This window comes from Falco rusticolus, chromosome 4, assembly GCF_015220075.1.
Source record: "Falco rusticolus isolate bFalRus1 chromosome 4, bFalRus1.pri, whole genome shotgun sequence".
In the NCBI taxonomy this organism is placed as follows: Eukaryota; Metazoa; Chordata; class Aves; order Falconiformes; family Falconidae; genus Falco; species Falco rusticolus.
In genome coordinates, this window is record NC_051190.1 from 48,133,511 (window position 1) to 48,367,115 (window position 233,605).

The 233,605-nt window shown below is 50.0% G+C and overlaps 8 protein-coding genes and 3 long non-coding RNA genes across 29 annotated transcripts; 7 read left to right on the forward strand and 4 right to left on the reverse strand.

Annotated features, from left to right (window-relative positions):
- The first annotated feature begins 1,778 nt into the window (after window positions 1-1,778).
- Window positions 1,779-10,338, forward strand: ZNF414 (zinc finger protein 414). Of its 2 annotated transcripts, XM_037383016.1 has the most exons (9): window positions 1,779-1,880; window positions 6,424-6,557; window positions 6,964-7,065; window positions 7,150-7,257; window positions 7,498-7,603; window positions 7,819-8,354; window positions 8,718-8,768; window positions 9,467-9,625; window positions 9,904-10,338. In XM_037383016.1, the coding sequence occupies exons 2-9, from the start codon at window positions 6,488-6,490 to the stop codon at window positions 9,978-9,980; spliced, it is 1,209 nt and encodes a 402-aa protein (XP_037238913.1). In that variant the 5' UTR covers window positions 1,779-1,880; window positions 6,424-6,487; the 3' UTR covers window positions 9,981-10,338. The 2 variants fall into 2 exon arrangements, with proteins under 2 accessions (XP_037238913.1, XP_037238914.1); XM_037383017.1 differs by lacking the exon at window positions 8,718-8,768.
- A 2,224-nt stretch (window positions 10,339-12,562) lies between these two features.
- On the reverse strand, window positions 12,563-20,604 carry LOC119146016 (acidic leucine-rich nuclear phosphoprotein 32 family member B). 2 transcript variants are annotated; one of them, XM_037383019.1, is made up of 7 exons: window positions 20,488-20,604; window positions 18,061-18,210; window positions 17,435-17,557; window positions 16,178-16,376; window positions 15,768-15,886; window positions 15,275-15,329; window positions 12,563-14,408 (listed from the first exon to the last, which is right to left on the reverse strand). In XM_037383019.1, the coding sequence occupies exons 1-7, from the start codon at window positions 20,539-20,541 to the stop codon at window positions 14,320-14,322; spliced, it is 789 nt and encodes a 262-aa protein (XP_037238916.1). In that variant the 5' UTR covers window positions 20,542-20,604; the 3' UTR covers window positions 12,563-14,319. The 2 variants fall into 2 exon arrangements, with proteins under 2 accessions (XP_037238916.1, XP_037238915.1); XM_037383018.1 differs by having other exon boundaries at window positions 15,768-15,889.
- Window positions 20,605-35,646: 15,042 nt separating this feature from the next.
- On the forward strand, window positions 35,647-45,468 carry ACER1 (alkaline ceramidase 1). Its single transcript, XM_037383020.1, has 6 exons — window positions 35,647-35,739; window positions 41,849-41,963; window positions 42,333-42,471; window positions 43,641-43,778; window positions 44,349-44,486; window positions 45,300-45,468. The coding sequence occupies exons 1-6, from the start codon at window positions 35,647-35,649 to the stop codon at window positions 45,466-45,468; spliced, it is 792 nt and encodes a 263-aa protein (XP_037238917.1).
- LOC119146020 lies at window positions 40,502-56,046 on the reverse strand. The gene is made up of 6 exons (XR_005103605.1): window positions 55,887-56,046; window positions 52,804-52,965; window positions 52,490-52,681; window positions 48,570-48,664; window positions 46,279-46,600; window positions 40,502-40,656 (listed from the first exon to the last, which is right to left on the reverse strand). It is a non-coding gene; the product is annotated as an uncharacterized LOC119146020 (long non-coding RNA).
- Window positions 56,047-58,793: 2,747 nt separating this feature from the next.
- On the forward strand, window positions 58,794-90,289 carry MLLT1 (MLLT1 super elongation complex subunit). Of its 3 annotated transcripts, none has more exons than XM_037383012.1 (12): window positions 58,794-58,940; window positions 62,021-62,201; window positions 64,790-64,872; window positions 73,696-73,839; window positions 75,473-75,598; window positions 77,401-77,946; window positions 81,637-81,733; window positions 82,544-82,655; window positions 83,974-84,073; window positions 84,293-84,364; window positions 86,087-86,158; window positions 86,671-90,289. In XM_037383012.1, exons 1-12 carry the CDS (start codon window positions 58,929-58,931, stop codon window positions 86,797-86,799), a joined length of 1,674 nt encoding a protein of 557 aa, XP_037238909.1. In that variant the 5' UTR covers window positions 58,794-58,928; the 3' UTR covers window positions 86,800-90,289. The 3 variants fall into 3 exon arrangements, with proteins under 3 accessions (XP_037238909.1, XP_037238911.1, XP_037238912.1); XM_037383014.1 differs by having other exon boundaries at window positions 81,646-81,733; XM_037383015.1 differs by lacking the exon at window positions 86,087-86,158.
- A 1,436-nt stretch (window positions 90,290-91,725) lies between these two features.
- On the reverse strand, window positions 91,726-109,846 carry ACSBG2 (acyl-CoA synthetase bubblegum family member 2). Of its 4 annotated transcripts, none has more exons than XM_037382998.1 (15): window positions 105,323-105,454; window positions 104,821-104,950; window positions 102,230-102,309; window positions 101,412-101,653; window positions 100,298-100,386; window positions 99,597-99,717; window positions 99,046-99,126; window positions 98,406-98,555; window positions 98,031-98,207; window positions 97,259-97,440; window positions 96,748-96,981; window positions 95,818-96,035; window positions 94,780-94,919; window positions 93,632-93,878; window positions 91,726-93,252 (listed from the first exon to the last, which is right to left on the reverse strand). In XM_037382998.1, exons 1-15 carry the CDS (start codon window positions 105,327-105,329, stop codon window positions 93,137-93,139), a joined length of 2,214 nt encoding a protein of 737 aa, XP_037238895.1. In that variant the 5' UTR covers window positions 105,330-105,454; the 3' UTR covers window positions 91,726-93,136. The 4 variants fall into 4 exon arrangements, with proteins under 4 accessions (XP_037238895.1, XP_037238897.1, XP_037238898.1 ...); XM_037383000.1 differs by lacking the exon at window positions 105,323-105,454 and adding an exon at window positions 109,755-109,846 and having other exon boundaries at window positions 93,137-93,252; XM_037383001.1 differs by lacking the exon at window positions 105,323-105,454 and adding an exon at window positions 109,687-109,806 and having other exon boundaries at window positions 93,137-93,252.
- A 100-nt stretch (window positions 109,847-109,946) lies between these two features.
- Window positions 109,947-117,449, forward strand: LOC119146018. 4 transcript variants are annotated; one of them, XR_005103601.1, is made up of 4 exons: window positions 109,947-110,172; window positions 110,970-111,089; window positions 111,834-111,919; window positions 115,707-116,530. It is a non-coding gene; the product is annotated as an uncharacterized LOC119146018 (long non-coding RNA). The 4 variants fall into 4 exon arrangements; XR_005103600.1 differs by having other exon boundaries at window positions 110,989-111,089; XR_005103602.1 differs by lacking the exons at window positions 109,947-110,172; window positions 115,707-116,530 and adding an exon at window positions 117,270-117,449 and having other exon boundaries at window positions 110,213-111,089.
- Window positions 117,450-120,751: 3,302 nt separating this feature from the next.
- RFX2 (regulatory factor X2) lies at window positions 120,752-184,739 on the forward strand. 8 transcript variants are annotated; one of them, XM_037383005.1, is made up of 18 exons: window positions 120,752-121,048; window positions 150,601-150,713; window positions 153,362-153,451; window positions 154,446-154,525; window positions 155,203-155,467; window positions 159,503-159,577; window positions 165,736-165,917; window positions 168,205-168,324; window positions 169,441-169,556; window positions 170,444-170,562; window positions 170,882-170,994; window positions 173,731-173,882; window positions 174,804-174,901; window positions 175,565-175,714; window positions 176,099-176,307; window positions 176,637-176,790; window positions 182,415-182,457; window positions 182,612-184,739. In XM_037383005.1, exons 2-18 carry the CDS (start codon window positions 150,609-150,611, stop codon window positions 182,719-182,721), a joined length of 2,181 nt encoding a protein of 726 aa, XP_037238902.1. In that variant the 5' UTR covers window positions 120,752-121,048; window positions 150,601-150,608; the 3' UTR covers window positions 182,722-184,739. The 8 variants fall into 8 exon arrangements, with proteins under 8 accessions (XP_037238902.1, XP_037238903.1, XP_037238906.1 ...); XM_037383006.1 differs by having other exon boundaries at window positions 150,604-150,713; XM_037383007.1 differs by lacking the exon at window positions 120,752-121,048 and adding an exon at window positions 149,650-149,870.
- A 2,234-nt stretch (window positions 184,740-186,973) lies between these two features.
- Window positions 186,974-189,162, forward strand: LOC119145872 (la-related protein 6-like). Its single transcript, XM_037382617.1, has 3 exons — window positions 186,974-187,143; window positions 187,434-187,644; window positions 188,164-189,162. The coding sequence occupies exons 1-3, from the start codon at window positions 186,974-186,976 to the stop codon at window positions 189,160-189,162; spliced, it is 1,380 nt and encodes a 459-aa protein (XP_037238514.1).
- A 4,206-nt stretch (window positions 189,163-193,368) lies between these two features.
- On the reverse strand, window positions 193,369-201,170 carry DUS3L (dihydrouridine synthase 3 like). Its single transcript, XM_037383011.1, has 13 exons — window positions 201,115-201,170; window positions 200,031-200,346; window positions 198,973-199,557; window positions 198,276-198,317; window positions 198,026-198,178; window positions 197,813-197,929; window positions 197,408-197,473; window positions 197,210-197,320; window positions 196,688-196,784; window positions 196,093-196,168; window positions 195,620-195,808; window positions 195,403-195,531; window positions 193,369-193,560 (listed from the first exon to the last, which is right to left on the reverse strand). Exons 1-13 carry the CDS (start codon window positions 201,147-201,149, stop codon window positions 193,488-193,490), a joined length of 1,989 nt encoding a protein of 662 aa, XP_037238908.1. The 5' UTR covers window positions 201,150-201,170; the 3' UTR covers window positions 193,369-193,487.
- Window positions 201,171-201,284: 114 nt separating this feature from the next.
- On the forward strand, window positions 201,285-219,239 carry LOC119146019. 2 transcript variants are annotated; one of them, XR_005103604.1, is made up of 4 exons: window positions 201,285-203,033; window positions 206,356-206,513; window positions 214,964-218,283; window positions 219,025-219,239. It is a non-coding gene; the product is annotated as an uncharacterized LOC119146019 (long non-coding RNA). The 2 variants fall into 2 exon arrangements; XR_005103603.1 differs by lacking the exon at window positions 219,025-219,239 and having other exon boundaries at window positions 214,964-218,411.
- Window positions 219,240-233,605: the final 14,366 nt, after the last annotated feature.

Sequence of the window (233,605 nt, forward strand, 5' to 3'; positions counted from 1 at the left end):
TGCTGAGCTTGGGGGGGGGGGGGGTGTCTCATCCACAGTGGGCCAGGGTCACGCAGGAGGTGGAAATCCCTCAGCCACACCAGCTCTGGGATTCAGGGGACCCTCCCTGCCCAGACCCGCCCAGAGCAGGGGGACAGATGGGGCTTGGGGCCGGGGGGTGGCAGCTTGGGGGGAGCTTGTGGGGGGTTGGGGGGGCTGAGCCCAACTGGAGTTGTTCCAGGAGGTTTGCAGGGGAGAGGGACAAACAGTGCCGACATGTCGGGCTCGTCCCTGCCTGCCCCCCACTCCCTGCTCCCCTGCCGAGCCAAGCGGGGGAAGTGACAACAGTCTGCTCCTGCTCCTGCTCCTGCTCCTGCTCCTGCTCCTGTTCCTGTTCCTGCTCCTGCTCCTGTTCCTGCTCCTGCTCCTGCTCCTGCTCCTGCTCCTGCTCCTGTTCCGGCTCCTGCTCCTGTTCCTGCTCCTGTTCCTGCTCCTGCTCCTGCTCCTGCTCCTGCTCCTGCTCCTGCTCCTGTTCCTGTTCCTGCTCCTGCTCCTGCTCCTGTTCCTGCTTCTGCTCCTGCTCCTGCTCCTGCGCCTACCTCGGCCTTGGCCCCCGCCCTCCTCTTCCTCCCTCCCAGAGCGCGCCCCCCCCCCCCCCCCGGCTGTCCCTCGGGCAGGCAGACCCCCTGCCCTAGAGATGGGGGAGGGGATGGCTACAGAGGGGTTCAGGGGACCCTGTTTCCTCCAGGGTGGGGATGGTGCAGGGCAGGAGGCTGCTGGGATGTGGAGTCCTCCGCGGCCCCATGCTGGGAATGGTGGCAGGGCCTCCCCACTCCCGGTTTTCACAAGCCGTGTGGCCCTTGGGGTGATTTTTCCAGCAAATCACGGGGTTTTAGGAGTGCCGGCACTGCAGAGCTTGGGGGGGGAGGGGAAGCAGACAGAGCCTCTGTTTTTATTTTAATGAAAAAAAAATTTGCTTTGGAAATTCCAGACATTTAGGAAACTCCCTCTTGTGCCTTCCAGCCCTTCCTTGGGGCTGGGGGCGCAGCGCCCCGCCGGTGGGTGGTGGGTGCTGTGCCAGTGGGATGCTCCCACAGCCCTGCCAGCTGGGCCAGCTCAGGCACTCACTGCGGTGCTCCAAGGGGCTCCAGGGGTTTGGGGGTCTCTGAGGGGCTCCAGTGACTCTGGGGGTCCTGACAGGCTTGGGGGGGTTTGAGCTGCTTTTAGGGATGGTGTGGGATCTGATGGGCTCAGTGTGTTCCCAGGAGTCCAGGGCGCTCCAAGGAATTTGGGGTGCTCAGAGGGCCCTGGGCTGTTCTAAGGGGCCCATGGCTTCCCAAGGTGCTCTGAGACCCCCGGGGTGCTCCAAGGATTCTGGGGTGCTCCAAAGGCCCTGGGATACTCCAAGGGTTCAGGATGCTCTGAGGCCCCCAGGGTGCTCTGTGGACTCTGGGATGCTCCAAGGATCCTAGGATGCTCTGTGGTCCCCGGGGTGCTCTGTGGACCCTGGGACGCTCCGTGGTCCCCGGGATGCTCTGTGGTCCCCGGGATGCTCCGTGGTCCCCGGGATGCTCCGTGGTCCCCGGCATGCTCCACGGACCCTGGAACACCCTGAGGCCCCCGGGGCGCTCGGCGGACGCCGGGATACTTCAGCCTTTCGCAGGCGCAGGGATGCGGAGCGTTCCCGGCACCGGGGAGGGGCGGGGCCGGGCCCCTCCCCCACGGCCCCCGCCCTCCCCTTCCGCACTGCTCCTTCCTCCCCCCACCGTCCTCCTCCTCCTCCCCCCCCCCCCCCCCCCCCCCCCCTCCCTGCTCTCGCGACAGCTCGCGCAGAAAATGGCCCCGCGGCCGCGCCGCCGCTGATGCGCGCTCCGGGCGGTGCCGGCCCCGCCGCAGCCCCGGTACGTGCGGGGGCGGGACGGGGCGGGCGGGCACCGGGGGGCAGCGCCGGGGGGGCCCGTCCCCGTCCCCGCACGGGGGGGAGGGCACCGGGGGCGGCGGGGCAGCGGCGGCAGCGGAGCGGGTACCGGGCCCGGGATGCCGGGGCTGGTGGGGGAGCCGGGACCTGCACCGGGGGCTGGGGGGGCTCTGGGCAAAGCCGCCCTGCCCGTGGAGGGGCACGGCTGCCGCCCACGGGGGCTCCGGGTTACGGGGGATACTACCCGTGGGGCGACTAGTCATGGGGAGCGCTAGCCATGGCTGCGTTATTACCCACAGGGGCTAGTAGCCGTGGGTGTAGTGCCCATGGGGGACCACTAGCTACCGGGGTGCTACCCATGGGGGGCTGCTAGCTACGGGGGTTGCTGCCTGTGGGGCTAGGAGCCCAGGGACAGCTAGCCATGGGAGCTGTTAGCCCCTGGTCTTTGCAGGTGTGTGGCCCGTGGGAGCAGCAGGACCCCCTTCGCCACCCTGAGCATCCTGGGTGGGGTCCCATGCCTGCCGGGGTCCCCCCTGGTCTCTCCATCTGCCCGCACACGTGGGAACTGCTTTGTGCTGTCAGTGGCCCCGGGGATGCGGCTGCTCATCCTCAGCCGGCGTGAGGGCTCCTGCACCTTGGCCATGGTGTGAACTTGGCCGGGCCCAGGGCTGCCTGCTCTGGGGGCAGCTTTGTCTGGGCGCAGGGAAGAAGGTCCATCCTCCCCAGATGGCTCCTGAAAGGAAAGAGGGTTTTTTCCAGCTGAAAGCGCTGATGTAGCCCAGTGGATTAGCTGGCACAGGCAGGCAAGTAAAGGTGGGCACTGAGATAGTGCAGGGACGTGGGGAAATGGCAGCATGGCTCTTCCCCACTCGCACGCCAGCCAGGTCGCCACTGGCTTGGAGCAAGCCAGGGGGATGGATGGCAGGGACCCCAGGGCAGCCCTTCGGGGAAGGCTGAAAGATGTTTCCCAAAAAAACGGTGAAGGCCGAGCTGCCCCCACATGCGCCGTGGGGACGTGGCATGTTGGCTGTGCTGAGGCTCAGCGCTCACCCCTTTGGATGCCCACGTTGCCAGTGGCAGCAGCTGTGGCAAGGTTTGGGGTCATTTGGGCTCTCCGGGCAGATTTTCTGAGATGGAAAGCCAGGAGCTTGCCCTCAGGGTGAGGTGGAGGGGTAAAACATTGGGGCAGCGGCTTTGCTCCAGCCCAAATTGAGATTAGGGCACCCAAGCTGCAGTGGGCATCGTGAGGCCCATGGTTGTGAGGCAGGGGCTGCCAGGCAGCAGAGATGCCCAGAGCATCTTCCTCCCCACACCAGGTCAGCGTTCCCCATGATGTCTGAAGGCAACAGGAGGATTTACGACATGCATTTTAATTTACGACATGCATTTGAACCCCGTGACCGGTGGCCAGAGCGCGTGCCGGGGTGGGTGGGGGTGCTCGCTGCGCTGCTGTCACAGCCTGGGCTTCCTCCCTCTGCACCGCTCGGCACTCACCGGCTGAGCGATCACATGAGCCCCTTGTTCGGAGCCTTTGTCTCTCATCTCCTACGCTGAGGAGCTGTGTTTTGGGAAGCCTCTGCAACCTCTGGCCAGAGACCACACAGAGGTGCTCAAATAGGGTTATTTGTCCCATTTATCTTCCCGGGGTGGGTCTGTAAAAGTCGTATGTGCTTGGCGATATGTGTAAACCCCCTGGTTCATTTGAGGGAGATGAGCTGTATTAATTATTAACTGCATCAGCAACAGAGGCTGCTCTGGGTGTCCAGTAGCTGCAAACCCTCCTGCTCGCCCTCGTTGCTGCCAGCCCCTCCAAAGGGTTTTTCCAACTCCCACTGGGGCCGGAGTGAGGGAGTTTGGTGCCAGCAGGTTTCCAGGGAGGCTGAACCGGTGGCAGGAAAAACGCTGTGAAGAGCAACACCAAACATGCGGTGGCTCTGGGATTCAGGTTTCCAGGGCAGGGGTTGCACCGGTGCCAGGGGAGTCACATCTCCAGTGCCCACACGGGGATGGGGACAGTGGCAGGTCAGCAGCACCTGGGACGGAGTATCATGCTCAGGGATGTAAAATGGAGGGTCCTGGCGAATGACAAGTGTTGGACACTATCCCCTGGGAGGTGACAAATGACAGCAAAATGATACAGGTGCCACCAGCTCCTCAAAACCCAAAAAAACAGAAAAGCCTGGGCCGAGCACACCACGGTGCTACGGTGCTGCTGAAAACACACCCACGTGGGACAGCTTTGCTGTGGTGGGACAGTGGCAGGGCTGCAGGACGGGGGCAGGCATGCTGGCTGCAAGGAGGTGCACCTGCATCCACCCCACCTGCCCTCGCTGGACCTGCCGATTAGCTCAGGAGGCATTTCCTTAGCTTTTCCGGATAAAAAATCAATTTTAAACGCATCACTGGGGTACCGCCTGCAACCGGGAAATGGAGAGCAGCATCAGATAGCATCAGTGGGAGCGGAGGGAAGCTTCAGCACGAGCTGTAACATCCGAGGGTGCCACCAGGTTTGATCCTGGAGCATCGGGAGCTGACAGCCCTGCTGCAATGCCGCTGAGGAAGGATTTCCTGGTTTCTTGGAAAAAATTGCGTGGGCTCCAGCTGAGCTCCTGGTGCAGTGGGCACGGGTGTCCTGCTCCTTTACAGCCTTGTCTGGGGGCCATCAATCCCCGGGGACCATCAGCAGGCCTTGGGGACAGGCGGTGGCATGGAGCGTTGATCCAGAGGCAGCGTTTCCAGCAGGGAAGCGGGAGCCCGGGGGAGTCTCGCTACAGTCACAGGGCCTGGCGCTTGCAGACCAGGAAATGTTCTGGCAGCACCAAAGCTCCGGGGCCGGGCACCGAAACGTGGCAGTGCCACACAGGCGCTGCACAAGGGGCTGAGCAGGGACAGAGAGCCCTGCCTTGACCCTTTTAATGCTTTGTCCCTCAACAGAAGATTCCTGAAATCTTTTTTCCCCTCTCCCAAAACTGCATTTCCTCCTCCCGATAAAACAAAGCTCCATCCAAACTGCAGTGAACTTTCTCTGCGGTGTTCGCCCTTTGTGCAGCCCGAGCAAACCCTCCAGCCAGGGCTGAATTTTCCCTCCCAGGACACAATCAGCCCCTGGCCCTGCCCCAACCCCCCACCCCTCCCCCGCTGTGGTTGACACCCGCCCCCCCCCCCCCCTTCCTCCAGCCAGTCCCAGCTTCTGTGCAGGTTGCATCCCACAGCGCTGGCAGGAGCCACTGAACTGAGAAAACAACAACAACAACAACAAAAAAAAGCAATGCAACCTCCCAACAAAGCCGTGAGCCTGGGGGCAGCCGGAGAAATAATCCCGCACAGATTTTGCCCCCCCCTCTGATTTATTACCCGATGGGTTGCCATCCCAGCACCGCCGGTTGCTGCAGTAACAGCTGCTGGGGCCGCCTTTGCCAGGCTAAAGCCCCGCTGCGTGCGAGCCAGGCTGGAGCAGAAAAGCTGGGAAAATGCCTCTTGAACAGATGCTGAGAGGCAGGTCTGGCAAGGCCGGGGTGGGACGGATGCAGGCACATCTCCTTGCAACCAGCAAAGCATCAGGAGGTTCCCCAGGGACTTGCTTTGGGAGTCGCTGAGCTCTTGGGGAAGCATTAATCCTCTAACAAACGGCAGATGTGCATGTGGCAGCCGCTCCGCAGCCCCAGCACTGATTTGTTGTTGTTATTATTACTATGATGATCATTGTTGTTGTTTTCTTTTTAACTTTGACATTAAGACGCTATTGAGAATTATTCCCAAGTGAGGGACTTTTTGGATGCTTTTTACTGGGGTTGGTGCTTGGCTTTTGCATGCCGAAGCCTTGCACAGAGGCTTTGTGAGGCTGAGCCAATTTAATTTTGGAGACCATCTGATGGAGCTTGTGTGACCTGCCCCCACATCCCCATCAGCATCAGGCCCTGCTGCCGATGCTCCCAGTTGTGCAATGGGACGTGCTGCTCCTTTTGGCTGGAAGATCCTACAAAACTGCAGGAGGAGCATCCAGTGAGACCCCCCTGCCTGGTGGGAGCAAGAGAGGCTGGAGCAGCTCCTGCAATCCCTGCTTCGGCAGCAGCGGGGCTGGGTCGCCTTGGTAGGGAGGGGGTCCTGTGGCTTTGGGGGGGATTTTTAACTAGAAAAGCTCTAGGCTGGTACCAAAAAGCAGCAGTCTGGCGATGTGTGGGGCAGGCTGTGCCAGATGGCAGCTGGGGGGGGACCTTTCGGGGGCTTTGTGGACCACCCCTGGGGCAGGAGAAGCGGGAAGGGATGACAACAGCTCTGGCTTCAAAGCCTGGCTGCTGCTCCCCGGGGGGGCCATGTGCAAAGCTCCCAGGGCCAAGTGCTGCCTTTGCAGCGTGTCCCCCCTGCAGAGATGCTGCGAAGCCCCCATGGAGCCGGGATCTCCTGCCAGCTTGGCCCTGGAGGTCCCTGGGAGGGAGGGTCAGTCCCACTGCCATGGAGCAGGAGGAAGAGGCAGTCGACATCACTCCGTGCCGGACTGTAACCTCTCACCCTTGCGTTCGGTGTAGCATCGCCAGGAGGAGACGCTGTCGGTGGCACGTGCCTCGCCCTGTGCCCACCACTCTCCAGGCCATGAAGACGGAGAAGGATGAAGCTGTGCCCACCTTCTCCCTGCGGGGTAAATACACCGGAGAGGGGGCAGGTGAGTCCCTTGTGCCACAGAGGGGTTGGTGATGGGAGCTGGGGCAGGGCGAGGGGGAGAAGAAGCCTTTGCTGCTGCTGCTGGAGGTCCCTTTGGCCAAATCCCACCCCAGAGGGGTGGCTGGGAGCACCCCGAGGCTGCGCAGGGTTGGGCATGTGGTGTCACCCAGCATGCTCAAGGCACCAGCAGGCTTTGCCTTCACACCAGCAGCTTTTTCTAGAGCAAAGACCCTCCCATCTCTAACCACCCTGCAGGGCTCCTGCCTCTCCCAGCCAGACCCCCCCAGCTGCCTGCACCCCTGTTTGTAAAGGGTAGGGGGGAGGGCAAAGAGGGACGCAGTTCAGGCAGGGGCTTGTGGCATCCCGCGGGAGCTGGTCCCCGCTGCCTAACGGCCTTTCCCCGGCAGGTTGCAGCGAAGCAGCTCTGCCCAGCGGCCCAATGCCGGTGGCAGGGAGCGGAGGGACCCCAGCCCAGGACCTGCGGCCGCTGAAGCGCAGACCTGTCCCAGGTGAGCCGAGCCCCAGCCCTGCCCCAGGGAGGTGACGGCAATGGCTGGGGCAGGGACGAGGCCAACAGCTCTGTCTCCTTCCAGGGAAGCACTACCAGTGCTCAAGCTACGGCTGCAAACTGGCCTTCCCCAGCATGCAGGAGCTGATGGACCACCTGAAGGTCCACTACAGACCCACGCAGTCCCTTGAGGGTAAGGTCGAGATGCTGTGTCGCTCCAGGGTGCCCTTTTTCAGCTGGGAGGTGGCAGAGCACGGCTTGAAGCGGAGGCAGCCCTGGTGATGGTGCGTGTACCTCCAGGAGATGCTGCACAGCACCGGGCGGGAGCAGGGAGAGTGAGGGAGGTGCTGGAGACCCACTGGTGGGGCTGCCCACCTGGGGGGTGCAGTGCAGCTGTGCTGTTGCTGAATCTCTGTCCTATTTTTTTGCTCAGGCAAAACCTTCCAGTGCCCGACGCTGGGCTGCACAGAGACCTTCCCCAGCATGCAGGACCTCATGGCCCACATGAAGGTGCACTACAAGCCAAACCGCTACTTCAAGTGAGTCCCGCTGGTGCCCATCCCCATCCTGGGCTGCCGTGCCATCGCCCTGCAGACACCTCCCACAGCCCATTCTATCTGGGGGCACCCAGCAGATCCCACCTTTGTAGACATCCCCCCCCCCCCGTCTCAGCAGCAGACCCCCGGGCCGGGGTGTTGGGGTGGGTGATGCAGGAGGGAGCACTGCCACTGACGCCACCTCCCCGGCCCCACAGGTGTGAGAACTGCATGCTGCGCTTCCGAACGCACCGCTCCCTCTTCAAGCACTTGCACGTCTGCTCTGACAGCGCCAGCAGCCCTGCGCCGCCCCCCAAAACCGACAAGCCCGTCCTGCCTGCTACCTCTGCCCTGGAGAAGGAGCCCCCGGCCAAGCCACCCGAGGGGCTTCCCAAACTCCCGAGCGTTATCCGGCCCCTGGAGAAAGAAGCCATCCTCCCTGGCGCAGACACTGCCTCGGCAGCCCCCGCTGCGCTCCCCACCAGCCTCCCCGAGCTGCCCGGCTCGCTGGAGGCGCTGCCGCTGGTCTCGCCGGCCCCCCACCCCTTCCCGCTGCTGGAGCCCAGCCTTTTCGGGCCATCATCCTTGACTCGGTTCTCGGGGCCACCCCCCTCCTCGGTGCCGGGGCCGTTCCTGTCCTACGTGCACCCTTCGCCCTACAGCTTGCCCCAGCCCCCGGCGCAGCATCGCCTCCGGCCCTACGTGCCGGGCCACGGCCCCCCCATCTCCAACGCCGTCTGGAAGAAAAGCCAAGGTGAGCGCACGGGGCCGTTCGGGCAAACCTTCTTCTGCTCCTGCCTTGACCAGCAGCTCCTGGAGGAGGACCCACCGTCGGCCAGCCAAGGATCCCCCTCCTCCCAGCCCCGCACGGGGCCGCCCCAGCCCCCCCCAGCCCCATCCCACCTCTGCTCTCCCCTCCATCCCACTTACCGGGATGCTCAATTGGAGAAAGCACCAGCAACCACCAAAAACAAGCCTCCAAATTTTCCCAGCCCTGCTGCTCCCCGCCGTGCTGGGGGTGCGAGGCGGGGGGCCGGGCCAGGCCTGCTCTCCCACGTGTCCCCCCGCAGGGAGGGGAAGACCTAATGCTTGTCTTGCCCCTCGATTCCCTCCGCAGGTGTGAGTGTCAGCCCACTCCTCCCATGCTTTGGCTCAGGAGTGACTCCAGGTTAGTTTGGCACCTACTGATTGGGGGCTGCTTTCTGTCACTGGGGGGTGGTGGGGGGTGGTGGGGGCCACAGGGGTGGGAGAAGCCCCACGGGGCATGGCGATGCTCCCTGGAGAGCAGAGGGAGAGGGTGGGCTTCTTCATTTTTGGGAGCCACGTGGAGAGGGGATGTGGCTCAGGTAGGTTTGGAGACTTGGGGGGGGGGGGTCGCCAGCTGCGCACCCCCAGGAATCACCCAGCCTAGTTCCTCTGGCACCCAAGGGCAGAAGCAGCAGGAGAAGGAGCTGCAGCAGCTGTGTGGGCTCCAGTCCCCCCAGTCGCCCCAGCCCCAAGGCTGGGCTGGAAACTGTTGCCTGTTGCTCCATGTGGTGCGGAGGTGATGGGCAAAGGGAGGTCAGGGCTGGGGGGCACGGCCTCGCTCCCTGCTCCCGGATTTGGGGTTCCTCCCTCGGGAAGGGGACCTCCGCACGTGTGGGGCTTGGAGCAGGGGGGCTCCTGCCCCCACAGCACCGGCTGATCCGAGCCCCATGGCACCCAGCACGATGCAGCCGGCACCCGGGGCCGCCTGCCCTGCATCCTGCGCTGCCGCTTCGCATGGCTCCTGCTGGCAGGGGGGGGCTCCTGGGCATAGCCCCCCCCTGGCCATGGCGGGGGGCGAGCGAGCGAGCACTGTGCTTCCCTCCTTGCCCGTCCTTGCAGGGCACTCCTCCAACAGCCGCATCGTGTGGGAACACACGCGGGGCCGCTACACCTGCATGCAGTGCCCCTACTCCACTGCCTCGCGGGAGGAGATGACCCTGCACATCGAGGACCACCGCAAGAACCCCCCGACCCCCGGGCGCCTGGATGCAGAGATGGGTACGGCCCAGGGGGGTGGCGGGAGGGACCCCAACTGGCAGGATACTTGCAGGGAGCGTGGCTTGACCTGCTCCCCATGGATAACACATACCCCGCTCCCTCCGTGCTGGAAGGGGGTGACCGGCCACTGGGGTGGGCTTTGGGCTGCAGCTCCTGGCTCCCCAGCGATGCCCTCCCTGTGCCCCCCCGGCTTTCCAGCCCCCAGGCAGCCCCCGGCAGGAGCCAGGGAGCAGGGGGCTCGGCTGCAGTGCTGACGGCTCTCTTCCCTCTCCCTCCAGATTTCGGGGTGGGCCTCGCCTCCTTCCACGCCAAGCTGACGCCGGAGATGGAGAACTCCCTGTACTCCCAGCTCTGATGAGCCCAGCTCCCACGGGACTGCTCCTGCGCCTCCCCATCCCTCCCCCCCGAGCCAGGCGGTGGGGGGAGGGCACCGCACAGCCCAAGCCATAGCGCTGGGACAGGGACCCCTTCCTGGGTACCAGGAGCAGCCCCCAGCCCCAGCACGGGCTGGCAGAGGGGCAGATGTTTTCTCTTGAATTTCTACCCTCCCTTTTATTTTTGGAAACTAAGCACTTGGAACCCTGCGTCTCCCTCCCCTAAAGGTTTCGTTGCTTCAGCTCCAGGGGCTCTGGGGGGAGCCCAGTAGGTTGCTCAGGAGTTAGTGGACTTCTCTGGAATGAGGTCTGGAAATAATAAATGGGAATTGTACAGGAGCAACAGCTGGGAGAGCCTCTGTCAGTCCCCGTGGCAGCTGGGGGTGATGGGGGAGCAGTGTTCCACCCCCAGGGATGCTCCCGCATCCCATGGAGAGGGCAGATGCAAGGAGTGCAGGGGGTGCGTGTCCCCAGGGTGGCCCTGCCCTGGGCACGTTTGGGGAAGAAGGTTTGGGGAAGGGGTGCTCCCTGCTTGCCCCTTCCTCAACGCATCCCAAAGCATGAACGGCTCCTGAGGAGCAGAGCCAGAGCCACTGCCAGCTGCACCCCAGCACCCAGCCTGCGCACCCAAACTGGGGCAGGACCTTGGACCCTGCTCCAGCACCCGGCCAGCCCCAGTGCCTGTCCCAGTCCCACCACGGGCAGAGGTACCAGGGGACCACTCGGCACCAAGTAGAGAATGGGGCCCCTGCTCCAGCCTGGCGGCTCTTCTGTGCCCTGGTCCCCAGCCTCGGGGGCTGCACACCCCCCTGCACCCCAGCCGTGGGAGCCGAGCAGCCGTGGGTTCTCGCCCCGGGGCTCCTCAGGTCCTGCTTTGCCCGCGCAGGTGCCGGCCCCATCCCAGCGAGGTGAAAAGTTTGCTCCAAACTGGTTTGAGTGGCGGCGTGCTGCCACACGCCAGTGCCCACGCTGCCTCTGGCCGGGTGCCAGCCGCAGCCAGGGATGGGAGCCCCAGCACCCCGCGGCTCTGCACGACGGTGTGGGGTGCTGCTGCCAGCCCTGGGAGGGGACACAAACCCTGGGGGGATTCCCCCCACACACACACACACCCAGCTCAGCCCTGGTTCTTGCCCCTGGAGCTGCCCCTTTCCCAGACATACCCCAGAGCACAGGTCTCATGGGGGCCTTCTCCCCCGCTGGGTACAGCATGGGGGGCACAGAGCCCAGCCTCAGCGCCCGCGGCGACTCAGGAGGGGCCCAAAGCCAGCCTGGCCGGGGTGGACATGCCTTCCTCCTGCTGCAGTCCCTGCACACAGGTGAGCAGCACCCCGGGCTGCCACGCTTTGCCCCTATCTGCACGCCTGTGCTGGGTGGGCTTGCCAGGCTGCCTTCCCCAGCCCCCCAGCATGGACTGCTGCCTGGGGGAGTCACCGGCCCCAGATAAGGAAGGCAAAGCTGGAGAGAAACTGGGGGAAGCAGAGGGCCAGCTGGCCAGACAGACCAGGCTGGACAGACCAAGCTGCAGACCCAGCACTGCTGCATCCCTGCCTGGGAGCAAGCAGAGGCCCCCCCACTGCAGTGGGGTGGCCCCACAGCCACCCTTCTGGGTGGGGAGGGTGTATTTGAAAGGGAGACCCCTTACCTGAGCGGGGGGCTGCATGGGCAGCACCGAGGTACAGCAGCCCCCCGAGCCAGTGGTGAGGAGCAGGGCTGGGAGCAGCCACAGCGCTGCTCTGCCTCCCAGCTCCTGGTCCACGCAGGGCCTGGGGCTGCTGTCCCCAACCCCGGTCCAGCACAGCCCCCGCCTCGCCCCAGGCCCTGAGCAGGGCGGCAGATGTGCTGAAGTAAGAAGCCCGAGCCGAAGCCCCTGACTGCTGAGACCTAACAGAGCAGCCACTCCTTACAGAGCCGGAGCGGGACCACGCAGCCCAGCAAGGCGAGGGAGACCCCCACGAGGCGGGAGCACCGTGGCATCGGGCACAAGTCTGGACCCCTCCAGTGCCAGCAAGCACAGGCAGCTGCCCCGACCCCCCAGCCCAGCCTGCAGCGGGCTTCCTCCTCCCTGTCTTGCATTCGGACCACCAACACCCACCCAGCTTCCTCCTCCTCCAGGGCAGGTGCCCACCCTAAAGCCCAGCAGCGGGACCCCCTCCCAAGCTCTTCTTGACCCCGCAAGCCCAGCTCCAGCCACCTCTGAAGGCCGAGCGTGCAGCACAGCAGGGGCTGCACCATCTCCTGCAGACACGCGTGCCAGGGCCCTGCACCAGGATGGCCTGTGCCACTCTGGCCCACACCAGAGACCCTGCCCCATCCCCATCCCCACCCCACCAGCAGCCCTGACGTGCCCGAACCAGCCCCACCAGCTGAGCTGCACTTACCAAGTGTCCACCCCGCTGGGGCCGAAAGCAAAGCCAGAACACGCTGGGGGGCACACACCAGTCACCACTCCCAGGAGAGACCCAAGAAAAACTGCCCCAAAACTTCCACCACACGTTCCTGCAGGCTGGCTGCAGCTCGGCCGCTCCTAGAGCACAGGTCAGTGAAGACAACGTTCATTGCAATGGATTTTTAAAAACTGAAGTCTTTATTAAAGTTTTATCCAAATTTTGTAACAAAAGATACAAAAGGGCTGGAGATCCTTATTTCTGGGACTAGTCTGACCAATTAAAACCTGACAGTTACTAGGCTAATATAAAATCCATACAATCTGCTAAAAATGCAGGGAAAAATTAGAAGTAACTGCTGCTCTGAAATTTCTTTCAAAAATTCCTTTAACATTTATAAGTTACTCGGTTTGCATTTTACAGGACTAGTTCTTCTCCGAATGGTTACAGCTACTGTACAATGCAAGAGACGACAGCAAGAACAGAAAAGCAACAGAAACTCGGATGTGCTGCAACACACACCACTCCTCTGCAGGAACCGCCGCGAGTCTCGGGTGCGACAGATTGCCCAGAGCAACCACCGGGAACGCCACAAAGTGCCAGTGCGTCTGCACCCGCGGAGAGCCTCGACAGCAGGAGGAACAGCAGTTTCTCCCACCCCAGCACAGCTCTCCGGCACCCAGCACCGAGGAGTTACCATGCCTTGCACGCCACGGGGCCAGTTCTCCCCAGAAGCTAACGGATGGGCCAGCTGAACACCTCCAGGCAGAGGAAGGGTGGCCAAGGGGTCAGAAACCCTCCGGCGCAGAGCTGCACCGGGCTGAATCCCCCCCCTTCCTCCTTCTGGCCACCGCTGGGTTTGGGGACACACGCAGTACGCCCGCAGAGCATAAACATGAGTGGGAGAAAGCTGGATGTAAAGAGGAGGATGCGTACACCAGGCTAGCGCTGAGGCAACCGTCCAGAGCTGGTACTGGCTAGCAGAAGGACCCTGAGAATATATAGGCTAACACGGTCTCCCGGGGAACGCCGAGTTAGGTGCATCACAGTGATACTGGTTGAACGTGTTCTGTACAGTGCGAAACGGAGTTTGACAGAGGTGCAGTACCCCCTAACCTGCTCTTTCCTATCTCTTCCTAAAGGCAGAGGCTGCTACGGGGTGACGAGAAGCCTCGTCACAGCAAAGACGCTCACAGCCACAAAAGTCAGACTTACTTGGACATCCAAGTGAAAGTTATTAGGTGGCCACTGGGAAAAAAACATTCCAGTTTATAAAATAGGAAAGCAAGCGCAGGGCTACTGCAAGGTGCATCGTCAGAGGTACCAGGTCTTGCAAGCAGCCAACCCCCGCTCCCCAGCACCCCAGGCACCCCACATCCCCAGCACTAAAGTATCTTCAAGCATCTCCAGAGATCACATCACCATTATTTCTGTATCAGAGAGACCTCAGTGATCATTCGCTTTGAGTCCGTTTAGATGAACCAGATTTGCACCCACTGCTCAAGATGGCTCAAGCGTCTTCAGAAAGCTGGTCTGAGGGCATGCAGATAGCAAACACGCCTTCTTGGCTGTCAGGCAGGGTGGCAAGCTGGAGCTCTGGGTCCAGTGTGGCAAGGCTGATTTCAGACACGAAAGATACCCTAGGAGGAAAATTTTTTTTTTTTTTTTTTTTTTTTTTTTTTTTGCAAACTGCTGCACAAACCACAGAACGGAGAAAAGCCTTTGGTCATGAGATACTTGTGAGAAAGTGAGCCTTGTATGGAAGATTCCCCTGAATGCCTACAGTATTCTACATCTTAAAAAAATATATTGTGGACGCTGCAGCCATACAAAGGGGGGAGGAGTGGGAGACAGGGATTTACAGTCTCACATAGACACAACGGGGAGGTTAAGACAAGCACAGTCATAGTCTGTAAAACTGATTGGCTCGCTCGGATCAGTCATCCTCATCGTCCTCTTCGTCTTCTGGATCTTCCTCTCCTTCATCCTCTAGATTTCGTTTTCTCTTTTCCCCTCGTGGAAGGTCTGCAAAAAGAGGTGAAGCGTGAAGTTCTGTTCAGTCTTGCGGAACAGCATTTGAACTGTGGCTTCAAGCCGCGTCAGCCACAGCTTGCTGGTGAACAAGCACAGACTAGACTGGCACCATTACAAAGCCGAGATCCACCCTGCCCAGTTTCTCATGGCACCCAGAAAAGCCTAGACTAGCATGAGACATTAACTATTTTCTCTGCCCTCCAAGCATCCCACATTTCAACAGCTGCTTAAAAATGGGCTCTTTTTGTTGAGCACCCCAAAAACATAGCATCTGCAGAATTCAGTCACTTCTAACCAAGCTCATACGAAACCATTCGAAGTCACACCAGCTGCTATATTCTGCCAACATTTACTCAGGTCTTTATAGTTTGTTATAACCAGAGGAGTCTGGACTCAAGTCAAGCAGCTCGGGTCTACCCTCCCCTCTACAGCTGAGAGGAGAGGAACGTGTCTCCAAGAGCATCTTCTCTTGCAGGCTGCTACCATGAGCTTCTGTGACACAAGCCCTGCTCCTGCACGGACTATCGGTTCAAGCTACTTAGACCTGGTTTTCTAAGTAGTCTGCTTCATTAGTATCTGGCACTTACCCAGCTTGGTTGGTATTAGGAGATGCTGAAACCTGTTTCCCCATCACCACTGCGTGACCCTTTGGTTATAACCCTGTGACTATTCAATAGTCAGCTCAGGCATAAGCAACAGCTTCAGCACTGCCGGCAGGCAGAAACACTGCACTTCCCATCAGGGAAAAGCTGCAGGCAACAACAGCACTGCACTGAAGCCTGGGAAGCTCTACAAAAGCTGAGAGTGACTGTTGAGACAGCTTTGCAAGCACTTAAGTTTGTCAGGACTCAACTCACCGTCATCAGCTTCATCTTCTTCATCGTCCTCACCATCTTCCTCCTCATCTTCTTCCTGGAGTCAAAACAAGATTCTTTGTTGCAAGAACCGCAATCCCATGGGCAAGGTGTAATTCTACAGCAACATCTCCCTTCACCTCTGCTCCTGCCCTACTCTAGCCTCAGGACAGCAGATACAAGCTGAGTGGGGAGGAGCCGGCAGTTCCTGAACAGCTTCTCGCACCCCTACGAAGGGGGCTGTACAGCTGTAGCACTTGAAGCCACAGAAGTACCAGGCTGAGCAATAAACAAGTGTGAACTGGCAAACACTTGTGGGCCACGAGTCACAAGGTGTAGGGGAAAAAGGCAGAGCGCAGGGCAGCACGCCTCAGATCTGCCCACAGAGGCGCATCTGTGACACCTGGCCAGATGGGTCACCGGATTAAAGGACAAACGCAGCACCAAACACAGCAACGTGGTGCTGCAGGCTTATACCGATGACAGAAAGCCTCACCTCATCATCTACTCCGTCCTCCTCCTCTTCACCTTCCAGATCATCATCTTCATCTTCTTCATCATCAATGACTTCTTCATCCAAATCATCTTCCTCATCGTCATCATCCTCTTCCTCACCTTCTACCAAAAGGAGAGGCAGGTAAGCGTTACGGTTCCCGAATACTCACTACATGAGCAGGGCAGGAAACCCCACAGAACAAGCACGCACAAGGAGCGCCTGCAACAAGCCCCGTCAGCCTGCAGCAAGTCTCCTTTCTTACAGAGCCTGCCAAAGGAGGGAGCGGGGTTACCCACACAGCTCCTACTGCAGCAGCAAGTTATAATTGTCATTTATTTAGAAGCATGACCACGCAGAAGGGTAAAAGGGGTTGCTCCCCAGGAAGAAAATCAAGAGGAGAAAATCCTCACCTTCCCCGTTCTCATACTCATCCTCCAGTCCATCCCCGTCTGCCTCAGGGTCTGAGTCTGGTGCTTCCTGGTCATCAGCATCAAACCCATCTAGGTAGGTGAGCTGGGGCAGAAGGGTGAACACGCTCTCCCGGTAGTTGATGAGCATTGTCACCTCACAGTTGAAGAGGTCCAGACTATGGAGGTTCGGCAACTTTTTCTGCAAAGATCAAGTCACTAGGTTATTTACAAGCTGACACCGTTTGAAGATCAGGCAGCCATCAGAAGACAGCTGGGTTGCTACCCAGATCTAGTACAGAAGTGTCTTTGCATGCATTATTTGCGCCATGTGCTCCTCACATGGCAAGAAGTTACTGCTCTTGCTAACTGTGGGCAACCATTTCTTTTCAGCTCCTCCGTCCTAGTTTCCCCTCCGCAGAGCCAGCTCCTATGAAACCATTTGCAAACCTTACTCCCTTCTGAACAGGGCAGGCAACAAGCACAGAAAGCCCAGCTCCCCCAGCAGGAAAAAATCACTGAGCCAGGCTCATCCTGCCCAAAACGTCGGGCAAAACACCCAACAGCGCAACACAGGGAGACCCGCAGACTGTGCCCACGTGCCTCTCGGCATGGCCACAGCAGCTCTCCCGCTCAGGCCATCACACTGTGCACCAGGTCAAGCGAAGGAGGAGGAAAACACTTTCAGGCTCTTTCTGGAGGGGATGGAAGGACCAAAGGAAACAGCTAATGAGTGAGGCAAATGCCCCAGACCAGACCTTTCAGCTACAGAGTCAGGATTACAAGGCAAGAGCCTTCTTTGGGGCAGTTCAGATGCAACGGGAACCCCCTGCAATGCATGCTGTGACAGCAACCAGGGCGAGAGAGTCCCAACCAGCACAACAGCGCCTTTGGACTGACATGATGGACACCCTCACTGGTGTCCAAGCAACTCATCTCCATGACACCCCAGGTGCCACCTACCTCAAACTGCATCCGACCCATTAACGGTCCTTTCTCAGATGGACACTGAGCACTGCATCCACAGTTTTACTCATCCAGCCCAATTTCATGCTTCTTTTAGCAACTGGCTGCTGGTTTTCCAGACAGAGGAGCCAATAACTATTAGCCCAGCCTCAAATTGGACCCACTCATCTGTTCCCATCAGAACCACGAAGTGCTGTTGGAACAGTTACCAAGACGTTGGACTTCTGCTGCACAGACACACTCCCCAAAGGAAACAACGTCATCCCTTAGACTCCAGCACAGCCTTCCACTCACCAAGGGCTCCAGGGTATTGATGTCTTTGATCTTGTTGCCGCTTAGATGCAAGTGTGTCAGGTTAGGAGTTCTCTCTGCTAGAACTTCAAGGCCACCAGAAATCCTGTTATCACTCAGCTCCAGCTGCCAGGAGGGAATATCACACGGTCACAATGCGTTTCAGCTCACGACATGGGGAATAAAACTGCCCAGAGAACCGGAATACAACAAGCACCCACATTCCAGACCCTGTTCGTTAGACCACACCATACAGCAGCAGTTCCAAGTTTTCACTTGAAACCCCCTTCCCATGGTAATGCAGCACTCCCAGCCATCTCTGTACTGCAGGACACAGGGGTACATGCTCTAAAATCCAAAATATTTACGATGTTACTGCAGCTTCTGACAGTAGCACAACAGCAAAAGCAAGAGAGAAAGGACAATGAACATACAATAAGCTCAAAAGCATTTTGTTGCTTGCTAAAAAACAACCTCTCTCACTTGCTCAGATTGTTGGCTACAGAGGAAAAAACAAAATCAAATGGCCTTTTTATGGCAAATACAATAAAAACAAATGTCACAAGGGACAGGGCAGCAGAAGGCTCAGAGCAAGGACTGCTGGAGATGGGACCACAGGTCTGACTCACCTTCCGAAGTTTGTTGAGTTTGGGGAGATTGGAGACAGACAGCAAGTTGATGTTGATCATGCTGAGGAACTCCAGGTTCTCGAAATCTGAAGAGAGACCAACAATCTTCCCATCGTCTGAACGGCAGTTATCAAGAACCAGCTCCTTCACCTGCCAACAAGGACACCCAGCAGTTGTCATCACACCCAACTAAGTCTCACCTCGAGTCCATCAAGCTGACATCAGGCAGAGCGACTGACACTTCAAAGCAGCAGGTGTGTCTGAAGGTCCTCCTTACTCACACAAAGGGACACGCAAGATCTTAAAGCCAAGTAACTTTTGTGAGGGCACAAGGTGAGAATCCCTCATGGCGGTTAAGATTTCACCCTTTAAGCACGAGCCATGCAATGTGCGACCGCTGCACCAGCCCACCCCCTGTGGCTCCAACCAAGGTCCACCTTCTCCACTGAGATGCATCAAGAGGTCAAACCATGAGGTTGCATCAAAATGTTTCATGCACAAGGCATCAAAAAGCTTTCAGTCACGCTTCAGGCTTCACTAACAAGAGACTGAACAAGGTCATCTGGTTTTGTCCTGTTCAACTTTTCCCCCCTCGCCACCAGGGTGCTGGAAAACCTGCCTCCAGAGGATTCGTTTCCCTGTGACAGCCTCCATGCAGAGGTGACACATCTGCCTAGGCAGGTCTCTTAAGCAGATGAGAGCCTCAGGCTCCTCCTGATTCAGGACCACTGATGGCATCTAGTATTTCGCCCAGCACACACTACACGCACAGAAGCCATCGCTACCTGGTAATTCAGCACAGAAATCAACCCCTCTGTGGCATCAGGACCACAAAGCACCAGCACAGAACTGCTCCCCGTTAAACATCTGGAGAGTGAATGTACCTGGCATCCTCCTCTCCCCCAAAGCGCAGGGAGTACTCAAGCCCCAGCTCTCACAGGCCACTTCCAAAACTTGCTTTTACCCCGCACATTCTTCACAGCAAGATGCAAAAATCAGCCTTGGCCAGAAGGCTTGTGATGCTCTCCAAATTCCTCCTTCGCAGCACTCCCGTTTTACCTCTCTCGCTCAGATCAGCCAACTATTAGGAAGTCGTTCTAAAATCACTTCGCCTTACTGGCAGCAGAGTTTCAGGGCTGCCATGCTGTCTTTGCAGCACAAGCTCCGAACGAGTTAACGCTTAAAACTCCAGAAGCGGCATCGCTGGTCAGAGCTCTGAGTTGAGCAGCAAACAGGCTGGGCCAGGAGTTCCGTGGCCGAGCTCGCTTTGCTCTCAGCGCCCCAGACAAGCCTCCAGCTGAACCGACCACGGCAGGCGTAAAGGTGGCCGGGGCCGGCGCTCCGCCGCGGTGGGCACAGAGGCCAGAACGGTGCCAGGTTATGAACCGACCTGGCTGAGGCAGCCCGAAGCTGGAGCAGATCCCTGCCCCGGCTCCAGCAGGACGAGCAGCCGGGACAGCGTCTCGCAGCCGCCGTTGGTCCCGGGGCACCGGGCCGTGACCCGACTCGCTCCAGGTCCTGGTGTCAAATCAAGTCCTCGGGGGGACCCCTGGGCTCCTCGGGGCGTTCTCAGCCTGCAACCCCCTTGGCCGTCCACGAAGCACCTTTGATCTCTACCAAAAGCTCCTCTCACAACCCATTTTTCCTAAGGCCCGGCGCTGCCACGCCACAGCGGCCTGTCCCCGAAGCGAGTGACAGCCGCCAGCCGCCTCCCTGCAGGGCGGCCCAGGTAAGGGCCGAGCCGGGCCGAGGGCCGCGGCGCAGCGCCCGGGGAAGGTGCGAAGCCCCCGGCCCGGCCTAGGGCTGCGCTGAGGGGAGCGGGCGGCTGAGGCGGCCCCGGGGGGCTCGGCGCCCCCGCGGCCCGGCACCCAGCTCCGGCCCGGGAGGCCCCGCTCGGGCCGCGCACCGGCGCTGACAGGCGGCCCCTGGAGCGAGCGCCGGGCCTGGCCAGGCCCCAGCGGGGAGCCCGAGCCCCGGCGGGGCGGGCCGGGGCAGGCCCAGGCGGCCGCTAACATGGCCGAGCCGCCATGGCTCCGCGGGGCCGCACCGGCCAGGCCAGGCGGCTCCGGCGCGGCGGGAACCGGCACGGCGCGGCCCGGCCCAGCCCGGCCGCCCTCCCCCCCACCGCCCCCCGCTGCGGGACCGGACGGGCCGCGACCGGTCGCCGCCGCCTCGGGCCGGGCCCCGCCGCGCACGTGCGCGCCGCCATGCCGGGGAGGGGGGGTACGGGAGGGGGAGGGGGGGTACGGGAGGGGGTGGGGGGGTGTCCCCGCCGCCGCGCGCCGCACCCCGCCCACCCCAAACCCTCCCCCTCACCGTGCAGGACCCCCCCGCCCGCGGGGCCGCCCCCCCCCCTTCCCGTTGACCCCCCGCAGCACGTGCCGGCCCGGTCCCCCGCCCGCGCCACGCGCTCCCCGGCAGCGTTACCTCGCTCGGTTTCTTGTTGCGCAGCTCCAGCGTCAGCCGCTTCTTCATCTCCATCCTCCCGCCGCCCCGAGCCCCCGAGCCCGCCGCGCCGCCCCGAGCTCCCCGCGCCGCGCCGCTCCCGCCGCCCCGCCCCGCGCCCGCCGCCTCCCGCCCGCGCCCGCGCGCGCCGCCGCCGCCCGCGCCCGGGAAGGCGCCAACGGCAACAAAGGCGGCGCGCGCCGCGCCCCCTGCCGGCAGCGCCCAGCCACGCGCACACAGCGCCCCCGCCCGGCAGCGCCCCCCGCCGGCCCCGCGCCGCCCCGGTAAGGCCCCGCCCCGGGACACCGGTCCCGGTCCCGGTCCTGAGCGCCGGGTTCCCGCCCCCAGCGCCGCGGGTCCCTTCCCGGGCGCCACGTTCCCGTCCCGGCATGACTGTCCCGGCACCACGTTCCCATTCCCAGACACCCCTGGCACCACATCCCCACCGCCAGCCCCACATTCCCACCTCCAGCGCCATGTTCCTATCACCAGCCCCACATTCCCACCTCCAGCCCCACATTCCCATCCCCAGCACCACGTTCCCATCCCCAGCACCACGTTCCCATCCCCAGCACCACGTTCCCATCCCCAGCACCATGTTCCCATCCTCAGCACCATGTTCCCAGCCCCAGCCCCACGTTCCCATCCACATGCCAGGCTCCTTGTGCCGCTGCTGAGGCTTCTCCTGCCCACCGTGCTGCTGTTGCCATCGGGGTGCTGGGCGCACTCAGGGTGACCAGGAGAGCCGTGGGAAGCCCCGGCGCTGTGAAGGCTGCCCTGGTGCTTTTCCCTCCCCTCGTCTTCCGGGCAGGGCTGCGCTCCAGGTGCAGAGCTGGGGAGCTGGGAATGCTGCTGCCATGTGCCGGGCCAGGCGAGGGTAAGCAGGGCATCCACAGCCTGCCAGGATCACGGCTGCAGGCACGCTGGGCCCCAGCGGTGATATCGGCCCCAGCAGTGACATCAGCCCCAGTGGTGACATCGGCCCCAGGGGTGCCATCAGCCCCAGTAGTGACCTTGGCCTCAGTGGCACCATCAGCCCCAGCGACACCATCAACCCCAGTGGCACCATCAGCCCCAGTGGTGACATCGGCTTCAGTGGTGCCATCGACCCCAGCGGCACCATTGACCCCAGTGGCACCATCGGCCCCAGCGGCGCCATCGACCCCAGTGGTGCCATTGGCCCCAGCAGCGCCATTGACCCCAGTAGTGACATCAGCCCCAGCAGGCCATCGACCCCAGCTGCATTTAACGGTGCAATGGAGCTGGTGGGACTCGCTGCAACGGTGCTCAGGAGGGTCCTCCGCTGACATGATGCCACAGCTCCCAGGGACCCTGCGCAGGAGGAGGAGGATTCCTGCAGGATGTGGGCACTGCTGCCAATGACTTTGTTAGAAATGATCTTAAAAAATACCCAGAGAAATCCCTGCGATCAAGGACCAAGGCTCCGAGTAAACAGGAACACGAGGGCTCGCAGGACCAGCCTCAGAGTCCCCGACTGTCCCCTCTGGCAGCTGCTGGCTTCCCTGGGATGGAGGAAATGGCTTCCTGGCACGCTGCAGGCAACCTCTGCCAGCTGGCTCCAGCGGGGGCTTTAGGAGGAACAGCAAACGCAACGGTGTCGGTGTCCTTCAGCAGAGGGGTTTAAGTGCCAGAGGGGCTAAACATAAAGAAAAACTGCCTTGGACGCTGGAGCATTTTCTGCATCTTCGCGACCTGCCCTGCTCCCTGTCCACCCACAGCTCAGCTCCACCAGCCCAGCTGCGTGCCAGGGAGCTCCCGGTGCTCCAGAGGGAACTGGCAAGCAGTCCATGGGGCACAACCCCCCCCCCCCCCCGGTGTGCCCTAAGGAGGCCCCCCCCCCCGGTGTGCCCTAAGGAGCCCCCCCTCTCCTCTATGTGCCCTAAGAAGCCGCTCCCCCCCCCCCCGGGAGCTCCCCCCACCCCTCAGTGTTCCCTAAGGAGCTCCCCCCACCCCTCGGTGTGCCCTAAGGAGCCCCCCCTCTCCTCGGTGTGCCCCTAAGGTGCTCCCCCCGAAACCCCCAGTGCCAAGGCTGCGCGGAGGTGGGCACAAGCCATGGGGGACCAGGCGTGTGCGGGTGCACTGGGGACAGAGCAGCCCCCGCTGGGACGAGCCTGGCATCCCCACGGGTGACGCAGCAAGTGGGTCATAGGATCACAGGATCCATTAGGATGGAAAACACCTATAGGACCATCGAGTCCAGCCATAACCAGGACCCTCTGCAGGGTGAACACAGGCTTGTCTGGCCCTTCTCGGCTTCCCCTGGACCTGCTGGGGGGGGGGAAGCAGGTCCCGGCAGCCGGGGGGTCTCCGGACTTGCCCCCTCCGAGCCCCCCCCGCCGGCTGCAGCAGCAGCAGCGGCTCCAGCAAGCAGCCCCCGGGCAGAGCAGCAGCAGCAGCAGCAGCAGGCAGCCCCAGCGCAGAACAGCAGGGGGATGAGCGGCGCGGTCCCCCCTCGCTGCTCTGCATTTGTTTTAAGGTCTCTTTCATGTCCTCTTGCAGGCTCGTTTCCTGCTCTTTGTAGCAAACAATGGTGTGTGTCCCTCGCTAGTCCCAGGGTGGCTTTATCTCCCCTCCCGTGGGCCGGGCTCCCTCGGGAGCTGGGCTTTATGTTTGGCTTAAAAGACAAAAACCCTGCTCTGATTTCACCGAATTGATTTTAAAGCTGCGTCTGGTATTTGATGTCTGGTAGATGCATTTCAACTGATCTCGATTTTCTGTCTTTGGGCAGATTAACACGAAGCCGGTAATTTACTAGGCAAGTGACAGCAACTGGAAGGCTGGGCTGTAAACGCTGACATGGGTTGAAATTCAGGTCTGGAGCTTTTCAGCTGGAGCGCAGATGCTTGGAATAACGTATTATCTGTCCATTATACAACACAGCATTATCTGCTGGCGTTTCGCACTGCTTTAAATGCTTCACTCCGAGCCACTCGGGAGTGGATCCTCTACAAAGAGGTTCCTGCTGGTTGCTGCTGTCTGTGCCACAGGGACCTTCCGTCACTCTCCTGTCCTTGAAACAGGAACAAGATTCCCCCAGATCTGGTGGCTGTAGATCCCCAGCAGCCAGTCCTGCTGGGACATACTGGGATGCAGTAGCAGGAGAGCGATGGCTCTACCAAATCAGCTGCAACAGCTTCTCCTGGGGGGGCAGGAGCTGCAGAAGCCCCCAAGAGCACTGGGCCCCTGGCCCACCGAGGCGCCTTGCTCCAGAGACTTTCAGAGCGGTTTGGGGATGTCCAGTGATCTCCCATAGCTGGAGGTTGTGATTGGGCGATTTCCCTGAAGGTGTACAGGCCGGTAAGGCGTCTACGGGGAAAGCAAAACCCCAAGTGCCCACGTGCACCCCAACAGCCCCCCCAGGAGGAGGTGGCCGAGGGTAACAGGGTCCTCGGTAGCCTTTAGAAGGAAATTCCCGTGATTTTGGTTGGTTTGTTTCGCTGGTGGCAATGGAGGATCTAAAACTTGCAGGGCCTGATGTGCTGCCCCCCCGCGGCCCTCCTGCCCCCCCTGTCCCCCTGTCCCGCCTGCCCCGAGCCCCCCGCCGGCGCCCCCGCTGCAGAGCCCGTCGATGCCGGCAGAGGGCAGCATCGCCCCGGCCATGCGGGCAGCGCCCGGCCTGGGGGTCCCGGGGGGAGCCCGGCGGGGGGGAACTGGGAGCAGGAGCAAGTATCTCTGCAGAAGGAGAGCCTGAAGGGGGCTGGAGTCCCCGGGCAAAGTGGTCCTGATCTGGGCGCTGCCTCCCGCCTGGGCTCCGCCACTCTTGTCCAAAGGATGCACAACCACCAGGCAGCTTGTCCCTTTTTGAGACAAGACGGAGCCCCGAGGCTTTGGGTGCCACCAGCCTCCCTCCAGGCATCTGGCAGGAGTGCCTGGCGCAGGAGGTGTTGTCTGGGGGCTCCCAAAAAGCCGCAGGGGAAGGAGGCTCTTCCAGAACAAGGTGCACGTAGGTTTGCCCCTGCCCTGAGAGTGCACGGGAATAGCACCCAGGCAGAGAGAGACGCGTGGGGCTGGCACACCGGGTCATGCGTGGTACATCCTCAGCGTAAGACAGATTCTCTCATATTTGCAGTGTTTCTCCTTTACTAGTGATTATCTTTGCGGTGCGGCAGGACTATTGGCCTGTCTCCCTTGAGCTTTCTGCATGGCAAGGGCCTTGCAAGCCGTGTAGTTTGCACCTTAATATTTTATCAGCCAGTCAGTGATTGAAAAAGAAAATCCAACCATTCTCCCTGGAATTCACCTCACAACGGTCTGTACCTGGTTTAACACCCAGGCAGGTTCCTTCGGACTCTCTGAATACGGGGTTTGTTAGCCCGCTCAGGGACTCCTCAGTCCAGAATGGCTTGTTCTTTCTGCTCTGCAGTAACTATCTTTGCCCTGCAGTAATTAGCTGTGGATACTGGCATCTTTATGCAGTGTAACCATATAACAACACCTGGCTCTTATCTCAAAGCAGATCGGGAGGCACCTCGAAGGTCCCTCTTCGACCTTGCTGATAGGGAAGCTGGGCTGTGTGGCAGAGAAGGTATTTGTCCACCATCACCTGCAGAGAGCCAGTGCCCTTCAGACCCGCTTCTCCCAGCAGATACACTCGGCATCATTTCCATTGCAGCCACTGCCTTGGAAGCACAGGATGGGAATGGGTCTGGCTACAGCCCCAGGGAGAAGGGGGAGAGGCAGCGGGGATGGGCCTGGGGTGGGATGCGAGGAAATGGGGCCGCCTTTGGCCAGGTGAGCACTGTCCCCACCTCCAAGCTGCCCCACAACCCCCAGGCCATTTGCAATACTTGGTAAAAAAATAGGAGGATAGTGGATAATTACTGTTTTTACCAACTCTGTGATGTCTCCCCATTTAGCTGGACCAAGCAACAACAATGCCAGAAACTATCATCATGGCTGTTACTGCTTTGCACTGCCACAGGGGTTTGGATGCCCTCTAAAAGAGCCAACACCCAGAGAGACCACAGAGAAAACCTGTCCCAAAGACTTAGAAAAGGCATGCAGAACAGCTGGGAAATGGACTTCAGGTGCCTCAGGCCCCAGGATGCACCCCTGACGTTAGGGTGAAGTAATGCTGTGTCTGCTGGGGGGGACACTGCCGGGAGAGGCTGTGGCGTCTCCTTCTCTGGGGACATTCACAACCCGCCTGGACGCGGCTCTGTGCAGCCTGCGCTGGGGGACCTTGCTGGAGCAGGGGTTGGGCTGGGTGGGCTCCGCCGGTCCCTTCCCACCCCGACTGTGCTGTGATTCTGTGAAACACCCCTCTTCCTCAGGCAGAGCTGCAGTAGACACTTCAGTCCAGAGGGACTTATGACACATGCAAGCAAACAGGCATGAAGTCTGTGTGTGGGATTCTCAAACCACACGACTTTTTGGTTTATACCTCAAAAATACACAACTGAAACAATACCCACCTCCTCCTTGGGAATATCACTAACACCGTGTTCTGTCCCTGTTCCATTTTCCTGCCACCTGGACTGTGCTGCCACTGCATCAGGTCAGACAGCTCATGGCACTGCTGTACAGTGTGGGCACCAACGGGTGAACCCTGAGGTCTTTCCCTGCTCTGGCCTGGGCTTACACACCTCGCTGCCTCCCAGTTCCTATGCTGCAAAACTTCCTGCTTCCAGGCTTAAAAATCCTGCCCCTCCACCTATTTGTCTAGTCTGGAGAATTTCTGTGAATTAGTAGGAAAAATCAGGATTTCTCAGTTTGTTATCACACTGCCACTGTGTCAGAGCTGCACTTGCCTGTAATTTGCAAATTTTTGCTAATACTCTGTTTTAAGCCCAGTTGGTAACTAAGTACCACGCAGCCACTCGCTCACTCCCCCCTGCCCCCACCCCAAGGCATGAGGAGGAGAATCAGGAAGGAATGTAAAACTTGAGGGTTGAGATAAGAACAATTTAATTGGGAAAAAAATAAACCCACTAGTATCTATTATAACAATTATAATGGGAAGGAGGGAGAAGGGGCGGGGAATGAAATCCGAAGGGAATGGAGAAAAGAAGTGATGCACAGTACAGTTGCTCACCACCCGCTGACCGATGCCCAGCCAGCCCCCGAGCAGCGATCGACAGGGCCTGACCAACCCCCCCCCCCCGTTTATATCCTCGGCATGGTGGTCCATGGTACGGAATAGCCCTTTGGCTAGTTCAAGGCAGCTGCTCTGGCTGTGCCCCCTCCCAAAGTCTTGTGCCCCTCCAGCCTCCTCACTGGCAGGGCCTGAGAAACTGAAAGGTTCTTGACATAAAATAAACATTACTTAGCAACAATTAAAAACATCAGTGTGTTAGCAACATTGTTCTCACACCAAATACAAGCACTGCACCAGCTACTAAGAAGAAAATTAATGCTATCCCGGCTGAAACCAAGACATCTGGTTACTTGCAGGAGCAACATCACAATAGGAGCATCCCTGGATGCACCGGAGCTCCTCCTCATCACCTGCACCATGCTGGAGCATGGGGGCCGCTGCCCTCTGCTCACTGTCTGCAGTGACATTTCAGGGTGTGAAAACAGGATTTGGGAAATTCCTTTCTTTGGGAAAGAGTATCACAGGTGCCACGGGGAGAGGCACACTGTGCGTGGGATGGCTCCATCTCCCAGTTCCCATCCCAGTTTCCCAGTCTCAACAACGGGGCTGCGCTGAGGAGAGAGGCAAGGACCTAGCCTGGAGGCTGGGTTCCCAGCGCAGCCGCCTCCTCTGTCCCTGGCCGTTGTGCAACCCTCTCACCCTCCCTGCGACGGGTGTGGGCAGAAACCCTCGCAGGCGGGTGCTGCTTGGGGTCTGGCTGAGCTTGGGAAACAGCTCTGCACCTTCCCGAAGCACCGGCGAGCCCAGGGGGCTCCTTCCTCGGTGCCGTGTCACAGCCCGGTGCAGCGTCGGCCCCTCACATGCCTCGCAAGCTTTGGGAGCTGGGACAGAGCGGCCAGACAGGGCTGGAGGCTGGCGGGGCAAATTGTGCACCTCGGAGCTACTTCGGAGCCAAACTCCGTCCTGGTGCAAGCAGGATGTCAAGCAAATTGCACCAGCCTGGGGTTGTTTTGGGCCCTTCGGATTTAGAGTCGCCTGCAGACTCAAACTCTCAGGACTAGTTGGTTTTATTATTTGGAGATGGTTTGTAGTCCCTCTGTGTTCCTAGGGAGAGCCGGAAATTAAAAAAGTGAACAATGTAGTCAAGAAGCAGGGAGTTATTAAAAGAATAAAGGAAATGTCCATGCTGGCGAGGGCCAGTGTGGGAAAGGATGGGTGTTCAATGAAAGGCACGTTCCCAGACAGCTTTTTCCCAGAATTTGGCCCATCAATTGCCCATGTTTGGTGACTGTCAGCAGAGGCCAGCCACCAGAAGGGCACACACTTGCCAACAGATCAGCACCAGCACAGGCTGGCAAAAAGCATCAGGAGCTTCCTATGGAGTGTGCAGAGAGGAAACCATCCTCAGGAACGCATCCAGCTCTGCGCTAAGGCCACCAAGAATGGGATCTGCTGGGGAGTGGCATGGTCTTGACATGAACGTGTTCTATTGTGCAGGCAGCTGGGCTCAGACCACTGTCCGGGCACAGGCACACAGGCAGAGGCTGTTCAGTAGCTCACAGGGGGGCATAAGCGTTGCTTGTTATCTGTTGGGGAAGAGTTTGAATCACAAGGGGTGCTCTCTGCTATGAGGGCATCTCATCTGCTTTCAGAAATAAGAGGGAGGTTTGTGCCAGGCAGTGACTGCATGAGGATGAGGAGGGTTTTCCTCATGGTGTCAGAGCCCAGGCACCAAACCAGGAATTAAGAGAGTGGGACACAGCCCCTGCACACCCTCTTGCCAGATCTGCTCTGTGGTTGCTGCTGGCATTTTTGTGCCCTCCTCAGACCTTGCTATTTCAGATGACAAACTCTTCCAAGAGTTTTTTCTAGTGGTACTTATAAGTGTCACCATGTCCTTGTTATAACAATCCCTCTTGTCTGCCCATGAGGCACTTAAAACAAATTTCTGTTTTCAACATAATGCACAAAGAGAGACTGTGTTAAATATTAGACTCCCCTTATTTTTGTAGGCTGGCAAAGGTTTCAAAGCATCTGGGATGGGACGTGCTTCTTTGAAGAGAGATGGGAAACTAGACAAGGCACAGGGATGTGCACTGGGAATGACCAGGATGGGATGGGGAGGTTGCAGGGAGATGCAGTGAAGGGGCCTGGAGGACAGGAGCACAGAACACGTGATTTCCCACTCCAGAAGTGACCCAGCTGGAGGGCACCCAATGCAGCCATCAGGCAGCAGATGAGCAAAAGGAGGTACTTTTCCACCCAGCACCTAATTAAACTAGACCTCATAGCCACGGGATACATCTTTAAAAAATAACCTTTAAAACTTGAGGTAAACATATGCAGGTTTGGCCTGTTCTGGCTGGTTAAAGATGATGGTCCAGGACCTCCAGCTAAGGAAGTATTAAGTCACTGACCACCAGACGATGAAGCAGGACTGTTTCCTGCTTGCCTGCCTTCCTAGATTCCTTCCAACAGAGCAATACTGCCAGGGATAGGGTCAGAGGCAAACCTGTGGTCTGCCTTCTTCGGCACTTGCGGAGTTTTAGTGAAGCCACTAATTCCCCAGACTTTACTCTGACCTTCACCATGAACTGAGATGAAGCTTCTCCCTTCCTGAAACAGAGACAGCAGCTCCTGCTTTCTGCCCCGTGGGGAGCAGAGTAAAGAGGGGCCGGGTGTCTCCCCCTTGGATACTCCAAGACAGCCCTGGATGGAGATGCCTCTGGTTCCCAGGGCCTGGTGCAGACGCCGCTATTAAGTCTCTTGCAGGACTTGCACAAACCATTGCTGTCTCCTGCCAAAGCTTTGCGCCACTCGGAGAAAGGATTGCAGCGTTAGATAAACACAACTACCTGGGTGCAAAGCACTGCCAAGCTTCTGCCAGCAGTGATGTAAAGCTGCAGGCTCAGGCCAAGCAAAAGGAACTTTCTCTTCATCTCCTTCCATTTTCACATCTCTTCGGAGCCAAGATTCCTGCAAATAAGAAAGGGTGAAAAATTGCTAGATGCAGGGGTTTGCTTTGGCAAGAGGTGCCTCCCTGCTTTGTCTGCACTAAATCTGAAAGCTTCCAGGACTTGAGGCAGCCCTCACTGTGCCCGTGGCCCTCACCTAAGTGGGAGAGCCCTGGTTGTGCCGTTACAGCACTGCCAAGAGCAAGGCGGTTTTTCTCTCTCCTGGTTTCGATAGCCTCTATTTTCATCTAGAAGAAAGGGAGAATGAGAAAGGTCTCTCCTAGCCCCTGCGCATCCAGAAGCTCCTGCTGAGTTATACAAGCCAAGGCCTCTGCAGCGTATACACAACTGCACTGGGAAGCGCATGTGACAGATGACAGCACTGGGAGAACTTCCTTTAATTATTACTGTTATTGCTGTTACTATTAGCAATTAAGGCATTTGTTTTAAACCTGTCCGTATTTCAAAACAAGCACGGGGTGGTCAGATTGGCAAAGACTATTGGGTTAACAGGTATGGCGTCCTGCCTGGAATAAAGATAATAGAGTGCCTGGGTGGTTGCTCAATGATGATGGATTGGTGGGGAATTTCTCTTGGACCCTGACACCAACCCTCTGGGGCCTGACAAGGCTTGTGCTGTGCTCCTCTGGAGGCTGACTTGCACAAGTACCAGGGTCACGATGTTGTAAAGAGCAGGTGTTTCAGACATTTGAGACTTTAAAGCCACACCTCGCGTGGGGTGCAATCTGTCTTTGCCATTGCTGCTGATGCTTTTTGGTTGCCGGGAGCCCCTGCCCTACCTGCTGAAGGAACACAGATATTTACAGCTCTGCAGATGTGAATAAGAACAGGTACATTGCTCCCAGTAGGCTATGCAGCAGAAATGGAGACGAATGCTTTCATTTGGCTGTGTAAAGCACATCCAGCTTTAGCATGTCTCCTGCTGCTGTTATTATTTCTTTCAGACCGCGATTTGCTAAACAGTTTCCAAACCAAGCAGAGGACGTGGTTCCTGCCCTGTGGAGCCATGAATGACATGGATTATCTAACTGTTCGGTGTTAGCAAGGCTCCCAGGTCACCTGCCTGTTTTGGGTTTGTGTTTTTTTTATATCTGGAAGCATGAAATTGCAGCCCTGGAGCTCGAGCTATGTACCAAAAGGAGCTGGCAGTGGGCTGCAGCCTGTCCAGGCTGCTCCAGGGCCTTCGTGGACACAGGCAGAGCGATGCAGCAGGGCGCTGGTGAGCCCCAGTGCCTGGATTCCCTTCCCACTCACCCACTGCCTTGTTGTAAGAATGGAGCTAAGTCATTCCATCTCCTTCCACCCCAGGGCTCTGACTCACGCTTGCTGAGCAAACAGCAGCGGTGATGTGGGATGCCAGTGCTCCCACCTGACCCTCCCTGCCCTGGCTGTTTGTTATTGCCCCTCTGCCCACAGTCGTAGCCCCACACCAGCCGAGGCAATAAATAAAGACACATGCCTCTGAGCCACAGCTTCTCCAAATGGGCTTTTTAAAAGAAATCCCTCGTCATCAGCAGTTCAGGCGGAAGCCTCCATCTGAGGTGCTGTAGGACAAGGCAGGTAGAACCAGCCTCCAGCTCAGTAACTGAATTCTCCCAGACTTGCCTGCCAGAGTCCCCACTCCCCTGGTTTGGTGGAACCAGCAGCAGAACTGCTCCCTCACCGTGGCTTGTGAGTGCACGGGTACAAAACACCTGCAGATGGGCCCTGAGGCTGCAGGTTCAGCTCCTGTGAAAGCCCCTGCCCCTTCCACTGCCTGCTCTCAGCTGCCTCACTGCAACACCCTGGGACCCTGCTGCCTGCCCAAGGGATGACAGAGAGGCAGAGGAGCCAGGATGAGGCTTTCCAGATTAAAGCATGTCCCGTATCACAAAGCCTGGGACATTGCCTGGGATGTGGGGTCTTGCAAGATGGTATCAGCCCCAGGGAGCAGGAAGGGAACAGCTAAGGAGACAGGATGAGGAACAAACCTCATCCTTGAGTTTTCCTTGCAGATCCTGGTGCAACATCATGGAATCATAGAATGGTTTGTGTTGGAAGAGACCTTAAAGATCATTAAACAGCACTGGTCCCAGTACCAGCCCCTGAGGAACACCACTTGTCACTGGTCCCCACAAAAAGAAGAGACACATCTGAGCGAGGCAAGATGTCACATGTTAGAAGAAAGGTGGAGGGGAGGCAGCAAGTCTTAGCAAGGAGATGAGGACTCTGGGTGAAGCTTTGAGAGAAAGGAGTCTCAAATACAGTGAGATTTAGGGGAGTCTCTCTGTGTAGCTCTCACAGGAGACCCAGAAAGCTTCACCCCTGTGCTCCCTGGGCACCACATCTCCTCAGCCCACTCCCTTGTCAGCAACCTCAGCATCCCAGGCCCTTCTGACCACAGGCAGGAGGATGTAAACATTAGGAGGAGCTGGGAAGGAGGACTCACCAGGAAATCAGCCTCTTTTTATGACCTGAAAGCTACTTATTGATGAATCAGGGCAGATGTGGATTCATTACACCCTCCCCAGTTATTTATTGATTGTGTGGCACAGGATATATGAGGGATGCTTGGGCGCTTTGCTCATGCCACGGATGTCAGAGATTTTGGAGTAGGAAAACTCATTGTTTTCAAAGATGTTCATCTAGGCCAGGCATCACGTGTTTGGGCAACGATCCGTCTTATTATCACATCCACCTCTACATTTTCCCTGACTGACACCGTACTTCACCTGCCTCCCTGCGCAGTGGGATGGGCAAGTCACCACTTGCTTCTCACTGAGATCCTCTGGCAAATTCAGCACCTTCTTTCAACCTGCGAGATCAGCCTCCCGCTCGCACAGTCCCTTCAGGAGTTGTAAGTGAGTAAGAAGCAAATTCACCCCAGACTTCCTCCACGTGGACACCGCAGTGCAGCCATCCAGGGGGTAGAAGCAGCTTGTCGGGGACTGCCTCTGATCTTCTGCTTCAAGCTGCATCATCTGTCCTAGAAAGACACCCAGCCTTGACTTAGTTGCGCGTAACGGAGGCTCCACCATGTTGTAATATAAGCTGCTTCAGTGGTTAATTACCCTCTCATTTCAAAACGCATGTGGATTTGCAAAGTTTTTGTAAGCCCTGGCATCTTTAGGAGGTGACACACAGCGCAGGTCTCCCAGGTACACTCTTTTTCATAGAATTATCAAAATTAATGGCTAAGCTTCCCAAACAGCCAGTCCCCGGGGCAAAGCAGGGCTGCTGTTCGATCCCTACTCTTCAGGCAGCACCTCGACAGGGACAGGGGCACCTTGGATCTTGGTCTGGCCCTGCCCTGTGATGCTGAATGTGGTGTCTCCCCAGCTCCAACAGGAAGAACTGACCAAATAATCTTTTTTATGTGTAAGGAAGCAACATATTTCCTCTTTTCCTAACTCTACATGGAGGAAAAGATGCTGATTTTGGGGAAAAGTTTAATTGCTCCCCATTTTCTTGACATCCTGAATAGGATTCAGGGGGGAAATGTTTGCAAAACAGTCACCCAGAAAGTGTCCTATTCAGCCCATTCTTCAAATAAATAACAAAATAGACTAGCTAGAGAAAATAAAACTATTTTTGATAATAAAACAGTAGTTGGGGAAAAGTTGAAAAGCAGCTCAAATTCAAAACCCGAGAAAAGAAGGCAACAGCACCTTGCTGCACACTTCTTGCTGAAAACTGTTTTATTGGGGTTTAACCAGCTCTGTGAGGGAGGCTGTGTGGACCAGTCCCTCCCCTGGGAAAAACAGGGTTAGGACTGGGGTGTGCACGCATGCGCAGGTAACCTGCCTAGGGGCACACCGATGATTTCAGACTGCATTTCTACCCGCTCTTCCAACCTTTCCAGCTCACACTTCTCTGCCCTCCCTCTCTGCCCCTGCCCATTTGGGTGCACAGATATAAACCCTCCAGCCAATATGTTCCCTTTAGGGCGCTGGAAGGTTTGCCTGGAGGGTGCGCATGGCTCTTGTCTCATCCCAGTGCTTTCCCTAGAGACAAGCAAGGGTATTTTCTGGCGGCTGCTCCTGGTGAGCTCACACCGTGGGCACTCCTTCAGAGCTACAGCAGCAGGGCAGGTTACTGCTCCAGCTTTGCTAGAAACCTTGGAGCTGTCAACGCTTCGCCTCCCCGTGTGGAAGCAGTGCTGGTCCATCTCAAGAGAACACAGGTAAGCCAGGCTGGGATGAGAAGCGAGCAGCAAGCCAGCAGCCACTGGGTGCTTTGATTGCTCTTTTGATTTTTCTGTTCACTTTTTCTTCTTCTGTCTTGTGTCTTCTCCAACCCCTCACCATCTCTCAACTGACGTCTGTTCAGCTAGGAGTTAGGGTTTACCATCTTGGGTCTGATTCTTTTTTTACCCTACGCAACCACTTGCATCGCTGTAAAAGCGTAATGCAGAGCACCAGGGATCAGGAAAGAGTCACTGTGGTGTGAATGAGCACATGGAAATCCAAGATCATGAAGACTCAGACCTCAAACCAATCTGCCTGCCATTTTTTTTGTTCTTCTGTATCTGTGATCTCACCTGCTCTGGGGAACCAGCCAGCCTGGATTAAAGAGAGGGCATCATTAACCTGCAATTGTAAAGGAACAGTGGAGGTTTATCCACAAGTCAGTTTATCTGGTTGGAGCAGGAGGTTACAGAAGAGCTTGTTTGTATTTGTGTGACATTCTTGTGTTTTCTGCCTTTGAACTTCTTGGGAAGAGACGCAGAGGAAGCTGTGGTACCTTCACACCACTGCACACCTACAGTAACTGCTGAACTTGGTGGTGTTGCTCAGCTGACACCAGTGTAAATAGAGACTTAACTGTTTCTCCTCAGGGGTGGTTTTAAGATAAACTTCCCTCCCTGAGTTAGACTCAAAGCTGAAAGGATTTTCAAAGAAAAGAAAGCTCTGTTTTTCACCGGTGCCTCGGGAGATCAGAGATGTTACTGAGGTGGTTGGTGTCACACTGGTACCTGCTCATTCTGCAGAGTTAGAGGACAGCTGGACAAGTTAGTCCTACACTGCATCCAGGGACTTCACTGCTCAGCTCCAGGGAATTTCTGTGGCTCTTGTGTACCAAATACCCATCTGCTAGGGTTTGGATGGTGCTTCCAGACACCTGTAAGGTTGGCACCCATCTATCAGCTTCTAAAATAGCTCCAAAGTCTCGAAGATCTGAAACAAAATATGCCAAATAGGAAACTTGATCAGAACTTTTACTTTTTCAAATGAATAAAAGAGAGCTGAGAAATGATGCTCACACTGAGTATAGCAAAGTCTTTAGCATGGGGAAGAAAACCAAGCAAAAGGTTAGATTTTTTTGTTTAGCCTCCCACCTGTAACTGCAGCTCCTGCCACTACCAGAGGCCAGGCTGGGGGACCTGGCAGTGGAGAGCCCACTCAAGGTGTGAAGCTCTGATGCCTTTCACTGGGAAACCAGGACAGAGATTGCATGGGAGCACATTCAAAGTGAAATCACTGCCACTGAAGAGACACCTCCCAGTGCCTTTGCTCTGTGCCCCCAGGACTCCGGTAATACCCAGGGTCTGTGCTGGTGCTCCAGGGCTGAGCTTGCAGAAAGCAAGCTCCAGCCCTCAGGAAGATGCTGAGAAACAAGTAAGGAGAACAGAGCCAATGAGCAATTAACCCTGTAGAGTTGTCCACTCCCAGAAGGTAGCTCACAGCCTACAAAGTACAGGGAAGTCCTCTTGGCAGAAAGACCTGAGTCATAAAGAAAGTGAAGAGAAGGGAGAAGACACTGTGACAGGGACAGGGCTGAAATGGGGAAGCATCGTGTGGCGCCAACAACCTCTGATGAGAGATGTTAATGCCATGGATGAGATTGTGGAGTTCGAGAACATTTCCTAGGGTGATTTGCCACTCCTGCATCGTGGTGAGAGAGGAGGAAATATTCTGCAATATGATGCATGCTGGGAAGAGGATGCGTCTTTTGTAGCAGGGTAAGGATGCGGTGCTTGAGCAGACTTGGTGCAACGTGGGTGTGCATGTGCGCAGGAGGCAGGCAGGCAGAGTGTGCTTTTCCACTTTCCCTTTGGCTGTGCAGCACACTCCTTGCCCACGTGCAAAACTAACCCACTCCTCTCCCTTTTGCAAAGGTGGCCCAACGATGCCGAGCATATTTTCCTACCAAAGTGCTGAAGTCGACTGGTGTGAAGGCAACTTTGAGCGCTCGACGGTCATTGCAGAGTACTACAACACCGTGAGTGCGGGTGCATCCAAGGGCTGGCTGGGGCACAAAGGCAGCCGTCTCCGGGCACCCAGGAGCTGCTTTTGGGAGAAAAAGACGGGACAACCTTTTCTTTCCTCCTACTCACTCCTTTGAACTTCCTGGTGTTGGAGGGTGCTGGTATGGGGAATGTTTTCTGACTTCAGGTAAATCATGGGACTTTTATTGCTTACAACAGCCAGTTGCTCAGAAAACAAGCTGGGGTCAGGGGTACTTCTGGCTTGTGTGGAGCTGAGTTCCCAGTGAGAAAACCCTGGCAGTGCTCCTTCGCCCAGATTTGTGAGATCCTGTTATACCAGTCCTGCAGCTCTCCTGCCAATTGGGGTAAGTCCCACACAGGGCTTATATATTCCAGCTAAATGTACAGGAGTGGCAAAATGAGACACAGCACTTGCATGAACCGTGTTGGGCAGGTTGGGAATCTGGAACTCAGCACAGAGGGAAGCTGATGCATAAGCCAGTTTCACCTCCTATGATCCTTTATAATTCAGGCTCCATCCAGTGCCAGGCCCTTGAATGCAGCCTTCCGGCTTAAGCGTGGCTAGAAGCATCCACATCTGTTTGCAGAGGCCTCGGTACACAACCGCTCTCTGCAAGCGTGTCCTTCTACCTCAGTGCAATTACAGGCTAGCAAGGATGTGAGGCATGTGGATTTACAACCTTCCAAAGGCCTTGTTTACAACTTTTAGCAATTACTGCCTAACCCTAGAAGTTCTTGTTCTCATGGAAATGTCTCTTCCTCTTTTTAAAAAGCATTTCCTGCTTTTAATAAATTGCCTAGAATAACAATAATTCCCTCCCCTCAGTCCAGCAGCTCCCCAGCAATAATTGCCCAGCTCGGGTCTCAGAGGAGGGATGCTCGGGCTGTGTATAGTCACTTCTCCTTGAGGCAGTTAAGAAACAAAGATCTGCCGGTCCAGGCCAAATCCTGCTTCCCTCTGGCACCCAACTGAATGTGTTGTGTTGTTGCTTGTTTACTGGCACTGCATCCCTGTCGGATGGGCTCAGAGCTGCAGAGGAAGGCACAGCTAGCAAGGAGATACAGAAATCACTTATATCAGTGTTTCAAATGCAGCTGGGGATGCCAAAGGTCTCTGTGTTTTGGAGTGTCACTGGCAACACTGGAGAGGGGCTGATTTCCACAAAGAGCGGGAAGTCTGAGAGCTACGTTTTTAATCGGAATTCATCCTGGGAGATAAATCTGCCTCACCTCCTAGTTTAGTACATAAGCAGCATTTTTAAAATGTGTCTTTGGAGCTGAGACCCCGTTTTCACAAGGATCCTGATTTACACCCAGACTGTCAAAGTGGCTGAGGTTCCTTTTAACACACCAAGAAGTACCTCAGGAGCTCTCCAAAAGCATTTGTGTGTCTAACTTCTCTGCAGCACACTGCTAGACACCAGTTGGTGTGGCCAGATGCATAACTATCTTTCTTAGAACCCAAAGCCCTTTTCAATTTCCATTAAGAAAAAACTTATTTATTTTAGTAAGTTAGCTTAGGTGCCAAGGTCGTTTTGTGGCACAGGTTTCTAGATTATGTAGCTATTCCTGAAAACCTTACCCAGGTGTCTAGTTCTGGACTGAGGTCCCTACTAGCCACAGCCTTCTCCTATGTTTCCATACTACGCCACTGGGCTTGTCGGGATGAATTTTCACTGGGTAGGACTCAGACACAGCCCTCCTCTAGGACAGGAAAACTGCTCCAATTCATGTTTCCACACAGATGTGAGCCACTGCAATACTGAGGAACACAGAGATGTGGGCAGAGCAAACCCTGCAGGACTTTTCCCAGTGATTAAACTAGCCCTTGTTCCTCCCTATATGTGAACACAGGGCACCTCTTTCCCAGCAAAGAAAGCGCTTTTTTTTGGTCCCTGCACTGAACTCCTTCTTGCCAAACTAATTTTTACCAGTCCATGGAGCTCAGCAGAGTGCCCATGTAGGTGGAGGGTACCACTTCTGCAGTTTCTGCCTTAAGATGCGATTCCCATTTCGAGAGAGCAGCAGAGATCAGGCTCCTTGTGATGTGCCCTACAGGGGGGACTCTAGAAAACTGACCGGACTGAGATCCCTACCTATCCCTGCTGGCTGGCAGCATGTTGTGGATGCAGCTGGGGATCAGGACACTATCTTGGATGTGTTCCTAACAGCCTGGACCTCATCCTCTTCTCTCCTCCATTCATTTGTTCCCTATATTCAGCTTCTTCCCTGTGGCAAGCTTTATGGGCTTTATCTCACTGGCCTGCCCTGAGATAATTATATCAATATTGACTTCAGCATCAGTTTGCCAGTTTTAGACTAGCTGGGAATCCAGCCAGCTCCTACCCAAGACTCCTACACCAGTAAATCAGCAGGGCTTCCTAATGGTGCATCCTTTCAGTGTCTTCTTTGCAACGCTGCCGGGGGCTCAAGCAAGGTAGCTTTGTGCCAGCAGCAGCAATGTGCTGCTGAGAATTACTCTGTGCCAGCCACACTCTCTCTCAGGTCTGCTTGGGTTTGATGCTTTTTATTAGAAATAAGCACCAAGGGTATGAGCAAAGAATGTAAACAGTATCTTTAAGTACCTAATAATACATGGTGGTTTGTGATTGGAGGCAGTTCAGCAGCAAAGCACTAACTATTTATAGTGACTCAGTGACCCAGAAATTTATTGTCTTCTGGCTGTTCGTAGAAGAACAGTACTGTGCTACATGAGGGTCATCAGTCAGGGACTTGTCTTTCTACCCTCATTTCTTTCCTGAAATGGCTGATCCAGGATGCTGGTAATGACACCCAGATCCCCAGCAGTCTCGCTGGCAAAGCAGCAGGAGCTCTGACACTGCCGTATATCCAGAGCTTGTGGATGTTTCATCGATTGGTGGAGATATGCCCGGCTGCAGGTGCAGATTACCTAGATATGCCCAGAGAAGCACTCAGAGTGCGCCAGAGCCGTGGTGTGCACCCTGGTCCTCCACACCCCAGCCCTCTGCACGGGCTCACTAACCCTGCAGCATCACAGAGGCATTGTTCTCTTGTCTGCCCAGAAAGTCGCATGCAGGAGGATGGCAGCTCCTTGCCCAGCACTCTGCAGGCACTAAACAAACAGCTGTTTCCTGCCCCAAAGCACTGCCAGGACATTGTGATGGCAGGACAAACAGCCTCATCTTCTGCTACGCAGCTCTGGCTATTAGGAACTTGCTATACAGGTCTGGAGAGCCTCTGAGGTATTCACTGCTGTCTTTGGCCCTGTGGGCTCTTCTGTCAGCTAAAGCTGGTTCGCTGGCCTAAGTGAATGAACACACTCCCATGAGTCTTGCAGAAATCTCCTTTCACTGCAGAAAACGCCTGTCTTGAGTAAGGACCAGCACATGCCTTGGCTGCTGTTGCACTGTTGCCATGCTCACAGAGCCAGGCAGAGCTCTGCAAACCAGCATCTCCTGCCCCAATCTGTATCCAAGGCTTGTTCTCACCCTGTCATGGATGGAGATGCAAACAGATTCTCTGCAGGTCTTTCCTTTCATCTTAGGCTGCAAAGCGCCAAGTTGCAGAAGCCCTGGGGCCTTTCTGATGATCCTACTAATGCACCAAGATTAAAGCCATGTCACTGATCCCAGTCTCAGTTTTCTCCTAGTGAAAGAAGCAGATGTCAGTACAGGCCTAAGCTTGGTTTAGTCAACTGGAGAAATAACTCACACTTGTTAGGAAGTGGGACATTGCTATGAGCTCACACTGTGGAAAACCATAGGGCTGAGTCACTGACACAGGTCAGATCACACCTTGGCTCCATCACCTCTTTTCTCCCTGGATCCTGGGCAGAAAGAGCTCATGCCTCCTGGGCCAGTACAACCCAGCTAGGTAGAAGCCATGCTGGGGACACACAGCATGAGCAGAGACTCTGGAAAAACTTCCTAATGGGAGTACTGGGAGCAAACCCCTCCTAACCACATTTGAGATGGAGCTCACCCCATCCTAGCGGAAAGATATAAGGCAGCACTTACAAATCAGGCCTTGGATCTGACGAGTGGTGAAGACCCCTGATCTGTCCCCCACAGATGCAGTTTTGTAGCAGTCCTCCCCTAAGCTCTGAGTTTGGCTGCTCTGCAAGGAATCACTTTCTTTTTGACCATATTGGAACAGTTCCCCTGATTATCCCTCCCCTCTGATATCTGATCTTGCACATCTCACGCTGAATTAATGAAGTGATAACATTGCTATCATGTAATTAATGGCACTGTTGCAATGCCCACTGCAGCAGGGATTCAGACCTCTCTATACGCAATCTCAAACTCCCGGGTTTCCTCACACTGACGTGCATGCTGGCACTTGCATACTGCTGCCCTTTCTGCAAGCATTTTCTCTCTTCTTGCTATCCCTGCTTGTCTTCCTAAAGCCTCTTCAACCATTTCACAGGAAAAGAAATGTTTGCAACACAGTTGTTACTTTAACACATGGTTTGGTTTCTTGATCATTTCTGAACGGTTTGACCTCAAGTGTGCAAGTGGGAGCAGCACTTCTCTTTTCATAGCTGGAATGGGAATAGGCCTGGATTTGGCTCTAAGCACATGTAGAAAACCAATACATTTGGCCTGAGAGCTGCTGTTAATGGGAGCATCAACTTGTTTCGTAAAAGCCTTAGTGAAATTCAAGATTAATCTCCAGGTGTTAAAGGGAATAGAGACCTTACATTAAGTGTGAATTATGTTTCTCTCTGAAATATGAGAGGGTGTGTTTCATGTATATGACAACATCCCTGTGATTTGCAGCCCTGTTACCATAAACTTAGATCCCATGGGGCATCACAAGCCGAGCGTCAATTTTGCAGTTTACTTGGTGCATGTAAGGGCTGCTGAGGGGTAAGACTCCAGCTGTGGATGTCAGGTTCCAGGCGTGGGGTCTAGATCAGAATCTAGCTGGAAGATGAAAGGAAAAGGATTGTCAGGGTGAGATAAAAGTCTCCTGGTGGCTTGCCAAATGGCACTTTAGCAGATGGCTCTTCCCTGCTGTCCCCCAAAGAGCTGTCTGGCAGGTAAAACATAGCACAACAGTCCCAAACTTTCATAAGCAAGAAAGATTTTCCCTGCAGAGGCTGTGCTTCCCTGTGATACCCCTTTACTGAATTGCAAAATCAGGTGAAAAAGCCAGGATTATTTCAAACTTCATTCCCCCATAGCTGCAGGGTGGAATGGGCCTGATCCAGCAGAAAGGTCCAGGCTTTGGGCACTTGCTGCTGTTCCCCAGGTCCCAGATTTTGCCCATCAGCACCTACTGTTCCCCAAAGCACCGGCACCTTCAACCAGTCTAGGCAGCAGCAGCAGGCTGAGCCCCAGTACCATCCCCTTGTTCCCAGACAAATAGAACTCTGTCAATGAAGCAGTTTTGCAGAGAAATTAGGGCAGAATAATATCACTGCATTAATTTGCTAGGTATGTTTAAAGGAGGTTTATGACTTCACGTAATTACTAGTACCCAGAATACCTCTCCCACGAGGCCAGGTGGCTTCGCACATGACACTACAGGATGCCACCTCAACCCTGCCTGTTCCCACTTACCAACGTCCTGCTTGCTGTGCTGCCCTCCACCACACCTGCTCCCAGCTAAGGATGGTTTTCCTGACTGTGGTTTGCTGTGGTGGCCTAGCTCCTCACACCCACCCAGCCCCTCGCCGGGGGCAGGCTGCTGGCTGAAAGGGGCAGAAGCCATTCAAGGAGTTTCTGGCGGGTCTGGGTTGACAGGAGAGGGGGATTGCTGAAAACAGAAGAGCTTTGGCAGCTTGCTTGAAGACACTGGACAGCTGAAGATAAACAGTCACCCAAAAGGGGCACACCGGCTTATCCTGGGCTTGCTGGCCCCAGAGGTGCCTGCAGGAAGAGCACAGGTGTCTGCAGCCATTGCTGTCACAGCAATAGCTGTCCTCCCAGTTCCAGCCTTGCTTCTCCAGAAACGCCTCTGCCCTCTCCCTGTGCCAAGAGTAGTACCGGCTTCCACACAACGCTTTCCACTAGAGATCAGTATCCTCTTCACACATGGAGACACGGAGGCACATGGTGGGATGAGACTTGCCCAAGAATATGCAATAAGCTGAATGTGCCTCTTCTTTTTCAGATCAGCAATGTAAGCTTCTTTGTCCTTTCTCCTGCCCTGCTCTACCTGAACCGGCAGTACTGTCAGCAGCGCACCTTGCCCATGTATGTCGTCTCTGGCATGCTCTTCTGCGTAGGTGGGTGCCAAGGTTGTGAGAAGACCAGACAAGTTGCCAGAATACCAGACTGCTCATTCATGATACCTTTGGAGGTATCTTAGCAGCTAAAGCACAGGGGCCAGCTGGGGTGGGACACCAAACAGCCATGTCTGTCTAAAGCCCTGCAGCTCCTGGGTCCTGCTGGCTGTGGATGCACAGCTTCCAGCCAGTAAATCCCCATGGCGCTGTGTGGACTGACTGACACAGGCCTCCGTTAACACCAAGGCCCATGCCTCTGCTCTTCAGGAATGGTGTGTCTTCAGGAATGGCCCCCAAGAACTTCCCAGGCCAGATGGGTTTGTGTGAGGATGAAGCTTTGCTGATACAAGCTATCCTTGCTCCTTGTAGGTATCTTCTCCATGTACTTTCACATGACACTGAGCTATGTGGGACAACTTTTGGATGAGCTGTCCATCCTCTGGACACTGGCTGTGGCATATTCCTTTTGGTACCCAAGGGTTTACTTCCCCAGGTGCATCAAGACCAGGTATGACTCAGAGGGACACAGGGTTGCAGGCTTTCAGGGGAGGGATGGGACATTGACATCGATGTGTGCGACCCACAGACCCACCCCAGCCCGCAGCCAGCTCCCCTCCCCTGCAAGGGGTCAGCATTGAGGTTACTGCAGTTTGCTTTGGGACCAGACCCTCTATCACTCAGTGGTGGATGTGCTGACAGAGGAAGAGTAAGAAACGCTCCCACAGGGAAGGGCTGTGCTGGGCTCCTGTCAGCTGGAGCTGTTTGTCTTTGAGAAGCTGCAGAGGAAACTTTGCGTGGAGAATTTCAAAATCAATTAGGAAATTAAATGTTCCTGAGCACTGACATTCAATTATGCATGCTGTCAGAATTTATAGCATCCCCTGCCATCCACAGAGAGCTCTCCCTGAAGGCTGACGGGGCTTCCCATAGGATAAACTGGTCCAAGTTAACACGCCCTATTTTAAAGGTTGTTTGCAGGAGGGCTGCCTGGAGCTCAGCAGAAAGAATGGGAATACTGGGTGAGCATGGATCAGCAGAAACAGGAACCCAGCAGGGCTTTGCTCAAAGGATGGTCCCATCCTGGCAGGCTTGCTGGAGCCCTCTGAGCCAGCCCCGGAGAAGCCTTGCAAAGGCCTGCTCCAAGTCTGCTCTTCCCATGCCTAAGAGGAGGTCACCAGGAGTTCACTGTGGAGACACGGTTGGGGGAGAGGGGAAGGGACTTGGGAAGGGATTTGCATGTGAAAGGCCCCTCTGAGCCCTATTGTTGTTCAGTCAGCCCAAATCTGCATGTTTGCATGGTTCAAGCCCCTGCCCCACACTGCTGGGACTCCTGCTTTGCAGCCCTTCCCTAAGCAAAGCTCCCGATGCCTTCGGTTCTGCCTTCGGTTCTCAGTGTGCGTCTCTGGCATCACCATGAAAATGCACAAGGTACCTTCTGGGCTGTGTCCCCTCTCAGTCAGGGACTAACTGGGGGCTTTGGGCAAAGCACCGATATAAACAGATACCTCAGCCTTCCTGCCAGGACTGCTGCAGAGGCAGAGGTCAGCCATGTGCAAACAGATTGGAGGTGCTGGAGAAGGGTTTCCTCTCCCGGGCAATGAGCAGGAGCTCTCCCATCCTTATCCTTCCATACTGTGAACCTTGGGGGCACTGACACTCACTCCCAACTCCCTTTAGGAAGCATTTTCTCTGGCTGAGTGCTGTCACCACTGTGATCAGTACCTTGATGTCCTTCATCAAACCGGCCTTCAATGCCTACGCACTCAACTGCATCGCCTTCCACCTGCTGTACCTGACGTGGCGTGAGCTGAAAAAGTAAGGAGAGAGCTGAGAGGGGTTATCTGCAGGTCCATTGCATGCTCCTGGCAGGCTCACGTGTGTCAGTGACTGGGCAAAACAGTGAATTGAGCCCAAGTCTTCATCAGCCACACATTGGATTATCAGCTCTGCAAAGAATTGGGGCAGCCTAGGAAGGACCAGGAAGAGGCATAGGCAGGACTGTGGGCAGTGGGGTACAAGGCGACAATCTGGACCAGGTGCCACACAGAATGGAGACAATCCAAGTGTATCTTCTCCTCCCCAGCTACCACCTATGGCAGCTCCTTCCCCTTTGTGGGGATTTAGGAACCAGAGTGGGGTTGGAAGAACCCACCAGAATCTGGGGAGAAAGACAGGAATGCCTTGGCATCTCCTAGCATTATCCTCACCACAGAAAGTCAGAAACTCTCTCTACAGAGCCATACTTCTTCAGTTATTGTGGTCTGATGACTAGTCTCCAGAAGAAACTGCCCTGTTGCATTAGCATTTGCAGACAGGAACCAGCCCTCTTTAAAATTCACTTTTCTTCCAACATGATTGCTTCCTCTTCCTCACTGTGTCTTCCAGGTGCAATGACAAAAGGGTTCATCGGATGGCCACAGTCATGGTTGTGTGGTGGGTACTGGCCATCAGCAGCTGGATAAGCGACAGATGGCTCTGCGGGCTCTGGCAGGCAATCGACTTCCCCTACTTCCACAGCTTCTGGTAAGGGCTCCAGTATAAGGGCAGGAATCCCAGCCCAAACGTTTCAGGGGCTGAAGGGCCATAGCTATGGAGAAGTGGCAGCTGGGATGAGATACCCAACCAGGGAGCAGCCACATCTCTGCTCAACCCTCTCGCCCTTTCTTCTGTCATTGATGCTGCTCCTCAGCCTGGCCCCAGCCCAGGGATTTGGCCCTAATCACTGCTTAATATCCCTTACCTCCTATGTACTAGCCAAACAGTGTTTTGCAAGTGAAATTGTTCTAGAAGTCCCTCCAGGTAAGCAGCTTGCTTTCAAAGAGCTGCATCTGCTCCCAGGAAGCTGCATGAAGTGCAGTGTTCTTTGAGTTATTTTAATAGCCAGACTGAAAGACACTGATTTGCTTGGGTGCTTTCAGTGCCTGGCCAAGCATGGCTGCAAGTGCTGCACACAGCAGCATTCTCAGATTCATCCTCACAAATCACTGGGGTGACAGGGACGGATACCCAGCACTGCTGAGCTGGGCCAGGCAAGGTGGAGAATGGGTGGGCTGGTTTGGGGCTGAAGTCCCCTGCACCACCCCATCCCCTCTGCACAAAGAGTTGCTCCTGCCCCAGCTCACAGAGCAACTCTAGGGTTTCCCCATAGGTACAAAGCTTGCAGAACCCACGCTCCCTGCAGCCCTCATGCATGACAGGACTGGGACCTTTGCCTGCCATTGCCGTAACCCCTGGCTCTAGCCTCACGGTGACAATGCCAGCCGCACACCACTACAAGGTGCAGGAGCAGGTGGAGTTATCCATGTCCAACACGTGTCTTTCTGGTTTCCTTGCTAGGCATGTGCTGATAGCCATGTCCCTCCTATACTGCTGCCCACTGGTCATCTACTTCGATGTCAGCTACGAGATGCCATCATTCAAGCCAAAGCTTGGATATTGGCCCAGCGACTCTTGGCCTGTTGTGGTGCCTTACGTTGCCCTGGAGGAACCCCACAAGCAGTGCTAGAGCCGGTTGCTGGTTGCCGTCAGGCATCCCTTGGGCATGGGGTGCGTGATGCACACGTGTGCGCCTGCATGGGGAACACCTCAGTTGTGCGCCTGTTCCTTGGACAAGGGCAATGTGGCTAGCGGATGGGGCAGGGAGCAGCTGAGGCCTCGTGATGCTGGGCATGAAGCAGGGTGGGAGCCCACAGGTGCCTCGAAAGACTCTGCCCAGACTGGTGTCCAGGGAGCTGAAGATCTCCTCCTCCAGCAGATCCGCACTGAGAAGGGGAGGGAGATGGTGCTTCTTCTGTGTCTTCTGCATTAGTCAGGCAGCAGCACCCTTTGCTGACATGGGCACAGCCGAGAACACAGAAGCTAAACTGGTGACAGTTGGGTTTTTTGGGGCTGCTCGAAGTATTATTATTATTAATAGATGTATTTATTTATTGATGTATTTGGTCTTGCTCAGGAGAGCTATGCATTAAAGCTGTGGTCACTGACTTGCACTGAGCCCCTTTCTTTCCCCTGACTGCACCATGTCTCCTGTTATCTGTTAGTCACTCCCCCAGACAGGGTGGCCAAAGCGCTCTCTGACCTAGGAAGAGCTGTTTATAAAGAGAAATCCTCCAGGGTGACAGCCCAAAAGAGGCTGTGCTGGCCCAGGTCCTGGGGTGCTGTGCCCCATGCTCTACCCTTTCAACCCCCAACTGCCCTTGTTCCTCCCCAGTCTCCAATGGTCATGTGTAACTTGGAGACTCCTCTGCCTGCTGAGGGCTGGCTGGTGGCAGAGCATGAGTTAAGGAGCCAGTACATTAGACAAACTTGTTGGTACCTTTCAAGAAGCAAGAGAACATGTAAAGCCTCAGAGAAAGACCACTGCTGTGCCACAAGTACAAAGCGACGCTTTCCAGGTTCTTCCCATAGTGTAAGAGTGAAGAAGGTGCTCCCACAGCCACAGGACATACTCGTGTTCTCTGAGCCTTGCTGCATGACAGTGACGAGTTGAACCATGTTGTGGGTCTGGGTCCTCGCACAATCAGCGGGGGCTGTCCCTGGAGAGCACTGAGAAGCTGGCGGAGTCGCTGATACTGGCTCACTTCAACACAGCCAGAACAAGGCAACATCACTTCAGGGACCACAGGCTTTTTGGGCCGCTGTGAGTAAAGCAAAAGCAAAAGCACTCTGGGTGTAACTGAGGTAGAAGGTGCTGTGCAGCATGCCACCCAGTGCCTGTGCCGGGGCTGCTGCTGTCTCGTGGGTCCCTCTGCAATGGTCCCCAAAGCCACTAGATGGCAAATTTGGCTCAGTAACCCCGAGCAATTTTTCATCTTGGGGAAAGGGATGCCTTGCTCAAGGACTGAACCCCCAGGCCTGGTCCCTCTTGCCCTTTCCATCACCCAGCACGGGGTCAGAGACCTCTCCTCCAGCACAGCCACCGATAAAACACCTGCACAAGGTGCAGGACAAGGGAGAATTGGAGCTCCAGCCTTTATATGGCCTTGCCTCTCCATGCTGGTGCCCATCTCCTCCTCTGTTTGCCTCTTTGTCTTCCTGCATGCCATCACTCTTGCCTCATCACCCCATCTCCCTTTCACTGACCCTCCCCGTTTTACTCCTTGCTCTCCCCCCGCCTCACCCCTTCCCCAGCCCATCACATTCTTCTACAGCCTATTAATAACTTCTGGGCAATTGCACCGGGTCCCCGCTGGGCTCGGCCCCTCCGTCGTGGCTGCCCTGCGCAGCCACTGAGCGCGCCAGCAGCAAGTTCAAAAGTGCAGCGGGGCTTTCACAGCCCCTCTCCCCGTCAGGGGGTGGAGGAGGCCGCTCGCAAAGAAAGGCTGCGTTGCCAGGGAGCCTGGCACAGGAAAAGGGGGTCACCTTCACCTCCGACAGGACCGCCAGAGATGGACAGGCGCCAGCAGCCCTGCAGGCCAGAGATGCTGAGAGCCACGAAGGGATGGAGGCTGGGGCGTGGGCAAGGAGGGCTAATTGGCCGTCTCTGGCCATGGAGCTGGTGTGATGCTCAGCAGAGAAACCCAGCGGCAAAATCCCCCGTGCAGTATGGTAATAAGGGAGGTGTCCCGGGCGCTGCTGCCTTGAGAACAATGTTGCTGCAGTTGAGTGACTGTAACAGGGCCTGATGACAGCCGGGGCCACGTTAAAAATGCCTATTCAAGCAGATCAAGACATTGAGAGGCCTCGTGGGGATCTGAAACCCTCAGGGATTTCTGGATGAAGCCAGAAGCTGAATCCTCAGCCCTGGGAACCTGGGGGGGGGGGGGCGGGGGGGGAGAAAGAGAGAAAAGAAAAGAAACCCACAAAGCAGCTTTAAAAGGACTGCAGCGCCTGAGGCAGGGCCTCCTGCTCCAAGCAGGGCTGTAGCCTGAGAAAGCCAAGCAACCCTGACACCAGTGTGTGACTGTGGTCTGGCCGTCCCCAGGGCTGCATGGGTTTATCTGAGGCTGGGGATGCTCTGTCCTTCCTGTCAGGGAGCCATGGCTCTGGCTTGTGGGGTGCAGAACTGACTTCCCACAAAAACGAAGGGGGCTGTCAAAGGGATGGGTCAGGGCATTTTTGCCTTGAGCTGAAAGGGGTCCTGCAGGGATGACCAGCATGCTGGACAGAGAAAGTTAGGAGCCCTCAGAGGGCAAAAAGCAACAGTGGCCCCTTCTCAACCCCCCCAGGCCATGGGGAGTCCTGATGGTACCTTCTGCACCAGGACCCTTGGCTGTGTGAGCGCCTCTCTGGGTGTAACCACCCAGCTCGCTCAGCACAGGAACACAGGAAAACAGGCAGGGCAGGAAGAGCTGCAAACCCGCATACTCAGGGATCTGAGTTAGGACTGGTCAAAATTAAACCTTTCCGTATTTTTGCCAGATGAGTCTTAACCCGGATCATTTCCCTGATTTGGTTCCCCATGTGGCTGCCTGAACCACAAAAAAAGAGGCAAGAGAAGGAGCAGGAATGAGGAAAAGGATAGAGGCTGCTCCTTTCAACTGATGCCAGATTAAAGAGGTTGTGAAACAGCAGCATCAATTGAGTCTATTTGGTGCAATTGCAACACAAATTAAATAATAATGTTGATAACGCACCAGTTCTGCAGAATCAAGGACTAACACTTACCTGTTCTGCTGCACCGAATTGCCTCCTGCTGTTATAGATTTACACTGCAGGGTTTGGCTCGCAGACTGGAAACTTTTTGAGGCAGAGTGATTTATCTGTAAAAGACATTGCACATTCATGGACCTGCATAAATAATGCAAAAGTAATTAATAATAACCCAGTCTCTGCTCTTAACAATGCCAGGAGAAGAAACTGCTTCACTGGAGTGTCTCTTATGCCTTTTGCAAAAGATCTTTATTTGTTAACTGTCTCAAGGAGTAGGAAGATAATAGTTTTGAAACACGGAATGGATGTCACTAGGTCCTGGGATTTTATTGCCAGCCTGGCAATCTTTACGATTGATTTAAAGAACCCTCTGCTGGAGTCATGTTAAAACAACATTGATTCAGCTTTGATTTTTTTTTTTAGTTTTAATCTCCTAGGTCTGCAGTCAAAAGTTTGAAACCATGAACTCAAAGGGCTGAGAAACCCAGGAAGGAAAGAAATAAGCTCCAAGAATTATTAATTCTGAAAGTCTTGTCCTTTCAACTCTAAGTGCTACTTTTGAGGTTCGCCACAGGATTTCCAACCCAGGGGCTGGCAGTTCTGTTATACCCACCTCACAACTGCTAGGAAACATGTTTAATTTTTTTTTTCCCACTGTTTTACCTACATCCTTGCTATCCCCTTTACATTTAAGACAAAACTAGCCATAGGGACATAAAAAAATGCCATGATTTTCCAGATATTGATGGCTGTTCTGGACAGATGAAAGCATCAGGTCCTGATCAGCTGAAAGTCGTATTTTAGCAAATACTCTGTGTCACCATGTTTGCATGGTCTTGAGATCCTCTGCCCATGTCCTTCTGTATTAGCTCACATGGTGGCTGCACACATAATCGGCGTGGGTTTGACCAGTGATCATAGAGGAGGTGTGTGTAGAAGTGCTTCTCAGTAAGGAGAAGCACAGCCATTACATGGCCAAATAAACCAGTTGACAAAAATGTTCTTTAAACAAAAGATCAAATGATCTCTTCAGCTGTTTCTCTAAAACCCCATGATTTGGTTCCACTTAGTAAGACATTCTCACTGCTGTTTTCCAAAGAAAAACAAGCAGTTCACATTTATCTGACAAAGTGGTTCAAATAACTTCAATTCTCTAGTAATGGCTGCTATCAAAATACCTAAAATGGAAGGATTAATTTTTCTGTGCCTTCACATTGCAGCTCAAAACATGGTTTCAATTAGGACTGTTGTCCACTTTCCTTTATTCACTTTCTATGAACGTTCAGTCACTTGGGTCCTGATTCATGAGCCCACTTTAAGCACATGTTTTTTTATAAATGTAAAACTGAATAGGGTTTTTCTGAAATGGCACACTTAGTTTCACTGTCAAAAATATTTAACAAAAGGCAAAGATTTATCCCAAATGCAGAAGTATTCACCAAAAGCAACACTCAGTTGTGCATCGGGTTATAAAATTCGCAATCTGCAATCGATGCTGCATTTATTTAGATAGGCCTTCCATAAGAGACCAGCTGTCTCGGTTCACTAAAATGCTAAAGCATATGTTTAATTTTAAGAATATGAATAATTCCATTGATATCAATGGCACTTACTTACACTTAAGAATATATTTTGCTGGGCTGGAGCCAGAAATAGTGCCATGTAATGCCAATAAAGTGCAAACTGCAATATTTCTGTAAATGCTTTCTGGGACCAATTTAAAAATTAATCAATGAAGAACTGTAATGTGAAAATGCAAAAATTAATGTATGTGAGATTTTGCTGTTTACTATCCTAATATTGCCAAGTATTAACATTCACCAGAGCACTGCCAAGTGAAATCAAAACCAAATCTGTGAAATAGAGCAAAAATGGCAACAAGTTGAATTTGTTATTCATCATGAATCATCCTATCAGACTTAAAGATTTACTCACGTAACACTGAGTAACATTTACCATCCTTACAGAAAGGCATACACCTAGATTAAAGACAGGGTCTGATCCCATTTGTACCATCTCCAATGCACATTAACTCTGTTCAGCCCAAAGAGCAAGTCCAGTTTGAGGTGATGCTTGAAAGGGAGAACAGGATCTGCTCTGTAGCAGCAGAACAAAGATGACTTATAATGATCCAAATATCATAGAGCAAAGTGTCACTGAAAATGTGATTTTACTCTCCTGCTTACTGTACCTTAACTTCTACAAAACTCTATGAATTGCTCTGTTATGAGGAATGGATAAAAATTTCCAGGCACCAAACAATTCAGCTATTTGTATTTGTTCTCATCGTGAGTCCAACAGTACCAATGTTGCCAGCGACCTACACAGACCAGGGACATAGCCCTTATTTCCCTGTGATGGTATCATCATACAAACAGCTCCATATGCAAATGATTGCTGTTTTCAAGCTGTTCCTGAGTGACCTTATACACTGCCCATACGGTACACTAATATGTTTTCCACATATATCAGATGTTTCATGACACATTTCACGCATATATTTAAAATAGATTTCATAGCATATAAAAATGCAGAGGCAATGGAAGAAACATTCTGCATCTGCAATGTTTACATAATGCATTTCAAAGTTGCATGAAATGTGCCCAAATTGATTGTATTCTTCATCTATCTAAAATATTGATGGCATATAAAATATATGTGTAATGGATTCACTCATGAGCATGTATTACATGCCTTATTTTGATGCCTGAGTAACAAAGGGAAAGAATTTGTTACAGCTCTGCCTCTGCAGTGTAGCTACAGACACAATTCTCAGTTCTCCCTGTGGTGGTCAGAATGGTATTTGTCGCATGTGTGTATTGCTTTATATTCCAACCTGACGCCCTTGAAATGGCACTGGCTGAGCCTTTATGCAACAAAATCAAGCTCCGAGGCATCTGAGACATGCCATGCTGCTAAGATATGACTTTGCTGCAATCAGGTGCACTATTGTCTCACAGGTAGCGATATCAGCGATAATGATTAAGTTTCAATGGGATAAATTTCAAACGGTAGGGCCAGCCAAATTCCCTGAGTCACAGATAAGTTTGCATAGCCCACACTGCAGTGTAGAGGATTATCTGAACTGCTATCATACCTGAGCTAGCTAGATTAGAGGTGGTTTGCATACATTTACATATGTGGCAATCCCCACCTCCAGTTGCTGTGTAGACAGGTGAAAGCTCATTTCATACCATTCCAGCAAAACTAAGCTGTTTTGCTGGAATCTGTCATGAGAGCAGCTGACCCAGAATCCACAAAAATCAGAAATTCATACTGATTTGAATGTTACAGTCTCTGAAGCACTGCTTCACCAGCTCTGGGATGTCTCACAACCTGCTCTGAGGACAGAGAGGATCAAACCACCAGGCTGGGTAGGTATCTGCTGATGTTGGAAATGGCCAGTTGCTCTAAAACCCACCAAACTGACTTACTGGGGTTGGAAATAGCAGGAAGACCAGTCCTGAGAGGAAAAGGCACTACACCTTGTGAGCCAGAGCTCAGGATGCTCAGAAACATGGCAAGCATGAGTGTGTGGCCACTGGACTACTACATTAAAGCCCTAGGAAACACCTTGGGAGAGGTTATATCTGACAGTATATTTGTCTGGGATAGTAATTTCTACCTGCTTTTTGGACTCATCAATCCAGAAAACAATTCAGAAAACAATTCAGAACAGGCTTTTGAGTGCTGGTCAGACTCCCCTACTGATCTCCTCCTGTCATGTCCTATTTTTCAAGCTATTTTTTCCCCCGTCTGGTATTTTTCAGTGGACTAACGGTTATCCTGTCTAGGGTGACAGTCACCAGTCAGAAGGTGGCCTCTCTCTGAGCATGCAGATGAGCACCTTTCAATGACTTTGGCATCAAGCAAAAGAAGCCCCATGCAAAGCAGACACAAATTTCACCAGTGAATTTCACTCCCTCCTATTGTACTGTGATTGTGTTTGCTTCAATGGGCACATAAGATGCCTGGGCCCATCTTCTCCAGCCTGCACTTCTACCAGCAGCTCGTATTCAGTGCTGGGCAAATCCAGCTTGTGCAATGCTCTCCGTGGCAGGTCCAGCCGGCTGGCAGGTTTGGCACAGCACAGACCATTACATCACTTGGCCAAACTTGACCCCTGTCTGTAGAGTACAAGAGAAAGGTACCATCATCCGACGGCTGCTCAATAGCCAGGCAAAATGAATTGATAGGTGTCAATTCAGCCTGCAGTGGACCAGTAGCTACATTATAATGCCAACCTCACCTTTGGTGTTAATGAGGCCCCTTCATTAACAGCCTTGAGCAGAGGGGTCAGAGACTGAATAGAGACAGACTCCTTTCTCACCCAGAAAGCTGGTCCTTCTCATTCAGAATTGAAGCACGTTGGCGGGGCAGTTTGAGGACGCTTGCGCTGCCCATCTTGCATCTGCAAGGGACATGACGTATTTGTGACTATTCATCTGGCTCTTTTCACCAGCACTAAATACACAGAAAGAATAAAATAAATTGTCATTGTGTTCCCACTTACTAAGAAAATTTTCCCTCTTCCTTCTGGTTTGCAGGGTTATTGTACATTAAAAGCCTTTTGCATTTTTCAGTAGCTGTAGTACGCTATAATTTAGATTTTCCTCAGGCACAAAAGAACTTAGATAAGCTAAACTGTATTACAGTGTGGGGTTTTTTTTCTACTAAGTCCTTCATTAATAAGGGAACTAAAGAATTTCCAAGCTGTCTCTAATTTTTCCCAGATGCAGCTAGTAGTTGCTAGGAGTATCTTTTTGGCAATCAGAGTTTTTGGCCATTAACAATCTGGACTTTCGCTATACTTCCCTGGTGTTAAATATGTGTTGTGAATACTGTAGTGTGGAGCATGAACTGGAGAAGGAGAGGAAGGCAGAGAACAGGCAAAAGAGAATCATTTTTAGAAGAATAAATATTGCTGGGATTAACAGCTGATTCAAATGAACATGCTTCCCTGCAGGGATCCCAATGCTGATTAGCAAACCAGGAGCCCTGCTACACCAGAACAAGCATTGCTGCCGAACTCACGGCTTCTCTCACTGTCACTACCTGTGCTGTTTTCTCCCTGGCAGCCAACACAAACAAGCCCTGCAGTGAGCCTGTGCCATGAACTAAAGACAACAAAGGCCACCAACAGCTGTATGCAAACCAAAGCAACACCCAGCACCTCTCGGTGCCACCAGAGAAACCGAATCCTCTCTTGACTTCAGGTTTAAGCTGTATTCTGAGGCTGTACATAAGGACATGACACCGTTGTTGGCAAAGCCACGGTAAGTACAGGATCTGCCCCTTATTACCTAGAATATCGTTTGTTCTTTGTTTTAACTGCAGGTATGTTCACCTTGGAAATGCCACAGAGTACTTGGCTCATTGGACGTGCTTCACAGAAGTAGGTGAAGACCGCTATAATCCCTTTGCAGCTGATAAGAGAAGGTGGTGCTGACTTACGTCCTGGAGAGAACTTGGGGGTCTTTCCACTCAGTCATGCTGCACATGGACACAAAGTGGAGGCACGTATTCTCTCAGAGAAACCCTGCTCAAATGCAGGGTTTGTGCCTTAATCTCTGAGTCTCTGGGACTATTACAAGATCCTGATTTTTCTACACTGCCTGACTCTTTAAGTGCTGGAGACAGCCTTGCTTCTTGGCTGGCTGGTGTCCAAGCCACTCAAAGCAGAGACTGACCACAGAAGCTGTGGTCTTCAGTTCAAGAGCGGAAACAAGGAAGATGCAACTAAATTAGTAATGAGAAAATAATAATGCATGGCAAAAAATAGTGAAAGAAACTTGTTTCTCCAAGGATAAGGAGGGCAAGCCGCAAACATACAGACGTGCACATATAAATTGACGATAGAGCCTTACAGCTGATGTACAGTCAACCATCCCGACGAGCGATGCCCACAGGACAGTACTTTTGCTGCAAACTGAGAGAAGTTGCTTGGAGGCTGGTGATTTGGGTATCATGGGTTGCATGGAAATTGGGATTGTCTTAGGGGGCTGCCAGGGGGGGTAAGGGTCTGTGTGTGTTTGGGGTGTGTGGTGTCAGTGTTGTGTTCCTGCAGAGAAGGGGAGCCAAGGAAGAGGGAGGAGAGGTGCCTGGAGGAGCACTTCTGACATCTCTCCCAGGTGGTGTCTGTGGACACCCGAGCATGGGCTGCACTGTCCCATCTCATACACGACATGACTTTTCCCACCAAAGAAGTAGGATGCAGCTCTTCTCAAACACTCCGGTTGTTGCCTCCTTCACTCACGCTCCCCAAGAACAGCCAGGTTTGGCCTCTAAAGCAGCCACGGATGGTGTGGTCCAGCAGGAAAAAGAAAGGATGTGTTCCACCTTCCCAGGACTATAGATTAGCCTGTGCTGGGGGAAACACCCCAGAAATCTTTCCTATCACTGCGTTTACCTGGCCAAGACCAGGAAAAGTGCAGCACAAAGTCTTCTTTCCACTTTATTTTCCACCATCCCCAACTCCCAGGAGACAGAACCAGTTCTTGGCATAGTCCCCTACCGTGGGCCAAGCCAGATTAAACACACACCTTTCAGTCCAAGACAAGGATCTTTGAAGCAAGACTCTGGAAAGAAAAATAAAAAAGTCCAAACAAAAATTAGGGAGAGCTGTCATGGATGATTTGCATATTTGAATATGCAAATAAGACCTGTTTCTTATCCATTGGCACTGGCCCTACTGTAGATGGCAGCAACACAGCAGATCTCTGCCAGCATACAGTGCCACAAAGAAAGACGCTAATTGGATTTGCAGACGCTTATTGCAAAACCCAGAAGTTGCTGGAATAGATATAAAGAAACAGGAGCTCAGCCCACGGCTGCCTTGGGTGCGAAGGCACTCAGCTGACAGCTCGTTAGCTTGAGATGTCCCTGCAAAATTAGAAGTTTGGAGGAGCCTGAATGACTGCTGGCTACACCTTCCCCAGCACTACCCAGCACCTGAAACCCCCAACGCACTCTTACAGAGCCTGGCAAATTTTCTACCCTTGGCTGTGATTGTTTTTTTTGCAGGGTGGGGAGCTTGAAAAGAAAAACAGGGGTAAGCTTGATCAGTCATTGGGCTGGAAACTGTTCAGAGCTGGGAACAGCTAGAGGAGCAAAGGCTGGTTATAGGAATTTCTCTGCTTGAGTATTCTCGCAGTTGAATGTAAAAAGCTACCCCAGCACATTTTAAACGAATCCACTTGCACTTCACGTCCCAGCACAGAGCCGTGGGGTGCTGGCTTGGAGCAGGCATCAATATAATGTGCTTTCTCTGAATGGGGCATCCCAACTTCTTCAGTCTAATGCAGTTTAATGACCATGTACTAGACTGCTTACCTGAGGTGCTGTGCAAGCTCAGGCGCCTGCTCTGGGTTTCCCATCCTTGACTTGGAAGTGTCAAAGTCCTTGTTCAGATCTCACCCCAGGTCACAGCTGAAAGCTGGAGGAGCAACTTGGGTCCAAACTAGCAGAAGTAAACACAGGCGTGCTGTGGAGGGAGGGCAGTCCCAGTCCTGCACTGGTAGAGCATGGAAACAACCATTAACACCAGGTGAGGCAAAAATAAAGGCGCAGAAAACTTGTCACCGATGGGAATTAAAATAAAAAGCAAATTCTGATGTTATTTCAGAGGATGTTACAGACAATTTTTCAGGAAAGGGAAAAGTTCAGGGTCTTGCGCGTCTGAGCAACATCTCTTGCACAAGGAGGAAATGCAACAGAGCAAGAGTGGAGTCAAACTTGGGAAAAGAGACATTTCCAGAAAAGATTCAGGCCTGGGAGCATGTACCGACCATCGACTGTGATGAGGCTATGAGTGAATAGCTAGGACTGGAGTTAGAAAATAAAAGATTTAGATCTAAGAGTCGCATGCATGGGAATAATGTCCACAATTAAAGATATCAATGAGAACTCCCAAAGAAAGAGGCCCTGCCTCAATGGAGAAGAAAAGAGACTGTCCGAGGAGATGTCTCTTGGGACTGCATCAGACAGAAACATGGAAAATTAAAACTGGAGCACTTAAAAGAATCCAAATCAGGCTCTTTTTTGTTGTTGTTGTTGCCAACTGAAGCGATTAAGCATTTTGCTTTACTAATATCCTCTATCAGGTTGATGAGGTAAACTGGCTCTTTAGAATGATTTGGGAACCGATTAATCCTTGCCTGTGGCTATCAGTTAGCAACACACACGTTATTGGCTAACACGCATTTTTCTTCTGCCTTACAGAGATCAACAAACTATTTCAAACAAGAAAGTTGCGCGAAGAAAAAAATTCTGCCTTGCACCTAAAAGAAAATTTGCTCAGAAACAGTCACAAATCGCACTTGTAAAGACAGTCCCGCGTTAATTTAAGGCTCACAAAATCGAGCGCAATAACTTGTCATTTAGAGCCCGAAGAAAAGGTAAACAAAACCCACTTTTCAGATGCAAATTGTCACGCTCCGAGTCAGCAGCGGTGCTGAGAAAACCGCGTTTGCAGGGCGGGCGGCTTTTAATGCTGCCTCCGCCGCAGCCAGCAGCTCCTTTCTCAGCCAGGACAGTGACCTCCGGGCTCGTCACCCAGCTGAGCCTGCGGCTGATAGCCACCGCTTCACTGAAGGAATCCCTGGGCCCATTTGCATTGCAAATGCCTCCCGCTACAGACCAGAAAACGAGATATTGTTTCCCCCGCCGCGAACACCCCGCTCCCCCGCCGGCTCCATCGCGGCGCGGCCGCGGGCGGGCAGCGCGGCGGGCCGGGCCCGGGGGCTGCGGGCGGAGGGGAAGCGCGGGAAGGCGAGAGGAGCTGCGGGAGGATGAGGGGAAGGTGAGGGACAAAGGGGGGAGGCGAGAGACCGAGGGGAGAGTGAGGGAGCCGCAGGGGGAAACAGAGGCTGAGGGAAAATGAGGGGGGCTGAGAGGGAAATGAGGGGCACCGCACCGAGGGGAGAGAGAAACCGAGGGAAAATGTGAGGGACTGAGGGGGAAAATGAGGGGGTGTAAGGGGGAAATGGGGGAGACTGAGGGAAAATGTGGGGGATTGAGGGGAAAAAATGAGGAAACGGCGAAAATGAGGGAGACTAAAGGGGAAATGGGGGAAACTGAGGGGAAAATTGAGGGGGACTGTGGAAAATGAGGGAAAAATTGAAACGGAAAATGTAGGAGACTTGGGGAGAATAAGGGGGACTGAGGGAAAAATTGAAACTCGGGGAAATGAGGGAGAGTGAGGGGGAAATGCGAGAAAATGAGGGAGAGTTAAAGGCAGCTGAGGAAACAAGGGAGAGCAAGGAAAAAATGCAGGAGAATGAAGGAAAGCGAGAGGAAACGAGGAGAACAAGGAAAAAGGAGAGAAACTGAGAAGAAATGATGGCTAAAGAGGGAAAAGGGGGGGCATTGAACGAAAATGAAGAACAGTGAGGGGAAAATGAGAGGGGCAGAGATGGAGAAAATATGAGAAGGAAGGAGAGAGGCTGAAGGAGAACAAGGAGAACCGAGGGCGAGCAGTGCCGCCAGCTTCCTCCCCAGCCAAGGCTCAGCCCTGCCCAGCCATTCTAGACTGCCGTGTCCGCTGTACTGGGAGCTGTGGTTTCCCTTGTTCTCAGCTCATTCGTGTAGGAAATTAATAAACGGGTGAGATTCGCTGCCGCTAGCGGCGGGGAAGCGTGGGCCGAGGGAGGGAAAAGGGGCGGGTTGGCGCGGCCAGGGCGCACGAGGCCCAAGCGCTTGGTGCCAGTGCCAGCTGTGCTGCGCCACTCCAGGGGGCCGTGGACAGGCTCAGGAGCGACACCGGGGAGCGGGGAGCGGGCCCGAGCCCGGCCACGCCGCAAGGCAGGAGCGCGCCGCAGCGCCGCGCCCGCCTCGGGGGCAGGGGGGGCGGCGAGGCCCCACTCCCTCCCACCACCCGCCCCGCCTCCCACTCCCCGCTTGACCCAGCGTGGGCCCCGCCCCTGCCTCCGCCCCCTCGGTAGCCTGCCCGTCGCCGATTGGGTACAGCGACTGCCCATCAGGCAGAGGCGGGGATGGTCGGCGGCTCCCGGGCGGAAGCCCCGCCTGCAGGCGTGAGGCGGCGCAGCTATTGGCGGCGGGCGGGTGCCTCTCTGGTGGGGTCGGTTTCCGGTTCCGCGGGGCGGGCGCCGGGGGGGTGGCGGGGCTGCTGCCTGTGAGTGACACACAATGAGGCGAGCGGCGGCGGCGGGGCCGTGAGGGGCCGCGACCGAGGAGGCGGCGGCGGCGGCGGCCGAGGCGGCGGGGAGGGGGGTGGGGGGGGGACGGAGAGCGGCTTCGCTCGTAGAGGGAAGGAAGAGAGGGGGGGAAACAGACTACCCCCCCCGCCGACCGGCCAGCGAAACCGCCCCGGCGGGAGCGAGCGAGCGAGCGGGGCCCGCGGCGCTGCGCCCAGCCATGGACAATCAGGTGAGGGGAGCGGCGGCGCCCGCCCCGCCGCGCCGCCGTGGGGGTGGGGCCCCCGACGCCGCCCCTCCCCCCGCGCGGGGGGCACGCGTGGGGAGGGGCTGCCCCCCCTTCCCCGTGCACCGGGGAGGGGGCCTTGCATCGGGGGGGGCCACCCCCGTCTTCGAGGAAGGAGGGGAGGTGATTCCCTCCGGTGGCGTTGAGGGCATCGCCCCCCTTTGGGAGGCACACCTCCCCCCTTTTTTTTGGGGGGGGGGCGGGTTGCTCAGTCCTCGCCCCTTCATGGGCGGCCGCGCTGCAGCCTCGCCCGCGGCGGGGGGTGGCAGCAGCATTTCCCGCAAATTCCTGCCCGGGCTTATTTACGGGGAGGGGTGGTGCCGGCGTTACTGCCTCCATCAGCCGCCGTGCAAAGGGTTAATGCCACCGGGAGAGTTATTGCCGCTCCGGGGAGGCGGCGGGGAGCCGGCTGGTAGCGGCCGGTCGCCGCGGCGCTGCAGCGGGCGGGGATGGATGCTGGAAGTTTACCTGAGGTGATGCAGAGCAGGCTGGCTCCGGCCTTTTGTGTGCGGGTGCGTGCGGGTTGGTAACAGGTTACCTATGAGCCTGAGGTTCGGGAGGTGAGCCCCACTATCCTTTGAATAACTATCCAAAGGAGAGTGAATGGAAACTGGTTACGGCTTTCAGGCAATTAGCACATCAAACAAAAAACCAGAGCAGCCTTCAGAATGTTTATTGAGAAGTTGAAAAGCAGACTCCTTTGTATTATTACAAATTGTTTGAATAGGATCCTGATTTTCCTTTGTTGAGAGACACGCTTGGGGAAAAAAAAAAACCCCTCCATTTTCAGTGGAGCAACTTATACGTGTGTTATGTTGGGAGATCTTATTTTCAAATGTGTTTCAACTTCGGGTTTAATTCATAGCGATCGTTAATTGGACCGGTATGTGAGGAGTATGGCAAGTACAACTTTTGCTCTCAGTTAAACAGTTCTCTTTTATCTTTAATTTTGTTCTCTTCCACATAGTCCCATCTGTTTCTCAGCTAAAATTTCTCAGCCGTTTCAACTAGAAAGGCAAATTTTGTAGACTGACAGTCATTTGCACTTCTCTGAAGAGGGGTAGTAACTGGCAACAGTAGCATGATTTAAAGGGTAATTATGGAATCGATAACGTGAAGCTGCAGAACAGACTGGCTCGGTTGATGTGAATGCTTGCGTGAACACTGTGGGAAGTATCCCAGATAAAGCAGGCCTGCGAGCACCCTCCTATGTGGGCTTAGGATTTAGGCAGACTGTCTCCACATAATGCTCTTCCACTGTAGGAGAGATTGCAGTGCTTTGAGTGAAGCACACCTTGCCATTTTTTTTTCTAATTCCTTAATTCGACATGAAAGAACAGACAGCAGTGTATCTTCATTTTTAGCGCAGGAGCGAGATGGAGCTAGTGTAGATAAGCCATGAAGCGCAGAATGGGAAAAAATGGCCTGCCAAGAGAACTTGAAGAGGAAGGTAACCTAAAGAAATGTTGTAATAATACTGGTGAAGGAATTAAATGAGTTTGTCCCTGAGTCTTGGAATTGATGTGTTGGATGTCAGCTGAAGGTATTTTGCTGCAAAGATAATGGCCTGAAAGAGTGTGTTAAGGCTTATAGTTGAAATTGGAACTGGGCTACAATTTGGGAGGTCGAGCTTTGATGCCTGGTACTCTCTAGACCTCCTGTGTGATCTTTTTACAAAGAAAAGAATACTGAGACTGAGTGACTTGTGTTTTTTTCATAAAGTGTTAACGATGTTCTAAAAAACCACGTTCCCATAAAATGTCAGGTTGGAGAAGCAAAATGTTTTTTTGAGCGTTAATCATGGTCATACTCCTTGTTGCAGTTCCTCAGTGGGAAAATGAGGATAATATTTTTCCTAAACATTTGTCTAGAGCTTGGGAAGCTTTCTCTTTCCATGTTCATTGTCTAACATCATGCCCTCAGGTTTGGCTCTGTATCCACCTGTAATACTGGTAATGACAAATAATGTTGCCTTTCCCAATGGTAATTGAAACCTGCCAGAAAGAACAAGACACCTGTTTTCAAGTCTTAGGTGAAGAAGGAGGTAAGGACTAAAACTGGCCCCTTTTTTTATAAGCTTCCAGTTGCTGAAGCTGGATTTGGGTAGGTTGAGTTTGAGATAGCTGTGGTGCTAGTCTAGTTTGTATAACATATATACACAAAATTAGTAATTAGTTGGATACCTTAGGTGTTATTCCCTGTCTCTGCAAATCTTGCCCTGAGATTTGCTTGCTTTAACTTGTGTCTGAATCATGTTTGCCTTTCCTCTTACATCTGTTTAATTTGTTTGCTTTCTTCTGACTGTGAAGTCCGCAATAATGCGTGGATCTTCACAATTAATTTAATCTGTTTTTTAAGACATTTAATGGGGTTTTTGTGCTTTGAGTGAGACGTTGAATACACCTTCTCTGTTATTCAATGATGAGAGTAGGATTCGGGAGTGCAAAGCAGAATTAGGTCATTTTAGTCTTGGATGTTGTGCCAGCATGCTGTATGTTGACTTGGTCTTTGAAAGTGTGTTAATAAAATGTATTTAAAAGAATACAGAGAGCATTGTAGTTTTATTCTAATGGATTACATATTCTAGAAAATATCATAAACCCCCAATTCATGATCTAATTTTTCCAGTTTTAAGATCAGTTTTCTGTCAGTGCTGTGAATTCTTTAAGCTGTGAACATCAAGTTCTGTCTCTGACACTTTCTAGAAATAAAGATTCCACAATTGGGACTTTGCTGACAATTTAGATGATAAGGGAGGCAGATAAACCTATCCCTCTTCTAAAGCTGTTTTCTCTGCAATGCTAATATTAGGAAGAAAATAGGTATGAAGTGGTGCTAGGAGCTATTTTTATGATACGTTTTCTGTTGATAACATTGTACTTTTCAGTATGAGTTAACCTCTCTGTGGAGGCTGTTGTATTCCTCCCCTACGGTGATCCAGTGTCTTCTGTCGGTGGGGCTTAGCATTATGCATAACACGCAAGCTGTTTCATTTTCCTTATGGTCTTACCTCTGTCCTAAAACAGTGCACAGTTCAAGTGAAATTGGAGCTGGGGCACCGAGCCCAACTGCGGAAAAAGCCCACCACTGAAGGGTTTACTCATGACTGGATGGTGTTTGTCCGTGGCCCGGAGCAATGTGACATCCAGCATTTTGTGGAAAGGGTGGTCTTTCGGCTACATGAGAGCTTCCCAAAACCCAAGCGAGGTGAGTGCATTTTTGAAGATGTGTTATTAGGCCTTCTCTGTACGAAAGGGCATTGTGCAAGTCAAGGTTGGCTTGGACTGTCACTTTTCAGTAAAATTAACTTCTTAAAGAGGAGCAAAATGTACATTGCGTGCATTTCAGCTTTAACCTTTACTGTCTTTGTTTGAGGAAGGTCAGGGAGAATGGGACCTTTCTTCTGATGAAAGGGCTGGAGGTGAGATGCTTTCTCTTATTTAGGCTCTAGTACATGAAAGTTCTCAAGACATTTAGTGACAGCAGAATATAATTCAGGTTACTAAATGGGAAAGATGGGTTTGATTTGTTAATATTTCCCAACAAAGACTGGAGGCATGTGATTGGTGAGAGATGTTCAAATACTGGGCTTGTATACATACGTACATTGCAGCCGCACGTCTCTGTGTGAGCACTGTGCTGTCAGCATGGATGGGGATAGTGTACAAATTGTAGTGTTACTGTCTGCTGGGTCTGTTCTTTGCTCTCTGTGCAGCAATGTGAACCTTACTCTTGGCACGGGGCAGCAGGAACGCATAGCTGAGGTGGAGGAGCAGGAATTGCCCTTTTGGGCAGCAGCACAGTTAGATCTGCTTAAGATTGTGTAACTACATCTGCAGTGTTACTGTTATGTAGCATTACAAGGAATGCTGGCTGCCTAATAGTATTGCTGTAAGTTACTGTGTAATGTTAATTGAAATATTTCTCTGGAAATCTGCTGGTCACACAGGATGTCTTAGGACTACCTGCTACATGGGCTGTTCATGAGAGTCCACAGTGGAAAGCAACTCAAAGGTGTTCAGCTCATGAGGATGTGAATCTAGTCTGTGTATTAATATCATCTCCTTCAAATTGATGTGGTAAAACTGATGTATGATAAGCAAGTGCAGTCCTGAGCTGAAAGCTAATTTATAGGATAAAAGTTACAATCTGCTGTGCTGTAATTCTTGTCATCTGGTGCAATTACTGACTTACAAACAACTGTGTTGGGATAGTACGTGGTCTTTGCGCAGTCTATTGCGTATCATCTACCTTTAAAGAGACAGGTTTTTTCTGATCTCTAGGTTTTGCATGCTTTCTTAAGCTTGCTCATAATGCCAGCTTGCTTTTGACCAAAGTGTGTCTGGGTTGTGCGTAAATGGTATGACATATGCATACTATTTCTAGATTTGTTTGAAGGGTTTCTTCAGATGGTTCGCTCTTACTTGGAGCAGAAGCTACGGGTGAAGGTAGGCTTGTGCTACTAGCAGATTGCTTGTGTAGTAATTTTAATTTGTTAGAATACAGCAGCAAAGGAACAAAGGCTGCTTGGCAGATAGTCTTAAGATTCCTGCTGCCATATTGGCACTGTTCTTTGGTTTTGGGCTTTTTCCCCTGAACGATAGGGTTCTTGTATGAAGTTCAAGTTAAAGTGAGTCTAGAGATTTTTATTATTTTTAGATATGCTCTTTTTTCACAATTGAATTTTGAATACTGCTTTCTAGCACCTTAATGATGGTAGATTTAGAGCTGGGGATAATATATCTGCATTAAAGGAAAATAATTTGTGTGCCTTTTAGGTCTGAGGTAGTTTCCTAGTCATGTTAATTGCTTGGAATTCTTTAGAGAAAGTAAAAAGATTTGCACTGAATTCCTCTAATTACTTAATTTACTTTATTTACATATATTGTAGTGCATAAATTACAAGCAAGTGCATCCGGTTCCTGAGAGGGAGAATATTTGTGTTCGTCTCATGTTTCTTCTGGCAGCTGTTATGTAGAAGTATGCCATGGCAAAATAAATGATTTGAGAATCCTTCAGCTCTGCTGTTGCTATACTGAAATGCAGTGGTAGGTGACAGGAAGTATTCGGTAGCATAGGTAGTAGGACAGGGGGAACTGAGGCAGGAGGCATGCAGATGAATTTCTTAAAGCAATTAACTTTTGTAATTGATGTTTCTGCAGTAAGCAGCCCTGTGACCTTAGTGGCAAACTGTTTAACCTTTCTTCATTTCCTTGTATGTTAAATAAATGGCAGTGCTTACCTGCCCTTCAGGTTTGTTATGATGTTTGGATGAAGCGGCTGGTAGTATGGTCGTTACGTAATTATGAAGATTGAGCATTGCAGGAGAGCATTTCAAGGAAAAAAAATAATCCGCTTGCATGGTATATAGTGTTTTGATTAATAAATATGAGAATCAAAGTAAACGTTACCTTTCTGTACTGTTCCAATTCCCACCTTTTAGGTCTTCCCCTTTTTTCGCAAGACAGCTTTAGCAGGCGGTTTGCATTGTTGTGGAACAGCACAGAAATGTAACTGTATCTCACTGCAAAAGAGGGGGAAGAATTGCGGGAGACTCTGGCATGGAGTGTTTTATGTTTCCTTTCCATGGGAGGAGCTAAGAACAGATTTTCATGTTCTTAACTAAGCTTGTGACCACCATCTTATTTTGTTTTGGTTTTTCTTTTTCCCACAAAGGTCAGTGTTTTAAATGTGTCCTGAGTTGTCAGAGGCCTATTACTCATCTTGTAATTCCTTTTTGGCTCAAATTAAGCTGCATTATATTCAAAGTTAACATTTGTCTGTTCTCTTTTCAGTGTGCAAGGAGCCCCCTTACAAAGTGGAGGAGTCTGGCTACGCAGGCTTCATTATGCCTATTGAAGTGCACTTCAAAAATAAGGTAGAATCTGATTTCTGGTCTTCTAATTGTTTTGAGCTGTGCCAGAGCCTGAAACTGCCTGACAGAAAGACTCTAAATTATGTGACTGTTTTATGTGTGTGTTTTTTATTAGTCTAATAAATAGAATTTAACTGGGAGTTGGAAGCTCCTGCCAGACTTCAAAGAAAGCTTTTGGCAGAAATGGAATTGTGTAGAAAGGTAATATCAGGACAGTCAATGGTCACAGAGATTCTGAACAAGGGATTGTACCACTTGTAACAACCTTCCTTAGTATGGATAGTATTAAAGTGGTTTAAGATATTTTATGTAAATGGGGAAGTAAAACATAAAACACTTATTTGTAAAAATTTGTAAATACTGTGTTAACTGGCAATATATTAAATTTTTTTTTTATTTGCAGTCTTATTAAATTTACTACACAGGTATAAAATCTGTATAGGCCCAAGACAAACATTTGCATACATAGGACGAGTATTTACAGCTATGTTAAAAGGATTGTTGTTCTCATTCAGTACTCTTCCAAAAAGAAAACACTAAATATTTTAAATCTTAAGATGCATTGCCAACAAGTATATGAAGGTTAAAATTTGGGATTTATTGCTTGCTTGAAGTCTTACCGCAGAGGTCACGTGCTACATGACTTGAAGAAGGTTATGAAAATAGGGATTTGGGCACTTGTGTTCCTATTAACTCAGATCCAGTTAAATTGTTTTGTTAAACATGAATAATGACTCTTTCTGGCTTTGATTACTACTTAAATAATAAAAGAATTTGCTTTGCTTATTATCCCTAAGAGGGAACCTAGATAAACTAAGAATTTGTCCATTAAGCCGCATCACTGTAACATATGCTCTCACCCGCAGCACCCTCAGCCCTCTGAGCACAAACCATTACCCCGGGTTTTGTTGACAGCAGACCACGTATAACAACCGAATTCTGTCTGGCTTCCCAGCGTCCTTTCCATTGTACCTCCCACAAACATACCTGTCTCTTGTTTCCTTCTCTCCCCAGTCTAGCGCAGTGTACTCTCCTGGTAGTGTCATTTTGTGAATAATTAACATTTTAGTTTGTTTTTTTGGCCTACCGCATTGCTCTAACCCCGCTTTATGAGTCTGAGTAATAAGCCAAATAATGAGACTGAACCACAAGAAGACTTGTTTTCTAAACCTGGGAACGTTTTGCCCACAAGTTTCTTTTGAGTGGGTGGGGTAAGCCAGAAGGATGTGAAGAGAAATGGCAGTTAGAGGGTTGGGGATGAAAGTTGTTGATAGAAGCAGCTTTTTGGCAAAGACTGAAAACTACTACTTGAATGCAGAAAAAGCCCTCAAGAGTTTAGAAGTAGTTTGACTTCTGGTGGCTTTTCTGAGGTTTTGGATGGAAATAGGAAACTCTTCATCTGCACTGGTATGTTGGCTTAATTCAGGTTCAAAATCTACCCTTATGTTCTGACCAAAAAATGTGAATTTTCCATGCTGATTCATTGTACGGGGAATCTCTAATGACTGTGATGGGTGAACTGTGTTTTGTTTCTACTCTTACCTTTTATTTTTCCTTCCTGTCTTCACCCAGTCTTTTCTCACACTTGCCTTTTCCCTGCAGGTCTCTGATGGCTTTGACCTTCGCAAGTCCTCAGGTCTTTCTGTCTCATTTCTGCCTTTCCTGTATTTTTTGGTGGATGCACTTGTTTGCATTGACTGTCTGCATTCATAGGTTTTCTTTCTCTCCCTCCCTTATATTCCTGTGCTCCTTGCAGAATATGGAACTGGCAGCTCTTCTGAATATAACTTGGTTTCACACCCACCGAGGTCATCACTTCTCATTGTTTCTATAAACACGTGACTGCATAGTTGTTCTTTCTAGCATTAGGGATAGGATGACTTTTATAAATAAGGGAAATAGGTGGTCTCTGTTCTTAGTGGAAACAATGGAAGTAGCAGTTAATCTAGGAGAAGGCGGTTTGGTTTTGACATTTTGGTCTTCAGAAACATGAAAAATAAACAGAACAGGTTTAGTTGCAGGCTTGTTTTCAAAATTACAGATCTTCAAAATACTAATCTTTGCCCTGTTTTTTTAGCTGCATGCATTACAGACTAGTTCTTTTTCACTTTTAAGCTGATTGACAAATTGACTAATTAAGGAGTTTCAGATGGCACCTCCCATTATTAATTTGTGGCAGGCAGCGGCTGAGGGAAAACATGATAGCTTCTGTCTTCCAGCGTGTCATTTGAACAGAGACACATTCCCAGGTTCAACCATGAGCTTCAAATACATGAGCTATACTGAAGTTGTTTGAAATTTGCTTTTACGCCTTAAAAGTAATTTTTCTGTCCTTATGTCAGCAAATGTAATGTTCTTTGCACATTTGGAAGTTAAGCTTGGTACTTATGATTGCAGGAAGCTTAGAAGCTGCCTGACGATGCGAAGAATTTGGCTCCTCTGACCGCTATTGCCTGGTGATAATGCCATCTTGAAATATTAAGAGCTATGATTATTTTCAGTAAGTGGAGTTGAAGGAAATGTAAAAGGAAAATTATTCTGCAAAGATAGAAATGCAAAAACAAATAAGCAAAGACTGGGATACAGTAGAAATTAAAAATATTGGGGAGGAGGAGGAGGAAGAGTGGCAAAGGCTTAGAATACAGCCTATTTTCTCCTTCCTGCATTAAAGAATGTGACATTAAAGCACCAAATAAATGAAAGTCTTTACTACTTTGAGACCATATGTTCACTCTGATCTCTGTAAACCTGTTGACACTGGTGGGGATCAGCTGTTGTGTGTGGAGCATATATTGTTCTGAATTTGCCTGAACTGATTACAGCATTTGGGACTCATCCTTGAATAACTCTTTTCAAGTAGATGTTATGGATTGATTCTGGGATTGGGTGGAAGGCAGTGTTCCGTAGGTGGCTGGGCAGGAGGAATCGGGTAGGTCTTTCTGGCCATATGCTCCCTACATTCTAGCACGTTTTTGTTGTGTGTTCTCTCAGTTGAAACGAGTTGCAAAGGCTGTGGGATTTGCTTATCGATGCATGTTTAGCTTTGTAAAGGTGAGAAGAGAAAGGATTTAAAGAGGGGGTGAACTGATCGGTGAAGGTTGATCTTTGCCGTGGCTGGCTGGAATTTTTTTTCCCCCCACAGTTTAAGGCTTCTTTCTTTGTAGTTTCCTTTCCCTGTTCTAATTTGTTACTAGGATGATAAATAGTGGTTGTCGGAGCCAGTGTACTCTTTGCTTTGGCTAAAGAAACACGGGCCTGTTCAGTGCTAAGGAACAGTTTTACTAAGAATGGCTTAAAAATGGTTTTAATGGGCTTCATCAGGGATTATTATTATTTTTTTTGGCAACTTTGCATAAAACTGCCCATTAACTCTTTGTGTTGGAGTACTCTCTTTTTGTTATTGTTGTTGCCTGTTTGGAGTAGGAGAGTCAGTGCTCTTGGCCCCACTGAAGCTTTTGGTGCCTTTCTGTCAGACAGGGAAGTGTCAGCAGAATATTAAAAAAAAGGTGCAAGAGCTTGTTCTTCTGTGAACATAGTTATGCCTTGTTGGTACGTGTTTGTCCTTCCAGTGCTGTAATTCAGTTCCTCAGTAAGTAGGTGCTTTCTCAGTCTTGTCATTTGAATCACAGAATATGCATTTTGAGTGTTGCTGTGAGCCTGGACAGTTTGTATCTCCAGGCTTTCTAGAGAGTTGCAGTGGTCTGCGCAGGCCACAGGACTTGCAGTCTCTTTAGATATTGGTGGTCTGCTAGAGCCTTTGCCTCTGCAACTGAACCTGAAAAACAAATGGCAGGGTCTCAGCAGGTTCAATGATAAAGCTTTTGAAAGCAGAGTTGACTAATGATAGTGGATCATTTGGCATTGTTGGACTGAGAATGTTAGTAGGCTATTTTTATTTTTAAATCCTTTGTGTTCCTGTAATGAGGGCTGCTGTTAGTGGCTTCTGGTGCTTGAATCAATACAAACTGGGTACAATAAATGCATTGCTGTTTTTCTACTGCTCTTCCCCTTCCCTCTCCCCTCTTGATTTCTACAGTCTCGAGGGTTTTTTCATGGCCTCATTGTTGTCTCCAAATACGTCTCTCATAGTGGTGTATGTTGTAATCTGGAGGCTGTAATACAGGTATGACTTTGGTATTCATCCCCTGTTACATTTTTTACATCCTAATCAAACTAGATCACACGCGCACCCCCCCAACAAAAGGTCCAGTATACTTTCATGCTATTCTGATATAAGGCAGATGACATTAATGTAACATGGATAAGATGTTGTATTAAAGTCTCTTTACAGATACTGCCTCCCAATTTCAGTGCTAGAGATAAAAGGCTTCCAGTATTTACATAATGGATACATGTAACTTGGGCTTTTTCTGTTAGTGAAAAGGGAGATAAGCAAAGAAAGCAGAAAGATCGGTTTGATTTTTCCAGTTAGGTTCAAAATAAAGACATGTTTATTTTACCCTTTCTGCAATATTTGTAGGTGTGAGATATATAAAATACAAAGAAAAATATTGGAGAAGGGAAAAACTATTTGTGTATCAAAGTAGGGGCTCGGTGGAGACATTGTATGTGGGTTGCACATATGGCAGGATAGGTGAAACTGGAGATCAATTAGAACTGTGTGTCAGGACTGTGCCATCAGGGAGGTATTGGCTTGTGAAATATGCCTCAGGAAGGCTGCTGAAGAGCCCGTGTTTGCGTGAGGCATTTGAATTTACTTTACAAGTTGCTGTGGTTTTGGGGCAGGGTCTGCACATGTTTGAGAAAAAGGGGAGTAATTTAACCTGTTAGCATTTATTCAGTGTTGCAGAAAGTTGTGGAAGGAGTAAAACTTGTCGTTTTGTCTGGCCTTTAAGCGGAAGCATTTGTTGCTCACATTTTTTAGATCTGCTCTGTGTCACTTTACTTACCAAACCTGCTGCACTTTCTCTTGCGCTGCTGCTGCTGTGGTGAATCTTTTCTTACCTTTTTCTGTCATAAATTAATACATATTACCCGTTTACCCATTCATCTATCTGAGCAGAGTGCTTTCCTGGCCAAAACACCTAGGCTGTGTGTGTTTCAGTAGCCATTCAGTGTGGCATATCAATAGGCATCTCCATATGCTGAATAGATTGCAGTGCCTGGCAAGGAAGCGTTGTCAAACATAGCAGCTTTACTGGCCACGACAGCATCATACCGTGTGTAAGAGCTGGTAGGTTATTAAATGCTTGTCTTTGAGCAATGAGTATATTTTCCTAACTTTCCAAACTAAGTAATAGGTTTCAGATGGAGGAAAGTCCCAAAATGCTGTTCTCTGTTTTTACTTAACGCTGTGGAATCTCAAAAAAGATAAGGGGTGCTTCATGGACTTGTTAGCAGAGTGTAACGTAAGGCTACTTCAAAAAAAAAAAAAAGTAATATTGGGCTATTCACTTATAAATGTCCTGTGTGGAAGCCGGGTGGAAGACTAGTCAAACGGGTTGTACAAGCCTGGAAAGGGGGTTTCATTTATACAGACATTATGGACCAGTTGTGGATAAATGACTCTGTCAGGCTGGATCTATGGCAAAAGGGAAGTAGTGTTAGATGTTATAGTTATTGAATAACCATGAGTCTGCTTCCTTGGTGTGCTAGATTTTTGTAGATAATTTTATTTTATGGCTTTCTAAAAGTGATGTATGAGCTTTATGCGCACGCTACCAGTGAAATTCTTTTGATTCGTGTTAAGTGGCAAAGGGCACACCCTGCCTTAAAAACAGGACAAGGAAATTTTAACAAAAGACTTTGAAAAATTCCTCATCTTACAAAAAGTGCCAAAAGAACTTTAACCCATTGCTTCAGAACTCAGGAGAAAAATAAAGCCACTCCAGTGTTTGTAACAGTGCAGTGGTAGTCAGTGCAGACAGGAAGCTGGAAAACAGTAGAAATGAAGTGTAATGTCCTCGGCTTTAGAGATAGGAGGCGGAGTAGGGGGATTCACTGGAGGGAGGGGAATTTACAGCAGCTGCAAATAAAAGCTCATCCCTAGCTTTGTTGTATGCGCTTCCAGTTTACTTCTCTGGCATCCTGAGGTTTAAGGGGCAGATACAAATTCAGGTTCTAAGGTGGCGTGCTGAGAGATCCCATACCAGGTTAACCATTTCATGTCAAAATCGACCAATTAAAAATTGCATTTTAATCTGAATAGCCGCAATATCTACCGGTTAGAAATGGGTATGATCCATCCTTTCTAAAGCCTTTCCTGGGTGTAAGGCCCTTTAGAAAAGCTTGTGGTCTCAGAGAGCAACAAAATATCCACAGAAAGTCCCCTCTTCAGTTGTACTTGCTGACGTCAAGGGTTGAATATCACAAAGTGGAATCATCTAAGAATAAACCCTGGCTTGTGAGTATAGTTGCTGCTCTAGCAGGAGTACGTAAAGTGGTGTTGCAGTATGCGATCAGACTCCCTGGCCCCGAGTTCGTGGGTGAAAAAGTACCTGTGCTTTATCACAACTCCAAGCGCAGGATGTGTGGATCCCGTGTTGTTTAGAAAAGCTTTGAAGTGTGGCACTGTGAATTCAGTGTAGCTTTCCATTTAAAGTGAGAGGATGTGTAGGTTCAGGTCAACTGAGATATTTTCCTTGGTTTTCCTCTTTCCCACCCCCCTGGCTTCTTTCCCACCCCTCCACCCCCCTTGGTGGTTGTTTGGAGGGAAGAACCTTTTAGGGAGGACCGGATGGATTAAGCTTTGGAGTGTCTTGAGCTGTAATCATTAGCTGGTCAGTGAAGGCAGTAAAGGAAAGAATGTTTATTTGCAGCTTTTTGCTTTGAGACTTTTGTACTCATTCTTTTAGGAGTGCTGTAATCTTAACTATTCACTTGGGTGGGGGGCTTCTGATGGCCTGAGGCAATACAAAGGATATTTTAATGATCAGGGTACTTGGCTAGGGCTGGGTTCCCAGGGCAGTCGTGATCTCTGAGTTGGCAAAAAAATCACGTTGAAAAACTGTCTTAATTTTACAGAAAGTGGAAGCTCTTCAGTAGTTATGATAAATATTTGGGAGGTTCTCTGCTTTTGAATCCATATAAAAAATGGGATATGTAAGATAAAAGGAACAGGAATCTGCTGCCCTTCTGCTCTGAAAGCAAATAGGCAAATGCCAAAGCAGAGGTCTGATAATGTGATGGTGTAACACTATGAGTAAAGTCTGCTTTTGCTAATACACCCCAAGATCAATTTACTCTGTGTTGTAAACTAGAAAGAGCATTTTTGAAACTGTTCTTAGGCCACATTTGGATTTCTATTCATCCTTCATTTAAGTTTATTAGACATTGAGGGACCCTCTACAGCTGCTGTTTGAACTCCAGTGTAAGCATGCACATGCAGAGCTCGCTAATGATTCAGTTAATGAGAATGGTCATAGAAAAGAGGAAAATGACAAGGCAGTGTATTTTGCAAGTATTTTTCTTTTTCTTCCCATTCATCAGTTTCAGTAGACGTTGAACCCTTTCAAGGCTGTGTGGATTCTTCAGGACTTTTCCAAAAGAGGGTCTGAAGACCCTCCTGTTGGTAGCATGTTCTTCCTTGTTAATGTGAGACTCTTCTATTGTACGTGTCTGCTTAGATTTCTGCCTTTCCCTGTTTGGGGAGTTAGAACCCAAAACCTTGGCTCCCGGCTGAGCTTAGGGCACTGATTTTGATGTAAACCAGGTGTGGTTACCACACTTTTTATTATTAGAGCTATAGTTTGTACAAGAAATGGCTTCTTTAGCGATGTTAGTATCCACCAAGCGAACAGCAGGAATCAGTGTGGTCTGAAGCCATTTGACGCTTCAACCTATTTTCAGCAAATCTAATGGCTTGGCCTAGAAGCCTGCGGCGTCTGTTCCCATACAACAATGCAACTACACCAGGAAATCAAGCTGCTGGATATGAATTGTGGAGAAGACTGCTGTGCAGCTGCTTGATGTTGCGCATTGAATGAGGCATGTGGGATGCATTCATGTAAATACTGAATGTACTGTAAGGATCTGTGTGGTTTTCAGGAGAGTCTCTTTTGCCACATTTTTGAGTTTTCATCTTGAAATGCAGAGTGTGAGATAATGCCAGGAAATGTGCTATTGATATTTGTTATACACAAGCAGTATGCAATATTTGCGATTTTGGGAGAAAAAAAAAGAGGTTTCTTCCATTCTGTACTGCAAATGCAGAGTGTTTCCTGTGCTTCTGCAGCAGGTGGAACAAAACCAGTGAGGCGCAGATGATCCCCAATATGCATACAAACTCGGGATTTCTTCGGTGAAAGTGCCCTTGGAAAGTTCAAAAGCCTAGGATATCTTCCCATTCAGCCTCTGCAATATGCATATTGAAAAGGATTTTACAAAACAAGTCATCCTTTTACCATTGCATTTAATCTTTTCTCAGTACCCACAGAGATCCTGTGAGTTCAGAAGTTGTTCTTTCTCTGGGTAAAGGATTATGCTTTTCTTAATATTGATGCTTATAGTTCAGTTGCTTCCCAGAGGAGATAAGATCTGAATTTCGGTGAAAACAGGATAGTGGATAAAGCTTGTGAATCTGCTTTCCTAGGAAGACTTGAACAGCTTTAAACAGGCAATTGTCAATCAGTATCCTTGTCTGTGTGTTGCTTTTGCAGTGAAAAGCCATGCCTGAGTTTCTGATGAACAGTACGTTAACTTCAGGCACCAACAGTTTAATTTCTGGCTCTCTGATCTCATGATGAAAAACTGTGAATGCAACACTGAGTGGTTTATTTGGGATTTTCAGACATGACTGTTTGATTCCTCTGACATAGGGTGCTTGCCAGATTTCTTCCGTTTTCCCAAAGTCTGTCTTGTTTTTAGGAGGAGCCAAAAAAGGTTTGTTTCACATACGACCTGTTCTTAAATTTGGAGGGGAATCCACCTGTGAACCACCTTCGTTGTGAGAAACTGACTTTCAACAACCCCACCAAGGAATTCAGACGCAAACTCATTAAGGCTGGAGGGGTAAGTGCCAAAGGGATTGGAGATCTGAAGAGGTTCTGCTGAAATGTGTAGTGATCTCGTTTTGCTCTGAGGTTTCTTTTTAGCTGCAGCCCAGCAGGCTACAATTTTCTGTGTTCATCTAAAGGATGACCCAGCCAATTTTTACTCCTGGTTATACGACTGAAGCACTTGAAGCAGAACTAAACCATTGCTAGTGTGATTGGTGGCACTTCATTTTTCAATTTAAATGTGACCATTAATATCAGAGCAGTAAAACCCCTCTGGAAATGGAGATCTGTGGATGTGGCACACTGTCCATCAGGCAGTTACAGTTATCTGTGACCTTCCTAGTGTTGTGAGCTGTATCAGTGTAGAAAAGCTTAAGAAAAGGGAGAGGCTTCTAATCTATTCCTTACTCATTTTTGCCACAGGAAAGCTTAATACTTAGTGCTTCCTAGTCAATAAATGTCCTCTGAACCCAAGGTCAACTCCTTGTGGCTTAGATAATAAAAAAGTAAGAAAAAGTGTTGGAATATACAGTGAAAATGGGTGTGGGAGGAAAAAAAAAGTACTCTTGAAGATACGGGTTGCCACAGCGGATGGACTCTTACTTCTGGGAAAGTAATATGCAGTGATAGACTAAAGAAATGATCTTCAAATAACTACAAGGTAAATGGGTACAAGCCACAAAGTACATGAAATTTTTAACTACACAGAGGATGTCTTGACTGTATTCTGTGACACCCCCAAATATGGTAGTGTTCTCTTCAAGGATTTTATTTAAGTTGATCTTAATTGCTGACTAAATTTACTTCTGAAAAAACATCTTTCTAGCCTGAAAAAGTAAAAATGTTGTGGGGAAGTTTGTTGATAGTAGATCTCAGGAGTGGCAAGTATTCCAAGCTGATCTGTCTGGAACTTCCTTAGTGTGCTGGTGTTTTTCTGTATTGGGCACAGAGGAAGGTGCTTATTTCAGCCATAGGATGGCTGGAACATCACTTGCTTTCTAGGAGTTTCACACTACATTATTGCATTCCTTACGTATGAAGGTGTTTCATCTGTGAATCACTTTTGATGCCATCTGTCCAGTGAAAATTTTTGTCAGGATTATTCTGACAGAACACAGGGGAAGTAAGAGGGAATGTGTTTCATGGAGCTCAGTGCTTGGTGTTAAGATCTTGTCAGGGGAGAGACTCAGGGCCTAGTTTGTTCTTTTTGTTCTCTCTTTTTTTTTTTTTTTTTTTCCCTGAATGAGGGAATTCAGCTTCTACTAAGTTGATGAAGTCTTGTTCATTCCTTCCAGATCTATATTGCTACCCTTTTGCAGGATAAGAGCATTAGCAGCAGAACACACAGTTCTTGTCCAGTGCTTTATTGCCTGCTTGTGCTCAGAATATTGGCGTTCCCTTTGGGAAAGATACTTGATACTGCATGTTGCCTTTTTTTTTTGTGTGGTTTTAATGTTCTGTGTTTGAGGAGTTGCCTTGAAACTGAGCATTACCTAGACAATATTTTTTTATGGCCTTTAAGCAGGGGAAAAAACATTCAAAAGATGAATAATAGTGGCTTAATTGAGCGAGTGACTTAACATAATCATGTGTTAATAGTCCATGCAACTTTACTCATACATAATTTTTCTCTTCTTTATTACTAGGTAATGGTAATGCCAGAAGGAGCAGAAACTGTTTCAAGGCCAAGTCCTGATTATCCGATGTTACCCACAATACCGCTTTCTGCCTTCTCTGATCCCAAAAAGACCAAACCATCCCATGGGTCAAAGGTCAGTGACTCATGTTTTTGTGTCATCCTGAGGTGAAGAAGCCTTTCAGGACTTGCTATTAAGAACTTGTTTAGCAGCTCTTTCCAGCTACTTCTGATTCTGAAACCTTCTTGCTTGTACTCTGTAGTTCACTAGCTAATGGTCTGGAACTTACCATAATTTAGGAGGCCTTTTTATGATTTGCTAGACTTCTCTCCAGGGAAATATTGAAAAGAAAATTAAATGTCCAAGACAGAATTTTTGGTGAACCGTATCTTTCTCCTGATTTGCTATGCTATAGCAGATAAAGTTGAATGAAGTCCTCTCCGATTACTCTGACTTGTATACTTGATGCTGAGGATGAATTATGTGCATCTTTCCGTGCCAGTCATGTAAAGCTGTACTCCTGAGTCCTTGCCTACTCAGCCTTGCTGCTTAGAGATGGAGTCAGTGCTTCCTCTGTTGTTAGGACTGCTTGGGGTAGTGGTGTAAAGAACATAAAACATGCTGCACTTCATCAAACAAGTGATTTCAAGATTTGACGTTTGCATCCAGCAGTATCTAGTTCCTGAGACTTCAGGAGCACCTTAGGTTTTCTTCTTTCACTTATGTGAGGAAGCTATTTTTGTATAATTCTACATAGGAGAAACAATCCACAAGCAATGTGTTTTGAAGCAGATTACATACACTTTATCAGCCTGAACAGTCACAAATATTAAGAGCATTTAATTTTATAGTATAATTCAATTTTGATATTCATTTTCTTCAGGGCTCTAAACACTTTGGGCACTTCAGTCATGCTTTCTGATGTTGATGTTATGAAATGGAATAAAGACTGCTTTCCCGTTAGTGGCTGATTTAATTTTGGTCAGGAATTAAGCATTAGAAAACACAGAAGAGAAACAAAGGGCTCTGACACAAGCTCTGGTGAAAATTGCCAGTAGCTAAAGAGACAGTGGTGTCCTGCTTCTCTTCCTTCATGTGCACGTGTGTTTGCATCTCAGGGTGTCCAGTTCGTGTGTCAGTGTCTCCCTACAAGACCCACTTCTGTAAGTGTTTTAAATTCACTTAGAAATTGCAAAGGAAGTACTCCTTTGCCTTCGTGCACCCCTGACTGCTGGGGTGGGCAGGGTCCTAACGATTGGTGTCTTAAAGCTCTTAATAAAGGTGATAAAATGCCTGCTGATATCAGAGACTTTGGCTCTCTTGTGGTTGTGGGGACTTCTGGTATTTTTGCCAGGCTGCAGTGGGGTTGATGTGGTGAGTTGGGGCCTAGGCTGCAAACATAGCTTGCATTTGACATGGATGTGATATAACCTTAAAGAAACCTCTTTCTTTCTCCCCCCCCCCTCAAATGTGGCGTGAGGTATAACTTTGTGTTAACACTGCTAGACTGAGTTTCCCCTTATCTGGCTTCAGATATTAATCCTGCAGATTAAATCTGAACTAAACATCTGTAGTGATGGACTTGGCAGTCCTGGGTTAACGGTTGGACTTGATGATCTTTAAGGTCTTTTCCAACCTAAAAGATATTATAGATGTTTATAGACTTCTGTTTATAGACCATGGAAAGGAAGAGGCGTTTGTGAAACATGTTTTGTCCTGTCATAATGTAGATGTTTAAGTGCCTACTGTCAATTTCTGTCCATCAGCTTTAGGGAATTCTAGATGTTTACCTCAGAGGTAGATAAGTACGTTATGCATCTGTGGGTGGATGTCTACATGAGACAAATGCTTCAGTGATTTATGAGAATGTGTTTTATAATTCTTCATGGAGCTTCAGTTTTGTACCTACCTTGCGTGTTTCTGCTGCTGAATTTTAGGATGCAAACAAGGAAAGCAGCAAGGCATCCAAGCCACACAAAGTAACCAAGGAGCACAGAGAAAGGCCAAGAAAAGACTCTGAGAGCAAAAACTCCTCCAAAGACCTTGAAAGAGAACAGAACAAGCCTTTGAAGGACTCCTCCAGAAAACCAACTGAGAACAAACTGCCTAAGGAGGAGAAGGCACCTCCAAAAGCTGCTTTCAAGGAACCAAAACTGGCCGTGAAGGAGACCAAACTGGAGAACACTTCTCCAAAGGGTGGGCCGCAGCCGGAGTTAAAGTCTTCCAGCAAGAGGCCCTCCAATGTGGAGTCACCAAAGCCTAGTGCCAAAAAACAAAAAAAGAGTAGCTCCAAAGGGGTAAAGAATATCCTTGGGACATCTCCCAGAACCTCGTCTTCCTCATATCCAGAGAAGAAACAAACCAAGGAGATGAAGAATGCCAAAGTGGAAAAGGTAAAATCAGAAAGTGAGGCCAAGGAGATCAAAAAGCCTGTGGAAATGGAGGAATCGAATTCAGAGGATGAAACTTCTTTCAAGTCAGAGGTGAGTAGGGATTTGTCCTTTACCAGAAATTTTAAGCATGCTTTTTAAATCCCTGCATGAAAAAGGTGTTCAAAAATCTTCCCTCAGTCAAGATAGGGAACCAGATTGGCAAATGCTTAGGCTGGGTTGTATCTCAAATAACTCTTCTTTGAAAATCCTATCAGTATTAATCGTTACTGCTACCTGGTTTACCTCCCGTTTAGATACGCAGTTCTATTAAGGTTTATCTGCAGGCAGTTTTCTAAAAGCCAGAGTTTAAGGTTATGGTCTCTCATTCATCCCTTGCAGTGACATTTATAGAGCTAGGGTATAGTAGGCATAGATACACTTTCTGTCTGCCTATGATAACATAATGTTTTTGAACGTGAGCTTAATTCCGAAAAGGAGAAAATAATTTCAGTTTTGTTTCTGGAAAAAAAAAAAGGTATTAAAATGTAAATAAAACCCCCTATTCCTGACGTGGCTTGTGAGAAATGTGCTATTGGCTACAGCTCAAAATACAACCACATGCCACTAAACCTAAATAAGTTGTGTTGTAAAACATAAAAGAAATTGTTATTGTACTACTATTTTTAAAAGCTGTCTAAATATTTTTCTCTTTTTACAACTATGAACATTACTCATCCTCTGTCTTCTAAAAATCATTTTCCTAAAGAAGGCAAAAAGAAACGTGGGAGGGGAAAGACAACTTAAGTCCATACTCTCTCTACTTTTCGCCTGTATATTTTGTATTTGCTATAAAGAAGCCAGATAATGTCACAGGAATTTCTGAACAGCTTCCTACTGACCACTTTTAGAAAGATTTGTTTGACTAGAATAAGTCTTCTAGGGACAATTCATATTATGATTTAATCAGCACCATGATAAAGTAAGTAGTGATGTGTTTATTTCAGAAAGGATTTTTTTGCAAAGGATTCCCAGCAGAAGAGTTTATTGGGGAAGTGATAATTCAAGTTACTCTGAAAAGATATTTTTTTTCCAGATTGATTAAATGTATAGCTTGTACATTAAAAAGAGGCAGCTCCTCTCCACTTTGGCCTTATACCTGAAGCACATCAGAGCGTAGCAAGCCCGTCATTTCTGTACCAGATACATGGCCCTCACTGCGAGCTTCTGTACTCTGTTGATCTCTGTTAAGTCCTGAGTGTCTTGTACTTCATTATTTCTTAGGTGTCATCCATCCCCTTGGGACTCACCATGCATCTGTAAGCTGATAGTGCTGTTTAGACTGTTCCGTGAAACCACAAACTGTGGTTGTGGGTCCACAGCGTCTGCTGCAGTCCTGTCCTGCCCCCACCAAGCTTTGTATGCTTCTGTGTCCTCTCTTGCACCAGCTCTTGTGTCTGTTGGATGCTTGACAGAGGTATTTGAGTGCTAGCCCAGAAGGAGGGTAGGAATACTCAAGAGTGTGGTGGAGGGGGAACCATGGCAGCTGCCAGTCAGATCAGCTTAGGTTTCCGTGGAACTTGAAGCTTAAGGGTATAACTGCATAATGCATTGGCATCGGCAGAGCAGGCTCTTTGAGTTCCTTTTCCGCCCTGGGGGGTTCTTTTTGGTCCCAACGCTGCAGTTTGCTACTCCATCGTTTGTACTGGTACAGCTGTTTGTGGATCTGTGTGGTAAGCCACATCACTAAAGCGAATGAGCAGCTGGAGGTGGACTAGGGCCCGGAAACTCTTAAATCAGCTTTGCTGCTGCAGCCAACATATTGTGCAACATGCTCTGAGGCTGCAACTCCACGATTGCTTTGAGTTGACATCTTTGCAGGCTGCTGTTGAAAGGAACAGTCTTGCTCTCATTTGTGCTGCTGGCATGAGAGCTCATGTGACTTGCAGGAGGCTGGAGGAGTTTCTCCTTCCATTTCAGTCTCTGCTGAAAGTTAGTTGTCCTTTCTTTTTTTTCTTTTATTTTTTTTCTTTTATTTTTTCTTTTTCCTTCCCCCGTCAAGTCCAGTTCCCTGAACTGGCCTCATGCTTGGCTGCCTAAATGCTAGTGCTGACAAAAGGGAGAGGCTGAGATGTGAGGACAGGATTGCTTTTTTCCATTGTCGGCATGTGCTTTTGTCATATCATGGTGACAGCAACCGCAGCCTGAGCATGCAGAGCATGTCCAGCTGGAGGCCTCCTCAGCGGCTGGAATAGCTGATAGGGTTAATGGCAGAAGGAGAGATGGGGTCTGTACAGCTCCTGACTTCAGTCCATTCGGTCATTTTAAGGGAACACCTGTTGGATTTTCAGAATGAAGGATGTTAGGGTTGAATCCGTGGGTGAGGCACAAGAACAGTGCTCCCTTATCTTGAAAATACTGCTCTTTACTTTCATGTTGTAATTTTTCTAAACAAATAGGGCTGCTGCGGTGTGCCAATATAGCAGATATCGGGATTGTTAAATTATTCTTCTTTGCTGCTGAATAATTGACAAGGGTTGTAATCTCCCTTTTTGACATTGTAAAAAGGCAGAGAAAATAGTTGAATAAATGAGATTCTTAACAATACTCGGTGATAAATTATAGGGGAGGGTGGTAGTGGGATGAAAGTCCTGCCACCACTTTCACCGCTTTCACTTATTAATGCCCAAAGCTGCTGCTGTGCCTCTTTCTACCTGTGTATGATGTTTTTATAATAATGACGTTTTGTAATAAAAGTTATTGTTCAGTGGGAAGGTATGTTTTTTCTAGCACCAGGATTTGGTAGTGGAAGTAATAGGTGGAGTCTCAGAAATGGTGCAATGAAGTTGAAATGCTGCATTTCCAGGGAATTACTTTCAGAAAGGCAAAATAATATTACAGTACAAACTAGGTCCTGCTAATTACAAAAAAAAATATCTTTAGGATGGTTGTAATAGTTGCTGCTGCTATTGGGGATGAAATAGTTGCTTTAGCCTTCACTGCCACCTCGTGGTCCTTTAAGCTACAGCCTATGATTGTTGTACAATATTTGGTTTTATGTTAAAAACATATGTAGCAGTAAAATATTGCTGCTGGATGCTGTTACTAGCAGTAGCTCATCATATCTTTTTAGTCACTCTTTACTGCATAGTATGCTTCTGGCATTTCTGCTGAATACTGACAGTCAGCAGAGCTGGTTTCGCTAGAGTTTATCTGGTTTCCGTTATGCTTTCACAATAAAGTGGAAACAGTACAGAGGATCACTCAAACTGGTGTAGAAACAACTGTTTTGAGGGTATACTAATAAATTGGAACTAATTTTGGAGTTGAGTGAGCTAGTGAGGGTAGGCATCCTTTCCGTCTTTAATGATCAGTATGGGGTGTTCAGCAGGAATGTTGGTGGGCTGCAATAAATACAATTTTCAAAGCAGTCTTAAAAAGTGTCTAGGTGATACGCCAGTCATCTTTCACATTGGAAAGTAAGGGATTTTTTTCTTAGACATTTTTCAGATGCTATATTTCATCACTTGAGGCTATTTGAAACTAGTGGCATGAAGGGTGTTGGTGGAAGCTGTTGATGCTGCTGCCCAGGAGTGCTGAGTTACAGCGTGCCAAAGTTTTCATAAATGTTGTTTCTATTCACCTTGCATTTTGTATATTGTCTGTAATTCCAAGAACTGCATTCAGTGATGTATGATGTTGTAGAGTGCTCAAATGCTTCTGTCTCACTGTGCTTTGTGCTCTGCACTGGTTTTCTGTATTAGAAAGGTTAAGATTCTTTTTCTTTTTTTTTCCCTTTTATGGGGGGTTAAGTCTGTCCAGTCCAGCCCTTCCAACTCCAGCTCCAGCTCCGACTCCAGCTCTGACTCTGATTTCGAGCCATCTCAGAACCACAGTCAAGGTGTGTTGCAAGAAATAAAATTTGTTAGAATCTTCCTTGCGTAACCTTAAAAGGCTCATGAGAATTAAATCTGTTTCCCCAGCACCATATATAAGGCTAATATGTTTCTTGTATGCAACCATGTGTTGAAGCTGTGACACTTCAGCAAGAAAAGGCAATAATGTCATAGCGTAATCAGGAACAACTATTTTTCTTCTTTTGGCAGTCAATTTATGCGTAGGATGTCTCTCTGGATTTGGTTCTTTCCCTGTTGACTTTGGCTTCTGCCTCTGTTTATAAATGTGTTTGCTGCTGCTTGATCTATAGCGTCACCAGAATATTTCTCCTCCAATCTCATATGTTTTATTAAAAATTGTGTGACATTCATCACTTTGCCAGTGCATACCATAGCTTTTCACATTCCTCCACTGATAATCCAAAGAGATATACTGTGGCAATAGTAAACGTTCTAACCTTAGCAAATGCTCTGTTGCTACAAGTACTGTCCCTTGAGTGGCATATAAAATAGTCCCCAAATGCAGGAAAAATGTGTCCCTTTGTTTTCGTTTCAGAGGAGAGCGGGAGGGTTTGGGGGAAGGCTAGGGTGGCTTTATAGCAGTTGTAAAGTTTTATCAACTCTGCTTTAGCTTTGAGACTGGAATAAAATTGTCTTTTAGCAAGATCTTTGTGCAAGAAGAAAATAGCAGTGACATCTTATTGGAAAATTGTCATGTATCTTAATAATAACTAGTCCAGTTTAGATCAGATAGCTCGGATGGAGTTCTGCCGCATGTGTCCTGGTGTTGAATTGCTTTCTCCCTCTGATCCCAGGCCCGCTGCGCTCGATGGTGGAAGATCTGCAGTCAGAGGAGTCAGATGATGATGACAGCTCCTCTGGAGAAGAGGCAGCAGTCAAAGCAAACCCAGTCAGCCGGGATTCCAGGTGGTAAAAAATCAGGAGGAAAAATGTTTGTTGTCTTTTTGCCTTCCATGTTTGGTATTTTTGAGTGCCCTCCATTTGGAGGGAGAAATCAAAGTGATGGGGCTATGCATGAGAGGGAAGTGTGAGAGGAGGAGAGAAAGGGCAGATGTGTGGAGTACTTCACACGGGGCGAGGACACAGTTGATGAAAACAGCAGGATGAGAACAGAATTGGATGAGGAGAGATCACTGGAGCTCAAAGAGAGGAAGCCACTGGGAAGTGGTATGTGTTGAGCTTGCAGGTGTTAGTGACTGAGCCCCTTAAAATAGTCACCTAATTGTCATCTTCAGATCTCTGCTGAGCTGAATGGCGTGTGACACCTTTGATCTGCAGAGATTAGAGAAGTGTTATGGAGGCTGTCAGCATGTGTGGTGCTTCTTCCTGCATGTGACTGGTACAAAACTGAGAAGTCTTAGTCTTTGCTGATAGTGCGTGCTGACAGTTGGTTACTTGACTCCTATGAGATTTGCTTACCAGCTGTTTCCTGCTTTAGTCACTGGAAATAGTTGAATTTCATCCTTCTCCCCTCAGGAAACGCTGTTGTAGCCAAGACCTGGAGTCTCAGGCTGAATATTTGAAATGCAATGCCTGGCCCAGATAACAGCTGCAAATTTGAAATTATGCTTGTGTTCACCAAACACAACAAAAAAAATCTGTTGCGCTCTGTCATTATCAGCTAAACAGGATTAGAGAGACTTCGAAGGATATTTTTTAGACCTTTAGGAGAAAGTTAATAAAACGGTTTTCCAAGCCCATCAAAAGTAGGACACCTGCTATAATACATCTGTAAGGCCACGAGAAGAATGAGTATAAATAAGAAATCTCAAAGATCGCAGCAGAAACACTAAATGCCCCCCCTTTTTTTTTTCTCTCTCTCTCTGTTGCCTGTGTTCCTAGTGGAAGTGTTAGTAAGCCTCTCATGCGGGTACTCGGTGACCTTGGAATGAATCACCAAAATGAACAGTTGCCATTTGTGAAAATTTGGTGGTCCTCACTCAGTTGTTCTAAGGGGACTTGTGTATGAAAGAGTTGAACTGCCAGCTGTAATGTGCAAACTAAAACTCACTGCTCTGCCTGCCCAGAGAATGGAAGATGGCAGAGGCAATACAGCCTGGGAAAAAAAGGGATTCTTGGAAGTTGCAGATTGACCGTTTCTCCCAGACAGTTCAGTAGTCTGTAATAAAGAAGAGAACGTCACTTAACTCTGCGTGGTTTAGTTGACAGCCAGGTAAGTTTCCTATTGCCTGGTGATGCTAATTCTCTGCTGCTTGTTTTTCAGACTGAGCCTTAGTGACAGCGACAGTGATAACAGTGCAGATTCCTGCCTGCCGAGTCGAGAGCCACCTCCTGGCCAGAAACTGCCCCCAGCAAATAACAAGGTATTGCATCCTACCTGCCCGCACAGTGCTGCTTTCCATCACTCTTGGTTCCTGTTGTGTTCAGTCCGTGGTGTTAGTTCTCACTTGCACCAAATTTTCCCTATTTCACTGTCTTCATCAGGCAGGTAATTTCTGTTCAGTGCTGTGCATCCAACCCATTAAACAACCATGTTGTCCTAAGTAATACTAGTCTCTAATGTTGATTTCTTTTACCCTCAGGCATCTGGAAGAAAAAGCCCAGAGTCCTGTAACAAGCCAGAGAAGATCCTGAAGAAGGGAACATACGACAAGGTACATTTGAGGGTTTGCATGTCATAGAACTGTTGGGTGCTCCCTAACATTTCTGTGTAGAAAACAGTATAAATCAGCCTAGCCTGTTCACATTGTTCTGTCTCGGCAGGTTAAAAGCCTGAGTGTAATGAAAAACAGATGTGGAAAGGACAGACTTTGGAGAGTGACACTGCAGAAATTGTGTATATTAAATAGATAGACCCCCAAGTCATTTCAATATGCAAAACGTTAAAATTGTTTTATTTGTTTGCCCTTTGTCTGAACCAGTGATCTAGCCACTGCTGCAGTGGCGAGTGCCTCTTCATTAAAAGGCAGTTTTCATCTGTCTTTGATCTTACAAATGAAGGACTGTTTGATGCTCTGCTTTGCTGGTTTAGTTAAAACCTTTGTTTGTTCAATGAAATTCCCTTCCTTCTTGCCTCCAAGGAAAGCGGAGCAGTGTACATGCTTCTAGAGAAAGCGTGGCTAACTTGCAAGCAAATTGCCAAACCCCAAATTGTCCAGAAAGTTCTCCTACTGGTTTTTTCCTTAAAGAAATCAATCAAGTGGGAGCTGAGTATTTTTCCTTGGTCTAATCATTGAGGTCCTTACAGTAATCAAAGAATCAGTCTGTAGCTCTCACTTTTCTTTGTTAGCAGGAGAATATCACACAGGTTAATCACTTAACGTTAGGTGTAAGTGTGATCATGGAGATACTCGCGTGAGTCTCCTGTTAGCTACAGCATCTTCCACTGTTCATCATAGCTGAGATGGCTTATCTGGGGCAAGGTTTGTAGGTAATGGTATATTTTATTAGACTACTTAACGCAGATAGGAGAGGACACCGTTGAGAGCCATTGAAGAGAGTGCCTGAAATGCCATCAGCTTTTCCAGCCTTTTTCAGAGGTTTTATAAAAGACACTAGCTGTCCCAGCAAGCGTAGCACTCAGTACTGCTGGGGTGTTTGGGGGGAAAAATGCTTTTCTCTGCGTGACTGTACCCAGGGGGTGGGGGGCCCTTTGGTTTTTGTTTTGCCTTGACACAATTACTTAGATGAGTTCAGGTTTGCTGATAGGGCCTGAGCAACTCTGGGGCAGCTTTATGGATTAAGATTCTATGCCGTGAACAATAGCGTGCCAACAGAAACTTGCCTTGTTGGCTGCCTAAGTAATACAAAACATAAAGAAAAAACAAACCAATCTTATATAAGAGCAATTAACATGTTGAGCTTGTAAACAATCCTGCATTTTCCATTGTGGTGTCTGTGAAACTACCTTGGGTATATGGTGCACTCAAAGAGCTTTTCCTTCCCTGCACACAAGTCATTGTTCAGCAGATTGCTGGGGTGTTGGTCACCGATGCAGGTATTTTCAGGTAGTGAGTAGTTTATTAGTACAACCTGCTGATGAAGAACTCGCACTGAAGTACACCTTGGTGAACGAGGTCCTCTAAACTCAAAAGGTTCTGACCACTTGTAAAAGCTGGTTACAGGTGTTTGCTTAATGGTGGTGTTAAATAGTCTTGCTGATGGTCTTCAGACCATCCGTATTTATGTGAAGGCTTTAATCTCCCAGTACTTGATATAAGGATGGAGGAGGCAGTAAAAAAATTTAGGGAAAAACTGGGAATAGGATCATGTCTGCAAGGGCCTCAAGTTCCTCTGATCCTCGCTAGGAAAGTCGCTTTGGCAGTCGTACAAACACGCCACGTATGTCACTGTTTCTGTTCATGCCTCCTTTACAGGCCTACACTGATGAATTAGTGGAGCTTCACAGGCGACTAATGGCACTACGAGAGCGCAATGTGCTACAGCAGGTAGAGATCATTTGTCAGCTTTCTGGCAAGCTGTTGTACTCTGGTAATCTTTGTGTCCAAGAGTCTCAGCCGGACCCCTGTGATGCTTAACCTTTCACTTGCCTCTCCTTCACGAGAGCGTCTGGTTCGCTTTGAAAGCAAAGATACGTAGAAAAAAAAAAACCCACAAAACCAGATCTGCATGCAATGTTTTTGTTGGAAAAGATAGAGAAGTGTGGTTTGTGCATCTTTCCTTTGCCAGCGGGCCCAAAGCTGGGCTCCCTTGGCTAATTCAGAAGGAAAGAAGTGTGCCCGTGTCACATTCAGCACCGAGCTAGTCAGGCGTGCAGGAGGAGCTGGTTTATTTTTTGGGGAGAGTATTCCCTTCCTGTTGCGAGACGTTCTCATCTCTCAGGCTATTCTAAAGGGATGAGAAAGACTGGATGGGTTGCTTGGTATCTGCTGGCCTTTCTGCTGTAGTTAATCTTTATGGGGTCTCTGTATACATCGTTGCTTGTCTCCTTTCTGTACAGATTGTAAATCTCATTGAGGAAACCGGGCATTTTAATGTTACCAACACAACCTTTGACTTTGACCTCTTCTCCTTGGATGAGACAACCGTCCGTAAGCTGCAGAGCTACTTGGAAGCAGTAGCGACATGACGCTTGGCCTTAGAAGTAGGCTGCTTTTGAAACCAGAAATCCCGTTTATTGGTACCAGGAAACGAACCCATGGAACTAGGCCTTCTTATTCTCTCGATTCACCCGAAGCACTGCCTTAGAGAACAGCCATGCTCGATGAATGCACAGCCAGCTGCACTTTCTTGTAGGCTTCAAACAAGCACCCATATTGCTGAGTCTGTCCTCCCTAGCTTCATAAGTATGCTTGGGCACAGGTCCTGAGTAGAGCAAAAGATGTGCTGCACTTAGCCGCACAGTGTGAACTTTTTGGTTTTACTTCAAGCAACTGTGTTTTAAGAGCACATTTTCAGGCGTCTCTGAGATCTGAAGAAGTGTGGATGATGTTTTCTTCATCAAATCTAGGGACCAGCCTGCCTGCGGAGAGCTCTAGTGAGTCCCGTTCCCTCCAGCTCTGTGAAGAAGCGTTCGTGCTGTGTAAGTAAGATTGGCTTTTACAAAGCTAGCCGAGAGACTGATGACAGAGGAGGCCTCCTGGGGTCCTGCTGGTCTGCTGCAGAGGAAAGGGGACAGATCCCAGTTTTGATCACTTGCCAGTTAGTTCTGCCACGGTTCGGTACAGAGCACTGCTGTAATTTGGCTCCCGATTCCTACAGGGCATCGTTCCACGCGCAGGACCTTCAGCCTCCTGCAGAGACAGTTTGTGCTCTTTGAAGAGGCCTCTAGAATCTGCTGTCTCCTGCTGGGGTTTTGAGATGTCTTGTTTGTTGATCTGAGCTCCTAAACAAAGTCTCACTCCTTTCAGTCTGCTTTAACTGTAATAGGACTACGAAACTGTAAGCTGTATATTTTATATATATATTATATATATGTATGTACTGTATGTATAAGAAGGGCCTAGTTGGGTCTTATGATCTTAAGGGTGTGTTTTTCTGTTATGTTTTTTAATGGCTATGGCAGGGGAAGGGCGCTTAATAAGATTTGACTTGTTTGTTAAAATGCCTCTTGTGGACAATTTCTAGTGTGTGGAAGCTGAACAGCAATCTTCAAAGCATTTCGTGCTCTGGAAGGGGCTCACCTGTTGTCTTCTCATTTGTCAGTGTTTAATAACTTTGCCAAAATACGTGATTGGTTTTGTTCTATGTTCTCAAAGAGGAATCTCCTACAGTGGCCCCTATAGTAGTGGCTGTACTTTGGGAAAACCAAAACAAGGGAGAATTTTTATCTTTGGACGCACCTGGAAAACGCTGATGTAAAAAACCAAGTGAAGTCAGGTTTGCTTCCTCCTCCCTTTCTCGCCCTGCTGCCTGGCCAAGAAGCGGCAGGAAACAGTAAACACTAATCCGGAATCTTTCCTACGTTCCTAGTTAAAACTAGTATTGACTTCCACGTGTTGTCTAGGTGGGTGTGACGGAAGTCCCATAGCTTTCATCAAGACTGCATTACACTCCCGTTCCCTAAATTCAGTCAGGGGTTGGTTTTTGTGTGGGTTTTTTTTTCTCTCTCTCTCTTTTTTTTTTTTTTTTTTTTTTTTAAGAATTGCTCGGTTTCCCCAATCAGTGTGTAAGCTTTTGCCAAATGTTCAGTGGGCTGCAGGCAGCGAGGAGGGGAGCAGCAGTCCCGAGGAGCCTCCTGCTCGTGAGCGGCCCTCCGTACCTGTGAAAGCCCGGTGTGGGAGCAGGGGGGTTGCATCACGCCAGGGTTTGCTGTCCCTTCTCCATTACGAAATTGCGGTCCCTTGTTTTGGGTTATCCCTTTCTTTATCATGGAAATGTTGCAACTAATCAACTTAAGTGGCAATATGATGATAAGCTTGTTTGAGTTGGGTCATGTTGACCCGATTCCCATTAATTTTGTCTTTGTACCATCTTTCATGTGTCGTGTGTGTGTGTATATATATATAAAAAAAAATCAAGCTCATGCCAGGTGCAAACCCTGTCTCGACAGTGATCTCAGCTGTTTTCTTTCTTGATGGACAATGCCAAGCCTGGATAGAAATCCTGTGCAAAAATGTACACTGAGAAGGTGGAGGACAGTGGGAAGAGGAGGAGGAGCTGCAGTTCTGTCCTGGTTGGCAGTGGGATGCACAGCGGTGGAGGACGGAGGACGGCAGACGCAGCCCACGAGTGTCACAGACTCGCCCGTGTTCTGCGTTAGGTGTGGTGGGTACGTGCAAGCTACTCACGGTCTCTGTTGGGCCTGTGGCGTGGAGGAGGCAAGCTTTGTGCGGTCACTACAGCCCCAACCTCTGCTCCCTGGGCGTGCAGGGGCCCCTGGCACGTGGTGCCTCATGTCCGCTGCCCCCAGTGAAGCAGGGGTGTTGGTGATGTGGTCCCCGAAGCAGTAGGAGCGGCGGTGGTAGCCAGCCTGAGCCCAAGATCTCCCGAGGTCTTTGCCTCCTCTTTCCACCCGGGCGACCTGCTCCCACAGCTATTGCATCGGTCTCGCCCATCCTGGCAGCACTTCATTTCTCCTGGGACTCTCAGTAGCTTCCAGAGTCACCCACGAGGGATTGGAGGTGCCACCTCCCTTCTGCCCCCTTCTCCTGTAACGCTCCGAACGGTCGCGCTGCTCCCAGCCAGTCCAAGAACACGCGTGGGAGGGTGTTCCTGAACTCCGCTGGAAGGGGCCGCCCGCGGCCGTGGCATCACCTGTCCTGGAACCGACTTTATTCGTGAAGTCTAATGAGCATTGATAAGAATTTTGTTTGGTTTTTATAAGAAGTATTTTACACATGGATTTTTTTAGACTGTTTATAGTCTCCTTGAAAACCTGAAATAGGATTGTTCCCCCAGCAATAGTTCTTTTCCATTGTGTGCACATGCTGATTTGTTACTAAAAGGTTTCTTGCAAGTACTTAGTTGTTCTACAGAGTTGTTGTTTTTTGGGGTATGTGGTAGCGTCGGGGACCACAGGAGGAATGACTCTGCAAAAAAGAACGGTCATGTTTGGGCCTCGTCTTGTGTCCCCCTCTAGTTACATATGAACGAGTTCCCTGTGTAGATTCTCTATAGGCTGGCTGAATGCTGTTCTGAACATGCCGTGTACAGGTATTTGTGGATAAAGTGTTTGTTCTTGTGTCACTCTTGAGAGCATGGATGGATTATTGTACTCTAGGAAGGAGGTGGCAGTGCTGCTGTCAGCATTGCTTCAGGTCTTCGAGGATGTGTAGTAGCTTGCGTTGTTAAAAAAAGGAAAAAAAAAAATTATCCAAAATTGACTTCTAGCCATAATGGTTTTTCCAAGGAAAATGGACAGAACTCTGTTACTTTTCAGTGTCCTTCGTCTTGTTACTGAAGGCGTGAACAAGTGCTGAGCAGCCTGAAGGCTTTCAGAGTCGCGCTGAATTGAGTCGTGTTGGAGGTGAGATCAGGATACAGCTTCTCCTTTGTCCTTGGCCTTTGTATTAAAGGGCAAAAGAGGGGTCAGGAGTGTTTTCCTGCTGTCTTGGTCTGCGTATGTATTAAGCCTTGAGGCTTTGATTACTGACATTTACTGTTAAAAAGAAAAAAAAAAATGAAAAAAGAAAAAAAAAGGGATAGTAAGGCTGGCTGGATTCCAACAGACCAGCTGAGGAGTATTGGACACGTAGGTAACGAGACTGGCTGTGCTGCGGTCAGGCTGAATACATGGAAGTGCAATGATTTTGCCACCAGTTCTATTGCAGTGTGCGGTGGTAGCATCAGAACTAGCAAAGCAATTGATGCAACAATCCAGAAGCAGTTTTTGTCAGATCTTGAAGGTATTTGATGGTGAGAGAGGTTGAAACTTCCCTTACGGAGCTTGCCCCGTCACGTTCTCTGCAAGCAGAGACCCGAGTTGCTCTGGTTCTGCAAAATTTCAGCTGCCGTGTTGGCGAATGCACTGGAGCATGGTGGGGATACTGGGAGCTTCTCTCTCCTGGCCCCAGCGCCTGGCACTCACTGGCTGGAGCGCTGCTGGCGCCAGCCCTTGTGCACCTTGCACGAGTATTACTTCCAAAACAAGGAAATTGATCGGTGTTGCTTTCCCCGGGGGCGCGAAATAGCCATCAAAAACTGACAAGATGAGTTTGCACTCCTAAAAGAAAAATGTAAGTACTTCAACTTCTAGATAATTTTTAATTGTATTTCTGCCTAGAGCCGAGGTATTAAATACCTTGTCACTTGAGGATTTTAAAAGTTGTGTTGGGAAATGAATTCTTCACTCAGCTGTAAGAAATTCAGCTGGCCCAAGACTAACTTCAAGATTAAAAAAAAAAAATAATCATGTTTGTAATACGTTACAGGATTGTTTGTCCTGAATTTTAAACTTTTTGTTAAATTTGTGGAACTATGGAGGAATTTTCTAGAAAAAGTGAAATAAAGTAAGATGGAAAAGTAAAACTGCAAGCATTTTTCGTTTGTTGTATTTGCTTCTCCAGGGACAGCGATGAGGCTTCCCTGAAGCGCCGCCGCCCGCCCTTCAGCTCTGCCAGCCCCTCGCCTGCGGGCAGCGCTGGGGCATGGCTGCTGGAAAGCGAAGGAGAAGGGGGCTTGTTTTGGGCGCAGGATGGCTGTGGAGGCCTCTGTGCCCGGGAATGCTTCCAAGTTAAGTCAGTTGGTTAAATGCTCTTTGTGGTGGGTTCCCCACTGCTCACCACAGCAGGAAGGAGCAGCGAGTGCCCAGCAAGCTTTGCCCAGGGCGGGCCAGGCGCTGCCTCTCACCTTCTGCAGGTGGGGAGAGGTTCCCACGCACCCCAACAGCAAGGCCAAGCTTGGGCACAGGTGTCCCTCACCCTGCCTGTGAGCAAAGGTGCGGGGCAGGAGCTCAGTGCCCCTCGGCAGTGTCGCAGTGCCTGTGCACATCGGCCTCCTCCCTGGTGCCGACGGGAGCACCTTCAGCCTTGCAAGGAGCTGGTCCGCCTGCAGCTCCCTGGCACCTCAGCCCCTGACCTCAACTGAGCCTCGGTGGGCAGAAATCACGGGAGCGTTCAGGCAGGAGCAGCAGTTTATTAGGCATTCCTCGGAGTGCTGGAGACACTGCAAATGCAGACAGCTGAGAATTGCCCAAGAGCAGCAGCAGTTACAATCGCATGTTACTTCCAGGCGGGTGCCATCAGCATATGTGCATGTGGAATTTCACCGAGCCCAATCAAAGACAAAGTTCAGGTTTAACCCCCCCATAACCCCCCCAGGTCCCGCTAACACCCACCGCAGCCGGGCTGGGGTGCAAGTAGAGCCGGAGGTGCAGCTCCGTACTTGAGCCGTTTGTGTTACTTAGTAGCATAGCTGCCCCCCACAGCATGGCAGCGTGCATCACCTGGCATCGCCTCCTGCTCCTCCTGCGGCTGTGAGAAATACTCCTTGGAATCCAGGAGCGAGGCTGTTCCACTTGGTTCTGGCCAGTGATTTCTAGTTCAAAATAAGCCACTGACAAGCAATCCTTCACTGCCTCTTGGGCTTAACCAGCCTTGCAGAACTGGGCAGGATGTAATATGCCTCGCGCAACCACTGCGGCGAGCCAGTGTCCTGCGTTTGATGAATTCAATGCGAAGGGCCTTCACGGTCCCTGGCGTGGCTGCTGGCAGGCCTTCAACAGCACCGGCCCTGGGCGGCTGCGCCCCCAGTGCCGTTGCCTCCCCCTGGCACAAAGCCTCAGCCACCCGCCCCGTTCCAGGATGCTCCCGCCAGCACCTCTCCGATTATAAGACTACAGACAGATTTCACACATGTTTTTACAGCGCCTCACACAAGGGACTATTTATAAGAGGCTTCTCAGAACACGGGTCGCATGTACTATTTTAACAATACAATTTATGGCTTCATATAACTCAAATATAAAAAGGACTCAAAATATTGCACAGACAAATCTGATATACACGAGGTTCCCCATACGCACTTAGCCAGCGTGTGCAGGCATGTGGCATTCATCATCTTTGACGTCATCTTTGACAGAAGATAGTGAGTAAAGAGACTTAAAATAATTCCAATGTCATCAGCATGCAGTTAAACATGCAGCAGGAGGGAGGGACATACACCACTATAAAAAGAAACCTGCATTTCTCCCCCAGCAGGAAAAGGGCAGTTCCCGATTGTTTTACATTTGGCTCAGGAAAAGGAAACTTTGGTTAAAACAGAACATGTAATATGGACTGAAGGTAAACATTGCACTGCCCTTCTAAAAGTGGCAGGACAAAAAATACAAAGCAGAGACACTCAGGAGTACCTCAGCGGTAGAAGAGAGATGGGGGAACACTGGGCACGAACACACCCAACACGCTGCAGTACGAGGGCCAAGAAATGCACAGGTAAGCGATGCGGGAGGGCTGTGCACTGACCCAGCCTCCTTTATTTCAAGGGCACCCAGGGGATCCTTCCCAGTGGGGCAATGTGCCTCCAGGCTACTGCCGGAGGGTGTTCCCTGCGGCGGCAGGTTTATCCGCATCTGCGTAGAACTGAGCGATTTGGTCTTTGTACTTCTGCGCCACCACTGGTCTCTTCAGCTTCATTGTTGGGCCTGTGGGAAAAAACATGGCACAAGGTTTTAATGGTGATGGCACCACTGAGAGCCACAAATCCATATTTGAGCGAAGCGAGCCCAGAGCAAGAGCCAGAGCACGCACGGACTTCTGCGCTGCTCTGCGTGATCGATACACCTGCCTGCCTTCCCCTGCGAACAGGAAGGGCGCAGCCCTCCTGCCAGCGACAGCGCAGAACTGGGGTGCGCAGGGCTCAGCTCTGCCCGGCAGGAGAAGGAATTCAGCCCGCCCTTCCCACAACGGTAAGGAAAAGCCCCAGCGAGGAGAGGCCGGGGTAGCACCTCTGTGTACTGGGGTCTGTTCCGTACCCAAGGGAAGGGTGACAGGGTCGCCCTGATAGCCCCACCCGCCACTCACCAAGCTCTCCACCAAGGACAGAAAAATCCTTCTCCAGAAGGACCCACTTCTGGACTTTCTGGGCATTTGAGACAGCTCCCTCGTTGACTGCTGAAATTCCCTTCTGGATAGCCGCATAGATAGCCTTGTCTTTGCTGCTGATAATTTCGGAGACTTTGGTAGCCTTGCTGCCCAGTTTCCGGCAGTATTCAATAGCTTCCGCAGTCAGATCATCTCCTGGCTCGCCGGTTTCCACATCCACGTTGCACTGCAGGAGAGGTCGGAGCAGGTAACTATTGCCCAACATGGTTCCCTTCGTCCTCACGAGCCTTACAGCCGGGGGAAGCCACCCCCTCCCCTTCCCCACCCCGGGGACAAGGGCCCACCCACCAGCCTCTGCGGTTTTCATACGCTTGACGCAAACCACCGCTTCGAACGAGAGCTCACTGGGGCAAACTGCAGGTGAGGCCCCTGCAGGCCTCTGCCCACGCAGCCAGCCGGGCACGCAGCTTGTCTTCCAAATCCCTCCTGCGCTATCCCGAGTTGATCGCTTTTTTGCTTGACCTTTTTCTGGGGACCCCAGTTTACTTCCCTACATCCCACAGCAGCAGAACAGTGACACCTGGCCAAGAGCAGGACGGCACTGCCGCCCCCAGGGCCTGGGTCGGTGCCTCTGCACAGGGGCAAGGAGGCTGGTGCTGCTCTCGCTAATGAGTGACGCCGTGGTCCTGAGCCCCCCAGCCCGCGGGGCTCGAGGGAAGCCCGTGCAGGCCACCACAGATGCATCACCATGGAGTTTAAAGCCAGGGTCTTAAAAAGAAACCACAGACAGCTTGTTACTGCCCAGGCTGCTTCAGGGGACAGGGACAACGTGCGAGAAAAGCAGAAGGGTTTCTGTTTTCAGTCTTACTTTTAGGGCTTTTGCTTGTTTCTTTCTGACCTGCGTGGCACAGAGGGAAACAGTTGTCCTGAACAACAGAAGAACCCAATCAAGTGGCAACGTTCATTTGCCTGTAGTTACAACTGCTGTTTGCCACTCAGCTACAAGTCAGACCCCACGATGCCTCCTGTCTCTACAGGATGCTGTGAAAACGCATAACAGTTACCCTCCTCGCTCGAATTAAATGCATTCAGCAACACAGGTGGATTCCCATGCTGTTTTCCATTACCTTTAGCGTTAGAAGCATAGCAAGGAATTTTGCTTTGTCTCCAACCAACATTGCATTGCTGATGATGGGAACAGCATCTTTTACAGCATCCTCAATTGGAACGGGAGGAACATTCTCACCTCCTGCAGTGATGATGAGCTCTGGAAAACAGTCAAATCTTTATTAACACTTGGAGCTTTCCCCCCTTCCTTCACAATCTGAAATAACTTGACCGCTCCTTTGCATCTGCTGGATCAGAGAGTGAGTCTGTGTCCCAACAGCTGGAGAAGGCAGCGAACCAGAAGGACACCAGCCAGGCTCAGGGAGAGGAGACAGCACAGCTGTGTGCACACAAACAGCATTGCAAAAGCTGCTTTAATGTCCAGAGATGTTTGCAGTTTGGGAACACGGGGTGTGGTGTCTGAGCACCTCAGTACACCGCCACAGGCACCTGCGGCTCTACGGCGTGTGAGCTGGTACCCAAGTGGTTCACAAAGTGAAGCAAGAGTTTTGCTGGGGCAGGGTGTTTGAGGTTACACAGCTGATGCCGAGCAGGGGACAGTCTGTCTTTCTCAGCTGTCTTCTATTTCTTAAAGCAGCTCCTTAAAGCTTTGCATGACCTTTCTGATGACTGAAGACTCACATGAAATTGGATTTATTTGGGGTTGGGCAAAGCGGTGTCTCAAGAACTACATTGCTGCAAGCCGTTGTCACAGCAGTGTTAAGCTGTTGTTTAAGAGGGTAACTGGCAGAGCCAGCTGATACTGGAGGCAGCTGGTAGCACACGCAGCTGGGTGGCTCCAGCACCTCAAAGCCAGCCAAGCTCTAACTCCTGCTTCTGAAGTCAGAAGGTTTCTTCCTTACTCTGCAAATGCACACTGGTTTCAGAGGCCATCCCTCGCCTTCCCAGCAGCAGGATGCCCTGCAGCCACATGCGCATTCAGAACTTCACAAGTATTTAGATATTCTTCTGTGCAACTCACGCCCACAGAACTAGCGTGATGCATCCTGTCACAGTACTTCACAGCCTCAAGACACTCAAGTCAGGGGACGTGTTACCTTTGATTCTGCCAGTGATGTAGAGGAATCCATCTTTATCGTGCTTGCCAAGGTCACCCGAATGCAGCCAGCCATCTTCATCGATTGCCTCTTTGGTTTTTTCTTCCATGTTCAAGTAGCCCATGAAGATGTGCCTTCCTGAGAAGCAGATCTCCCCGTTGCCATCTCTATCTGGCTTATGGATCAGTGTCCGGCAGCCTGTGATTTCCTTTCCACAGCTTAAAGAGAACACAAACCCATGGCTTTTGTTGTTGTATTTTTTTAATAATTCAATAGCTAAGCAGCAGAGTGAGATTCTAGCAGTACCCTCTCAAGCTGAAGTGCCTGAACAAAGTCAGGCAGCTTCTCTTACAGCTGCTTCAGCGAAGAGCTTAGAAACTTAAAAGGCATCAGCTTATGTAAGGGGAACTTCAGAAAAAAGCTGTTGTTGCCAAAAGATCAGCACTCACACACAACACCTGGTGTTTTCCACTTACTGTCCCAAACACCTGAGCTTTGAGTTAGATTATTTATGTCCTTGGCAGCGAACTTTTACTGATGGTGGTATTTACTCTGCAGACTGAACCTGTGGGGACTGAACAAGCCATTCAACGTAACAACCACAGTCTTACTGCATTTATTCATTTGACATTCAAGTGAACTGTAGGCTAGAATTACTAATTCCTCCTTCTTCTCATCAGTCCTTTGCTTCCTCCTCAGCTCCTAGAGGATCCAGGCCAAGTTAAATTTAAGTAACACTGCTGTTGCCCTTGGCACATCTCTTCATCTGCAAGATGTGGCCGAAGGAACTGGCTCCCTAGCAACTTTTTACTGGCAGCAAGACTCTGGGGATGAGCTGCACCAGGTGAGACAGACACACCAGATCAGGAGAAACCCGAAAGCAGCTCCTCCCCGCAGGCAGCAGTGCCCCGCTCACAGAGAGGCATTTACCTGGTAAGCTTGAATGCGTGAGGTAGAGACATTGTGTGAGGTCCAGAGCTCTCGCTCATGCCATATAGCTCAAACACGGGAATGTTCAGGCTTAAAAAAAATTCCAGTGTCTCTCTGGTAATGGGAGCAGCCCCCGTGTAGCACTTTGTGCACTGGTCCAGCCCAATGGCCTTTCGCACTTTCTTGTACACCAAGTGCCTGGCAAGGCGGAAGTTCACCGGGACTTCTGAATACCTGTAGGAGAAAAATGGTCACAAGATCTCGGTCACCAAGCAGAACTTCTCCCCCTTCCTCCCTTCACCTTCATCCTATTTTAGTTTAATCAGTAAAAGAATTAATTTCCCCTGCCAGCCCTTGCTGCTCACCCTCTGGTTCAAGGACTGCATCTGGCTTTTACTGTCTGTAAGTCTGGCTGGTTACCATGGAATATAATTCCTGATCTGATAGTAAAGTTCTAGTATTTGTAACTTAAGTTAACATAATTTGTAACTTAAGTGTAGTTCAGAATTACCCATTCATCCGCTTCAGGTTTGTCTGCAGCCCGACTCCCTTGGCCCACGATGCCACTTTTCTCCTGAGTGCTGATGATTTTGCACCTATGGATTTCATTTTTTCTTCCATTTTTTCCCAGACACGAGGAACTCCCAAAAAAGCGGTTGGCCTCACCTCCCGCAGGGTGTCCACCAAGGTGCCCTGAGCAAAGCAGAATTTAATACAGCTTTCAGAAGCGCCTCACTGTAGGCTTCAGGTCAACACTGTCAATAGCCAAAGCTTAGGACTCTGCCATCTATTTTGAGGAATTGCTCATTTCCAGCTGCAGTGCCACCAAAAGAAAGGAACCCAGGTTTTGAGAAGACAGCAAGGGCCAACGCTTTCAGTGCCAATGTGATACAGTGCTGAGAGAAGAACCGTTCTTTTCTCAGGACATAGATTTAATGGTGGTGGTGTTTTGCAACATGGACAGAGCAAATACAAAGCCATTGCTCAACCAAGCTGTCAGGGCAGAGAACTGGTGTCAGGTGGGACACCAAGAAGCTCCTAGTTGTGAAGTGCTTGATCAGCTTAGCCCAGCTTGCACTACAGAGTCAGAAGGCAAAGGTCAGAGTGGCTATATTCTCAGATCAACAGACCCTTAAATGGGAGCAGTCAGTCACAGAGCAAACAAACCGAGTTAGCACAGCTTTCGGAATCCTGAGATAAGCCATCCATGTTTGTTTTAAAGCACCCACCCCAGCCACAAGCAGGTGGATGGCTGTAGGTTTTTTATAATCTTACATTTTTACCTTTAATGCATCAGGCTGAGCAAAAAAGACTTGTACACCGAATGTCATTGCCGACCAAATATCTGACATCTGTGCAGCAATATGACTGAGGGGCAGATAGCTAACCACCAGCTCTTGCTTTTCTTTAGCATCTGTCAGCATTATGAAGCGCCCTGCTGCCGATGCCGTCCACGTCAACTGTAACAAGAACCCACATCAGTATGAAGTGTCAGCACTTATGAGCTGGCGCAACACAGAACACACAGCTCACACAACAGCTCTACCACGTCCTGTGTTCTTAACATCAGGCACGTTCTTCAGCTGACCCCTGCCCTCCCTGAGCACCCACCCAAGGTCACCGTTCTTGGAATGGGCAGCTTTACAAATGATACTTACATTGTCATGGCTGAGCATTACTCCCTTTGGCTGTCCGGTGGTCCCTGAGGTATATATTAGCGTACAGCACTGATTAGGCTTCTGTGACGCAATGATTTCACGGAGCTGAGTATCTGGAACATCTTTGCCAAGGTCCATGAACTCACTCCACTGTATAGAGAAGAGAAGGGCTGGATCACTTTGTAGGCTGTCATTCACATGCAAAATTAAACCCTCTGCTATAAAGGGAAGGAAACTCTTTCCTACATCCAAACCTCTGCCAGAATCTGGAAGAGGCTGTAAATACGCACTGCAGCCCCACAATGTTGTCTTCTGGCTGCCACAACTGGCATGGCAAGAAGCAGAGAAGGAGACTGATCCACCCCGAAGAAGCTTACTAGCTCTGCAGCAAGCCTGGTGTTCAGTGGGAGTGCAGAGCTGAGGTAACTGTGGGACCCGAGGCTGCCTTGCAGAGGTCTGTACACCAACACTCTCCCTTACAACATGGATTATCGAGGTTTCAACAACAGTAGACATCTAGTGCTTCAGCAAGGCAAGAAATCCCTCACTAAGCTCACATGGTCCCGTGGAAGGTGACGGTTGCAAACCATCAGCTAAACACAGCCAGTATTTACAAGCCATCAAGATGCTCAGTACTTACAGAGTACAGATTTGGTCTCTTCTCTTTTAGCTCTTCCCCATACTGGATAATAGCTTTCAGATGAGGTAGTTCATGCTGAATCTGTGTTAAGAAGCGAGATGAATGAGCAGAAGCAAATCCTGCCTGTCCCTTTTAGGCCTAAGTAACCCACCACTGACCGTGCTATTGCTATTTGCCACTGTAAGTGAAGCTAAGAGAATCTCACCTGTGTTATTGACAGAGGACGGAGAAGCCTCACTAGAGACAATAATCATTTGGACTGGGACGTTGCCAGACAACCTTAGGGGACGCTCCACTGTTCATTTTGGCTTCTTGTATTTTAAGCTCAAGGCTTTGCTAAGCTACAGAACCACCGTTTAACACCTCTAAGATTTAGCACTGGTGACTACTCATCTGGCTTGAGCAGGGAGCACGCAAAGTAGGCTCAATCAGTTCACCCTCTGCTTTTACACCCAGTGTTTCCCTCAGGTATTACCCTCCCATGGCATCTACCCTCCCACATCTGCCAACAGGATGCTGCAGCCCCCAGCCATTTAAAAAAGTATATTTACTTCTAAGATTTTCTGCAGTTGTTTATGGTTTTCCACAACCACAATGTTAGCACTGCAGTTCTCTGCTACATAATGACAGGCCTCAGGAGAGTTTGTAGTGTAGATACCAACAGCAAATCCACTACAAAAGAAAAGGGAAAAAAGAAAAATAGAAAGGCAAAACACAGAATTAGAGGATAAGCAGAGTTGCTGGCAAAATTCAGACCATTTTCAGACTTTAACAGAGGAAAAACTTCAGGAAGCATTTCCCATAAAACAACAACAAAAAGTGGACAGCTTAACTGCAAGAACAAAGGCTCTGTTTTGGGGCATGGGAAATGTCAGAATGGTATGAGGGACCAAAATGCCTCAGGTGGAAAAAGGCTGTGCTGTGATTCTCTAGCACTTCCCATCATATTTTCAATCACAGTGTAAGCAAGCATGCTCTTGGATTAACCGACTGTTATCTTATTTTGAGAGTACCAGCTAGCTAAAAAAAAAATAGTTTTTGTCTCATTAGTTCATAATGAAGTAAAGGGTTTAGGTTCTAGCCATCTTCATTAAATTCAAATGAAGGCAATTGGTTTTGTTCTGCATTTTTTTGTGTGTGGTTTGTTTTGTTGTGTTATTTGCAATCAAAAAACTACTTCTCACATGAATACTGAAATTACTATCTGAATGCTAAAGCAAAACGCATGTCAAGAGACAACACTCATTCTTACCCTGCAAGGATAGCTCCAATATCAGCAATAAACCACTCTGCAGAATTAAATCCCAAAATGCACACTCCATGGAAACGCTCTAGTCCCAGCTGTAAACAAGAGATGAGATTACAGCAATCTTGGTTTTCCTTTGAAGAATGCTGAGAGTTAATTTAAAGACCTCTGCTGTGAGCACAACATCAAGGGAAAAGTTCATGCTATCATATACTGTAATTCACACTGAAAAACTTCCAAAGACCTAATATGGAACCAGTTAAGTTTTACATCAGACACTGGCCCACTTTATCAGTAGGCAGAAAAAAAAAAGGATTTGCTTAGGTCTGCAGTCAGTATGACCAGCTCACTGACACTAATTGTATTGTAAAACTGCAATCCAGGTAGTTACCCATTCCCTTTGGACTGGGAATGAGAAGGTAAGGGCTTAAGTTAGGCATGACCTACTGAGACATTTAGTCATTTAGTATAGGTTAGGTATGTCAGATATCAAAAATTACAAGAGCAACAAGCTCCAATGACAGTCAGAGGCACCTTGCTATGAAATTCCAGCTGTTGAAGTCCCAGTCTTTAAATCTCCTTCAGCCATTCTCTGGCTTTGTCCCAGAGTGGAAGTATATAGCGTGGAAGATCCCACCGTAAGAATAAAAGCAGAATGGCTTTAACTTCAAGAAATAAGACTTCATAATGATAACAGTAAGTGCATGTAACATTGGTTTCTCTCTTTGAGCATCTTAACTCCCAGCAGTACTCCCAACAAAAGACTCAGCCAGTGTGGACATTTAAGTCTGACCGATAAGCATCCCTTCAAGTTTTTTCTTAGAAAGATTAAAATTTACACGCCTCATGAAGAGCGTTGTCCAGGTTTGCCATATACCTCAAACACCTCACTTTAAATGTTCCCTTACTTTTTAGTTAAATGTGGAAACAACTTGCAAGAAATTCAAACAAAGACACTGCGGTCATTACCAAGCTGTTCATGGCATGTTCAGGTATTTCCCTGTCACTTTAAGACTCACCTACACTCAGAGAATTTGCAGGTTTAAGATGCAGTTGACTAGAGCCATTTTAGCAGTTAAATTGACTGAGCAGGAATGAGAGGAATTCAACAAAAGCTTACCTTCAGAAAACTTTTTGCTGCTTTCCAGCACTCATCATAGTACATCTTATATGTTAGTTTTATCCACTGGCCACCCTTTTTGGATGCAAGGGCATAATAATCACCGTATTTACTAGCAGCTTCCTGGAATAGTTCATGAACAGTCTTTGGTGCCTGGCTGCCTATGCCCTGTTCATCCATCCTCAGCCTGACTTCTCCATCTCGTCGTGTTGTCCACACACTGGAGGTAGGAGGTGAAGAGGCTGGTTTGAAAGAAAAGTGTTCAGCATCCTATACTTAGAAATTGCTTGTTACCATAACAAAAATATAAAGCCAAGTATCAAACATATGAAAGCAAATGCTACTGCACCTGCTCCCACACCTCTTTTTTGACTTTGTATTCCCAGCAAGTTTGCCATACGACTCCCAGTATCTTAGACCAGGGTTAACAGATGAAGCTTCTAAAGCACTTTCAAAATTTTGTTAAACATTTCCCAAATGTTTAACAAAAGCCCTAAAGCTCTTGTACTGGTAAGGTGGCAGCTTCCCACGATATATGCTGTGTGCTTTTTTTCCCCTTTGCTTTTTTTTTTTTTTTTTTAAGGAGGACTGAAAGCAGTACATTATTACCTGGTAGATAAGCATTAGGCAGTGACACTACGTATTTCACTCCTGGAAGTGCATTCTACTTAGGTTTAAAGTCTAAGTTCAAGACACTTCTGGGCAGACCATCCCTCAGTTTGCGTTTCTTCTTCCATTGTTATGGTTTGATAAATTCCTCCCTCATTTCAATAATAATTTTATGCACAATACAGTAACTAGAAGTTCTTTCCACTTACCTTTGAACCCAAGCGTGTCTATCTGATGTCCCTCCATCTTAGTATCTTCAACTGTCTCAGCACTGTGGACCTCAACGGTTCTGCAAAGCACAAGCAGTTAGCCCTGGAGAGGCTTCAGCACACTGGCTGAAGAACACCTGGGGCTTGCTTGCTCTATCCCTTAATTATATTAGTCCTTGGATGTCAAAGTGGTTCCTGATGTTCTGCAGGTGACTGTTCATTTCATTAGCCTGCATGGCTATGGCAACGCAACAGGTCCCTCTCAGAGAGTGTGCAAGTTTTGCCTGAACTGCTCTTAAACACATATATGTTGCCCTAATGGTAGCTATCCTTCCAGATAAGCTGCAGAAGAATCCATAAACACATCATCCAGAAAACAGCGATAATTTAATACCAGAGGTCTGCTCTAGGTGCCCAAAACAAAGAGCCTACAGCAGTGAGGAGATGGCAGGCAGGAAGGAGCATGTGGATCTGGTGCTTATCTCCTGTCTGCAACATGCAAGCCTAACGAAGGGAAGGCCTGTGAGCCCCTCTCCTGAGCCGTACAGCAATCCCCCGGCTCGTCGCCCTGTGGGGAAACCCACAGAGATTTCCTGCAGAAGGCCAGGCCAGCTGAAGAGCAGGAAATTGATTTAACAGGAAATCTCACTCTTAGGTATTCCCAATAAAGTTAGTGCACAGGGCTCCCACCAGATGTTTGTGAAGAAACGGAAACAGGCACCTCCCTCGTCTACCTCAGCCACGCTCCTCACCAGGAGCTGGTCCTGCGGGGCCAGCTGAAAGTTGCCCCTTTTACTTTAGGCCTTGGAAGACGTGGTGAAACACCACCTGCCTGTAGCTGTCAGTGTTATTCCTCCATCCCTTTCCAAGACGGGCTCTTGCACAACCATAAATGAAGAGGATAAGGAATAATCAAGTCCCATTCCCACTTCAGACAATGAGTTGGAAGCCAGACCCTGTGAGATTTGGTATTCGAGTCCCTGTGCTCTGTTCCCTCAAAGGACATCCCACCCTCCAACCTACAGGCAGATGATGCTTGTCCCCCTGCCCTGGGTAATACCCTGCTCGGACCATCAGCGCAGCGCTGAAGTCAACTTTCAATCAACCCAAGATTATATTCCAGAGGACCAAAACTTCCATCTTGCCTTGCCAAACAGCCCTCCCAGGGCCCTTTGCTCCAGGCCATTACAAAGGTGTTTGTTTCTTCATGCCAGTGCTAGGTGTTTACTCTGCCCCATGGCAATGCTTGTGCAAGGTTTCTTCTCTAGCACCAACTCCCAGGCCTTCTAGAAGGGCTGCAAGGCCCTGACATCACAATAGCCCCTGCCCTCTGCAGGGGCAGCCTGGGGACAAAAAGCAGCCCTGACACCTCTGCCTGTCACAATCAGACCACACCTGCACACAGGCAGGAGCAAATCAGTCCCAGGCAACCCTCCCCCCCAACCCAGGCAGGGTTCCCACCGAGCCCCAGATTTTCTTCCCTTTCTACTAGACCACAGAGAGGACAAGACGGCACAAGGCACCGTGTGAATTTCGGTGTAAGGGGTAAATCGCTTCCCTCTGGTTTACGTTTTCTCTGGATTTCTAGGGGACAGTCAACTATTACTGCTTTGGGCATATGGTAAGGTTTAAGGCACAGAGAACATTTGACATGGCTACTCCTATGTTCTGTCCAAAAGCAGAACTGCTTCTCCTAACTAATCCGCAAGCCGGAAACTAGAGGGAAGTACATTTTTTTCCCCCTTTATTTCCCCTAAAGGGATTACGAGATGTTCCCTACTACGCGTTTCCTCCTCATTATTGAGAGCATTTTTCAGCACAAATTAATCCTCAGTTGCAACAGTTCTGCACTATTTCTCCACCAGCTTTTATGATCAAAGCATGCAAATGACCCAGTAATACGAGCAAAAAAGGCCCCCAAAATCCCCTTCAGTGAATCAAGTCATCTTTTTCTCCCCCTTACTACATATAATTCAAATGCAGCCTGAAAAAAATTAAGCAGAGGTTTTTGTCAGCTATATCCCATTACACTGTGGTGAGACACAGACCCTTAAAGCCTAATCTGCTCTTTAGTGAGAGACTGCTTAGATTTACAGAGAGACTAACAGGAGTCTGATGAAAATCAGCACTGCTACTGCACACAAGCTATCCCCTACAGAGGCACACCTCTGTGTACAGTACTGCAACACGTCACCAACAAAGAAGTACTTACTAGGTATTCCAAGTATTTGATCAGTGCCCTCCCAATCACATAGAACTAACAATTATGCAAAGTTCCTTTATAAAAGGTGATCCTTCTGACTACACAGAACATTCTACCATTCCTGCGCTCTAAGTTTATATTAAATGCACACTACTTCAAGCTCTACACTCTGCATGGTAGCTATGTACAGGAAATTTAATTCTGTTCTTCTTCTTTTGAGAGGGAGAGAGTAGAGATTCAGCTTTTGGATTTTGGAAGTAGTAACACATGCTTGAAATTTCTTCCAAAAGAACATATCATAATTAATCTAAGTAAACATGAGAGAATACAAACTACATCCTACGTAAACAGGTACCACAGAGAAAATAAAATCTTAAATTAGACAAACCTGGCTGAAGAGTTGAGCAGTACATCATCCAGTGACACCTCACAGTTCCCTTGAGGATCCGAATTAAAATAAGCCGCAGGGACTGGTTCTGCAAGTGCCGTACGCGCATCTGACTCACACAGCATTGTCCCTGTAAAAACAGGTTTTAAAAATCAAAATACAAATGAATGCTACAGTAAAATCGGCTTCCATTGGTGTAGCTATCTGACCAAGGCAAGCCCAAAGCAGGCATGACTCAAGGCTGCTGTATTTGCATGAAGTACAGCAAATTCTAACCGGATGCAGCGCACCCCACATCATGCTCGGTTCATTTGAAAAACCTGATCAGCAGTAGATGATACATCCATTCCCGCATCCAAAACCAAGCGTGACAATTACAGCTCTGAAAGAGCACCATGAACCTAACAATTCAAATTTTACACTCCCTTTGTCCCAAACGTTCCCCCTCAGCTCTCAGACTCCCCCCAAACCCGCCACCACAGGGCTCCAGGTCCAGCCTTACAACGCATCGCCTTTGTGCGTCCTCTCCTCCCGCAGCTGCTCCGCACCAACGCTGAGGAGGATGTGTAATATCCTTTATTTTTAAACTAGCGCCCAGGAGGCAGATCTGGAGCATCTTATGTCATGTGCTGCCTGCCTTGCAATTGGAAGCAGCTCGTCACCCCACACTACCGCCTCTTAAGGAAGCTCTCGCCCCACGCCTGCCGCCAGCCTCGGGGACACTGGGGCTTTAGGGTCCCTTTCAGGCGACACAGCCCTGGGACACCACAGAGATTTAATCTGTTCTCACAAAAATCAGCGCTTTTGCAGCTGTTGTTTTTGGCAGCCCAACGCTGCTTTCTTTCAGTACTTTGTCGTTAGGGGGTTTCATCATCTCAGGCTGAAAGCTACGTTGATTTTAGTTAAGGTTTACATTCATTAAAAGCCTTTGATGCTTACGACTTGACAGGCTGAGCTTTAATTGTTTCAAGGCATTTCTAACTGATTTGAGATGAATCTCATTAACCTTGATCTTTTTAAAAAGTGGGATTTTAGCATGCTATCTTGTACCAACATCAGACAGACGCAATTTCAAGCCGGCAAGGTGAAGAGCATATTTGTTTCAACGAGGACAGACAGGAGGACAAGGAAAAAGCCCTTTTATCTAACTGCAGCCTTCTGCCTCTGATGGGTGGGGAAAGCCAGGGCCAGCCACAGCGCCAGCAGGCCAGCCTGCCTCCAGCCCAGGCAAGCACCTTCCCTCCCTCATCTACGCAAGGACACGTTGCTGCTCACACCACACGCTGCAATTCATGATACAAAAAATAGTTTAATTCACAAGCAGCTGAGAAAGGGATGCCTCAAAAAATCCCATCTCTGAAGCTCCATGATAAATGCCAGACATCACCCAACACCCCATTCCACACCAAAACACCAAAGAAGTTTATTTTGAGGTTTGGTTTTTTTATTACTTGTTTTTTGCTTTTTTTTTTATATGTGTGTGGGTTTTTCTGTAAGACAGCTATAAGAAAAGGGGCATTAGCTCTACAGAGCACCCAGTCCTAGGAGCAGCCACCCAGACCTGTGAAACCTGGGTTGCACTCCCTCCCCAGCCTGGAGGAACTCAAACCCACACCTAGGAGAGCATGGTGGTTACCAGACTGCACGGTGCCCACTGGAGGTGCCACCACCACCACCCCTCTGGCTCAAAGACAGACCCAGGTGCAAGGCGAGGAGGAACGTACTGCAGCAGCTGCCATCAGGCCTGACCCCCTTTCACAGTACTGTACCCACATGCCTTCCCAGCGCCCCACAAGGAGGGGTTTAAGGCTCCCCTGCACCCCTGAAGGAAGCTTTTCTCTCTGCACTAATTACAGTGTTTCTCTTGCCATCTGCTCTTTAATGCAGCAAGAAAGTTTCAAGTGGAAGGGTGGAGATGTCCTCATGCCAGCTGTCTTGCAGGACAACCCAGCAAGCTCCTGGGTGGCAGAGGTTGGCTGAAAACCAATTGTGGGTTTCTGTGTGTGTCCCCAGTCACTCAAGAGGAAAAAACGCTTCACAGTGGGGACCATAGCTGCATTCTCCCCTTGCTGCACTGCGTACATGCTGCTCACCACGACCCCCTGTACGGGGGCACAACCCTGATGCAGGGTCCCCTGCTGATGGGTGCTTGGTTCCCAAGTGTGGGCACACCAGGTATGGCACAAAGATCAAGGACACAAGGCTGCACAACTGCAAAGTCCAGTGGGACACAGCAGGACGTCACTATCACATCCAACAGGATGGGTTCATCTAGGAGAATCTAGATATTAATGCCACATGGCCCTCAGCACCTGGAGAGCAGCTGCACCTCCCCGCATAAGCAGACACAGAACTTCTGGAGTGCCCAGGTACACCTGAACCATGAAAAAGAGCTGAAATGCAACCTGGTTGTGCAAGTTTCCTTGTGAGCACAGACCACAGGAATCCCAAGTCAGTCATGCATTTTATATAACAAATCTTGGTTACAAACAAAAATTTGTGCATATATACTCTCACTGGCTTGGCTAAGCACTGCCGCTTGCCCCTTCCTCTGCTGATGCTGAGTTAGAAACACAGCTCTGCTACACCAGCTGCTGGAGAACACACACATGCTCACCAGAGCCAGGCTTAACACTCCCAGTAGCTCACCGGGGGTGGACGGGATCACAAATGATCCTCACCTACCCCACACTGTTTCCAGAGGAGTTAACACACCATGATGTACCACAGATGTTCAGGAACATGAGGAACATGCACCCAAACAAAAACCTGCTGAAAGAAATCTCCCTTTTAATTAAATCTGTGTGACAACTTAAGTAATTTAAATACAAAGAATCTTCTGCTTGAAGGGAGCGTTGTGTCCTAGAAGAACTGGAAGTTAGTGAATGGTTTCATTGAAACTGCTGCAGAGCTTCACTGACAAACAATTTAAAAGCTTGACTATATGTAAAATCGTGAGGGTCAACAGGACAGGAGCGAAGGTTTCATTTATAACGGGCTCTGAACATGTGTTCACTTAAAACACACACAGACCTTCAAAAATACTGGTTCAAATTCAAATTAATGCATAGTTCATCAGCCATCTTCACATTTTCCCGCACATCCCACTTTGCTTCCTGTTGCTGATTTCTTTTTATTGGTAAAGACACCATGGCTGACCTGGTCCGTTTTTATCACGTGCAGATCAGCTTTAGGAGATTGCCACATTATCTTACTGCCTGTCCACATTTCCACCAAAACTGAAACTTAGCCTTTTTGTTCCCTTGTTTTCTTTAAAGATTTATTAAGTGAGGAAACGGTAGCTGAGCAACCTCCTCTTCCTCTTTTAGATGAAGTCTATTTTTAAAAAGGGCAGTGACAAAAACTTGCTAAGCCCTAAAGGTTTTCTCCTCAGCAGTACCACGACCACGGGTCAGCCTACAGCTGTGCTGGGAAATTGCCTGATGCAGGAGCAGAGGGCACACAAGGGAAAACAGCTCCAAGCCCCATTATAAAGATGGTATCACGCCAAGGATCTTGAATGATAGACACAACAGCAGGCAGACATTTGACTCCATGGCAGCTCCTTCTGAGCTGAGCTTTGGTGGAACGAAACTGCCACAGAACGTCACCCTCGGCGGCACCTGGGGCTTGCCCACGTGAAACAGCACCAGCGCGGGCAGCCACCGAGGGCTGGGGGCACTGTCACCACGTATTTCCTCAGCCACGCCAGCCACTGTGCAACTTGCCATTCTGAATTTTACGCAGATTGCTTCTCCAGGACACCGGGATATTTTAGGTGAATTCCCCAGCAAAGTGACTCACCAGGAGGCTGGTTTAAGTTGCCTAAACTGCTGTTCATTTTACTGTACCATCTGGGCGGGAAACCCCCTCACGCCAAGTAAGAAAGCACAGGGACAGATTTTTCCAAGACACATCACACGTGTTTCTGCCAACTTCCACACCACCCAGGTCTTCATCACATCAAGCCCAGACAGGCTTGGAGCCGGTACTGGTGCATCCCTGATGGCCTCGACGGTGTTTCACCACCTGCTCCGGCTGGGACTGGGGGGTGGCAGCCCTGCGATGGCCCACCAGCCCCAGCCCACAGCACAGGCCCCCTCAGCCCCTCACAGCATGGCTCCCCTCACAGCATGGCTCCCCTTACAGCACGGCCCCCATCACCCCCTCACAGCGCCATGGGCCCCCTCAGCCCCTCACAGCATGGCTCCCCTCACTGTGTGGGCCCCCCCTCACAGCACAGCCCCCATCACCCCCCCACAGCGCCATGGGCCCCCCTCAGCCCCTCACAGCATGGCTCCCCTCGCAGCGTGCCCCCCCCCCCCCCCCCCGGCAGCGTGGCCCCCATCACCCCCTCACAGCGCCATGGGCCCCCCTCACAGCATGGGACACCCTCACCCCCTCACAGCACCATGGAACCCCTCACAGCACCAGACCCCCTCACAGCACCGGACCCCCTCACAGCACCGGACCCCCTCAGCCCCTCACAGCATGGCTCCCATCACCCCCTCAGAGGGCCATGAGCCCCCATCAACCCCTCACAGCATGGTTCCCCTCACAGCACGGCCCCCATCACCCCCTCACAGGGCCATGGGCCCCTCTCACAGTACGGGACCCCCTCACAGCACCACGGGCCCCAGATGGGCCAAACCGTGGGCTTGTGGAACCAAAACCTCAAAGCTATTCTGGACCCCTGGCCAGGCCACCCCACGCGTGAAACGAGCTGCTGGCCCGGCAGCTGCAGGCTGATCTCACAGCGAAGGAGTGAGACCTCCGGGGCGGGCAGGCTCACGCGTGGGCTCAACACTCGCCCCAGCCCCGCAGCCCACCCGGGACACCCTGTCGCTTCCCACAAGTTTCCCGTACCACGAAGGCCCGCGGGACTGGAGCTGCCCCCGCCACCCCGTGGGACGCGGAGCCCCGCGCGCCGTTACCTCAGGAGCCGGCGGGAGCGCGATGACACCCCCCTCCCCACGCGGGCTGCTACCGCGCGTGGCCACGCGGGGCCCCTTTAAGGCGCTCCGGAGGGCGGGGCCATTGCCCAGAAAGGGCGTGTCCTCCCGCCTCCCCGTGACCCGCGCTGTCGCGCCATTGGGTGACGCGGCTGTCGGAAGGCGACGAGGTCCCGCCCCCTCCCGCCGCCGAGGTCACCCGCGGTCGTTGTCCCGCCGCCGCGCCCTGGAGCCGAGCCTGAGCCTGAGCCCGAGCCTGAGCCCGACCCTGAGCCCAGGCCCCGCAGGCTGAGGGCGGGACGGGCTGAACCAGGGCGGCGGCAGCCGGGCGCGAAGGCGGCGCGAAGGCGCCCCGCAGTCACCCCCAGCGCGGCGCGCGCGGACCGCGCCTCAGAGCCGGGTAACGCGGTTGCGTGAGGCGATGGGCGGGCGGCGCGGCCTGGCCTGCCCGGGCGGCAGCGCGGGGAGCCGGGCGGGAGGAGCGGCGGGGGAGTGGCACGGCGGCCGGCGGCAGCAAAAGGGAGGCCGGCCCCGAGCAGCCTGGCCCCGGGCTCCGAGGCACAGACGAGGGGAACGGGCTGGATTTGCAGCACAGTATCGGGCACCCGCCACCGGGCCTGGGGCGCAGGCCGCGGCCTAGTGCCCTTAACGTCCTCTTAACGTCCAGCGGCACGTTTTTAAATTGATTTTTTTTTTTTAAGTTACGGTCAGGTAGATCGTTGCACTGTTCTCAGTTGTTCCTAGCTGATAAAGTTGCAGAAAAGCCAGAAATTTGTTTATCCTGGTAACAAAACAGCTGTATCTGTCAAATTAATTATTGCTGCTCTTTTGCCAGCGCAGATCAAAAATTCCTAAATGTTGTTTTTTCTCCTGAGACTTTTTCTCTCCCTCCCCCCTGTGCCCAGAGATACTTCCCGCTCCCTTGCGGTGGGGGAGGGCATGGTTCACACCATTTAGTTGATGAGCAAACCTAAGGAATATGTCATGAGAGAAGCTCCTGCCAGAAGGTCAGGGCCACAGCTGGAGCAGCAGCAGGCCCAGAGGACAGAACAGCGCTGAGGATATTGCAGCTGCGAAACAGCAACGGCACAGTGGGACAGGGACTGCCAAGCCAGCCCCGGGAGTCCAGCACTGTGTGTCAGCGGGTCCAGGCACCCAGGAGTTCTTGCTTTCTTGACTGTTTACCATCTCCTGCAGTTTGAGCCTTCCCTTGCAGCTTCATTGCAGCCTGGCCAAATCCCTCACGTGACTCCCGTTCTGATTCGGCTGGCAAATTTAATCTGAAGCGCAAGAATACAAACAGCATCCAGAAAATTGGTGAGATCTGTAAACTTGGTGGTCTACTAACCCTCTTATTCCAGGCATGCCTTGGTCGTTAGCCAGTACCTGCTGTGCTGACAAGGGGCACATAGTTCTCAGTGAACCAAAAAAAGATTCACAGCCCAAAGGTTAGCTGAAGTGGCAGGGGTAACCACTTCTATTTTTGGCGATGCCCTAAGCCAACAAATTACCTTGGCCAAGCTGCTTTTTTGTGCTCCCAGTGTCCTTGTCTATCAAGCTGAGGTTGCATCACTACTGAGGCAGATGCCCTGGTGTTTGCAAAAGTCCCGTTGGTTCTGGGACCAAAGGGGACCCGGTTACTGGTGAAGGACTAGATAGGAGCAAAGATAAGTGCAGGTTGTGCTCAGGCAGCTCTGCCACAGGCCGGAAAGGGGCTGCTCTTGCTGCCTGCAAGGGATCAGCTTATACCTCTGTATAACAACTACAAGAGCTGTCATTAGTGACTGGTGATAGCACAGCACAGCCCTTAGTTAAGCTTGAACTAGCAAATGCACCAGAATGACTGCACTCTTCGCAGACTATCACCTTTGCTGACTCTGTATTTACCAGCAGTTAACTTGAGCAGTTAATTAACATGTGTAGACGTGGCACTCAGGGCCATGGTTTAGTGGTGGCCTTGGCAGTGCTGGATTAATGGTTGGACTCTGATCTTAAGGGTCTTTTCCAACCTAAATGATTCTATGATGCCTTCATGTTTCTGTCCTGTCTTGACATTTGCAGGTATTTAACATGGTGCAGCAGAAGACCAAGGTGGAGGAAGATGTCATCAGAGACAGGGGTGTCCCTCACAAGACAAGAGTGGTAGGGTAAGTGCCTTGACAGGGCTCAGGGTAAATGCAGATGGGGGCCATGGTACTTTAAGCTCATGTATGACAAGTCACCCAACTGTGGTTAGAAACACTGGTGTACGGACAGCACACTCCTTCCTGACGGGGGTTAGTTAGTCAGTGAGACATAGGCTGGCTGCTGCCAAGAGCTGAGTTCTTCATCTCGGCCACAGGTTTCCTGTGACTGACAGAACATCACCCTGCTTTCTGGTAAAACAGAAGAAATTCCATTTGCAAGTTCTTTCCTACCTTAAGCAAAGAATCATTTCATACAGCTGTGGACACAGAGAGAGAGTGTAGAAATAAGTTTATTCTTCAGTTTAATCATTTCTCCTATGCCCACCTAAATGACCCAAGACAGTTTACACAACTTTTCACTTTTGTCACCCTTCCCGTCCAGCACTGGCATTGGATCTGTAAGCTATTCTGGGCTAGTATTCCTCTGATAACGCTTACAAATTTCCAACTCAGAGTGACTGGTAGCAAGTGACTCAACCCGAGATGTAGTTGCACTTCAGGACATTGACTTGAAAGATAACGGGGGTGGGGGGGTGGGGGGTGGGCAATACTCTGTTTCAGCAATTTCCATATGAAGCTTTTCAAGAGGAGAACGAATGCACTGGGGAAATATGCTGGTAAACATGCTGTCACAAGGAAGGAAGGGAGACAAAAAAGTCTGTTTATAGCATAGTTATTTCTAAACTTAAATAGATCATGTTGTCTTTCCCACCAAGGACTTGCAACATCTTTCTGGTCATATGAAAGTGTCTACAGTAAATAGGCGTAGGTCTCTGGAAAAAAACCAACATACCCAAAAAACACACAACAAAAAAGACATGTGCACACAAACACACACACACACTAAAATCCCAGACCAAATTAAGTTCTAGATTCATACCCAACTCTCAGCTGTCACAAATCAACATAGCTTTAACAAAACCAAGGAGTCTTCACCAGGACACACCAGCTGATACTTACCTGCCTGTCTGTAATAATGTGACTCTTTCGCAGCTTTGTTCTTCTAAATAAAACTGGAGGAGAAAGTGTCTGCCCTGTCTGTCATAGGCACAAACACTTTTTTTTTTTTTTAAATACTCATTCAAACCTGCACACTAGTGGATGTTGAAACAACACAGTATAGGCAAAGGCTGTCCATTGTTTTATGCAACATGCAAAGTATAGTATGTGGCACACACATCCATAAAATGTGAAAGGCAGTGGAGAATTCAAATTTCTAACCTATATAATAATTTAGTTTGATGCCATATATCACCTACCTCTGGAGGTCTTGTCTATGTACTCTGAACATTAAAGCTAAAACCAAATTGCAATGCTATTTATGCCCACAGGTAATTCCACTTTTGAAAAAGAATTTGACAGAAAGCCCTTTGCTCTAAAATGAGATGCATACAGAAGTTAGGTGTAGAAGAGTTGTTTCCAGCAGCTCTGGAAAAAAACCCCTAATTGCATCTCTGGAACTTCAGTAAACAAAAGATTTCTATCTTTTGCTCTGTAGGAGAAAGGTGGGCTGCTTCCAGGTTCCCAAACCAAGGGACTTTGTTGCAATGTCCCAGTGTTTACCGGTCTAGCCCAAAGCAGAACAAGGCTATGCCCTGTCTGCCCTCCCCATTTAAACTGTGTTGTAACCAGGAAAGTGATGAACGTGTGACCAGAGTTAAGAGATCACAACACGGAAACATGGTCTGTAACTTGATCACACAGAGTGCGGATCCCGTTCAGTGTGCTGTGAGACAATACAGGCGGAGAAGTGGCTGGGGATGGTTGACTGTAGCTGGGAGTGCAGTGCAAGGCCTTTGCACCTGTAATTCAGTCTGAAATGTTAATAATGCACAGGGCTACTTAATATTTTTCCATGTTTTTTAAACATAAACTCACTGTAGTAAAAAAGTTACAGAACTGTAAAATGATCAGTCATGAGCATGAACCTCCCCATATGAACAAGCTGTTCCTGTTTAATATTCATGCTCTGAACTTCCATAAGACTTTTTTTGTCCCTGTTCAGGATGGAAGAAGTGACCTGAAACATTGGGAACGTTCACAGGGTAGGCAGATAAGGCTGGCCTTCCACAGTCCCGTTTTCGGAATAATTCTGCCCCAGCTTATCCGGTCAGCACACACGTTCTGCTATATCCAGCCGTGTGGTCTTTGCCCTGTTGCGGTCTGTCCCGCAGGCCAGCCATCTATGCCCATACGGCCACTGCAGCACGATTCCCGATGGTGATTTTTTCTTCTTTGTAGAAGAAAATTGTCCCTCATCTGCTGGCTCGAGGAAATCACTCTGTAGCAGTTGAAGTAGTTACTGCCTGTCATTGTCACCCCTTACCTTAGCTGCTGCAGTTCACAGCGTTGCAGCTCGGACTCACTTTGCTGCTGGGTGAGGCTGCAAAGCTAGGCTTGGCGTGGAGGTGGCCAAAGCAAAAGCATACCTACCTTTCTCTTGGTGCTTCTGGGCAGTTGATGGCTTTTGGCAGAGGGCTGGCATGGAAAGGTGAGGACAGACACAGCATTTCACTGCAGCCTGTCCGTCAAAACCTTAGAGACTCAGTTACACCTCCCTTACATCCAGTTGAAGCTGTTTGCTGTGATCCTTCTGGTGCAGAAACCCAGCAGCTCTTCCCACCTGCCTGAGTGCAGTCAAGTGTCTTAAACTGCACATCACACTGCTGTTTAAGTGTGTGTGTGACTTCAGTCTCACCCCTGCTGATTATCAGCCCCGTAGATTTATTGCTGCACAAATGTTTGCTAAATTATTGCAGGCAAAAGCAACTGATACAGCTGAAATCATATAAATAACTTGTCTAAGTTAGGGTAGCTGATTTTGCCTGATGGCAATTTCAGCAATTGTTTCTCAGCTACACTGCTGGTAACATTCACCTCCAAAATGCACGAGAAGGTGGTGTGAATCTTCCACTAGACCAGGTTGATCTGAGCCCCGTCCAGCCTGGCCTTGAACACTTCCAGGGATGGGGCATCCACAGCTGCTCTGGGCACCCTGTGCCAGCACCTCAACACTCTCACAGTAAAGAATTTCTTCCTAATATCTCATCTAAATCTACCCTCATTCAGTTTAAAGCCTGTCCTATGGCTACATGCCCTTGTAAAAAGCTCCTCTCCGGCTTTCTTGTAGCCCCATTTTTCAAACTCACTGCACTAGAAAAGAAGTTCTGCATTGTACAGAAATTCCATTGAAACCTTATGCCAGAGCTATTCAGTCACTGAGAGTTTAATTACACAGACGTTGCCTCCATACAGAAGTTATGTTGACATAAGCTGTATTAATTTAGTTATATCAACATGACTGTCTTTGATTACATCCAGGTTGTGGACACATCCTCCTCTAGCTTCTGTGAGCTGAGAAAGCTACAGCTCCCTGCAAGGAGTAGCACACAAAACCCACATACACTGTTTTTTCCATGACCATACACCGTGTTTTTTGCAGCCAGCTACAGCCGTGTTTTCCAGACAGCTACAGCCAAACCAAACAGATAACACACCAGATAAACGCTTGGTCCTTTAACTCTGCTGAAATGAGATTTCAAGGCTAGGAAGGAGCATTTGGGTTTCCAGCTGTGCTAAAACCTTGTTATGGGGAAGAACGTTGAGAAGAGTAACCTCTTCAAAGCCCACATCCTCAAATTGGGAAGCCCTTGCCAGGGACTGCTGCGATACTTGCTGCCACCCAAGGGACATAGAAGAAAGGGCAAGGGAAAGGCTAAACACCATTTCTTCTTTCTGCCACCTTCAGCACTCACTGTTTGCTGTCAGAGGAAGGCTGGAGGGAAAGCAGGACTCTGCTGTGCTGTCAGGGCAGGATGGAGCATCCCATAACACTGGAGCAGTGACAGCCTGGATTTTCCCGCTGAAGAGACATGTGGGCAGGGGAGGACGTGCCACAATGCCACTAAGAAATTCCAGCGTGGCCTTGGCACAACCGCGCTCAACAGATTTATCCTCCTAAGCCCAGCCAAAAGCCCTGAGGAGGGTGGCTGTCTGACCAGCAGAAAATTTAGAAATGTGTGATGCAGGAGACAACACTCCTGGGGCTGTGGTTGGAGCAGGCTTTCACCTGGCATTATCCACCTGCAGTGCACGAGGGATGTGGCAGCTCCACGCAGGAAAAGCTGTCGCTTCAGTTTGCTTCAGTCCCTCTGAAGAAGCTTCCTCAGTAGCAGCTGGTGCAGAGATCTCAAGTGCATCTCTCGAGCAACTACATGCCTACAAAAGCAGACCCTGTCCCATCTGCATTAAAATGATTGTGAAGTTAAGTTTTATCGCTGGTATATTGAAAGAAAATCCGTTATTGCTGTTTAGCCAGTCTTAGTCTGCATGGGGTGATGCTGTTTATACTGTGGCAGAGCGGACGCAGAGAGCCACCGGTTCTGGCTCCTTACACACTGCACCAGATCACTGAGATCACTCAGCAGTAAAATACAGCACGGACGGGGGGAACGCGGCACAGAAAGCTTGGAGGTGGAAAGTCCTGTCTGGGTTAGTACTTGTGATTCTCCCCATTCAAACTGGCTGAACACAATCAAACCTTTCTTTGGAAATGAAAAACCCCAAAGGCAACTTTTTGTTCTGGTTTGGGTTTAATCCTCTGGGATTTTTTTCATTTTTTTCCGTATAACAGTTCAAGGGAATAGCTTCATTTCAGGTTTCATTACCAGCAACTGAAACAACAGTATTTGTGATGGATAAACATTGAATGTCAAAGGATCCCACTACCTTTGCAGGGCATTTGCTTCCATCAAAACGCTAGTTTCTGTCAAAATCTCCCTTTAGTGAAATCGAGTCAGACAGATGCTTTGAGTCGGATTGGATTTTAGCTGAACTCCGGTTTGCTTTGAGGAATGTGCCCTCCTGTGGGTGGCTGTTACAGCTGCAGCAAGCGTGCTCCTTTGCCAGCAGGCTTCGTTTCTTCTCATTCTTTACCAGCAGCTTTCTTAAATAAGGCTCCTTTGCCCAGACCCACCCCGATACTGTCGGGGCTGAGTGAGGTGAGATGTGGCTTATGCAACAGGTTGCAAGAAACAAGGGAAAATTAATTCCAGTGATCAGCTTGACACAAGAGGTGACAGACAGATCCCTAATTAAAAATAACAGCCTTGTCATTACTCCCTGGGTTCCCAGGAGGAAACCGGCCAACTTCCAAGGTTTGTAGGACTTTATCAAAGGTATTATCAAGAATTTCATGATATTGCTGGCAGGGTACAAGAAGACAAGGAACCTCTGCTTTGGGTTTCATACAGTAATCCCTCTTTGGAAAGAATAAGAGCACAGCTGAATGTGGTTTACATTTCATTTGCAGAGGTATGGATGCTGTACAGTGGAAAATTGTGCCATAAAAATTAAAGTGATAACAGACCTGCAACACCACATTGCAAGTGATACCAAACGGGGAAGGACCGCAGGCACTTCTGAAGGATTTCATTAAGCTATTAGTAAATTTGAGTAGTGACTCAAAATAAACATGATGCAATTCAATATGGCCAGATGCAAAGTGCAGTGCTTAAGCAGGAATAAGTGTCCACAGTATTGCAGGTTCAAAAATAACTATTTTACATGGCACTTCTGTAGGAAAGGCCTGGAGTTTTCTTCAAGAAAAAACAGAGGGTTGTCTGATTTAGAGAACAATCTTCAAACACATCAGAAGGAGCTATTAAGAAATTAATCTGATCTCCATTTCCCATGGTAAAGGTGGATATTTATGTGCATTAGATGTCTTCTCAAAAACCATTCCATCCCTATTTTCTGTTTTACTGTTTATTAAGCAACGACACCCTCACTAAAAGTTGATCTTTTTAAATAATCTTGGCTTAAGGGTCCACAGCCCATTAAGAGAGTGACTTATTTTTCTTTGGAGCTTCTCAAAATCTCACCCGTGTCCTTGGTGCTCACACAACTCTGAATTTTTCCAATATAAGTTGTAGTAATCTATGGAAAGCAGGTACACCAACCCCAGGTCTGCAGACATATGAAATGCTGACCAGCAAGTCCAGTCTCTCCTATTTATATTGCCTCACTCAGTTCCGTTCTCTCCATCTCTCCCTTTTCCAGTAACTCCTTTCCTGATATGTTAGGTAAGAAAACTAATAACCCTGCGGCCTTTGGAGCTGACTGTGTTATTGGAGTCTCCATGGGTACAAATTCCACACACTTCCTTGGCTTAGGCTGGGACATACTTTTCAGAAAACGTTAAAGAAAAATACATCATAAAAGCTTTATATTGCATGTCAATAAGGTGATCCTTGAAATCTTGAAATGTCTGATGGGCATTTTTCAAAAGCAACTGAAAAGCGCACATGGTGATTCTGCTGGGTGTAACTGGGGGAAAAAACCCAAACAAAACCCCCACAAACACAAGTATTCTGTAAAGCTTTATAAAAAGTGTTGCTTTCATTGGCAGCACCTGCCTTCAGAAACCACAGAGAAGAACAGAGACCGACCTAGAGCATGTACTGGTTTTCATTATGCAGCCCTTACTGCCAGAATTAAAGTAAACAGGAGAGGCTGTGGGGAGTGGAGCACCTCCTTCTCCTGTGATTAAAGCAAGTGTCTTGGCCACCCCAGATCTATCGGTCATTTTAAACTTAAGAGAAATGCCCAGGATGTAGGACTGGGCTGCACTGGTCATGCCAACTCGGAAGCAACGAGGTTGATGTGTGTTGGTGGGAGATGTGATTACCCGCACTAAGAGGAAGGACACATCCCCACTGGTTTTTAAAACTATCCCTCCATTCCTAGTTTCTTCTTTAGGAGCGAAACTGTATTTAACCTTAACCGCAAAGCCATGACCAGGTTCATCAGCATCGCAATACTGTCAAGACCCTTTGATTGCAAAGAGAAGCCTCTTAGAATTTGAACAACGGAACTATCTTAACTTTCAAATATGTTTAAATTTGTTACCTATTACAAATGCAAGGTGAAAAAGAGAAAAATCATATTAACAGAAGCAGCAGTGTTTCCTTCACCATCTCTTAGGCACAGGCACAAAACAGCCTGCATGAAACGCCAGAAAACAAGAGAGATTGGTTGTTCTTTGCTTTTTGCAAAGGCTTTTTTTTTTTCTTTTTTGACTGGGACAAGGTGGCTCAGCATGAGTTGCGGTTCTTGCAACTACTCTAATATTAATTTCCAAGGGAGTTACTTTAACTATCTGGAAAGGTTTGTACATGCTGATTTGTTTTTATAGGAATCTGTATCCAGAGGAGCTTCCCAACCCTGCAGGCGCAGAACTTGTCATGCCTGCTATAAAAAGCCTGCTCCGCCCCCCCCCCCCCCCCCCCCCCCCCAAATGAAGGAATAAAGGCCATCTTCATGGATAGATTTTAGTCTGTACACGTTCAGGACACCTGCCACTGCCTTGCTGGCGAGGCCAGGCAGTCATGTCCAAACTGGAAATGCCTAATTTCTGGAAATCCCCTTCTTCACACAGCACGAGCTTCCAAGTCTCTCCTGGTCACTCAGGGGAGGGATTTCAAGGAAATCCCACCTGAAATCTGCTGAGTTTCCAGCCTGAACCGCTTCTAGGAGGGCAGAGAAGGTCTGTGCTGGATCACACCAATCCTTACCGTGGGCATAGCGGGGATGTTCATGAGGAGAAAGTGTAGGGCTGAGGTAGCTGCTGCTTTTGCAGTTCTCTGACTGCAGGGAGTACAGTTTAGGCTTCATTTTTCTTCCATCACCAACATAAAAACATCAGCTACATCTTCCCACCCATAAGCAGGTGCTACGTGAGTTTTCCCCGGTGCAGCACCCCAAAGCCTTGCCCCGCTGCACATGTGCAAATATCTGTATCTGTGGGGTGCTCGCATTCTGCACACGTGCTGGCCGAGCGCGGGTGCTGGGAGCCGTTCCCGAGTTGCCATCAGCTGGCAGACGGTCTCCTCTGGATTCACGGCAGCTTGGCGTGGAGCTCACCCGCAAACACACCTGCTGCTGCAGCCGATCGGGGCTTGAGCCCAGCATTCCATGGACTTGGCCTGTTCTTTAAAACCCGTGATGGATGCTCCATCAGGAAGCGTTCACTGTTGGATAATTTTGTGTGATGGGACGATGATTCAGCTTCTGTCCTTACCCACTGCATCCCCCAGGCAAATTTCAGGCACTGCCGGTGCCGCTTGCCTGCGTTGGGGCGGGATGCGGGATGCGAGATGTGGGATGCAGGAGCCAGTACCCATGCCCAGGGATGCTGCACGCCCATCCACTTCTCTTTCTAGAGTTTGCATTCTCTTTCTAGAGTTTGCGCTACACCAGCGTCCCGGGCCCCTGTTCCGCCATTAGCACGCCCCCCCGCCCCCCCGCCCCGCCCCCCCCCCCCCCCCCCCGCTTTGTTGTCTGTGACTTCACAGCCGGTCACTATAGAAACGGTTTGATGTCATGGGGAGCTGGGAGCTCAGGTAGGGAGAAACCAGCGGCAACTGGGAGAAACCCCGAGGTCCCCCGGGAGCGGGCCGGATTTGTGCTGTTGCCGGGAATGCAACGGGAACTTTTTAGTGTTTTAATAGAGGAAAAAACATTTTCTTGGCTCTACAGCAGCGCCCCCGCCCTGGCCCCGCCCACAGAGCGCCCTAGCCCCACCACGGAGCGTCTGGCCCCGCCCACGGACCGTGTGGCCCCGCCCAAAGAGCCTGGTCCCGTCCACGGAGCGCACTGGCCACGCCCACAGAGGGCCCCTGTCCCGCCCACAGAGGGCCCCTGTCCCGCCCACAAGGCGCCCTGGCTCCGCCCACGGCGGCCTCTCGCCCCGCCCCGCCCCGCTCAGAAGCGCCAAACCGCGCGCCAACTCTCCGCCCCACCCCTTTCCCGCCGCTATTGGCCCATATCCGCCGCGTCCCGCCCCTCCCCTGACAGACAGCCGTCCCGCCAACTGCCGGCGGCGCCGCGCGGGACACGCCCCCCCGGGCGGTGGAGTGGGCGGGGCCGGGAGGTGACGTGAGGGTAGAGGCTAGCAACAGTTGCCTCGAGACCCGGCGCCAGGCGCCATAGTGACCGTAGCCCTGGAGACTGTTACTTGCCAACGGGAGCAACGCGCGGCCCCGGCGGCCGGAGCCCAGCGCAGCCCGCGGCGCCCGGCGGGGAGGGCAGGTGAGCGGGGGCGCGGCGCCCCGCCGGGGCCGCCCGCGGAGGGGGCCCGCCCGCGGAGGGGGCCCGCGGCGGGGTGGATGTGGCGGGGTGTGTGTGTGTGAGGCGCTTCGCGGCTGCCGCGGGGGCCGGTGAGGCGGGGGGTCGCGGAGGGTCGCGGGGACACCCACCCCCCCGCCCCGGTCCGGCTGCAGCGGCTTCGCGCCTCGGCTTGTTCCCGCAGGGCTGAGGGAGCTCCTCGCGCCGCCCCCGGAAAGTTGGGAGCGGCGGCGGCCCCGGGCGGAGCGGGGGAGGCGGCACACACACCCCCCGGGGGCCGCTGCCCGGGGCGCGGCCTGCCCCGCTCCTCGCCCCCCGGGCCCCACACCGCCCCCTGGCCGAGGGGGCCGCTCCGCCGCGACCGGCTCCTCAGCCCGGCTCCTGTTGTCCCGGCGAGCGCCGGCTCCGGCCGCCGGGGCCGGGTCGGAGGCGGCTGCGGGGGGCACCGGGCCGGCAGCGCTGGAGGTCGCGGCTCCCGCCCGGCGCTGGTGCCGGCCGCGCTCCCCGGGGCCGCGGGCGGGGGGCGGGGGGGCTTCAGTGCCGGCTCATCCCCCGCTCCCCGGGCGCTGCGCCCCGGCGCTTGCTCCTGTCGGGCTTAGGAGCGGGCGCAAACTTCGATCAGACCTATTTTTAAGCATCCGCCGTCAATTCCCGACTTGGTTTCTCTGCTCGGTTTGAATAAAGTGCGTTGCGAACCGCGGCTCGGCCCCTCTTCAGGAGGAGTTTGTGCATGTGCCTATTTCAAGCGTGAGTTCCTGCAGCCTGATTAAATCTTTCCATTCTTTTTACTTAGGTCCTGTTCTGAAGTCTTTATTTTGGTTTTGCTATTGAAAGAAGCAAACAGGGGAATAAATAATAACTTTATTACATCTCCTTTATGGTTTTGCGCTTGAAATATCCATAAACTGACCGCACTCAGCTTCAGATTCATTTGATAGTTGAGGCTTTTTTCCATCTGCTGCTGCCCAAACTTTTCAGCTCTCTATCTCAGTTACAAATCGCTTGAGAACATAGAGTATTGCTGGCTTAAAAAAGAAAAAAAAAAAAAATCAGTCTCCAAATACAAACCTTCAGTGCCCAAAGACTGGGGATTGCTTTTTGCCTCTGCTGTTTGACTTTTTTGGTGTGAGTTTGCTTCAGTCAGTTTAAGATTAATTTGGTCTTATCTCAGGTTTGATTTTAAAGTTACGTGTCTAGTGGCAGTCAATCTACGGATGGCAAGGCATCTTGGAATGCCCTCGTGGTTACCTGTTCCAGGATGGGTTGAAGCAGCCTCTGGAGGTACCTTTTGTGGGAATTTAGGATGGGCAAAGTTTTGACTTCTAGATGGCTGAAGTCAGGTGAGGAAAAAAGCCCACACTTGTGGGGTGCTGGATATCTGACATCGGGACTGGGATGCGGTAGCTCCAACATTGGGTGCTCGTTGTTTCATTTTGAAAATCTTAGTTCATGGTTTTACAAAAAAGCACACATCCAGCTGGTTCTTTACTGCTCAATATTGCCGTCCCAAGGGACGTGAAATTTATTTAAATGTTGTGAGATGCTTTGCATTTGCCTTACGGCGTATACAGATGTGGGCATGCTCTGGTGTTTTTTGTTTTAAGTACATGTTCTCAAAGCTGTTCCCCATAAGGTGAGGTTGGGAAATACTCATCTTTTTAAATGGAATCTGGGTTCTGGGGTAACTACAGGATCCAAAAGCAAGTGAGGGGTTGGTGGCTGGAACTGCTTTGTCCCTGAGGGGCTGACAACTGGAATTGCCTTGTCCCCCCTGTTTTCTGCAAACCCAGGAATGATCCGAATGCGTGCATTGGTGGATGGTGATGAGAGCATCCACCACCACAGAGGAGTGCAGGAGCCAGGTCCCTCAGCCTTCACATGGGACTCCCAGGACAGTCCCTGCTTTGCATTTCCCTGCTGTGTCATTTGCATCTCATGAATTCCTCTCACAGTACCGTGTCCCTGTCCTGGGGCCCTGCGTGCCAGCTCCGTTTGCTGTGGAAGGGTCCGAGAGGGTGAGAAATCCCAACGCTGCGCTGCAGCAACCGGAGAGGGTGCAAGACGTGCAGGCAACGCGCTGGGTGCTGTGGCCATGGCCCGACACAGCAGATTCTCCCTTAGCGTCAGACCCATGCTCTCAAAGTGTTTTGAAGGTTTGGCATATAAATTTGTAGGTTTGGCATATAAATGGAGGCTGGTCTTAATCGGGAGGCTAGGCACTGTGTGTCCCATGGAGTCCCTGCAGCAGGGTTGGGGGGAGGGACAGGGTCGCCTATCTCAAGACTTAAGGCTGAGCATGGTGTAGAGAGAGTTGTTAAGTCGTGTGTTATATATGTAAGAAATACACTTTCTGTATACGTCTGTGTGTGTTAACGTGAGATGGTAACTTAAGGGCGTAATCATCGAAGACCCGAGCAGCCAGCACCTCCGACGATGTTGATGTTGCGTGTCTGGGCTATTTGTTGGGGTAAATTCTCCAGCTGAGGGAATTCATTGCCACTAAAAGTCACCTCTGTACTTGTTACACCCTGCCTGTCACAAAACTCCTTCAGGGCAGCCATGAATGCAAAGCCTCCGTCAGCGGTTAATAACTGTAGCTTTTCCTAGCTCGATCGCAGTAAAATAGACGGCGCCAGTCATTGTCTTTAAATAGTCTCATGCTTGTAACACCTCAGAGCATTGACAGCTGTTCTATTTAATCGCAACATGTTTTTGCTTTTAATACAGGCCTGTAAACATAGCTGTTTTAATGTATTCTAGCATATTTTCCTTGTTCAGTTTTAGTACTCTAGAGTTAAAAGCGTCCTCGGTGTGCGGAGTCACAGCGCAGGGAGGGCAGTGCTGATTCAACAGGCGTCTCTTACCACTCGGCTTCTCAGCCAAAGTTTCTGCTGGAGGCTGCCGAGTTATATTTAAACCCAGTTTTCCCTTCTTTCCCTCCCTCGAAACAAATGCCAGCGCAGTTAACGTCTGGCTGCCGGCCAGCTGGAGCAAAGCGCTGCCCCGACCAGCGTGCCAGGGCTTGCCGTGGGTGCTGCGGCGAGGAGCGCCTATCCTCCCCGTGTCAGCGCACGGTGAGCCGGGATTATGTTCCTGATATTTGAAACATATGCGAGGTTTCTTTCTGTAATCTGTTCTTTGAGGCTCGGTATTTTGTCTTATTTGGACTGGCACTTCTTCGTTCCTGCATTCAAACATTCACAAATCCACCTTATTGTCTAAGAATGTGCTGGCTTTTTCATGTTAGGCTGTTTCCATCTAAGTAACATATGTACTAATTATGCTGTAAATACATAAATAGACGACAAAACATTTCTGCAGCACCAGCCATGTACCTCTTAATACGCTGAACAAAGAGGAATCCTTTCATAGTGGGCACTACCTACAGACAATCACTTTTCTTAACCCAGAAAGCATAGAAGAAATTATTTCGGGGCACATCAGTACACAAACTGTCTCCAATTGGGGGGGGGGGGGGGAGGGAAGGAAAAAAAAAGACAACCCACAAACCCACCTTCAGCTTTGGGTCATGTTTTTGTGAAAGATGGCTGCCTTTCACCCAGCTAAACCAGGACTAGAAAAGTTTAAATTTCCTGAATTCACCTGACATGTTAAAATGGTATGTATAGGCATGTGTTTTCATGTCAATGAATGCAAAAATCTGCCGATGATATTCCTCCTTGCTTAGGACACTGGTGGGTTAGGCAGTATCTCTCCAGCATTGCATCTACAAGGAGTATTTTAAATTGCAACAGAGGCAAGTCTTCCCAACCAGAACTTTTATCAACTGTTTTGTTTTGTTGATCTGGTATTACACAAGAGTTCAGAGCTGTACAAACGCCAAATGAAGGTGTCTGAAAAGTAATTCAAAGGCAATTGAGAAGCTTGGTTTTTTTCCTAAATTAGATTTCTATTAAGAATTTATCTTCCTGAGCTTAATAAATTCCAAAGAAGTCTCAGCAAGAGTACAAATGTGTTGTAGCGCTGAAGCTTTGCAAGAGATTAAGTTGACCATTGCAGTTGCTTTCAAAGTAACAGAGGCCACAGAATGCTATGCCAATGATGACTTTATATAAAAGCAAATGCAAAAAACCCCCAGATTCGTTTTCTTGTCACAAATCCTTACTGCATTGAAGGAAATCTTCAATGTCTCTAGCAAGAAGCTGAAGGAAATAATAATTGCATTGACTGCAGCCATATTCCTCACTGATGCATCACTCAGTTCACTGATGCATATTATGACTGTCCAGTCTCCACAAATCTTTTTTTTTCTGTTTGAGGTGCTGCTTTTCCGGCTTTATGTGCAGGAACATATCTGTGTAAGGACAAATGACAGCAGGTACCTGTGTGTAGGCTATGATGAGGTCCAGCAGTTTGAAACACATCCCTGTCTTCTGTGGCAGAGCAGCTTCACACTCAGGAGACTCCAGGGCATCTCTAGTTTTTCCAAGTCTCTAGTTCTTATAAAGAAAATGAAGGACACAACCGGGAGCAAGGTGAAAGCAGGAGGCAAGAAGGCTTCTGTGGGTTCCACCGTGTCCGAGATGCCTGTAACAGCATCTCCACGCTCTTCAGGAGTTGTCCTGCCTTTGGGGCAGCCCAAGCTGAGCTGACAAAAGCACTTTTCTGTCGCTTGCTGCATCTGTGCCATAAATTTTGCTGCCACGCATGGTGCCGAAGGGGTGTGTTTCCTTTCTGCGCCTTTGCCAGCTGAGGCTGTTCTGCTGTGAGAAATCTGCAGTGTGGGTCAGGGTTTCCAAAACGTTGCCTGCTCGGCTGCCCTCATAGGAAAGGATTTGTGTTGTACTGTGGTACATGGCAGCAAGCTCCATGTTTTGAGCAAGAGACCTGCCTCCAGTCCTCAGCATTTATTTTTTATTATTATCTTGAATAGACATCCCACAGCCCTACACTGCGATGCAGTGATGGCCTCAGTGCTACACTGGTTGGAGTTATTCTGCTCACTTGATTTGGAAAGGTTATTCATGGTGGATGCATATGTCTTCTAGAGTGGTACAGTCTCAGTGGTCAGAGCATGGTGCATCTGATGATAGCTTTTGCACAGAGGATTTCCCCTGTTTCGTTGCTCTCAGGACTAGATGCCGGCATAGGGGAGCTCTAATCAGTTTGTGTGAAAAGGCCTTTTTCTGTTCCCTGCCTGGCTTTCTCCAAGATCTGATCCTGAGCTGAGCCAGTGCTTGATGATGTGTGGGTTGGGTTAGTGCTTCTTGTGCTTAGGACAGGTTCAGAAGGCTTTACTGGTTGGTAACAGACAATTTCACAATTAGACAATAAAGTACCCTTCACCGGGTGTGTAAGTGAGGCTGCGGGACTGGCTAACAAGGCACAGGGACAGTAACTCCGAACACGAATGGTATTCCTCTCCCTATCGCCTCCTGGCCATGGTGGGGAGAGGGTTTCACCTGTGCCCAAGGGCAGAACCGAGTCTCCACCTGGACAAAGCAGGGCTTTGCTGGGAAGGGTGGAGAAGGCAGCCTGTCCTCACCCAGCAGGGTATCGCTGCTTCCCACGGGACAGCCCGCTCGTTCTGCGCTGATCCCCCAAACCTTGCTGGTCTGTGGCAACCCAGGCTACGGCTGGAGGAGGGAAGCAAAAGGAGGTACCTGGAGATTTGGGACTAGGTGGACAAATGGCCTGTCTCCATGCGGCTAGGGGATGCTCATGGGAAGCAAGGCACAGAGCTGGATATTCTGGTTAGTTCAGCCAGATCTGGGGCATTTCTGGCACAGGCAGTAGTCTAGCCTTTTCTTTTACCCAGGCTGTGGTGTTTGGGCAGTAAAGGGAATTTGCACGTTTTCTTGCCTCTGATAAGTTTAAGCTTGCAGAAAGCTGGGAGGAAGCGAGTTCTGAGATAAGACCAACCTCTCATGTGCTGTAGGTACGCTGTTTGTCAGTGCTGTCACCTCCCTGGCCTGGGCAAGGATATCTTTCCCCTCCTTTCTCCTCCCCCGAGCTGTCTTGGATGGTACAGTCAAAAAAACAACTTGAAATCCACCTCTGGGCTGTGAAATGTGGGGGTAGATGTGCGTAAGTGTGTGTGAACTAGTTCTGTCTAATTTATCTTCAGTCCTTGCATTTAAACAAAATATTTTACGTGCTGTTTCAACCCCCACCGCTTCCTCTCTCCAAAGAATCACAGAACAGATTGTGTTGAAAGGGACATTAAAGATCATCTAGTTCCACCTCCCTGCCATGGGCAGGGACATTTCCACCAGCCCAGGTTGCTCCGAGCCCCGTCCAACCTGCCCTTGAACACTTCCAGGGATGGGGCACCCACAGCTGCTCTGGGCAGCCTGTGCCAGCCTCACCCCCCTCACAGTGAGAATTTCTTCCTTAGATCTAATCTAACCCCCCCCTCTTTCAGATGAAAGATGAAATGCAGATATTTTCAAATGTTCGTGGACTTAAATGGCCAATCATGGCAGGAAATTTTTCTTTAGTAGCTACAGATAATAAGAGAAACAATGGCTTCTGGTGACCAAGCTAATCTTCAGAGCTTCCTTCTTCCTGGCAAGTATTTATTCTTCTTAGTATGATGGATGTGCACCATTGTTTAGTAGACTTGCACCCACCAGGAATTTGAAGTATCCTCCACCCTGGTCCTAAAACCCTTGAAGAAACTGGGGCTTGCCTGCAGGCTGCCTGTCCTCCACAGCTGTTTGAACTCAGAATTAATTACCTGTCCTCCGAAGCACAAATCCAAGATTCACCTTTGGTGTTTTAGGCACCAGCTCTGTGGCATTCCCTTGCTGAGGCTGACTTGGGCGTTTTCACAGCTTGGGCGTTGTGAAAGCTCAGGTTGTTCCTACTCCTGCCTTAGCCAGGACATCTGTTGGTGTTTTCCTTCAAGGAATAGCATTGACTATGGTACTTTCCATAAGATTGCTCCCAACACCAGGATCAGACAATAATCACCAGATCGGAGCCGCTGGCAGCAGGACCACTGAGGTGGTTATAACTGCTGCTTGCTGTGCTAATAAATGGGAGTATTTAAATTTCAGAGTATTGTCTTGTATGCTGCAACCGTTAGAGGTAATTGTGTAAGATAAGGAGTTGTAAGCAAGATAATTCATGTTTCAAAACATACTGGAGCAGTAAAAGTGCTTTTTTGATTCTTGCTGTTTTCCAGGTTTTCATTCTTCTCAATCTAGGTGCTGCTCAGAACTTAAAAATCTTTTTAAAAACCCCAAACAAACAACAAAACAACAACACCCCCCCCCCCCTTGCTTTTAGCTAAAAAGTGCAGTCAACATTTCTGTAACATTTCATAAACGATGTGTTGCCAGAGGTTTACCTGGCTACTGAAGTTTTGAGTCAGTTCATTATTTAAACTTTCTTGAGGTAGAGGCAGTAGACAGAAACAGCTTCTTTTAGACCGATTATGTAGTATCTGTTAAAACCCACAGATGTTTGAGCTGTTGCAGCGCCAGGAAGCCCCAGCCCACCCCGACAGCACATTATCCTGGGTGCAGCGGGGCTCGGTCTCTGCCCCAGGGTGCTCACAGTGGCTTCACGGGAGAGGCAGAGCCAAGGCTGGCACAAGGATGGGGATTAGTTACTTGTGGTTTATCCGTCACAGAAACCTCCTCTGCAGTCCCCATCCAAGACATTCCAGTGTGATGCCTCATCAGCTGCTGCTGCGTCATCCCCGAACTGTTGGGAAGAGCTGTCGCCACAGCTTGTTGTTACTAGGGAAGAGCCCCAGCACCTTCAAGTAAAGGATCTTTAGGCTATTTAAGAGATGTAACCCTTCAAGTAAAGGATCTTTAGGCTATTTAAGAGATGTAACCCTTCTAGGTATCAGCTTCCATGAGAGCAGGCACCCTTCTCTGCCTTTGCGGAGGAAATGCACAAGGTGAGCTATCATGTTGGTGCTTGATAAGCTACAAGCACCTAATTTTTAGAGTTGATTTTTGGGGGTCAGTATTCTGGTTCTTAACGCGGTGTGAGGACAGAGTGTATGCAAGTATGGGCCAGGCAGTGCCTTTCTGTTTATTTCACTGTATCTATTGTCATGGTGGATTACAGCCGAGCAGGGTGGTGGATTGCAGGGTAAGTCTGACCTGAATGCAAACTGTGGACTGGGTACTTTTCTGCATCTTTCTCATGGATGCAATCGCTCATAAAATCATGATCCACCTTATTGTAATTAATGCTCAGGAATTTTTAAGTCCCCGGCTGCTGCCCTGCAGGGCAATGTGTTTTGTGTTTAGCTCCACAGGTACCATGCAAGCGCTGTCTCCCTATCTCAGTTGTAAAAAACACTAGTCATCACTTCCTTAGGTGGAGACTGAAAGGAGACATTTTAATATTGAGACATCTGAGGGTGTGTCCATCACAATAACATCTCTCTGTATGTTTATGCAGGCCCTGAGGCTATATCTGTGTATGTGGAGATACACATATTTTAGATACCTGCAAACACGTAAGTATGAAAATATACCTGTATATCTACATATATGTACATTATAAAAGAGTGTAGTTCCAAGAGGACACCACGCTGAACGATCTTTATTCCATGTTTCTGATGCACCTCATAGCCGCCAGACCCTGTCCTTGCTGGGGTTTCCGTGCCACCATAGACCTCCCATGGGACTGCTCTGAGGTATAAATTAGTCTCTGATCTAGCAAGTCCCATCTCTTTCTGATCCAGAACCCACATCTATTGGTACTGAGATTCTCAGCCTGTCTGGGAAACCGAGCTTTATTTGCTCTGTGCTTTCATTTCCATTTTCTGTTAGGGAAAAATTCAATACCTGCCTTTGCCAGGAGCCAGAGAGTTGAGATGGGTAGGCTTGTAATATTTGTAAAGTGCTTTGAAATCCTCACGTTAGTGCTGCTTTACTCACTGAGCAAAATCACACAGGCATCTTCGTGCCCTCTGAGAACACTGGGTGCAGAGGCACTTGCCTTTGACCCTCAGGATGCTGAGAACAGGGACACAGGCTGCACGGCTGGGGCTGCTCCGTGCCCTCTAAGAGCAGCACCCGGTGCTGTGGCTGCTCCCCTCTGCTCCTCTGGGTGCGCTTGGGGACAGTCCCCTGGGAGAAGCACCCACTCGGAGGATGTTACTCCCCCAGTTTGCTCTCCCTTCTGCTGGCAATCTTGCAGCGTGCTTGCTGGTGGAGATGCAGAGACCGTGCTCAGAGCCATGTTATGGTCCTAAAAAAAAACAAGAGAAGGAAAACATCAGACTGACCCCTGGAGAAATTATTTCATTAGAGAAATTCTTTTGGGGAAAAGAATGATTGGGGCATTCCTTGCTGCAGTGACTCCAGTATCATTGTTCAGGCTGTTTTACAATTTAAATGAACCCACATGTAGACTGCTCTCAAAAAGTGAATTTTGCAACAAAAATCTTTGGGAGGATGAACTGTAGACAAGCTAAACTCTGTTGTTATGTGTTGCTCTGTTTGCAGCACCTGATGAGAAACACAGGGTAATTTTGGTGACACTCCCTCTCTGCACATTTTGAGAGACAATTTATGTCATGGATTGAATTTTTCCAGCAGTATTCTAACCTCATCCTTTAAACTCAAGCTTTGTTGTCTTAAATGCCACCAAATAACTACATTAATACATCATACATTGCAGTTCTTATTCATGTTCCCCAAAGAATTACTTAATGCTTTGGTGATGAGTCTCTTATTAGTCTATCATTACGGAATTTTTGTGATAGCTTTTGTTTTGGCAGCTACTTGGTTGAACTTATATTTCAATGTTGGGCAACAAAATGTTCCGTGGTGAACATTTTGAATGCATCTCCTGGTTTCTAACTGCTTTCTTCCTATACGGGGATTGAATTACGGGATTAGCCAGAACATCATGCAGTATTTCTGCTGGAGAAAAGTAAATAGTCTAGGGGTGAATTTCTACTTTACACTTTTGGCTTACAGCCATCCTAGGCTAGAGGTAAATTGAACATTGGTAAGAACTGACAGCCTGTGGTCTCTCTGCAAGGATTTTTATACCTTTTTCTCTATCAGGTTTATAAAAAAAATCACTAATTTTCTTGCCTCAGAAATTTAAGATAAGGGTTGAGCTCCTGCCTGTTCCCTGGAATTCACATTTACCCCCCAGATCAGCAGGAGCATATGCTGATCAGTTGAAGAAGGTATGCAATCTTATGGTCCAATAATGTAATAAGAGGGGATTTTAATTCTAAAAATCTGCCCCCTCTCTACCCCCAGAAATCTTACTCAGCTGGGTACAGCGAGTTGGCTGTATTATTCTTTTGAGACAATAGTGCATTGAAAACCTATTTTGGAAGGTAAACTCATCTCTGTACTGTTAGCGTTTTGTGAGTTTATAACACCAGTGGCTGTTTTCCCACTGCAGAAGCACAAACAGCATTCTCCCTTGGACACACATGTGCATGCACTTGTGGAACTGGAGATAAAGGCCGCAAACACCATTTTTCTAAAAAACCCCACCCTCCTTTTTTTTTTTTTTTTTTTTTTTTTTCCCCTCCCCTCTTTGCAAATGGCTTCTGGCATCATTGCTGTAACTGCCTCTTTCCTCGAGACAGCAAGGTCTCTTGTGAACTTAATATAAATTGTTCGTAGTACTCCTTTGAGTCCATTTCTTGAATTGTATCTTTGAAAGATCCCTCTGTAGCTTCATGTCGGTGTTGGAGGGAGAGCTGGCTGACTTTTTTGGCATCTAGTGATTGTGGGAGAAAAAAAAATAATTATGTGAACGCTCAGCTGAACAATGTGCAATATTTCTAGTGGAGTGCTTTTTGCCTGGGCAACCTAAGTGCAGATGCAGAGAAGGAGATGATGGTGTTTTCTTTTTCTCCCTCCATCTGCAAAAAGTAGAATTTCTCCACTAAGAAAATTAATGTCGTATTTTTTTTATTTTTTTAAAACTGCTGTTAATGTCTTGATTGTACTCCTCTGACCTATAGCACTGAACTAAACCCATTCACTTTTGATCTACAATGTGCTAAATGAGAACAGAAACTGACCCTTCTGTTTTGGAATATAGAACTGGAAATTCAGGATTAAAAAAATCTACTTTTTTGCCTTTGAAACAGGCAGATGGGATCATTTAACATATAATTTGCTAAAGTTTATTTTGACTGAAGTCTGATGTCAAGTAGCATCCTGAGCAAATATTTCCGAATAAAATAACATATTGCTGACTTACAACTCTGTTGCTGTTGGTTTAAACTAACTATGGTTATAAAATCCCTTGTATTGGCAAAGGGTCTGTTAGCAGAACAGTAATTGTTTGTATGTAGTATTTTAAACCAGTTGTGTTTTCTGCTGTTATGTTAATGGAAAGCACGTTTTGACATCTTCCCCTTAGCTCCCTGTCTGGATTTGGCATTCCATCTGGCTGCACCAAAGAAACTCTTCCCCCTATTCCCCACCCATATCTCTTCTGGGTAAATAAAGGAGCCACTGACAAGTTTAACTGTGTTTTTAAGAGAACTAATCATTCTGCTTTCAAAATTGGCAGTGCGATGGTCGTTACTGACTACTGAACTGAAGCTCTCCAGAGGTACTGTTTTTTTCTGAAATGTTTTGAGTTGTTTGAAGCACGCTTGGCTCATAAATACCTACAGACCATAGCCCATGAGAGACCCATGAGTCAGGGAGCAGGAAAGGGTCAAGTCTGGAAGTTGTAGAAACCCCAGTCCCAATACTTCGAGTAACAGAATAAACTGATGTTTCGTTTGACGGTGCCAAAACCCATCCGTAATTAATGCTCTCTCTCCTTCACAAATGTCTTTTTTTCCTTCTTTTGTCTATTTGGGCAAGAATGCTGCAAACAGGGGATTTAACCCATGGAATGGTGAGGTTAGTGTTCGATTGGGTCTTCCAACTTTCTTTTAGAAGACAGATTTATGCAATTCAGACAATGGAAGGGAAAAGAAGAGAGAGCAGTAATGGGTCGATAGCTAAACAATTCATAATTTAAAATGAAAAAAAAAAAAGTGAATCTGCAGTGCCAGGGGAAGATATGAATACTAACTGATTCCTCTGATGCTTTTGAAGCTGCTTTTGAAGCTCAGACAGGAGAAGCAGTTTGAGGTGGTTTAATCAAGACACCTGTGCAATCTCTCTTATGGAAAAATCCACTGAAAGCTTCACAGCCCACACAGAGGAGCAGGGTCTGGCTCTTAATGTCTCAGACTGATCTTCCTCTGCATCCTGTAATGACAATTCTTCATTGTTCTTCGCAAGCAGAATAAGGGGGGAAAGTCGCTGCTGATGTTCAGAGCAATTCAGCGTTTCTTGCACTGTGCTTTGTGTGAAAAACAGGATGGGTGGATGCTTCAGGCAGTTCTGGAGGATGCTTAAACCCGCAGCATTCAGGTGGTGCTCCTGGACACAAGGATGTCCAGGTGCTACAGCTCGGACAACGTCCTTGCACCTCCGTCCTTGTTCCAGGAAGAAAATACCTGCTCCTGGTTTTTGCAACTTTGATACAAAAGACTTTTCTAAGTCGTCTGTGGCATCACTGTGAGGGAGATTGACCTTGTTTATAACACTAACAAGTTTTGTTAATCAGCGCAGTGTTGATTGGGCTCTTTGTGTGGATTTGTAAACATCTGGGCAGCCAAGGGAGTTCCACCTTCCTCCAGGAACCTGGCAGAAGAGCCCTGATTCCTTCCCTGTTACTGCCGTCACATTCATGTGAATTAAAAATTAAAATCTCTGCAACTCTTACTGATGAGGGACTGAGAGCACGCGGGTTATCGCGGTGAGATGAACACGAGAGCACAGCACGGGCTGTTTTGGTGATGGAGTGGCCCAAGCGATGCCCTCCGCCCCATCTGGGGAGTCTCTCACCATTGAAACTCAGCCTGACCGAACAAGTGTGGCAGGCTGTTGCCATTTTGCCATTTGAAATATCGGGGGGGGGGGGGGGGGGTGGTGAGAAAAAAATAATAATAAAAAAAGGCAGGAGTCCCAGCCCCTGAGCCTGGTGGTCACTCACTTTGTCAGGTCAATTCACTGCCTTGTGCAGTCACCCAGGAGAAGATGGTGATGGTTAGGGTACTGCTTCTCACTTGGCCTTTTCTGCTCCTTTGTGAAGTGCTGTATCATATAAAACATGCTCTGTTGCAAAACACTTTTTGACTGCAAGAGTATTCCTAGAAAACTTTTCTCTTTGCTAATGGTGCTGCACTTCCCTGCTAGTGTTTGCTTTGCTGATTATTTGGCCTTGGGAGGATAGTTACTTTGTTCTCAGCAGCTGGTGGCTTTCCTTTCTAGAGGAGATGGATTTGTTTTTTCCATCCCTGAATAATTTAGATACTACTGATAGCTTAAAAATACTATTTTGCAGAGTAACTAGGTACTTGTGTTGGACTGCAAATGAATACTCTCCTGTATCTCCATCTGCAAATTACAAAACTGCTACATGAAGTTTACTGTTACAAAGCTTTAGGGACTCCAATTTAGTTTGCATTTAATCAGTTTATTTTGTGGAGGAAAATTTATATCAGATTTGGCCGTCCTTTTAACAGTTATGTTTCGGAAATGAAATTGTGTCTGAATCTGGTTCCAAATGTGCCATGACATTAGTGTTAAAAAAAAAAAAAAAAAATCAAACCAAAACCCACCATTATTGCTTCTCTTAATTGTGAAATGGGCAGTCATTGTGTATAAAGAGATTTGTTTTAATTTTAAAAGGTTTTGTCATCCTCAGCTGTAGTCCACTGTTGTTGCTTACGAGTGCAGCCCCAACCCAGGAAATGTCTCATAACTTGAAAAACAAAACATTTTCTGGCTGGTCTGTATTAGAGAAGACATTGAAGACATTTAGCCTGGAAACTTGAATTAAGATGGTGACATGTATCAATAGGATGCTCTAAGTTGAGGCAAATATGCAGAGTGGTACCCTTCTAGTCCCTGATCTGATGCACAGATAGAGGAGGCGTCTGTAAAGACGTAAAGCAAAGCATGTCCGACCTTCTCCTTGCTTGCTGGTGTCTTGCCTGAACATTGCCATTGTGTTTTGGCTGTAGTGGAGCCTGCTGCATCTGCAGGGGGTCTGAAACCAGGACCTTCTGACACCAAGACCTGCTCTGGTTCTCCTTCCCAGGTTCCAGTGGTGTGTGGATGCTCCTCTCTGCTCCAGCTCCTGGTCTTCTGCTAGTTGCTCAGTTTGTAAGTGGAGGCATTCTTAGCATTCCTCCCAGTCTGCATCATAGCTACGAAACGTCTAATTACACTTCTGCACAACAACTAGCCAGCAAATTAACATTATAATGGATCTTAAGGTTCTGTAATTACTCAAAAATGTCACTGGGCTGAAGGAGTGCTGGCAGCAGCCTTTCCTCCCAGGGCAGGGGTGTGCAGCCCTTCTTCTCCTGCCTTTGGAGTCTGCCTGCACGTGAAAAATTTGTTGTCCTGAGGCCTTACGGTCCTTAGCAGCACTTTGGTAATTACTTAGGATACAGGAGTGTCACCAAAGTTTAGGACCAGGCTCTCAAGCAGAGCTGATTATGTCGCTGACTGTCTTTGCTGAGCTGAATTCTCTCGGCCATTTTTAAACACAAGCAGCTGCTGCTTTCTTTTGTCTTATCCCAATTTTGATTTTTGTTCCTTCAGGCAGGATGTCTGCTGAAATCGCTGGAAGAGTTGCTGTTGGCTGTGTGGGGCTGCAACTTGCAGAAGTGGCTCAGAAGAGGGAGGGGAGCAGCAGCCTCACGCACTGTGTAGTCTCTCAAATTCTGCCCTAGCGCTTGCCTTTGGCAGGGCAGCAGCCCCCTTTCTGCTGTCCCCCAGCCCTGCTCTACAGTTTTGTCACTTGTCCTGGTGAAACCAGGGCTGTATTGTCACAGGAGAGTTCCCAGCTCCAAAAGGATGCCCCGCCGTTTGAGGGCAGGCTGCAGCAGCAGCACTGGCGGCTTTGCGTTGCTTCACTCTGGGCACTGAAATCAGGATTTTGGCCTTCCTGCGTAGGCAGCGCAGAGGAGTTACCTCCAGAGGTTGACCCAGAGTAGCTGCTTCTCCTGGTGTACCAAAAAATGAGCCCTTCAGCCCCTCGGGGGGGGCATTTGGGGTAGGTGGCTAATGCTGGCTGATGGAAATCCTCTGCATCCCACAGTGCCTGCACGCATCGAGAGCATCCTATAGCTACACCGGGTATGTTCAACCCTTACTGGGCTTTCACTCCCTTGCCAGCTTCGTTTAGCCAGCGTTCGCTTTTGGGAAAAGAACTGCTGTGGATTGAGGTTGCTGCCTTTTTGTGGAAAAGGGGGAAGGAATGAAATAATAGTTAATACTTAATGCATATGAGCAGTGATGCTGCTGGGGTTGCCTAGCAGCCGGTTAGACAAGCAAGAGAGTAAAATGGTCTGTCTGAGGGATGGTGGTTGGAGCTGGTTTCTTGGTTTGCTAGTGGAATCTGACCCATGCAGTCCGCTTTTTTGGGAGGGGGAGGAGATGATGGAATTTACCACTAATGGATATTTTAGCTCCGTCGGATCGTCTCTATCCACTCCCCCACCCCCATCTGTTTTTCCTTTTCAATTTTTCGAGTGTAACTTGGAAAGCTTTAGCCAAAGGGAGGTGTTAAAGTTTTGTATGGTTTTTGGAGATGGAATGGGCAAAAAATCTCTCAAAAGAGACTTTTCCCTTCTATTTAGGACTGTATCTCTAGCAGTCTGGAGATCATTAGCATTTCACGGCCTCTTCAATATACTGCTCAGCACATGCAGTAAATGCTGTGTGGACTGGAAATAGCTCCTGCAGTCACACTTAACGCTTCTAACTTTGCTCTCATTCTCGCAAGAAGTGGATGTACATTTCGTTTTTTGGAAAGCAAAAGTAGAAAGATACTTTGGAAAAACAAAAAAAGGGGTGGGGTGGGGTTGAGCTGCTATATGATTGCAAATAAACTGCTCCCTCCCCCATGGGGCCAGAAATTCCCCAAAGTATAAGGTTGGATTAAAACCCCCCAGGAGATAAAAATAAGGAAGGCTGACTGGTTTAACAGTGATTTTCTGAAATTGGGTTCTTCTTTTTTCCTTATTCAGTAAAAGTTGGAAAGCTGGAAAGCCTTTTTCATGTTGCACATAGCTCTGTGGGAGTAACAGGACTCCAGGAACTGAAACCCTAAAACCCTCCGCTAGCATCTACCCTTGAGATGAGAGGTGTCAAGTCTCAATTCTCCTGTGTTTTCCTCATCCCAGCCGTAACTTTTTAGCACATGAAAGCAGAAATAAGGGCACTTAGCAGAAAGGAATGGAATGAGAAGAATCTTGGACTTAATTTGCTCATCTTAATAAGGAGTAAGAATAGTGGGTCTTTTAAGGCAGCTAGCCTTTTCTACACACTGAAATGAGTTGATGGGTCTTGGGTCAATGCCAGCAAAAATATCACTCTAGTAATTTTGGTGGAACGAGCAAGGGGTCCAGGCAGTGAGTTTTGGCTTGCTTTGCAGGCTGGCGCTTGAACGAGACCAGAGTTATCGAGAGGTTGGTCACCTTCATATATGCTGCTTCTGCTGCCATGGCAGAGGTGTTCCTCTTACAGAATTATCTGTAGAAGTCCTTTACTTGCCAAATGTTGCAGTGTTAAAGCATCCTTTAAAGATATTTCACAAAGCTTGGAGACTTCAATGCTGAGCTGTACCCTAAGGCAATAGGTAGGCTGGGCAAGGATACTGTGCAGTAAAGGAGCTTGGTTCGAGTTTATATTTTTGTGCAAATGCTACTGGATCACCTCAAATAGCTGCAAATATGCATATTTTATCCCTTTGCTGGGGAGGTTCTTCAAGTTATGACATTTCTTAATTTTCAGTTGTCATTTTTAAGTTGCCAAGCGGTGCTGAACTCTTGGCTGCCTTGCATGAGTGTCTGCTCTCTGTTGAATGCCGCTCTGAACATCAGAAGAAAATCAGCTGCCTTCTGCAAAATGCTCCAGGGTCTACTGTTCTCATGCAAGAGGCATGTGAGCCCCCCTGAGAAGGAGATAAATGCAATCAAATACTAAAAGACCAAGGAGGAGTTTGGGGGCTGAGGTCAGCAATAGTTTTGGAGGGGGGAGGAAAAAAAAATCCTTCAACAAAGAACAGAATTTTTGAAAGACTTTATTTAGAAAGTGCCCAGTGCTATGAGTTTTTATTTTTTATCCAGTGGATGAGTGATTTCTGCTTTTCAAGACATCTACCTCAGAGAAGCAAATGCCTTGCTGCAGTTCGGTTGCAGTTCCCGGGAGGACTGTGAAACACCAGAGGAAAGCCAAAGGAAGCACTAAAAGCACCACAGCCTGGAAATCAGCAACTTCAGTGATAAGCTTTATTGTTAATTAATCACTGTGCAGGTGAACTGATGTGATGCCAATGCCTAAGCTTAGGTTTAAATGTTGGAGGGACAAATTCTGCCCAGCTTCTGCTCCTATTGAATTGGGGAACCGGTGACAGCAGCATGTGGCCTTAAAGATGATTAGCAAGCACAGCAGAACTTTTATGTTTTAGATCATACCACTGTGCCCAGGACAATGATCTGTTGCACCAGCCCAACAAAAGCCTCTCTCTATTCTTTATTTCCACAGAGAGGAGGCTCTCCCTTAAAATCCTCTGAGTGTTTGTAAAGTTTCAATGTAAAAAATGCAAACCAGAGAATTTGAATTAGTTTCCAATGTTTGTGGAACTAGGAGAAAACATCCTTCTGGTGATTTCTCCTCTTCATCAAATTGGAGGACACTGAAAAACTACACACACCCTCTCCTGAAAGCTTATTTCCCAGTCAGACTACCTTTCTCCATGCTCGGAGATAACCACAAAGAAAAGTAAACCTCTTTTAAGTAAGCTAAATCCTGCTTTAAAGGGATCTAAATTCTGCTAGGAAACTTATAGGAATCTACAGATAGATGAAAAAGAGGACGAAAAAGTTGAAAGAGTACTTGCGCAGGGGCTTGTGTTTTTGTGGGAGCTCTGGCTGTGTGATGCTGCAGCTCTGCTGGTGCCGGTGCTGTGGGTGCTGTGCGTCCCTGGGCGGTGCTGTGCATCCCTGGGTGCAAGCTGGGCACACGGGGCTTTGCATAATGGCTCGTTGCTCCTGGGTTAACTCTTTAATAATATTTTTAAAAACAGGCAAAAAGGTTCCTTTCCTGGGCATCTGCTTTGAAGAATGCTGCCCAGCCTGTTAATCCGTTTATTCTGAAATAGCAATTAAATAAAATAAAACAAAACCAAAACAAAGCAGCACACCCCGCAGTCCTTACCCCCCTACACCCCCCCCCTCACAGTTACTATAGCAAAGAAATTATTTGTCAGTCCTCCCGGGCTTCTGAAAATACCCGCTGACATATTTAGTGTGCGTTCGCGGCGGGCGGGAGCGGGGATGGGGATGTTTGGTTTGGGAAGCGCTCCCCGCGTTGCCTAGCAACGCACCCTGGACACGGGAGTGGACCGCGTCGCCCATGGCAACTGCTGTTGCTCCCCAAACAGCGTGGGCCGCATCCTGCCCGGCACCGCGTTTTGGCTGGGCTGGGGCTCCCGGGCTATGCAGTGTGGGGTCCCCCCTGCCCCCCGCCCCCCCCCCCCCCAAAGCAGCCTCAGGCTGAGGGGTAAAAACAGCTCCCCCTGCCCCTTATTGGTGATGCAAAAGAGCTTAAATCTTTCCTGCTGGGCTTAGACTCTAAGAACAACCCTGACCTGTCAGCACGGCGCTGGAGGCTGAGCTTTTAAAACTGCAGCTTTGCCTTGCCCGCTTAGGGGATGGAGGAAATAACGTGGTTTCTGGGTGTCATCTGAACCCCTCTGTGGCTGGACTACAGACAGAAAGTTTTGTGGGCTGAGCCGTCTGTCGGAAAGCCACCAAAAGTACTGCCCACAGGAATTGATTACCTGGATAAAAGATACAACTCGGTTAATTCTAGTTCGGTAACAGTCAATTTTCTTTCTTTGGGAGAGTGAGAACTTGTAGAGCAGCGTACAGTTGTTGCAAGCCTTTCTCTCCTGTTCATCTAGAATATGGTCTGTCCTGACCAAAAATACAGCAGTGCCTTTCCCCAAGTGCAGAATATTCAAATATATATTCCCAAACTGCGTTTCTAGGGCAGCCTTCTCATTTCTTTGCCTTTCCAGGAAGAATTGCACGTCTCTAGATAGTTTATGTCTATTTGGGGTCTTGTTTAGTCCCGGAGCCTGTGGTGCCAGTCACTAATGGCTGTATGAACCTTAAATTTCCACAGGGAAAAAACCCAGCGTCTCGTTCCCCGTCTTCACTGGTAGCAGTGCACTGGGCGCTGTGATGGAGAACAACCATGAGTTTGGTTGTGGGACCCCCCACCATGCCAGCCTGTGGCTCTGATCAGCCACTTGCAAATGCACGTAGGCAAAACATTTTGGACTCGGGGCAGTTCTACTGCATGTGTAGAAGCAGAATCATCAATAAGCAGATCCCAGACTGTCATGGGGAAAGTTTGCAGGATGTTCTGGTGTGGCACCATCACATAAAGGGCAAGACTCCATTTTCTGTGGAAGATGAACCACCCAGACCTCCGTGGTGGCTCCTCCCTAGTATCACCAGTCCCTGCTGAGGGTGATGCTCCCCAGGAGTGGGCCGAGTTAGCACAGCCTAGAGGAGCATCTCGTGTGCAGGCAGGAGGACGGTGGGGTCAGAGCTCATGCAAGTACTCGAGAGAGACCGAGAAACTTGCCCTTGGTGTTAGGAGAAAGCAAGCCAGCCCTCCTCCTCCTCCTCCAGCCCAGGCACCACCTGTCTTTCGGAGGGGAGAAGTGACCACTTGTTTCTCTCCTTGCTCCAACTCTCCTTTGGGGCTTCTCCAGCTCACCGGTATAAACCCACAGCAACAGTAACACCCGTGACCGCTTGTTTATCCCCTCCTGCCCTGCTTCAGTCCGCCCCATGGTGGAATCTCTCCCAGAGACCACGGGAGCACTGTCTCAGCTGGTGCTGTAAAATCTAAGACAAAGCTGTCTGTTCTCCGCAGGGCCACAGTTTATGTTTGTGGCTTGTTCTACTTAACAAAGTTAAGCACTGCAATGCTTGTGGATGGTGCTATATCAATAAATAACAATGTACTGGGCTGTGTTGGCAGCGGTTACGTCTGTATGTGCTGTTCACTGGATAGGCATGATGGAGACAGCTGCTGCTGCCGCCCCACATCGAAATGAAAAGCTGCAGCACATCTCTGACTTCACACTTAAACTGTGCAAAGGCTGGCTAGCCTTAAGACCAGGGAAAGGATTGTCTAGCCTAAACAAGCAAAAAGTGAGTGCTGACGAGTGTACCAGTTTCGATTAAGCTGATCTCTTGGAATTAATTTAAAATATGTGACATATTCCATAGTTTTCTGCCATGGGACAAGCTATAAAAGCAGGTCTTGCAAAAACGCAGTTGAGTACCCAGGTTTGCAGTTCTGTGTTCTGAAAGGAGCCCAGCTCCGTCAGGGGAGGGCTGGCTGTACCCAGGTACCGGGGATCCTCCTGGGAGCGTGCAGAACCAGAGCTACAGACCACAGGGGTCAAGTAACCAGATGTTGTGGTTTGATTGATGACTGAAACTTTGAGATTGGTCCTAGAGTAGGAACCTTTGAAATGCTCTTGTGCTGGATTTTTGCTTGATGCACTGTACTGACTCGCAGCCCTGGGAAACCCCTGCAGTGCACATACTAAAAATATGGGGAAATTATTAATTTGAGCCCAGAACTTGTGCTTGCTTTCATCAGATAGCATCAATGTGTGTGTTGCAGCCAGTATCTGAAGGGCCTGGACATGGTGTACAGTGTAGCGTGTACCTTTTAATTCCTCTTCGCAGACCTGAAAGCTTTCTTGCTGCTCAACAGATCCCCATACATTGTTTCGTGGGCAGCGTTATTTGCCATCGTTGTAGCAAAGCTTTTCTGAAGTGAAGTTTTTAGCTAGTTAATAGGAAAGAAACAGGGAGTTTCAAGTGCTTGTTAGCAGGGTCATCCTAGGCTAAAAATTCTGGAAGCTGTTGGGACTTTTCCCGAAGAGCAAACAGCCGGGATTCGTGCAGGTATGTCTGTTGAGAGGCTGAGGGTGAAATGCAGTGCGGCTGTAAATCGGTTGCATTTCTGAGCACCAGAAGGGATGCATTCGGTTCCAAGGAATCCAGTCCTGGCTTTTGACACTTGGAAAGTGTCTGTATTATTAACCCAGGAAGAAAATAGGGCAGGTTTTTGTACGGGAGGGAGATTCACAACGTTTCTTTGCCCTTGTTCAGGTCTGAGACCCGTGCACGTGGGGTTTGGCCACAGACAGCTGCCAGCAGCGTACAGCACGAGGGCTTTGGCTATTCGGTCTCAGCTGGCTCTTAAGGAAACTCCTGGTTATCCAGCCAGCACAGATACATGCCTCGCTCTCTTCTGCCTCTCTGAAAGTTATTTTAAAGAAACAGCAAAAGATTAGTGAACTGCTGTTACACAACAGTTACGTGCGTGTGTGTATATATATATTACTTGACTTCGTGAAATCTAATTAAAGACTGAGTGTATATTTGTATTGCAGTATATTATTAACTTCCTAATAAAAACCATTTCCAAATTTGTATTTTTCCATGAGGACCAGGTTTCTGAAAAAAGAAAAAAAAAAAAGCCACCACCCAGCTATACTGCCTGCTGCCCTTGAAGCTTGTGTTTTGGGTTTATCTGTGTTTCCAGGTAACTGGATCTCTTAGACAAGCAGCATTTGCTTCTGTTTTAAATTAATTTAACCTAATCAGTGGAAGGGTCTGGTGCCTTCTCTGTTTATAACATTTTGAAGCGATGTAATGAGCAGCCTCTCCAGAATCAGCCTGTTACCAAGTCCCTTGTCGTGTTTGCTTCCCCCTTCCATGCCCTCCGCTTAGCACCGCTTATGAAAAGGCTGAAGGTTGTGACACGGGGTTCAGGACACGCTTTAGTGCCAGCTCGGTGAGCCTGGCAGAGCTCGCTCCCAGCTGCAGTCGGCGATGGTCTCAGCCTCTCCCCATCCTCTGCTGGCCGGGGATGCTGGTGGAGGAGGGTTGGGAAGGGCGAGCGCTGCCGCAGCCCTCGGCACACAGGGGTACAGGAGGGCTTGGTGCTGCTGGCGAGGGTGCCAGCACCATCCTGCAGCATCCTGGGCTCTGTGGGGGGGCTCGGCATCGCGTGGCCACAGGCGTTACGGACTGGCCTCAGTGCGGGATGAGGGGCTTTGGTGTGGATGTCCAAGTTTTGATGCACCAAGGCTCTGTCCAGTCTTGACCTGCTCTGGTGTTTCCTGGCTCTCTCTGGAAGTCAGGACAGCAGGCCCTTCTTCCAGTGCTTTTAGAGCAGTTAAAACCCCAGCGGATAGTGCAGCTTTCCCAAGTCAGGCTAATATCACCGTGACCGGTTGTACAACTTTTTGGACAAGGTTTGAGAGCATCCCCTCTATGGTCTGAAGGAAAAGATAACTGCTAAACAGGGATGCTGGCAGAGCAGGTTTGCTTTGGCTCAGCCATCCAAAAGGGAAGAATTTATTTTGCTTTCATGCATGGGTGAGCTGGAATCGTGTTTTTCCAAAGAGGGTGCAAAGCTGGGGGTGTACTTGGCCCTTGGTCTCGCTTCAGAGCCTTGTGCTGCAAGTGCTGGCTCTTGTGCTCCTCAGGCTTCTGAGTCTTTTGGGCAACGGAAAAAAAAAAAAATAGTATTTTCCTGATTGTAATTTCAAGGCAATGCTTGTTTTTTCTTGGAGATACCGTGCTTTGGAGACACGCACAGCAGGGGTAAAGGATGCATGTGGAGGCAGGAGTCAAGCTGGGTCGGAGACAAGTATTTGCCTCAGTTCTGCTCTAAGGCAGTATAATTCACTCGGTTGCATTTTCATTCACATCAAATAAAGAAGTTTCTTCTTCCAAAGAAAGAAACACTTCCTTTCTATGCTCTGGTTAAAACACAGCTAATGCCTTTTCAGGGCAAATTGTTAAACAGAGACTAAGCCAAAAATGTTGAATGAAACGGAAAATATTTGGGAAGTTTTTCTTTACTAAAATAAATGTGGCATAGAGCGTAGTGGATGAAGTTGATGGGTAGTGTGCATCTGCTAGAAAAGAGAGCTAGAATCTGGTATTCCCTGCATTCCTTTTATTATTTTCAGTCACTTTTGAGAGTGTTGAGGGTTCTCGGTAGCGAATCTATTAAATGTAAAAGCTCTAGTTCCTTTTTCTATGGTCAGGGGAGAAAATACCATTTAGAGCCCATATAGAATGTGATGGTTCAATAGCATTTTTATTTCTTCTGAATTCAGTTATTGCTGTTCTGGTTTTCCTATTTATCTAAGCTCCAAGCCAACTAAACCTGAATAAAAGTTCCAGAAACCAAATAACTATTTTTAAATATAAGCCTTCCTTTCAAAGTATGCAAAAAATGCACAAAACCAAACAAAAGGGAAAAAAAAGCAAAAACTGGGTTTGAATTTTGATCATAGCATGTCAATGTTATGGATGAGAGAGAATTTTTTTTTTTAAATTAAACTACAATCTTCCCATTATTTTCCATAAGATAACAGATATCAGGAGATTTGTATAAAAAATTCATAGCTGTATCATGAATTTGCATATGGAAATGTGACTGTATGTGATTCCCTGGTTATTTTCCCCCCTGCTTAGCCTGAGATCTATTGAACAGAAAGAAAACTTGGAGCACAAACTGTGCCCAGCTGAGCACCCTGGCTGTCGGGTATACTAAATCTCGTTAACTCATGATAATATTAAAGATGTACAAAGGTTACCTACTGCATTAATTTCGGGTAAAGTTTTCTATAAAATGCCTTTAGCAGTCGCATCCAGCTCTGGAGGTTTCCTGCGGTTCTGGTGCATCCACCCTATATACCTTGATGACCCCATGACCGTACATATTCTAGCTCCAGGTTTATCGTCAGGTCGTGTTATGGGATGTTTCTGACAATGCATGCAGGCAATTAAAAATCCAGGATACCTCATTTTAGCTGGAGAGCTAATGCAGTTGGCATTTGCTTCCTGTTTGAAGAACACACGGCATCAGAAATAAAAAGGCAAGGGTAATTATAGCAGGTTCACCTGGAAAAATAAACTTTTCCCACCGTTATATCTTAATTTGAAACCTTTATATCTTAATTTGAAATGAAAGCCATGAAGCACATCCTTCAGTGATCCACAATCTGATTTAGTCTTGGGTTCTGTACTTCAAGGCAGTCATTTTCCTGGCAGATTTTTATGCCCGACGTTTAAAACCCCTTTGAGAAGAAGTTGTTAAGCCCATTTACAAACGGCAGATGGAGAGGCAGTGGAATTACTTACCAAGTAGGGGTAATAACACCCACCAAGGTTTACTGGGAAGCTTAAATATAAGTACCTGTGAGAAACTTTGTCCCAGAGGTAGAATAATTGACTGTTTTTAAAAACAACAACAAAACCCTCATCCAAGGTATTTTTCTTTCCCTCAGTTATGTACCGGTACTATATTCTATTTCAAAAGTTCTACCAGAAAAGAAGGATGAAATAAAGGAATTGAAAAAGTTTAATGGATGACCAAGTAAGCTTTGAAAAGCAAATTAAATAAAAAAATGATATGTTTTGTCTTCAAGTGAGCAAGTGGTTCACTGAAACAGTAGCAATTTTAGTATTTTGAAAGCAACACTGGTATGATTATATGGTTATTCTGGATTAAAAAAAAAGCATTTGCTGGTTTCTCTTCTAGGGTAAATAATATGTTTTACATTTTCACCTTCAGAAAACAAAGATATGTAAATACAAGACCTAAATACCACATGAGAGCCAAGGCTGTGCCACTTCCACCCCTGATTTATGTAAGGCTGCTCTTAAAAAATTAAAATAAGGTGGTGGTAGTGAGGGGGGAAAGTTATATTTGACTTCAAATGGTGAAGTGAATATACTTCTAGTGAAGTTCTTCTGGTATAAAACCACCAGGTAGGTTGGTTGCAATTACTGCAGAAGCGACCCAGGGCCTGAGGAAGGCAGGGGCTGAAATCCTCTTTTATTTGAAGTCTCGGAGCCGCCTGGGATCGCTGCTGGTGCTGCTGGTCCTGTGGAGCGAGGACCAGAGCACCGAAGAGAAATAAACCAAATATTTCCCCGGGGCAGACTCCCTGCTCTGGCTCTGATCAGCAGTAGTTATTAGATGCCTGAGAGCTCCGCATTTAGCTCCGAACCGGTTTTGTTTTGAGTGTTCGGGAGCTGATCGTTTATATTAAAACATTCTGTGGAAAAATACTTGCAGTTCCTCCTCACATCCTGGACGGCAGAGCTCGTGGGCTGCAGCATGGACAGAGCACCCAGGACGGGCACCCTTCCCGCTGCTGGGGGGCTCTTGCATCAGCCCGTCTCCTTCCCCACACTCTTTTTGGGAGTTTGGGAATGTTGCAGAGGATGCTGCTGTTTTCCCTTCTGGGCGCTCGCAGGCACCTCGCAGGAGGAAGCTATGTGGTGTTTGTTCTGCTGCCCCCTCCTTTTTTCCCCCTCTCCTCTCGCTGCAAATTTGAATGTGGAAAATATTTTTGAATGCCTCTCTTATCTCTGTTTCCCCAGCATTTTGGAGCTGCTTTAGGCAGGAGAGATTAACAAAGGCAAGGCTATTTACATGAAGGCAAGTGGCTTGTGAATGAAAGGGTGACAGCTGGAGTTTTTATCAACCCCTGTAATATTACTACTTGTCTTTCTCAAATGCATTCAGACTTTGACAGCCCTCTGAGACCAGTGCTGAAAAAATCCCTCACCTAGGGGAGCGTTGTGGCTTTTTTAGGAGTGGGAAAATTGAAGCACGGGGAAAGGGAAGCATCCTGTTGAAGGTCACGGAGCAAAGCTGGTGGCAGAACCAGAAATAGCACCCAGAAGTTACTAGTTTTTTCTGTATTTCCTTTCCTGTCACTGCTGTTTGCTTGGATACCGAGATAGCTGTGTGTAAACAGAAGGTTTCCAGAGGCACCAGCCTTGTTATCGGCCTGATTCACTCAGTGATGATGCAATCTGGAATCCAGATTTCTGCAACGCCTTCCACAGTGGTGACGCCGCACGTGATGTCACCGGCCGTCTTGTGCAACCAGAATTTTAAACTTGCCTCTGCCTGAACCGCTGCCGATGGCTGGATAAGCCCCTTCTCACTGCATTTTTATTCCTTAAGCATGGTCAGGTCCTGCCTGCTTGTTCCCCTGGCATTACAACTGCCTTGCCTTCTTGCTCTCCTTAACCTGGTAAGGAGCCCTGGAGCTGAGATTGTCCTGTGGCTGCTGATCCTCTCTGTGCCCCACCAGCGGCTTTGTTGACTAATTAGCTAATGTATTTGTGCAAACTCCCTGGTACTAGGGCGGCTGCCAAGCTGTCAGGCTTTCACCGGCTGTCAGGAGCCACGAGACACTTTGATGGCTTCTGTCAGTCACTCCTGCTGCCAGACCGCTGTGGTTGTCCCCCCGCCAGGCGCGGGGAGCTGGCACGGCTGGCATGAGCCTCTCGTCCTTAGACCAGATCTCGGGAGGAGGCACCAAATCATAGATCTTTATGGAACAGGCTTTTGACCGCCGGAGTCTCTGTTAGGGTGATCAAGAACACTGCACAACTTTCGCCCCCGTGGGAGGTGAAAAATGAGATGGAAGGAGAGCAGCGAGTCCTTTCCTGGGCATTTGCTTTAGGGATGCAGCAGAACTGCCAGAGAGCCGTGCCGGCGCTCCAGCCGCCAGCATTCCGTACGGAGCTACCGGGATGCTCTGCACACACGGCTCCCAAGAAGAGGAAAGAGCAAGGCTTCGGGTGCCACGTTCCCTCTCCTCCTTGAAAGCCAATGCTTCATCCATCCCCTGGCGCCCTGGCTCAGCTGCTGGCTCGCTCGGTACCTGTGCTCCGGGACATCGGCAGAGCCCTGAAACACCTGGCAGTGGTTTCTCGGAGTGTAGGAATTCTGTTACCAGCTTTTCATCAGTGCGAATTAATGTTAGCAGATGGCATGCACATATCTGCCTCTCCAGTTCTCAGGAAGCACGGGATGGCTTTAATGGAAAATGAATTATTCTTTATCCAGGATGTTTCACCAATAAACAAAATAATAAGGGGTCTTGTACATGTGCCTTGGCGGTCCAGTACTTCTGTGTCTGTCTACCTTGTCTGGAAGTACCAGCTGCACAGTTCCTCGGAGTCTTTGTGTCTGGCTTGGTTGTCATCATTAACAGAGCCTGCGTTTTGTAACAAATCCGAAAATAATGTTGATGATTTATTTTGGCAGCAGACAATTCATCTTCCACCCTGCCTGCCTCTCTCTGGTCTCTTTCGGTCACTGAGGGAAACCAGAAGACAAAATTTATCAGCAGAGATGAGTAGGTGGCAATTTTGAGATGGCATCTCTTCTGGCTGTCCTTTTCTGATTATAACCACACTTGGAAAGAGACCTTTCTGTAGACCTGAAATGCCAAGAGCTGACCTGCCAGAACCGTTCTCAAATAGGTCATTAAAATATATTTGGCAATTTACCCACCTTTCTTCTCTAACCACACCATGCTATATTTTTCCACTCGCAAAACCCTAGGAAGCTGTGAACTGGAGGTCTGGGCACAAATGTCAGACAATAAAACACTCTTGCAAAAGTCAGGAGAATATCTGTGCTAAAAGTGACATCTCTCTTTTGCCTGAGCATCTTCACGTGAGCTTTGTAAACCTGCCTCCTCTGCTGACAGTGCTTGCCAAGTGTTTGGGCAGGGACGGATGGCAGGCTCTTTCATTAATTTACTGTGAAAACTGTTATTTTTCATGATACCCCAGCGCTGTTGCAACTGGTGACTTCTCATGGAGAGGTTTTGGCTAAAACCCACGCAGAGGCAGTGATGGGGAGAAGCAGGTGCTGCCTCTATATAGTGGAGCTGCAGGGAAGGGGGTTGTGCATGTGCGATGGGCAGGTCGGAGGGCTACAAAGGGACATGGGTGGCAATAAATAAACAGCGACTAAATTTCTTTGCCTTGGCTCTGGTTTGTTAGATTCATCTGGTAGCTGTGTTTGGAGCAGCGACTATGTGGGTTCTGTGGCTACACTTTCCTGGATGCGAGAAAGATGATGTGAAAATTACTTGCAAGCTGTGGGGTTTCAGGGAAGTCAGGAGAGTAATTGTTGTAATTTGCTAATGGGTAACATGGGAATATGGGGTCAGCACTGACTGGGAAAAAATCTTAAAAACTTGTTTTGTGAAGAAGCTAAATATTTGGGGTTTTTTTGGTGGCTGAAGGAGAATAACCAGGTAACTTGTAACTTCACCTCCCCCTTGCCTTTCTTTTTACCACAAAGAGCTGTCAAATGATCAGGATGCAGTGTCCCTCCATTTCTCCTTTCCTTTTGCCTCTTAACTTGCACAGAGTTGAGGAAAAAGTTTAAATATTGGATGGGGAAGAGAAATAAGACACGAGATTTCATGCCATGATTTGGAGGCTGCGTTTGCACTCGGCAGCGAGGCTGAGAAAGGAGAAACAGCACTGCTCAAACCTGGATGTTTCTGAACCTTTTGTTTTTGAAGTGACAGCAGAAACCCTCCTAGAAAAAGTTTTTTGAAGAGGAACTTTCACAAGAAACTGAGAAAAAAAGGCTCTCCCACCCTTCCACATTACATCAAAACCCCCAAAATGACATTGCTGTCAGGAAGCACCGTCACAGCAGCCCTGGGTGTCTCTGGGGCATGGGGTGCCGGAGCAGTGCCATGGGGGAGCGAGGAGTCCCAGGGGATGGAGAGCCTGTGTGCAGGGCAGGCGCTCAGCCCTGCTCTCCTGCCATCTCCCCATCCCCAGGACATTCCCACATCACCCTTGGGAGTGCTTCCCAAGGCGGCTGAGCAGTGCTGGGTGAGTGCCGGGACAGCGGGACCTGGGTGACTTGAAGATGCTGAGGGCACAGCTCCCGCAGGGCTGCAGCGCAGAGCAGGACCGGCGGGCGATGACGCATGTCTGGTTGGGGACCCTAGTGGCATCTGGGGCAAGGGCATGGATGGGAGGGCGGGCGTGTTTCTTTGTGGGGGTGGTTCAGGGGTTTTTAAATGATGGTGAATCACTGTTCTTCTGCTGTTCATGTTTGATTATCAGTTGTGATTATAAACCCTAATTGACTGCACTGCTTTCCAAATGAAAGCATTAGCCAAGTTCCAGGCATGTACTTAAACCTGATTAAAATTCTTTTTTGCAGTAGTTAAACATGATAAGGCAGAGGGGGAGAAAAAATTATTTTTAAAATATGCTCTTACAGATCTTCCAGATCTGAAGTGATCCTCACTATGACACAATAATTTTCCAACACTACTTTTCGGTTATATTTAGAAGTGCATTTTCTGTTCCTTCCCTCTCCTTTCTGTGGAACAATTGTGCAACTTTCTTTTTTCTTAATATAATACTGTATTAAAATTAGCTCCAAGACTAAAAAGAGTCCTCTGTGTAGGAAGGTGGCTACCTTCCTTCCTAGCACTTCCCCTTGATCTTCCACTGGGATTTTGTTCCTTCTAGATGCGGGTTCCTTGGGCGCTTGCTGCGGTGTGTGCTGTGCGTCCCCTGGCTGATCTCCCCTCTGCTCTCCTCTCCCCAGCAGTGAGCATGCAGAGTTCAGAGGGTGGATCAGACTCAGCAGCATCTGTGGCACTTCACAGCTCTGCTTCAGCCCAAGCTCCAGTTGTGCAGCCAGTGCCAGCGTCGCAGCAGGTAACGTATGCACAGCTGGGAATGCCGTTTCCATGGAGAAGAGACCTGTTTTACTGGCAGATGTATTTTAATCCCAGGTTTTTGTATGCGGGAGAGGATTTTGCTCAGCTTGTTGAGGTAGTGGGTTGAACCTGTTGCTGCACTTTGTGTTGATAAAGGCCATAGATATTTCAGTGTTAGCCCGATGAATATGGAAGCTTTAAAACATGGGATTTAGATTTTAACTTGGCTACCCAAGGAAGTCACTTTGTGCTGGTTTGGTGTTTGCTTCAGTATATAATATCCTGTTGTCATTATTTGATGTGTCAACAAAAGCAGGAGAAAATGTAACAGTCTTTAAAGGTGTCTCTGCAAATAAGGCACCAAGCTCAACAGAGAAGGAAGGGGGGGGAGAGGGTGGAGGAGCCACATGCTGGTCTCTTCCTTTGGTAGGTGGATCCCGACTTTTTAAATCGAGGAGGGGAGATTCACGATTCACATACATGGATATGAGCCACTTGGGAGGTCTCTGGATAGGGGAGAAATGATAGCTTCAGCTGATGAATGAAAACTACCTACTGCAAAACGGGAAGGGTTAAGTGAAACTTGTTCCTTTTTATGCCTTTTGGGGAACTATCAAAAGAAGTTTCTGTTGCAGGAAGCTGGAAGGATAAGAGGATGGGTGGGTACAACTTAGCTACACCCTTCTCTAACTCCCAAGTGAGCAGAAGTAGCTGCCATTGGATGCTGACGGAAAGGAACAATTAAAAATTGTGAATTGGTAGGAGCATTTGATTCACCAGGAGACATGGACATTCACATTTGTGACTGGGTGCGTGGCTGGCCAGCTCGCTGTCATCTCTCAACTTTCCCATCTTCCATTTCTCTGGGTGACATTTCTTGTTGGTATTGTAACGATGTGGATACAGCTGGTCGATAGTGTCAAGTCGCTTAGGGATCGTCAGTCGTTAACGTGAGTTTGGCTGTGACAACGTGTTAAAGAAGTTTAGAAAACCCATTGGGTTTGGATTATGAAATTACCCATACAGCCTTTGCTGGTGCTGTCATCATGACACGGAGTATCAAGTGGAACTCCATGGATTAAGGAAGACCCAGAGGATCGTGGAAAGTTGCTGAAGAGAAGGAACATCCAGAGCCTTCCCTTCTCACCATCGGGACAAAGAATGAGCTACTGGCAGCATGACTGGTGTGAGGCTGAAGCCTTCGGCATCGTTGATCACTGGTCTACCTTTCAGTGTGAGCGAAGGCTGTATGAACAGGATGGCCTCATCTTACAGGTTGGGGATGATTCATTTTCTTTTGTTGGAAAGTAGTAGGAGCAACCAGGCAGGCAGTGACAAATGACACAGGTAGCTGAGCTGGGCAGCTGTGCCAAAGGAGGAGACGTGTTCTTTGGGAAAAGCAATGATGGAACATGGGTAAAAAGTGGGAGAAAGGAAAGGGTCTTGCTGAGAATTTGATGCAGGTGGCATTGCCAAGGCCTGACTTGAACAAGGACTCATGTTGTTCCCATGGTGCACTGGTTACAGCCTCCTGGGGACAAAGTGATGGCTGGCACCCGTGTGTGTGTCCTCACCGCTAGCTCAGCTGCAGGGTCTCCAACGTGTCTAGACTTGCTGAAGGTCAGCTTGGGGACTGGTGATGCAGAAATCTGGGCAATTACCATATTCCTGTAATTCTGCTGGAACAGAATTTCTGGCTGGTTACAAAGGACATATTGGGAGCGTGTCAGAGGACTAAAAATTAGAAATATATACATATAAGGTAGCTAGTAATTATCAGGGTCTCTTCTAGATTCATATGGGGTTGTTTTTCAGCTTTTTGCCCTGTTGGCTCAACTGCTGGGTATTTTTAAAGCCCCAAGCCACCGAGGATGACCGTCACCTTGGAGAAGGTCCTCATTGGTTTAAAAGGCCATACTGATATTTGGCTCTGTTCCCACGGGCTTCGCTGAATCATTTCTTTCCATCCACCCCAACACAACCCCACGCTTGTTTTGCTGGATCTGCAAGGTGCTGAGCACTCTACGAGATGTGTGGCCAACCTCAAACCGAATGGCGAGCGTAACACAGAGCCAGGGGAACGATGGAAACGATGGTGCAGAGGACAGAGTGAGCACTGCAAGGCTACACGACGTGTTTCTGTGCCCTTGGTGGCACTGAAGGGAGGTCAGAACCATCTGAGCTTTGGGTGCTGGTAGAAACTGTAAGGGCTGTGTGGCACCCTGGAGGGTGCGATTTCTTGTTGCAGGTTGCAGAACGTGGTTTGGTACAGAGAAGAGACTTTGCAGCCGTAGGAGGAAAATGTGAATGTGTGAGGAGTGATTCTTGTTTAACTGTGACTGAACCGCAGGTTGAGCGCCTCCCATCCATCAGCTGTTAGCTGTTATTTCCTCAGGTGGAGACTTAAAGATGATCCATGTCAGAAATCGTGGATCCAGCTTTTCCCAAGTTGGGGGTGCTGAGTTCAGGCTGATGTCTGATGCAGGTTACACTGGAAGGTTGGGGACCACAGGGATGCTAGGTCAGGGGTACCGTGACCGCTAGAGTAGCAGGCAGGCTTTCCATGAAAGTTTTGACAGAGGATACTTCACTCACCTGTATTGCAGACTGAAAGTAAGTGTGTGCTACTGTATCTTCTTCTTTCAGAGGGTTTTGGTCCAAGCAGCAGGCTCCGCTCCCAAAGGAGCGCAGATGCAGCAAATCTCTGTTCCCAGAGTTCAGCAGGTTCCGCAACAGGTAATATCTCCAGGGTGGGACACCACGCAGGGACCCCCATGTCGACAGGACCTCATGTCCCACACGACATTTGAAACTGTGCCAGATAGCTGCTTAGAGAAATCCATGCTCTTAATTTTGTGTGTGGTTAGAGAACTGGAGATCACCGTGAGAGCAGCTTTCTCCATCTCTCTCTTCCTTTCTTAGACCGATGGCAAAAGAAACTCTCAAGATATTTAAAGTTTAGAAAGAACCTTTACTGTAGCAGTTGTCTTCCATACATTTGAAGATTTGATGGATCCTTTTAATTGCCATTTAAAAGCAGTCCTCCTCTGTAAAGATTTTCTTAGAGGCAAAGTGTTTGGGAGTTTAATTATACAAACAAATGTACTGCCTGTGTGTGGCTTCATAGAAACGTTAGGTGACAGAGCCATGCAAGTGTTTTTATTTATCTGAACTTTGCCTTTTGCAGTCCTTGTTTCCTAAGAAACCAGGCATGTGTGGTGCTGCTTCATGTGGACAGTGAGTCTGACTCTTGACTTTTTCCTCTAGCAATTTTTAATTTGGTTGCTCAGTTTCGGGAAAAAAACCCAAACCAAAACCAAAAAAAACTTGACAGAGGGCAACTACGTCCCTCCCAGACCGATGAAGAAGGGGGCTGGGGTGCAGATGGTCACTGCTGACCTCCTCTCTGAAGGAAAGGCTGCAGCATGATCTCACCCTTATTAGTCAGCAGAGAACCAGCCCCGAGATGTGTGTGCAGAGGAAACCCAGCTCCATTGTTTCCACTGCTCATGGAGCAACTGCTTATTTATTTATTTTAATGTGACCTTTTAAAATAAATATGTCCTTTGGGATTCCTAAGCATATGGGATTTTTGTTTTCTTTTTATTTTTCTTTTTAAAAGAAAGTCTAAATGTCAAGGTAAGGTTGAAAGCCGTTTAAGGGTGTAATATGTGATTTCTCCTGCTGTTCCTAGGCAATCTGTAACTTGAGTTGATGATGCTCGTTTCAGGTGCAAGCGGTGCAGCACGTGTATCCATCCCAGGTCCAGTATGTGGAAGGAGGAGAAGCTGTTTATACCAACGGAACCATGTAAGAGTCTTGTTGGCTGCAGCAGAGCCCCGTTCCCCCCAGCCAGGCTGAGCCCATCGCTCCTCCCAGCCCCTTCCAGCCCAGCGCTGCTGCGGGCTCTGCCTGCCCTTAAAGGGAGGAAGAGGAGGAACAACTGTCCCACATGGTGCGTTGTGTGTAGGGGGGTAGTTCCTGCAAGACTCCAGCCTTGGAGGTGGTGGTGTCCTTGTGGAGGGACTGTTCTCCAGGGAATCCTGCTACATGAAGGGGTCGGGTGTTCCCCTCTGCCCAGCCCGTTGAGTGGTGAGGTGCAGGGGCTTTAGGAGCCCGGAGCACAACTGCTAGAGGAAGAAGGGGCTTTTGGAAGGTTTCTTCTTCCTCCTGTCTGCTGTGCCCCTGCTTTGGCCCTGATGTCTTTGCTGCCCTCCGGGGTGCTCTCAGCCTTCTGCTCTGAGGTTGCTTGCAGTGACTGCGGAGCAGCTGCTGGGCTCCGTGCTGCGCGGTGGCTGTGGCCCTTCGCTCCAGGGCTGTCTCACACTGTCAGGACTGATTTCTATAGCCCAGGGTTCAATTTCAGTGGAGCAAATCCCACCAAGAGTGGTGCTGAGTTGTTTTCCAAAGGTGGTCCAGAACCGTTGTCCACGAGATTCTATCTGCAAGCTTCTCTCCACCTCCTGACCTTATCGTTCCTTTGACAGACGAGCTGCCTACTCCTACAACCCCGACGCTCAGATTTACACCCCCAGCAGCGCAGCATCCTATTTCGAACCGCAGGGAGGTGGAGCTCAGGTGACTACAGCGGCATCCTCTCCTACAGCCATTCCCTCTCACAACATGGTGGGCATCACCATGGACATTGGGGGAAGTTCGATCCTCTCCGGCTCGGGAGCCTGTCTCATTCATGGGGGGATGGAAAACACTAGACATTCTCTGTCACATACTTCACGCTCCTCACCAGCAACGGTATGTAGCCCTGCAGATGTTGCAGCTCGGGGGCCAGGAATTATTCCAAGGGAACTGAAAAGCCTTCAGAAAATAAAACTTCCTGCCTTTATCGCTGTGTATATGTCTGTATAACATGCCATGCAAACGCAAGGGAGAGAATAGACACTGGTGTACTACAGATACTTTTCAACGGGAGTTTGGAATGTGTCTCTTGCTGGTGGTTAGAGGCTTGTCAGGCTTTCTGAGTGGATCACTGAAATTATGCAGCATGGAGATAAGAGAAAATTCTCGAGGTTTTTAGTTTTTTTTTTCACCCAAGCAAAAGGTTTCGGCTTTTCAATTCAAAAGAATTGTCTGTATTTACACTAATAAGTGTAACGTCTGAACATGGGTCTTGGCTTACCAAAAATAAAGTAATATATATTTTTAATTATGAAGAGACATGAAAAATCCTTTATTAACACCGTGAATAATTGGCACATTAGGTATGTCAAGCTGGTCATGCCAAATGCACAGTGATCGAGAAGTCTTTGTATGTATCTCCTACACCATTGTGTATTCTATCCATGCCATATGCTACAGAAAATGGATTTTAGGGATAACACTGATCAAACAGAAATGTTTTAAAGCTCTTAACTTTTTTAAAACATGTTCCTCCACCTGTCAGTTGAGGTGCCAGCTTGCTAGAGCACAGCTGTACAGCTGTGTGGGACTTGGGGGGGGGGGGGGGGGTGCGCTACAACTATTAATACAAAACAGCTTTTCTGCAGCTAGTAGCTACCAGGGCTTTTATCTGAGAATCTACCAGCCCGTAGTAGCAGCTGCTGCCAGGAGTGGGTTGGGGCTCATTTTCTGGGACACTGCGCACCTTCCTCTCCAGACTGACTTGTGTGTGTTTATGTATTTGTATGTAAACATAATTACAGGTGTAGGTGTAATTCAGTGTATGTGGCCAGATTGTAAAAATGTGAACAGCACCAACCAGGGAGAAAAACAGGAGCTGTTCACTACTGAGTACTCAGGAAAATCTGGCCAGTTAGGTTGTGCTTTTTTTCCCCCATTGAGTTTTAGAATATCAACTTCATGGTTTTTGAATCTCTGTGCCTTGAAAAGTTGCCTTTTGATCCTGGAGTAAATGTGCTCTGCCTTAGGTGGGAGTAGGGGAAAAATCCTTAGCTTTGGGTAGAAGAGAGAATGACAGATGTATCTGGATTACGTGGAGTCTCTTTCATGTGTGACAATTGTGTGCGCACGTTTTAACTGTTCATATTTAAAATCTAGCATTGGACTATCTTCTGATTTTTGCTCAGGCTTGATATTTTGAAGGAGGTAAATGCTGATCTGGTCAGCTGCGTGGGACTGCATCTTGTATAGCTGCACAATACTACTCTTGGGTTTTGGTTGTTTGGTTTTTTGTTGTTGTTAGTTGGGGTTTGGGTTTTTTGAATCTCCATGCGGACAGGCACAATGTAAAAAGCCTGAGTAGAACATGTGTCAATAGAAGTGTCCCATGAACAGTTAGTTTGTAGCTGTCTGTCACATGAGAGAAAGCTGTTCAGCAAAAAAAGAATATAGGAAGTGACCTTTATGAAAATGTACCTGAAATAAATATACTCTGTTGTATGTAGGAATGAACTTTTGGAAGGTATTGCAGCATAAAATGTCTGTGGCTGTTGTGGAGGGGCTCAAGGGGATGAAATAGCTTGTGGAAGACAGTGTAGGGATGTGTCTGTGTGTGGCTTTCAGTTTTTTCAGCAGGATAGAGCAGAGCCGTGATAACTGCTTTGAATTTTGCATAATAATGGGTGGACAGATAGTGGAAGGCTTCAGGAGAGCAATGACTAAATGAAATCAATGGGTAGGAACACTGGTTTTCCTTGCAATGTCTTGCTTAAAAGAGAATAGGAAAGGCTGGTGTTAAAGGGGCTGGAGAGGCTGTCGTCCTGGCTAAATGTGTTTGAGGCAGGATTAAGAACTTTGTGGAGAGAAAGAAAAATACAGCTCCTCCAGAAGTAGCCAAGGAAGCTGTGGTGTTTGCATGGATGTCAGTGGCCAGCAGTGCAAGGGCATTTAGAGACACCCGTCTGCCACGTCTGCTCAAATAATGATGCTCCGCTCCATCGAATGGGCTGAAACAGCACGTGAAGCAGTCCCATCCAATGTCTAGGCCAATGGAGCACTATTAATCTTTATTTAATTATAGGCTTGGTATAGCTTAAATTAGGCTGTACCAAGAGAGGAAATCCTTGAGACCTCCCGTAAGTGGGTCCTGAGAGCTCCTCACCTTTGCGCGGGGCTGTTGAAAAGCCTTTAGTCTCTCCCTGTAATATTTTCCTCTGCAGATGCAAGTTGCCCATTTGTATGGGATGCCTACCAAAATGCCCAAAGGCCAGGCGGGGTTTCTGTGCTTGCTCAAGAGGTGTTGCTCAAGCGGGCACTCTTGCTCCTTGAACAGAGGAAGGAACTGGTGTCTCCCTCCAACACTGACTCATTTCCTGAAGGCTGCATCAGCAATCGGGCGTTGGTTCCTCGTGGTACATCACAGTGTGCTAGACAGTTTTCTCAAAAAAACCCCACTGATACATAGTCTTAGGCTGACCCTTGTTTGAATTCGGTGATAACTTCCCAAGAAGGGATGGCACTTTTGGATGGAAACCGAGGAGCATGTGCCGGAGGTGCCTGGGCAGAGTATCACATTCCGGCAGGGATATGGCACAGACTGCATCTTTGGGTGTTGAATGTTGTTTCAAAAGTTGTATCTGATTTGTTCTGTTCTCCCACCTTTCTGACAGAGCTTGGTTTTGTAAATGGCTGGTTTTATCTCGACCTTTTATCTTCAGCCTGCTATGAGTCAGTGCAAACTGAGTGTGGAGGCCATTGACTGATGGTTGTGCAGACGCTTTGTTCATGTGCCTACAGATGAGTGCACGACCATGCATGTGAAATGAGGACAGATGCTAGAGACAGCTGCTGACTGCAAGTTTTACTGGCTGATTTGTGCTGCCTTGTCCTGCCTGCACTAACAGGTCCTAGAGAACAGGGGTTTGAGAACATCTACTGGAGAGAAACAGCAGGTTCTGCCTCTGCCAGTCCCTTATTGTGAGGGTTTGTTGCTTGGTTGGGGGTTTTCCCCTCCTTTTCCTCACTTGCAAAAAGCTTGTGCTCAGGAGGACCAGAGCTCTGGGACCAGCAGCTATCGGCTGAGCAGTTTGCCAGATCGTCAGGGGAGCCCCAGCAGCAGAAAGGAGACAAGAGGGGTCTGGGGGAGGGTCCGGGCACAAGGCAGCAGCCGTGGCTGGGCTGGGTGTAGAACAGAAGCTGGACAGGAGGGAGGCAAGGGGGCTCGCGGGGGCAGCCTGCCTCACCATGGCTCTGCTTGCAGCAGCTCTGGGGTGAATGGAAAGGAACTGGGTAGCGTCAAGATGGGCCAGCCTGCCCTTGCGGGAAGAAGCTCACTTAATTGAAACCCATCTTCTTCCTTCAGAGCCCCTTTGCACCTCGCTCCAGTAGCAGGGAGCTCTTATTCATGCCGGCATGTGCATTGTGTGTCAACCCTCCTTGTGCCTGTTTTATTTAGTTGCCATTAGTTTTTTGTCAAAAATGTGAAGAAGTAATAATAACCAGCCATTACTTCCAGTTTTCATTGAAAGGTCTGGGTGAAATGCACTTTCTCTGTAGCAAATCTCCTTTGATTGCTGCAGCCTATGTCTGGTGGTGGTTTGGGCTAATATGAAGGGGAAAGGAAAAGGAAAACGGCTTCTCTTTTATAAATGGGCAATGTATATAGTGGAAGATCAAAAGCCCCCTGGTCTCGCTCTTTCGCCCTAACAGGGATTCTTGCTGTGTTAGTTTGCATGCCATACAATAACATCTGCAGCTTCATCCCATAAGGACTGTGCCTCATCTGTTTGCCTCTTTTTCACAAGCCTGTTGATATAAAGCATTAATCATTCAAATATTAATAAAGAAATAATAAACCTGGCTGTTGCTAACTATCTGATTTCCTTTCTTTTTCTTTTTTTCCTTTTTTTCCCCTGTGCACATTTTCTTTAGCTTGAAATGGCGATTGAAAACCTACAAAAAACTGAAGGGATTACATCACACAAAAGCAGTTTGCTCAACAGCCATGTAAGTTACAATCGGAATTTACAACCTTTTTCCTGCTTTGGTAGGAGCATTATTTGTAGCTGAGCCACTCAGAGCAGCCTGGGATTCAGCTGTGCTGCCCAAAGCAGCCCATTCCCAAGAAACAAGAAGCTGCAAAAAGTGCCATGATGTTAATGCTTGTTTATGAGATGCTCTGGATTCTGTTAACTGCCTCTGCACTGTGTTTATTTATTTTGTCTGCCTTGCAATGGAAATTGCTGGCAATTAGATAAACACATTTGAGGAAGTTCTTTCCTTTCACTGGAATTGAAAGATGGCTGGAAAATAATTTGCAATTTTACAGCAGTAACTTGGCGTGAATCATGACAGGTACCCTTAGATAGCGCATACCAAAAGCTTGCTCCTGTGGATGCCTTGATTGCCTCTTTCTGTGCCTCAGGGAGACCATTACTGTTACAATGCTATGCTAAATTCGTTTGCTAGACCTCTCTCTTCTCACTCTGCCAACAATGTCTCTGCTTTGTGTGAAGTTCCCACTGTTCTGCTGGGCCTTCTGCATCATGGTTTACGGCTCCCATGCAGTAATGATTAACGACAAGCACATGCTTGTGTGAGATTTGAAGGGTCTAATTCAAGTCCTCTTGAAGTCATTGGACTTGCCTTGACTTCATTGTGCTTTGGATTAGGCTGAAGCATGTTCTGCACTGATAAATCACAGTGCACAAAGCAGTACTTCTGGATTCTAACAGATTTCCTTTTGCTTTGTATTTGGGGGCAGATCTGTTGTCATTCTTGGGTTCTGCAAAAAAAATCTGTGCCCTCTTCACCCTAGAGAAATGGCCTGAGAAAGCGAAAGGAGCATTAAACCTAAGGATCTGATTCTCTTAGGCTGTTGTCGAACTCCAAGCCAGGGTCCTGGACGAGCTTAATCCTTATTTCAGCCTCTAGGAATTGAAGGTTCCTGGTTGGAGCTGGGAAACACAAACCTGCAGGATCAGGCTGGTAGTTCCTGTTCTGAGCATCTCCGTGCATCCTTTCCATCCCAGGCGGTGGCTGTGCGTGTACCCCCATGCTGTGCCCCCAGCACCATATGGATTTGGCTAAGGATAACGTCCCTTCTAGAATTTTTCTTGTTGGTTCAAGTGCAGAAGCAGAACGGGGGGGTCGTGGTGTGGTATTGAAGGAGATTTGACAAAAAGCAGGGAAAGCACAGAGGAAAGAAAGCAAAGACAGGAAAGAGATTTCATCTGACCACAGGCTGCGCAGGATGGAGTTGGGGCCCAATCCAGCCTCTGATCACATCTTCCCCGCTTGCAGGGTAGAAGTAAAGAACTTAATGTCTCTTTTCTGAGGTCACGGCTCATCGTTTGGCCTAAGGCTTAAGTTCTTTTACAAATTCTAAAGCAAATAGACTACTTCCTAAGCATGTGTGTACACATCAGCTCTCCACTCCTCTCTGCTCAAGATGTTGGTCCAGGCACAAGCAACGCGCTGCCCTGGGCAGCTCCAGGGCTGGGGTGGGTAATTCCCTCTGCCAAGGTGCAGAGCCTGAGCCAAGGAACCTTGTGGAGCCCTTCTGCCCTGTGACCCTCCAGTGTCCTTGCCCTGCCTTCCGGGAGCACGGAGCCGTGTCTGTGGATATGTGCGAGTAACGAGGAGGTGATGGGACGAGCAGTGCCTGTAGTAAATGCAGCACGTTGCAGACCCAGAGCAGGCAATCTCTTTCCAGAGCTGGAGGACGGTCGGTGCTGGTGCCCAGGGAGGGTGCGTAGCCTCTGCCTGGGGGGGGTTCTGGGGCTTTGACTGGCCCGAGGGACCTGACCTCCATTGGAAGTGAGCCCTGGGATGAGTAGAAGGCTGGAGTCATTCCACAGACCCATCATCAGATGGTTTGGGTTGGAAGGGACCTTCGAAGGCCAGCTAGTGCAACCCCCTGCCATGGGCAGGGACATCTTCAGCTGGATCAGGATGCTCAGAGCCCCGTCCAGCCTGACCTTGAATGTTTCCAGGGATGGGGTATCCACCAGCTGGAGACTGGAGAATGCCAGAGGCGTGTGGGGCAGCCCGGTGAGCACGGCACCGAACTGCTCTGCACGTCTCCCCGGCACGTGCTGTGTCACAGGGCATCCTGCTCTCCAGGGTGTTTTGGTTCCCACCCCTTTATGTGAAAAAAAAAAACCAAAACAACAAACCAGACAGGGGATTACCCATCCCAAATGCTTGTGTGACCAGCACACGGTACTGTCATAGATGAGCTTGACAAAAGCGAGTAGCTGGGGAAGTTGTGAGTTCATGCTAATTGCGCTATTAGTTGTGACTTTTAAGGTTGCAGAGTTTTTCATTAACTGTTCTGTCTCTCATTTTAAATCTCACATTTTTCAAATCTGTGAGTTATTGGGATAAATGGTTTATTTTGTTGCCATCTGCAGATGTTGCGTGCCAGGAATCTTTGATTTCAAAAATACAACCAAACCAAAGAAACCCTAAAGGTATCTCAGTCAAGAGGCAATTTTTTTATGTAATGCTGTTTAAACACAGTCAATGTGAAGTGGAGCCACACTTGATAACGCAATTTAGCTTCAAAAACTCTCTGAGAGGTTATTTAAGTGCACTTGAAAGATCAAATTTGGAAGCCTAAGCGAATGTTAATACCCCAGCGACACATGATGTTTCTAATGAAATCATGTCAATCCATTACTGTTATTGAAGAAGCCCTGCTCACGAGGGTACTCCAGAGACTCTGGGCCAGAGGATTACGTCTTTGCCGATTATGGTCTTGCAGATGATGCAAAGAAATTTGAGGAAAATTACTACAGTTTTTGTACGTGAGTGCCTAAAGCTAGGCACGTAAGGAGGGAGCTGGATGCTAGAACCTGCCCAAGGCTCTGCGGCTCCTCGGTGTGCACAGCGCTCATAGGAGTAGGAGGGAGGTGGATTTTTTCCTCACCGTAAAACAAACAAACAAAAAACCGAATAAACCCCCAAAAGCCTATTGGACTTCTTCCCTGTGGTTGAATGGCTCTTAGGTAGGTGCTGATGGAGTTTTTCCCCTGAGGAAAAGATCTTAACCCCAAATGATGTTTAGGTGGAAACATCTAAAATGAGACTAAAGAGAGAGGTAGGAAAATTGTTAAAGGGAATAATTCTGCCTTGGCCGGGGGAGGGATGTAACGCCCTAATGAAGGATGGATTTCCTGCTCAGCAGAGAAGGGCGGGCGGTGCTGATGGATGCAGGTGGCTCGGGGCGCAACTACGCAAGGGACCAGAGCTGACGGGCACTTGTTGGAAAAGAGACTTTTCAAGAAAATAACTAAGTTCGGTTGAAACTTGAATTGCAAAAGATCGGTGGGGCTGAGCAGGGAGCTGCAGGTGTGAGGGAAGCGTTCCTCCCCGTTGCTGTGTTCGGGGTGCTCGCAGGGGGGTCTGGGGTCCGTCCTGACTCTGAGCTGAACTGAGCGGGGGCTTAGGAACCGCAGATGTCTTTTTTTTTCTTTTCATTTCTATGAAAAAGGTTTCTTTTTCATAGAAATGCTCATAAGAAAACCTCTCCAAACCTGGACCTTCAGAAAAAAAATTTTTTCTTTCTTTTCCCAGACAGCCCCAGGTATCACTTTTTCTATCCTTAAAAAGCCATCCTTGAATGGAACAAAGCCGAGGTTTTTCGCTAAAGGTTATTTTTTAAAAAATCAAAACAAACAGTCAGTAGAAATAAAGTTAGAAGTAGAAATGAAATTGAAATGTTCCCCTGTAGTGCCTATAACAAACAAAGCAGCATACGGCTGCGTAGTGATTTTATTGGATCCTGCTCATAGTAAACCCAGAAATTAAACTGTATAGTATCGTGTCATTGTCACCACTAAGCAAAATTCAAACAATAAACAGAATAAGGGATACAAATGGAAAGACTCTTTAATGTTCTCGTTTAAAGTGCCTGGTTTGTTATTACTAATGCAGGAAGAGCAAAAATCATGTTTTGAAAATTATTTATATTCTAACAGATTTCTTTTTTAAGCTCTTCTGTGTGTTTTGTAATAGATTTGTAATTCAACAGTGGGAGTTCATATTGTGAAACTCTGTGGTGTTTTAAAAGAATATAAAAGACACTTGCAGAAAAGAAAGCTGGAAGATGAAGCGAATAATCTAGAAATATCTGGGATTAGAGTAAAAATGCCCAGGATCACATTTAAATGAGAAGGTTTTCCCTATAGATGAATTTTCCATAGAAACTTTCAACTTTTATATATATGTATACATTTTTTTAACACTTGGAATTAGAATAGGTTTAGAAAATAAATAGCTGATCCACATTCAGTATCTTCCATAGGATAAATAAAATAAATGGTTAAAAAAAAGAGGACCTTCTTAATCATTAATCTTTTAAATATAGGGGATGGGCCAAAATTAGTGCAGATGTGGACTGCCTAAAACCTGAGTTCTTGCTGGTCTTTTATGTCATAACCACTGGGGTCCACTTTTGCTGGGGATGGATAATTGGGGGGTGGGGTCTCGGGGGTACTGAATGGCTTTGGGGGGCTTCCTGGGGGACTTCTCACCTCTTCTGCCGGCGAGAGAACAGAGGGTTGCAGATCACTGGCAGACACCTCTTGGGGCTGTAGGGTCTGGAGGTCCGAAAGGTGGTCGGTCGCTGGAAGAACACACCAAAGGGTGTCTTAGGTGGAGGTGGAAGGTGGGAAGGTGACAGGCAGCTCTGCGGAAAGTGGGACAGCAAAAATGGCCAAGAGGTTTCTCTTCTTCCATCTGTGGCAGCCCCTGGTCTGCTCAAAGGCCACCAGAACTGACGGGCCCAGTCATTTGAACTTGTGGTTGCTTTGGATGGAACCCAACTAATGAATGAAAGAGTTTTAACTGTACAGCTTTGGATTCGGCTCATTTGATGCAGCGTAAGTTTAAAACTGGGACAGGTGAATGATAATGGCAGAACGTACGGTCAGAGGTGCTGGAAAGCCTTTGTGTGAGAGTTGGGTGTGACACACAAAACCTGAAAATGACTCACTGGAGTGAGGTGTCAGAGGTGTCATTGCACATTTCAGGTTGTATTTTCACAGTTACTGATACAAAACTGGAGTATAGCCGTGAACTGGGACCTCAGAGTTTCACTGGGAGAAAAGAGCTGGATACTGGAGTATGAGTGGAGGGGACTTAAGCATAGGCCAACTTGTACATCCATGTGCATGGTTAAATCCCGCTGATTTCGTGCTTAATTGCAATACGTGCTTGTTCTATTTGTTGTGCTAATATTGTGGCATCCATACCCGGAGTCTGTTTCGCCATTGCTGGGGTGTGAATTCAGCAGCTTCTGGTGGAGCTGTGCCTCCTGTGGATCAGGGCTGGAGGGCTGGGTGGCGAGGGAGGTCTTGACATCGTTAGTCCCAGATGTCCCTAACGACAATGAAAGGGCTCTTACCAAAGCTATTGATTTTAGTCCATTTGTGCATCTAGTTCCTTCAGAGATTCACTTAACATAACACTTATTTTATGGATGCCGAAGTCATTTCGCCAGCTGAAGGAGAGCGGGGGTTTTGTCTTTTTGCATTTTAATTCCTGTGCTGACATTGTGCACCAGGCCTGCCCTTTCGGGCCGCCTGGGTATAAATAATTTATATTAATTGCAAACTTTAATCAACAGAAATGTCAGAAGTTCAGACAGTAAATTTTGAAAAGTAGATGGACCCCCACAGATTTTTATCGTTGCTTTGGTAACTGTTAATTTTATTGTTAAGGGAACAGTTGCACACATGCCAATCTTCAAATTAATAAAGACTTTGCAGCATATTGGTTTCCCTAAATTTTATTCCTCCTAGGCAGTATCTTAACATCTTTATTCTTGGAAAATACAAGTTCTTACAGCTTTATTTTATCTCTGCAGAAATTAATCTCTATCCAAGGTGGACACTGAGATGGCAGGCAGGCTGTGTCTTAATGCCTTTGCAAAATCTGACAGCATTTTTGTTTGGGTTATTAGCTTTGGACTGGGAGTCCTTTTATAAAAATGCAACTGGCATAAGTTATATAAATTAACTACCCAGCATTAAGTTCTCTTGAACATGTCAGACGAGCTCTCCTGACATTTAAGTGTTGACGCTTTGATGCAGCCTGTTCCAGCCCTCTTTAGACTTTCATGTGTTCTTTATTTATTTATTTGTTTTCCATACCTGAAGCTCCAGTGGTTGTTGGACAACTACGAGACGGCGGAAGGCGTCAGCCTTCCCAGGAGCTCCCTCTACAACCATTACCTGCGGCACTGCCAGGAGCACAAACTGGATCCAGTGAATGCCGCTTCCTTCGGGAAACTGATCCGTTCGGTGTTCATGGGGCTGAGGACCCGCCGCCTGGGAACCAGGTTGGTGCGAATCTACATTTAAAAAAAACACCAACTCCTAGAACTTCTGTCACACATACTGAGAATTTACCGAGCAGCCTTTAGCAGGCGCAGGTGTTTCCTCCAAGATCTACAGGAACAAGCGGGAATGGTCTTGTGGGGAAAGGGATGGCTGCTCTGAGGCATGGAGTGATTTCTGTGTGTTGTTAGGCAAAGCTGCTCCCTCACCATGAAAGGTGTGAGAGGCTGGACAATACAATGAATTTTGGACACGCTCCAGGTCTCTGGTGATGGTGCCTTGTCCAGCCACACAGTGGAATTTGGTCTGTGTCCTTTTCCTAAGGAGTCTGAGAATATTTTATTTGAACCTAGGCTTCTTCTGATTCCATTACTGTCTCAGAAAGATGAAGTCACTAATCTTCCCGATTGCTGCTGTCAAAATTCTGGCACAGTGCGATGGTTCCTCCCGTTGGGTCCGGTAAAGGTCCTCCATCGCAGAACCCGTGCCCACATCTCTGATGCAGACAAGCTGTACAGATGTAAATGGCTTCCTTCTTCAATACCCAAAGTGGCAGGCTGAATCTCGTGACAGAATTTTTTCTTTTAAAACACCGAAGATCCATATAACACAACAAAAGCACGACAGAAGAAAGTACACTGGCTGTAATTACAGATGTGTCCTTCAAGGGATCGCCTGCACAGCTTGCACAGCTGAATTTGCATTTTATCCCAGCTCCTAATTTTTAAAAATTAGCTAATATGCTGGAGAAGTAGTGATTGCTCTGATTGTGTAAGATTTTATAATGAAATTCAAGCTTAGATATTTGGGCTTCTAAACAAGAACAAAACCAGATGTGTCCAGGGCATTCCACAGCTGGAGTGTGGAGGCAACAGTCGTAGGAAGAGCAGGGAGGAGTGTGGATTTCTGTAGATTGGTTCAAGTGCAAGAGCTCTGAAATAATTTTTTTAGAGGAGAGAAATTCTTTAATCCCATCAAGGATTAAAGAAAAAAACAAGCAAAAATCCCATTTAAAACTGCAAATGTGCAGGCTGGGAAGGGTACAGTAAACCTGAATAAATATTAAAATAGCTGTCCACCGTTATTTTCTTACTCGTTCCTTTAGGTTATGAATGCAGGTGGTATTTAATTTGCAGGCACTTCAAAAAATCACTCGCGGCATGGCCGAAGCGTGCTGCACACCTGAGCGTTGGGGAGGTGTAAAAGCCTTTGTACGGTGGCAATGGCTGAACGCTTCAGCCATGCCCTGGGCAAGAGCAAATTCCCCCAGCGTGGAAGAAAGGGTTAATTCTTCAACACATGCCCCTCTCCTAAATTTCTCGGTGTAATTTTCCAGTGGGAAGCATCATTGGATTGAAGGTGCCTCCAGCCCCTTCCGTTGTGACACAGCAGAGGAATTTTAAGCCTCCCCAGTAAGGGCTCTGGAGACCCCGCTCTGCCCCCCGGCTTGGTCTCCTCTCCCATGGAGGGCTCAGCTCAGCCATTATTAGCGACAAATTGGCTAAAGCCGAGTTGGACATACCGTCATCACGTATCCACGGCTGCCTAATTGTCCTTCTTGCTCCCAAATGCAGATGCTTGGGGGTTGAAAAATTCCGGTTTGGTGGAAAAACTTTTTTAACTGGCGCATCTGCCGAATGTGACGGAAAGGCATTCTTCTGAGGAGCATCACAGCAGCTTCACTGACAAGCAAAGGGAAAAGGATTCCACCCTCTTTGGCTTGCAGAAAGCTTTCAGTTTTTACAAAAACTTTAAAAATGAGCAACTCCAAGAACAAAGCCACATCAAAGCCCGTTGCTGTGGCTGTGAAAGCATTGGCAACAGAAAGACATTTTTCTTATCATACTTGACTATTCAGTCAGACTTGTTCCATCCAAGTCTAGATAAACATGGAAGTTTGTTTTTATGGAAAAAAACAAATCCTCCAACCCTAACCAAATAGCAGAGTGTCCCCTGAGGTCTTTCTGTCATTCTGTTTAATAACACTTGGTGTTGTAGCACTTGTCTCTTCTTCTCCAGTTACCATGGGTGACTTGAAACAAACCTTGCCGGCTTTTAGATGTGGATGTCACTGAACTTTGCGACGTGTGGTTTTAAATTTTATAGGGGGTGATGGCATTCATTAGTTCCTTGGTTCGGCCGTTCGAGCAGCGCTTGGCCACAGACTGAGGGGTGCTGTAAGAAGGAGGCTGTGTTTTCAAAACAAGCCCAAGAGTAAATTGCAGGGCTACGATGTCCCTTCCATTGACTGGCTTTCACTGAGCGGTTTCAACGCTGATACTTCTCCAGGGGAAACTCCAAATACCATTATTATGGGATCCGTCTCAAGCCGGAGTCTCCGCTGAACCGTCTGCAGGAGGATACCCAGTACATGGCAATGAGGCAGCAGCCCATCCACCAGAAGCAGAGGTAGGTGGTCCCAGTGCCCTGCAGCTCGCTGCGTGCCCCCAGCCCTGCCGTGGGCAAAGGTCCTGTCCCAAGGGATGCAGCAGGCCACGTCTTGGGATCAGGCTTCGCTTGGCAGCAAAGGGAACGTGTTGGGACAGCTCAGCCCCGAGTGTGGCTGAAGTGCCAGCGCTGAGCTGTGGGAGACGGGGCTGCAAGTTGCTGGCTGCTCTGAGTAGTGGAGGAGCCCGGGAGTAATTCTGGTGGGTGCCCATCGTGGAAACGTTCAAGGCCAGGTTGGACGGGGCTCTGAGCCGCCTGACCTCGTTGAAGATGTCCTTGCTTATGGCAGGGGGGTTGGACTAGGTGACCTTTAAAGGTCCTTTCCAACCCAAACCATTCTATGATTCTATGAAAATGGCATTTATCTGCCTACTCTGTTTGCCAGTGGCGTGATTCAGCCCACAGCGACGGAGAATGCCCCAGCACGTGCCACTTCTCATGGCATCACTGTGACCGAGCCTTCGTAAGACCTCAGCCGCAGAGTTGGTTGTGCCAAATCAGTGTAAAGGACTTGGGGGGTTGTGTTGTTTTCGGGCAGATTTGGGGTTTTGGGTTTTTTGGGGTTTTTTTATGCAAAAGTGCAAGTTAAATAGTGCTGTGGCTGGTCTTGTGTCTGAGTAATTTTGAATATAAAACAATGTACAAAGGAATTTGGAATGGTCTCCTGGAAGCATGGACACTTCTGGTTCTTGCTGGAGGGAAGAAGGAGCAGAGGAATTTATTTCTTCAGCTCCCAAACAGAAAGTAAAAGCAAAATTCAGCTCCTGAGACACAACCTGTGCTCTGGCACCCACTTCAGCTCTGCTTCTCATTTTCTTTTTCTTTTTTTTGGTGTCACCTTGGGCAAACTTCTTAACCCCTTTAATTCTGTCTTGGGGAGTGCTTTTCAAAAGGAGGTTCTGATTTTCCCCCCTCCATATGAGTAAGTGATATAAATGCTCAGCCCTCACGATGCTGGCCTTGAACGTAGCCTCACGTAGTGCACAACGAACACGAGAGTCTGCATCACTGCGTCGCATATAATGAGAACGTGTTTGCTCGTGCCTGTGTCAATCCCAAGCCATGCTCTAAATTTAGGTATAGACCAGCACAGAAGATGGATGGCATGGCAGAGAGCGGGTCCAACAGTAACCCGCACACGACGCCGGAGCAGTCGGTTGCTGCTCAAAGTCAACATCATCAGCAGTTCATAGGTGAGGAGACAGCTTTAACGTATTAGATACCGCACGCCCCGGCTTAGAGCTGTAAGGGGAAGGAAGGTCTTGTCCAGCAAGCCCTGGCTGTCCTGCATTTGTTTGCTTTTCTAATAAATCTAGAGTATTATATATTATCCATTATAGTATACGTTCTAATAAGCTTTTGTAAAGTCACACTTGCTAAGTTTATTTCCCAACTCCTTTACCCAAGGAAGGCTTTTTTCTTATGCCGTCAGGTCTGTTGGTTCCTTTTAGTATATTTTTATCTGTCTGGTTTTATCCAAATGGGGTGGAAGGAGCAAAGCTCCAGAAGAGCGGTGCTAAGGCAGGCAGCCAGAGGGAGAAGGGCAGTTCTTTTCATTGCAAAGGCTGCAGTACGTATCTGATTGGAGACGATCCGTGTGGACCTGCTCCTTGTGAGAAGACAAGCCCTCTGGCTTTGCTGGTCCTGGATCTGAATGTCTCCACCACCTCCAGTAGAGAGAGCAAATCCCGGCCAGCTCTGAAATACAATTGCTCCTGATACTCTGCTGCCCAATTATATTTCCCATTGTACCAGAGAGGCATTTTTCAGGTTCGGAGAAAATCTAATGGGAAGCACGGTAGATGAGGACAATATATTCTTGTTTCTGTTATTACAGAGAGAAAGAAAACATTTTCCTTTCCACACGGAATAAATGGGCTGCAGTTGTTTGCTTTTTGCCCAGTATAACAGCACGAACCAGGGACAGTACTGGATTATTGGTCTTACTTCTCCTGTTGCATCCCGATGGAAACACGAAAGATAGCCATCAGCGACAGCAGCACCTTGTACTCGTCTGCAGTCCGGCATAACCAAGTGTTCCTAATTCTCACCATGTTTCCCGACCTTTTTTTTCCTCTAGATGTAACCCATGCCTTTCCCAAGTTCCCAGCCCCTGATCTAGGTAACGTCCTCTTACAAGAAGGGTTCACCTTGAACGATGTGAAAACTCTGCAGCTTCTTTACAGGCGGCACTGTGAGGTGATTATTTGGAGTATTTTAATTGATTTATTAATTGATGTGGGACATAATTCATGTGCTCATCTCATATCCTGCGCTTAGAAAAAGCTGGAATATAATAGGAAATGCTTGATTTGCTGCGTATTACAACTCAAATATTGTGCTTTATGTTATGTTTTCATTGTGTGACTTGTTTTATGTTATGTTCATTATCGAAACAATGCCCTTTCCTTTATTTTTCTTGTAAATTATTTAATCTAAGTGGCAGCACATGAAATTTATGCTTACACTGTGTGAGAGGATGCTAGCGGAGCAGCTAATGAATTGTGTTCTTTGTTAGGCAACTTTGGATGTTGTAATGAATCTTCAGTTTCATTATATTGAGAAACTGTGGCAATCCTTCTGGAGTCCTAAAACACCATCTAGTGATGGCTCTGCTGCCCTGCCATCCAGGTACGCTGTTGTGCTCTGATTATTTCCGAATGCTCCATTTTCTGGTGGTGGTTTTTTTATTTTTAAAATGCATGAAGTGTTTTCAGCTTCATTAGGCATTTTGAGGGCTTTGTAGGACCTGAAAGTATTTACTTCCCTGTAGAATCATTACAAAGAGTGTCAGGAGTATTTAATGACATAATGACCACAGAAAGTTCAGACCTCCAAGGGAGGCATCTGCTCTGGTTCTGTACATCTGCCTGCCTTATACCTCCTGTCAACAGTGCTCATCCCAAATGCAAAGATGGATGAGAACGGGATGCTGCTTTCATAAATGGTCATCAGGAGCAGGCAGGAACGATTCCGTGCCGTGAGGTATCGGTCTCAAGTGATGTCTCAGGCTCTGAGGTTTTAGTGACGTGCAACGCTACAGGCCTGGGGAAGAGGGGCTGGGAAGCTGCCTGGTGGCAAAGGACCTGGGGGTGCTGGTTGACAGCCAGCTGAACATGTGCCCAGGTGGCCAACAGCATCCTGGCTTGTGTCTGAAGGGCCATGGCCAGCGGGACTGGGGCAGTGATAGTCCCACTGTGCTCAGCACTGGTGGGGATGCACCTTGAATCCTGGCTTCAGTCTGGAGCCTCCCGTGATGAGACAGACCCGGAGGGGCTGGAGCGTGTCCAGAGCTGGGGAAGGGGCTGGGGCACCAGTCTGACAGGGAGCAGCTGGGGGAACTGGGGGTGCTCAGCCTGGAGAAAAGGAGGCTCAGGGGGAACCTCCTCGCTCTCTGCAGCTCCCTGAAAGGAGGCTGTGGGCAGGGGGGGTCCATCTCTTCTCCCAAGTAACAAGTGACAGGACAAGAGGAAACAGCCTCACCTTGCGCCAGGGGATGTTTAGGCTGGATATTGGGAAGAACTTCCTCACCAAAAGGATTGTCAAGCACTGGAACAGGCTGCACTGGGAAGTGGTTGAGTCCCCATCCCTGCGGGTATTTAAAAGACGTGTGGACGTGGTGCTTAGGGCCATGGTTTAGTGGTGGCCTTGGCAGTGCTGGGTCTACAGTTGGACTTGATGATCTTAAGGGTCTTTTCCAGCCTAAGTGATTCTCTGGTTCTATCACATCTGGGCTAACTCACTTCTTGGCTGGTGACCCAGATCTTTTAACTGCCTCGTTTGAGGCAGGTAGTGGGAAACAAAGCTCCTCACATCTTTGTACTCCTGCCTGACTTGTTGCCTTTTCTTCATCCTTTATGTGTTGGTAGTCTGCTGCCAAGGGAATGGAAGTAAGTGAAAACAGAGAAAATGGAGAAGGCAAAGGTTTCTTCTTAAAATTTATATTAAAAGTCTGTATTGTCCACTTCTACTGATAAGATAAGGACTTCCAGTGCGGTCATTTTATATTCAGAAGAAAAACAGTAAAAGTTTGAGTATATAAGCAAATACCCCATACATATCTATAGAATTACGGCCCTGTTGTCCTCAGTAGATGCTACCCAACGGATATTTTCCCATTCCCACAAAGAATCACTGTAGCTGTGTTTGATTGTTTCAGAATCTTTTACTTGAGGGTATATCCTCAAGGCATATTGCAGCACCAGAGAGCTGTGCCAGGTGCAAAGAGGCTCACTTGGATGCTGGAGGCAGCGTTTCTGCTGGGCTGAGTCTAAACCAGCCTGTCTTTTCAAGGCTGTGTGCTCTGGTACCACTAAAGCAGTACCGCTGCTAATAATCAAGACAGGTAAATAAAGCACTCCCTCCCCCTGCTTTATAGATGTACAAATATAAAACCAGAATATTATCAAAGTGGCAAACTGCAAGCATGATAAAATGCAGAATATGCTTCCACTTAACAGAAGGTTTAGGTACTTGATGGCCAGTTTCTCCATGTGAGTATACCTGTGGAGTTCCCTTAGTAAAACTGCTCAGGCAGGGGCTATAAGTACCTCCTTATAGTATGTCCAGGGCTTGGCTTTAATGATCCAACGCGTGGGCAAAGGCCCTTCCAAATGGCCAGTTCCCAGCGTAGTGTCTGAGCAGCTCGGCTTTGATGCTCTGGCAGTGCATTAGGGCTTCAGTCCTCCCTGCTTGCTCTTTAACCAAATATCTTATGCCTTAATCATGCGGGGAAAGCTTCCATACCTCTATAAAGTGAAAACAATGCAGGCTTGATTGACCTCATTCAGTTAGAGACAGTAGCTCTGTTCTCATCAAAACACCACATCTTTTCCCTTCTGAAAGCCTTCAGCATCTCCAGGTGTTAAACACCTTGAAACCATTTGTAGTATTTGTTAATACCAGCTAATCTGCTCAAACATGAGCTGCAAACTTTTTTTTTGTCCTCCACTGCTGCAGCTGCTGAGGTTTAGAACAGAGGGGAGAGCAGAGAGGCGTGAAGGTTTTGGAAACAGCTGCATCTGTGAGGAGGAACCAGCTAAGCCCTTGCTTGCTGAAATAAGTGCACAATTCGCACGTACGTGTGAAGACAAGTGTGCGAAGGGCTGAGGATGGAAGAAGCAAAGGCAGGCAGGGCAGGTGCTGGGAGGTGCGGGTGTGAGGGAAAACTGTGATCAGAGCTCTGACCTCGTGGATGGAGAGGTGCTTGCAGAATCAGATGAGATTTGTACAAACTCAAAGGTTTCCTTTTGAAAGCAACATGAATGGGCTTTTTTCTGATGAAAACTGGGGCTAGAAATCAAGAAGAGGAGTGAATGCACTGAATGCAAACCTGCTGCTTACACTGCCTCCCTACCCCCCCGGCAGCGAAGAAGAACATGAAGGGATCCTCCCAAAAGACAAGCTGATCACTCTGTGCAAATACGAACCCATCCTCAAATGGATGAGAAGCTGTGATCACATCTTGTACCAGGCCCTGGTGGAGATTCTCATCCCAGACGTGCTCAGACCGGTGCCCAGTGAGTATCCTGCAGCGTGCTCGGGAAGGCACGGGTGGTCCTGACTCCTGCTCCATCCTGCTCCACGCTGGGCTGAGTCATGGGATGCCGTGTCTGACAAACAGCGGTCCGTGGCTCACCCGGTCTGGCTACCACTTGTCACAAAGATTTCCATTGTAAAACCTGATTTAGAGGTTTTTGTTTTGAATACAAGCTAAAATATTATGGCAACGGCAATATTCCTGCTGCAGCATTGCTCTCTGTCGACAGTGCTTTGTGGCCCCTGGAAATTCCCATGCCTTTTAAAATTTGGTTTATTGCATATCACATCTCCTGACTTTGGCTAGGAGTCGAGGTAAATGCATAGGCTTGATGCACAAGTAAGCACAAACTAATCCTGGTGAGGTGTTTCCTTGGAGATAGTATCTTTGTTTACGTAGGACCATCCTGTCCCCTGCCACACCTCCTGGAAATTAGGGGTCAACTTTCATTTGGGAGGTTAGTGTGGGATATTGAAGGGTTTCTCTCTGATTTGGCTCCTCAGTGAAGCGCATGTGTTGGTCTCACCGAGGTCTCAGCTCAACCCTTGACCGGGCTGAGCAGTACTGGAAAGCCATGTCCCTCTGAGCTGCTCTGGTCAGTCTACGGTGCTGGGGCTGGTGTGTCTGTAAAGAGCACACATCAACATTTGGAAAACGCTCAGAAGGACCATGAATAAGAAAAGGATAAGAAAGAATAAGAAAATAAGAATAAAAGTTTGAGTAACAACATTAGAGAATAAGAACAATTGGAGTGCACCTCGGGAGCCAGCTGGTTTCGTGGATGCTAAACCCAGATCACAGCTAACCCGACAAGAGGCTGTGCCTCCGCAGCAGCCCTCAGCTAGAAAGTGGTCTCCAAAGATGGTGCAGAGCCTTTCTAACGCCGTAGACTTCTTTGCAGGCACGCTTACACAGGCGATTCGTAATTTTGCCAAGAGTTTGGAAGGCTGGCTGATGAACGCAATGAGTGAATTTCCCCCCGAGATTGTCCAGACCAAGGTAAGCGGAGGGAGGGTGTTGCAGGTCGGGGAGATGCACTGAGTGCATGTGTGTGCCTGTTACAGCTTTCCACAGCAACTGGAAATCACTCCTAGGGTTTGGCCACCTGTACCTCAGACTAGCACAGTATTATGAACCAAAATCAGCAAGGAGTGGGAGGACAGGTAGGGCAGTTCCCTTGTCCCAGCAGCTGATGACCCCTTGTCCATTAGAACCATTCCTGCATCCTGCAATTGCACTTAAAGCTTTGTGGAAGAAAATCTCTGCACTGGAATGAGGCTGTCCTAGAAAGCACGGGACGCCTCAGGGACTGAACGGCCTTGCAGGGGCTGAACCCAACGCCATCCTACTCCTGCTCTCCTAAAGCTTGCAGCCTGTTCTCACCTTGCTGGTCTCTGCTGGAAGCAAGAGTGTGGAAACTTGTTAGTTTAAAGGGAAAGAAATGCAGAGGCTGGTTTGCAAGATGCTATAGGGCTGTTTTGCAGGATGCAACAGATGCTGCAAAAGTGCAGCTCGGGAGCGCTGGTGTGTGCTTTGGAGAGCAGCGCGGGTGGGACGGTGCGGGTTACCCCAGCCGATGTGCGCCATGTGCTTGAGCTCAGCGTTGAGGAGAGGTTGCCGTCCCAGCATCCTGCTCGCGCTGCCCTGCGTGCTGTGTTGCAGGTCGGGGTAGTGAGTGCCTTTGCCCAGACGTTACGGAGATACACGTCCCTGAACCACCTGGCTCAGGCCGCCCGTGCAGTGCTGCAGAACACTTCCCAGATCAACCAGATGCTCAGCGATCTCAATCGGGTCGACTTCGCCAACGTGCAGGTAACTCACAGTGTCTTTTCCTAGGTTGTGTTGTCCAGAACTAGGACTCGATACTGTCTGCTGGTAACCAGTGTCGTATTTCCCAGAATAAAAAGGGATTAAATGAACAATTCAATGGTTTTAGTGTTACTTTCCCAGGTAAGTTTGCCATCTCACTGTGAATAGCGGAGAAGGCACTAAGGACCTTCTGTAAGAAGTAGTGCTACCAACAGTAATATAGTTCCAATGTTAATAATGTCCTGTGGTCTGGACGGATCGGAGGAGACATGGTTCAGAGATGGTTTGGAGTCCTTGTCTGCTAGAAATGAAGTTGAATTCCTGGGTTGGGATGCAACAACCACGCAGGCTTGGCGTGAGTAACTGTCAACCCTTCTTCCCGAGCAGGAGCAAGCCTCATGGGTGTGCCAGTGCGAGGAAAGCGTGGTGCAGAAGCTGGAGCAGGATTTCAAGCTCACCCTGCAGCAGCAGAGTTCTCTGGACCAGTGGGCCAGTTGGCTGGATAATGTTGTTACCCAAGTGCTGAAGCATCACGAGGGCAGTCCCAGCTTCCCCAAGGCAGCCAGGCAATTCCTGCTGAAATGGTCTTTCTATAGGTACGTTTTCTTTCTTGTTTTGGAGGTATTTCTGCGTCGGGCTTAGGGCATGTAAATAGCTCCTTGAAAAGCCAAAGATAAGTTCTTTACTCCTGTGCAACTCCAGTTAACTGTTGCTCTGCCCTGGTCCAGAAGGGAGTGTTATGGAGTGTTATGTCTCCTGTATCCTTTTGGAATGGTGATAGGATGCTCTGTCAACTTTGATTCTTGGGTTAGGGTTAGAAACAGAGCACAGTGTCCCACAGTACCTTCAGGGTCAAGAACTCACATCAGCCGTGATGCAAGTGTAAAACTCAACCCAAATACTTTGTTTCCCGGCCATTTTCCAGCTCCATGGTGATCCGTGACCTCACCTTGCGCAGTGCTGCCAGCTTTGGCTCCTTCCACCTGATTCGCCTGCTCTATGACGAATACATGTTTTATCTGGTAGAGCATCGTGTTGCCCAGGCAACAGGGGAGACACCGATTGCTGTGATGGGAGAGGTGAGGATTGTTTATTCCCTAGAAACAAACCCCAGCTGAGCAGCGCTGAAAGAGGCACGGCTGGTTCACAGACCGCACTGTGTCCTGAACATGCTTTTATCACCATCTTTGCTGAAGGATCTGCTGGGTTGTTTTGAGTGCCTGGCACAAGGATCCAGCTCCTTGAGCATCTTCCATCGGGGCTCACTAATTCCTGAGCTGGTGGGTTTGGGGGCGGTTGAGCATTAGCTGGGCTTCGGAGGCCTGGGGCAGGGAGGAATGCTTACCTCCACAACCTGTGGGTACCAGCCCTGACCTGGGGGTTCTTGCCAGAGCAAAGTCCCATCAAACACAAAAAGTCAACCAAGCAAAAGAAGGTCCAAAAGTTTCTTTCCCTGCAACTTTCAGTGGTACCGTTCACTGAACTTCTTCAGGCCTCTGTGTGCTGCAGTTACGTGCGCGTCAGCCACTTTCTCTGTTTTTGACTTGAAGAGAAATGATGGGTGGTTTGGGTTGTTTGTGAGGGTTTGGGTTTTTTTTAAAACAAATGAGACAGTAAATCTGGTGCCTGCCTCATAGGCAGGTCCTGTCCTGCCTAGCTGAAGCCACATCCAGTTTTTCATGCTGAAATGCAGATTTAAAAGCCACTGATCAACCTCTGACAGCAATATAGAAACCACTGTTAGATTAAAACTGATCTCATTTGCCTCTTGAATCTCATGCTGTTTTCTTCCTTCCATGGAACTTATGCAGGGGAGCCAGACAAATCAACTGCATGCCTCGTGCTTTCCCTTCCCCTCCCATTAGCCCCATGCTGTTGCATCAGGTCAGCAGGGCTGTGAGGTCCTTCCCGCTCCCCCTGCAATATTTTATTGATGCTAAAGCAAAACCTGGCTGTGGGAAGCTTTCATCCTTCGGGTTTTGCCTTTCCTTCATTAAACGCTTGCAATATTTCTGTTCTCCAGGAGGAGGCTGATTCTCCCCAGCAAAACAGGATGAATTGTGTCCTTCCATTTCCATGGCTCACTTTATAACTCCTGCCCTCCTCAGTTCCTTCTGCTGCCCAACTCTGCATGACTTTTCAGCGTTGTTATAGCCATTAGTGTTTCAGACCTCGTCGTAGAGGACGACAACACATCTCCAGAGCCAAATATGTCCCCAGCTCTCTGGTTACGGTTGGCACTGTGGCCTTGCAAGCGAAAGGGCTGCGCTGACATGAATGCAAAGGCTTTGCAGAGAGTTGCAGAGAGGTAGAGTGATGGTAGAGTCCCACGAGAGGTGGAGAGCTGGCATGTCTGAGCAGTTGCCCGTGTTATAAACGATAACAATTAAAACAATTTTATTTGGGGTTCAATCAATTTAGGTTGAGAAACAAAAGCAAAACCAGCGCTGGGTGCGCGGAGAACTCGGTTCCACCACACGCACACCTGAGTCCTAACAGCAGCGTCTTTTATGCCCGGATCTCGACCAATCTCCTCTCGCCAGATGTTCGTCCCGCTCTTTCCCCACTGGGCCGTTAGCGTACGCCTTCTCCTCCTATTGGCTCTCCTGTGGCGCGCTTTTTCAAATCTCAAGGTCTTCGTCTCCTTCGGTGGGCCTTCCCTGGCGTGGTTTCTCTTTCTTTATCTCCTTTGGCGGCTTTTCCAAGCAGCCTCAGGGGACGGGGAAGCCATCACATTGTCTCAAAGGAGAACCACACGTGCCCACTCACCACAACTGCGATACAGGTCCCAGATTTACACAGGGTACAACAATTACACTTATCACAGTACATTCTATTTTTGACATGAATCATGACTGCGTTTATCACAATCCCCCCTTTTGTTTTTGTTTACCTTATTGATTCATGTCTTTAGTTTCCAATGCTCAAATCAAACAGGGACAAGTAACAACCCCCCAAATTATTAATCAAGTAAAACATTGAATTAAACAGGGATAAGTAACAACCCCCCAAATATTCCCAAGAGTATAACACTCACTTCGGTAACTCAATTACATACAACAATTGGTAAGATTAAATAGTTACCCTTTGTTATATTTTTAACTAGTTTGACAAACACATTTTTAGCAACTGTGGGAACTTCATATTTGACTCCCGTTTTCATCTCATGATAAAACAAGCTAGATAACAAACGATGTTTTTTATTTTCTCCTTTCTTTATCCATCCCTCTGTTTTCTTAATATAAAGTTGGAAGGATAAAGGATGTCCACACCTTCCCACAGGGTTCCAATCAGGACCCTTATCAAGAGAGGTCCGGTCAGGGTCATACTGCTCAGCGGTTGCAGCCCTCGGCAGACCTTGTCAGCTGCAGCACCAATTCCCTCCGGTCTTGCCCTCTCCAGTTTTATCAAGGTGTGCGACTCCCAACATAACAAACACCAACAGAGGTCCTGGAAAATTAGGGAAAAGCAGGTTCAATCAGCTACTAAAGATAACATCGGTTCTCTTGTACTTTAAATTTTTGTAAATTCAATTACCCTTTTACAGAAGTCAATATAAATTTCCCCAGCCGTTACTTCAAGTTCTTTTAAATTCAATTTTTACATTTTTAATAATAGGAACCCTGAAAGGTTCCCCTGTTGCTCCTACTACCAAAGCTGTATCTCTACTTGCTCAGCATCCCAAAGGGATGTGCCAAACTGTAGATCGTTCACCTCCGGTATCAACAAAAAAACCCCATTACTTTCTCCTCTTGGGGACCAATCTTTAAATTTATCAAGGGCTCAGATGTTGTTTTTGTCCCCAGAATGTAGAGCCCTGATACCCCTATTCATCTTCATTAAACATCTGTTTGTCCTTCATTCGTCTCCTCCAGTCCTTTTTGAAATGTCACCTCTGCTCATAATGGTAACATTTGGGCATTTTCCCCAGGAAATCCTCCATTTGTTGAGTTTCCCAGACTGCCGCTACAAACATTCTTGCTTTCTCTTTTTGTTTTTCCTCATCCCTCTGTACATACACTTTCTGAGCTTCCTTCAACAGTTCTTGTAATCCTCGTTCTTGCCAACTGTCTAACTTTTCCAGTTTCTTTCTTATATCCCTCCATGATCCAGCCACAAATTGGATTTTTAGGAATGCTTCTCCAACTGGAGAGGCTGAGTCTAGCCCCGAATACATTTGTAAAGTTTTCCTCAGTTTCTCTAACCAATCCACAGGAGACTCGTCCTTTTCCTGTTGTTCACTAAAAACCTTATTAGTATTCTGCCCCCTTGGGACTGCCTCCTTGATTCCTTGGATAATCAACTCTCTCAAATCTGACATATTTTGTCTATCACGGGCATTTGGGTTACTCCAGTTTGAGTTCTGGTTAGGCCATTTCTGTTCCCCAGGGGGGCCTTGTTGATACCTTCTTTCCCACATCTGTATCCCTGCCTGTCCAATCATAGACCTTTCTTCAGTTGTAAATAATATTCCTAAGATAGATTGCATTTCTTCCCAGGTATAGGTATTAGGACCTAGGAACTGGTCTAATCGTTCAGAGACTCCCAAAGGATCATCTAGTAGACAACCCATTTCTCTTTTAAAAGATCTCACATCTCCTGTATTCAAAGGTACCGATACAAATCCAATTCCTCCTATATCTGCTCCGTTGGTACCTCTCGGAGGGGAGCCAGAGCCACTGCTCCTTCTTTTTTATAAATTTCACCTCTCTCTTTCTGTACTGTTTTACTCCTTGTGTGACTACAAGGAGGAGAGAGTAGGGAAGTCGAAGGAACGGGGTCGGGAGGCAGTGGGGGAGCCAACGGAACGGGGTCAGGAGGCAGTGGGGGATGTATCCTCTCCTGACGGCCTTCCACGTCCTGCCTTAAATAAGGCGGGGGTAATGGCTCCCATGATGATGTGGTTGTTTTAGTTTCAATCTCTCATGCCTCCCTTTCCCTCTTTTATCTCAAAGGAAATAATGAAACCAATCTTCCCGTCTCCGACCCTCTCCACAGTGCAGCATATTCACTTTCTTCCTGACTAAAGGGCTCTTTATTATTCACATATAAATTTAATGTCTCACACATCCAGTCATCAAAACATCCAAATATTGGCCAATATACATAATCGGATTGAATTTCCTCTCTCGTCCACACATTCATACAGTAATGGACCATTTTTGTTTTAGTTTTTCCCTCTTGAGATGGCCAGTGACACCAATGCCTGAGCATTATTCCTAAAGCACTATTCAGGGGAATAATTTGTGGGCATTCCTTTTCTTCGTTTGTTTCCTCTTCAAATCTTGACTCCTGTTGGCCCATTGTATTAGGAATTTTGTGGCAATTCCTATAGCCCTTAGCAACCAAAAAGTGTCTCACAGGGGATCTGTCTCAAATCTGACGACCCCCTACGATACCCGGGAGTGTTACACCCTTGGTTACCGATACCAATGTCTACAGGGGGTTTTGGACCTATCACCCACCCGCGAATCCTAGGACTTTTACAGTGGCTTCCTATCGCCCATAGTTACCGGTAAGAGTGTCCTGCAGGGGGTGAACCCTTCACCCACCCACATACCCTATAGGAGTCGCGATCCCACCCACGAATCCTATAGGAACCGCTTTGGTCTTTCACTGGCCAGGTCCCTCGTGGGAGTTTGGAACCGCGGTTAGAAGACCTCCACACTCGCTTCAGAACTCGACTCCTGGCTCCGAACCTAGAATCCATTTCCAGAATTATGTTCCGTCTCAATCACACTCTTACACACAAGCAACCGATCCCACCCAACCGAACGGCTTCCCTTATACTCACGACTCCGTCGTCTTCGTTCGGATCTTCGTGCACCAGAATTACGGGTCCTTTCTACTGCAGTTTTTCCCTAGGATCTCCAATCCCTTTTGGTTATTGTTTCTCTTTTGTTTGTTGATCTCCGGAGACTGACCTAGACTGCTACTCTTGAGCCACAGTCTGTGGGGCACCCCTCGAAGAGTCACAGTCCAGGAAAGCACAGCAAGATCACGTCGGGGTCACCAAATTGTTATAAGCGATAACAATTAAAACAATTTTATTTGGAGTTGAATCAATTTAGGTTGAGAAACAATAAGCAAAACCAGCGCTGGGTGTGCGGAGAACTCAATTAGTTCCACCACACGCACACCTGAGTCCTAAAAGCGGCATCTTTTATGCCCGGATCTTGACCAATCTCCTCTCGCCGGATGTTCGTCCCGCTCTTTCCCCACTGGGCCGTTAGCGTACGCCTTCTCCTCCTATTGGCTCTCCTGTGGCGCGCTTTTTCAAATCTCAAGGTCTTTGTCCTTGAATCATGACTGCGTTTATCACACCCGACAGATGCAGAGGGCTGGAGAAAAGGCACCATCCTTCGGTCTGTGGCAGTGCTTGGTCGTGACTTGGGAGATGGAAAAATTTCTCCCTTTGTTCCAGAGCTCGGTCCTGCCCTGGATTGTTGCGTGTGGTGTTTGCCCAGAGGTTTATATGACAGTGACACACTTTTCCCCCAAAACATGTGGTTGGTTTTGCTTTCTGCTCTTCACCACTGGCACTGCTGGTGCTTGTGGTTTCACCGGAGAGCTGAAGCTGCTTGTTAGCAATTAATTAATTAAGCAATTGTTAGAATTGCTTGGAAATAAATGCCAACTTGCAGGTCTGGCACTTTGGATCTTCAGTAAGCTTCACTTACCTTGTAACTCCTTTTTCTTTCAGTTCGGTGACCTCACATCCCTGTCCCCAACACTGCTGGACAAAGGTACCTCCTTTCCCTCAGGGGAAGTCCTTCTGGGTCAGGGTTGAATCCTTGGGGGAGGGGGAACCTTGTGCTGGCTCTTCCACCCTGCTCTGTTGGGAAAAAAAACCTTTTCCCCTCCAGTCGCCACTCTCATGCCGAGACCTGTCCTTTGCAGATGACATTAGTGACCTGGGCAGCGAGGTGGACACGGACGCCCGGCACATGGGGGAACCGCTGGTAAAACGGGAGCGCAGCGACCCTGGCTACTCGCTGCAGGAGATCTGAAACGGGGACTCGGCTTTTCTCCAGCTGGATGAAGACATCCGGAGCCAGGTTTGGCGGTCACAAGCCTGAGTCTCCCCGTATCTGCGTCATTAGTGCCTCTTAGTTTCTCTTTATGTTTACTTGTGTGTGGGGATGAGCTCTGGGGGTGAGCCCGGGCGGGCAGTGGGACGGGGCTGGTTTGGCCACTTGCTTTCTTCCAGCGTGGCTGCTGGCCGGAGGGAGAAGGTCCAAAGTTGCTTCTGAGCGATGGGAGCCTCCACGGTCAGCAGTGGATCAGACGTGCCTGTCTGGGAGAGGCTGTCCTCCCCAGCCCGAGCGAGGCGGGCAAACAAGGCTTTCTCTTTCAGGGAAGGTGGTTTGGGTTTCTTCCCCACTTCTCAGACTTCACTGTGATACAAACTTGAACCAGTCAGTGCCCAAGAAGAAGGAAAAATACCTGACCCTTCTCCTCCAGCCTTTCAAGACAAGCTGTCCTGGCTCTGACTTTGCCAAATCACATGTTCCAGGAGCACAGGACGGTCTGTCTGTTGTATCCGCCTGGGGAGGGGGCTCCAGGCTGCACATCCATCGGGTCCCGGCGGAGCGGTGCACGTGCCTAACCTGGGACTGGCACATACATGCCCTGGGACTGGCACATACATGCCCTGGGACTACGGGACACACATTCCCACCTGCTCCCGTGTCTCCCCAGCTTGGCATTTCATCACTGATCCGCGAATGCTCCTGGGACGCTGCCAGGCCAGCTCAAGATACCAAAGGACTCCGAGGAAGCAGCAGCCGGTCACAAAGTGTGTTCATTGCCCCCTGCGCTCCGATGCCCATGGGCAATCCCACGGGCAGTCCCCATCCTCGCCAGGGTACCTGGGCAGAGGGGAACTGGTCCCATGTCCTGGGTTTTGTAAAATTCTCGCTTGATGTCCTTCTAAAATGTGGAAGGTAGGGTGCAGCTGCCCGCGGGGCTGCGTCCGGAGCATGGGCGACGGTGTGCGACTGCAGTGCCTTAGGGTGGGCCAGCGTGCCTGCTTCCCCCCGCTCCGGGCGAGCCGGCGAGCTCGGGCGCTGATGGAACAGCCCGTCCCGTGTAGCAGCGGGGGACTGTCACGGCCCTGGGTACCCCCGATGCCACGGTGGCATTTCCCCTTGCTGTGTCGCTTCGCCTTCTCCTGCGGCATCGTTGCAGCGGTGGCTCCTGTGGGGCTGAGCTGGAGGAGCTTCTGCCTCGGCGGGGCTTTGTTCTCCCCTTCCCTGTCCTGTGGGGTGTGGGCTGATGGGGGCTACAGGGCAGAGGAGGGGGGTGGAATCTGTTGTCAAGCCAAACTGCAAAAGCAAAGCCCCGGGGCAAATCTTTCTGTGAATAAAGGCCGTGTCATAAATAGCTTTTATTATTATTATTATTATTTCTAATGATACAGTATTTGATGTGAGCTTTCCAGGGGTCTCGTGTACATTTGCATATCAGAGTATATTCTATCCAAATATATTATTTACTCATTCCGAATGGTACTAAGGTAGCTGTGACACTTTAAAAAATATTGCTAATGGAAAGTAAAAAGAAAGTGTGTATAGTGACACATCTTTCCCTCTTACTGTCCTGTGCTTGTTGTCTGTCAGGGTGATGTTTGTAAATGTCTCATATTGAAGTAGCAGGAGACAAGTGAGAAAGCCGGATTTATCTGTAAATAACGACAAAGAATACTCCTTGGGTCAGAGTCCACCCTTCAGATCCTGCTAATGAGATAAGATGGTCTAAAAAACCAACTGAGCAACCAAGTCTTAAACTCCCCTGCTCCCACTGAGTGTGATATTAACTTCAGCTGGTGCATTGGCTCTTCTTTGCAGCCGCTACCAACCGGACCCAGCCACCTTCTGCTCACCATGGATGTGCAAATGAGATGCTCTGGAGCTCTGCAGCGCTGTGCAAGGAGTCTGGATAACCACCTAAACCCAATATGCACAAAATTCCCAGCTAAACCTGAATAGCAATAAACATGTATCAAATGCTCAGGCCTGTACAATAATTGTTGTGGTCCCATTTCTTCTTTAATCACGGAAAGGGGATGTTGGGCAGATGCTGCAAGGCTGCAGCGGCAGGGGGAGATGCAGGATCTGCCCAGGACACTCTAATTAAAGCAGTTTTGGCCAGGGATCCAGCGCCTGCAGGAAGGCAGATGCACCATGCAAGCGGCTGGTTCGTGGGGGCAGCATGCCCATTACCCCAGAGTTCACGGGGCAGGGAAGGGGCTGAAGGATCAGGCTGCTGCTAAGCACGGGGCCGTAAGAAGCATTTTCTAATTCCACTTCCAGACTGATTGTGGAGGATGGGAGCAGTGAGACAGGGATGTGACGAGGGACAGCTCGCTCCTGCTCTGACCCCTTGGGATGGGGAAGAGCCTCAACCCCTGCATCCCGGCTTGCTTCACGCTCCCTCTGGATTATGGGTTTTGCGGGGATGACTGGACCAGCCTGAGCATCTTCCTTCAGACATTGAGTCTCGGGGCTGGAACGGGGCGTTATTTCCCCCAGAGGAGCAGAGCAGCACCTCCTCACCCTGAGCATACCCAGCTGCAAGCGGGGAGAAAATGCTCCCATTAAAACACCCCCCCCAGCCCCGGCTTGCCCCTGGCTTCAGCGCCCCTCCTAGGTGGGCAAATCCCTGCAGAGGTGGTGTGAGCGTCACTGGGGGGTGGGCTGGCGGGCTGGGGGGCTGCCAGGCTCAGGGACGGGACCCCTGTGGAGAACGGGGAAAGCCAGGGACGGGGCACGCAGGGGTGGGCACAGGGGGCTCTGCAGCACCGGCAACACGCGGGACTCCAGGTGAGAGACAACTCGGAAGGGAGCGTTGGGTGGGTTAATCCCTGTAGCATCCTGACTGGCGGTGGATCTCCCTCCCACAGATTCAGGTGAGTGGTGTCCTCATTGTCACCTGCCACCGAGTGCCACCACCCATCAGGGACAGTGGCTGTCCCCGGTTTCCCTGCTGGGTGGCTCTCGGCCACCTTTCTCATCCCAGGACTTTCTTTTCCACCCACCATCCCACCGCAGTCCCCAAGCGGCAGAGAAATCCAGGAGGTGGCAGGGGACATGGAGGTGGCAGGGGGGTGACTCCAAGCACACCAACCCCAGGGAAACCAGGGGGGTGCAACATCCCAGAAGTGGTTTGGCATTGCCGCTCCCTGTGAGCTGTGCCAGAGGGATGAGCTTCCAGCTGGCTCCCATGCAGAGATGTGCCAGTCGGCAGGTTGAGGGCTCGGGGTGACGAGCCCTTGGCTGGTCCTTGTGGCCACAGGGCACAAACATCAGCTAAACCCTGCGCCTGGACAGAGGGGCTGAGGGCCAGCAGGGTTGGGCTCCCCAGCATCGACCCTTCCAAGTGGCAGCTCCAGTTCTCAGCCACCTCCACAGCCCCCCACCCGCTGGCATCACCCCCAGCCCCCCAGCTGCTGCCCAACGCGGGGCTCAGGCAACAGGGACATGTTTCAGCCCAGACCTTCCCCACCTCACACTGAAGCTACCAGCCATCCTGCCCCAGAGCATCATCCCCTGTGATGGTGCCCTGGGCTTAACCCACTCTTGGGGCTCTTCTGATCCCTCTCAGTGGGCTGGGGGGGGTGTGTCTTCAAGAAGGACACTTGCTGTCACTCTGGCAGCGCCAAGAGCCCAAAGGAAACCCTGGAGCAAACCCTCCATCCACCTCCATGCAACAGTTACTGTCCCTGCACAAAACAGGGAAACTGAGGCATGAACTGAGGTGCCTCAGCCTCGTAGCATCAGCTCACTACCCCTCTGGGTACCGGTGGTGGTGCTGGTGCTGGCGCATACCCAGCCTTGCTCAGCAGTGGAGGCAGGAGGAGCCTGGCTGCCCCCAGGGCTCAGCTGGGGCCATTTAACCCACAGACTGGTTTCACCTGGAGCCTGATGGGTCTCAGGGCAGGTCCCTGACTGCCTGCTGGGAATCCCGGGCGGCCGCTCTTATAAACCAGCAGCCTGCTTGCTCTAGGGGTTTTTTCTTCCTCGCTTTTCACTTTGTTTCTTAGGAGCCTTAGTTTGGAGGTGGTGAGGGTCTGTTGTCTGCAGGTCTTGAGGATGTAGTGTCAGGACTTTCTACCCTTCCCAGCACTGCCAAGCAGGTAAGGACACAGCAAACTGCTATCCCTGGGGGCTGCAGCCCAGAGCAGGGCTCTGCCCTGGGGCTGGTTGTGGTCAGGAAGCATCCCAGCACTGTCCTTCTCATCTGTGATGTCCTAGATGAAGGATGACCTCGTCATGTAGCTCTGGAGTGGCCTTAGGGCTCAGTTCCCAGCCCAGCTGCAGCACCCCAGTGCCAGTACAAAGAAATTCCTTCCCGGCGCTGCATCTCCTTTTGCCACAGAGCCACTCGCTCTCCCTGCTCAGCCAGGAGGATATCCTTGAGAGCTTCAACAGGTACGTGGCTGCTGGGCTGTCTGTGCACACGGGCTCAGACCTGCTCTTGCCTTCTGTTTGTCTCCAGGACAATGTGTACCTTGTCTGGGGTGGGTTTAGGTTTGTGTTCTAGCACCAGGTGGCTCGCAGGGTGCAGGCTGACATCGCTCCCCTGCAGCCAGAGCAAAGCTGGTGGGTGGCCCTGGCTCTCCCTGGTGTCTCCGCTCTCTGAACTGTTGCAGCTGAGACCAAGCAGGGCTGCACGTACCAAAGGCCACCAGCTCACACCTGTGTCCCTGCTGCCCTGGCAGGAGCTTCTGCAACGTGAACGATGCTCTGGGAGCTGATCTGTTGGACTGCAACTTCTCCATCCCTGACCCACAGCTGGTCCGCAGGATTGTGTCCCAGGTGGAGTTCTACCTCTCAGATGAGAACCTGGCTAAGGATGCCTTCCTCCTGAAACATGTCCAGAAGAACAAGATGGGCTTTGTCAGCATCAAACTGCTGACGTCCTTCAAGAAGGTAGGCGGCCCATGGTGCCGGCCAGCTGGGGTGGGAGGTGGACTTTGTGTGGGGGTGTCTGGGTGTGCTCTGGCTGTCCCTGGGGGGGTGTATGGGGAGGTGGTGCTTGGGTTGTCTGTGTCCTGGCAAAGTGCTGGTGGTGCAGAGCTGGGCTCTGCTCTCTGCCTTTGATGTGCTGCAGCAGCTCTCAAACGAGGGAGCGTGGCTGGGGAAGTGGCGAACGGTTCTCGGACCACCTTCAGGGCTAGATTCACCTCTTCTGCCCATAGTTCCCCCTGGCTGCTTGGGAAGAGATCATCCCTTAACTAAAAAAGCTGCAGGGAAGCACTGGTGGTGTGACATATGGGGAAGCCATAGCTTGTTGCCGCAGACCAACCGCGAAGATGCTCCCATGAAAGGGAGATGTTGCCTTTCCATTGCTTCAGGCTGATGGGGTTGCAGCCTGCGTGGATGATGGGTTTAGGGTGGTCCCTGCCTGGGGAGACTCATGGGAACTCAGCGGCCCCCTCTCTCCCACAGGTGAAATACCTGACACGCGACTGGCGGCTCACGCTTTATGCCCTGCAGTTCTCCGAGCTGCTGGAGGTGAACAAGGAGGGCACCAAAGTGAGGCGGCGGGTCCCCATCCCAGAGTCCCTGCTGAGCATCCCCCCCAGCAAGCTGCTGCTGGCCTGGGAGCTGCTGCCCCAGGAGCAGGATGTGCTGCCGCTGCTGCAGAAGAATTTCCTGGAGACCATCACAAGGTTGTTCAGCCCCTTCGGGGCTATTGCCTCCATCCGCATCCTGCGCCCGGGCCGCAAGCTGCCCTCGGATGTACGAAAATACACGTCACGCTTCCCCGAGCTGCTGAGCAAGTGCTGTGCGCTGGTGGAGTACGAGAGCCTGGAAAGCGCCTGCAGGGCCTTCGAGGACCTGGGCCACCAAAGCCGACTGGGCAGTGAGAGCATCAAAGTGGTCCGGCTCTGCGGGAAGGGCTCCAAGAAGAAAGCTGGAGCTGAGAGGGAGGTGGCGAAGGAGCTGGGGGACCAGCTGGGCTGGAAGGCACAGGTGGCATCCACACCGGTACCCTACAGCATCGGGGACTCCCTGCTCTGCAGCTCCCTGGAGCCAGACGGTGCCCTGGTGTCACGGTCCCCCCTCCTGAGCAAGGACCCCCCGGCACCCGACTGGCCCAGCGGTGACTTCAAGCCCAGCGCCTTCAGCAGTGCCTTCGCCGGGTCGCTGCTCACCAGCAAAGTCTTCCCTCCGCTGGGCACAGGCTGGAGCACCAGCAGCTGCTGCAGCCTTTGCTCTGGCCCCGAGAGCCGCAGCAGCTGGGGGAGTGGGCTGGGCGCTGGTGCCCCCTGGCACAGCCCCGCTCTGGATGCCAGCCCTTTCCCCAGCCGTGCCCTGGCAGCCAAGCGGGTGACAGAGCCCCTCAGCCTGCAGGATGGGGTCCTTCGCCTGCCCCACGGCCCCGATGGCACCAAGGGCTTCTGCAGCAGCTTTGGGAGAGGGGAGCTCGTCCTCCGGCACTGAGGATCCTTTCCGTTTGGGTTCTGGGTTTGTCTTTTTTTTTCTTTTTTTTTTTTTTCCTCCTCTCGAGCAGCAGAACTCTCTGTGGCCCCCGAGAGCTGCGGGTGGTGGCGGTGCAGCTGCTGCAGGGGACAGGAGTTTGGGGCAAGGACGATGCCTGGGGAGGGTCAGTGTGCGAGGTGAGATGCTGAGCAGCACCGGGAGCTGTGCCATGCTGAGGCCACTGTGCCCACCCGGGGTCCGGAGCAGCTCGCACCACCCCAGTGGCATCACTGGGGCAGCCCTAAGGAAGGGGCTCAGCCCCCCAACCCCCGGCGCTGGGGTGCTGCCCCGAGGGGACCTCAGCTCGCACCCGCTGCCGGACCTGGCGAGGTGATGCCGCTTCCCGAAGGCTGCGTCGGCCCCAGGCTGTGGAGCTCAGGTGCGAAACGGGCAATAAAGGGACCAAGTTTCCAGGCACTTTCTGGCTGGTGTGGGTTTTTTGGTGTTTTTTTTCTGTTTCCCCCTAGGGAGGCTGTTGCGGCCACCGAAGGCGCAGGCAGGCGAGGGGAGAGGGTCCTGCCTGGCAGGTGGCTCCTCCATCACCGCTGCTGGGGTGATACCGGGCTGTGCAGCTGAGCGTGGACGTGAGCAAGGGCAGGATTGTCCTGAGGCTTGGAAGGGCTTTGCACCGAGCGCTGTCCCTGCTGCAGGGGACGCTGGTTGTGTTCAAGGCTAAGGGGTGGCAGCCCTTGTTGTGGTGTGCGTCCAGTCCCCCCCTCAGCCCCCAGGTCTGCCCTTGTCCTGGGGGCTCTGTGCCACTTTCTGCGTGGGGCCGTGTCCATGGGTCCTGCAGGGACCTGTCTGTCGTAGCTATCCCCAAAGGGCTGCTTCCCCTGGGGAGAGGGACAGGGGAGTGGTCCTCTGGCAGGGGCTTGGCCCTGGGGGGGGGGGGGGGGGGGGGGGGGGCGGTCTCGGTGCCCTTTGGGGCTCGCTGGTTCTGACCTGGGGCTTCTGCACCTCTTGGGTGCCATTTCCCCGTGTTCCCTCCCACACAGGCACGGAGCGGGATGGAGAAACAACATTTAATGGAAAACAATAAGACTTGCCAAAACATCAAACTTGCTAAATCCCACCCAGTACAGAGCACTCTTTGCTCCCACTCCCCCCAGTACAGAACAGTCCTCCCCTGATCCCCCCTCTCCCCACCCCTCATGTGGATTATGTGGATTTAATCCCCCCAGGCGCTGGCTCCCCCCTTGCTGGGGGGCAGGAGCCAGGTGTTCTGCCTCTTGCCCTGCTGCTATGGTGCTGCAGGTGGGGACGGTGACAGGTCCCAGTCCATGTCCCCCCACAGCTCCTGGGGCTCCATCTCAATGGTGTTGAACACCTCCAGGCTCACCAGGGAGTCCGTCATCTCGGAGACGCTGTAATCGCCATCGAACAGGTCTTCAGGCAGGGCGAGGGAGCTCAAGTCACAGCAGGGCACAGCTGGGCTGGTGTCCCCAGGGGTGGGGACGCTGCTGGGACCCTCCTGGATGTGCCCTGCCGTGTCCGAGGATAAACCAAAGAGCCTCAGGGCCTCCTGAAGAAGCACCTCTTCGGGCACATCATAGCTGTCTTCTAGATCCACAACCACTTGGTTGTGGGGGGCAGCAGAGGGGCTGGGGGGGACATGGCTGCCTGGGGCTGCCCCCGCAGGGGTGGCCGTGCTGCAGATGGTCTCTTCGGGCTGGCCCTGGATGAGCTGGGAGCCAGCAATGGATGTTGGCAGCACCAGGGGCGCCGGGGCCACGGCTCCCCCCTTCTGTGCGTCAGGCACAAGGTGTGGCAGTTGGCCCTGGGGGGTCCCGGAGTCCCCCCGGGCACCCCCCAGCAGAGAGGTGCTGCTGTAGTTGGCTATGGCGGTGACTGGTGGAGGCAGGATGCTGCTGGTCCACTGAAGATGGAAGAAGCGGGGATCAAAGTAGCATCCGCACGGAGCCCTCTGCAGCCCTGCGTGGGTGAGCGGGAGCCGTGCTGAGCTGGGGGGACCCTCCAGGGCCACCCCCCCACCCAGCCGGCCCCCAGCGCTGACATCCCCCAGCCCTGCACCGGGTGTGTGGGGAGCTCCCCATGGGGTGAGCAGCTGTGCCAGGGGGACAGGGTCGCAAATTGCGGGTGGGGCGTGAGCCTTGGGGAATTCTCTGGAAATGGGATTTCCTGGGCACACACCAGCAGGCGAGGGCAGACACACTGGTGCAGGCTGCTGAACCCCCGCCCCGTGCGGAAACTGCCAGGGAAGGGGGGGGGGGGGTGCCGAGGGGACAGGGGTGCCAGAGGGGACAGAAGTCTCCGTACCTGCGGGGGGCTCCAGGGGGACCTCGGGTGCCCAGGCTGCAGGGGGGGGCTGCTCCTGCTTGGCCGGCTGGGACGGGCTGGCGGAGCCTGGAAGAGAGACAGGAGCGGTGGCCGGGGCTCGCCTCCACCGGTGCCCCCGGGAGCGTCCCCGGGCTGGGCGGCTGGGTCGGTTCCTACCTTGGGGGCAGAAGGATTTGGGGAGCTCAAAGTTGGGAAGCAGCTGGAGCATCGGGGGGCCCCAGGGGCTGCACCCCGAGGGCTGCAGAGGTGGGAGCTGCAGCGGGGGCCGCACCATGGTCCCTCCTGCCTCGGCTGCCAAGGACTCTCGGCCGTAACCAGGGTGCAATGTTGGGGCGCCCCGTGTTCCAACGGCCCCGGCGGCCCCGCCCCCCGGCAGGGCAGGGGTTAAGGGGGCTGCAGGCAGCTCTCGGCGTGGGGGCAGGTGCCTTCGGCTGGAAGCCTCGGTCCCTTCCCCGAGCTGGGACACCCTGGGGGTCAGCGGGACGGGGAGGGAGCCCCATGCGGGGGCGCTGGGCCGGAGGGGGGGCTGTGCGGGGGGCTGTGGGGCCGGCAGGTGTTGCACCAGGGGGCAGCGGAGGTTTGAGCTCCAGCCCTCGCGGTGGTCGGGAGCCTCTGGGGGAGGAGGAGGCCGGTGGGGAGCGAGGCAGTTGTGTGTATCCCGGCGGCAATTCGCAGAAATCCCTGGATGGGGTCGGGAGGCCTTGTCCTGACGGCAGTTTCCACCTGCCAGACACCAGCTGGGAAGAGCCTGTGGCTGTGCCGAGCTGGGAAATTCCTAAAACCGGTGGGAGATGAGACCTTCTTGTGGCAAGGACTCAGGGCGCCAACGACAAAAGGTGCCCGCCTGGTCCTGCTCGTTGGACACGACTCGTGGGATGGGGGATGGTCCCGGCCACGGTGACCGCGCGCTGGTTGTGTGTGAGGGGCTCAGTGCCATGAGCAGGACGGGAGAGCAAAGCTGCTCCCCTGGCTTCGGAGAGAGCAAACATCCCAGCGGCATCACTGGGGACTGCTCAGGTGGCAACTGGGCCATAAAAAGATGAAGTTTCCAACCTCCCCAGCTCCTCCTGGGGAGGGAAAGGGTTGAGGGGGGCTGGGGTGCCCCTGGCCCCTACAGGCGGCTCTTAGGGGCTATGGGGGCAAGTGGTTTTTGCTTTAAACAGTATTTTTCAGGGAGGAAAAGGACAAGTTGATTCAGCTGAAGCGTGTGGGGATGAGGCTGCACCCGCAGCCTCCTGGGGCCACGGCAAACACGTTTGTGGCCATTTTGCCCACCCTCCCACGTGCGGCATTGACTGGAGGGACGCAGAGTAGGACACAGGACCTCAAGGGGTAAGGTTCTGCATCATCACTCGGTGGCATGCGTTCCCCCAGCCCCACCCCCACCCCCCTCCCGTAGTGCTGTCAGCTTTTAGCCTCCTGATGGAGAAACACAGAGCTCTGGATCCCCCCGGGAGGGGGCTGTGCCTTCCCTGGGTCCGTGACACCCGGGAGGGGATGGTACCCGCCGCTGCATGCTCCCAGAAAAGGACTGGATGCTGCACAATGTCCACCGATGAGGTGCTGGGGCAGCTTGTGCTCTACAGGACCCCAGGGACCGAGTCAGAACATCCCCTCCTGGTACATGGAGGATTTGGCACTGCCAAGGGCATCCTGGTAGGAACAGAGACCTCTCGCTCCCGCTGTGTGAATGGTGTGTGGGGTGGGGAGCTGGGGCACCTCCTGCCAGGAACTGGAGGCCAAAGATCTCTTCTGGCCCATACCCCGTTAATTAAATGGATTGCTCTCTTGTTAGCGAGGCGCCTCTGGCTGCAAGACCGTGCACGTAACTCGTGGCAGGGACCGATGCCCGGGACATGAAGGCAACCACACTTTTAAAAACATAAAACTTTATTTCATTTCAGAGAGCAGCTGAGCAGCCCTGCTCCTTGACACACACCATCCCAATGCCTTGCGACGCAATGCTGTGGCAAAGGGCCTCACCAGCCCTATCTGTAGGAATTCGCCTTGTGTTTAGGCAGGAAGGTGAAGCTGGTAGGTACGGGTCCCAGAAGCATCTCGCTGGAAGAAAGAAAACCAAACCCAAACAAAAATCAAGGAGAGGTTTGTGTTCAGTACAAGAGCCACCAGTCCCCAGCCAGTGCATGGCCCTGTAGCTCTGCAGCGACAGTGACTGCAGTCAGATGTGTCAAACCAAGCCTTTACCCTCCCCAAAACCTAGGGCTGCTGCACAAAGCCACCGCTGGTGCTGAGCTTCAACCCTGAACCCCAGCACAGGAGGGACCCAGCTGCCAGGTATAGGCAATGCCCTTCTTGCTGAGAGCTGGTGCCAAAACAGCTTCTTAAGTTTGGTGACCTGAATGCCACCGGGTTTGGTGACCCGCTCGCAATGACGCACCTAAAATCAACGTGAGCCTCTGAAAAGTTCCTCCCCACCTCTTAATGTTTAAGGTCAGGTCCTAAACCGATGTAAGCCAGTTCTACTGCCATCAGGTTTATCCTCGCTTAAGACTTCAACTAGTTCTCACTTTGGAACGCACATTGTATTTTCAGGTCAGAGTGACTTTCTTTTAGTCAAGGAGGTTTAACTTATTTCCTAGATGCTGGTTCAGTACAGCACCACTACAGCTTTCCGTAAGACATGTCAGAGGGAGAGTCACAGAACTGCACAGCAAGAGACTGCACCTACAGCACAGCAGCAGAAATAGGGCGCTCGGAGAACCCAGCTTCTGGTCAGCATCTTAAAATGAGCTTTAACAAATAAACCTAAATTGCTTTAAAATCTTGAGTTCTGGTGCCTACAAATGCCTATTATGTGGCACTGTAAAGGCCACAGGTTACAAAGGTTTGCGCAGCAGCATGCAGGCAGGTTCCGCTTGAAAAATGGCATTTAAAAATATACTTCTAACACGGTTTTGGGCAGCCGTTCCCAGTACTAACACAATGGGTGAGGATTAGCAAAATCAGAGAAGGCTGTAGCCACGCTCCGTTTTTGCTGATCTCTGTTTCCCCGAGATGGGAAATAGCAGCTGGCTGCTCCAGCTCTCATTCTAGCTGGCTTGGAGCTTGCGGAGTCATTTCCAGCCAGTGCCTGGGGACTCGTGGGTGTGGGGGAAAAGTTTCCTGATCTTTGCTGCTTGAACTCAGAAATCAGGTAATGAAAAAAGGAGAAAATGCTCAGCTCTAACCTGGGGATGGGGACCACCCCCCTGCTTGGTGTCTGCATGGGCCTTGTGGGCTGGGACTGTCTGGGCAGAGCACGGAGCGATCTGATGCTGAAAGCCTGAGATGTCCCTTCACTGCGCTCCGTTAGTTCCTACAACTGTCCTGGGATGAACAGCATGTCATGAGAGAGGTCAACTACCCCAGATTTGCAGCGGGTACAGAATGATGGGCTGAAGCACAGAGAGGGATGGAGAAAGCTCTTTATGGCAACTTCAAGCTCAGTTAAAACCTCCAAGTAAAGCGCTGGTTAACCCTGGCTGTTCTCTTACCACCTCTTAAAACTGATGGGAGTCATCACCTCCTCTTTGGGAGATGCATGCGTGTAGAGGAATGAAGCTGGGTTAATTAGCATTGATAATATACAACTGTGGGTTGGCTTCAGGGGTGTCGGGTTGGCTGATGTAGATAAGGTGCAGCTGTGGCTGGTTCTGTTAAGTGGTTGAGAGCTAATGGAGAGAGAGCAGCAGAGGGAGAAATAGAGAGGAAGAAGAGAAGAGAGTGGGCCCTGCATGAGGTGAAGGCAGCAGAGGGACTGTATGAAGAGTATGCTGGTATGAGATGGTAAAAGACCTTGTTGCAGCTTGGAGAGTGCTGCAACATGTGCAGGCAGAGTGGGGCTGCGTGGGGCTCTGTGATGTCCCTTCCTAAGAATTTCAATGAAATTCAGTGCTTTATTACCTTATTTTAATCCAATCATCCACGTTTTGGCTTGCCATCAGCGTCTCCAAATAGTCTCTTCCCATGTAGTAAGGTGGCCGCTCATTAATTTTCTGAGGTAGGTGTTCTAATAACCCAACTGGAATATACCTGCAATGCAACGTAGTGGCAGCATGTGCTATTGTTCAAAGGGTACGCACTTGCTGCATTACAGATCCTCTCAGCTGGGGAGAATTACCTGCACAGGAATGAGAGCCATTCCAGCAGGAACTTCCTCGTCTTCTCCACTCCCTGAGTATCTGACCCCCAGTGCTCAAGGCCATAGTTGGTGAAGTCTTTGAGGATATCAAATCTCTCGCTGGAGGAGATATCCCAGTGTCTCTGCTCCTTCATTTCAGTGAAAAGCCATGGTTTGATGAGTGCCCCTCTGTAGCCCCAAAAAAATGTGCATTGTTATTCCCATGACTGATGTTTCCGAGGATGCCAGTTAATTTAAGAGGCTCACGTGCAGCCGATGCTGCTTTACTTTCTCAATTTCAACAGGAAGCTGCTCTAAGCTCCCACAGATGCAAAATGACTTTACTAATTTTTAGAGTAGTTTCACCAAGAGGAAAGATCTCATGTTTTGGGTTTGCTTAGGTATATTTTAAATTCCATTTTTCCTCTTGCACCAACAGAGCTCAGAAGCAAAGGGGAACCACAGGCACTTGCCTTGCAATCATAACCCCCGAAACGCCCATCTGCATGGCTCGATTAGCATCTTCGTACGACAAAATATCACCGTTTCCTGTCCAGAAGGGAGAAGCCAGAGGTCAAAGGGATACGTGAGGGCAAGTCAAAATGAGTTAATCCAGGCATGGGATAAAATTCAAAATGGACACAAGGTCCAAGAGCCAGACTGTCCAAAGGGGCTCTGGGGCTCCTGTTGAGACTCTCAGGGATGTTCTGGATTAACGTTCCCCTTACAAGGAAAAGCAGAGCCTTCTCCCCTCCCAGCTCTTACCCTGAAGGTTTAGCTGGGACTCTTTGTGCCACAGTGCCCAAGGGAGAAAGCACCTGCTAAAAACCAAGTGCTCTGTATCCTGCCTGTCCCCTCCCCTCCTACTCTGCTCAGCGCTCCTCTCGTCTGGCCCAAGCACTTGGGCAGATCCGCGCTGCACCGGAGCTGCTGCATCATGTAGGGATACCCCAACCTTTCCCCCAGGCTGAATGTCCTTGGGAGCCTATTCTCGTATTTTTTAAAGGCATCTGAAATCAAACACGCAGCTTTTCCCAGCCCACGTGACAGAACAACAGAAAGACCTACCAAAAAGAGGCATGGGGCTCGCTATTTTTGCACATTCTGCTATGTAGTCCCAGTCAGCACCCCTCGTGTACCGCTGCTCCCGGGAGCGGCCGTGAAGCTGGGGAAGAAAGTGGCAGTGAGCCCTCACCGAATGTGACTGTTCACAGGGAAGGGGAATATTTCCTGTGGGCAGGAACTACCCATCCCCGTGCCGACGGGCTGGTCCCATCGCTTCCCCAGCCCTGCTGTGATGAGGCTTATTTGGCTGAAACCTCTGTTCCAGGGCACTGCAGGAACCATCTCCCTCTGTAACGGATGCAAGGCTCAGCAGCACCTAGGAAAATACTCTCTGCATCTGGATTTTTCTCTGTCATTAGCAGAAAATGCTAAGAGGTAGTACACAGCTCGTCAAAGGTGCTTGAAACAGCTACTCAGTTTGGGGAAGGGTAAGGTCACCCCCACATCGTGCTCTAGGCTGACATGCAAGCAGAGCCCCCCCGACACCAGCCAACAATCTCACGCCACAGCAAGTAATCCCTGTACCGTGACCATGGATGCTCCCCACTCCCGGATCTTGGGGATTATTTTATGAGCCACATTAATCTTTTCTTGCACTCCTGTCCGTATCTTCACAGTCAGTGGGACATCCAGCACCTGCAGAAACGGGAGAATGAGGCCAGGCTGGGGCATGAGATGGCTCCACCAGCTCATCTCCCACCGCTGGCAGGTGGTCTGACTCACCGAGTTCATCCCTCGGACGATCTGTTCAAACTTGTTGGACCGAGTCATCAGAGCACAGCCTCCTCCCTAGGGGACAAAACATGGCGCAGTCAAGACTCTCTGCCTCCTTGCGTAGTGAAGAGCCTCCGTGGAGCTGCCCAACAGCAGCCCTCTGCTCAGGGGATGCAGGTAAGGCTTGGAGCATCTCAACACTTGGAGAAAGTCTTACAGCTCTCTTCCTTTCCAACTTCTGCCTTTGACAGGCAGAGACAGCAACCATCCCCTGCTCTTTGGACCGCTGATTTGCCTTCTGGCTCAAGTCTAGCGCCCATAAAATGCACGGGGAGCTCTGGGTCAGACTGGCAGGAGCAGGTCACACAAACATCTACCGAAGGAAGCAAAACACACCGCAGAACATCTTCTTACCTTCTTGTAGACCAAATCAATGGGACAGCCAACATTGATGTCTACAAAGTCCACTTCAATTGTCTGGTTCAGGAGCTCTGCACACTTGGTCATCGTGTCTGGGAACGCTCCCTCCAGCTACCAAAGGGGGACAGGTTGCACGGGTTCAAGAAGCAGCTTTTCTCCTCTGAATCGAGTTACCATTTGTTTGGTTATCAAGATGATAGCACTCACCTGCACCCCAAAAATATCTTCGGTATGATGCCGTTTGAGGAGAGCCCACTCGGAGGACTGGCCCTGGAGCAGGTTTGTGCACACAGCCATCTCTCCGCAGGTGACGTCTGCCCCGAAGCGCTTGCATATCCTTCGGAAAGGGAGGTTACCGCACTGGAAGAGGCAGCAGAGAGATGGTTTGTCAGGAGATTTGCTCTGTTCCAAAGGTGGAAATGGCACATTTTGACAACAGGACAGACAATTTACCTACCGTGGTCAGTGGAGCCAAGTAGAGCTTGCCTTGGATTTCCAGCTGGAAAAAACACAAGAATGGAGGAGCATGTTAGCAGAGCTGAACCAGAAGTGGTTAAATGGGAAGATGTTCCAGCTAATAATTTTATCATTTGCCTTGGGTAAAACTCAGTGGGAAACCCAGAAAACCACCCGTTTTATTCAAGAACTTCAACTGTTCCCTGAGAACATATCATTTGGATAAAGAAACCAAAACTTGAACCGATCTGTTTGCACTGCTCAGCTTGGAGAAAACTCAAAGCAGTTACAGATACAGGGGCTAGACAGGCTGGCTAATGGATGCAAGGACGGAGGTGATGATGAGGAGGATGAAGGCAATGCTCTCACCCCGGGAGAGGACCATGCAGCACACACAAACGCACCAGCCCCAGCCTCAGCTCTCCTTGCGGAACATCCCCACCCTCACACAACTCAGCCCCTACCCTCCACCAGGCACAAGGGGCTGCAGCTTCTCTTGGTTTTCACCCCTCCAAGGACACCACCGCAGCCCCCAGAGCTCACCTTCCCGCATCCTTCCCCTCAGGAACGCAGTGCCCAGGCAGCTCTGTCCTCTGCCTGCCTCTCACCCAGCTAAGAGGTCTCTTCTGTCTTCCCAAGCACAATCTCAACCACTTGACAGGCACACAAGAGACGGCAGCCCTCGACCAAACTCTCACCTTCTTCTTCTCACACGATCGCAGCTTTATCGTGTCTTCGTCTGTAAGCGGGCCCACTGTTTTGATGGAGGAAGCCTCCTGGCGGCCTGTGGGGCTGGGACTCTGTGAGGTGTCTGTTTTGGGATCCTCTCCCTGCACTGGCAGCACAGGACATTCGGGGCTGTCCCCCAGGCTCTCCTGGGGTGTTGCGCAGTTGGACACCTCTTGCTTCTCTGCAGAGCACCCCGTGGCTTTGCCTCCCTTCCCACCATCGCTGTGGGGCTTGGCCAAACCACGGAGATACTCGTCAGCCTTCTTGAAGCTGAACTTCCTCTTGCGCAGCTGGTGCTGGAGGTCCTTGGAGAGGTTGTTCCTCACCAGCGACTTCCCTTCCCACTGCTTGGTCAGATCTGCATTGACGATGTTCTGGTAGCCATCCCCGAGGTGGGCCTGGGCGAAGCGGCATGTCACGCCATAAGCGCACTTGCCGAAGGTTTCAAAGAGCACGCAGCTGCGCCCCAGGTCAGCCGGCTTGGTGGCCATGTACTCGCCGATGTCGTGAAGGAAGCGGCATCGCGGCCCGAAGTAGCACTTCTCTGCACACCCCTTAGAACAACGAAGAGGAGGTTAAAACCTCTGCCCGCCACTTGCCTGCCCGGGCGTGCCTGTACCTTCCAGCACAAGCCAGATGAGCCTGGGTCTGCCCCGGCCCAGCCAGGGGCCAAAACTGCTCCGAGCGCCCCTCACTCCTCATGTCGCTGCCCCCTGAAACACTCCCAGGAACGTGCTGCAGAAGGGCAGTGACGTGCCCACTTGAGGGGATATTTTAGTGCTACATGTCAGGGAAGCTGACACTTGTTCTTCTCAGCTCATCCCACTTCACCCTCCCCAGCCAGCTGACGGAGGCGGTTCTGCCAGCATAGCCATGCCCTCCCTGCCGGGAGTGTCCCCTACGTGGTTCTACCTTCCATGTGCTTTCCTAGACTTAAATGTCAATGCAGCCTGTCCTTGAGCAGGAAGGGCCCCCCAGGGTCCCAGACCCCCTGTCCCAGTGCGGAGCAGGGCCCCCGCTGCCCTACCTGCGTTACCGATGGGCACAGCCTGCGCTGCTCGTAGCAGGTGGGTTTCATGCACGGCCTGCTCTTGTTCTGCCCCCGCGCCCGCCTGCGCTCCACGGGCTCCTTGTCCTCTGCTCCTGCATCCTCTTGGCTTTCCCCATCCTCACTGAGCTCCTCTGGCTTCACCCGCTTGGCGGGGGGCTCGCTCTCGCAGCCGCTGGCCTCCTTCTTCTCCTCTCCCTCCTCCTCCACCTCTTCCTCCTCCTCCTCCTCCTTGCTGCCCGGCTGCCCGCCAGCCCGCAGGTAGGCATGGAACTGCTCCTTGGAGGCCAGGAACCTGTGGAGACAGAGGCAGCCCCCGCTGTGTCCCGGTGGGTGCCCGGGATGTAGGGAGAGGGCTCTGCTGGGTGGGGGGGCTACAGTGGGATGGGCACAGGGTCGGGGGGCTATGGGGGGGCCGGGCAGGAACTGGGGGGCTATGGAGAGACTGGGCACCAACCGGGGGGCTACTGGAGGGCTGGGCACGAACCGGGGGGCTATGGAGAGACAGGGGGGTTACGGAGAGACTGGGCATCAACCAGGGGGCTATGGAGGGGCTTGGCATGAAGCAGGGGCGCTACGGAGAGACTGGGTACGAACTGGGGGGGTTATGGAGAGGCTAGGCACCAACCGGGGGGCTATGGAGGGGCCAGGCACGAACCAGGGGGGTTATGGAGGGGCCGGGCATGAAGCGGGGGGGCTACGGAGAGACTGGGCACGAACCAGGGCGGTTATGGAGAGACTGGGCATCAACCGGGGGGCTATGGAGGGTCCGGGCACGAACTAGGGGGCTTATGGGGGGTCTGGGCACGAACCCGGGGGGTTATGGAGGGTCCGGGCACGAACTGGGGGGGGCTATGAAGAGACTGGGCATCCACCGGGGGGCTATGGAGGGGCCGGGCACGAACTGGGGGGGCTACGGAGAGACTGGGCATCAACTGGGAGGCTATGGAGGGGCCGGGCACGAACCGGGGGGGCTACGGCGGGGCCCGGCACGTACCGGGAGATGGCAGGGCCGGGCACGCAGCGGGCCGGGAGGACAGGGGGGCCTGGGACCCGCACTCACCGGGCGCGGACCGGCGCCACCCCCGCAGCCGCCATGCTGCCGCACGCGGCGGTGACGCGAGGGGCGGGGCCGCGCCACGTGACGGGGCGGCACCACGTGACGGGGCGCGCGGCGGGGCGGCTATAAAAGGCCCAGCGGCGGGGTGGCGGCCTCACAGCGGCCGGCCGGGGAGTGCGGGAAGCGGGCGGCGCTCGGTGCGGCCGGCCGGGCGCTGTGAGGGGCGGCTGCGGGAGCCTCTGAGCCCGCTGGGCTTGTTGGGGGAGACCGCGGTCCGCCGGCTGCGGGAGGGCCTGGCGGCGGGAGCAGGCCGCGGCGGGGAGTGCCCAGCGCGGGGCCCGTGTGGGGAGACAAGGCCGGTGTGCGGCCTTGCACCAGGGAGCAGTGCCGGCCCTTGTAGTGCCTCTTCAGGGTTTCTCTTTTGGGGCACCTCCAAAAGTGCAGTGAGGGATCCAGGATTAACGGGAATTAGCACCAGATGCTGCCCCAGGCCTGGCTCCTGAGCCGGGCACGGCTCGTCACGGCTGAGGGACCCCCTCAGCAGTGGAAAAAAAAACACTGGAGCTTTGCCTCATGACTGCTGAGGGGTTCCCTGATTTGGCGGAGGGTGATTGTCTCTTCTGCCTCTACGTAGCTGTCAGCTGGAGCAGGTGGAGCACTCTGCAGCAATGCAGGGCACTTGGTGTGGGGGTTTTGTGTGTTTGGGAGATTTTTTTAAGGAGTAAATGCAAGGCCCAGTCACTAGGTGCTGGGCCTAAACCGAGGGGGTGAGCCATGCCTGCATCGCTGCCTTGGGGCTGTTCCATGGGCAGAATTTTGTTGCAGCTGCTCTGGCAACAGGATTTTCTATGTTATCCTTTCGAAATGTTTTCAAGCTCAACCCAGCTGAGCTGTGGGAGGGCTTCGTCTTTCAACCAGTGGTGGCCCATGGGAAGAGCTGGTCTGTCCTCTTCTTCACAGGCTGTGTGCTCTCCTGCCTTCCCCCTGCCACGGACAGGGTGGGTGGTGGGGCTGTCAGGCAAGGCTACCTTGTCCCTGGGGACTGGGGTTGTCCTCAGATATGGGCTGCAGTCAATGCAAAATGGACTCCAGATCTGCAGTGCTGCCACATGTTCTTGATGGTTGGATTAATGAGGCTGTCCTAACGCAGTGAGCAAGGGCTGGTGCTTATGAGACTGACCGGTGTGTAAAGTCTGCCCTTGCGTTTGGTATGTGGGAGGAAGCTTACGCTGGAAACCAAACTGATGTGTCAAATGTGGGGTGTTTGGTATGTGACAGCATGCACTGGCCTCTGCTCCCTTCCCTGTAGCTGCTGTGTCTTCCCCATGTGTTTGGGGCACTCGTTACACCCCTCCGCGGATCCGCAGTCCCTGCATGCCAGGAACAGCCACCACCTCATCTGTGCACAGGCCTTAAGCAACAGACATCTTGTAGCGAGGGGGCTTGATGTCTCACGGGGTGATGCGTTGAGCTCTCCTTGATCAGGTTCCCTCTCCATCTTTGGCTCGCATCCCTTCCTCTGCAGTTACACTCAGTCACTTACACAGCCTTGTTTGGCTAGTGCTTGACCTGGGCTACCGAGAGGGCAAGAAATAGCTGTGAAGTCCAAATGAAGAAAGACTTGTACTCCGTCTTCCCTGTTCCCTGCTGTGCACTGAATCTGAGGGCTTGCCAGGACCTTCTAGCCAAATAATTACCTCTTTGTTTCCATAAGCCCAGGAAAGTGAAGGCTGGAATGTGATTCCAGCCCTGCATTGTAGTGCAGGTATCAACAAGAGGAAGTAGAAGGTGACTTGTGGTTTTTGCCTTTAGGGGCTGCTAGATGCTGGTGAAGAGCAGCCGTGCTTGTGACGTCGGGGAATTAAGGCAGCGTTGAGTTTGTTTACAGGCATGTAAGAGTTGTGTGTGCACATGGGACAGAGGTAAGATTGCACATGGGGCTTTAATTTTGGTGTTTTCCTGTTTTGTGTTGCCTTAGTGCAGTTGTCTCCAGATGCTCCATCAGAAATGTCTTTTGGGAGGAGCTGGGAGCTTGGTAGGGTGCTTTTGCTGTTGCCAAGGGTGGGCAGGTTACACGATCAAGCCAGGCTGCTGTGAGAAGAGCTTTTGGCTGATTGGGTATTAATTAGTTTTGGAGTGAAATATGAGGAATGCAAAATACTATTTTAAGCTTCAGCTTGGCTGAGGAAGGAAGGGAGGAAATGAGGCCCTGGAGATTAATGAAATGATTTCACTGATGTTTTTGTGGGGCAATAAGCCTGAAGTCAGAATGCTTTTGACTTGCTGCACTCAGCTGAGGTCACAGACTTTTGCATCTAATCCCTTCTCAGGGCAGTGGCTCAGCAATTTTACGAGGCTGAGCCTTGGACAAGCTTCCCAACAGACCCTGGGGAAAGGTCTGAGAGCACGGCATGAAGCCCCTGGGAGTGCCAGCTCTGCTGCAGCCTCTCGGGCACTGAATGGGAGCCAGCTGCAGTCTGTGTGTTGTGCATCAGCACAGCTGCTCCTGCCCAATGTGCTGAGGGCTTAGCCATGTGCAGCCGAGCAGCTCGATGTTCACCTGTGGTTGCTTGAGGACACATACAAAGGAAGGCAGGGGGAATCTCTGCTAGGTACAGAGAGGTGCTGCTCTTGTTGGCTGCTTTAGCTTTTTCACCCCTTGCTGTCGTCATGTCATACTGAGGCTGGAAGTGGGGCCAGGGGAGTGAGTAGCTGTGAAATGTGCATTGTGGCTGCCTGAGCTGGACGGCTTTTGTTGGGAGTATAGTGCTTTGATCGCCAGAGCTCTCATGTCAACATCCTTGAGCAGTGCTAAAGCAGCTTTGAAAAAAAACGATACCCAAGAACTCACTGGGAAAGGCCGCATCAGGAAAAAATGAAAGGTTGATTACAGGAAAGTGTGATTATATACAGGGAAAACTAAGTCAGAAAAAGTTCAGCTTCTTCAATGTCCAAGTTAAACAAGACACATGTATTAATGAAACTACCCCTTCCATGGGCTCCCACATAAGCTGGATGTGTCAAGCCCATGGTTCTGGCTACTACACCCAGGCGTTAGCTGAAAAATGAGGTTCTGTAGCAGCCCCAAGAGGTCGCCTCCACAGCTGCAGCGGGGTGAGAGCAGCAATAGAAACTTGGGCTGGTCGCATTTGTTTGCATGCCTTTTATAGCAATGCAGTAATGTTCTGACCACCTTTGCTGGCTGATTGTGTAGATGGGCAAAGGCCGCAGAAGGCAGGTGTGAGATTTGCTGCTGGTGTATGGGAGGGTAGCTAGAGCTGGAAGTGAACTCTCGGGTCCTATCCATCTTCTGGTCAAAGCAAAATCCATTCCTCCTGTCTATTGTCTCATCTTTTATCCGGTCTTGGTTTTAAAGCCCTGTGCAACAGAGCTTCCAGCCTTCTGCAAGGGAGACTATTCCCATTGCTCATAAATCTACTATCAGGAAGCTGTTTCCAAGATTAAACCTTAAATGTTTCCCCTCTCTAGTTTCATGTCCCAGCTCCCAATTCCCTCCTGCCGTAATCACCAGGTCTGAGTCTCCTCCCAGCAGCTGACCGTTTATGCATGCTGGGGTCTCCATACCCCACACCAAGACCCTGAAAGTCGCTTTGCCATGTCTGCCCCTAGAAGGTCTGTGGTGGGACACTTGGGAAATGGGGTGTGCTCCTCAAATGCTTATAAATGGCTGAGCCAGGCTTTGGGTGGGCAGTTGTGTAATGGCATTTAGAAAAATATCTCTTGCTGTCATTCCCTCTTGGCTAGTTTAAGAGCTGTTCAGAGAGCTGACTTAGCGTTTGGCCCATGGATGGAGTAGTTAAAGGTCATTATCTGGGCAAGGCCTCTGTGGTTTTGGGATAAGCTGTCAGTGTGCTGGAAGTGGACTGGAGTTGAGGGTCTGTTGTGGATGTTGTACCACCTATGGCAGGAATGATCGTTCCTGAAACTGCAATAATAAACCATGGTGGTGAGCCCTTGGAGCTGCAAAATCTACGTGGTGTGTGGGCAGGGATTTCTAACAGGGGAGGGAGGGAAATGTACAGGACGTCTGGGTTTGAGTGGGGGTGGTGGGAGCGAGGGAGCAGCGTGTGATCCTGTGTCTCTTGGCTGTGGTACTCAGCCCTGCATTAGTAAAGCTTGGAGAAGACCCCAGGTCTTTTCATCGGACCCTAAAATAAGACAAAGCCAAGGCACCCATCACAGCACAGGCTGATTTCTTGGCGCAGGCCACGCTGCATGACAGAAGAGGCAGGATGTGGCTTTCCCCAGCACCCCTGGGCACTGGAGTTGGGGAAGGCCCCAATTCTCCTGTTCTCACAGCTCTTGGGGCTTTTCACACCTACCTTTGATGTCCCTGGCAGCCTTCAATGCCCTTGACCCTGCTGTTCCCAGGGCCATTTTGGGGCAGCTCCTTGGGCTGGGAGGGGGAGAGGCTCCTGAGAGGGACCCTTTTCTTCTGACCTCCCCTGTCACCTGAGGCCACCCCATCACCTTTCCATGTAGGTTGGCTAATCCCCTGTGGCTCAGTCCTCTTTTGAAACTTCAGGGGAGTTGAAGATCTGGACAGCAAAGGTGCTTGCCTTCAGCCGGTCCCTTCTAATGCCCTGTACTACCAGATAAAATCTTTGGTACTTTTTTATTTTTACATGAAAAAGCAACACTGAGATTTCCTCCTGACATTTAACTCAGTCAGTAAGTGACAAACCAAATAAACATTCCTGTTTCACTGGGACAAAAGCTCCAAGATCCTGCTGTGACTAAAATATTTCATCATTTCCGAAGTGAAATGTTTCAGTTAGAAAAAATAAGAAAAGAAGAAGAACTAAAAATGACACGTTTCAATGTTTTTCTAATTATTTTCTCCATTTTGGCTGAAGCTATTAGTCAAATTTGGCCCCACTTAACAAATAGTTTTAGAACCTTCCAAAACTTCTATTTTGGTGACTTTTCCCGTCATTGATGAATAACAGTTTGATCTCTGTCCTGGTCGCCAGTGCAGCGCATGTTCCGATTCACCCCCAGGTGCTTTGCATTCTGTTTTCTGCTGGGACCTGCTTTGGCACCCCAGCCACCGTGACTCCCGCAGCTTCCTGGCTGCAGAGCCGCCTGCCTTCCCCCAGGCAGCCTGGGGCTGCCTCTACCCTTTCCCATGCTGGATGCATGTTGAAATGCACATGTGTGCATACTGGGTGTTCTCACGTGCTCAGGCCGTAAGACTCTTGCTCATCTATGTGTCTCTTACAGGTGGATGGAGCCTCGGTGCTACACAGTGATGGAGCAGGATCTTTTTTGCAAGACCAATCCCATGCTATCCTAGCAGTTGCAGCTTGTGTCATACCTGAGCTGATCCTCCATGCCAAGTTCCTCCCCATCGATGGCACAATGTATTTGCTGGATTCCAGGTGAGCAATGTTTTTCTCCCCAAAAAACTGGCTGCTATGAGTGTGTTGCCTCTGCAGCTCAGCAGCAGTCCTGGAAATGAGCTGGGGAGCTTGCAAGCTGAGGAATGGCGAGCAAGCTGGGATCTTCCCTGTTGCCTCTGTTTGTCCTCATGCCTGCTCTGCCTGCATGAGTCAGAGAGGAACAACATCTGCTGATTTTTAGGGTCACAGATGGTTTGGTTTAGCTTTAATCGTGATAGCAGGGCCTGCGACTGACACATGGCTGTTTTCAGTGGTGGGTGCTGAGGTTCAGAAACAAAAAGCTAAAGCATGTTCTTCTGTTAGTCAGTTTTGGACCTTACCTCGCCTCAACCATGATTCACCCCATGCAGTGACCCAGGGAACTGCCCTGCTCAAGGATGGATGTTGCTCCAGGAGAGGAGCAATGGTGGGGAGGTGGCAGAGCCTCGTCTCTCTCCTCACGCTTGTGCCCGAAGCCTCAGGAGGAGGGCTTTGCAGCGCTGTCTAAAATCACAGTCCTTTTTAGAGCTCCCTTATGTTGAATTTTGGAGCCAGTTGTTTCTTAGCATCTTTTGGTAAATTTTTGCTCAGTTTTCTTTGTGAGGCACCTGAATGAAGGAGGTTCTTTGAATCTCCTCTCTCCCATTCCCTTCTGCATATGAGTTGGTGGTTGACCCTTTAACAGTGGGACAAGCAGATACTACCAAAGATAAACAGGGTGGGTGACCCATGCAACTTCCTTCACTGCCCTCTTCAGCATCCAGCTAGGAATAGGGCTTTACAAGGAAAAAACCCTGCAATTTCATTTAGTTTTGGACAATAAAATCTCGGTGCTAGCTTTATCCAAAGTCTTTCTTAACATCTGATTTTTTGTACACTAGGGTAGAAGTATTTTTTTTCCCTTCCTCCTCCTGACTAAAAGGTAGAGAGGACTGATGCAATGTCATCTAAACTTGGAGCAGCCTATGCTGCAGTGGCTGATGAGGTTTTGCAAAATTAGAACCACCCCCAGTTTTCCCCTGCCTTCCGATATGATGGTGTGCCAGTTTTTTATCCTGTCTTTCTTCTGGAAGACTCACCATATGCCTTAAAAAACTGAGTATTGGAGGCGGTTGCCCTTGCCTGCCTTCAGTGTGAGATACCAGTGTATGCCAAGGACCTTGCCCAGCTGATGGGGAGTCCTCTTTATCTTAAGGGATTTGTAGCCAGGCGGTTTCATTTCTGTGCCCTGCATAGCTGTGCCACTCCAGGCTGCTCAGTGGTGCCTGGGGTATCGTGCTAGCACAGTGACTGCAGCGTTCCTGTGCTGGTCGCTGGCGTCCAGCTCAGCTGCAGAGCATGCACTTGGCCCGTATCACTGTAACTTAAAGGCTAGCTCAGCCTTTTCATGAAAGAGGCAGCTGTGCCTATAGTGTGGACATGGGCCCATGCAAATGAGTAGGAAAAGAGACAAGAGAACAAGCAATATTGTCCCCAGAAAATTGTAATTGTTTTTGAGATGGAAAGATGTCATTTCACTCTTCTTTCCTACAGCACAAGGGAGGGAGAGCGAACCAGCTTTGGTTTAGCAGTTCTAATAAATATCGTGTGTGAGCTTTAGGGTGCTTATACAGGACAAACCATCCTTTCTGGCTTTTTGCTGCACTCAAACAGCTGCTGGCAGCTCTGCTCATGCTCTTGGAGTGTGACAGAATAGCAGCACTGAGAGCAGCCATTAGCTTTGTCCAAGTAGACCTTGGCAATGCCTTGGGTGTGAAAAGTCCAGAAGAAAGCAAACGGGCTTTGGCTGGGGTCTTGGAGCCTGAACGTGAGATGTGCTACCAGAACTCGCTGTACTGGTAGGGAAGCGAAGAGACTGCAGTGTTTGCAATGAGCCTTGACACTCCCCTTCCTGAACTGGAAAACTTCCTTCCCATTTGTTTCTCCCCCACTATCCCCATGTCCCTTCGCAGCAGGGATTAATAGACTTGCTCTCTAGGCTGGCTTAATACTGACATGAGATTGCATCTCTGTGTATTGCTATGTGTGCACCTTCCCCCTGCTAACAACAGTTGAATCCCTTGGCTAATCTCAGCAGCGTTTGGCAGGGAGGAAATGTCTCAAAAGCATTGAATTCCTAAAAGTTTCATGGGGGTGCACAGTTCGGTTTAGTACCCAAATTTGTGCCCCCTCTAAGGGAGGTCTCGGGCAGTTGGCCAGCTGACAGGGTGGGAGCTCAGCAGCCAGTGGGCACATACAGCTCCGAAGCCAGCTGCAGTGTGCCCCAGTTCCTGCGTGGCAACGCGGGGAGCAGGTACAGGGTGATGGAGGGCATGGCAGGGAAGGGTACCGCTACCTGGGGGGAGCGTGTATGTTGGAAGGGTGTATGCATGTGTGAGATCTGGCATTACTGCAGCACAGGGGCTACAACAGGTACAGGAAGGAGCTGTGATTATCGATGTGTGAGGAGAGATACAGGAGCTATAGGACATCAATCCATAAGGGCTTCTCCTATTCCCAGTACAGCCCCTGCTCTCAGCAAAGCAGAAGACAGGTTCCGTATTAAAATGTGCAAACAGCTGTATGTTAGCACTAAGAATATAACCTTCCTTCAAATAAATCCCTGAAAGCCACCTGAGGTGAGTCAGGGATAGGTAGCCAGAGCCTGTTTGTGCTGGTGTTGTCCTACAAGGCAGGATTGCTAACACAAGCACTCAAGCAATGCATCTCTGTCCAGCTGTAAAACTCTTTTTTCCATAGAGTCATACAGTCTTAAGAACAGGTGAGGATTTTTCCAAAGCTTTAATTTAAGGAATGGGGTGTCCTTTCCTTGTTAAAGGTAGGATGGTGGTCCCCTATGTGCTATTGAAAAGTTTGATCAATTTCTCCCCACAAAAGCTCCCTGTTTCTCTCTCCTTTCTCCTGTGCCACGCAGTGTTGCACACCAGGCAGCGTTTAATGAACTTGGCTCTGGAGAGTCTGTCTCCCTGCAGCTGCTTTTTCTGCTGCATCTCTGCAAATCATCAATATTCATGTGCTTCATCGGCAGAGCCTCTAAAGGGCTCTGGAAATCTGGAGCGGGATCCAGTGCTGGAAAAGTCTTTCCTGTGTGGGGTCAGGGAGCAGCGGGCTGTGTATTTGCCACGAGAGGGGGTTATGAGCCTGCGAGAGCCCAGGAGTGCGTGCTGAGGGTGCTGTGGCTCAGTGCTGGGTACCCAGGCAGGTCCTGGCTGGAACGAGCATCACCCTGCAGCTGCGCTGAGCAGCGTTGTTGTGTGCTTCAGCTTACTGGGGCCACCCTGGTGTGCAGTCTTGCCATGGGGATGGGTTGCAGAAGGCGCCTTTATCTCACTCCGCAGGCTTTGCTGCAGCTTCATCCCATTTTCCCTGTGAAAGATGGGATGACAGTGGATTAAGTTGCGATAAGGCCCTGTAAGTGCTGATGGATGGTTAAGTGGGATGGTGTTTAACAGGGGCTGTGACACCTGCCACAAGGCAAACGGCAAGACAGAAGCACACTTGGCAGGGAGGAGCTCAGTCCTTGTTTGCCCGCAGGGCCTTGCTCCCAGATGACCTCGTGAGGGAGAGCTAAAGCAGGAAGGTGATTTTCCTGACTGCAGACAGGGTACGGACTGCTTCGCAAGCCTGCCTTCCCCTCTAGGCTGGTTAAAAGCATCACTTGAACGCATTTTCCCGTGAGCTGCTTCCACTGATGTGTACCGTTCTCTCCTTTGCAGTGATGCAACTATTTGTGTGATTGCAGGAAACGGCGAGTTACTGATCTGGCTGATCCTGGTTATTTTTTTCCCCTTTCCCAGGACAGGAATATTTCCTTCACAGGTGTTGCTTGAGTATAGTGTGTTCTGGGGTCTGAGCTAATCTGCCTGCAGCCAGCAGAACTGAAACTAAATTATCCTAGCATATTCTCATTTTGGTCTCATTGTGGGTGTCAGGACACTAATTTGATATTTGCCCTCCCTGCTCCCTGGCCTTTTGCTCAGAATTTGAAGCCTTGGGAACAGTAGAGGTTCTGGGTCTGTGGTGTCCAGCTGAGTACAGGCTGTGCAGTTGCAGCATTTGCAGTCCAGTTCTGTGAAGTATCCTTTATGGTCTGTCTGCTGCACAGAGATGACTAATAGTCCCCAGTCCCCATCCATCAAACATAATTAGGTCCATTTCCTAATGACCCTTTGGACTGCTCAAGTGGGAGCTGAGAGGAAGATGGAGCACCTTGTCAACGGGCATCACTTCCAGGAAAGAAAACTAACAGCCTCTTCAGCAATGCTGGGGCTGGCTCCAGGGTGGGTTGCAAGACCCCAGTTGCTGGACCAACAAACATCAGGAGCCCAAATATCTGCTTAAAAGGGAGAGAAGCCCCAGATGATAAAACCCTTAAGGTTCAGGATGAAATCAGGTACTTGCTGATATTTTGTGCTCTTCTGTGCCATGTGCAGTCCTGACCAGTGACCTGGATTCCTGCCTCTGCCTCCCATAAACTGGGGGATCCTGGAGAAGTCTTAACAGTGTTTTTCCCTGAAGTGGCTATGGTTTATTTTTAATGAGAAAGGATTTGATTTTTAGAAGTTATTGATTAAAATAGAATCAGAATCTGTTTCAGAGAGAGTGTTGGTTGGATGAGTGTGTTTGTTTATTTTATTAGTTTTTGTTGGTTTTTACATAGACGTATCCATTAGGCCACATGCCAAGGAAAATGTGGAGGGGAGGGATTAGGCTAACACAACTGTGTCTTCTGAAATGTTCATTAATCTCTATTTTATACAAGGAAATTTTTTTCCAAAGGTCACAATTAAAACATATTCCAGTTGACCTGGTAAGTTGTCCTCCACTCTCTGATTTAGTACCCTGACAAGAAAGATGTCCTGAATCTGAATCTGACTCTTCCTGTGATTTGACGGTTAAGTTGGTTTGTGTGTGTCTTTTTTTTTTTTTTTTTTACATCAGGGATACTGAAACATCTTGCAGGCTCACAATTGTGTTCCTTCAAGAGTGGACATGTGGTAGCTCAGTACTGGTAGGGTCTCCACACATTCTTCACGTGTGCTTCAGATCCTGTGTCTTTCGGCTGTCGTTCATCGCAGTCACCTCCTGGCCAAGGCTCGTACACTTATACATGTACCATGTTATCATTGAACAGGTCAGTAGGTCCATGCAGGCTCTGCAGAATAAAGCCTTTTTGAAATAAAGGCTCTGCTGAACTGCACGGAAGCCAAAGTGAATTGTTTTGCTGGTTTAGCTTGCTGAAATGGTTCGGCACAGGGTGTGATGACTGCGTGGGCCAGGGCGGCCGTCCAGCCAAGAGGGCAGGGCTGGGGCAGCCAGCAGTTGCACTGGTTTAGGCTTCCACATAACTGATGCTGTAGCTGCTTGGGTTTGAGCACCCTGCTTTGACCTACCTCTCTGCCCAGACAACAAATCAGTGTTGCATACAGCATAAGAACCAGAGTCATGGTCCTCCAGGTGTTGCTTTTTTCTCAGGACAAGTTATTAGTGAGCCTGACTTTCTTCTTTGGCTTTGCTGTCTTGGGACTCTGGCTGGCAAGCATAATCAACAAGGGCTGGGGTTTGTAATTCCTGGCACAGAAACAGCATTAATGGATTTGTTCAGTTCTCTTTTATCAGCCTTTCCAGCCTGCCTCTTATCTCATTACTTTGGGGAGGGCTGAGGTGGGATTAAAAGAACGTGAAGGCCTGATAAATGGAGATAGAAACCAAAGTGTAGAGGCAGATCAATACAGGTCCATCACGAAGACTTGCGGAGAGCTTGCGGGGCTGGCTGGGTGGACCCAGGCCCTGGGGGAATGAGGCTGCCATGGGATGGTGCCAGAGCTCAGGGACCCCAGAGGAATGTGTCACAGCAGTCATGAAACCTGTTGGGCTGGGTGAAAGTGGAGCATATGTGAAGGCATCTGGCACTTCGCTTTCTGCAAATCAGTCCTGTGCTTCTGTTTTCCTGACTCAGCAGTTTGCTGTAGCACTGATTAGCATCTTGGCTGAATGAAACTTTCCCAGGCTTCACAGTGCTGCAAAGAGTTGCTGGTGCCTCCTGCATCTAAAGAAGCCACTTAACATTATTTGTACTCTTCTCCCCCAAGAGGTGAATGTATTAGTCACTGCGTAGAGGGCTCAGGATGGAGCTGGGATCTGGAGGAGAGGCAAATTGGTATGGGAATAAGGATGCCAAGTTTGGAAACTTCTGAGCCATCTAACACACCTAAGGTTGCCAAGGGAGTGGAAAACGGGTCTTGTGGGAGCAGGTTTCTCTGTGCCTGGAGCAATACCATGAGTGACCTTTGTCCTGGATGCTGGGCAAGTTGGTGCCTCCTTATGCATCCTTCTTTTTTCTCATCCTCATAGGCTGAAGGGGAGTATGTACTTATGGTGAGGCTTCTAGGCAGCCTTGTTGTCTTCCTGGAGGCAAGGAGCAAGTCTCCCTGTTCAGCACAGAGCCACCCATCAGCACATGTTGTGGTTTTGGGAATTTTGCCTCAGCAGCCTGGTTCTAGTGTGACCGCTGACACAAAACTGGCTTGTACTCTACAAGCAGGAGAGGGCTGTAGGGTCCTTTCCCTGCAGGGCTGCCCTGTGTCTTGCTTTGCTTGGGTTCGTGAGGCTCCTAGCCTGTAGGAAGGTGGGGAGGGGTGAATTATGTCCTTCCTCTGTGCCCGCTAGGATTAGCGTGGCAAGGACTTTGTGGTGGATGTGGACACTGAGTACTTTCATGTGACAGTGCTGCGTTTCAGCTGAGCTTTGACACAAACCCAGCCAGGAGTCGATACCTAGCTTCTCAGAGTGGCTCCTGGGGCATAGCCCTTGGACCTGTCTTCCTTTAAACCAGTTCTTTCTGTTCTGCTTGGAAGCACTGAAAAGCATTCCGGGGCTCTGCTGGGGACCTCTTTTGACACCAGCTCTGCTGTCCTTCACTAATTTCTCCCCACACTTTCTCAGGTTTCCACGTCCCCTGTGTTTTCAGAAGAACCTGGGAAAAGCTTTCTCTTCACCTGGCATTGGTCGCAGATCTCTGCTCAGTTTCTTTCCTCCCTGCTGTCTTTCCCTTCCCCTGATTCCCGCCTTTAATTCGCCTTTGCTTATTTTGAATACAAAGCTCCTCCATCACAGTGTTTATAGTTTGCAAAGCCTTGGGCCCATTGCTTATTCTCCTTCTTATATCCCTACTTAACTGCCTTGGCTCCCTGTGCCCTTTCTCTGCTTCCGAAGTATCCACGATGAATCACAGTCCCTGTCCCCAGCTGTCTGCTGCATAGTTCCCATATCCCAGGAACCCTGTTCCCAGACATTGCAGCAGTTCAGTCAGAAAGCCCTCCTTTTTCTCATCCCTTAAAAATTGCTTTCTCTGGAGTCAGCAGCACGCGCCTTTGCCTCTCTCGCGGGCCTCTCAAGGCAGGAGCAGCCTTGAGCAAGATCTGTCACCCGCACGGTGCCCAGGCCGTACCCAGTGTGGGCTGGATGGGTGGTACAGGCATCCCCTCCCTCCACTGGTGCTCAGAGCATCCCCACCTGCTTTGGAAGCTGCCGAGTTGATGCTGGCTGGCACTGGGCTTATCTCCCTAGCACCAAGTAAATGCCATCAGCCTGGTTGGTATCCACTTTTCCATATCAGCTTTTGTCATGGTTTCCCTTCGTCTTTTCCCAAAATAGGCTGGTCTGCTCTAAAGCACAAACGCCCTGGTTCCCATCTTTGCAAGGGTGTGGTGAGGAACGAGTGCTGGCCGCATCCCAGCTCTGTTCCCCTCCAAGCGCTCCTGGACCAGGATTATATTTTTATTTTTATTTTTTTTAGTGAACTGAATCTTCAGGCCATGTTTTGTGTCCAAACAAACCAAGCAAAGCTGATGTTCTTGCACCAGTGGGGACTGAAGCAATTGGAGAGCGAGTGTACAGTGAGCAGAAGACAAGTGGGATGAGGATGTGGGATGCTTTGGTCTGAGACTGAGTCAGCGAGTCAGAGCCTGGTGCTGGGGAAACAAACCCACGTCCTCTAGTCGGGGCTTGCAGAGGGGAGGGAAGGAGCCACGCAGCTAGCCCAGCGGAGCTGTACCAGCCCAGGGCTGGCGCTGTAAGGAGCCAGGGGCGCAGCATGTGCCAGGCCTGTGCTGCAGAGCAGGAGGGAGGCCAGCCAAAGGGCAGGGAGCGTGGAGCGTGTAAATGGTGAGGCAGGGGCCAGGGTGGGGAGCTGATGGGGTGGCTCGCTGCAGCAAAGCCCTCCTTGGTCATGGTGCTGTGGTGGGACCCAAGCAGGTCCAGGTGGGTGAGAACAGCTCTGCTCTTGCCCTGGATGGCATCTGGATGAGAGCATCTGTGCAACAAGGTGGAGTGTGGGCAGAGTGAGCTCAGGCCCATTTGCTTCTCTCCAGAGAAGTACACCCAGAGTTGAAATTTCCTGACTGCTGCACTTTTCCTGCCTGTGACTTAGTCCTCCTCCCTCTCCCCAGGCAAAAGCTTCTGAACTGAAATAATTCTGCAGATGGAGACCAGGACTCCGCGTCACTTCAAGTCCTTCCCGTCGGGCCAGGGTCACTCCAGTGGGAACATGGGACTCGAAGCAGCCTGCAGTGCAGGTGAAAGCCACAAAGCCAGCGGTGCATGGCCGCTCACCAGCTCTGGATGCTTGTTCCCACGCACATCAGAGGCCGCTGCTGCTGCTGCCTTTGCTCGCCTCCCATCGATGGGGACAGCTTGCTCCCCTGTCCTGTCCTCCAGAGACTCAAGGTCCAGCTCATCCCATGCCTGTGCACAAGGAGTGGGGACAGCGGCCGGCAGGAAAAGCGAGCCAGGCCAGCTCAAAATAGACTGCTTGTCGGAGTTTTCCATGAGACCTTTGAGACTCCTTATCTCCCCGCTGCTGTTCTGGCACAGGACGAGTTGCAGATGGAGCAGCCTCTATGAGCAACATTACCTCGGTCACCCCAAAGCTTCCTGCCACCCGGACGGGACGTGAGGCCGTTGTCCTGTGGGATAACGGCTGCTGCAGGGGGCACCGCAGCCTCTGGTTTAGCAGGACTAATTGGGTGGAAGTAAAACCTGCCTAGTGTCATGGGGGTGGGGGATATTGAGAAGCCTAGCTTTGGTGACAGCAGCTTTAGCAGAGTTTGGGCATGCAGGCGTGGTAAGCTGTTAAAAAGATGCCAGTAGCCAGAGGGTGGTCTTGTACCTCTCCTGCTGTAATAGCTGCCTTGCTTTCAGCAATGCAAAAGGCAGCAGGGGCAGCTCAAGCCACCCTAAGGTCTGTGATCCTTCTTCTCTGTACAAGTAAGTATATTCCCACCAGGAAGCAGGCAGAGCTGCTGCTTTGCTTGATGGGAGGTTGGTCCTGCTTGCCAGGCTCCTGGCATGAGCCATGGGTTTGTGGGTCTGTGCTCAGGTGTCACCAAGCTGTAGGCTTGTTTGTAGCCCTGGGGAAGTTTTGGCAGTGTGACCTAGTGCTTTCCACAAGTGCTTTCCTGACCCTGTAAGGATTTTCTTGTGGCCTTAATGAGACATCTGGGGGCAATTAGTTTTCTGTTTTATGACATGCCTGGCTTTTCTCATTGAATGTGGCATGGTGGGGCTGTGCTGGTTCTCCAGCCACATCTGGGAAGGAAGGAGGGAAGGCAGGAGGAGCAGAGTCAAGCTTTGCATCCATCCTTCTCCTTCCCAGTGCTTTTGCTGCTGTGTCTTGTGTGCCTGTACAGAGTCCAGGTCCAGGTGTAATCCCACGTGAGCTCAGATGCTCAGCTATAGAAGGTAAGGCCTGTTGTGACCTGTTGCTCTCATGCAAGTCCAGAGATTAAGGTTGAGCCTGCTTCCCACCCGCAGTATCCTGAAGTTTCTTAGAGTAAGAGATTACAGAGAGGATTAGATATAAACCTTTGCTGCTGCAGTAAATCGTTTTTCACTGTTGCCAACTATGCAGAGGGGAGAGACTGTAGACTGGTATTTCCCATTGCATTATTGCTGACCCCAGTTATTTCAAAGTGATAAACCACTACCTGTCCCTGATCTGTCATAAACTACTATGCTGTATTGAAACCCAGGCAGGTTAAAGAGGAAATAATGAGCATCCTTTTTCATTGCTTTTTAGTTCTAGGGCTTTTGTGGTGATGTTTCTGAGGTTTTTCTTGATGACCCCAAGAGTGCATAAGCTTCACCTAGAAGTGTGTGATCACTTCAGGACCTGAGGCTTTGAGATTGACACTAAAACTCATGAGACCTACAGCACGCTTCTAAAGGCTTCAGTCACCTGCAGGGACCGGCTAAAGAGGACCCTCCATCATGGGGCTTAAATGATTACTTTGGACAGAGTTGCAATCATTTTTGTTTTACAGAGAGGGAGCCACAGAAGAGTGATGTACTTACTGCTAGAAGCAACGATTTCTGGGGCTCTGCATGATGTTTAGCCATAAGGTCTCCCTACCCTGACCAGTACCTATGCTGGAGAGGATGCTGACAGTCTCTGATGCAGGCTTTGCAGCAGAGATGAGCCCATACTTGGTGCTAGGAAGAAGCAAAAAAAGAAGCTGATGCTGGGCAGCTACTTACTTGTGATTCCTGAGGATGAGGTTCATTTTAGACAAGTTCTGAAGATCCATCCCTCTAATAGACCAATACATGTGCAGACCTGCAGAAAACGCTCTTAAGAAATCTATTAGAAATCCTGCATGGAGGAAAAGGCCATTGAGCTGCTGCACTGGGAATGACAGGGCTTTTTTGTCTTTTATTTTCCCCTTGCAGTTCACTTAATCAGCTAATGGTTTTTGCTGACAGATATTTATCAGCCTGAACATGCTTTCCCTGGTCTTGGAAAAATAGAAATCTTTACTCCTGGCTCCAATAAAAAAATCACCTCAGTATCCCTGAACGAGCAAGTCTGGATATCAATCCTTCTCTTGGCATCTTAGCTCTGGGAGTCGTTAAGAAGAGAATGGCAAAAGCAGAAAGCAAAGCCACCCAAGGTTAGAAACAGCCCTGACTATTATTATTAATTTTTTTTTAGCCAGAAATTTCATATGTTTAATGAGCTGAGGGGCATAGCGTGCTAGCAGCTATCCCCAGGGCTGGAAGCAAAGCTGCCCCAGCACAGCTCACTGCAACGTGTGAAACAGCCCCATGCTGGTGTGGGAGGGTATTTGTGGCACTGGTACTGCCATGCCCCACGAGCTGTTACCAGGACCTGGCTCCAGCATCCCTAGCTCTGTTGCCCATCAGAAGTCATTTCACTGAAAAAAAGGCAGCTCAGTACCCTGTTAGTGGTTGATTGCTTTTGCTCCGTGCATGTCCCTCCCTGTCTGCAGAGCTAATCCTCCTCTCCTTTACACCCTGTTTGCCATCCTGCATTGATTTACTCCTTTCTTACACCAGTTTAGGGTGTTGAAATCTGCTTTTCAGCCCTGTCTGCAGCAAGTGAAACTCCACGGAGGCACCTCTGTTTGGATTAACCAAGTCTGGCCTTACAAAAATATCTCTTAAGCACAGCTCAGAAAAGCAAAACATCCAAGATAAGTTAGATTGTGATGTTAGATTTATTATCAAGGAAACAAGCCGTAACTTCTGAGATGCTGCTTGCCATCATAAATGCAGTTAGACATTCTTTCCAGTGCTAATGAGAATGAAGATTGATGTCCTTGCCTGTCCTCTCTGGTGGTGCCAGCAAACACTGGGGTCTTCCCTTTTTTTCTTCTCAAAGCACTTCATGGTTCTGAAAATTACTGAAGTGAAATTTTACAATGTGTGCCTGCTGGTTTGTGACTTCAGTACATCTAGGAAGCCCAAACAGGTTTGTAAAAGCTCTCTTGCTCTCTGTATATACGAATGTATATATAAACATATATCTGTGTATAGACTAAAAGGAAACCGGCTCCTACTTTGTTGCTCAGGGCTGGGATCTGCACATTCTCTTTTGAGTATTTCATGCCAGATATTAGCTGTGACTTATATTTTGAATAAAAAAATTTAATTAAATTGGCGTTTTTGAGCTGCTGGGGGGCTTTGGCCACTATCTTGCTCAGGAAATAAAATGACCTAATTTGTGAGAGTTGCAGGGTGAAGGAAACCAGCTTCTGTCCCTGTTGGATAGTGACAAATATGTGGAAGAAGGCAGTATTCCTGGGGGAGAGGGGGGCTCAGCCGGTTTAACCAGGGGTCAGAGGGATGCCCAGGACCAGGTACTAACCAGCACAAGGCTTTGCAGACATCTCCAACACACTGTGGGACTTTGACCTTGGTCTGGTTGTTCAGTTTATGGGAGAAAAACCATCTCGTTCACGGCCCCAGAGCAGCAGTAGAACCTTTAGCATGGCTAACGTAATCCAAACCGTAATGGAGCCAACATTGCTGTGCTTTCAGTCAGCTCAGAGGCATTTGCCAGGGTGCTGGGCTGAGTCCGGCCATCGCGGAGTCTTGTGAGCTATGCAGTGCTTGCCAACCCTCTGCCTGTTTGCAGACCTGTCTGCTTCCCTTTGTGTGTTCTCATTGCCCGTTGCCTAAAACGTAACACACTTCATTTGTTTCTGTCCAGGCACAGGATTTCAGGATGTGAGAAGATTCAAGGAAAGATTTATCCCCACTAATTGGAAGTGGGAGAAAGTTTTCCAGTCTCAGATTTCCTCACTACCATCAGAGCCTGGCCGAGAGGTACATCACCATCACCATGCTGTTTAAAATAATCTCTTGTGCTGTGCATAAACGAGAGGAACATTGAACTCGGGTGACAGCCCCATGACCCTGGTCTCAGAACAGGTAGGAATGACTGGAATCAATAAGGATCTCCATGGAGATTGTTAGTTCTTCAGTAACACTCGGGTCATCACTGAAGTGTTTGCTGTTAAGGATGGGCAATTCTAGCTGGACAGATAGCAATAAGACAGACATTTCTGTCCTAGCAATGAAACTGAGTCCTCAGTGCGGGGTAAATGGAGAATTTCCTACAGAACTGACCTCTGGCAATTTTCACCTGCTGAGGAGCTCTGCTGTTGTCCTCGGAGATGATAAAAATGATGCAGATGCTTCCAGTCCTGCTCTGCAGTGACTGCAGCCTGACTGTAAATAAAACAGTCCCAGCAGCGCTTCCACTTACCCAGCATTTCTCGCTCATGGATCCCTGTGCATTTTGCACTGGCTTGGGAGTGTTATGAACTGGGAAACCTCTAGTGATGTGTTATTCAAAACACACTGGCTTTCACTGCGAAGTTTCAGTTGTGGTTTCTAGGGTTGGGCTGAGATTATTGCATTTAAATTCAAGGCAGATTCCATTCACTCATGGGGAATGAATGCTAGATCCTTGCCCCTCTGCTAGGAAATAAGCCCTGGATACACAGATTTGCAGAGAGACCCTGGCCACAGGTCACCTGGCTGCTCTTGAGCTGCTCAGGTAACAGCTCTGCCCACTGGCTGGGCCGCTGCGTGCTCCAGAAACCTGCTGAGATGTCAACATGTTGTGTTTGTAGTAGCTTCTGGATGTGGGAGAAGGACAGAAGACTGGTGAGGGAACACAGAGCTCAGGAGAGGTCTGTCCCTTGTGCAAGTAGCCTGTGATTTTGGCAGGGTGACAAAGGTCCAAACCCTCGACAGAGGGAACCACCACAAAGTCTGCTCCCTGTCCCCATGGTCTACATGACCAGCATGAGGCTGTCATGGATAAAAGCTTGGACTCGGGGCTCACTGTGCAATCTAATCCTGACCTTGGTTTATTGTTTAAACTGCTGCAGCCTCAGTGTATGGTAGAGGCTGAGAAAACCTCAGATCTTGTTTCAACTGAAACAGGAACCTCTGCACAGCCATTGACACCAGATGGTCTCAGCCGGGTTGAAGTCCAAGTGGATGAGGAAAAGCAGTATAAAATCCACCCTGTAGATGTGGCCTTAGAGTCTCCTAAAGGGAGTAAGGGAACCTGTGTTTGAGCTGCTTGAAATCAGGCTGGATTAACTTTTGGGGAACTTGTGGAGTGAAACTGTGCTCCTAGAGCCCTGAGGTTTGCTGTTTGACAGTGATGGGGGGAGACCTTCCTCCAGTTGCTCTGCAGTCACTCCACTGTAAGGCCCAGGAGGGCTGATGTTCATCAGTCAGGAGCAAACACGCCAGGAGGTCTGTGCGCTCTCAATCCTTACCTTTTTTGACAAGAGGAGAAGGTGGACCCATCTTTCACCAGGTGGGTGGGGGTTCACCACCTTGCATGCTGTGACCTTGAGCTCAGTTGGGACCATCGTGCCATGAAATGAAAGCAGAATATGGGAGAATCCCTGGGCAGGACTGGGCACAGGCAAGGAGGTCTCCAAGGGCCAGGCTGGCTGCAATCCCATTGCCACAGGGCTGCAAGGCAGAAGTGGGGAAGTGGCCACAGGGCTGGAGGTGACAGAGTGCTGAGACCCTGCTGCCCCTGCCTGATCCCTCCGAGCAGCAGGTCCAGAAACCCCAGCAGATGCTGTTCGTGACGCCAATTAGCAAGGCTCTGAGCTGTCGTAATAGGACAGGCCCCTTGCCTGCAAGCCTTGGTGGTGATTTCTGCTTTGGTTTCTATTAACAAATCTCTGTGGTTATGTGCTCATGCTGCGCAGCGACGGGCGGAGGGTTCAAAGCCAAGATAAATAGTCTTGGGGTCTGGCTGAGGCTCCAGGAAAACAGAGAGCATAGCAAGTAATTTGGTTAATACGTTCAGACACAACCATTAGCCCGTCAGTGCTTCCTGTGAGGGAGGCTCAGCCAGAGAAACCTGGACTGCCGTGGTTTAGGCACAACTAGCCTGGGTCTGCAAAGCCGCCGTGCTGCCATGCAAGGGCTGGCCTGGCACCGGGGTGGCCACGGGTCCCTGTGCTCTGGCCTGGAGCCAGCTGTGGGGAGAACGGGAAGACACCATCCCTGCCTTGTCTTTGCTCCCAGGAGCACAGGTGGTTCTCAGTGGACTGGCGTATCATGGAGGACAGAGACTGTGCCTGTCCCTCTTCCCAGCTTCCCAGTCACCCATGCAGGAGAGGTGCCTTGGCCACTGGAAACCAGTGAGTGGTCTGTCCCATGCAGGGCTGGAACTGGGTCCCTTTCACCTGCAGTGATTCGTCTTTGGTATGAGGGGTCTGGATCAAGCTCATTGATGTCTGTGGGATGTGGTGGGGAGGCGGTGAGCCCGGACCTCCCACAGCCTCCAGCAGACACTCTGACTCTCTGCTGGGTTCTGCTTGGTGGTGGGTGTCGTTTTTCTCATTGTGGCACTAGTATTCCCCTCTCCTGCTTCATTCCCGGGTGTGCCAAGGTGTATTTACACCGCCCTGGCTACATATGTGGGTACCAGCGTGAGTGTGAGCAGAGTCTCTCTGCTCTCTGAATACTAAAAGTATTCATCGCCCTTGACCAAAGACGACCTGGGGCAATTCTGGAGGTCAGGTGTTGTGGGGCTCTGCTCTGCATGCAAGTCCTGCATTAACGGTCCCAGGAAAGAGGCTGGTGTCTGTGTCCTTGTGCCCAGGCATTCTGCAAGGCTGTGTCTTTTAGTGTGGGTCTGAGAGAGCAACAGCTCTGTCAGTCCTTGGAGCGAGAGCTCGTGATGAGCAAGAAAGCCGGATAATCTGCTATCACCTTGAGAAGCAGCGCTGAAGTGTTCAGCTCCTTTGATTGTCTCCTTTTGGCAGGGGAGAGGGAATAATCCCAGAAACAACAGGTTTCTCTGAGAATCTAGATTAGAGTCCATCCATTACAGCACCTTTCCATTACTTATTTATGCTTTTTCTTCTCTTAGCAAAATTCTTCAGCCATCCTGGTTTGTCCTGTTGACACCCCAAGAATGAGAGGGAGGGAAACCTCACAGGCAGAAGACCCTCCTGCCTGCTGGCTGCCTTGCCTCCCCCTTTACTGGCTTCAAGGAAGCAAGAGCAGGTGGGTGCTAGTCAGCAGCCAGCACAGTAAGATTGGGTTCTTGGGAGTCTTCTGCAATGACAACTGATTTTGAGGATGCCAAGACTAACCCCTTCGACTCTGATTCCATAAGAATCAGCCAGCTTCGGCAATGAAACATCTGCAGCTAATGGGAAGAGCAACTCACCCTGCAGGCATCCGAACAGTTCAGCTTTGAATCTCCTGGCCCTCAGCATACTGTCATCTCTCTGTCCATCCACAGCTCCAAAATCTGTATGCTGTGCTGCATCGGTTTATTGCTTTATATAAGGTTTATTACATGCCAAAGGATGCCCTTTTGCTTGTAGAGTGATATGCCAGCCACAGGTGTATGTGATGTAGCCTCATTGGGTCTCTTTCTATAAGATCCAATGCACAGGTGCTTTTTTGCAGCCTTGCAGGCTACCTGTGCTTGGAGGACCACACATTGGGGAGCTGGGCTGTGTGTGCTGGAGGCCTGCTGGGCTACAGAGAGCTTCAAAACACGCAGGGGGAAGTCTCCAGCTGGGAAAAGACAAACTCACTCTGTTGAATGTTTTAGGTCCAATTCCCCAGCTAGTGCAAGCAAACAAGCATCTGCTCACTTTAATCCTCATCTGTACTAAGCAAGGATGTTGCTATGCATTGTCCAAACAGGGTTTTTGCAAAGGAAGGAAAGTAAACCCCAAGATAAATCTGTTGCTAATGGCAAATCCTTTGAGAAAGCCAAACACCACTCCAGGAGCTGCAGTGAGATTCGGGGAGTGTCTCCCAGCTGCAGGCTCAGGAGCACCTTCAGCTTCAGTGTTACCCCATCTTGCCTGCACATGGTGTTTCCAAGAAGGCCAAATACTGACTGCAGATGTGTGAGCAGCCAGGTCCTGGCTTCTCCCAGCTGCACCCAGGGCTTTGCTTCTGCCCTTCTTGTCCACACAGGCTGGAGGCTCTGGGAGTACTTGCAGTCCCCAAGCCCTGTCCTGGCATCCAGGCTGCCATGCTCCAGGGTGGCTGCCAAAAGGGATGGAGAACAGAAGGAAAAAGGTAGTTTGGCTCATCACGAACTGTAAGTAGCCAAGCCACCACCTGTGGCAGATCACAGACTTGTATTAGACCCATCTCCATGGAGATTAAACCCTGTTGCCACTCCAGAGGATCAGCAGGAGAGCTCTGCTGATGGCAAGGTGCACAAGGGTGAGAGGAAGTTTTGCTCGTGCTGCCTGCCAAGTCTAATCAGGATCTTTACACACCAGCTCCTATATGTTGGCATCTCTCTGGGAACTGACAGACCTGTTCTTCCTATTGTGCCCCAGGGAGCAAGAAACATTCCATGAGTCTCCTACACTGATACTAGAGAGTAAAGCAAACACGGGACAGTGAGTTCCAGTGCCCTGGAGAGGAGGAGACACTGGGAGCAGCTCAGTGCCCCCCTGGAGCTCCCAGAAGGGCTGGTGCACCCCTCGACTTGGTTGTCTGCATGCAAAGCAGCAGGATGCAGCTGCCCTCACATCTCTAGTCCAGCCCGGTGGCCTGTCCCCTGTGTTTTTACCTGGCATGGCTTTTCCCTAGCTGAAATGGCAGAGGGTTTCCCTTATGTTTTGCCCACTGAGCTTGCCTGGGGCTGCAGCAGGTTTCCCAGCTGCAAAGCACTGTAAATCACAGGCCAAATGCGGCTGCCTCACAGCTGTGCAGAGAGGGCTCTAAGTCCAGGGTCACTTAGCTGCTGCACGGTAGCTCCAGAGAAGTGATATGTGGATTAAATTTCCAGGAGCTGGTAGGGCCAGACTCAATTTTGAGCCACCAATTTACCCGATTAAAAATAAACAGAGTGTTACAGACAGGCTGTGCTCAGTCACAGCTGAGTTTTATAAACGTGGCTGGGCACTGGGATGGAAAGAGTGCTTGCTTGGAGTCACTCTCTTTCCATTCCCAATCCATGCTGCCTCGGGAGGATTTGGGAAGCAGAAAGTTCGAGTCAGGGCCTCTGTGAAATTCTGGCTGCTCTGAGATTTTCCCACATGTTCATTAGACGTACAGCTCATACAAGTTTATTTCCAGAGGTTTTAAGGGCTGTGAAAGGCTCATTGTATCTATCTGGTGTGATACCCGTTTTTTGCGGGAGCTTGAACCTATGGCTTGCAAAGCGGAGAGGCACTAAACACTGTGTTGCTGCGGTGGTTAACAACTGGGTGAGGTGGCTCTTTTCAGTCCCAATTTGGAAGTTGCAGGAGCCAGCAGAAATACAGAGATGCCATGGAGGGATGCCTGCCCTGCGCTGCATCCCTTAAGGATGCTTTTTAGCTGAGATGCCCATCCGTGCAGTCAGAGCTGTGAGATGCTACTGTGGCAGAGCTGAGCCATGCCAGCAGCCCCCAGGGAGCAGGGTCCCTGGCCCCCGCAAGGTCCCTCACTGTGGTGGGAACAGTGGGGTTATCAGAACGGGGTGGCTCCTCTCTAAGATGGAAATTTCTCCTCTGGCCAGAGGCAGAGGTCTTGGCTTGCATCCCTGCTCCCTGTCACTGAGCCTCGCCACCTTCCAGGGTTCACTTTGTTCACAAAGAGCCTCAGATAAGCTTCTTGGCAGGGGTGCTCTGTTCTGCATGGCATTAGCATGGCTCAGGACAGGGTTTTTTAATATTAACCTCTTGTATCCCTTGGAAGATGCAGCTTAGACACAGCCCCTGGGGCTGGGGCAGCAAGTCAATGCTCTTCGTCAGTAGGAAGCATCAGCATCACCGCAGGGGTTGGCTTCCTCTGACTGCCAACACAGACCGAGGAGATGTCAGCCTCCTTGGGTAAGCACCACGGAGGTAGCAGCAGTGCTCACCTGTGGGCTGAGCCCTGTGCTGGGGCACCCAGCGTGACCCAGAACCTTCTGCCTGGTGAGAACAGGCTTTGAACCCCCTCCTGTCAGAGCCACGGGAAATCTTGGCATGATGATGAGCATGTGTGCCTGAGGCTGGGTCTGCAAAATGCCTAAGGAATGGTTGCAACATAGGGGAACTTTTTTTTCTTCACTGAGTAGTTTTATGTGGAGATGTGTTTCTTCATGAGTTAAGCTTTTTTGCCAGCCTGAAAAATCACCTTAACCCCCTCTGCTCAAACTCTTAAAACAAGTGGTTGGTGATCTGGGGGAGCCAGTCTAAGGCATCTCATAAAGCACCTCGTGGGATGCTGTAGCCGCTAACCAAAAGCGTGGCCTCAGAGTGCTGCAGCATGCCCTGATTCACAGGGAAGGGCTGGCTGGCAGCCGATGTGCTGCCCTCCCCTGCCACTCAGCCTCATTTATCTTCGTTACTTGGGCTGTTTACGCAAGCAAAGAATTGGCCAGAGGCGCCCGGCACCGCTGCGTGCCAAGGGAGGAAGTAGGCACCAGCACGAACTCTTGTGGCTGGCACCCAATTGCCTGCACGCTCTTTTGAGAACAAAAAGCCAGGATGTGGTCTCCGTGGCTCAGGGCGAGGGGTGGCTCTGGCCCCTTGCATGGGTTGTGCCGGGGGTCCCGGCAAGGGGATCCACTGCCTCATGCTCTGTGCTGGTGGCCCAAGGGCATCCCACCAAGTGGAGATGCTCGGGCACCTCCACACAAAGCTGCAGGGCACAGAGCTCCTGGGTACCTTTGCTTCCAAGGCTTGAGAATGTTGTCCTTGGGTTTAGTCCACGTTTAATCCTTTATGGCATGGGAGCTGTGGCTGAGCTTGTGGCTGAAGAGAGGTGACTTACTGCTTTGTTTGTATCTCCCCTGGTCGCTGAGCTAGCACGGCCACTGCTGCCTTCCCACTTTGCTTCTCTTATTCAAGCAGCTCCAGGAAATCTCTGCTCACCCCATGACCCCGCTGCAGAGAGAGGGGCATCTTCCCCGTGCCTGGGGCTGGCGGGGGCCTGGGGCTGGCAGGGGCAGAGCTGGGGTTTAGCACCCCTGGCTGGGCTGTGCTCACCTGGAGAGCTGCCACCTGGCCGCAGGGGCTGTTCACCAGCCTGGAGTGGGTTTCCAAGCTCGGGGTTGGAGATCAAATGAGTGCTGAGCTGCTGACAGCCAGCTGCCACTCAAAGGAGAATAAGCAAAATTTTCTAGAGTGTTTTACGGGTTTCTGTGTTTAAAAAAAAAAACAAACAACAAAAAAGGCCTTATTTTTTTTCCCCCTGCTCCATCAAACATCATTTGATGTAAAATTGCTAGTGGGAACACCACTTGCTGCAGTTCTGAAGAAAGGAATGAATGGGATGGTCCAGGGACATGTCATCTCTAAAGCTTCCCTAAGCCAGCATCCGTGAAGAGAAGTCTAGACATGGCAAAACCCCTTTGACTCCTGCCTCGAGGTAGCCAAGTCCCCCCCCCGCCAGCAGCTTCCCGTGGTGGGCGGCTGCGCCAGCGTGTGCCCAGCTCCAAGAGGATGTGCGAGACAGAGCACGCTTTGTGTCACGCCTGGCCCGGGCTTGCCTGGTGAGAAGAAACACGGCAGAAATATGCTGGGGACTGACACAGCACTTCAACGGTGGTGCTGACCCTTTGGCCCATCCAAGATGCGATGAGGAACCGCGATGGAGTCTCAGGGCTGACACCGGTGGGTCCTTCCATGGTTTTGTTTTGTGTCTCAGCCCCTCCACTCTAACGGTGGTCCTGTGTGTCCTGTCCATACACCATGCAGGGCAGAAGGTCGTACCCCACCACAGAAGTGGGGAAGCAGGAGGCGATAGTGGTGCCCAGGATGGTTGCAGGTCCGGTCAGCATCCCTAGGTACCTTCAGGTTACTTTGCTTCTGGCTCCTTCCAAAGCCACAGGGGTTGCTCGCTCCTGGCAAGATTGCCCACAGAGTCACTTGGGGACACTGTCTTTTCTCACACCTACTTTCCAGGTGACGGGAAACAAAAGAACCCAAGATATTTAAAAGCAGGAAGCCAGATTCTGTAAACTGTCTAAAAATGTATCCTCCGGAGATGAGATTTCGCTCTGGCTCCAGGCCCGAAGGAACGATCAGTGCTAATGAAAGCAAGAGACCGAGGAAGGGATGGTGGCGGGGGGAGCGAGCTGCCCGGCCGAAGCATCCTTGCTGCGTCCCCCTGCCTGGTCGTCCTGGTTTCATCTGGGATAGAGTTAATTTTCTTCTCAGTAGCTGGTACAATGCTGTTTTGGATCTAATATGAGAATAATGTTGATAACACGCTGATGTTTTTAGCTGTTGCTAGGTAAATACTAAGTGAAAGACTTTTCGGTTTCTCAGGCCCTGCCAGTGCGAAGGCTGGAGGGGCACAAGAAACTGGGAGGGGACACAGCCCAAACTAGCCAAAGGGCTATTCCATACCATGGGCCACCATGCCGAGGATATAAACTGGGGGGTTGGCCAGGTCCTGTCGATTGCGGCTCGGGGGCTGGCGGGGCATCGGTCAGCGGGTGGTGAGCAACTGTACTGTGCATCACTTTTTTGTTGGGTTTTTTAATTCCCTTTTGGATTTTATTCTTCTCTCCCTGCCTTTCTATCTCACTGTAATTGTTGTTATAGTTTAATTATTAAATTGTTCTTATCTCAACCCACAAATTTTACCTTTTTCCCGAATCTCCTCTCCATCCCTCTGCAGGGGGGGGTGAGTGAGCAGCTGCCTGGTGCTTAGTCACTGGCTGGGGTTAAACCACAACACTGGAACACTCCAGACCTGGTGGGCACAGAAAAATCTTGGGTCTCACCATGCCTTGGGTTGAGGCTGCTGCCTGTGAGTTGGGATGAAATAATTTAACTCATTAACTCTGCACATTTTTGGCGTATAGCCCCAGAGAGCCAGTGAGTGCTGCAGGAGGGAACAAAATTCACCAAATAGAAACAACTACCTGCTGCTTTACAGCTGCTGGTAGCACTTGGGACATTGAAATCCCCAAGGTGTCTGGGGAGTGCAGGGCTTTTGTGGGAGGTGTCCTTGCTTTCTAGCCTTGCCTTATGCAAGGCCTTTTACAAACCAGTAAAATCTCTGATTGCTGCCACTGGTGCCCTCTTGACTGGTTTTGGTAGCTAGGAATTGCAGGAACAATGAGCTCTGCTGGTTTATTTCCCAAATGTTTCCTTGAGACTGACTCATAACTGATGAAACCAAAACCTTGGAGTAGCTCATCATGTGTGGTTGCTTTCTACATCGCGTCTGTAGGCACCTCATCCACCCTCCAAGCCTGCCTCACCCACAGACCAGCTGCCTCTGGGTGATTTATAACATCTCTGCAATGTAGACAGCTTATAAGAAAAAAGGAATTATTCCATGATTGATCTCTGGCAGCTATCCAGTAACTCCTGTTGGACTCAAAGCCATCTGGCTGGGTGCTGGTCCATCTTCAGAGGTGTGCTGAGCAGATCAGCAATGTGTGGGCTGTTGGCCAGGAAGGGCCATCTCCCGGAGCAAAGAAGATGTTTCTGGAGAGGAAGGAGAAATGGAATTTGGGAATGTCTTCCCTTAGAACACAGATGACGTGACTTCTAGGCAGACCATCCTTGTCTCCCATGACCAGCCTCAGGGCGAATACCCCTTACCGATATGGATGCCGGGAGCGAGGCAAAGCTTGTCATCACCGCTCCGAACAGAGAACAGATCCCGGAGACCACGGGCTGAGCGGCTGGGAAGCCCAGACAAGTGCTCTCCTGAGGCACGCAATCACAGACATCCTCTCCCTTGGGACCGGCTCTTCCTGCCTGTTGATCCTTGTTGTAAATCCCAAGAAAAGCCCTGGGAAAAATAGTACCCCCGGTCCCTGGCTGCTGAAGTAGGAAAGCCAAAGAGCTCCTGGGATCCAGTGGAAGGCTGTGATGACAGCAGGGACCTGTTGCTGTTTCGGTTCTGTGTGCTGGAGGGGGGGTGAGCTCGCTGCCGAAGCATCAGAGGCAGGGCGGGATGGAGGGCAGTGCTGCCACCAGTGCCCACCCCGCAGCCTCCCACCTGCCCCGTGCCTGAGCAGGGCTGGGACGAGGTGGTGGTGCTGGAAGGCGTGCGGGCCCTGAGTTACACGAGTAACTTGCAATTAACAGTGAGGAAACACTTTAAAAAATCTGGGAGTCCTGGAAAGGGAGGAAAAAGAGGACCGAAGACAGTGGGCTTCATCCCTCCCCAGTAATGATAATGATTAGCCCAGACACAAACTGTGGGGACAGTCCAGCTCCAGGCAGAACAGGGCAGTGGGCTTTCCATGACGGGCAGGCTCGGACTATACTTGCAGCCTGGCAAAGGGACTGAATCCTTTGTCATTTTGACCAGTGTAACCCCAGCACATGCAATGTCTGGGCTCACACAAACTTGTCTGGAAAAACAGCCAGGAGACACAGCTGGGGCTGCTGGAGAGCCCGGCTCTGCCGAGGGAGCTGATGCTCCTGTCCCAGCACATGACGGCGTGCAGGTGTGTTGATGCCACGCCATCCATCCCCAGCGTCCATGTGCTCCTAACTTCCATAGATCTGCCAAAAACCTCAGATTAGTTTATCTGAAGGGGTGAGGACAAGAATTGACTAGGACGAGGATGCATATAGCAGCAGTATAAAAGCTCCAAATACAGCTGCTTTTCAACAGGAGCTCCCCAAATGTCTATCAAAGCACCTTATTTTAAAATGAAAATCTTTTAGTTACCAGCTTTATTCTTACCTATTGAGTTTTGGAAGAGATCAATCAAGTTTTAGAATTTTTTTTCCCCTAAAGACCCAGAGAAGCTGCTTTTCTAAATGAAAAGACTGCTTATATTTATTTTTTTTAAACGAAGCTTTGGAAGCACAGAGGAAGAAAATGCAAATACTTTCATCCACAGTTTTTGTGGATGAAAAGTTGGGGGTTTTTTTCCCCCTTGCTGCTGTCTTCAGCAGCCCTGTACTGGGCTTACTTGAAAACCTGTATCTTATTTAAAAAGCTCAGATGGGAACTGTTTTGTAAATCAACCTAATACATACAGACTTCTCTTTGATTTCTCAGGAGTAAAGCCAAGTCAGCTTGCTGCAGGGATGGAAGAAAACTCAGGATGAGCTTGTCTCTGGACTTTTTTTTTATTAAAAAAATCCTATCCTTAGTTGACGCCTCTAGATGCTGCCCACACTTGAAAAGGTGAGTTTTGACCCTGCCCAAATGCTTGATCCCGCATAAACGTGTTTGGTTTTTATGGGTCACAAGGAGCGTGGCCGGGAGCAGTGCCCTGTCAGTCTGTACAGCCCCATTAATTACTGCGATGGAGCTGGCTGCCTATTAATTCACAACTAAAAGGTGCAGCATAGCTGTACCCTTCCCCTTGACAGCGCGTGTAAACACCACAGCGCTCCCAGCTTTCCCATCCAGCGTCTCATCCAGAGGGAAACGTGGGCCAAGTTGGCTGGGGGGGGCCTTCTCCCTCCTCTCCTGTTTTCCATTTCCCTGGACCTAGTGTCATGTGCATTTCTGTGCTCCCAAGGTTTCTCTTGGCACATGCCTTGGAGAGCAGGGGGGCCTAGGAGCCCAGCAAAGTGATGCTTTATGTAAACGAGTGCTGATTATAATTACGCTGCTATAATTACTGCTAAGCAAATAAACAATAAAGGGCAGCGGCATCCCGGAGGCATGTGGGGCTTATGCAACCTCTGCAAAACCCCCAGAGCAGATCATGTGTGTTCCCCAGGGCTCACGGAGGAGGGAATGGACTTGGAGCAAATGCTGAATTTTATGGCGTTCTGCTCCAGGCAAGCTGGGGTGACACGGGAGCAGTCCAGGGAGATGGGGCATTGGGAAATAAAGTGTCTCTGTGTGTGTTTTGCAGGAGGACGACACTTTTCCGCTAAGTAAAAGTCCTCTTTGCTCCCTTGTTGGGTTACTTGTATCAAGTGGATCTGCTGGGGGATCTCCGAGCCTGCTGGTGGAAGTTTCTCATCCCATGAAACCAGCCGTGCAGCGAGCCATCTCTGCTCTTCTCCTGCGAGGTTCCCAGGGATGGTCCTGCAGCGCTGCCCACTCGGAAGGCAGGGCATCGCCGAGGGATACGGGACAGGACCTGGCCTCTCGCCTGCAGCCTGCAGGGAGCCAGGTGGAGCAGCCCAGCCTGGTGCCTGCCCAAGCCTCCCCTCCCGCAGTGTGCCCTCACTGACGAAGGCCAGACCTTCATACCTTAGAGAGAGATGCAGCTTATGCACTCGTTTATTCTTAATAGAGTAAGTACTGGCTGTCTCACGCCTGGCACTGTGTTGGTGCTTGTGCTTCATCCCTGATTTTATTTGTGTGCTTTAAATGTGGGCAGCACCCAGCAAAGCTGCATTTCAGGAGTGACTGCAGCGAACGTAAAACAATGCCCTTCTCCAGAGACATTCCCCATGAGCTTTTTTGACGCCCCCGTGGCATCGTGGGGGTTAACATGAAGTCCAGGCAGGACTTGTGGACCTGGGTGCAGGGGATAAGAGACCTGGAAGGGCAGGGGCAGAGGTCTGGCTCTAGCTTCCCTCAGGATGCTGAGGTGGGGAAGGGATCTGCAGGGAGAGGTCTGTGGAGCTGAAGGAGGCTGTCTGATGATGGCGGGTGGGGAGGTGGTCTGGGTGGGACAGAGAGGGAGTTTGGGGAGCCCCTGAGCTGCTGGAGGGGGATGTGACCCTGAGGAGGGGGATGTGGCAGGGCTTGCTGGAGATGCAGCTCTTCTGTCTACCTAAACCTGTTTTTTTCCAGCCAGGCTGGGGCAGTGCTGTGCTGGAGGCCGGGAGAAAGGCTGGAGCGAAGCTGGGGAATGCTGGCTGCGGTGGGACAGCCAGGGTGCAGGTACTGCCGTGGGGAGCATGGTGGGGCCAGGCTGCCTGTGGTGGGATGCACGGAGGGACCTGTGCAGGGGAAAGGGCCCTTGTGTGGAGTCCGTGTCTCACGTAGCCTTACCTCAAAGCATCTGTGCTTTTGCCTAGCAAAGCCGTTTCTGTCTCCCTAAGCATCGGGAGCTGTCCTGCAGGTTTATGGGCAGCCAGCTAGTGCCCCTTTACATCAGAGCAAATGTTCATCTTTACCCTAAATCGCCTCCATCTCTGCAGTCTCCTCTGCCTGCAAGGGTGCTTTCAGTGCTCCATCCCACCTCCTCGCTCCCTGGTTTCCCAGGATAAACAAGCCAGCTCCCATAGTCCTTGCCTGCAAGCTGGACACTCTGTTTCTTTTGAGTCTCAGTTCCTCTTCATCCACCCCGGTTATTTTCCTGAGCACGAGTGACCACAGCCGTTCCCCCTGAGCGCTCCCAAGGGCTCAATCCCAGCTCTTCTCCTGCTCTTTTCTCCCAAGCAAGTCCGTACGTGCCGCAGCCCACGATTCTCCCCACCTGCCTGCATGCCTGCCTCCATCGGCATGCAGGGCCGGCGGCTGGAGGTGGGAAGCAGCCGGCCCTGTGCAAGGGCAGGGTGTAGGTACCTGCCCGTGACATGGCAGCGGAGCTGGGAACATCCAACTGGTCCCCCAGTGACATTCTGGTGCTCTGAGCTTGTTACACCTCTACTCACTCCCCGCTGTGATTGCTTCCAGCCTTCAAATAACATTTCAGACACAGCTCTGTGGTGGAAAACAGTTTTTTTCCTACCAGATTGCTGTGAATGCACCACATCGTAATTAAAAGCCAGTGAGTTGTGGGTACTGGAATTAGCACGGGCATTTGCAGCCGGGTGGCTGCTCACCAGCTGGAGGCACGGTGCTTGCATGAGCCTTCTGCTTTGCCTTATTTCACACGTCTTTCTGTAACAAAATCAGACTTCTAGTGCTAGCAAACCATTTGCTGCTTCCCAAAGGTCCGCAGGGACATGAGCGCCCTGTCCCACCCTCTGCAAAGCCCCTGCCATAGTCCCGATGGTTTCGGGCTGGAGGGTGTGAGACCTTCAGCTCCATTGCTCACGAGTTCTGGCTTTCACAGGAGGTCAGTGTCGCTCTGGGGAGGTGCCTGGGCAGGAGGAGGTTTGAACCCTGTGCGGGGAAAAGGGGAAAAGCATCAACAGGGAGAAAACATCTCCCTCCATCCCCTCTCCCTGCTGGCTTTTCTGTGCAGCTGAGGCTCTCTGCCTCTCTCCAGGGTTCCCCCCACTTTGCTGCTGAGGAGCCGTCTCCGAGTGACAACGGTGAGCGGATTAATTAATCTGCCTGTCAGCCCTTGGCAGCAAGAAGCTCTGCCACGCCAGCTCTAATTAAACTGAACAAAACCTATCTTTATCTCCAAACCTCGCCGCAGGCTGGGATAAGGCAGGAGGCCACCGGGAGCTGAATTGAGGCAGCTTCATCATGCCCAAAGGCCTGGTGCCCAGCCCTGCTTCTTG

What these genes read in the sequence shown, in the direction of transcription:
- ACER1 (XM_037383020.1), top strand. Translation starts at nt 35,647, where the DNA reads ATGCCGAGCATATTTTCCTACCAAAGTGCTGAAGTCGACTGGTGTGAA. An exon ending in TGGCATGCTCTTCTGCGTAG is followed by an intron (nt 41,964 to 42,332) that starts GTGGGTGCCAAG and finishes TGCTCCTTGTAG; the next exon opens with GTATCTTCTCCATGTACTTT. An exon ending in CCCAGGTGCATCAAGACCAG is followed by an intron (nt 42,472 to 43,640) that starts GTATGACTCAGA and finishes AACTCCCTTTAG; the next exon opens with GAAGCATTTTCTCTGGCTGA.
- LOC119145872 (XM_037382617.1), top strand. Translation starts at nt 186,974, where the DNA reads ATGACCTCGTCATGTAGCTCTGGAGTGGCCTTAGGGCTCAGTTCCCAG. An exon ending in ATCCTTGAGAGCTTCAACAG is followed by an intron (nt 187,144 to 187,433) that starts GTACGTGGCTGC and finishes CTGCCCTGGCAG; the next exon opens with GAGCTTCTGCAACGTGAACG. An exon ending in TGCTGACGTCCTTCAAGAAG is followed by an intron (nt 187,645 to 188,163) that starts GTAGGCGGCCCA and finishes TCTCTCCCACAG; the next exon opens with GTGAAATACCTGACACGCGA.
- MLLT1 (XM_037383012.1), top strand. An exon ending in AAGTGCACTTCAAAAATAAG is followed by an intron (nt 64,873 to 73,695) that starts GTAGAATCTGAT and finishes TCTTGTTTTTAG; the next exon opens with GAGGAGCCAAAAAAGGTTTG. An exon ending in AGAAGGGAACATACGACAAG is followed by an intron (nt 84,365 to 86,086) that starts GTACATTTGAGG and finishes CCTCCTTTACAG; the next exon opens with GCCTACACTGATGAATTAGT.
- ACSBG2 (XM_037382998.1), bottom strand. An exon ending in CTGCTCAACTCTTCAGCCAG is followed by an intron (nt 102,310 to 104,820) that starts GTTTGTCTAATT and finishes TGTGCTTTGCAG; the next exon opens with AACCGTTGAGGTCCACAGTG. An exon ending in AACTGCAGAAAATCTTAGAA is followed by an intron (nt 99,127 to 99,596) that starts GTAAATATACTT and finishes TTCTTAACACAG; the next exon opens with ATTCAGCATGAACTACCTCA.
- LOC119146016 (XM_037383018.1), bottom strand. Translation starts at nt 20,541, where the DNA reads ATGGAGATGAAGAAGCGGCTGACGCTGGAGCTGCGCAACAAGAAACCG. An exon ending in TCAATACCCTGGAGCCCTTG is followed by an intron (nt 16,377 to 17,434) that starts GTGAGTGGAAGG and finishes TGATCTTTGCAG; the next exon opens with AAAAAGTTGCCGAACCTCCA. An exon ending in AGGACGGAGTAGATGATGAG is followed by an intron (nt 15,330 to 15,767) that starts GTGAGGCTTTCT and finishes TTTTGACTCCAG; the next exon opens with GAAGAAGATGAGGAGGAAGA.
- ZNF414 (XM_037383016.1), top strand. Translation starts at nt 6,488, where the DNA reads ATGAAGACGGAGAAGGATGAAGCTGTGCCCACCTTCTCCCTGCGGGGT. An exon ending in CGTCTGGAAGAAAAGCCAAG is followed by an intron (nt 8,355 to 8,717) that starts GTGAGCGCACGG and finishes TTCCCTCCGCAG; the next exon opens with GTGTGAGTGTCAGCCCACTC. An exon ending in TGGCTCAGGAGTGACTCCAG is followed by an intron (nt 8,769 to 9,466) that starts GTTAGTTTGGCA and finishes CCGTCCTTGCAG; the next exon opens with GGCACTCCTCCAACAGCCGC.
- DUS3L (XM_037383011.1), bottom strand. Translation starts at nt 201,149, where the DNA reads ATGGCGGCTGCGGGGGTGGCGCCGGTCCGCGCCCG. An exon ending in TCGTCCGAGGGATGAACTCG is followed by an intron (nt 197,321 to 197,407) that starts GTGAGTCAGACC and finishes CCGTTTCTGCAG; the next exon opens with GTGCTGGATGTCCCACTGAC. An exon ending in TCGGGGGTTATGATTGCAAG is followed by an intron (nt 195,809 to 196,092) that starts GCAAGTGCCTGT and finishes TTGGGGCTACAG; the next exon opens with AGGGGCACTCATCAAACCAT.
- RFX2 (XM_037383002.1), top strand. Translation starts at nt 151,877, where the DNA reads ATGAGCTACTGGCAGCATGACTGGTGTGAGGCTGAAGCCTTCGGCATC. An exon ending in GCAGTTTGCTCAACAGCCAT is followed by an intron (nt 159,578 to 165,735) that starts GTAAGTTACAAT and finishes CCATACCTGAAG; the next exon opens with CTCCAGTGGTTGTTGGACAA. An exon ending in TTTACAGGCGGCACTGTGAG is followed by an intron (nt 170,563 to 170,881) that starts GTGATTATTTGG and finishes GTTCTTTGTTAG; the next exon opens with GCAACTTTGGATGTTGTAAT.